Source organism: Callorhinus ursinus, unplaced genomic scaffold (genome assembly GCF_003265705.2).
Source record: "Callorhinus ursinus isolate GAN/ISIS: 27379988/994484 unplaced genomic scaffold, GSC_fseal_2.0 scaffold4, whole genome shotgun sequence".
Classification (NCBI taxonomy): Eukaryota; Metazoa; Chordata; class Mammalia; order Carnivora; family Otariidae; genus Callorhinus; species Callorhinus ursinus.
In genome coordinates, this window is record NW_027397066.1 from 38431276 (window position 1) to 38649869 (window position 218594).

The 218594-nt window shown below is 36.5% G+C and overlaps 2 protein-coding genes across 20 annotated transcripts in view; both read right to left on the reverse strand.

Annotated features, from left to right (window-relative positions):
* Window positions 1-43746: 43746 nt before the first annotated feature.
* On the reverse strand, window positions 43747-190317 carry COX7B2 (cytochrome c oxidase subunit 7B2). 13 transcript variants are annotated; one of them, XM_073891153.1, is made up of 6 exons: window positions 164716-164829; window positions 140725-140780; window positions 92488-92609; window positions 91851-92004; window positions 51874-51978; window positions 44168-44300 (listed from the first exon to the last, which is right to left on the reverse strand). In XM_073891153.1, the coding sequence occupies exons 1-5, from the start codon at window positions 164727-164729 to the stop codon at window positions 51911-51913; spliced, it is 414 nt and encodes a 137-aa protein (XP_073747254.1). In that variant the 5' UTR covers window positions 164730-164829; the 3' UTR covers window positions 44168-44300; window positions 51874-51910. The 13 variants fall into 13 exon arrangements, with proteins under 13 accessions (XP_073747256.1, XP_073747255.1, XP_025743415.1 ...); XM_073891155.1 differs by lacking the exons at window positions 91851-92004; window positions 92488-92609; window positions 164716-164829 and adding exons at window positions 69511-69603; window positions 190202-190317 and having other exon boundaries at window positions 43747-44300; XM_073891154.1 differs by lacking the exons at window positions 91851-92004; window positions 164716-164829 and adding an exon at window positions 190202-190317 and having other exon boundaries at window positions 43747-44300.
* Window positions 190318-199307: 8990 nt separating this feature from the next.
* GABRA4 (gamma-aminobutyric acid type A receptor subunit alpha4) overlaps window positions 199308-218594 on the reverse strand; it is a 67981-nt gene continuing 48694 nt past the window's right edge. The window contains exons 9-11 of one of the 7 annotated variants that reach the window (XR_012377905.1): window positions 209563-209816; window positions 204822-204894; window positions 199308-199958 (exon numbers count right to left, since the gene is read on the reverse strand). Coding sequence is in view for 5 of the 7 variants with exons in the window: in XM_025887571.2 (XP_025743356.1) it covers window positions 209283-209816 (534 nt within the window). In the remaining 2 variants the exon portion in view is untranslated. Of the gene's footprint in view, window positions 199959-202497; window positions 209817-218594 lie in introns of those variants that run through there. The other 6 variants (XR_012377904.1, XM_073891609.1, XM_073891608.1 and 3 more) reach the window with 6 other exon arrangements.

A 218594-nucleotide genomic window follows, 5' to 3' on the forward strand; every position in this document is an offset into this window, starting at 1 on the left:
AGAAGAAGGAAGAAGAAGAAGAAGAAGAAGAAGAAGAAGAAGAAAGATCCTATACCTTGGAATGAAGTACAATTCTCTTTATCTTATATGGTTCCATGATTGAATCACCATTTTAACCTGAGAAGTCTATATGGTCCTTATGCCCTCAAAGTCTTTTCAGTCTTATTTCCTATTATTTGAACTCCAGAAACTACTGGTCATCCTTTACAGTCATCTGGAATCACTGCCGTACATTTTCTGTTTGAAAGCTGGTCAATTATTCTTACTAGAAAGAGGTAACCAAAATATCTCACCTAACATTCTGGCCCTTTCCAACAACTTTCCTAAGAGCTACTTTCCTAAGGTTTAGTAGGCACTTGATCTACCTTCCAGCTTATTACAAGTGACAGTTTTATCAACTCTTTGCCATGGTTAACAAGAATCTCCAGCTTTATAGCTTTCTATATTGCTACCCATAACCAGACTGCTAAGACAATGCCTTGTGTTTCTTATAGTAGCACCCCACTTCTCATACAAATTTCTACAAAAGTTACGATAACCTAGCTACTGTAATAAATAACCACAATTCCAGTGGCTTCACAGAGTATAAAAGTACTTCTCAATTGTATAACAGTTCTATGCATATGCTCCTTATTGCTTTCCTTCGCATGGTCAATCAGAGACTCCGGTAATTTCCATGTTATGGCTGTGCCATCTCCTAGAACTTAGAGCTCTTTGCATCAAGCTGGTGTAAATAGAAGAATTATGAGAACTATGTATGCGAGAACAAAGAAATCAACTTTATAAATTGTTTTAATTTTTGACAGCATTATAAATCACAGTTGTCACGATTATAATTTTTATGGTAGGTTCTCTTCACATTAACTTGAGTTTTTTTTTTAACTATGTTATGTTAATCACTATACATTACATCATTAGTTTTTGATGTAGTGTTCCATGATTCATTGTTTGCATGTAACACCCAGTGCTCCATGCAGTACGTGCCCTCTTTAATACCCATCACCAGACTAACCCACCCCCCCACCCCCTCCCCTCTAGAACCCTCAGTTTGTTTCTCAGAGTCTTCTTTTTCTTTTGAGAAATAACGAGCTAAATGTTAGGCTGCAAGTTTTGTCTCTTGACAGCAAAGTGGGACATCAAAAACTATAGGTCTTCTAGGTCTTAAAGAAAAGATCTGCCCAACTCTGGACTTGATAATGTGCTTCTCTTTTCCCTGTGCCTTACTTCAATATCAGCATCTACTGGCCCTTATTTCAGGAAATGCTATTACATTTACTTTTACTGAAGCTTGGCAACTCACCTATGCTCAGTGCCCAGTTTTCTTACCCCAGATTCTTCTTTCTTCTTGTACTGCATAAAATTATGTGACTCACCATTCCTTTCCCTGGCTTTTTGCCCTCACGTATTTTTTTTTAAACTTTGGCTACCTTTATGTCAGGGATCTGCTGAAAGTGAGTCCATCTCATTATGAAACATAGCAGATGATAGCCCTTCCTCAAACCACTCAATTTTGATCAATATGCTTTTTATAACAATTCCAATCCTCTTGCATTGAGCAACTTATTTCTGAGTCTATCTGATTTAGCAAGATGATCTGTATCATCCCAGCTATTCTAGAACATAAACTTTTATAAGATATGTAAATGTAACGGAAAGAAATTGGTAATCAGAAAGCTGAAGAATATCACTCAGGGAGAAAGAAACCTAAATAACTAAATACCCCATTGTGCCTCTAAACCATAAGTCACATTCCAGATTTCATAGTACTCCAATGTTGATGCTTTGAAAACTAATATCTAAGTGGGGCATCACATAGTCATGAGTGTATTGCTCCCCATTCCAATCTCTGACACTAGCTGTGAGGTCTATGATTGGCCTGTATGTTCTATTAAGCCAGTGTTTTCTTAAACTTTTTTATGCTATCTGTCATCCAGGATCTTGTGAAAATGCAGATTCCTGTATTGTAAGTATGGAGTAGGACCTATGTGTCTGCATTTTTCATAGTGCCCAGATGTTGTTGTCTATGTGCCACACTTTGAGTAGCAAAGCTCCAAATCAGGCCTGTGAAATGAAGGAGGTGGGCTACCAGGGTCTCTGAAACCTCTGAGTATGCTTACATTCTGTTCTCTTTCAAAGTAGATGCTTTGGGGGCTGGATCTGATCCAGGGTGCATTACTGAAAAGATTTATTGTCATGAAACACTACAGCAAAGATTATAAGCACTGAAGGACACTGGAAATTTCAATTAAGTGTTTATATCTTCTTATCTATTATATACTGTGTACAGATGCAAAAGAAGTTATAATTTTTTTTGCCTTCCTCAGAATAATATAGTCTATGCAGTGGAATTATTATGGAATCAAAAAATTTGAAGCATCTAAACCAGCAATCAATCAATTCTGATGTGACATTTTTCTTCATAAGTGTAATGTTCTATTAGTTTTAAATGCACTTGCTTCATTCCATATTTCACTGAGCAATTATTAGATATAGTTTTTCTCATCTCAATAATTCATGGAATGTTTTATAGTTCCATCCATACATAAGTCTTAAGTACAGTAGAGAAGTAAATTGCACATCCTCATCATATAGTGTGCATATTGTTTATAGCCATATGTCTTGCAGCCAAACATTAAGTTAAAAGAATTTTAAGTTGCCTTTTACAGAAGAATTATTTTTTCATTCTCCTTAAAGTAAGCCAGATTTAGTTTTATTGAAATTAAAAGTGAAATTTCTTATACTTTCCTTTTCAGTGGCCCTTAATAACTGGTAAACCTTTTTACTCAATTATCTCAGGAGCCTAATATATTTGACATTTCTGGTAGAATCCTTGTCTCATTTACGCTTTAAACAATACAAAATTCACAAACTTTATAATGCAACTTAAATTTTTACTCAATTGCTTATTTCAAATGTAGCTTTCCTTTCACAATAGTTAAAGACTTGAAAATTGTTTACAATTCCTTCCTTCATAATTTCAAACCCCAAATGATTGCTTTTTATCTACCAAATGTATTTCAAAATTGGCTATGTGTTGATGTGTTGATGTGTTGAGTGAGTCAGAGTACTGTAGCACAATTGACTAGACCTTTGCATAAACATATGATTTTTGTAATTAGAAATTTAAGTCTACTTTCCCCTTGTCATTATCCATCAACTGCAATACATTTTTATCACTCCATATTCTTTGTCCCAGGGGAGGTGGCTACCATCTCAAATTCTGTCTCAGTTATTTTATTGCTAAAATGTTATTGTTTTTCTTTTTCTTTCATGTTAAATTCTAATTATTGCTATTTTTTAAATATGTTTTTAAATGTTTAAAAATATGTCCAAGAACTGTTGTTCTAAGCCTGGCAATTCTGTGTTCCAGCTATGTAATTTAGCCTTCTGGAAATCTATTAGTGATGGCCCTGGTATTCTCTTTTGTGTGTGCTCTAGCTCCTTTAATTGTTGCTATTGAAAACATTAGCCCCTCTAATTATACTGCTTCCTTTGTGGAACAGAGTCATATAACACATCTCAGACTGTCTGTGGTTGTAGTATCAAAGCATAGAGTACCTGACTTATGCCTTCTTCCATCCTTATTTTTTTTTTCATATCACAAAAGAGGCAACATCTTTTTATGTGCATGGTTTCAATAAAATTCTGCCAGGGAAAGGACATAGTTTAAACCCTCTCTTAAGTTTTGGTCTCATGATCTGAGCAGTTTGTATCCTTGGGAGAACTGTTCAGGGATCTGACTGATTCCCAAAACATCTTCTTGGGTAACTCAAAGCAATGTCAATTAGAGCCTCAAAATATACTGTGGTAGTGTATTATTGTAGCAATTAGTTTCCCTTTCAGAGTCTTGGAAAACAATCTCTTTTGTCAAAGTGAAAGAATATTTTAAAAGAAACTAATCACATGATACATAGAAGCAGGACAATAGGTAACTCTCAAGCACACATAATTAGATAAATTGCAAAGTCTACATCCTATTGTTTACACCAGAGGTTTGGAAGTCTCCTATCATCATGTATCTCTGGTAAATGAGAAACAACTGCTCATGGCAAATGGACAGATGCAATTTTCCAGCACTAGTTTGAGAATTTCAGGCGAAAGGAATCATGTGTTATTCACTTCTATATTAGTTACTAGCAGAGTGCCCCGCACACCAAAAATACATTTGCGGAATTCAGGCCAAGGTTACTTATGTCTTTAAATTAAATAATGATACCATAACTTAGATGATATAATTTTTTACACATATTATGTTTAGAATTTTGTGCTACGGTCACTGCACATAATTCCCAGTTGTTTTTAACGTCATAAATTCATTGTGAGAGTAAGATAGCAATGGAAATAGAGAAATATGGACAAGATGTTACAATAAATAGCTTTTGACTTGACAAATGAAGAAAAGCAACACAAGTGCAATCTTAAAAATATGAAATTACTTTAAAAAATTATATTCAACTGATAGCTCAGCGTTCAGCCAAAATTTTAAAGTGTTTTTTTTGAAAACTAAAAAATACTGCTTTTTACATTAATCCTATATAAGAATTCATTACAATAATATGATCTTTCTTTTCAGTCACTCTTCTGTATTTCTACCTCAATATATTTTAGATTTCACATGAGACAACTGCCTTGGTATTTGAGCATTCTTGCAAATTTTAAGACTCGGTGAATTTTCTTAGTGATTTATAAACACTACAGAGGAATGGAAATCTTTGATTTCAGAAGTTTGAATGATGCAGCAATAGCAGTCTCCATGGGAGAGTTAAAGAAGCAATGAACTGCAAAGCATGAAGTCAAATGGTTGGATTTGGAAATCAGAAGGGCTCATATTTGAAATGTTCAATATCTGCTCATATTCCAGTTCAAAGAGAAATAGAGAAAGTCTGAAATAACTAGATGTTTATTAGCCAAATGGCATACAACACAAATATCTGTAGAAGGACTCTCAATGCCGGTTCTTTATGGAATATATCTTACCTGATAATTCCAAACCTGGGGGGAAACTATAGTTAAATAGGTTAAGTAATTTGATCAAAGGTACCTGGCCATTGAAAACAGGGCTGAGACACAATTGTAGAACTGATTAAAAAATGAAGCTCTTTTCACTATTTCATGCTATCTCTCAGGACATAAGCAATTGTCATAATTTTGCTTTTTCGACTCTAAATAAAGAGCCTTGTGCTGAACTCAGGAACCATGAACGGCAGCAAGGGCTCTGCCAGAATTTGTTTGACACTGAACAAGTTACTTAAAGTCTTAGTTTCCTCCTCTGAAAAACGAGAGCCTGAACAATGGACTTTGAAGATCTTTCCACCTCCAGCAATAAGTATTACAATATTTGGGAGGTAAAGTAACAATAAATAATGGGTCAAAGAAAAAAAAGATACTTATAATGCAATTAAAAATAAACTGTTTTCAAAGAAAACCATAGATATTTAATTCAATTCACTAACCCATATCAAAACTCAAAAAATTTATCTTTTAAGCATTTTAATTTTTAAAACAAGCACATTTATAATTCAAGGAATTTATAGTTACTGTAAAAAAAATAGAAAACTCAACAGAAGATCTTCATGACCTCAACTTACTCATTTCTTCAATTGGTGAAAGTATATTGATACGCGCCTTAAAAGTATAATGAGAAACTGAATCCTCTCTCTATTAGGCTTTTCCCAGGATATACATGCACTTTTGTTCTCAAGAACTGAACATGAGGATTGCAGAGGGACCACTGTGTTGGTTGCTAGAATCATTCATGTCAGATATACACATTACAATTATATTTTTATTTTAGTGCATAATTATTATAATTATGATCTGTGTAGTAATTAATTTAGTTTTGTTCAAAAAGAGTCCTTGCACTTGTCCTGGGCTCCTGGAATGTAACTTCTTAAAGTCTTGGAATTTCCCAAGTGATAGAAATGTCTTTATTATTCATGGTGGGCCTCTCAGGCTACACCATATAGTTTATACTAATAAGAGTCTAATGACCCAAAGTAGAGCAGCACTTATATGTCATTTTTATGACTCTGCCTTAAATTAATTGCCTTCAATTGATTGACCATCTGTGATCATGAACGTGTCAAATAAGAAAGTCCTGGAGTCCCTGGATTGTGTCCCACATCGGGCTCCCCGCGTGGCAGGGAGTCTGCTTCTCCCTCTGACCCTCTCATGTGCTCTCTCTCTCATTCTCTCTCTCTCAACTGAAAAAAAAAAAAAAAAAGTGCTTCTAATATTCCAAAGACCCTCACTAAACCAGAACTATTTTGTATACAGAGAAACTAATATTCAGGAGAATTATTTCTTCAAAGACCCAAATGCCAAAATTCACAACATCAGCATTTACTACTATATCTCAACTTTCTGCTTTTCTTTCTCCCACTGTTCCTCCTGCTTCTTCCCTTTGGTTGGAATGGGCTGGAATTCCCAGATGTGGCTTGATACTCATTGGATATCTCCTGTCTTGGTTAAAAATGGCATTATCATCAATTCTTATGCTCCAAATTAGACAACCATCTTCATCACTTCTCTAAAGCCTCACCCAGAATTTGTCCCCAAGTCCTTTTGTTACAGCCTGACTCTACTTTTTATGGTTGACCACTGATGGAGTTTTCAAGTCCCATCTTTTCCCTTCCCCTGACCCAACAGCTGGGAAAGCCAATAAGAAAGTCTTCATCCAACCTCCTTTGGCACCAGGAAGAATTTGAACTCTGCAAACTGGACTCACATAAGAATCTTTACTCTAGCCCTAGCTTCTAACCAAAACAAAAACAAAGGTCCTTCCTTTTGCCCAGGCTTTTGTGCCTGCCCTACTTTCACCAAATAGTCCCATTATATGAGCAATAAAACTTTTCATAACTTCTTGGTACTTGTGTGATATCATCAGTCTGGACATTAATCAATTTTGTTGGAGGGGGAGGTGGACAACAACAACAAAAGAAACCCTTTCCTTTATATCTCATCACAATTCTTCTATTATCATCTTATATCTTCTCTTGGCTCTTTTAAAGCAAAACTCTTCAGTGTTCCAATTCCTCTAGTCTCATTGTCTCTTGAGCACAATTCAGTGATATGTTCAATCTCATCTCTTCTTGTGAAGGTCAGCAAAGATTTTATTATTTAATCCAAAGTTCAATTCTTAGACTTCTTGCTTAAATTACTAGCAATGTTTGATTCATTCAATTACTCTTTCCACTTTGAAATATTTCTTCCTCCTGGCTTGTAAGACACCATGATCTATAAATCTCCCACCTCACCGGTACTTTTTCTCAGTGTCTTTCACTTGTTCTTCTTCATCTGCCTAACCTCTTGGTGTTGGAATGCTCCAGGTTTCAGTCCTTAGACCTCCTCACTATCCCTAGGTGATCTCATCTTTGAACTGAGAACTACAAAATGTCTATTTCAAAGTTTGACCTCTCCCCTAAACTCCAGAATTGTAGAATTCAAATTCCTCCTCATCACCTCTTCTTAGATGCCTTGATAGCCACTTCCAATTTAACCACATCCAAGACTAACCCTGATACGCTTTCCCCCAAAGGTTCGCCATCTGGAGCTTGTTCCCTCTCTTCTAATAGACACTCCCTCTTACCCTAAAGACATTTTTACATCCTTTTTCTCCCTCATATCTTACATTCAATTGTCACAAAGTCCTGTTGTCTCTATCTTCAGAATATTTCCAGAAACCAAAGTCTCACTATCCCCACTGCTGTCACACTGGTCCAGAGCATCAGTATATGAAACTGGATTACTGATACGCTTAACCTTTGTACATACCTATTGCCAGGTATGCACAAAATAACCTTAACTGAAGGTGATTGTTTAAAATAAACAGAGGGGAGGTGGGTGGGGAGATGGGTGAAGTAGGTGAAGGGGATTAACAGTACACTTACCGTGATGAGCACTGAGTGATGGATAGAATTGTTAAATCACTATATTGTACACTTGAAACTAACATAACATTGCATGTTAACTACACTGGAATTAAAATAAAAAATAAAAACAATGTGCTAAAACAATTAATTAATTGGTTAGTTAATTCATTAAAACATGAGGCACAATATATCTTAAGGATCACAAGCCCAGAAGCCCGAAGAATGCCTCCAAGATAACTTAGAAATTTGACCTCAACTTACCTTTCCAATCTTCTCTCTTTCTCTTTATCCACCCAGTGCATGAGGAAGTGTAGGTAGCTAAGTAATGTGTGGCGTTGGATTATAGATAGAGATTGTCATGTATGGGAAAGGCAGTAAAGAAAGTATACAAGCTCTTTAGGGAAAATGACAGAAAAGGAAACTTTGTTCTTCTTGGAATAGAAAATTATCTGTGGCCTTTAATTTGTCTAGCTAATTCACCAACTCTTAAGGGATAGTTAGGTGAAAAAATTCCATTTGGTGAAAAAGCATGTCCCCTTACAAATTATGATTATGGTCAATATTAAGGATCAATTAGGTAAAATCAACTTATTTTTAAAACTATACAAAAAAGTTTTTTTTTAATGAGTCATCACTCTCAACACTAACCACTAAAATATTAAATTTTATTTTATTTTTAAAGATTTATTTATTTATTTGAGAGAGAGAGCACATGTGGGTGGGGAGGGGCAAAGAGAGAGAAAGAATCTCGAGCACACCTCACACTGAGTGCAGAGCCCAACACAAAGCTGGATCCCACAACCCGGAAATCATGACTTGAACCGAAACCAAGAATGGGTTGCTTAGCTGATTGCGCTAAAAAAGTTAAATTTTGATTGTGAAAAGTAGAAATGACAAGGTATATGATCAGTTTTTATTCCTTCTATTGTTAAAAATTGGTTAATAACATAAATCTACAGCTTAGTTTTAAGATAAGAAAATCTCTGTATATCTAAATTTGAAGCTTTCTATAGTAAATAGGAAAACACTTAACAAAAGATTCATAACCAGACAAAACTAGGTAATATTAGTAGGCTTACACACTGGGGAGTTAATTATTCATCCTATAATAGAATTATTAAAGGGGTAACAAAATTACTAGGAAGTATAAAAGTATTCATCATAAAATTCACGGCAGTTCTAATGTACTGAGTACTTGATTTCTCCTAGGAAGTCCTGTCTACTTCCCTCCATATGAAATACTACTTCACTGCAGGAAACATTTTGCTCACTCCATGGATTCTGCACTTTTCTTTCTATTACTTACAATTTCATCAATTTATGTTTAAATTTTAATCCCATTCTCGAGAAGCCATTTATTTCCCCATTAGTATTCCATCTATAATCTAGGTACTCCATCAACACATGAATCACCGGCTCTATTTGTGGTATTATGGTTCAGCCAATCTGGCTTCTTCCAAGAAAGCTTTAAAAAAATCATTTGCCTGTAGCATCCACCCAGCCCAAGATTGTAATGGAAAAATTAATACAAATGTAATTTTGTTGCTTAGCTCATTGACTTATATGTATATTTTTACAATCATCACTCCAAGGAAGGTGGTTCTCAGCTGATGGTTCCTGAACCAGCAGAATCAGTATCACCTAGGAGCTAATTTGAAATAAAAATTCTCAGTCTTTACCCCAAACATACTGAATTGGAAACTATGGGGGGTCAAGTCCAGAAATCTTTGTGTTTACAAACCTTCCAATGAGTAAAGTGCAGCTAATGTTTGAGGAACATTTCTCTAGAAGAAACATTGCTGAGTAAGGCACATTGTACAAGGTATAGAAAATCAAGTGGTTTACAACATAATACATGGTCACACTAAAGGTACTGTTACCATCCCCTCAACAAAACAAAAAAGTCATTTGTTTGAAGTTCACTTAATGTCAATGCATTTTTAGATTGGGTACTACTCTGACATACAACTCAAAGGGGTGCTGGTCACATCATAATCAATGTGACCGGCCCCTCCTGCAGATGTGTATGGCACAGTCCCAGGAATAGAAAACTCGCTCTGTGCCAGTGTTACTTCATGAACTGCCTTCTTTACCTCTCTGTGTATTCATGAGGCACAACATAAAAACAAAAACAAAAACTGTGATGTCATCAACTTTTCTTATTTTGAAATTTTAATGATAAGCCTCTATCATTTTGAATCCATATATTTTAATTTGTATTCAAATCCTCTTTTATGTATGTTCTGTGTGTGTGTGTGTGTGTGTGTGTACATGTGTGCATGTGTGTTTCTTATGCATGGATTTACTGAAAGTTCTTTTTTAAACATTCGGTAAGGTCAGAAAAAAACGCTTCATGCTTCATGTGAGTATTGTTTCTGTTTGGGAGATTTTTTTTTTTTTTTGAGAGAAAGAGAGTGGGGGGAAGAAAAAAGGCAGGGTTGGGAGGGGCAGAAGGAGAGGGAGAGGGAGAGAGAATCTTAAGCTTCCTGCCCAGCGTGGAGCCCAACAAGGGGCTCAATCTCACAGCTCTGAGATCAGGACCTGGGCCAAAATCAAGAGCTGGACACTTAACTGGCTGAGCCAGCCAGGCGCCCCTGTTTGGGGGATAGTTTAAAATAATAATCAACGTGAGGGAGTGGCTATCTGAGCACATTACAACCATGTAGAATTCAAAACCAGCCTTGGAATTTCTACTTACAGTTTGGTAAGGACAGGATTTGGCTGCAGTCTGCAGCACTCCATATGTTTGATTTAGAATATTTTCCATGTTGTCACTATTTTTTCACAGATGCACAGATGAAAGGCAAAGTGGATTAAGCTGCCATAAAATACTAAGCTGTATTTTACAACAACCACACAATGACTACCAATGAATCCCTGCTGAAAATTGTTATGCGCAGGCCCTTCCTTTCTGCTTTTTATTAAGGTAGCATAGAAAGAAAAGGTTGGAAGCAACTCAAAGAAATCACTTCAGTATCTTACCTTGTCTCTAATAAAGCTTATACTTTGATCTATCCAAAAAGAAAGTTAATTTATCTTTCTGCTTTGAAGTGCACACAAAGCAAAACTTGGTAACATTCCAGTTTAAAGGCATTTAATTTGTTTTGACATCTATTGATTACCTATGCCAGGTATGTACAAAAGAACATAAGTCATGGTCCTTGCCTTTAAAAATCTCGTAGTGGTCCCAAAGCATACTTAAGCTAAGAACAACAAGTGTCAAAAGCTTTATACATTAAAGAGGGCTTTGCAACATTTCTGTGAGATAGGTATTATTATTATCCTCATTTTACAGAAGGGGAAATGGATTTTCCCAAAGGAATACAACAAAGTTTGCAGAGTTAAGATTTACATCAAAGTAATCTCATTCCAAAGCCCATTCTCATTCTATGACACCACCTTGCCACTTCAGTGCTGTCTACTTTCTGGTTTTCACAGCAGTGAAAAGGGGCAGTGAAATGGGTCTGGACACTAACATGAGGCAGAAACAGTTCTTGGGTATGTCTGACTCTCTACACATGACTTCTGAAGGCATACAGTCTAAAACATTCACTGAAAATTTAGACAGTTATATAATTCAAACATGATTTAATCTAGTCTACCCCCTGAACCCATGGCAGGCATTGCTAATCAAGCCCGGCTCCATTAACTACATGATAGGACTCCCTCTGATTGTGTGTGTATTGAATCATGACGGTGTACACTTTCAATATCTTACTATTTTGTCAATTATACCTCCATAAGGCTGAAAAAAGAAAAAAAGAGAAATTTAGCCCCAGATTCTTTATTCATAAAACACCGACGGTGGCCATTACCAAATCCTCAGGGTTAACATATAAAATGGAAAACTGCCTGTTATGCTTAGTCTGTTCTTAACCTTATCTCCCAGGTTTAGTTATACTGAGAATACTATAAATCTTTAGTAAAATAGTACTAGATGAATATCAAATTACATGGCATTTAGAGTTTATTCCATCAACTAGCTTCCTTACTTTCTTGTAGAAGAAAATAATAATGGTATCACAAATTCTTCATGGCAATTTCTGATGATAAATCTTGCTCTGATTTAAGTAACCCTCTTCATTCCTTGTCTTAGTATAGATAATTTCAACAGGGGATTAGAGGTAGAATTTAGGCCATATCAGTTTGAGCCACAGGAGTGGTTTTGGAATAGAAGTATTAAGTACATATTAGTCTATTTAGAAGCTTTAATAAAAACAAACAAACAACAACAACAACAAACAACTCTTTGCTTATTTGGAGGTGCATAACCATGCAATAGGTGTAAATTTATTCAAGAATAAGCAACTGCAAGAAATGTCATATTTTAAATACAATTATCCTGGTTCACAGACCTCCACAGGCATTTTGCAGCCGGCACCATTGAAATCTTGCCACCTAATACGGGGAGACAGAGAACAGATCTCTAACATCCCTCAATCCTCACAGTCCAGAATCTCATCTTTTGCCTCTATCAGGCTACGCCTCTATCCTCTCTCTGCCCCCAGTGCTTTTCTGCTGTGCTGTGCAATAGAACAGCCATTAGCTCCATATAGTTATTAAATGCATAATATGTGGCTAGTCTGAATTAGGTGTTCTATAAGTACAAAAAAAAATACTGCATTTCCAAGACTTCCTATGAAAATAAGAATCTTACATATCTTATATTTCTGTTGAACAGTACTGCTTTAAGATAATTTCAGCTAAATTTATTGATGAACCCATCCTTATGAATACTGCCCTACATTGTTACTTATTTTAGAATCAATTTACCATACATTCTCCCATCCCCACAATAATTTAGAAAGATAAAATTTTCGATGTCCCGGAAGAGGCAAAGAGAGGAAAAACACTTCTCTCTCTCTCTTTCTTTTTTCTTGAGAGAAACACGCAATTAGAATTTCCCAGTTAGATTTATTTTAGAAGTATCAGCACCACTACTGTGAGACTGAAATATGGATCCAAGGTAAGGAAAATAGTTTCTCCCTGTGTTACTGTAAATTATGTAACATAGTATTTCTGTTCTGTTACTCTGGGTTTTAGTTTCCATATCTCAAACATAGAACAGATCATTAAGCTCTTTCCCATCCAGACCTCCTGTACTCTATGGAAACCATGACCTTTTCCATGTCTGTAGAGAAAAATATTCTGACTGTGGTAGAGAAAATCAGGTTCCAACAAAAGTTTTAGTCTCATATCCTCATAGGAAGTTCAACTTTCTATCCTGACACAATTGGCCATGTCACACGTAGATATATTGCGTAAGCAGATTATGGCAAAACAGAATTAAGACCACTGATCAAGATTCAAGTATTTTATCATTCAGAAAAACTTTCCTTCAGTTTCAATTTATATTTTATTCTCCTCATAGAACAGGGTTCTGTTTTGTACCTGACTCCCTTAGTATCATTTTAATCAAGTGATTTTTGCATCTCTGGTTCTACCTGTGGATTCAGGGCCCTCTTGGGTTTCACAAAGTGGTATGATGTTTGTGACTTGGGTGGTGAGAAACACAATGTTCTGATCCTGTGCCCAAGTTAAGCAGTATGGAAAATGACTCTCTTCTAAAGATGGATGCTTTTCTTCAAAACTACATCCGATGATAATTTTAACTGCCATTAAATAAAGTCAATACTCATTTTAAAACATGGAAATGGCTTTTCATCAAAATTACAAATGCTTGAAAAAGTCTGATATTAATTAATGTCTACAGTCTTCTAACTGAAAAATATGCCAGAATCTAGTATCTTGTTAGCATTTCATAAGACCTGAGTAAAGGTTTTGGTTTTAATTTCTTTTTAGTGCTTAATTTTCCAGAAAACATTACATTTACAAGCTGATATAGCATACTGCAAATTTTACCAAAATTGACATGACTCAGCGGCAATTCAAAAGATGCTATCTAAAAATCTTCTTCTCAGGAACACTGCAAAAGAGATAGGACCCTCCATCAAACTAAACTATTTTTGTTTTGTTTTGTTTTGGGGGGATTTTTTTGCAAGTGTTTACACTGGCTAGTTCCATTAGCTTGTTTATTTATGTTTTATTTATCAACTCTAATGTACATATTATTCTAATGATGTTTGATTTTTAGGTATTGACATCTTCCTATTAAAATATTAAGATCTGTGGTTATTAATATTTCATAATAATGAGAGGTGATGCAGGAATAATCTTCAATTCCAGTAGGGAATAATAAATTTTTGGAGGCACTGTTCTATCTTGGAGTTATATTAAAGAATAAGAGTGATTATACAAAAGCCTCCCCTAGACATATTTAAGAAACAGGTTTGTGACTAGGTGGTTTAAGAATAATCTTGAAGAAAAATACTCTAAATCTTTTCTCTATAACCTTCATATACCAGGTTTTTAATTTATATTCTGCTGTGTCCAAATAAAAACTAACTAAATTGTATTTTAATCAGTTGGGTTGACTGAATTGTCCAGTTTTAACTGAAATAAATACAACCAAATAGTTTTTAAAAAAAAAAAAAAAGCTTCTAGGTCCATTTCTATATCAGTTAGGGAGGATGTTAGGTTTGAGGTTGGTGTTGAGGAGAATAACTACCATGACTTCCAGTGCTTTGATGAAACCTCAGATGCAAGGCCTTCTGGCCAAGCGTCTGCGATTTCATATTGTTGGAGCGTTTGCTGCATCCCTGGGGGTTGCAGCTTTCTATAAGTTTGCTGTGGCCGAACCAAGAAAGAAGGCATATGCAGATTTCTACAGAAATTATGATTCCATGAAAGATTTTGAGGAGATGAAGAAGGCTGGTATCTTTCAGAGTGCAAAGTGATTTGGGAATGTAAAGAATTTCTTTGGGTTGAGTTCCATTGAAGTCTGTCACTGACCTGTGTTCTGAACTATGAAACACGAATACTGGCTTATGGAATAGTTTGTCTTGATAAATAAACAACTAACAAATAAAAAAAAAGCTTCTACATAATCTGTAGTAACCATATCAACTCCAATATTCAGCCACTCCATCTATTGCTTCTGCCCCTAATCCTCTGCTGACATTATTCACAATAAGACCCCCAAATCACCAATGTCCTCCTGATACTGAATGTGAACTTACTATGCTGTATTTATGGATGCCATTGACATATGACCTCATTAAATGCTTAGGAATTTAAACTCTTTCTTTCATTGTCTTGTATATAAATGCTTTTCTTGGTTTTGCTTGTATCTCTGTGTTGGTGCATTTCAGATATCATGTGCTTCCTGTAGTAATGTTTCAAATAAAGAGAGTTTATAGAAGGGAATATTTTTAGAAGGGTTAGAAGGGGTAAGACAGCAAACAAAAGAAATAGAGCACTCAACAACTCACAAGAGAAGGCAGGCATTCCCACCTCTGGGCCAGAGGTGGAAGGGGGAGAAACTGTTCTTGAAGCCCCTTGCGAACAGGAGTCATGGAAGAGCGGCCAAGGGGTGGATGCTTTTTATTGCAAAGGGATTCACTGTTAAAGAAGCATACCAAGTAGAGAGGGATCAAGGAGAAGGAACTATTCCAATCTTTCTTTGATTTCTCTCTAATAATCTCAGTTCCTCCTGTTGGTCACACTGGACTGGAAGCCAACCAAAGAGCTTGGGGGACATAGCCCCTAAAAGGTCAGCCTCCTAGAGACCAGAGCTGTGCAAAGATGTCAGAGAAGGTATCTGGGTTGGGGGTGAAGGCAGACAGGAAACCAAGGATTTCTGGTTAAAGTTGGCAGAAACACACAAACACACACGCACACACAGACATACACACACTTCTATTTAATTATCCTTGGAAATAAAGTGAACCCAAGTTACAAACAAATTATGAAGAAGAATTGTTAACATTTCGTATTGCCAGACTTTTGTAATCTGATAGGCAAAGAATGGAATTTCATAATAATGCATATTTTGTAGTAAGTTTGGCCAACTGTACTTAATTTTTTCTCTGTAAAATGTATACTGGTTTATGTTCTCATTTTAAAAGAGTTGTTGGTATGCTCTATTACTTATAAAAATATCTTAAAATAAACTCATTTTCAGTTATGTTGGAAAGATTCCATCCTGCCACTAACCATAAGCGCCAATTATTAGAATGCCCTTACATATTCATTTGGAAATGTTCTATCCATATACAGCCATATGTATGTATATATTTTTCATATAAAGGATGTATACCCTTTAACGTACAGGGAAAATTAGCTTACGAACTTTTCAGTATTTGCTTACATTATTTAAATTTTTTTTTTCATTTACAGTATACTTTTTTTTTTTTTTCTAGAGAGAGAGAGAAAGGAAGAGAGTTTTATTTAAACCCAAGTCAGGACAGCGGCCTGGGAGACACAGTCTTCACAAAGAAGGGAGTGCTCCGGGGAAGGAACATTTGGGTCATGTTTATATACTTGTTCTGTATTGTTTTTTTTTATCATGTCAATCACCATACATTACACATCATTAGTTTTTGATGTAGTGTTCCATGATTCATTGTTTGTGTATAACACCCAGTGTTCCATGCAGAACGTGCCCTCCTTAATACCCATCACCAGGCTAACCCGACCCCCCACCTCCTCCCCTCTAGAAGCCTCTGTTTTTCAGAGTCCATCGTCTCTCATGGTTCGTCTCCCCCTCCGATTTCCCCCCCTTCATCCTTCCCCTCCTGCGATCTTCTTCTTTTTTTTTTTTAACATATAATGTATTATTTGTTTCAGAGGTACAGATCTGTGATTCAACAGTCTTACACAATTCACTTTTAGAGGGTTTTTTTTCCCCTTATCAATACATACCTAACTCATTTTTTAAAGGCCAATAACATCACTTTGTATGTATATAAAATTTTGTTGGAAAAAATCTCTTACCATGAATTCTTTCTGGTCTTCACCCTACACATGGTACATATATTCCAGCCTATCTGTAGGAAATTATGGGTTGAAAGATCTGCACAGTTTAAGTCTTGATAGTTATTATCAAGTAGTTATTTCAAAGAAAAAGTGCCAACTGACATTCTATTAACAGTAAGGGAGTACCTGTGTTAATCAAATATTTTAACTTTTGTCAATATAATAGACCAAAAAAATAGAATGTCATTTTAATGTTAATTTGCAGGTCTTTGATTCTGAGTGAAGTTGGGCATATTTCAAATTTTTATAAGACATTTGCATTTTTTTCTTCTATAAACTGTACATAACCTTTGCTAGTTTTTTGTATATTTGTGTATAGGTATGTGCATTTATATAAGACCTACCTTATTGATTTTATTTACATATTTTCTATTTCACAATTTTTGTCCACTTGATCTTCTTTGGTGTGAGCAACATAAGACAGATCAAAGGAACAGAATAGAGAGACCAGAAATAGAAGCAAATGCATATGGGATTTAGCAGAGCTAAATGTGGCATTTCAATTCAATAGCAAGAAGATGGATTTTTTTTTTTCTTAAAAGTGGTTAGAATGACTGCTAGCCACTAGGAACAAATAAAGCTGTTTCCCAATTTCATTCTTTTTACCAAAATACTTTTAGAGAGGTCAAAGTAGAAGATGTGAAAATTAATCTCATGAGAAATAGAAAAAAAGTACATTTATTCATTTTTTAGAGTGGGAAATGACTCTCCATGAGACATACATTCCAGAAACTATAAAGGAAAGTATTACTAAAGTTATATATACCATAATTATTAAATGTTAATAAAGAAAATATAAAAAGTAAAAATGACAAATGATAAATAAATAATAGGACTATGTTTCTTAAAGATCTAAAGCCTTTCTACACATTAAAAGAATAACTCAGGGTGCCTGGATGGCTCTGTCGTTAAGCGTCTGCCTTCAGCTCAGGTCATGATCCCGGGGTCCTGGGATCGAGGCCCACATCGGGCTCCCTGCTCGGCGGGAAGCCCGCTTCTCCCTCTCCCACTCCCTCTGCTTGTGTTCCCTCTCTTGCTGTGTCTCTCTCTGTCAAATAAATAAATAAAATCTTAAAAAAAAAACAATAACTTAACAACCCAATAAAATATGGGTAAATTATACAAAGAAGAAATACTACCAATTTATAAACCTCTCAAGAGCAACAAGATGCAATTTAAAACAAAAATTCGATACATTTTTACCTTCCAGGTTGACAAAAATGAAAATATTTATTAATATTAATCCCACATTCTCATACACTGGTGGAAGGAACATAAATCGGCTCCACCTCTTTGGACAACAATTTGGTGACAATAAAATTTAAAAGGCACATTTTTGGTTTAGAAAGTTTCCTTCTTGGAATTTATTCTTATATGTACATGTGCACAAAGGTATATGCACTGATGTTATATTAACAATGTTGTCTGATGTCTGTTATAGAGCAAGAAAAGTAAAGCAGTGGCCAATAGGTAAGGAATGCTCCTGTCTATATTGATATCTGGGACCTGGGACAGAGACTGGAATGAATACTTCTTTTTATTGCACATATGTTCAGATGTTACCATTTGAATTTGTTATTTAATTGATAGTAATGCAATTAATACTAAGATTTCTACTATCTAATATCCCAGCATTTACTATTATGGTATGGTTTCACCAATCTCAGATGGACAGGTTATCCGGGAGTACTGAGATTTTAACCTACACTATGTCACCCTTCTCATGAGATTTATACACAACAGTGGCAAGAGGGAGAAAGAGGCTTTTGGCAAAAGCTACCTTTGGCCCTAAACCTCAAAGCTTGTAGCCATTTTAAGCTGGGACCTCTGGAGTTGGACCTGTCACCTTCTCTATTTTATTTAAATTCTCCTTCCTCACACACCTCCTCAACCTAAAGCAGGTTTTCAATATTATCACATTCTAATTTCATGACAGGAAGAGGCAGAAGATATGCCAAGAAAGATAAAGTGTAGGCTCCAGGGCTGTTGAGATAGCTAAGTTAGTGAACCGTAAGAGTAGAGGCCACCGAGAGAGAAATTCAGATGGAGCTCACGTCGCATTTAACCCACAGATTAACTTCACTCATGGGCTGTTAGTCTGTTCAGTGTTTGATATGCGATAAATGGATTTCTCCTTTAGGAGGAATAAGGAGAATGTGAGAGTGGAACATTAAAATCTTTCTTTCTCCTATACACTACAAAGCTAGCAAGTCTTAAGTCCATATTGCGAATTTAGTCCTATATTTAGAGGCCTAGACTGTATTTCTAACTTAACTAAATCTCTTAGCTTGGATATCCCATCATTATCTAAAAATTAACTTGTCCCAAACTGAACTATAATTGTCGCCTAAATCTGTTCCTCTTACTGTGATAATCCCTTCCAGTTAAGGTCCCACCAATAATCTAGACTGTTAAGGTGTTTCTCCAAGCATCGCTGAACTGCAGCAAGAGGAACCTCCTCATTGAGCCACACACAGACTTCAGACAACTGTGGATATCATACACACATGCACATGCAGGCCCACAGACAGACACACACTTACTAACACCACAGGGAAGTTATGAGCATCTTTGTCATTCAGGATCTGGCACAAGCTGACCTACTAATACTTTTTCTCTTGACTAGTACCCTCAGGTTCCATGAATGTGTTTCTCCTATCTCTTGCCCTATATTCTTGAAACAGAAGGAAACGACTCCTGAATGTTGGGATGGTGTGGGGATTGTGTGACTACTGACTTGAGAGGGAAACCTTGTTGTGAAGGATGAGGAGGGTTTAGCTGTAGGCATGTTTAGGTAAATAAAAAGAGAAATTAATGAACTTGACAAATGCTTCTTCAGACAGCATGAATACAATGGATTCTAGCAATAATTAAATATCGGTTCTCATTAGTGCCAAGCATCCATAGTCTTTTTTTTAAATTTTATTATGTTATGTTAATCACCACACATTACATCATTAGTTTTTGATGTAGTGTTCCATGATTCACTGTTTGCCTGGTGATGGGTATTAAAGTGGGCACGTATTGAATGCAGCACTGGGTGTTATACGCAAACAATGAATCAAGCATCCATATTCTTATTCTCGTGGTGCTCCAATTTGTAGTCCCAGAGGTATTCAAAGAATGAGTTCTGTATTACTAACTGTTCAATGGACACTGTACAACATTTAGCAATATTAACAATTCATACTGAATTTAAATTTGTGTATATAAAGTTCTAGAGAAAACATGCATACAGTATGATATCAATTATTTACATTGGTAACCAGATGGATTTTAAATGTTAGAATTATATTTTAAAGTATGATATTCACTATAATTTGCATTTTGCATCTTAATTTACATAGATAATTTGGATTGCTTTGGAAGGAAAATCTTTCCTAAAAATATAAAAAGTCGTTTTTAAAGTTTAAATTTACCATTTCATTTAAGATATATTAAAAAATTATATATACTTTGAATACAATTACATTTTAGTTTAATTTTTTAGCCATTGTTTTCACAAAAAAATCACTGAACAGAAGACTCAGACACGTGCAATAATTCAGTTTATCTTTGATATTTTGCCAGCATTGTTACATAAAAATCAGAGATTAATATTATAGTTAATCTGTCAGTATGAAATTATATCTTTCAAGATGGGAAGATAGAACATGATTTACTTAATGAGTTGTTAACTTTATTATAACTTTAATTTTTTGTGTGTAACTTTATACCTTTTAAATATTCATGGTATGTTGGCCTGCACTGACTCACGCAATGAAATGTGAGGGGCCAGACTGTGCTTTCCAATCCTCTCTTGTTCCCTTGCCTCTCACGTCCAACCCTTCACCATATCCGGCTAGTCCAGCTCCTAAGTGCTTCTTGAATCTTTCCCCTTGCTGATTCTTCTTCATCCCAGTTCTCATGGATGTAACATGGATAATAACAATAGCCCTCTAACTGGTCCATTTCCTCTCATCTCACTCTCCTCAAATCTCTGTTTCACAATACCAAGAGTGGCTTTTCCACATATCAAATTATGTTATTGCCTTGCTTTAAATACTTAAATACCTTGAAAGGCATGTTAAGTGAGATAAGTCAAAGAAGACAAATACTGTATGATCTCACTTATATGTGGAATCTAAAAAAGCCGAACTCATAAAAACAGAGAGTAGAATGGTGGTTACCAGGGGCTAGCAGGTAGGGGAGCCAGGGAAATATTGTTTAAGGATACACATTTGCAGCTAGTAGTGGAGATCTAATGCAAGTGATTACAGACAATGATACTGTATGATGAACTTCACAGCTACTAAGAGACTAGATCCTAATTGTTTCCACCACAAAAAAGAAATTATAATTATGGGACCTGATAGAGGTGTCATGCTATGGTGGTGATCAGATTGCAACATACAAATGTATCCAATCAACACACACTACACTTTAAACTTACAATGTAATATGCAATTATACATCAATAAAAGTATCTTTTTAAAAATAAATAAAATGAAGTTGGCAAACATTTATAAAAGAACACTGTGATTATTAGGAATCAGCACAGATAAACATAGGAAAAAAGTATGTAAATCTAAGGCGACTCCCCCTGCCATAGTTGTGGTGGTGGTTGATAGAATTATCAGACTGAAAATACCTCAATCACTGTAAGCACTGGGTCAGACTTTCAACAAAATTACAGAATCTCAAAGATGAAAAAAAATAAATACATAAAAGCATAATCAGCCCCAAAAGTATGTATTAATAAAATCTAAACTTGTTATCATGACAGTCAAGGACACTGCATAACTTCTATAATTTAATCATCTGTCATTTTCTCACATACCTTATTCTTGGTGACACTAATTTTTTTTAATGGGCTTTATTTTTTAGAACAGTTTTAGTTTCACAGTAATACTAAGCACAAAGTACAGACAGTTCCTATATATCCCCTGACCTCACACATGAATAACCTCCCTAGCTATCCACATCCAGCACCAGAGTGGTACATTTGTTACAATCAAAAAAACTACACTGACATCATTATCACCCAAAGTCCTTAGAGTTCACACTTGTTGTTGCACATTCTATGGCTTTTACAAATGTAGAATGACATGTATCCACCACTGTCATATTATACAGAGTAGTTTCACTGCCTAAAAAATCCTCTGTGCTCTGCCTATTCATCATCACTCACTCTTTCCTGATCACCAGAAACCAGTGATCTTTTAACTGTCTCCACTGTTTTGCCTTTCCAGTGCTCGCTTCGGCAGCACATACACTGTTTTGCCTTTCCAGAATGTCATACAGGTGAAGCCTTTTCCTATTGGCTCCTTTCAATTAGTAATATGCATTTAAGATTGTTCCATGCCTTTTCATGGCTCAATAGCTTATTTTTTTTTAGCACTGAATAATATTCCACCTTATGGATGTATCAGTTTATTTACCCTTTCACTTAATGAAGGACATTTTGGTTGCTCTCAGTTTGTGGCAATTATGAAAAGTGCTATTAATATTAGTATCCGTGTGCGGGGCACCTGGATGGCTCAGTCGGTTGAGCATCCGACTCTTGATTTTGGCTCAGGTCATGATCTCGGGGTCATGGGATCAGCCCCACATGGGGCTCCATACTCAGCACAGAGTCAGCTTTGTCCCTCTCCTCCTGATCCTCGGCTTTCTCTCTCTCTCTTAAATCAATACATAAATAAAATCTTAAAAAATATATCCATGTGCAAGTTTGTTTTTTTTTTCTGTAGACATGTTTTCAACTCATTTAGGTAAGTACCAAAGGAGTATGACTGCTGGATCATATTGTAAGATTATGTTTAGTGTGAGGCCGGCCCATCCTGGCCCCCCTGGAGTTTTAAAATCCCAGACTTGCCCATACTGAGCCTCTAGCAGTTTGTCAATTACCATTTAGGTTTCTCTTCCAGTACCTTGTGATTCTGTGTCTATCTGCCTATCTCTCTAACTTTGAGGGCAGTGATTTTGCTCTGTGACCTCAATTCTCTGATGGATTTAAGAAGAGTTGTGGATTTTTAGTTTGTTCTGCTTTTTACTTGTTTTTAGAACAGAGTGGTGATTTCCAAGCTCCTTAGATGCCAGACCAGAAACCCCCAAATGTGTTAATTTTCTGAATGTGTCCTAGTATCTCTCTTACCTCAATGCCGTTACAAAAATTGCTTTACTTAGCTGGGTTTCTGTGCAATGGCTACCACCAGCTATACTAATTGACACTGTATGACAAGTATTTATTTTTTTCATTTCACTTGAAGATGAAAGCTATACACACAGTGTCTACACAAAACATCAGGACACTATTGTTTAACAAGAAAAAGAAAATGTATCCAAATTAGCTTAAGCTAAAAAGGAAACGTATTGGCTCATTTAATAAGAAAATACATGTGGTAGTTCTTAATTCAGGTTTGGCTGGACCCAAAGGTTCAAATGTTACGAAGAAGCCACTGTCTTTCCATTCTTAAACAAACCGTTTCCACATCTTAACAAAGATGGGAGCTTCTGGGTCTGCTGTTTCTTTATGCCAAATATTCCTGCCACAGAAGAATTATGGCCCCTTTTCTAGTAATATCTGTATTAATCTCTTGAAAAGTTCTGGAATTGTTACTGTTCCTAACAGTAAGGGCTATTCTTCCAGATCAGCCTGGATTTATGTTCTTTCTCCTGTAGCCAGGAATCTCACAAACAGGAAAGGAGAGCTCCACCAAAGGAAGGGATACAGATAAGATATAAAGGCCAAAGATAAATTGTGGTTTGTAATCTAGTAGGGTTACCAAAAGTGTTCATAATAATGCATTTTAACAATCAGAATAGACAATTGAAATTATCTGTAACCTCATTATTTTTTTCATATTTATTTTTGCACATAGAGATCAAATTCACTGAAAATTTGTTAACTCTCATACCTAGTATGAGCTGTCCACAATGCTCTCTAACAAATATGTAACCTTTAACACCTAAGAAAATGGAATGTAAGTTAATAACAGCTATGCCTTGCAACAATTTTGTTTCCTTTTTTCCCCAAATTATATTTTATTCTAATATTGTTTTTACAATTAAACATTTTTAGAAGATTTTATTTATTTGAGAGAGAGAGAGCAGGAGCGGGGGAGAGGGGCAAAGGGAGAGGGGGAGGCAGACTCCTCACTGAGCAGGGAGCCCGACTCTGGGCTCTATCCCCAGACCCTGGGATCATGAAGGCAGACGCTGAACCAACTGAGCTACCCAGGTGCCCCACAATTAAACATTTTTGAAAAAAATTCTGGTCAAAAACAGAATAACTTTAAAACATATTGAAGTAGTAGAAACATCCATACCACCTGCTATTTAAAGAAACACTAACTTCTGCAACTGACTTGAATGTGACTTTTGTATCTGACTTGAATTTGAATTAATAACCTTCCCACTATGTGTGATAACTTGATAAGAATTATTTGTCCAACTCTATTCTGAAAAGCTTAGACCATTTTTGACAGCACCAGCTAATAAATACATCACCCTGAAGAAATGTTGTAGGTAAGATTATTTTCAGTAACACTGAAAAACTAAAACAAAGGGAGAATTCCTGTTCTGTCTTATTTACTTACCAAATCAGGGAAAGACTGAAAGAAGGAGGAGATCTCATCACAGCTGTGTCTGCAGCCCTCTGCTTGCTCATAATTCCTTGACTCATCCACTCACCAAATATTTATGGAGTGACAGCCTCTCAGCACGTGCTGTACTAGATACTGCACTTCTTTATATTCTTTGCAATTGTCTTCCAATTATTTCTTCTGTGCTAAGAATATAACTATTACAATTCTTGCTACATGTTTCTTTTCTTTATCCATCTCTTGTGTTTATGATTTATTTTTAAAATTTTGGCAACACGCATAACTATAGGTAGATGATGACAGTCCACAGAAAACTTAAAAGTTGACTGTACATTTAAGACAGGCTAGGCACTACAAAATTTACAAAACTGGTGGCATATATAAGGGAACACATTTTGATTTGTTACAAAATTCTAAAATATAACCATTACGTATCATGATTGCAAAAATCATCAAAGCAGATAATTCATGAAAGAAAAAGCAAAAATAGTCAAAAAACTTAAAAGCATCAACCTTGTTAATGATGAAAGAAAAACCAAGTAAACAAGATGAAATTTCTATCTGTAATGATGGCATTTTAAAAGATGTTAATATTATATTTTGTAAGGTCATTGCTGAGAGGGGACCCTTATATACTGCCAATGGATATACTTCTTTGTAAAGCAATTTAGCACATAAATTGTGAAATTTAATACTTTTACATCCTTTAATTAAAAAATTTTACTTTCAAGATAAAATTTCCGGGAAATAATAAGGGATGTGGGTAAAGATTTATGTAAAGAATTCTCGCTGCAGCATTCCTTATAACAGTGATAAGGGAGAAAACATTTTAAATTAGAGCCATGAGGGAATAGTAAATTATATTATGATAAACTCATGAATAAAATGGAAAATTATGTTTCCTTTAACATTTGAGTGATTATGATTCAAATGGAAAATTTTCACTCTACAATATTGTGATTAAAGTCCAATACAAAGGTATACTGGAACTACAGATGTAGTTTTGAAAAAAAAATACTGAAATGACATTACCATTAATGATGAGACGGCTGTTGATAGTAAATTCCTTCTTTGTGTGTTCCTGAGTATTACAAGTTTTCTTCAATGATTCTGTGTTTGTTTTTAAAATAAACTACAATAAAGTTTGTTTATTTGTTTATATTAAGTTTTTATTTTAATTCCAGTATAGTTAACATAGTGTTCCATTAGTTAACACAGTGCTCAATATAATGATTCCACAATTCTATACAGCATTTCTCAGTGCTCATCATGATAAATGTACTCTTAATCCCCTTCACCTATTTACCCACCTCCCCTCTGATATGCTTTATTTTAAACAGCACCCTCAGTTAAAGTTTTTTTTTTTCAACAAGAACATTTTTTACTTGAAGCATACTTCAGAATACACGGTTCTAAAAGATATATATAAAACATTCCAACCAAGAAACATAAAATACACACTTTCTTCAAGTATACACAGAAGAATCCCCTGATTAAATTACATAAAAAGAAACATAACAAATATTACAAATTTAAGAAGACTGAAATCATACCAAGTATATGATAAAAACACAATGATAAAAACTAAAGATCAATAATAAAACAAAGGTGGAAAATAAAGTTTATTTTAAAAAGTACCTTGTGGCTTCTGGTAGAGGGCAGCTGACTAAAACCAAATACTTTTCTTATATCAAGAATCTCATAAAGGGACACTAAAGAGAAAAAGTAAAAATGACTGAGAAAGGCTTTCAGTAGACAGAACATTTATCATATATGAAGAAACTGAGGAGGACACACATTCTAGAATTTAAGGAGAAAGGCCCAGAAATGGAGGAGTCTGAACTTCCAGGTATAACATCTTTGCATTAATTTTTAAAAAAGCACTGAAACAGTCCCCATTTACTTCTACCTGTATGCAATGTAAACCCCACACAATATGGTGGGGTGAGGAGCAAGAAGTTTTCTTTCTAATGAAACTGAAGTGGCTCTCTGTGGGCAAACGGGGACAGTGGCTATTTGCCTTGAAAGCAAAGTTGTTCAAATTCTACTATTCAGGAAAATTCCAATTTCCTGCTTAATTATTCAAAATGAAGTCCGCCAGTTGACAGGCGCCACCCATCCACCCATTATTGCCGGTCATTCTCAATTTAAAATGATATTCAAGCATTGTTAGAAATTGAAGGAAAATCTGTAGCAACACAAAGATAAACAAACAGAAAAAGTTACTACAGTGGAAATATCAATTATTGGGGAATTAAATTGAACCTTTTTTTAAAAAAAGAACATTAACCCTAAATGCACAGAGGTTTGAAAAGGTTTTGCAATCCCCGAAATGAGAACAAAGTAATGGTAAGAAAGGAATTGCTAAATATTCATCTATCAAAGACTTCCATAGGCAATGCTGAAATGGATTCACCAAGAAAAATCACCTTAATGATGTAGAGATACAAGAAGAACAATTAGAAAAACAATTAGAAGACTGTAAAATGGTTCTAATTAAAGTCTAAAGATAGAAGGAGGTAGTATGGAAGACTATTGGTTTTTGCTTTTAAGTCTTTCTACACTGCTTGAGTTTTCAAAACCATGTACTTATATTACTTTGTTGCAAAGTTTAAGTGTTAAAAATAGCAGGAAAAAATTGTGATTCAAAACGTTCCTACTCAAAATAAGATTTCCAAACAAAAGTCAGGTTTTAAAATTCACACTTGCTCTATCAGTCTAATTCTGAGTAATGAAAGCAGAAATGGAAACTCATCTCTAAAGCCTTAAAACAATGATTTATTTAGTTGTTGTCATTGAAATTCTGTAGTCAAATATGTACTCTATGTGAGTTAAATATTAAGAGGAAACTTCAGGATTTCAGTGGTTTAGATAAACTGTCCGTGAATGAAATTCTCCAAGCATTTGGCTAGATACCTCCTATTCCTAGTCCATAGTTAAAGTCGTGCCAACAAAAATTAAATCCTGCTTTAAATAAATGTTGATGCTTTTCAATTACTTATCCTCTGTCTTTTCTACTCATGACCCATTTGCGTCAAAGCCATGCATTCATATTATAAGGCACTGGTGATTCTCTAGAACAAGCTGGCTTCCCTAGCTTTTAAACTAATAATACTCCTTAGCTCAATGCCAGGCATTCCCTGCTGAGATCAGGTTCTTTAACAGCCAGGATTCTTCAACCAATTTAGACTACAAAACAGCTTTGGACAATTTGGTCCGGCTTTGAACTGCCTAGGGAGCAGGCACTACAACATGCCTTTCCCAACTCCAGTTAGCAAGGAGTTTGGTAGATTCAAGCATAATGAAAGGATATCAGTTGACTAGAGTATTTTGGTCAAAGGGAATAATAAAGTCTCAAAAACAAATCAACTAATGCACAAGTATGTGGATGCTTCTCTGATACTGTGATCCCTAAAAGAGTCCCCAACCAAGTAAAAAAGTTCAGTGGAAAAGGTCAAAGGAAACAATTGATTAAATGACTACATCAAAATTGAAAATTCACCTGTCAAAAATATCCTGAACAAATTTGAAAGGCAAATAAGAAAACACCTGCAGCATATATGACAGAAAAGAACTGGTATTTTACTATACAAAGAAGTCTTACAGTTTAATAAGACAAGCAGGTCAGTCAAAAAAAAAAAAAACAGATGAAGGAAAATAATGGACAATCCATAAACACACATACACACATTCACATGTAATATGATCTCATTTAAAAATATTAGATACTACTAATAATCAGAGAAACTAAAATTAACATGCAAATTACATGGCACTTTTCTCCTCTCAGTTTTCTGGGTTTTTTAATTTTTTTTAAGATTTTTTATTTTTAAGTAATCTCTACACCCAACATAGGGCTTGAACTTACAACCCTGGGACTGAGTCTCATTCTCTACTGACAGAACCAGCCAGGTACCCCTCACCTCTCAGTTTTCAACTTTGCTTCTTAAAAATTAGATTGCTAAGAGGGATTAAAGTATACTGAGCTCCATATCATGCTAAAAAACTGGTGGAAGCTGGCAAAATTTTTCTCAACAGCATTTTGATAAAATATATCAAAAGCTTAAAAATGGTTATACCTAGTTATTTCTCTCATAAGACTCTACTTAAAAATAACTAAAGTGAAGACTCAAATTGTGTATAGTGCTGCTTAAGTACAGTATTATTTCTAATACTAACAATAAAGGAGAGATCTATATGTCTAACAAGAGAAATGACTCAAATAGATTCTGGATAGGTGACTCTCACATCATGCAAGTTTTCCAACAATAAAAAAACCCCCACATTTAGCTAATAAATGTTCTACCTCATAGGGTGGTTAAGAATATCAAATAAATACACACAAAACCCTTAGAACAGTGCCTGGCACACGATAATAATAAACATTAACCATTATAACAATAATTATTAAATATTAATACTAAGAGCTTATTCAGTGGCAAACTTGCAACTGAAATTTTTATCACCTCTATCACTAACTAGATAGAATGGCAGACAGGGAAATAGTTGCAAGAGTAAAGGCTTTGAAATCAAACAAATGGGAATAATACAAAGATCACATGTTTTGGGGAGAGATTTAAAGACATGATATATTTAAAGTGCATTAATGGGGACTAAAACATCGTAGTACTCAAATGAAAGGCACATAGTCATCATTATTAATCATTATTATCAACAAAATATACCACAAATGAATATACTAAGTGTATTTATTTTTACCGTGGAAAACTTCAAAAAAAAAAAAAGGTAAGTACAAAAATAGAAGTAATAAGAAAATGAACTCCCATGCACAGAATTCTCAGTGTTTATAGTTTTCAACAAATGGCCATTCTTGTCTCATTTACGTACTCACCCTCAACACACACACCAGATTACTTTGAAGGAAATTCTAGACAGTACTTATAATTGTCTCAGGGTATAGCTCTAAAATATGAGCATTCCTTTATTTTTCACATAACACAAATATTATTATCACATCTAAAAAAGTTCTTTAAAATCATCACATGTCCAGTCAGTCTTCAAATTTCCTATTGTCTCATACGTTTTTTGTTTCTTTGAATCAAGATCCCAGGAAGGTCCATATGTTACTTTTGTCTCAAGTTTAATTTAATATATAAGTTCTTATCCATTCCCTCTTTTCCTTTCTTTGCCATTTATTTTGGAAGAAACTGGCTATTTGTCCAAGAGTTTCTCAGTCTCGATTTTGCTTACTGCAGCCCCGTGGTGTTGCCCAAAGTATTCCTGTCTCTTTATTTCCTGTTAATTGGTAGTTAAATTTATGTCCAACTTTTTTTGGCAAGAGTTGTTCATAGATGGTGTTTGTATTTTCACCAGTAGGTATATATTGTCTGATTTTCTCTTTTTTTTTTTTGTGAGGTAAGTAGTCACTAATTATCATAGCTTAATTCTATTCTTTCATTTGAATGGCGCTATTCTAATTCTCATTTTTTTTCTTTATTACCTAGAATAATATGAGAAGAAACTTCTCACCATTTGTTTATACTTCGTTAGAATTCATTTGGAAGAGGCAGGATGAGTGCTAGCTTCTTTTCTTTATATATATTCCAATTTTTGGAATAGTAAGATGACTTCCTAATATTCTTTGAAGGGAACAGTTGATTCCATCTTAGAGTGTTTCTAATTCTCACAGAGGGATACTTAACTATCACACATACCAACCAGAACAAGCCTGCTGGTTGCCCCTCATTGGAGATCTGTGTGCCAGGTCTGCAGGGACTCCAAGCTCAAAGATGCCAGCACCAGCCAGAGTGCCCCTTCTTTCGAGGTCTAGGTACCAGTTCTGGTGATTGCTTCATTATGCCAAGGTCTAATAATTGCAACTTTTTCCGTTTGTTTTCTTAGTCATAGATGGTTATTGTTTCCTATAGTTACTACCTATGTGATACTTTAGCATTCCCATTTTCTTCTAGTTATATGATTTCATTTTTTAAATATTCAAGTCTCAGAACAATTTGGGATCAATTCTGTGAATAGTGCCAGAAATGGAATCAGTTTTATCTATTTTTCCTATGGTTTAACTAGTTAGTCCAACACTACTTATTAAATAAGTCCAGGTTTTCCTGGATATTGTTTGTTCTTCTAAATGAATTATATAATCAATATGTCAAGCTCCGGACAAAAGCATTCAGTACATGCTAAAGGCAGTATTGAAGCCAGTGGGGAACAAATTCTTGTTGCTGGAGTGAAGAAGTGTTGCTCTTGTGACACTCAAAGGAAGCTGAGGCAAAACAGAAAGGCTAGTATCCTTTATTTTGCCTTCCAAGCTCCAGTCTTGTGGTAGTGCCCCCCACAGGCAGAGACTTACTGAAGCCAGTGCACAAACAGAAATGTGGTGAGTAGAGGCCCAGACTGCACATTTAGTCAATTATACAAGGGTGGGTTTTGAAATTGAGACACAAGAGTTTAATAACTGGCTGTTTACTGTCTCTTGCTCTTATAAAAGGATTGCCATTGTTAGCATTCTGCACATAACTTTTCACATATTTGCCACTGCATTTTGAGATAGATACCTAGAAATGAGATTGCTGGGTCAAAGAATAAATGTAGAATATTGCCAAATTCTCCTCCAGGGAGATTTACCATTTTGTATTCCCAACAGCAATGTTTGCCAATGCCAGTTTTCCTTCAGTCTCATCAACATATAGTTACACTTTGGGATTTTGGCCAATCTGATTGGTGAGAAACAGTATTTCGGTTTAGTTTTAATTAGCACATTTCTCTTATTATGGAGAGTCGTGAATATTTTCATATATATAAAAGCTATTTGCATTTCTTTTTCTGTAAACTATCTGTTCATATCTCTTTGCCCGTTTGTATTTTACCTCTCTGCCTTCAGAAGGCTTTTATATATTAGAGATAGTAACTCTTTAAACGGACATATTTTTCAAACCCTTTTTCTATTAGTCATTGTGTTTCTTTGTCTTTTGATTTTTTGCAATACAAAGTTATTCCTTAATATATTTAAATTTACCAATATTTTTTCTCATTGCATTTGGATTTTGGCTTATATTTAGAAAATTTTCCTCACTCTCATGTTATAAATTCCCCCATGTTTTCTTCTTGCTTCATAGTTTCATTTGTTGTAGTAAAACTCTAAACCAGTTAGAATTTATCCTGTCTACAATGTCAGAAATGGACACAAATTTATCTATTTTCTTTATGGTTAACCAATTATCCTCCAAAACTACTTATTAAAAGTTCATCTTCTTCCCTACTGTTTAAATGCTGCTTTTATCATGTATTGAATTTCCATATGCAATAAGATTGACTTATGGATTACCTATTCTATTATATTGGTCTGGCTTCCATCTATTTGTACACAGAGCATAGTGATTCAGAAATAGAGACTCTGGAAAATGTTTTAATAAGGAAGAGAGTCAGTCACTACTTCCGGAATTTGCATGTCCTGATTATTTGTTCTGTTAAATGAATTTTATAATTAACTTGCCAAGCTCCAAAGAAAAATAGCTTATTCATATTTTCTTGGAAAAGATTTAATGTTATAAATTGTCTCAGGGAAGACTGAATTCTATATGACATTGAATCTCTCTGTCCAAGAATATGATATGTGTTTTCATTTGTTTATACAGACACACACATCTGTTGCACATAAACATATATAGGTATTCTATATATTTTCTCTTTTGTAAATGGAATTGTCTCATCCATAGCATCTTTTTGAATGTTGATTTTATGATTTTTAATCTGATATCACCCTGAAATTCTTAAGTTTCTGAATCTTTTTTTTTTGTTTTCCACATACATAATTCTATCATCTGTAGATAGAATTCTTACTTTCCACTTTTTTTTTAAGATTTTATTTATTTGAGAAAGTGAGAGAGAGAGAGAGACAGAGCATGAGATGGGGGAGGGTCAGAGGGAGAAGCAGGCTCCTTGCTGAGCAGGGAGCCTGATGTGGGGCTCCATCCCAGGACCCTGAGATCATGACCTGAGCCAAAGGCAGACGCTTAACCAACTGAGCCACCCAGGTGCCCCCTTACTTTCCAATTCCAATTTATTTTTCCATATATATATATATAATATATTTCTAAATTTTTAATTTAATTAATTAATTTTTCTAAATTTTTATTTAATATTTAATATTTCTAAATTTCTGTATTCATGTTTTCTCCCATTTTTAAAAATTAATATGGTTGATAATGGTTGCTTATTGTGATCATTTCAAATAAGTGAATTCACTATTGGATTAATTTATTAGTTCTTAATAATGTTTTGTTATATTCCAATTTTGGAGTTGATTTAATTCTGCTTTGTTTGGTTTATATAGTTCTTTACAAAGTTTCTTTTTCTTTTACTAAGGAGTTAGGTGTTTAATTCACTTTTCATTTTTATTGTTATAGGTATTTAATCTATAAAATTTCCTCCAGTACCTAATTTAGCTGTATATCATCAATTCCGTTATGTTGTGTTCTCATAAGTATTTATTTTCAAGACGATCTGAAATTTTGGTTTCCTCTGACCCAAGAGTTGTGTGATAGCTAATTTTATGTGCCAACTTGACTGGGCCATGAAGTACCCAGATATTAGGTCTGGGTGTGTTTGTAAGCATTATTCTGGGTGTGTTTGTAGAGATGTTTTAGGATGAGATTAACATTTGAATCGGTAGACTGAGTAAACAGGATTGCCCTCCCTAACATGGGTGGGCCTCGTCCAATCAGTTGAAGGCCTGAGAATTAAAAAGCTTACCTTGTGCAAATAAAAGGGAATTCTTCCTTGTGGTTGTTTGATCTGGGTTATTGGTCTTTTCTGGCCCTTGAACTTAGACTGAAACAACTACTTTTCCTGGGTCTTGAGACTGCTGACTTTCAGACTGGAATTTACATGACTGACTCTCCCAATTCTCAGGCCTTCAGATTTGGACTGGAACTACATATCAGCTCTCTTGGGTCTCCAGTATGCTGACTCACTTTTTAGATCTTGAGACTTGTCAGCCTCCATAAGTGGATGAGCCAATCTATTCATTGTAATAATCTCTTTCCCCCCCCCCCCGCTTAGATAGAAAGCAAGCAAGCAAGCAAGAGATAACCCTAATACAAGTTGTTTATAGACTTATTTTTTAAATTCCAGGTGGAAGGGGCTGTTTTATAATTTTGGAATGCTTTGGTTTTAATTGCAATATGATTATGCTACTTATATTATTTTAATCACACACACACACACACACACACACACACACACTTACTCTTTCCATAACCATCCTATCTTGGGCAAAAGGAGGAACTTTTTTTGGCTCGAAAAATGTGTAATTCTCCTTTCCGTTATTAATGTTTCCTATCTGCCCTTGGTGTCTCCTGTGGCTACTGTATTATGGAAGTTGTTGCTCTGCGGTGTAACCTACTGCCCTGGACTGTTTGCCTACACTGAACTGCTAAATCAAAGAGAAATAAACTTCTATTTTCTTGAGACTGCATTTTTGATCTCTTTCTTTATCTTAGCCTTACTGTATCTAACTAACCATAGACAAACTTACCAAGTTTGTAGTTTGAAGAGAGACTGGCTCAGTGACAGCTTTACAAAACGGTCAGTTCCAACTAATGCAAATAAAATGTGGCACACATTTGGGAGTAACTCATAAAAGATGCTTTCTGTTATTTTGCCACTCTCTTCCCTACAACTACTTAAAATTTTAATAATTATATTCCACAAACTAATTAATGATCTCGTATCCTGAGATTTATAACACAAGCCAGTAAACTTATTAATTTTAAATGAATAAAGAGTGTAAAACATTTCTCTTATTATGGTTGGACTGCTGTAACAGAATACCATAGACTGAGTGGATTATAAGGAACAGAAGTGTATTTCTTACAGTTCTGGAGGCCAGTTGTTCAAGATCAGGATGCTAGCAGATTCAGCATCTGGAAAGAGCCAACATTCTGGTTCACAGAGAGCCATTTTCTTACTCTGTCCTCACATGGTAGAAAAGGCAAGTGAGTCCTCTTGGATCCCTTTTATAAGGGCACTAATTTCATTTATAAATTCCATTTATAAGGACTCTACCTTCCAAAGGCCCCACTTCCAGATACCATCACACTGGGAATTAGGTTTCAACATGAACTCTGAAGGGACACAAACATTCAGTTTATAGCAATACTGTATTAGTTAAATGACTATATAAATATGTAACACATAAGTAAAGACTGAGCAAATAATATTGCTTAAAAATGGTATGTAATACATGAGAAAAAGTAGTTGTGAATATAAGATTCCTCTTCTCCTAATTGGAAACTTCCTTTTAAGTGTCATTAATAGCATTATTATTTCATTTTACATAAGCAATCATCCTAAATGTCCTCATTGCTTAGGCAATAACTGAAGAATTGACCACTCTGAAGTTGCAAAACATTTAGCAAATAAAGAAAACTCTTCCTCTTGTTGGGTAGAGTCTTTAACTGGCCAAATTTCAAGCAGTTTGTTCTATGAATATGAAGTAAAATAATTATTTTTAATGTCACATTAGGAAAATAACAAGCATAGCTCAAATTTATCTGTATTTCTGATAAAATACTTCAAAAATACGTTGAAAATTGAATTTTCACATATATGATGTGGGTACCTTATTTAAAAGCAATTAATTTTAAGTAAAATTTTTGAAATGAGTGTGAGGTCAAAGTCTTATCCTATTTCATTGGGGATAACAGCTTAGATTGCTTATTCACTATTATTGGGGAGATAAAATATATATTTCATATATAGAGTTACTAAACTGCAGTTTTCCTGGTACCACAATTTATAGATCATAAAAGTTAAGCAGACTTTGGCAGCATGGTGTATTACCTTAAATTCTTGTAATATCAGGTGATGTAATAATAATGCAATGTCTTGAATACTCTATTACTACAGTAGTAACAATTAAAAACTCAAGCTCACAATTTAGTAGGGAGGGAGGCAGGTATATAGATAAAAGAGAGAAACTGGACTGAATTTAAGGTTTTTCCTAGTACATGTCCCTCATACATATAAACATTTGAATGTGTTTCGTTGAGAGACTGTGTTTGGCGAAATATAATGAGCTTCAAACGGTGACATAACTGCAAGCCTATCTTAGCCGTAGGTAAGCAAAATATTTACAATATAGTTAACACACTTGAAGTAAATATAAATTATCACACAGCTTATTAATCTTTAGTTATTTCCTTAAAACGTTTGAGAGATTCTATAATCAATGCAATTATGTATGCCTAAAATACTTTCAGAACACTTAGGATTTCTTAACCCACAAAATATGCGTGTTCCTATTGCTTTACTTCCTTATTTTTTTAAAAAATCAAATTCTGGCTACGTCCATAGAAATTTGTCATATATCCCTCATTCAGCAAGTGTTACAGCAGAAGAAGTTTAAAGGGCACTTAATTTTAATATTGTTCTTAACAGCAATATAGAGGAGTCATATATATATTTAACTTAATCAAATTCAATTACATAGGCTTGGAGAAAAAGAGAGAGACAGGAACAGAGGAAAAGCAAACACAGAGAAGACTGGGGAGAAACTAAAAGATTGAAACATAGATACAGATGACAGAGACAAAAATATAAGATAAACAAATGCATATAGGACAGAACGTTCCATCTAATGTTCTGCTCAGTAGCTCTACATGCTCCTGAGTAGTTTCTTGGTTTCCCATTGCTCTCACAAAAGGGCATGTCCTCACACTCTGTCTGGGCCTACTGGACAATTATATTAGTCATGTATATGTCTTGGTAAATGTGTATTATTGCATACATATATATAACAAAACTACATTAAATGAATATATGTATATATATAACAGAAAACTACATTAAATGAATACTAAACTTTATAATAAACTACTTTGTAATTAATTTTGAATGTGTAATTTAAGATTTTACAATTTTGTGATTTAATTCTGAAAATAATATTTTTACCTCACAGGCTTATTTTAGAGCTCACTCCTACAACAGGATGGAGCCCTTCCCCCTCCCACCCTGTTCATGTAACGCAAGCTCCAACAACAATCACAGAAATGATTTTTTGGAAATTATCCAAGTTTTGAACTAGGGATAGCCTTGGTATCATCACAGTTAAATAACAGAGCTCTTGATATTAGGAAACATGGCATTCATATTTCATATGTCATATAGAACAGTACTATCTCTTAACCACTTATTAAAGGGCTAAACTCCTCCTCCTCCACAATACTTCCGTCACTCACTTATGCATTTTACCAGATAAAAACTTACAATTGCTTATTAAGCATTTAACGCACTTTAATCTGCAAACAATCTGTAAATCAGATATTATTTCCGTCAAATTTATAATAAGAAAATGGAAACAATGAGCCAGATAGCTAAGGGGCAGAACTAGATTCTGAATGTAGATCTTTCTGAATTCAAAGTCCATACTATTTTAAGAAGTTGCCTTTAATGCAAAAATCTAGAAAGAACAACATTTTTTTCAAGAGTGACAGAACATTGTTTTCAAAACTGTATGTTTATTTCTATAGTTGGCATTATACTTACCATTTAAATGTTCTCATTTATGAAGTGGTTTTAAAACTCTCCTGCATGTATTATCTAATAAAATATCCATATACTTCTCTGTTGTTGTTGTTATATTTGTCAGACACCCATCAGTTATGGTTGTGTGCCTGATTGGAAGATCTTTCATCTCAAGAAAATGTGAAATGTTTCCATGGAGATCAGCTTGAGATAGCCCAGTGACGAACTTCTTAGCTATAATTTCACTTTGGTTTCTATGGTTTCCAGATAGGGGAAGAAAATGAAGTTGCAGATTTTTTTGTAATGTAAAAGGTTATTGGAAAATAAGAGATACTGCTCAAATTAATGTCATCCCCCTACAGGAAAGCAACTGCTGTTACTGCAAAACATGAAAGATTTGAAGATGCATGTTGTACATACGCCCTTTTCTATACTTGGTAACAAATGAGGAACTATTATGATACTTAAACAATTTCCAAAATTAGCAGAAACTTCTCTTAAAAGGGGTGAATTCATTGTTGTAATGCTTTAACAACGGGTACTAACTAATAACTAGCTTGCAATCTCTACTTCACTTTTCTCGCATCACATCTTTAAAGATGGAACACAGTGCATCTGCTAAATCAGTTAAGGAATGGGTGAAAACTGACACAGAGATATCTCTTTATTCATTGTTTATAACTGAAACCAGAATTTAGTATTGTTTTACATACTTGTCATTGTTATTAACTTATCTATAAGGTTGTGTTATGAAACAAGAACTAGTAAATACTGGACCTCATATTCAAATCCTATTTAAAGTAGATGGACATAAGTTAAGACTGATCAAATATGTATTACCTTTTTGGCCCTATCCTCCAGCCTGACTCTTACTTACCGATCTTCTCAATAGTTGGCATGCAGCCAGAGCATTTATTTATCAACATACCATCACCCCTGGGATTAGATCAGGGCTGTCTTTTCTTAGAAAGTCTGTGAAATTCCTAATGGAGCAGTAGACCAAAAGCCAAGATGTGAATTCTATTTTCATTTTAAATGGACTTCCATGTCACTTAGCCAATCCAGGCTAATCACGGGCATACATCTATTCAACAAGATACATGACCAGCTTACAGACTTTATAGGATTACTATAATTTCAAATGAGAAAAACATCCAATCCTTTAACAGCTGTAACAGCACATAGATATGGAAAACTTTAATTATTCATCCTTCACTTATTATTCATGCTTATTTAGAGCCCAGTAGCAAAATATAGCCATGGCAGCTCAGTTTTTCCAAATAAAAGGGAGAATATGTATCAAAATAAACTTATCCAACTCTGCTGACAGCAAGCAAATGTACTCAATAACTGCCAAGTTATATTTTCCTCATAATGAGAATATATAGTAATATAGTCTTTCAAGAAGTGTGTGAGACAATGTACAATTATATTGTGGCTGGTAATTTTTTTTCAAAGATTTTATCTATTCACCTGACAGAGAGAGACACAGCGAGAGAGGGAACACAAGCAGGGGGAGCAGGAGAGGGAGAAGCAGGCCTCCGGCCAAGCAGGGAGCCCAATGCGGGGCTCGATCCCAGGACCCTGGGATCATGACCCAAGCCGAAGTCAGACGCCCAACGAATGAGCCACCCAGGCGCCCTATAAAGGTATCTAAAAGTTAGTTATAAGACACACGGACAACAACAAAATGGCTTGCCTCCAACATTTTACATATGACCAAAATATAATATCCAGTGAGAAAGATTAGAAACAGTAAAAGATTCGATATCTAAATTTTATTATGAGAAACCAGTGGTCACAAATTTCAATTATCACAATACTCTTAAGTATATAGATGTATATATACATTCCTTAAAATAACTATTCTTAAAAACATGCATGTATATGTACATGTGTGTATTCTCCATACTTATATAGATACATGAATGTGTCTATATCTATCCATATAAATATACACACATATGCATTCTCTCTCTCTCTACACACACACACACACACACAGAGGCTTACACATATATAAACACACAGAGGCTTACATATTTACACATATATAGGCTTTCACCCCCATATCAGATCAGAAAATATTCAGGGTGAAGTTAAAGAGGAAAGTAACAGCCATTTTAAAATACTCATCACACATGCCACATGCATTTCCTATTCTCTACTTCCTTGTTGATCTACTCTCTTGATAATATTTTTCACTCCCAAGGTTTTCACAGCAATCTGTGATTTGCTCCCTATCTTCCCTAGTTCCAGCCTGAATCTTTCCAGAATTTCCAACCTGTATACCTGAAAAAAGGTAACAGTGTAACTTGAAAGTAAAAGAACAGGTTCTAAAGGTTGACTCCTGGGGGCGCCTGGGTGGCTCAGTCATCAAGCATCTGCCTTCGGCTGAGGTCATAGTCTCAGTGTCCTGGGATCTAGTCCTACATCGGGCTTCCCGCTTCACGGGAAGTCTGTTTCCTCCCTCTCCCACTCCCCCTGCTTGTGTTCTCTCTCTCGCTGTCTCTCTCTCTTTCAAATAAATAAATAAAATCTTAAAAAAAAAAATAAAGTATGACTCCTGGTTCCACAGTTTACAAGTTGTGTGTCTGGGAAAGTTTCATTCACTTTGAACTTAGTAGGGTATACAGGTGTATATGGCCCTATGGGGAGTTTCCTATTACAAGTGGACTGAGGAAGAAAGAAATCAAATCTGGTTCTGTGAAACCGGTTGGCCATAACTGAAAGTGGAGGGCTTCAGCTATACAGTTTAATTCCAAGTTGACACTGAAGACAATGGGAAATCTTCCTGGTGGACCATACTTTAAGTAGAACACATAGTTGCTCATTTTACTTGGAAGGAAAAATTACCACAGGTACAATTCCATACCAAGTCATGGGGACCAACTAATGGCGTGACAAGCTGATCAGGGAATTAAAAGGAACACTACTGCAAAATTGGTGACAGTAAGTTTGGGAATGGAATTTGTGAACAGACTTCTCTAAATGGGCACAGAGTGGGAAGATATTCAGGTCCCATATAAATACACATAAAAGAGTAGTCAGCAGAATATCATCTTAATAATCAGGTGGACAAGATGACCCATTCATATGGCTATTACTCTTTCTCAGCCGCCCTCTGCCTTCTCAATGCCTTGGACATAAGTGATCACAACAGCAGGGATGATTACGTATGGGCTCACAAAATGGACTTGCACCCATTAAGACTAGTCTGACTCTAGACACTGATGAGTACAACCAATCTACCAATGGACAGGCCACAAATGCACCTATATTTAGCAGCATTCCTTGAACCACTTCAATCATGGAAAGGGCAGTGGTTTGCTATCACTTGAACAGACACTTAACAATGTAGATTTACCATCTGTCCCTGCAACTTTTCTATGAATACCATCATCCATGAACTTGCTAAATGCCTTATTTAGTACCTTGGTACACAACAAAGCACTGATCCTGACTAAGACACTTACTTTATAACAAATGAAATACATTAATGGATTCATGCTTACGGAATTCACTAATCTTACTATTTTCCTATCACTGATAGAATGGTGCAATAACATTTTAAAAGTGTTAGTTATGGCAACAGCTGGATAACACTACCTTGCCAGGCTGAGGTAATGTCTTCCATGCTCTAAATGACCAACAAATACATAGTGCTATTTTCCCAGGCTGGGAATTTCAGGCCTGGGAATCAACAAGTAGAGATGAGAATGGGTCCTATCACAATTACCTCTAGTGATCCACTAGAGAAATATTCTTTCTATAACTTTGGGTTTTGCTGGTCTAGAGGTCTTAGGCTTCTACAAGGGATCACATAAATGCCTCCATTAAACTAGAAGTTGACAGTGTCACCCTGCCATGGTTTGTAAAGGGATTTCGTGTACTATTTTAGGGACAGGGCTAGTGTATTAGTTTTATGAGGGAAAGTTGCATTATGTTAGGTAAAAGCATATTTTTGTTATTGCCTTTATTTGAAATACAAATAAAGTTAGGAAAGATGTACACTTAGGTCAAATTGGCAAGTCGTGGATTACTGTGGCTTTCTAAGTGTCAATTTAGGTAGACTTCAACTACATTTTCCAGAATTCCTTCCCTCTGTGGTTTTAGATTAGGGTTAACTATAAGACAGATATGTATTATATAGGGATGGTAGACATAAAATAGCAACCTTTTTGTACTTGCAAGGCTGGCATAAAACACTGGGCACTGTGCAGCTTGCGTATGCCGTTGCTGATCTTCTGGCTTGCTTTATTGATAAGGAACAACACCTGGACCTATAGCTATTTAAACTTCTACCAGTTCTTTAGCTTTCTGAAGTATTGGGTCAGATGAATGTTCAGTTCCACAATGAAGGGCACCAATTTCTCCCATTAGTCATCCATGTCATCTTAATTATAGACAGTGACAAACAGGCACAGGGTTTAGTTTATAGACATGATTCCAGTGCATCCTTCCCAATTCCAGTTGGTTTTTGCTCTCCCCTACTCCACATCCAGCTTTCCTGCTCTACTGAAAACTCTCAGTACCAGATGGCAAGGCAACAGCCTTGTAAAAACCCCTTCACTGGCTCTCACCACCGCATCAGTTCTAATTCCCATAATTAATCTGAGATTCTGTATTACTTATATGGTTCTGCCTCTCTGATTAAACTCTGACTGATAATGATTAGTATGGAGAATTTATTTAAAAACTTTTACAAAATGAGCAAGACAATAGAAAAATGGAAAAAGAAACGGAAGTTGTGTGCATGTGCATGTGCACGCGCGCACACACACACACACAGGCTAATACAGGATGTTGGACCTCATCAGTAATTAGGTTCAGGAAATACAGATTAAAACATGAGGTACTATTTCACACTCATCAAAGCAGCAAATATTAAAATGTATGAAAACTCTTAAGAGTGAGTTTGGATGTGGAAAAAAAGGAAATTGTATATATTACTGGTGAGATTGTAAACTATTTCACCACTCTGGGAAATAATCCAGCAATACTGATAAAGCTGAAAACGAGCATTCCCTAAGAACTACCAATTCTACACCTAGGAAGGACCCTAGAGGAACTCCCACATACATAGTAAAACTGGGAAGGAACACATAATGTCCTTTGTCTACAGAATAACAGTATTAACGTATATTTGACATTGAGATACATTTATCTTGAGTTTAGTCATCCAGGAGGAGGTCGTCTCCAGTGTCAACTATGTTAGGTATTCCTCAATGATCCCTACCTTGAGGTAATCATACCCTTGTATAATCCCCTTCCCTTTTTTATAGCCTTGATTTAGTGTCTCACTTCTAGTGAACAAAATATGGTAGAGGTGATGGAATGTCACTTGCAAGATTAGGTTACAAAAGACCTTGGCTTCTGTATCTTTTACTGTTACACTGTGAGTTGCCCCAAGAGAAAACTACACAAAAGGAACTGGTATCTTCAGCCAATATTCAGTGAGGTCCTAAGGCCAGTCAACAGTCATATGTGCTTGGATATAGATCCTATTCTAGTTATACCTTGAAATGATTATCGCCCTGACACTCAGATTACAGAAGGGAGAGACCCTGAGCCAGAGATATCCAGCTGAGATTCCTGACCCACAGAAACCATGAGATAATAAATGTTTATTGTTTTAAGCCACTGAGTTTTAGGGCAATTTATAAAATAGCAATAGATAACCAATATACTCTCCAATAATCATTGCAAACCCACAGTCGTAAACAAATTCATTATTTGTAAACTAATATTCATTAATTCAACCAATAATTACTGAAGGTCTAATCCATCAAGTCCTGTTACAGGGATAAAGTCACAAAAACCCAGTTTCCAAACTATGCTTTTATGGAGCTTTGCACACAGACAATAAACAAAATATATCTTATGTCAGATGATGATAATTGCTATGGGGAAAAATAAAGCAAGGAAGCAGGACAGACAAAGCCCGAACTAAGGAGGGGCTGCAATTTTAAAAAGGGTAGTCAGAGGCCTCCTCTGAAAATATGACATATGAACAAAACCCTGAAAAGTATGATGAAATGAGTCATACAAGATCTGGAGGAAGTATATTCCAAGCAGAGAAAAGAGCAAACGGAAATGTCCTGATACAGGAGTAAAACTGACCATCTAGGGGGCCTGTCTACTTTTCTAAGGACTTTGGCTTTAACTCTGGAGTGAAATGTGGAGTCACTGTGTTTTGAAAAGAGGAGTGATATCACTAATGTTTTAAAATAATCATTCGGGGGGTGCCTGGGTGGCTCAGTCAGTTAAACATCTGACTTTGGCTCAGGTCATGATTCCAGGATCCTGGGACTGAGCCCCACATCAGGCTCTCTGATCAACAAGGAGCCTGCTTCTCCTTCTCCCTCTGCCATTCTCCCACCTTGTGCTCTCTGGCTCTATCTCTCTGTCAAATAAATAAATAAATAAATAAAATAAAGTAAAATGATCATCCTGGCTTCTGTGTTAAAAAAAGTTGTGTGTGGTGGGGTAGAGGATGAAGGTTTGGGGGGCACATCATGTGTTGAAGAAGGAGACTGGTGAGAAAGTTTTTATAATAACCCCAGCGAGAGTATGATGATTCAGATCATGGCGGGAAAGATTAAGGATGTGAAAAATAGTCAGATTATGAATGTTTCTTTTTTATCATGAATATGTTTTAAGGAAAGATTCAACAGAATTTGCCAAACAATTAAATTAATTTGTAAAGTACATATGTGTGTATACCCACTACGGGATACCTAGTGTAAATCATTAAGCCAGAAAATACATGCATTATTAACTCCACTTTCAAATATTTATTATTCATAATCTTCTATAACCTGTACCCATTGCTACTGCCTTGCTTCTAGGCACTATAATGAGTATTTTCAACAACTTTTTTTTTAAAGATTTTATTTATTTATTAGAGAGAGAGAGAGAGAAACAGCATGGGAGGGGAGAGGGTAGGAGGGAGAAGCAGGCTCCCCGCTGAGCCGGGAGCCCGATTTGGGACTCGATCCCAGGACTCTGGGATCATGACTTGAGACAAAGGCAGTTGCTTAACCAAACAACTTTTTAAAGGTTTCAAATGTATTTTATTTCTTCAACTATGCTATATTTTAATGAGCAGCAGAGTGCTTAAATGACAAGCTGATTTTGAAACAATTTTGTATTACAGTAACTTTGATGGTTACTCATCATTCCACTCTTTTGGAGTGACTCTGCCGACAGGAGATAGGTTCCATTCTATTCCGATGTGTGTGGCTATAAACACCCATGCAAAAACACAGAAAGCGGTCCCACTGGCTAGTACAGTGTTACCGTATTTGTCATGGAAATCTTCTGAATGATTTTCGTGGCTCTGTCTTGACCTAATTTGTTGAATGCTTCGAATCTTGAACCTATTTAGTGCATTTCTGGTCAAGAGAAACATGATGAAGGTGTAACAGGACTACCGTTGATTGCAGCTATTTCCTTGCAAAGAGACCTGGAAAAACAAAAGATAAGCAATGACATCTGATCTACATTCAGTTCTTCCCTCTGAATATTTCACTCACACCACTACTTAGAGTATGACCAGTCCGATAGCTTTAATACCATGATGCCTAGGTTTGAGTCTCAGCTCTCCTACTGATTAGCTGTATGTACTCAGGCAGTTACTTAACCTCTCTTTGCCTTAGTCTCTTCAAGGGCAAATTGAGACAATAACGCCCAGCTCCAAAGGGTGCTATGTGTGGAACAGCACTCCAGCGGGTCTTAAGGGTTCCCTTGCTTCAAGTTAGCACACTCCTTACTTGCTAACCTAAGGTCCTTGATCTGTAACAGAACTAATTTACTTTCTTTGCAATATGTAGACCACTGGCCTTGAGGAGTGAAGGACTAGAACTTTCCCAGGCCACAGAAGCCAGCAAGTCTGTTTGAAACCACCTCGGCTTTCTGATTAGTCTGGTAGTTCTTTAGCAAAACGTTTTTCTTTTTTAGTTACACAGATGACTTTACTGACCTCCCTTTGTGCATCTGTAGACCTTGCCTTCCCCTCCAGAGACAACAGAGCACTCCAGCACATCACGAAACAAGAACCAGACCATCCTGCACAACTCCCTCTCACATAACTTTTGTAGTTGGCATTACTGAGTCTGCATGAATAATACACATTGGGGAGGGTATGTGCTATGGTGAGCGCTGTGAATTGTGTAAGACTGATGAATCACAGACCTGTACCTCTGAAACAAATAATACATTTTATGTTAAAAAAAAATAAAAAAAAGATAGTAGGAAGGGAAAAATGAAGGGAGGGAATTGGAGGGGGAGACGAACCATGAGAGACTATGGACTCTGAGAAACAAACTGGGGGTTCTAGAGGGGAGGGGGGTGGGGGGATGGGTTAGTCCGGTGATGGATATTAAGGAGGGCACGTACTGCATGGAGCCCTGGGTGTTATACGGAAACAATGAATCATGGAACACTACATCAAAAACTAATGATGTAATGTATGGTGATTAACATAACATCATAAAATAAAATAAAATAAATAAAAAGAAAGAAATGTTGAAGGTCGCTGCATTCCCTTTGTTGACCAACCATCCTAAACCTCTTTAAAAACCATTGGGTCAAGGAGAAACCTCAGAGTTTGCTTTTGGACAAGAGTCCACCTTCTCCTCAGGTTCCCAGCTTCCTGAATAAAGTTCAAATTTCTTTCCAATCAAAACTTGTCCCTTGAGAGATGATCTTTCAGGTGATGGACAGCTGTACTTGGGTTCCATAACATGATGCTTACATGTGATAATCCCTAACAACAACAGTAAGCACACAGTAAGTGTTCTTTTCTATTCTTCATCAACAGCCAATGGCTTGCTCCCTAGACTCCAAACCAATCAGCATGACGGACAAAATGACAATTCACAACATGTCCCACAAGTCCAATGATCTGTGACTACATAAACTCAGGTTCCAGTCAGAATTATAAGGCCGTCACAGAGTATGTCATACTTCCTCCCTGCTGCTCCTTTCCCCCCCTTTTCACCCCTTTCTTCACCTCCTCCCCCCTTCTCCTTCTTTACCTATAATTCCCGCCTTGTACCTTTCTACAGGTAAAAGTCTATTTGCCTTTTAAATCCCAGTCTAAAGGTCACCACTTCTGTGAAATCTCCAAATCTCACTACGTTGAATAAAGCCCCTCTTCTCTGGGCTACTACACTTTCTTATAACCCTTGTTTCGTAGCATTTAACATGATGTATTGGCTTTATCGTTTTTTAAAATAGACTTTATTTTATTTTAGAACAGTTTTAGGTTCACTGCAAAAGTGAGTGGAAAATACAGAGTCCCCATATACATGCTAAGCCCACACAGGCATAGCTTCCTTCTCCCCGCTAATAAATTTGTTACGTTTGTTACAATTAATGAACCTACATAACAGTCCTTTATCAGATGTCTTTTGCAAATATTTTCTCCCAGCCTGTGGCTTGTCTTCTCATTTTCTTGAGAGAATATATTCTCCTCCAATAGACTACAAGGTCCTTATGGGCAAGGGCTGTAATCTTGTATACACAGTAGCTGACACAAAAGCACAGAAAGAACTGTTTTTATTTGTTTATTTATTTATTTAAAGATTTTTTTTATTTATTTTTTGACAGAGAGAGACACAGCGAGAAAGGTAACACAAGCAGGGGGAGTGGGAGAGGGAGAAGCAGGCTCCCCGCGGAGCAGGGAGCCGGATGTGGGGCTCGATCCCAGGACTCTGGGATCATGACCTGAGCCGAAGGCAGATGCTTAATGACTGAGCCACCCAGGCACCCCAAGAACTGTTTTTTTAAAACTGTCTGAAATATAAATGAATACTGGTAGCCTTAAGTTAAAATGAAAACTGAGGACAAGTTAAAAAATCATGAAATCAAATGTACATGTCATAACAGCCCTAATTATTTTATTTTTTAAACAGATAGTTAATATTGAACAAGAGATCTAGAAGCAGAAACACATGGAGTTCTGTCAATTTCTTTTCTTTGTGCAAGCTGTCAAACAGTGCTCAGTCTCTAGCAATGACATATGTTAACTCTGGTCCAAATGCAGGCAACATGGATACAAAAATGCCTGAGGTCAGTACTTGTAAACTTGTAACTGTTCACTGAAATTTGCCAACTCAAATGACTTTATTCCCAACTTAGAAAACAAGACCCTAAGGTTCTCTTTTATTTCCTACCAGATGGTAAAGTGGTACTCTTCATGATTGTGATGAAGGGGACAAAAACAGAACCAAATGCCTTTCTTCTGAGGTTCCAAATACTCAGTTTTTTTTTCCTGTTAGTCATGAATCTCTCCACCAAAATGCACTAAGGTTTTAATTTGAATTGAATTCAGAAAGAAAGCTGAAGGTGAAAAGGGTCAGGGTATGACAGGTGCAGCCTTAATTCAATACCAAAACACTTGTGACACATAGAATGGCACAAAACCAGAGAATAATTGTGGTAACAGGGATTTCTTGTGGGTCATCGATGCATGAGTGCTACTTTATGACAAAATGATTTCATTATTCCTATCCTCAAGATGTTAAGTTGAAACTCAGATACTTTGTCTCTAGTGACACTGATCACGTCGCTTTGTAGCTTGGTTCATCCTTTGGTTATCCTGTTTCTGTGAAGCTTTTTTCTTCCACCTAGCCTGAATTTTCTTGTACTAGTAAATATGCATTAAGAATTTTCTTTTAGGAACTCCCATAGTTTGTAGTTGGCATTTCATCCCATAATAAACAAAACACAGTCTTTCACTCCTTTTTTGTTTTTCCTTGTCAGCATTAGCTACATCTGTCTCAATTGCTTCCATATCTATCTTATATCTATTTCTGTTTATAAAATGCAAGTAAGAGCTGGGAATCCATGGCTTAGAGAAATTTTCCATACTCTTCAATTTCATATAACTTACCTTTATAATAAATTTCACATTCTTGAGAAACCTAAGCCTATTACTAGAAGAACTGAATCAATAACATCTAATATCCATATGAAAGCATAAAAAATTCAATAATAGAATGCAGGTAAAGAAAATATTTCTCAAAGTAGATACTTTCTGATGAAAACAGGCCACAAAGAGATGGAATAAGACAGATTTCTCTAGGTAATAAGAACAAAGTAGAGGTTCTCTCGTGCCTGTGGCAATAAAAGAAAAGAAATATGTTCTGAATAAATATAAATAGTTAAAGAGAGTGAAGTATCCTATGAGGATGAAAAGGAAAAATTGATTGTGTCATCTACTTTATACAGCAATGTTGAAACTCAGTTTAGGAAAATAACTAATACTAGACTTCAAGCTAAGTGCAATAAGGAGGTATATATATATATTTGAAGCTTCACGGATAACAAAAATAATCTCACATCACTAAAGGCCATAAAAAGAAATAACACAATAATATATTAATATAGTAAGAAAACTAATATTTAATGAATATATGCCTGTTTGCCAGACATTGTCCCAGAATTTTGCACATTTGCAAAAACAGTGTACAATGGTGATTATTTATCTCCATTCTGTATCTAAGAATAAATGACAGGCCGAGATGTGAATTCAGCTCCCCTGATTATAAATCTAGTTCATTTTTCAACTATCATTTTTCTATCATTTTTCAAAGCATATTCAATTCTGAGTATTAGAAATAAAAAAATCCAAACACCCAATATGGGTTACCAGAGGTGGTTTTACTGTAATATCTGCTGAGTGACTACTGGCATGTGAGGGTCTGGGCTGGGTGGCAGGAGTTCCATGCCTACTCTCGAGAAGCTTATGGTAGAGTGAGGGAATGAACACAGGGTGTCCCTGGTCCACAGGAGGAGTTACATTTCAACCTGGAGTTCTAGAAATGGTTATAGAGGAAATGACACCTAGGCTAGATCTTGAAAGAATGATTAAGATATAAAAAAACAAAGCTGGGAGTGCAGAGTGTAGACGAAGCAGCAAAAGTGAAAGCACAGAGGGCTGAAAAACTATGCAGGCAGGGCAACTGGTGAGATCCGTAACACTAGGTGCTAAGGGAAGAAGTGGATGAGGAAAGAAGAGTGGCACAGTGAAGACTTCACAGGCCCCGCTCTGGGATTTAGACTTAATTCTACAGATCACTGTTTCTCACTAATGTGAAAAGAGCACTCAAAACTCACAGCCTTTTTTCTGTGAGTTAACAATGAGAATTCTTAGTTCTGTGTTTTTACTTTCACAATTTAAGGAAATATAAGATAACAATATGAGACCTGGATGATGTAGCTTATCAATTACTGGTGCCTGTGTTTATCTTTGTCCTGCATTTTTTGCTTGTACCAGTGTATATTTATTTATCCTGGACTAATGGGAAAAGAATGGAGGCAGCTTTCATATTTAAGTAATATGGTCATGCCAGGGACAAAACGAAGAATCAGATGAAAGCAAGTTATGACACAGATCACTATGTGGAACAGACATGTGAAAATAAAAGAACTATGGCCATGGCAAGCACTGTTGCAGACTCTGGACAATATTAATGGTCATATTGAATTAATATTATAATTTTGAATTTTCTTTGTTGTATAGTTTGGTTCATTTTTAATTTGAAAATGTTTTGGTTTCATAGTTGTATTCTTTTTTTTTTTAAGATTTATTTGACAGAGAGAGAGAGAGTGAGAGAGGGAACACAAGCAGGGGGAGTGGGAGAGGGAGAAGCAGGCTTCCCGCTGAGCAGGGAGCCCAATGTGGGGCTTGATCCCAGGACCCTGGGACCATGACCTGAGCCGAAGGCAGACGCTTAACGACTGAGCCACCCAGGTGCCCCTTATAGTTGTATCTTAAATTTGGTTTTATGTTTACACATGTGTAAGTGAGTTTAAAATAAAGTAATTCAAGATGGACAAATGATATGAAGGAATTTGTTGCCCCTTTAAAAAGATTCCATATGTAATCCAAGTTTGAGAAACATTCTTATAGAGGAGAGACCACTGATGGAATGGGAAAAAATCTGGGGGAAAAAGCGCTTTACCAAGATAATTGTTAGGTGGAAAATGGGTAGGAAGATGGTAAAAGTTGCAGAAAAGGTAGGAGGTTATTTCAATATTAAATGTTTATTTCAATGGTTCAAGAAAATGATGATGAGGATCTGACTTAAATTCTGATAAAACAGATGGAAAGGAACTAGAATTGAGAAATATTAGGAAAAGAAAATCACTCTGATGTGGAAAATAAGTAAACTGAGTAAGTCCATTCACGGAGCCTCTGGTTTACTATTTTGGACCAAAATTCTATTTTTGTTAAAAATCAGCAGACACCGACACTATAGCTTATAGCTGATCCCAGGGAATTAGAGTGTGGGTGATCTAGGTATGGAATGCAGAAAGGTCAAAGCAGACATAATTGGGGTGCTCTAGGAATAGAAAGATCTAGATACCTGAAGAGAAGAAGGGAGGGATCCTAAAAAGATCTACTGTATGGTCCTAAGGAAAAAAAAATCAACTTCATCCAGTTTAAGTATAGCATAACACAGATCAATTAGCTTAGGTTTTATATAAGGTTTTCTATTTAACTTTAGGGAGATAATTAGAAACCGTGTCTTATTCTCAAATGTGCCTAGTATTACTAGCAAGTATCACACAGAGAGATGGTGCTCAAGAAGGGATTAAGTGAATACCAAGTTTTCCCAACCTGGACTCTATTGACATTTTGGTCCAAGTAATTCTTTCTTGTGGGGGGATATTCTGTTCATTGCAGTGTGTTTAGCAGCATCCCTGCCCCTGTGTACCACACACAAGTAGGAAGTATCTTCCTCCCCTCAGTTGTGACACCAAAAATGTTATCTCCAGACACTGTCAAATGTCACTTGGTGATTAAAGTCATCACGGGTTAAGAACCACTGTTATATACAAAGTGTCTCCTGTCACTTCTCCTATAATCCTCTAAATGGCATTATTCTATTCAATACAGAGGCTTAAATTCTAAGAAAATACATTCCCCCATTCCCTGCCATGGACTGCATAAAGACTACCTATCAACATTTTTTCCTGAACTAATCTCAACTTAAAAAATGTTGTGCAGTACACAACTTAGATGCATCAATCTATCTGGGCATCTGCTTGCTTGTCTATAAAATAAAAAAAGTGGGGTGAATTTGGCTTTTCCCAAACCTGCCTGATGCTAAGTCATCTGGAATCTTTGTTACAAAATGTAGATCACTAGACTCCATGTCCAACTTACTGAAACAGAGCATCCAGGGGAGTAGCCTGAGAATCTGTACCTTTTTAAAAAGTTCTCAGAGCTTGTTTGGAGGTTCTAGCAGGGGAAGAGTCTTGTCATCAGACAAGTTTATGGAACAGTGAATCAGATAATCTCTAAGGTCCTATCCAGCCCTAACACTCTAGACCTTTCCAAAGAGAAAAACATTTTAGGAAGACCATTTATTATTTTAGGCCACTGGAAGAGTACAGTAGTAATTGAATTCACCACCACGGTAATTTAAAAAAGCAGCACCTGAGTGACCTGAGTTATAGGAACCCCCTGGGAATAAGTTAGTCAACAGAAAACATTTGGCAGCATTTAAAAACATTAAAAGTATTAGTAACACTGGTGTTTTGCTGTATAATGAATGATACACTTTCGAAGCTGAGGCTCCTTGACTACATTGGTCAACTGTAACACCTTTATTTCCACTTGCTTTTATTTCTACTCTTCTTTTTACAGCTTCAGAATATTGACACACACTAAGAAACAATAGAAAAAGGCAATCTTCTTGAAATGAAAATGCACATAACCTACAGAGTCTTCTGTTCATTTATGTATTTCTCAGAAGACTATGCTGCTCAGGGAAGGATTAAGTGTACACAGTGCAAAGTGTCTCCCATCATGATTACTTAAGCCTTCAGCCTTTTTGTAACAGGAAATATGGGAACCCTGCAAGCATCAATGCTGCTGGTGGAAATGCTGAACAATGGTTCTGTTTCATATGTAATGATAACATCTCCTGAGTCACTGAATTGATGGATGGTACAGCCATTTGCTTAAGGCCGTGGTTTATGTCACTTTATTAAGTCTAAAAAGTTACATAAATGGATGTTACCTGAACAAATTAAAAGGCAGATCACAGTAGTGAGTTGTTAGGTGAGGAGGGAGAGTAACAGAATGGACAACTTGTGAGTTGATGTCCTCAAATGACAAATGTTGCCTGAAAAGTGAAGGGATATAAGGTATTACTCTCCCTCACAGTCAGTGGCATGACTGTGCAAAATAATTCTTATGTTCCATTAAACTTTCATAAGCCCATCAAATTTCCTCACGGTGGATGTCCATGTTAATTTTACATTTCGATCCATTTCAAACATTGGAAACAGGCGACCTTGTTATTTTAGGCAGTGCATTAAGTGTTAAAGGACCACTGTGGTTACTCTCAAAAGATTTTATATTAACTGCATTCCATAGCTCATAGATTGTTGTATAGTCACGTCCTGCCTGAAGAGACTATTTCAGTGGACCAACAGGTCAAAATATCTGGATAAATGCACAGCATTTTTCCAAACTAATCTTGGAAAAGAAGAAGATCATGGTTACAATGAATTCTAGAAACTTTGAAAATTTTATCCAGGAAATGATATGGAGTCACCGAAAGACATCAGGGGTATGAATTACATGGTCAGATTTGTAGCTTAGACATTACTCTGGTACAAGTATGGGGAAAAGTTTGCAGGAGAATACTGCAAATGCTCCAATGGATAATGGTAAGACTTGAACTTGGACAGTTCACCCAATTAAGGTCTCAAAATACGCCAGTCTCTTTATTTCTGTAGTCGTCATATTTCTGTATCCAATCCTCAGCTTTGCAGAGCCACAACAAAATTCTTTGGTACAGGCACCTAAGGATGACAACCTCTGAGGATCTACCTCATGCCACTGGAGATCTTAGAACTTGATGTATAAACCAGAATGTGGGAATTAATTTTTTAAACCAGAATGTGGGAATTAATTTTTTAACTTCAAAAGAAAAATATTCCATTCCAGTGAATGGAATACCTCACTTACCTCTTAGCTTTACTACCTTGATGCAGATTTCAATCATAAAGTGACCTTACTATCAATATTCACTAAAAGATGTGCCTATTTTACTAGTTCTGTTTGATGTTAGTAGGTGTTACTTTTAAAACGCTCTTTAAAGTCATCTAAATTTGGGCAATATACAGATAACAAAGTCAAATTCTTCTTTATTGAAGCATTTTCCAAACCTCTCTTGTGCTACCATACACAGCTATTCTCTTACAGGGATGGTGCTTTCCAAACTGAGCTAAACATGCCATGCTTTTTTTCTCCTGGAGTGTATCTTTGTTATTAGTGTTTTCCAGAACACACTTCAGGGAACGCCAAAAGAATGTCTCTGTGTTCTCAATGCTGTTACATCATTGTACTCATTTCCAATAGTTTAATAGCTCCAGGAGGCATTTCACAAACAAAACCACTTCCTTGTGGGGACTTTTAACATAGGACTGAAGAAGCACAGAGTGCATGATAAGCCCAGGCTATCCTAACAGCACTCATAGTAGCAATTAACTCTAGCCTTCATTATGCGATTCTAACTTCTGCAGTTTTAATATTTGTGTAGATGTTTCCCTCCTCTCCACATCTACCTTTATTCATTAAATGATCTATGAATAGAAAGATCGCATGATGCTGCACTGGCCATTAGAGTTGCCTCAATAATCCCTCATTGCATAACCTGAAATTTTCATTTAAATCTTGAAATGAAAATGTACAAGCCATCCCTGCAGTTAATCTAATTATGTCACTGATAATGTAAAAGTAAAAATTAAAATTTTTAACTTTTAGATGTCAAAAACATTTTAAATCTGAAAGACACATTTAACTGAAACTTTCAGATGTCAAAGACATTTTAAATCTGAAAGACACATTAACAACCTGAAATTAGGACAGTAAGGGTCTACTCCAGAAATTAATTTGGATCCAATCCCAAATTCAGATTGGAATATTTAGCGCTGTGAAATAATCCTTTCTTCCTTGTTTCTAAAATCTCCAGATTTTTTATTTACAACTTGAACTATCTCTGCTCAAAATATATCTGTAAATAAAACCTTTATGAGTAAGACTTTTGTTCTTGCCATCATCTGGGCAACTTAAGGAGCATTTGCAGAGAAATTCCATTTGATGAGAAGAGCACTTCACAGCCCTAAAGTAATAACTATGATCACTTTCCAAGTTGTTTTTCTGGGCCAGTTCTCTCTTTCAGTATACTCTTTTTTTCCTTTACTTTCATAAAGTTTTGAGAACTTTTTTAAAACTTTTAACAAGATGTTGGCATTTTACCTTTTTTCGTTCTCCCATTTAGGATCCATTATTTGGAAGTGAGAAGGACTTTGGCCAGAGGGCTGACTCTGGTAAACTGATATTTTTTTTTCCTTGTAAATGCCTCAGAAGAAACAGTGAGACAGGATGCACTTTGCCAAACCTTGGGGCAGGGATTCTGCTTTAGTGAACTGATATTTCATTTTAGTTTTTAAGTTCCTGAGGGGAAGGACACTAAAGAAGAGCTTCCCCATCTAAACACACGCAACAGAAATTCAGAACACAGATTCTTGCTTTGAAATCCTAAAACATCTAATTAGAATTCTAGTTTCAAAGAGGTTACTTTCAGTTTCTTTCGTTAATCCAATGGAGTCTAAAATATCACAGATTAAAAATGGCATTCTAAACCAAATTAGCATAATTAACCTTGTGAATATTTGTTAATTGGAAAAGTAAGATCTCTATGCAAATAGGCCATAATTTTGATTACGTATACAATTTATGCAGCTTACACCCACTGCTGATGATGGAACTGTGGGTTTCTTTATATAACGTATTTTATCACATTTATCAAATCCAAATCATAAGATCTAAATGACACAGACATCACTTTAGATTGTCCTTTAATATCTGCAGTAATTGTTTGGTCACCGGACATTCATGAGTTGATATTATAAACATATGTTAAGGAAGAACATGGATAGAAATAGGAGGGTGGGGAGGGGATAGTAAATAGATAACTCTAGCTATTCCTTTCCCAGATTCATATTCTATTTGAAGGAGAGGTAGAAATCAAACTCATGTATGTATTTTTCTAATGCAGTTGGAAAAGACACACAGATCTAAGTATAGAAATAGGTGAGGGACCTGAATCCTCTGCTCTTCTTAGAATCAGGACACTGACTGAGAATGAAAGATAGATGGCTTCCTGAGAGCAATAGGATGCTGTTAAAAGAAGATGGAATGCATACTGAATGAGAAAAAAAAAAAAGTCCACTACACTGGAAGAAAAGTTTGATCCAATCAGAGGTCCACCAGGGGTAGGGGTGAAAACAGAAATTCATTCATTAAATGACAGGGACCAGTGGATTACATACTCTCTAGTTTCTTCTATCTCTAACATCTTATTTTTATATTAAATGCTTCAAATAAATGTACTGCACAGGCCCAAAGAAGTCAGGGTTAGGAGGAACTACAACTGTGTGAGAATGGGCACATATATACTCTTCTTTCTATTTATTTCTAGAACTGCAAGTTGCCCTTTTGAGTTTTTTGCATAATAAAAAGATCCTCTAGAAACCCTAAATACTGAGGTTATTTTATTGCTTAAACATGATTCAACTGAGCTTCTCTTATGTGACTACAGCCTGCTAAACACTGGAGTTACAAAAATGGACAAGAATGGCCCATTCTTTCAGGAATGCTCAGTTATATGAAGAGAGATGATCGTAAGGTTTCAATATGAAAAGTGTTACAACAGATATGATCAGGATACTATGCCATCAAAAATAAGAGGTACCTTTCCCATCCAAAGTGCTCCTGAAGAGCCACTTGAATTAATGGTAGATGAGCTAAATTCTTAAATAGGCTCAACCAGATGAAAAGAATGGGGGTGGAAAGATTTATTAAGGGCTTTTCTCCAACTACCAGTGCTAAAATTTAGTTTTCAAATATTTCTCCTCTAAAGGTGGCCTTCAAGTCCAAACATATATAAATCAAGAGAGTCTCCTTTAATGTCAAATTTAAAACAACAGCACATGTAACCATGGCACATAAGCATCACATTGAAATAAATCTGGCTTTTTGCCAATTTGATAATACATTTTCATCTTGATTGAACATCATATTGTAATCAACATAAAAATTTGCTTTTAATGTTACTACAAAATAATAGGAGATAAGCCTGAAAGACATCTTTAAAAATAAATGTCGGCAATTCATAAGACTGAACAGACACAAAATAATCAGAGTTAAGATAGTCAGAATCTAATTGTGTTCAGAATTAATAATATCCAAGGGAGAGCCATTTCCTGCATTTTCTTCTGAGTTCATGATATTGCAGGATCACCTATGAATTTATAATTTACACTAAAGAGACACAGAGAATAGCTAAGAAAATTTGGAATTGATATTGGGAAATAAACAGTACCCATGCTTCATAAAGGACTGAATTGAAGCTAGATTATGAAGGTATGTCCTTAAGTTTGCTTACAACCAATGTCACATGTTATCTAAGAGCCTAAAAATGATAATTGTCAAAGTCCAAAAATACTGATAAAACATATACCCAGCAGCTAGATAATTCTGGGAATCCCTACATACAACATTCATTTATTTGACTGCAAAGAATAGCCCCATAACAACAATGACAATACTTTAAGCCAAAATAGCAGTTTATACTGTATGACCTGTATACAATGTGAGAATGTATGGAGGTATACTGCCCTATGGAAAAAGGGATCCAGGGAGGCTGGGAAGATGACTGAGTAAGAGAACCCTAAGCTCACCTTATCCCATAGATACAACTAGATAAACTCACTTCAGTGTATATAACCCAGAAAACCACCTGAAGACTGGCAGAACAAACTCCACAACTAAAGGTAGAGAAGAGGTTACAACTAAAAGGGTAGGAAGGGGTAGAGATGCTGTGGGGAGCAAAATGGACCTTGGCAGTTGACAGGAGGGAGGGAGCCACTGGTGTGAGAAGGGCAAGAAACAGACTATCATCTCAGGGAACTGGCAAGGGAAAGATGAATCCCCATAATATCTGGCTTTGAAAGCAAGAAAGACTGAATATCGTGAGTTCTTGCAACCCTTGGGACATAAAGCCTGGAATTTTAAAAATCAGGGGGCTCTGCTCTGGGAGAGCCCCGTGGGCAACAGGAAGCTGAGTTCCCACCCTTAAAGAGACAGCATGACAAAAAGCCCTGGGAGACACAATGTAGAAGCAGCAGTTTGAAAAACACCTAGGGCATATGGGAGAAAGAGCAATATACTCATCCCAGAGCCTGTCCTAGAAAGGCAGGGATCACAGGAAGACCCCTTCAGGAACAAAGGAGCTAGCAGGACCCATTTCCCTCCCAACCCTCAGCATAAATACTGGGCCACCTGCTGCAGCAAGGACAAGCACTATCTAATTTGCTTACACCAAGCCCCTTTCCCCTGAGCTTTGGTGGATCTGCCCTTTCCAGTCATGCTTGCCTTAGTCCTGGAGCTGTGGTCCCCACCCCCAGAAGACCAGTGCAAACTTTGCCAACGTTGCATCTCTCATGCACAGTGCTTGGTAGGGCCTTGGTGCCAGCAACAGCAGCAGCAGCAGCAGCAGCAGCAACAGCGCAGGGCCTTGTGGAAGCCTAAGGCACACCTTGTTAAAACTGCACACCAAAAGTGGCTAGGACACAACAGCAGGGCACACACAATACATATAGGAAATAGCCCCTGAAATGCTAGGTCCGGGGTAACAGGGGACATGCTGCACTGCAGGGCACCACAGGACCTCTTCTTCATAAGGACGTTACTTTCAAGAGCAGGAGACTTGGCTGACTTCCTAACACACAGAAAAAGACACAGTTAGACAAAATGAAGAGACAGAGGAATGTGTCCCAAATGAAAGAATAGGACAAAACCACAGCAAGAAACCCAAGCAAACAGATATAAGCAATATGCCTGCTAGAGAATTTAAAGTAAAGATCATAAAGATACTAACTGGACTTGAGAAAAGAGTGCAGGACATCAGTGAGACGCTTAACAAAGAGATAAAAAATAATCCATCAGAGATGAAGAACACAATAAATGAAATTAAAAGTACACTAAATGGAATAAATAGCAGACTAGAAGAAGCAGAGGAATGAATTAAGGATCTAGGAGTAATGGAAAATAATCAAGCTGAGTTGTGAGAGAAAAAAAAATTAGGTAAAATGAGAACAGACTTCGGGAATTCCGTGACTACATCAAACATAATAACATTCGCATTATAGGGGTCCTAGAACAAGGGCAGAGAGAAAAAGGAGCAGACATTTTATTTGAAGAAATAATAGATAAAATCTTCCCTAGACCTGGGGAAGGAAACAGATATCTGGGCACAGAGATCCTCCAACAAAATCAACCCAATGAGGTCCATACCAAGACACATAGCAATTAAAATGGCAAAAAGGAGTGATAAAGAGAGAATTTTAAAAGCAGCAAGAGAAAAGAAAACAGTTACATACAAGGGAAATCCCATAAAGCTCTCAGTGGATTTTTCAGCAGAGACTTGGCAAGCCAGAAGGGAATGTCATGATATATCCAAAGTGCTTAAAGGAAAAAATCTGCAGCCAAGAATACTCTATCCAGCAAGGTTATTAATCAGAATAGAAGGACAGATAAAGAGTTTCTCAGGCAAACATAAGCTAAAAGCGTTCATGACCACAAAACCAGCCCAACAAGAAATGTTAAAGGGGACTTTTTGAGTGGAAAGGAAAAACCATGAGTATGAAAAGTAGGAAATGCAAAAACAGTAAAAATAAGTATATCTGTAAAAATCAAAGGATTCACAAAATAAAAGGATGTAAATTGGGACACCATATGTGTAAAACACGGGGAGGAGAGGAATAAAGAATGGATTCAAACTTAAAGTGACAATAACTTAATATAAACTGCTATATGCAGATGTTATATACAAAGCTAACGGTAACCACAAATCAAAAACCAGTAATAGATATGCAAAAAATAAAGGCAAAACAATCCAAATATAATACTAAAGTCAGCCTGCAAACCATGAAAGAGAGCAAGAGAAGAAAGGATCAGGGAAGAACTATAAAAACAATGACAGAACAAGTAACAAAATGACAATAAATACATATCTATCAAAATTACTGTGAATATAAATGAACTAAATACTCTTATCAAAGGACAGAGGGTAACAGAATAGATAGAAAAACCTATCTGTATGCTGCCTATAAGAGACTCAGTTCACCTGAACACACATGCAGATTGAAAATGAGGGGATGGAGAAACATTTACCATGCAAATGGATGTCAGTGGAAAGTCAGGGTAGCAATACTTATATCGGACAAAAAAGACTTTAAAACAAAGACTGTAACAAGAGACAAAAGAAGACACTGTATAATCATAAAGGGGACAATCCACAAAGAAGATGTGACAGTTGTAAATATTTATGTATCCAACATGGTAGCATCCCAATACATAAAACAGTTAATAACATAAAAGAAATAATTGACAGTAATACAATAATAGTAGGGGACTTTAACACCCCACTTACATCAATAGACAAGGGAACAATGGCTTTGAATGATACACCGGACCAGATGGATTTAACTGACATACTCAGAAAATTCCATCTAAAACAGCAAAATATATGTTCTTTTCAAGTGCACTTGAAACATTTTCCAGAACAGATCATGTATTAGGCTGCAAAACAAGTCTCAACAAATTTAAAAAGACTGAAGTCATACCATGTGTATTTTTCTAACTACAACACTATGAAGCTAGAAATCAACCGTAAGAAAAAACCTGGAAAAAGCACCAAACAATGAATGGGTCAATCAAAAAGTCAAAAAGAAATCAAAAGTTGCATGGAAAGAAATGAAAATGAAAATGAAAACACAATGGTCCAAAATCTCTGGGATGAAGCAAAAGCAGTTCTAAGAGGGAAAAAAGCAAGAAAAATCTCAAATAAACAACCTAACCTTATACTGAAAGGTGCTAGATAAAGAACAAACAAAACCCTAAACAGCAGAAGGAAGGAAATAATAAAGATTACAGCAGAAATAAGTAAATAGAAACTAAAATAACAATAGAACAGATGAATGAAACCAAGAGCTGGTTTTTTTGAATAAATTGACAAAATTGATAAATCTCTAGCCAATTCATCAAAAAAAAAAGGGGGGGGACAAAATATAAAATCAGAAACAAAGGAGGAGAAATAACAACCAACACCACAGAAAAGCAAAAAATTATAAGAGAATATTATGGAAAACTATATGCCAAAAATTGGAAAACCTAGAAGAAATGGATAAATTCCCAAGAAACACATAACCTACCAAAACTGAAGCTGAAGAATAGAAAATTTGAACAGACTGATTACCAGCAATGAAACTGAATCAGTAATCAAAAACTCCCAACAAAAAAAGTCCAAGACCCGACAGCTTCACAGGGGAATTTACCAAATATTAAAGAAGAGTTAATACCTATTCTTCTCACACTTTACCAAAAAAGAGAAGAAGGAACACTTCAAAATTCATTCTGAGTCCAGAATTACCCTGATACCAAAACCAGATAAAGACGCCACAAAAAGAGAACTATAGGCCAATACGTCTGATGAACACAGATGCAAACTCCTTAACAAAATATTAGCAAATGGAATCCAACAATAAATTTAAAAAATCATTCACGATTAAGTGGGATTTATTCCCAGAATGCAAGGGTGGTTCAATATTCACAAATCAATCAACATGATACATCACATCAATAAAAGAAAGGATAAAAACAATATCATTTCTATAGATACAAAAAAGCATTTGACAAAGTACAATATCCATTCATGATAATAACTTTCAACAAAGTAGGTCTACAGGGAACATACCTCAAAATAATAAAGTCCCTAAATAAAAAACCCACAGCTAACATTGCAGTCAAAGGGGAAAACCTGAAAGCTTTCCCCCTAAGGTCAGGAACAAGACAAGGATGTCCATTTTCACCACTCTTATCCAACATAGTACTAGAAGACCTAGCCACAGCAACCAAAAGAAACCAAAAAGAAATAAAGACATCCAAATTGGTAAGGAGCAAGTAAAATTTTCACTATTTGCAGATGACATGATATTATCTATATATAAAATACCTGAAAGACTCTACCCAAAAATTGCTAGAACTGATACACAAATTCAGTAAGGTGTCAGGATACAACATCAGTATACAGAAATCTGTTGCATTTCTATATACTAATAATGAAGCAGCAGAAAAAGAAATTAAGAAAATAATCCCATTTACAATTGCACCAAAAATAATAAAATACCTAGGAATAAACTAAAGAAGAGAAAGATCTGTACTCTGAAAGTTATAAAACACTGATGAAAGAAATTAGAGACAACAAAGAAACGGGAAGACACCCCATGTTCATAGATTGGAAGAACAAATATTGTTAAAATGTCTATATTGGGGCACCTGGGTGGCTCAGTTGGTTAAGCGTCTGCCTTTGGCTCAGGTCACGATCCCAGGGTCCTGGGATGGAGCCCCGTGTCAGCACAAGGAGTCTGCTTCTCCCTCTCCTTCTGCCACTCCCCCTGCTTGTGCTCTGTCTCTCTCACATGAATAAAATCTTTAAATATATATATATAAATAAATAAATAAAATGTCTATATTACCCAAAGTAATCTACACATTTAATGCAACCCCTATCAAACTACCAACAGCATTTTTTACAGAACCGGAAGAAACAATCCTAAAATTTGAATGGAACTACAAAAGACCCTGAATAGCCAAAGAAATCTTGAAAAAGAAAAACAAAACTAGAGGTGTATCACAATTCCAGACTTCAGGATATATTACAAAGCTTTAGTAATCAAAAGAGTATGGTACTAGCACAAAAAATAGACACACAGATCAATATAACAGAACAGAAAGTGCAAAATAAATCCCCATTTATATAGTCAATTAATCTTCAACAAAGGAGGAAAGAATATACAGTGGGAAAAAGACAGTCTCTTCAACAAATGGTGTTGGGAAAACTGAACAGCAACATGCAAAAGAATGAAAATGGACCACTTTCTTAAACCATACCCAAATTAAACTCAAAATAGATTACAGACCTAAATGCAAGATCTGAAGCCATAAAAATCCTAAAAGAGAGCACAGGCAGTAATTTCTCTAACATTAGCTGTAGCAACTTCTTTCTAGATACGTCTCCTGAGGCAAGAGAAATGAAAGCAAAAATAAACTGTTGGGACTACATAAAAAGAAAAAGCTTCTGCACAGCAAAGGAAACAACCAACAAAACTAAAAGGTGACCTACTGAATGGGAGAAGATCTTTGCAAATGATATATACAATAAAAGGGTTAGTATCCAAAATATATAAAGAACTTATAAAACTCAACACTAAAAAAAAAATAATCCAAATAATCCAATTAAAAATGGGCAAAGACATGAACAGTGATTTCTCCAAAGAAGACATACAGATGGCCAACAGACACATGAAAAGATGTTCAACACCACTCATCAGTGAAATGCAAATCAAAACCACAATGAGATAACACCTCACACCTGTCAGAATGACTAAAATAAAAAACTAAACAAGTGTTAGTGAAGATATGGGAAAAAAATGAACCCTTGTGCACTGTTGGTGGAAATACACACACACACACACACACACACACACACACACACAGTGGAATATTATTAAGCCATAGAAAAGAATGAAATCTTGTCATTTGCAATGACATAGATGGATCTAGAGAGCATAATGCTAAGCAAAATAAGCCAGTCAGAGAATGACAAATACCATAAGACTTCACTCATATGTAGAATTAAGGAACTGCAGTTTGCAATGGCATGCATAGAGCTAGAGAGTATTATGCTAAGCAAAATATGTCAGTCAAAGAAAGACAAACACCATATGATTTCACTCATATGTGGAATTTAATAAACATAACAGATGAATATAGAGGGGAAAAAAGAAAGAGACAAAAGCATAAAACAAACTTAACTATATAGAACACACTGAGGGCTGCTGGAGGGGAGGCAGGTGGAGGGAATGGGTTAAATGAGTGATGGGTATTAAGGATGGCACATGTTGTGATGAGCACTGGGTGCTATATGTAAGTGATGAATCACTAAATCCTACACCTGAAACTTATATTACACTGGACGTTAACTAACTGGAATTTAAATAAAAACTTGGAAGGAAAAAAAAAAAGAAAACAAATGAACAAAGGGAAATAAAAAAGAGAGAGAGACAAACCAACAGACTCTTAATAGGGAACAAACGGATGGTTACCAGAGGGAAAGGAGGGGGTTAGGATGGGTGAAATAGGTCATGGGGTTGAAGAGCACACTTATTTTGATGAGCACTGATTGATATATGGAATTGTTGAATCACTAGAGTGTAAACTTGAAACTAATATAACACTGTAGGTTAACTATACTGGAATTAAAATTTATAAATAAATAAATAAAAGTAAAAAAATAAATACATAACTAATTATAAAAAAGAAAAGGAGGTCCAGTTTCAAACAACTAGTAAATGAACCCTAACCATTTCCTCAGCTACCATTCATTCTTCTTACATTCCATCCAGTTTCCATCCCATCATTTTACATAAATAGATAATACAAAGGTCATTAATGGCCTCTCTGTCCCTGAAGTGGACAAGTTAAATCACCTGTCTTGACTTTTCAGCTAAAATAGCACCAATGATACATCCTCCTCTGGAAACCTTCTCTTCCATTTACCTTCTATGATATTCCCTTAGCTTTCTATCTCTATGGCTATTTCTTCTTTACAAATTCATCTTCCTCTAATAGGTTCTTAATGTAGAAGCTCTTAATGCCTCAGCCATTGGTTTCCTTATATTTTCACTTTATATGCTCTCTAGCTATTCCTCGCTATACAAATAAACTTAATTATCATGGGCAATTAGATAATTCCCAAATTGTATCTCCAAATACAAATTATTTTCTTCATTCAAGGGCACTACATGAAAATGCCTCTCTCTTAAGATAATTCAAATTCTAAGATATTCAAAAGATAATTCAAAGATAATTTGATGTCTGCAAAATCAATAGGCTAATCGTGTACAACCATGCTCTTCCATTCCTAACCCAGCAAATACCATCTCCACCCATCTAGTTGAGCAAGTGAAACTTAGAAATCATTCTTGCTTAGATATCTTCAATTCCCTGGAAATATTTAATACACCATGGGATTCTTTTTTCATCCTTACAATATCTCAAACCTGCTAACCTCTCTGCAAACAATCTCCATGATGGCCCAACTTTTCTTCATATGCTTTCCTTAAATGGTGTTCCCATAATAACCTCTGCTATCTTCTGTCCCTCGACTATTCTCCCAACTGCTCACAAGTGATTTTTTTTTGTATTTGCCCCAACAGGTTTATTAAGGTATAATTTACATATAACATTGTGTAAATTTAAGGGGTACAATGTGATGACTTCATGTATAATTTGTGAAATGACTACCACAATGAAGTTTGTTAACACATCCATTACCTTACATAGCTATAATTTTGTGTGGTGGTGTATGGAGTGTGTATGGTGGTGTAAGAACAGTGTTGTTGGGTATAATTACTATGGTATATATTAGAACCCCAGAACTTAACTTATAACTGGAAGTTTGTACCCTTTGACCAACACCTTCCCATTTCCCCTAGTGCCAGGCAACCACTTATTTACTGTCTCTATGAGTTCAGTTTTTTATATATTCCACATATAAATGAGATCATACAGTGTTTGTCTTTCTCCATCTGACTTATTTCATTTAACATAACACATTCCAGGTTCATTTATGTTGTCACAAATGACAGGATTTAGTTCTTTGTTATGCCTGAGTAATTTTCATTACAAATATATACCACATTTTCTTTATCCATTTATTTGTCAGCAAGTAATAGGTTTTTTCCAAGTCTCATGAATAATGCTGCAGTGAACATGGGAGCACAGATATCTCAAGATACTGAGACTTCGTTTCCTTTGGATATATACACAGAAGCAGGCTTATTGGATCATATGATAGTTCTATTTTTAACTGTCTGGGAACCTCTATACTTCTTTCCATAACAGCTATACTAGTTTATATTCCCACAAACAGTACACGAGGGTCTTTTTGATAATAGTCAACTTACCAGGTGTGAGGTGATAGCTCACTGTGGTTTTCATTTGCATTTCACAGTTGATAGTGATACTGAGTAACTCTTCATGTACCTATTGGTGATTTGGATGTATTCTTTGGAAAAACGTTGTTTATTCAGGCCCTGTGCCCATTTTTTAATCAGGTTATTTAATTTTTTTCCTATTGAGTTGTATAAGTTCCTTATATATTTTGGATATTAACCCCTTATCAGATATATGGTTTTCAAATACTTTGTCCCCATTCTGTAGGTTGACTTTTCATTTTGTTTATTGTTTCTTTTGCGGTGCTTTTTAGTTTGATGTAGTCTGACTTGTTTATTTTTACTTTTGTTGCCTTTTAGTGTCAAATCCATAAATCACTGCCAAGACCGATGGCTAAGAGCTTTTTACCTATGTTTCCTTCTATGAGTTTTATAGTTTGGGGTCTTACATTTAAGCCTTTAATCCATTTCAAGTTAATTTTTGTGAGTGGTGTAAGGTAGGAGTCCAGTGTTATTCATTAGTTTGTGGATATCCAGTTTTCCCAATATAATTTATTGAAGAGACTGTTCTTTCCCTATTGTGTGCTGTTGGTGCCCTTCTCAAAGATTAGTTGACTGTCTTATGTGTAGGTAGACAGTTCTCTACTGGGTTCCTGGGTTCTCTACTTGGTTCCACTAGTGTATATATCTGTTTTCATCCAGTTCCCTACTGTTTTTATTACTGTATCTTTGTACTACAATTTTATATCAAGAAGTATAAAGCCTCCACCTTTTTTCTTTTCCCTCAAGATTACTTGGCTAATTGTGGTCTTTTGTGGTTTAATATGAATTTTAGGATTGCTTTTATCTATTTATGTAAAAATTTGGTAAGGATTGCACTGAATCTGTAGATTACCTTGATGGCATGGACAATTTAACAATATTAATTCTTCCAAGCCATAAACAAAGGACATATTTCCATTTATGTGTGTCTTCTTCAGTTTCTTTCATCGATGTCTTATAGTTTTTGTTGTACAGGTCTTTCACCTCCTTGGTTAAATTTATTTCTAAAAATTTTGTTTTTGATACTATTGTAAATGAGATTGTTTTCTTAATTTCTCCTTCCAGAAGTTGATTAATGTTAGTGGGTAGAAATGCAACTGATTTTTGTATATTGGTTTGGTATACTGCAAATTTACTGCATTAGTTCTAACAGTTTTTTGGTGGAGTCTTTAAGATTTTCTGTCTATATGATCCTATCATTTGCAAATGGAGATAATTTTATTTCTTCCTTTCTCACTTGGCTGCCTTTCATTTCTTTTTCTTGCCTGATTACTCTAGCTATGACTTACAGTACTATGTTGAATAGGAATGGTGAGAATGGGCACTCCTGTATAATTCATAATCTTAGAGGAAAAACCTTCAACCTCTCTGTTAAGTATGTTAGCTGTAGGCTTGTCATATATGGCCTTTATTATGTTGAGGCATATTCCCTCTACATCCAATTTTTTGATTTTTTTCTTTGATCGTGAAAAGATGTTGAATTTTGTCAAATGCTTTTTTTAAATCTTTTGAGATGACAATATGATTTTTATCCTTCATTCTATTAATGTGATTTATTGCACTACTGATTTATTTATGTTGAATCATTCTTCACAACTGATGTTCTATATGTAGAAACATGACTGTATCATATCTACACTGAAAAACCTTTGTTATACTCTTTGATGATTTACTTTAAAAAAATTTCAATACAAACAGTATGATATGTGTGTGAATAAATTAACCTTAGTTTTCAGTCAAGGGGTTGTTAGTTAGAATTTAAAGTACACTAACCAGACATCCACACTTCAGGAATGGTTACATATACACCAGAAACCAACTATAAAAGTTTAAATCAGAGGGTTTGTTAATTAACCTAAGGGATGTTAGAAATAATTTTTTATCCATGACTAGTATTCAAGATTACATGGTTAACTAGAAAGGTTTTATCAAGCCTAATGCTGTTGCATAAATAAAGACTGAGAATCTGGTAAGCACAGCAGCCTGGTACACTGGGAATAGCCCTTTGGATCTAGAGTTCTATTGGTCCTAAGTTCCTCCACTGTACACAGAATTCTGTTATCTAATTCTGACTGGCTGCTCCTGCCATTAGAAAGAATTGTTTTAAAGTATGCTAAAATGCCTTAGAACAGTGTCTGAACCTATATTCTTGTACTTTCTTTCTACTTAATTCCATATATTTAACAAAATACATCTAAGAATTTCTTTCATCATAATACCATCTAATATCAAGGACCATTATGCACACAACCTACTCCTACTACTAGAGTATACAAATACTTACCAAAATGACCTGACCAATGGTTGAAAAGCCAAATTGTTTTAGGTCAGGACACAGTATTACACAATAGTTTCTTTTTTTTAAAGGAATAAAAATAAATCACCTGTATTTATATATTTAATAAGCTGCCTTTAGTGGTCACATAATCACTAGACATTGAAATATACTGCTTTTAAGATAAAGACTAACATCCTTGACATGATTGCCCAGGTTGTTTGGGCTGCCATAAAAAAAAAAAAAAAATGGCATTGCTTGCATGGTTCTAAAACAACAGAATTTTATTGGGCGTCTGGGTGGCTCAGATGGTTCAGCGTCTGCCTTCGGCTCAGGTCATGATCCTGGAGTCCTGGGATCGAGTCCCACATCGGGCTCCCTGCTCTTTGGGAGCCTGCTTCTCCCTCTACCCCTCTCTCTCTCTCTCTACCTCCCTCCCTCTCTCTGTCTCTCATGAATAAATAAATAAAATCTTAAAAAAAAAACAACAGAATTTTATTTTCTCACAGTTCTGAGGCTGGAACATTGAGAATCAAGATCTGGCAGAGTGGGGCGCCTGGGTGGCTCACTTGTTAAGCATCTGCCTTTGGCTCAGGTCATGATCCCAGGGTCCAGGGATCGAGCCCCACATCGGGCTCCTTGCTCAGCGGGGAGTCTGCTTCTCCCTCTCCCTCTGCCTGCCACTCTACCTACCTGTGCTCTCTGTCAAATAAATAAATAAAATTTAAAAAAAAAAATATCTGGCAGGGTTCATTTTCTGGTGAGAACTCTCTTTCTGGCTTGGAAATGGCTGCCTCTTTGTTGTCTTCACATGGAGGAGTTTGAGCAAGCTCAGTGTCTTCTTTCTGTTCTTACATGGCACCAGCCCTAGAACATGAGGTCCCCACCCAAGTGACTGATTTAACCTGTATCATCTCCTCACTTGCCCTATTTTCAAAAATGGTCACATTGGGGACTAGGGCTTCCACATATGAATTCTGGGGACACAGAAACATTCAGTCCATGACAACGATCTATTATAAGGTTTTTATGATCCTTGTTCACTTAATCAGCAACATCTCACACAAATCTATTCACTTTCTGCATTCTGGTTACATGTGGTTTCCCAGTAGTTTCTGGAAACACTCATTCCTTCTCTCCACTGAGTTATTTCTCATAGTAGGAAATTCTAACTCACTCCTCTGTTATCAGCTCAAAATATTCTCAGAGATCTTTATATTCCCTCATTTATTGTTTCAACTACTTAAAAGCAACAAATTAGGTCTATAACATGCATCATTTGGAATTTTACTGAAGCATACATATGAATTTGTTTACTGGTGGTGATACAGTGCATTGCATGCCATTTAATGAATATTTGTATGTCTACTTTAGAATCCACTTACATCAATATTTTATTCTCTTTTAACTTCCTTCAGAAAACATGGAAGTTAGTTATTATCCTCATTTTAGAGCAGACAAAAATGAGAAGATTTTATGTTATGCTATTATTTGTAAGTTTGAGTATTTATTGAAATAGCAGTAAAAAAATGCATTATTTGCCCTTATGGAGCTTACAAACTCAGTGGGGGAGCAAATCACTGAACAATCACAATCTTTTATAATTACACTAAATGATAAATTCTGTAAAAATGCTAAGTATTATAAAAATGGGAATAGAAGAGTAATGTTAATTTCTGTTGGCAGGAAAGATTTCTCTGAGGAAAAGACATTTAGGGTGAGACAATACAATGATCAGAAAGTAATATTCCAGTATAAGAGGGAAAAAGAAATTCTAAGAAGGTGCAATACACATGGAGGCCTGGAAGTAAAAACTGAAAAGATCAGTATGTCTGAAGCATTGTGAACTAGAGAGAAGCTAGCAGGTAAGTTAGAAAAGGTTGACAAGGAGCCAGTAATGCAGAATCTTACAGGACTCAAAGGGATTTTGGATTTTATTTGTAAGTATAATACTTCATTGTAATTGCATTACATAACCATTTCTATAGTATTATTTATAGAAATGGAGGTAATATTTATTCAAGCAAAGTTCAGTAGAAATCTGTTCATAGCAATTTAAGATAAACTAGTATAGATATACTGTTTCCCAATGTTCTAAATTGAGAGTAATAAGAGTATAGAAAATCTAGACAAGTGGGTGGTTGCACGGCCCTCAGAAAGTCAGTCTCCCTCTCTGTCTCAATTAGCCATTATCATGGTCATATGTTGGGCAGGAGTTACATAACAGTCAATTCATGTCTCTACATACTGTCAAGTGCCTAAATGTGCAGATAGTCTGTGTGGCTTCTTAACTGATGAAAGTTTCATATATTTCCAGTCTCCAGAAGCACAGGTAACAAAGCTGAAATTACATGGAGAAAAGAATAAGGAGACATTCTACCTCAGGAAAAAAAAAAAGTAAATTAGTACATTATAAGAATAGCTATGTATGGGTCCAAATCTCCTTCCTAGTGTGTTTCTGATTAAGATTTCTATTTGTAGTAATGTGGCAGGACAGATGGAAGTATGTATATTCTCAAAGCAGAGGTTCAGTGATAGTGGAACCCAGACAATGCAGCAGTTTTAACCAGCATTTATTCTGAGATCTTTTCTTCAAAAAAGTGAACTTGAACTTCAGTTTTCATGATTTCACTGTGTGTAGAAACTAATAACCAAAACCCAAACTTGTCCAAGGCAGGAAACCTATCTTCTTGTAACTAAGATTCCAAAGGGTTATATCTTTAGGGAAAAGGTAGACCAGAAATAACCCACTCTGTAGAAAACTGCAAGAAAACTAATTATCTTAAAACTTGAAACTGCCTGGAGAACATTGGTTAAAAATGGTGATTACGATTTTTGAACCACCAACCGGCCCTCCTGCAGGTTTTACAGCCCAATTTCACACTGTCTTGGTAGTCTGAAAGGCCTCAAGTTGAGAATATAATTTAGAGATCCTAGACTTATAGTAAACGTAAATCCTCTCCAGAAGCACACACTTCTATCCCAGATCTCAGAAGATTCCACAATTAAAAATCTAAGGAAAATAATCAGTTCATAGAGAAAGTACCAATTACAAAGGAAACAAGGCACCAAGGGCAAGATCCAGAAGAAATAATAAAATAAATAGACTTACAAGTATTTCAGATAATAGAATTATCAGAGACACACTCTAAAATAAACATATTTATTACATTTAAAGAATTCTGTAAAGCCTCAGAATATATTCTGTGAACAAGAAATTATAAAGAATGACTAAGAAGATTTGAAAAGGAACCAAGGATAATTTCTAAAAATATAATTAAAATTAAAAATCCAATGAATGGGTTTAATGGCAGTCACAACTGAAGAGAGAATTACTGAAAAAGAAAGTAAATCTGAGGAAATTATTCAGAAGTCAGCTGAAAGAAACAAAGGAAAAAATATGAGAAAAGGTTTTTGATGTGTCCAAATGCTTAGAAGAGAACTCAGAATCACACTGGTGAGTATATGCAGAAGCAAATTACAGTAAAATATGCCTTCCAACTGGGCTAGGGAATTCCTCCTTCTTTTGACCCTTAAAACCACTCTGACCTTTAATTTCTCAGTCACTTAAGATGCCTTGAAAATCAAACACAAGAAAAGTTCTTGCAAGGCAGGTAAGTTACATATCAAACTAAGTGTTCTCTTAGCAGGGCCTCAGCTCTTTCTTAATCAGAGCCTTTTTAAGTGAGTAGAAAAGGCTTTAAAAACGATGCTACGCCAGCAGAAGCCAGAGCCCTCTGAAAAATAGCCCTTACTTCTATATGTACTTGTCAGCAGAACCAGTAGCAGGGGGCCACCTAAATGATAGCATCTGGAGTGCAAAATCATTTCCTGCTGTTTTCATGCAGCCAAGGTATCCATTAAAGAGCTGGCCCAGCTTCCAGAGGCACATTAGAAATGGCCTCACTAAATACACAGTCTCCTCTTCCTTCCACATATAGATTATATTGCTTTAATTGGTCAGGCATTCCTACTGTGTTCTCCTGGTCCCAGGACAAGGGAGATTGTCGAACTGTTCCTGTATGTGTTACGATAACACTGTTTCTTGCTGAGGAAGTAAGAATAGAATTAAGGCTGAGAATATATTTTTCAGAGGCTATTAGTTCCTTTTAGTTTTATGTCTGAATCTGAATGTTTGGACTTGATATCCCAAGCTGTTTGAAACTCAAAGGTTCATTGCTTTGCCCCAGGGAAATATGGATCTCTGCTGGCCAATATGATGAATTGCTTTTTGTTATGCCCTTCTCAGACCTTTGGAAGTATTCAGGATTAAAAATCAAGAGAGCCCAGGAGAAATCAGAAATTCTACCTATAGGTCAGAAGTTGTTGAGAAGAGTGAATTACAAGAGGCCTAAAAATCCCATCATCCATTAAAGCACCATACTGATCTCTTTAATCACGACTGTCACCTATCTGCCTATTGTCTATATTTTTTAAAACCACATTGATGAGACTGCAAATCTACAGGAACACTATGATCCTGGGTGCAGGATCCAGGAAATTCTAGTCTCAGCTCTGCAACTTGATTAACTATGTGACCTTAGCCAGGCAGCAAATTTTCTATGTTTCACTCTCCTCATATGTAAATAAGGATAATAATAACTATTGTGGTCTAAGAAGAAATGATGTATAAGAAGTTTAATGAGAGGAGAAATAGGTGACAACAGAATATGGTGCCCAGCAGAGAACAAAAGGGTTCTTAGCTCTATAATTGCCTATATCGAACTTTATTAAAAATGCTTGCCTGACTTTTTTTCCCACTTAGTCGTAAACTTGTTAAGAATAGGAACTTGGGACACCTGGGTGGCTCAGATGGTTGGGCATCTGCCTTCCACTCAGGTCATGATCCCAGGGTCCTGGGATGAAGCCCCTGCATCAGGCTCCCTGCTCGATGGGAAGCCTGCTTCTCCTTCCCCCCTACTCCTCCTCCTGCTTGTGCTTTCTCACTCTCTTTGTCAAATAAATAAATAAAATCTTAAAAAAAAAAGAATAGGAACTCTTGATTCATATTTGAATTCCTAGCTCCTATGGAATATCTTACCTATAAAAGTTACTGATAAACATTTGCTGAATGAATGAATTCTAATAGAGCTAAGTCAAGATAGGAATCTAGACATAGGACCATACTGGAGAAGATAGGGAAATGAGGGAGGAGGAAGAGTGTTATGCATCACAGCTTGTACATGTCTTTTCAGTTAAATGGAAATATATACACACACGTGTGCACACACACACACACAGTAGCTATATATACACATAAAATATCTATATACATTATATAAAATATTTATATAAAAATATATACATATATAAAATACCTTGTATCAATTTTCCTTTTTTAAAAGAGTATAACTTCATGAACTTAGAAGGAAAGACATTTCCCATTTCCCTATTTGTGTGTGTGTTGGTGGGGGGGGGCACTGTGCATGTGTGCTCTTTATGTTAGATGGTTTTACAGCAGACCCAAGGGTAGAATCCTACCAATAGTGACCCAAGCGGTTTAGCTGGTCCTAAAATTTTCTTCAATATATTTTCCAGAGGACTACAACATTTAAACCTTCATGTACAAAATAAGAACCCTTATCCTGCTCCTGATCATTTCTATCAGAGTTCATCAACATGATAATTCAAATGAATTTAGTCCCTATTTAGACTTTATGTACTTAGACAATTATCTCCCCATCCCTGCCAAATCGTAATTTATGAACTTAAGAGGCAAAAGATCCAGCACAAGGCAGGTAGAGAGTCTTTGTTCTTTATGATTTCTTAAATAAAAAATCAAAACCACCAGAGAATTCAAATATCATTTGTATCTGAAGCTACATCCATATGTGTTATATAAACATATATGCATTTACACATAAACACAAAACAAAAAGATGACTAATGACTTCAGCAACAAACTGATTCTCTACCTAGGTTTTACTTAAGCATATTTGAATGTTTTTAGGTACCCTGAATATAACTTTACAACATGAGGAAGGTAATTCAAACTCTTGTAGGACAGTAAGGAAGACAGAAAATAGTTTAGAAATAATAATATATCCAATGACAACACGTTCAGGTCAGCTTCACTCAGGGAGTAGGCAACCACTTACACGATTCAACTGAAGTTATCTGAAAGATTACCTTTCCAAAACTGTTTTCCTTTTCAAACTGCTACTATGCCAGAATTCTTTAGCATTTTTGTTTACTATTTAGGATCTTTAAGTGTATATATTAAGGAAGTATTAATTTCCTCTTTGCTTAGATGTTATCAACTTAACATTTATTTACAGATTTAAAAATAAAATACTGCCACATTAAATGTACATTAAATATATTAAATGTATTCATTGATTATTAGATAAATTTCAGTAATTTTGACAGAGAAAAATTCAAAACAATAAAATGCATTTTTCACTTAAAAGAAAAAGGAACAAAACAGTCAGCTATGTTAGGTGTTTAAGTGGAATGATCACAATCTAGTACCTGATCTTTATCCTCACAAAAATTCCTTTTTCCATCCAGCAATTTATGTGGATTGTTTAGGTTGCAGATGTTCAAATCATACTGTCCAATCTCACAGTCTTAGACACCAGGATGATTTACTGCTAATGTCTACTTACTGCAGTATTCAGGGTACCTATCTCCTATAAACAGAGACTCTAGGAAACCAAATTACCTAAGGAGTTTGTGTGGTGAGCTTTAAATAAGATTTAAAAAACTTTCTTAAAATTGTTGAATGTAAAGCACAAGGCATGCATAAATGTCCACAGAAGTTAGAAAAATAATAGAAAAGTGGCAAATGGGCTGAAGGTTTCTTAAGAATCAGGTAGATATTTTTTACACTTCAACAAAAATATATGTATTCTTTGTTTTCTTAAAACAGGAAATACAATGTCCATTTGTAAGCTGATTTAATTTTCCATTCTGAGTCAAGGGCACAGAGAAATATTCCTCTACTACTATAAAGAAAACCCATAGTGTAAGCATGACAAAAAAATGAGAATGAACACTAAGCTTTAGTGTTGGGAGAAACAGGCTATGTTGGAAACCATGGTTAACTAATGAAATAATGTTCTTTAATTGTACTTGACTTTTGTGCCTTGCTGGAACTTGAGCTATATTTCCAGATCTAATTTTTAAAGAAGAGCTGAATATCTAAGTTATGAATGTGAAATATCCTGATTTTTAAGAGTAGATTTAGTTTCTAAATAAGATGCAGGGCAAACTAAACACATCTGAAGCCATATTCAGTCTATGGCCTGCTTCTTTAAGACCTTTATCTAGAGGAATGTTAACTACGGTCTGAATATTTGTGCTTCCCCTTTACCCCCTATTTTGAAATCCTAACCCCCAAAGGGAATGGTATTTGACATACTGGATCCTTTGGGAGGTGCTTAAATCTTGAAGGTGGAGCCCTCACGAATGGGATTAGTGCCTTACAAAAGAGTCTCCAAAGTGATCTCTAGCCCTGTTCACCATGTGAGGACACAGTAAGTCATAGTGAGAAGTCCACAGGCTGCAACCCAGAAGAGGGCCTGCACCTGACCATGCTGGCACTCTGATCTCAGACTTCTGGCCTCCAGAACTGTTGTTTATAAGCTACTCAGTGCATGCTATTTGTTGTAATAGTCCGAACTAAGCGATGTTTCAGTTAGACAATGACTAAATTTATTTTTATGATCCAGAGAAAGCTATAGTAACTGGAAACATGTGTTCTCATAATTCCCTCCTTCTCTTTGGGCTCTTTGTTCTCTTTGGGCTGACATGGATTTCTGCTCTCATGCTCTGGTTTTTAAGGAATCCATGGATGGCTCATTAACAGTTTCTTTCTAGAAAGATACAGAATTGGTTAGGTTATACTTTCTGTGGTTACTTTTCAGTCAAGAGGTTCACCCTTTTAATGTTTTCAAACAGCTATTACTCCCTTCTTAGAAGGTGCTTCCAATTTTTGCGAGTGATTCTCTTTGAAAACACCACCTTCCTTACTTGCCTGGGCTAGCAACACATTTATAACTCATTATCTTAGGACTTGGTTCTTCTACTCATGGCTATTTTAAATGACTCTGTGTTGGATTTTAAATCTGCCTGACCTTGCCTCAAATTCAGAGAAATTATACTAACTCCCTGTTTGATTATACTCAGTAGTGCTCCGGTGCTCTCGTTTTATTAATTTTTCATGCATATCACACCACCTTCCCACTCTGAATCTTTTGTAGATAGTCTTACTATGGTACAAAGTGAAGTACTTGATGAAAGCGAAGGTGATGTCTGCCTTATTCTTCTTCCATTGGTAGACTTGTCTGTTTCCCCTAACTCCAAGTGTAAAGTATCATTTGTTGGTATTGATGGCTATATGTAGTTTACTTATTATTTTTTTCCCTTCTATGCTATATACCCTGCTCTTCTTTCATATCTCTATCCATTTTGAAAGCTCAAAACTTTTTACCTATACCTCTCTTCCTCACAAATTTTATTGTTGGTGGGTAAAGATGGTAGCTGATAATAAGTCCGCTTAAGGGTGGTAAAGGGACATTTTTCCTAGGGCTAATTCTGCTTCTCCAAAAGAGAAACAATTTAAATGTATCAGAAATTTGATTAAATGTAAAAATTATATTTTTACTATTTAATTCACACAGCAAGTCATTCACTCAGAAACATAAAGCACCATGTAAGAAGACAGCTTATGTTTTCTTTATAAATAAATAAAGATCCACCTTTTAATTTTTTTAAATAGATAATCAGTGTTCCCATATTGCTGAAATAAAATTAGGTTTCTCTAAGTTTTAGTATTCCGATTTATTACTTCAACCACATTATACCTCAAGTGTAGACATTATATGTGATACTGCTTGATACTTAAACTGCAAGCATATCAGACTGCTAGTCAGATTCTTTTGTATTACTTAAGATAATGACTAAGAAAAGATAAGTTCTATTCTTTATAGGAAAGTATAAATATGATTTCCAGTATGTTATGAAAAGCATGTCTTTATAAGACTGTATTTTGCAAACCAGATTATCAGAGATTTCTAGAGACAAATTTTATTGTTATAGCCATATATTGTTGAAAGAATCATCTCTATTCAGTTTGGTGTTCTAATGCATTGCAAAAAGTCACTGTACTTTAGGATGATTTTAAAATCTTTCATCATGGAAAGCATAATACCTAGTTTTTAGAATTCCACATTTCCCTGAAGTATATTGCACATTTCTGTACACTACTTTTACTAGCATAATCTTTTACTGTTCAATGATAAATATGTTGTTTAAATGCTTTTGTCTAATTGGATCATGCTGCAATGAAAAACTGTCTGCATTATGTATAGATGTATAATAGGAAACTCCCAAATAATGTCTTTTTTCTCTACATACAAAGTAAAATCTGTTACAGCAGCAGATACATGAAGAGCCAAAACCTTCAATTATTTATGATATCTTCAAGAACAGTGAATGGGGTTCAATGGGGCAAAAGTAAGACGAATTAGAAAAGAACTTTAGAGGTAGATTTTGGCTCAACACAAAGATGATGATTATAAATATTAAAGCTATCTTAAAAGGAAACAGGCTTTCTTGTAAGGTAAAGAGATCCCTGTTAACTGAGGTGTTTAAGGAGGCCTGATGGTAGTGGCAAATTCAAATACAAAGCAGAACAACGGCAAACATTATTTTCAAATCCCTGTCAAAAGGTGAAAATGCCAATAATTGGCAATTTTAAAAGATAGTAGAATATTGATTTAAATGAAAGAACACATATCTAAATATGTATTTGTTGTGTATTAGAATTTTCCTGTGTCCTGGAGATAAAACAGTAACTAAGACATATGTCTGACTTCATGAAATAATCTTTTCCTGAAATTCAAACATTTTGGTAACCTAGAAGATGCAGTTTCATTAGAGTTTGAGAAAGTATTATGTCTTAGTTGGCTTAAGCTGCTTTAACAAAATACCATAATCTAGGTAGTTTAAACAATAGACATTTATTTCTCACAGTTTTGGAGGCTAGGGAGTCCAAGATCAAGGTGCTTGCCAATTTGGTTCCTGCTGAGAGCCCTTTTCCTGGCTAGCAAACTGCTGCCTTTTCGCTATGCCCTCACATGTTGAGAGAGCAAGATCTGGTCTCTTCTTCTTGTAAAGACACACTCATCCTTTATGGGAGTCCCACCCTTTTAATCTCATATAAATGTAATTACCTTCCAAAGGTTCCACCTCCTATCATCACCTTAGGGTTCAAAGCTTCAACATGTGAGTTTGGGGAGGACACAAACATTCAGTTTATAACAACATATATGAGAGTATCTAAAAAAACCCTCAACATATTCATTTAACAGGTATTTACTGAACCTACTATATGCTTGGACTACTGTGGATACAGAAAGGACCAAAACAGACAAAGATTTCCATAGTCTTATAGCATACATTCTAATGGAGGGGAGAAAACAACCAACAAAGTAAGTCCTATAATGTAGAAAATAGTAAATGCTAAAGAGAAAAACAAAGGGGATGGGCATGGGGATGACAATGAGTGTATGTAATTTAGAACTGGGTATTGAAGAAAAGGCCCCACTAAAAAGATGGTTATTTGGGCAGAGACTTAAAGGAAGTGAGACAGTAAACCATTGGCTAACTGAAAGAAAAGACAGAGGAAAAAGCAAATAAAAAAATCCCCAGAGCACAGTGATCTTCATGTATTCCATAAACAATAAAGAGGCCAGTGAGGCTGGTGAAGTAAACAAGAAAGTAGGTCGAAATTAAAAGAGGAAATAAAAGACAAGATCAGGTAGGGATTTATAAGCTATTTTAAAGATTTTGGCTTACCTCTGAATGAGACAGGCAGCTAATAAAGAGTAATGAGCAAAAGAAAGACAATTTCAATTGTAATTTCAAAATACGATTGCTTTGTGAAAAGAGGCTATGGAGGAATAAGGGTGAAGGAAGGAGGTTTTTATAAATCCAGGTAATAATAATTGTGGCTTAGAGTAGGACAGTAGCAATGGAAATGGTGAGAAGTGGAAGAATTACGGATATACTCTCAAAGTAGAGCTAACAGATTTCCTGATTGGAATGTGGGGATGATGATAAAAAGAATCAAGGATGATTCCATGTTTTGTTGGCCGCAGCAAGTGAAAGGGTGGCATCCATGGGGGAGGGGCTGGGAGTACGTTAGGAAAAGGGCAAGAATTTTGTTTTGGATATGTTAGGTTTGGGAAGTCTACTAGTCATCTAAATAAAAATGCTGAGTAAAGATTTGGACATGTAGGTTGGGAGTATAAAAAAAGGCTGGGCTAGAGGTAGAAATTAGGGAGTCATTAGCATATTGATGGTGTTTTGGTTAGCTCTGCAGCAGCAACAACTCTATTCCCCAAATCTTACTGGGCTGCAACAACAAATATTTATTTCTCACTCACATTACTTCTTGGTTGCTATATGGGCTTCATGCTGCACTTCTGATTTGTTTTCTTATTTCAGCATCCTGCCTGAAGGACGAATCTCTTTCTGAGAAATACCAGTCTTGTTTTATATGACAAAATGAGAGCAAGAGTATTAACACATAAAGCTTCTGTTAAGACCTGGCATACCGTCATTTCCACTCATATTTCATTGGCCTAACCCAGTCAATCGCATGATCAAGCCAAAGAAAGGAGTAGTGATGTAACTCCACCTACAAGGGGGCACAGTTCAATGTTAGTCACATTGCAAGAGGGAAAACGTGAAATCTTGTTACAGACACAGAACGAATGAGTGCAATGCTATAATCTATCGCAGATACATAACTGTATTTAAAACCCCAGACTAAATGATATCAAGTAAGTGAGTACAGAAAAAGAAGAGAAATTATCAAGGACTGAGTCCTGGATCATTCTGTCATTAAAGGTTGACCACATGAGGAAAAACTGATAAAGGAGACTGAGAAAAAACTACCAGTGAAATAGAAAAGCAGGGGAGTGTAGTCAACTGGAAGCTGACTACAGAAGGAATTTCAAGGAAAAGACAATCATTTGTGTCAAATGTCAATGATAAGTTAATGTGAACTGACAAATGACCATTGAATTTAGTAATATGGGAAGACTTTGGACTTAGACAAGGAAATTTCACTGGAGTAAAAGAGAAATAGCTTGAATTCAATGGTTTTAAGAAAAACGGAAGATATACAACTGGATGCAGTCAGTATACATAACTTATGAGGAATTCTGCTTTTAACAAAGAGCAGATAAACAAGTCAGTAACTAAAGAGAAAAGTGAGGTAAAGAGAAAGTGTGGTGTGTGTGTTTATGTGTGTGTGTGTGTGTGTGTGTGTGTGTGAAATAATGGAGAATAATGATACCTATGTCCTCTGATTGAAAATTATCTCACAGAGAGAGAGAAAAAATATAAGAGGAAGGGGAAAATTGTTAAAACAAGGTCATTAACTAGACAAGAAAAAAGGGATCCTGGGTATAAATGGAGGGGCTGCTCTCAGGGTGGTACTTATCTGTATTAAAAGAATGAAGGCAGATATGTAGGTACAGATGCTGGCAGGTAGATAAGCCCCATTTTTTTCAAGAAATGCACAGAGCTGTAAATTAAGAAGCAGTAGACAAGGAAAAGCAGAATATCATAGTGGAGAAAGGCATTGCATGGTTTTAGTTCCTGGTTTAGTCCTTCCCAGCCATATGACTTAAGGCAAATCACAAACCTGTGTTTTCTCAATTTCTTCAGTGGTAGATGGAGATACTGGTGTCAACATAATAAAGTTGAGAGGGATTAAATGACATAATGTATCTATCTTTCCTCAATAAAATATAAATTAGATGAAGACATGAATTTCCACCTTTTTTTTTTTTACATTATATCCTTAGTGCTTAAGTGTCTAAGACTTAGTAGGTACATAACTAATAACGAATAAAAACATCTGAGAAGTATTTACATGGTACTTGGCATATGGAAAGTGTTCAATAAATGTGACTTATTATTATTACTACCAGTTACTAATTTTAATACCTTCATTGACTGATCATAGTGAAATGATCCCTTTCTTAATAAAGACAAAGGACATTTCTTTATTGTGGTTGAGGTGGGTGTGAGGTAGAGGGAGGATATAAGGTGTGATCTGAAAATCAAATTCTTATTTGATTCTTATTTCAAAGTAACAGTTACTTTGAAAACTTCCAGATTCTTCCTCAGAAATATCCATGAATAAGGCTAAAAACTTTCCTATCACTATCATTACTACTTATATTTTTCCTAAAAGGAGTTACAGCACCTCCTATTCTCATTAACTTTCCTTTTTCAGTACCGGGGCACCTGGGTGGCTCAGCTGGTTAAGCATGCAATTCTTAATTTCAGCTCAGGTCATGATCTCAGGGTCATGAGATGGAGCCCCAGGTCGGGCTCCACGCAGAGCACAGACTCTGCTTGTCCCTCTTCCTCTGCTCCTCCCCTCAATCATTCTCTCTCCCCACCCTCTCTCAAATAAACAAAATCTTCAATACACAGTAACCATGACAATAGCTGCATTCAGCAAAGCAGGTTATCTTCTGAGTTCTCTAAGCGATCAGTATTTTCTCTTAGTAATAGTGCAGATATAGGTAAATGCATGCAGATTTTGAGTTTCATTTTTTTTAATGACTACCCAACCAAAATGTTCATTGACTAGAAACAAGAAAACTAAACATCATTTATCAAATTCAATTATGAGTGGCCTACTTAAGTAGTTTCCTGCTGTTCCTCAAGTTTAAAAATGTACATTTGATGCTAATGCATGAGATGAAGCATATAGAATCAATAGACATTTTAAAAATATACCTCATATCTTGCACACTTAATCACATCAACTGATGATCCACTGAATAATTTGATGGATCAATTAGCTCCATCAGCATTAAAATATGTATTTTTAGCATCTGTTAATTCAGCTAACAGAATGATCAATGAAAGTACATTTTCACTGTAGTAATTCAATAGTCCTTTCTGCCTAATTTATTCAAATGTAAGGCTCCCATTCAAGTAACAATATTTTATGTAGTATTCATGTGTTCTCATTCAATGAAACACTGAGTTTTCATAATTGTATACATTCAAAAAACACCATTATCAAACACATATTAGATGATACTCTTGCATTGTAGATACTGGAAATGTTTACATTCGTTGATAAAATTCTTTTGACAAAGAGCACAGATTTACCAAGTAAAGCTTAGAAGTCATTTACCTAACCATCTACAAATATTGACTGAATGACCAAAGCTATTGGCTATAACTGACTTAAAATTTATATGCCAGAGACTATAATTAGAAATGTATTTAAATTGTCATATCTAATTCCTATACTACCTAAACAGGCAATATTATTCCCAAAACACAAATAAGAATTTAATAAGCTTCATTAGATTCAATGACTTATCCATGGTTACATGGCTAGAATATGGTAAATCCAGTAATCAAACTTGACTGCACCTAAGCCAAAGCCCTTGCTTTAAGTCTGTGATTATTATATCCTGCACTATCACATCCCCAAGTTATGAGATACAGAAATGAATGACGCAGTCCCTTTCCCATAGTCTGGTTGGGGGACGTAAGAATATAAAACCAAAAATTTCATAACTAATATAATAAATTACTTTAAGAAAAATGCATAGAATGATGCAGGAATAAGATCACTGTCTGGCAGAATTTTGTTCCCTAAGAACTTAAAGCATCAGATTTCTGATTACATACACTTGAAACAGAAATACAACCTTCACTGCTATGGCTTTTTTGTCTTCAGATTGGCATTCCTATGCTTCTATGTGTCATACAAACAAACACTTTTGCTCCCATTTTTAATCCATTTCAACAACTACAAGATCTTTGTTTATACATTATACCATAAGTAACATTTGGCCTTGGTCAATACTCATCATCTCCATAAAATTAATTAAATTAAAATAGTGCTTACAACACTATGTCATTTTCATGATGTGAAGTCAATGTCTTATATTTTTCACTATCATTATCCCTGCAGAAGAGATTTTATACCTAGTGATGGATTTCACTATGACAGACACAAGATGACTATTATCAATTTGAAATTTTAAAAAAATCACCCTAAAAGGAGCCAGATATGTTTATCAACAGCTTAGATCACACAGTCAACCATAGCTAGGAGAACAGATTTACTATCAGATAGTGGGCAGGAGGGATGATAAAGAGGCAACATAGGAAACATACTGAGAAAGCATAAGTAGTAGCTACTATAGTCCAGTCCTTGGATGCTAATATTTAATATACTTTCTTCTTCTTCTTCTTCTTCTTTTTTTTTTTTTTTTGAGAGAGAGAGCAAGCTCCATGCCCAGCACAGAGCTAGACACAGAACTCGATCTCACAACCCTGAGATCATGACCTGAGCCAAAATCGAGTCGGAGGCTTAACCAACTGAGCCACCTGGGCACCCCTAATATACTTTCTTTTGATAATGGACTCCTCCCCCTACCCTGATCATAAGAGTGGGCACATGACCCAAACTAAGCAAACCAGATTCTATCCTCCAGAAATTTTAATCGCAGAGAAAAAAACAAACACACTCAGAAACTAAAATTAGAGCTGTTTCTGATGACAGTACATTAGATTGAGTCAGCATCACCTACTGGAGATAAAACCAGAGCTGCCCTGGTTTCTGCCCATCTCAAGGTTTTTTTTGTCTGTTTGTTTTTGTTGTTGTTGTTGTTTTTATTATGTTCAGTTAGCCACCATATGGTACATCATTAGTTTTTGATATAGTGTTCAATGATTCATTAGTTGTGTGTAACACCCAGTGCTCATCACAACACGGGCCCTCCATAATACCCATCACCCAGCAAGCCTTCTTTTCAAACCTTTTCTACATATTCTATGTTTGACTTAGGTTTTTTTTCACTACTAAAATAATTATAAATTATAACCTATTACCACAAATGGGGTATATGTAAACCCTAGGGAAAACACAGACATTGGTCCATTGTGTTACCTGTTCTACTGTAAACTGATTCAGAAGATGAGAGATGATTTATGTGGAATATTGTGGTAATATTTAGGATATGCATTAAACCCATGAGTAATAGACCCAACAGAAACAATACAGGTAGGAAAACAAATCAAATTCAAAACAAGTGTTTTGGAGACTGGAGATTGTTACTTTTGTAAAATGGAAAAAGCCTAATGTAGTTGACCTGTAACCAGGTAGCTAGCTGATCTCTTAGAAATATCATTTCATATCAGGGACCTGATGCATACCAATGATTGAGAAAAATCACAGCGGCAGTCACAAGGTCAGTCTTAGTGAGAAAAAATTCCTATTGTTGAACACACCATCTTTTCCATACTCACCTTACTCTGTCACTTTGTAAATGAACACACTATGAATAAACCCTGAGTTAGTTAAACTAAGGAAGGAGAATGACTGTACCTACAAAGTAGGTCATCCTATTTACCTGTTTACTTAGAGCTTTCTTTGAAGCAAGGTCTTGCTAGTGAAAACCCACACATACTGGGCCCATTTCATAAGCTCAATTTACATTTTGTTTGCAGATGATATGAACCAAACTCAAATTAGCTTAAGCAAAAGAAAAGAAAAAGAAAAAGAAATGTACTAGTTTTCTTAACTGGAAAGGTTAGGGGTACCTACATCAGGTATCAAGTAATCAAATATTATCAATTCTCTGATTTTGTCAGCTTTACTTCTCTCTGTAGTTTCCTCATTATTTTCCACTAAAAGTAACTGTCCTCTCTTTGGCAGAGGATATCAGTGAGACAATATCATGAACTTATCTTCTATTTCCCAGTGTCTGTATATGATATTTCATCAAAAGCTTCTCACTCACTCATCTTAGGTTATGTACTCATCCCAATTACAGCCAGACTTCAGTAATGTTACAACCCTTCTGCACAGCCCAGTTACCTTTGTGAATAGCAGTGCCATCAGAACCTCATGGAGTAGGAAAGAGGCGAAGTAAAAGAAGAGGGTACTATTATTAGCAAAACTGGTATGAGGTAGACAAAAATCAACTGTGCATTATGAAAAAAATTCTATTTTTATTCTACTTTATTTCTAAAGTACAACACAAGTTCAGCCTTAAATAGTAAAGACTGAAAAGCCTTAGAGAAATAAAAGAAGCTATGTAAATCAAGTGAATGATCTACTTCTATATTACTGAAAACCAAGTGAATAGAATTCTCAACCTTAAGATGGTTCTGTCATAACAGGCTATAATTCTCATGACTCAATGGATGCTTTACCAATAAATGTTGACTACTTAGCTTTATCTTTACTGCTATCTAGAGGAGCTGCTCATAAACAGTATTATAAAATATTGAAGGTCATCAGTTATTAGGTCCTTGATCTCGAAAGGACTGATGATCCTGATTATCTTTAAATTCATACAAGTTATTTTCTTATTTATTTACTAGCTAAAAGTGTTTATTAAGGAGAACAATTATAGTACCATAATATGTTCCAGGCACAGGAAAAGAATTTGGCATCAAATTGCAAGGAAAAAGAAATGTAAAAGGATCTTGATAAACTTTAAAAATCTATTTCATTCCTTTGAGTTTTTAAAAATCTATTTCAATGGCATTAAAAATCAAAAGATAAAACACAAACTTTTATCACTCTCTGTCTCATTGCTTGTGCAGTTGTTGTCTTGTCTGATTACCAAATCAGTAGAACTTCATTTACATGTGTACTAAATGAGTGAATGATACCGTTAAGGAATGTTATTCCAGAATGGTATGAAATGTGCTGCCAAAGGTTTAGACCTAACATACTACTGCTTTCCTGAGAAATTTCTAATCTTGTTGGGAAATGAATACAAAAGAATTCCAGAAAATCTGATCTAGCAATTTGTGTGGAAGTTCCTCAGGAGTTACCTTTTTAAAATTCAGATTTCTTCTTCTCATTCCCAGCTTAGTCTTTTTGATCTCACTCCATCACTACATTCTACCCAAATTAACATCAATGACAAGCATACTAAGATAATTAATCAAAGAGAATAGGGAAGAAAAGCCTTTGAAGGGGGTAGATTTTCTTCACCTAACCACAAGGATAGGGTGGAAGATAGACTGCCCGTGAGAGAGGAGCCTGTTACCATACAGCAATCCTGTTGAGTAGGAACCAGGGCTCTGACCTCTGTCAATCTGATTAATATTTCCTTCATCTAAGAACAACAAAAGAAAATAGAAAAAAACCTTCTATCTATTTTTAAGGATTGGTGAGAACAAAAATAATACATGTAAAGTGCGTACCTAAGTGACTGACACAGTAAACATTTAGTAGATGAAAGCAATTAGATCTTTCTGAAATTCAAAATAGTTCTTTTTAGCTTTATTTTCATAGTTAAAAGGAAATACACATTCTTTGGAAATAATGAAAAAATGCGACTGAACAAAAAGAGTAAAGCTGAAAACTATTGCATTCCCACCAGCTAGATTACTTAGTCATAACCACTGGTAAATTTTGGGGATGTGTTGTTCATGTTCTTTGTAACCTGTATTTTTTTAAAGATTTTATTTATTTGAGAGAGAGAGAGAGACAGAGAGAGAGAGAGAGACAGAGGAGCAGAGGGAGAGGGACAAGCGGACTCTGCGCTGAGCATAGAGCCTGACATGGAGCTCGACCTCAGGACCCTGAGATCATGACCTGTGCGGAAATCAAATGTCCGGCACTAAACCAGCTGAGCCACCCAGGCACCCCTGTAACCTATATTCTGTACATAAGTATCTATTATGCAAATCTTCTCATATCAATATCAACATCATTTTAACATCCATGTATGTACACACTTAGTACATCCTTGCAGAGATACAACATCCTTTATTTCACCACCCTTCCACTGCTGAGCACAAATGCTGATTCCATTTATTTTCTCAAAAAAGTGATACTGTGATAAGCATAAATGTAGTTAAATATTAGTGTGCTTGTTTATTTTTAAGGAATAAATCCTCTAAGTATAACTGGTAGCTATAATCACAATCATTTTTCTTACCAATAATAGTCACTTGTTCAATAGTCACTGTCTTCCATTTTAGACTGGCAAGTAAATTTTTGAGAGTTTTAGATGTATTTTCTCTTTTCCTTTTCCTATTTTACTGAAATAATCTAGTCTAGTAATTCTTTCCCTGAGTATTTACCATCTGGTAGAAAGTGGAAGCAGCTGAAGAAGCCTGTCATTTATAAAAAGCCTAAAAATCACTGAGGAAACTATGTCAGATATCCTGGAGTGGAAAGCAGTAAGGCAAGGATGCCTGGATGAAGAAAGAGACGTCTGTAAGTCCCCTTGGTAATACAGGTATTGGTTGGTCTCTAAGGAAGTAGCCAGACCTAGGAGAGTATGGTAGCAGAACACCACATCTAAGAAACTTGAATCCTAGCAAAGAACCCCAACTCCACATGCAGGATAGCAAAGAAAATTCCTGGACTTCAAGCATCTAGTGTGGGCTTGGAAAAGACGATGATACTAACAACTATGACAGAGAAAACAGTCAGGCGCCATCTTCCATCTTCTAATCATTGAAAATTCTCTTTGTGTGATTTTAGGAGAGAATAGGAGACTAATAAAACACTGATAAGGAATTTCCTAGCAGAATGCCTGGCACACTGCAGGCACTCCTCCCTTACTGAATTGAATTAGAAAGTAAAAATACAATGGGAATACTGTAAGTATTGAGGGGACATATTAATTATAGCTTGGATGGTACTGAAGAGCCTTTATTGAAGACATCACTGAGAATCCTGGGAGGCAGTGTCTGGCAGAGTCTTGATATATGAAGACCTCAGCACCTGCTCAACAGGACTTCATTAAGCTGCAAGGAGGCTGGAGAGGAATTCTGAAAGTACTCTCACACCCTGCCTTGGCTTTAATACTCTGTGTTCTCCCTATTTTTTTTCCTAGGGCTTCAGCCAATTCTAGCTTTAGTAGTTTCTACTTACCCAGTTCCTGACCACCCATGTAATCTCATCACTTGAAGTGTGTCTTTTTCCTCACTCCATTTCTCTTGGATGGCTTTTAGTTCTGATGTATATGGCCTGTGATCCCCAACTCTTTTTTTTAAATCTTTCATTTTTTTTTAATTGTGGTAATAACGTTTAACATAATTTAACAAATCTTTAAGTGTACCATACAAAATATATTTATTTTTTTAAATTTATTTGACAGAGAGAGAGACAGAAAGCACAAGCAGGAGGGAGGGGCAGAGAGAGAGGGAGAAGCAGACTCTCCACTGAACAGGGAGCTCAACATGGGGCTCAATCCCAGGACCCTGTGATCATGACCTGAGCCAAAGGCAGACGCTTAACCGACTGAGCCACCCAGGTGCCCCAAAGTACCATACAATATTATTAAATATGATACCAACTCTTCACCCTACGGCTATCTTGCTTGAAGCTTAGGACTTCAGGGACTAAGGCTTTCAACAAATTGAGCCAGGTACTTGGATGCAGACTGAGAAAATGGCATAAACCAAAGCCCAGGAAAGAAAGGTAAAGGGAAAAGTCATAGAATAACATAGTAGAACAAACTATCAGATAGGAGAGAAGCCCACAGATTCATAGTTTTACATGTTTGATATCACTGGTCACTTACATTCAGTCCAAATATATTTATTTACTTTAAAAAACTTCTTTAATTAAAAAAAATTTTTAAGTTTTGATTTAAATTCCAGTTAGTTAACATACAGTGTAATGTTAGTTTCAGGTGTACAGTATCGTGATTCAACACTTCCAAACAACACCAGGTGTTCACAAGTTCACCAGGTGTTCATCACAAGTTCACTCCTTAATCCCCATCATGGATTTAACCATCTCGCCCCCCACGTCCCCTCTGATAACCATCAGTTTGTTCTCTACAGTTGAGTCTATTTCTTGGTCTGCCTCCCTCTCTCTATTTTTTTCCCCTTTGCTCCCTTGTTTTGTTTCTTAAATTCCACATATGCACCCTGATGTCTATAGCAGCATTATCTACAACAGCCAAATTATGGAAACAGCCCAAGTGTCCACTGACTGATGAATGGATAAAGAAGATGTGATGTGGGGTGTGTGTGTATGTATGCATGTATATATGTGTATACACACACATATATATAAAATGGAATATTATTCAGCCATAAAAAGGAATGAAATTTTGCCATTTGCAAAAATGTGAATGGAGCCAGAAAGTTTATGCTAAGCAAAATAAATTCAGTCAGAGAAAGCCTAATTATATTTAAATCCACAAAAATGGAGCCAAGTAATGATGGATATTACATAATGCTTAAAAACTAAACTGAAGGGGCGCCTGGGTGGCTCAGTCAGTTGAGTGTTTGACTCTTGATTTCAGCTCAGGTCGTGATCTCAGGGTTGTGACATCAAGCCCTGCATCAGACTCATGCTGTGCATGGAACCTGCTTAAGATTTTCTCTCTCCCTCTCCCTCTACCCACCCCTGCTCTTTCTCTCTCTCTCTCTCTCTCTCTCTCTAAAAAAAAAAAACAAAAAAAACCCCCACTAAATTGAAAAGCCAATTTTATTTCTATGATAGACAAAACATTATACGTAACAGGATAATATAAGGCAAAAGCTGCCTTTTGAGAGTTCTGATGACATTTATGTGTCTTCATGAAAAGATTTATCTTGTTAAACCCATGCTATTTTTTAATGTCTGGAGCTCATTTGTCAGTTTAAAATCTATATTAAATGAAATGGTTATTTTTAAGGAGTCAGAAATTTGAAAGAAGTTAGAAATTTAAAAAGAATTTCTAGCCAGCATGCTTCAACCTTAAATAATTTTAAAATTCTTAGAATCACCAGAATTTATAAAACACCTTTATATATATAAATATGTTAATGTTAATTTATTTATACATATATATTAATAAATAAAACTTATTTTAAAAGTCACAAAAAGATAAATATACTTAAAGCAAAACTAATAGTAAATTCATATTGTTCCAGGTTCATAAAATGCTACAGAAAAAAAATCAGAAATTTATGGAAAATAATTTTATCAATCTTAGTGCAAAGGAAAAAACGGTTGACGTAACTCAGTCCATAAACGATGCATGAAACAAAATTATTTATCCTCAGGATTGTAGAGACTTAGGTGTAAAGGCTACCATTTCTAACAAGCACCATGCTTCCTCAGCTAGTTCTTCAAGATACCTACTTGTTCTATTCTCTGCTTTTGGGTCCTAAGTCACCTCAGGTGTGCTCTTAGTATTTGGTTTCTTAAACTTCACAAAGTTTTTTTACCAGGAAGCAAAATTAAGTTGAGGTTTTGTTAGAGAAACTTTACAGGACTCCATTTCACGGCCTGTGAATCCAATCAACACTCAAAAATTAGGAGGTTGATTAGCTAGGGTATGGATTATCGAGGCCATTTACTTCTCTTCTTTTGATTGTCTCTCCTTTGACTATTCAATTGTCTTACCCCTGCATTTCTACCAGGTAAGATTCGAATATAGGAAAATCCAAAATAAGCAGTAAACAAGACTAGTGAATCATAGAACATAACAGATCAATTGTGTTTCTCTCTAACTTGTTAATGTTAGTGCTGGTTAAATACAACCATTACAAAAAAAAAAAATCTCAAAACAGAAAATAGATTTAAAAAATTGTATTAGCTAGGAATACTGAAATTATTTGTTGATTGAAAAGATCCTTTTGAGTTATGTGTCAATTTCATTGATCTACCCCTGTTTACCATTACTATGGAAATCTTAAAGTGAGCAATATCCTGTGAACATATTACTATTTGTGGCATTAATAGTATCATGACCTTGGAACACTGGAGAAAACAACATAAAATGCATTGGGATTATACATTTCATCCAACCCAAGAGAAAAAAAATAATAAATTGCCACTCAAATGAACTACTAACACTTCATTCCTCAGTTTTTCCTCCAAACATTAGGGAAGCAAGGGAAGACTTACAGTTTTTCAGTGTTTCACTTTTTCCTCTGTAAACCCGGAATTGGTTTCTGTAAACTGGTCAGAGGTACACTCTTTGGAGAATTACTTTTATAGATCCAATTAAAGTGTATCCTACTAGCATTCTGAAAGTTCAGATTTAGCAAATGTTTCCAATGCAGGTGACAGTTCTTGAAATTTTAAATATAACATGAGAAAAGTGAGACTCTCTCTGGAATTGCCACTTAGCAACTAAAGGAAATAAAGGTTATTGTACATTTTTCATCAAAAACCTATTTTTATAGCTTTAAAACAAGTAGCAAAAATATATTGGTTTAGACAATGATACATCTTAAAATCAAGTATACTTTTATGTTGTATAATGTCTGTAATTTTTATAAATTTTATTATCTGTCATCTGACATCTTCATACAATGTCTGTTTACAATCAGGAAACATAGGGAGATTTGAGGCAGGAATATAATAAGCAATTTATCTGTGCTAGGTATGTTCTTTGTGATTCTATTAACTTACTCTGCAAATGTTTATTAGGCGCTGGCCTAAGGCTAGGCTTTGTAGATGATTCACAGTTTGTACCCTAAATGTATGGGTTTTATTTCATTTGGGGGGGGCAAAAAAATAGCCCCCTCCAAATGAAAAGCCAGACTCCTGAGGTTTTTATTCATACATCTGCAGTGTTCTGAATGACACTTTTTGATCAATAAGTTTGTTCACTTTGTTTTTAAAATGCAAATTTATGTACATAGGTTAATTCATTACTTTATTATTGCTGTTTGTCTTATTGTTGCTCCTTTTCATTGTCACTACCACTATCCCAGTTCAAGACTGTGCCATCTCAAAGACAATCAGATTGACCCCAAACTATATTCCCTGCCTTTGGTATCCCACCTTTCAGTACATTCAAACTATTTTCAGCCCATACCTGTTTTAGTTCCCTATATCCTTCTGGAACTTCCAAGCTCAGTCTCTTACTATTCCAGAGACAAATGTGTCCAAAGAAAGCAATGTATTAACAGTCTCGCCTAGGGTCTGCTGAGGTAAACCACTGGCTGAGCTCTGGGCACATGCCTCCTCATCATTTGGAACTATCTTAACCCTCTATTCTGTTGATAGAACATTTGGTTCTTGTTGCTTGTGAATCAAACCCTAGTCTATTCTCACTTTTCCGACTTTTTCCAAAACTTCCTTAGTGAGAGTGGAGTTCCATGTGAACATCAGTCCATTTCATGAGGGTACTTCATTTTAGCCTCAGCTACATAATGCCTGCAGCCAACACTATGTACTAATTACCCAAGTTTTGAACAGAAAGAGTTACAGAAAATATGTAACTCTAATTCTAACATTAAGAAAATAATATTTTGCACAAAACAGATTTGTAGGTAATTTCTGACTGACCTTCAGATTCCCATTTGTCTCTTTTACTTCACATTGGATAAAACTGTCTAGTGAATAAACTTGGCAGCTTTCTCCAGACTGTTTTGCAGTTAGTTAGTTAGTTAGGACCAAATACTCTCCTTCTTCCAAACTAAACTCCCAAAGGGACTGGCAGCCCCCAAGATGTCAAAGTGCTGGGCAGCTGGTTTTCTAATACTCAACTAAATGGCTAGCGCCTAAGCCCAAACTGCCCATTTCTTGCTATGCAAGAATGTTCTCATTTTTGATCGATTTAAAGAAAACAAAGGTACTGGAGTCTCTCTCGGAATCCAAACCTTTGGAGCACAAAGTTGCACTCTCATCCAAACATTCCTTTCCACAGGATGCTGAAAGAGTAGGGGATCTCTCTATCTGCCGATCCTCCTGACTGTGAGTTCCAGCTTGCCTCCAGTGATGATTACTGGTATCCACCCAATTCTTTACTGCAGACTACAAGAAAAGATGGTATTATAATTAACAGCTATTTTCAATTCTGCCTTTAGTGTTTACGAGTGAAATGAGATAACAGTTCAAATGGGTACTGAGCCAAAGAGCATTTTAAACCCCCAAGTATTTTAGTTATTACAAAGACACTAAGATCTTATCACAAAGATGCCTTATTAACTTCGAGAAGTAGGTTTCAACCTCTGTAGTAAGAATCTCTATTGTATCCTTGATACAATAATCTTCATCACCCCTACTGACAGTAAGTTGAGAATGAGTAAATATGAGAAGGCTGAACGACAACCCAGGTCCCGAATCAAGTACCTACTACTCTTGGGTGACTCTGAGTTTCCCACTTGTTTTCTTAACACAGAAGTACTGGGGCTTTTGCCAGGAAGACCAAGGGACTTATACAAAATTTCCTTCAGGAAGCTCTGAATGTATCCCTGGTATGCATAGGTCTTTAGAGCTTAGAGCAGATATACTTACTCTCAGGAAGTAAACTCCAGACACGATGTTAAAAGAGTAGAAACCAGCCCTTTCCTGAAGACACTTCTTTCCTACTTTTAAGAGCACCTCTTGATAGACAACAACCAGCATAGAAGGTACCTCTGTAACGAGAATTCAGTCTGTGGTGGTTTCCATTCAATTGATTATAAAAAACCAGGAAGTTGTGTCAGTCTAAAGGGCCAGTGTTTAGGTGAGGAGCAAAATCACAGAAGCTCAAATCATTGTGGGGTTATATTAAGTGGTTTGCGTTACATGTTACATGGGCAGGTCCACTAGTTTAAAGAAGACTAGGTAAGGAAATATGGTGTATGCACAAGACCTTGCTTATTTAACAAATTTCTACAGTTTCTTTCAAGAAATGTCAAATAAACATTGGTTTTATGGAAGTGCTAACGTTGAGAAAATCATGCATAATAGAGAATTTCACAAGTTTTGGGGCACACAGATCTAACTGTAAGTCAAGGAATCACCCCCTAGTAACATTACTGTCATTTCATATAAATTATTCAAGCAACAAAGAATGAATTACAGTACTGCAATCTATTTGAGAGATTCCTACATTGAGTTAGTTCTCCAAAGGTTAGCCACAAGTTTCTAAACACAGGAGAGGCTGAAAACTAGGCTGTCACATTTGCAAAGTGTCTCATGCTTGGGTTATTTTGTAGAGAAGTTGTGGAAGGAAAGGAAATTGGAGGGATATGGGACTTATTTAAATTATCCCCACAACTATCTGTAGTCAAGTTACCGGAACTTCAGGGATTGATGAGCTGAAAAACTTAAGTCCTCTAAAACTGTGAAGCGATTTTACCTGAGGGGAATTCTGGTAAGATTTAAAAATAGGCTTCCAGAGCTAAATGGTGCCTGGAGAAGTCTATCTTCCACTCCCACATGCATAGGAAGAATTACCTTTAGATGGTTTTGAGTCACCTATAATAAGAGAGATGCCATAAACTTCCTTAGCAACCAGTAACTATGGCAATAACTTTGTTTCATTACTTTCTTAGACAAGCCAAATTGTCCACTTTGCTTTTAAAATTAAGGAATTGCCCCGATGTCATACAGGGATTCCTTTCAGTCTTGTAAGTCTATGTATTCTAGCATTTAATAATCTTGGCAAAATCTGGGGCGCCTAGGTGGTTCAGTTGGTTAAGCGACTGCCTTCGGCTCAGGTCATGATCCTGGAGTCCCGGGATGGAGTCCCGCATTGGGCTCTCTGCTCAGCAGGGAGTCTGCTTATCCCTCTAACCCCCCCCCCATCTCATGCTCTCTCTCTCTCTCTCTCATTCTCTCTCAAATAAATAAATAAAATCCTTAAAAAACAATAATCTTGGCAAAATCCCTGAAGTCAGGTCTCCAAGTAGATTTGGGCTGTGCTGGTAATTTCTTCATTGTCTATTCCTTAAATCCCCAGGGAGGGGAAGGGGAAATTGAGCAAGAGATTCACTGGAAAGAAATGTTATGTTGCCAGGTAAAATATTTGGGATATACTAAATTATTCATTGTTTACCTAAAATTCAAATTTAATTAGGTGTCCTGTTTTTTTATTTGTTAAAATTTGGCAACTCTACTTTATAATAAACTGACCCTAATCTCAATTAGAACTGCAGAATCTTAGCATTGGTAGGGAATTTATTTTTTATTATTATTACTTTTTGCATTGGTAGGGAATTCAGAATTAATCTAACTCAAGCTTTTATTATTAAAGTTATAAAATTAACAATGACACTAAAACACAACCTTTACTTAAGCATTCTAGAAATGGAAGTTTCAACCTTCTGAGCTACACCACCAGATTTTCAGTTATTGCAAACGTTTAGCATGTCCCATCTTTCATTGTGCCTATTATCTGCTTTAGGGTAACTTTTTCTACTGGTTCTAAACAGGCTATGTGGAATTAAGATATTCTGTGTTTCAAACACTTTCTATTTATTAGAAAAGATGGAATTTATTTTTTTGTTTACATTTAAATAAGACCACAGTATGTCTAACTTCTTGCTTTCAAGTGTTAACATCATCATATTTGTACCTTGCTAGAATCCTATCCAACCTTTTTTATTATAGATAAAATTCCCTACTTCTTTTGTTTAGCACTTTTATTAATTATAGCTCATTCTGGGCTCTGTTGGCTATTCCTTCATGATACTCTGTGGTTAACTGACCCTCATTTAGTGCTCGCTGTCCAGTTACCATGATCCAGTTATCATGCTTTTGACTTCTCCATCAAATATTTTATTACAGTAAATATTTTCAAGATTCCTATCTGTCTTGAGCCAATGTTCCTTTGAGTCTCCTACCATGTAATTATATCTTTATATTTTTCTCCCACTGCCCCCCCTCAAATGTTTAATACTTATTATAAATATTGTACATGTATTTATTCTCCTAACTTAGGACACTTCCTATGTTCCCAGTGCTTTCATATCACAACTGTTCTTGCTCATTGGCAAAAATTCAACCTGATTTAGTGGACTGCATTTTCTACTTTCCAAGAAATAAAGTTGTACACAAAGAAAGTATTTATTACAGTTTACCATCCCCTCATTTATTTTTATTTATTTATTTTATTATGTTCAGTTAGCCAGCATATAGTACATCATTAGTTTTTGATGTAGTGTTCAATGATTGATTAGTTGCGTATAACACCCAGTGCTCATCACAACACACGCCATCCCCTCATTTTAAAAAAATACCAGAATGAGACTTTCTAAAGCTATCTTCCCTACTGAATCTTGCCTGTGTGCTACTTTTGAGGTCTCTGTGAGGAAAGTATCATCAATACAGTCTTTCTAAAAAGACTAAAAATCTATGTTAAGGCATGTACTATGGGTTTGACTAGGTGGCTCAGTCAGTTGAGCATCCAACTCTTGATCCCAGCTCAGGTCTTGATCTCAGGGTCATAAGTTCAAGCCCCATGATGGGCTCCACACTGGGCATGGAGACTACTTAAAAAAAAAAAAAAAAAAAAGAATATACTATGGAAACTATGTGCATGAGGACTACGTTATATGTTACAAAGGTCTTTCATATCCATTATCTTATTTCATCTGCATTACAATCCTGCAAGGTAAATACATAAAGAATTCCTTCTTTTTCACAGATGAGAATTAAGACTGGTAAAAAACAAGATTAAATGGCTAACAAATGAGAGATCTAGAAGTTGAATGCTGATTTTTTAAAATTTCAAATCTAATATTTTGATATCATTTGTTTCCCTCTTCTTTTTGCCCTGTTTGGTTCTCTCTTTACAATGTCCTCCTGTCCTCCCCATATTTTCAGCCACTTTATGGATTTTCATAGGTCAGTATGATCTTTTATATATATATATATATATATATATATATACTGGTACTCCTTTCTGCTTCTATTAGATGTTGCTTTAAAAGCAAGAAAAAAAATAATGGTTTTCCTTGTCTTCATGTAACCTCTAAATATTTGAAGGGATGGTACAATATAAGCCCTTTACTAAAATATCTTGAATATCCTTACAATTTCATCACCTGGGGTCCAGGTGGCACCCAGAGATCTTGGAGGATGGAGGTTTATTTAACACCAGTGGGCTCAGAGAAGAGTGGTCTCCAAAGGTCTGAGCCTGAGCACAAACAAAGGGAGCAATTTATACACTTCTCCTTCCGCGTACTTGGCACTTTTGGCTCCTGCGCAAAGCAGGGCAGGGAGAAGGACCCAGATTGGTGCTCATCATAAGCAGAGCAGGGAGAAGAACCCAGAAGAGCCTCAAGCAAGGACTCTGACTCTCTTGCTGGCTCAGTCAGCCATCTTAGGACACAGAATTTCCTTTCATTCCCCCCTTTGATGCCCCTTTAACCACCTGGTTTAGAAGGCATCATCTTCATCTTCTAAGGGGCTATAGTAAGGAGTAACTGGAGCCTAATTTTAGCAGTTTTGAGTAGTAATAAACCTAGTAAGGTCATTAAGAATACAAGGACCAAATGCCACTATGAGGAGAAGCAATAGGAGGTGGCCGATGAGGGGTGCGAACCAAGGGAACCATTGTGAGAGGGTATCCCACCAAGTTGTCCGCTGGGGTGTTTCCCACTGGCAATGTACTCGTTCCTGTAATTGGGTCAGAGTTTCTTGGACCACCCCTGACTCATTAGCATAAAAACAACATTCCTCCTGTAGGAAGAGGCAGAGCGCCCCTTGCATAGCCATGAGCAAGTCAAGCCCGCGTCTGTTTTGGAGGACCACCGAGGCCAGTAAATCGAGTTGGCGCTGTAGGGCCGGGGCCAACTGAGTGAGGGCGGAAAAATCTGCCAGAGTTGTTGAGTTAACCCCTGGTACTAAACCTGAGACATCCCGATGCCAGTGGCACTGAGGGCAACACCTGATGCAGCCAGCAGGCTCATGATAAGAGGGATGGCTGCAGGGGGAGCGTCAAGGGCAGCTAGGAGATCTCCATATGAGTGGGGCATCACTCCCAGGGAGGACTGAAAGATCAGGTAAGAGACTGACAAGCGTGCAGGATCGATTGCGCAGCGTGATACAGATGTATACACCTTGATCACAAGCTAAAAAAGTGTTGTTAGGTGCACAGACCCCAATGTGCCCCATGATGGGAGAGGAAGAGTTGCCATACAGTGGTACCGGAGCCAGACAGGGATAATTTGAGGTCCCCAGTGCCGAGGTGGGAGGTGACAAGGTACATTGGCTGAGGATGACACCTAGGTATTGGATGGGATGGGGCTTCATACAGATCCAGCAGTCAGATGCTAGGGGTGGATTCGAGTGGTTAAGCGCTTGGTGGGAGGAGTTAATTATACCTAACAGTTGTGCTATAGATGCTTGCTGCATGTGGATGGGGGACCCAGGGATGCACTGGGGCAGTTATTTTCTGTCTGACTCTGGGGATTGACTGTTAAGATTTGTAGTGAACATGGACTTAATTATAAATTTGGCCATGGGGTCGGCTCCCATAGGGTGATACTGGCCCAACAGGAGAACGATTCCTGTAGCCCATGATGTGGCATTGGGTTCTAAGACTGAGAGGGTGAGTGGTATACAGTGATCATTAGGGCAAGAGGATAGGGCGGCCCTGCATGACAAGGAAATCCGGATGTCACTGCACTCTTTGAGGCACCACCTGGTGGACCATCATTCCGTTTCCAGCCAAGTCGACACCCATGACTCACATCCCCAGGCTTGCGAGCAGAACTGAGGGCAGGTGTTTGGCTGCTGAGGTGTAGGGCCCCCAAAGATGTAGATATCTACCAGCCCACTAGTAACCTGAGTGAGGGCCATGGTAGGAACACCATCTATGAGGTTCCCAGGAGGTATCAAGAAGTTGGCATCCGTCACAATGGAGGTCAACCTTTGGCGTGTGTCCATCCCCGGTGGAAGAAGTCAGCAGGGGCGTCAGTGTGGGATTGAGGGGGATAAGCTGGAAAGTCCATTTGCCAGTAATGGTGATACGAGAGTCTGTCCCCCCTGCCAGGCCGGGCAAGCTAGAGGCAATGTGGAGGAACAGCACACTAGGCAGCAGAAAACCAAGACTGACTGGGGCCAGGAAAACCACGGTGAAATGCACTCAGGAGTAGATAGCAGAGGGCCAATAAAAGTGGGATCTATGACCTTAGGTAGAGGGAGCCATCGTGGCTAACCCATCAGCAGATGAAACCCATGGATAAGTGAGTGCAGTAATACACCTTAGGGACACCCAATAAGCAATGACAATAGTAAGTCTCTGGGGAAAAGTCCAGTCAGGTGGGGCAACAGTACAGAGTCTGACTCCCAAGATGAGGGAAATCACGCCGATGAGAGCCAGGGACCACGGTGAGCAGGTGATCATCAGTCGGTGGAGCCTCGTTGAAGGTGAAGCCTGAGTGGGTTCATGAAGTCTGGCTGGATTCTCCACTGGCGCAGCTCCTTGTCCGAATGATGAGCTTTCTTCACTCTAGAGTGGCGGATCTACGGGATGACACCTGAGACCCTGAGGGCAGTAGGAGTGGTTCGAACAACAGTGTGGGGCCCTGTCCACTGCGGTTTGAGGGGGTCTTTCTTTCAATCTTTGACCGAAACTGAGTCCCCTGTCTGGAAGGAGTGTACTTGAGACCCTAAGGTGAATGGGGTGTACTTTTTGATGGTGTACTTTTGTTATTTATTTAGGGTGGCTGCCAGAGCCTGAAGCTGCTCCTTTATCTCTTTATCTCCAACCTGATGCAAGTTTCCTGGAAGGCTTCCCAAGCACAGGGGAGGCTGTCCATATATTAATTCAAATGGGGAGAAATCGATGTCCCGGGTGTGCCGTGAGCACGCAGGAGAGCTAGGGGTAGCAGATCCAGCCATGCCGGGTTAGTCTCCTGACAAAACTTTGTGAAGGTTCCCTTGAGGGTGCAATTCATTTGCTCTACTTTCCTTGAACTTTGGGGCCAGTAAGCAGTGTGGAGTCTCCAGGTGATGTTGAGAGATTTGGTCAAGACCTGTACAACGTCTGCCACAAATGCGGGTCCATTGTCACTATGGATTGTTAATGGCAGGCCGAACCAGGGCACGATCTCCTGCAAGAGGACTTTAGCTACCTCCCGGCTTTGCTCTGTCCTGGTCGGGAAGGCTTCGACCCACCCAGAGTATGTGCATACTATTACTAGGAGATATCTGAACCCCCTGCTTGGCTGCACATCTGTGAAGTCTACCTCTAGATCTTCGAAGGGGGTTGCTCCCATCCTCTGGACACCTGGCGGGGGCTGTGGTGCAGACAGAGCATTATTTGTAGCACATGTTATGCACCGTTCACTCGTTGCTCAGCATAGTGCTGGCAGCTGACTGATGTAGTAGTGCTTTTTGAGAAGGGTCTCTAATGCAGTTTTCCCTAGATGAGTGAGTTGGTGGTGTTCCCTGACTAGATGCCCTCCAGTTGCTGTTGGAACAAAGATACGCCCATCTGGCATCATCCACCATCCCTTTTCATCAGTCAGGGTGGCTCCCTCAGCCATGGCCCATTCCTTTTCCTTTTTAGTGTAACCGGGTGGAGGAACATAAGGAACACAACTGCATGAGGGACTTTTTCCGGGGTTGTTAGGGCCATGGTGAGGGAAGGGGCTCTGTCCATGTCCTCGCTGGCTGTGGTCTTGGCTGCCTCATCTGCCAGACGATTTCCCCGTGCTATGGGGCCATCTCCTTTCTGGTGTCCCTTACAGTGCAGGATTGGCTACTTCCTCTGGAAGCCAGACGGCTTCAAGGAGTCTTGGTATCTCCTCTTTGTTCTTGATAGCTTTTCCTGCTGCGGTTAGGAGGCCCCTTTCCTTGTAGATGGTTCCATGTATATGTATAGAAGCAAAGGCGTACCAAGTCAGTATAGATGTTGACTCGCTTGCCTTCACCAAGGGTGAGGGCTCGGACTAAGGCATATAATTCAGCCCATTGAGTTGACCATCCAGCTGGTAATGCCTTAGCTTCTAAGACTTCAGTGCTTGTTGTTACTGCATAACCTGCTTTCTGGGCACCCTCCTGTAGGTAACTGTTGCCGTTGCTGAACAGTGTGAGCTCTGGATTCTTTATAGCTTAATCCTGCAGATCTGGACGGCTCACGTAGACTTCATCAGTCACCTCAGAGCAGTCATGGTCTGGTTCCCCCTCTTCCATGGGGAAAAAGGTTGCTGGATTTAATGTCCTTACTGTTTCGAGGGTGACCCATGGGTTTTTGCAGAAGTCCATGGTATTGTGCTAGCCGAGAGTTGGAAAGAAAGCGGTGTCCCTGTGCATTCATGAGGAATACACCTGCATGAGGGACCTTGATGTTAAGTTCTTTATCCAGGGTATGTCTGTCCGCCTCCTTGAGGAGTAGGACTGTGGCTGCCAGCGCCCTGAGGCACAGTAGCCATCCCATTGCCACAGGGTCCAGCTTCTTTGACAGGTGAGCAACTGGCTGTTGCCAGGATCCAACAGTCTGGGTGAGTACCCCGAGCGCTATTTTTTCTTTTCAGGCACAAAGAGATTGAAAGGTTTCTCTACATCTGGTAGGCCCAAGGCTGGAGCCTGCCCCAAGGAGGTCTTTATCTCTGTGAAAGTGGCTTCTGCTTCCTCAGTCCAGGCAGGGGGTTCTCGATCTTGTCCTCCTAAGAGGTCATAAAGGTGTCTTGCTATTGCCAAGAAGCCAGGGATTGAGATGCAGCAGAACACTGCAGCCCCCAGGAATTCTCATAGGCCCCATTTGTCTGGGGCTGTGCCAGAGAGATGAGGACCCTTTTCCTCTCCAGCCCTAGTTCTCTTTTCCCTTGGGTGAGGAGGAACCCAAGGTACTGGACCTGTTGTTAGAAGATTTGTGCCTTCTTCCATGACGTTCAGTATCCTGAGTCTGACAGGAGCTGTAGGAGGGCCTTTGTGCCTTTTGTGCAGTCTTCTTGTGTGTCACTGGCGAGGAGGAGGTCATCCACATACTGGAGGAGGGTGCATTGTGTGGCATCTCTTGGGAAGCTCATGAGGTCCACAGCCAGCGCTTCCCCAAAGAGGGTTGGTGAGTTTTTAAACCCTTGTGGGAGGTGCATCCAAATCAGTTGCATCTGGTGCCCAGTATCAGGTTCAGACCATTCAAAGGCAAATAGTGACTGGCTCTGGGGAGCTTAGTGGAGGCAGAAGGCATCCTTCAAATCTAGGCAAGTGAACCATCTGGCCGACCCTGGGATTTGGCTGAGGAGGGTGTATGGATTCGGGACCACTGGGTGCAGAGAGATGATCACCTTGTTGATGGCCCACAGGTCTTGAACTGGTCAGTATCCCCTTCCTGGCTTCTTGACTGGCACGACTGGGGTATTCCAGGCTGATTGGCACTCAACTAGAATACCTGCTTCTTTGAGTTTGGTTAGATGTTCTTGGATGCCAATCTTAGCTTCCTGTGGAAGGGGGTATTGCCTTTGCCTCTGAGGTTGGGCTCCTGTGATCAGTTCAACAATGATAGGGGCCCGATTCTGAGCTAGTCCAAGTGGGTTGTTTTCAACCCATACTGAAGGGAAGGTGAGTTTAAACTCTGGTGGGCTGCTCGGTTGGGCCTGGGCACAGAATAGCCTCCATTCTTCTTCCCTTGGCATGGTAATTGCTAATATCAGAGACCCTGCCTCCTCTTGCCTTGGGTTTAGTCAGAGACTAGTGTGTCCAGTGGGCTCAAAGGTTATCTGAGCCCTAAGCTTGGAGAGTATGTCTCAGCCCAGGAGAGGGATGGGGCAATCAGGTAGATAAAGGAATTCATGTTGGACCTTGCAGCCCTCGAGTTCAGCCTGGCAAAAGGGCTGTTGTATCGCCCATGTCCTGGTGGCCCCAAGGATGGTCACAGTCCTTTTGCTGAAAAGTGCCACTGGGGAGGTGACAACAGAGTGCTCAGCCCCAGTATCAACCATAAAAGTCACTGGTTGGCCTCCCATCTTCATTTTGACCATGGGCTCATGGGGGCCAAGGAGGAAAGAGCCCAGTCCCCCTCAGTCTGAGTCCATTCCCGTAAGGCCTATGAAGTCCTCCTCTCGGGGTTCTTCCTTGTAGCGGCTGGGCTTTTGAGTCTTTCCCCAGTTGGGACATTCGTTTTTCCAATGCCTTTTCGCTTTACAGTAGGTACACTGATCCCTTGCCAAGGGGGTTCTGGGCTTTCCCCTTCGGTGGTTGGGGTTTGTGTTGTTCTTTTTTGGACAACATCTTTGTGTTGTCCTTTTCTTTCAGGGCGGTGGCAAGGAGGCTTTCTTTTTCATCTTTTTGTTCACTTCCCGTTCAGTTGCAACCTCCCCGTTCATGTAGACCTTATTGGCCATCTCTGTTAGTTGGGTGATGTTCATTCTGGCAGAACCTTCTAGTTTCTGTTTTTTTCTGATGTCTGGGGAGGCTTGAGCCATGAAGGAGGTGTTTACCATCTGCTGGCTTTCCTGTGCCTCGGGGTCAAATGGAGCATATATACTATAGGCTTCACATAGTCTTTCATAGTAGTCCCGGGGGACTCCTCTGGTTGTTGCGTGACCGAGGATACCTTAGTCATGTTTATAGCTCCTGCTCGGATTCCCTGGAGGGGCTCCTGGTATGGGCGGATGTGGGCCTGTCCCTCGGTTTTGTTAAATCCCATGTGGGGGCGCTCTTCAGGTGCAGCCATATTAGCCCAGACAGCAGGGTCGATGACTCCTGCTGGTGCGTGCTCTTCCAGGTACTGTTGTGCACCTTTCATTATTCTCCTCCTTTCCTCTGTGTTAAACAGGGTGCGGAGTAACTGTTGGCACTCTTCCCAGGTTGGCCGATGGGTTTGGAAGAGGGATTCTATGAGGTCTACCATGGCCTGTGGTTTTTCAGAGTAGGATGGGGTGTTATGTTTTCAGTTGAGGAGGTTGGTGGTGGAGAAGGGCTGATAATACATCATGGAATGGCCAAGTTGGACCATCCCATCTTCATTGTGCCTCTTGGGTTCCGCGTCTCTCATACCGGCATTTGGAGGGTGCTTGCGCCTGGCCTGGGGCGCAGCCTGGCTGCTGATCCTGGGGAAAGTGGATCTTTTGGGCCTGTGGGGTGCCAGTGGATCCTCTGGGCCTGGGGGCATCGGTGGATCCTCTGGGCCTGAAGGCGTCGGTGAAACCGATGGCGGCAGAGTGTCTGGAGTTGAAGGGCCAGGTGTAGGCGGTCTTGGGGGTACATACGGTGGGGGCAGGGTCAGTTTGTCCTCAGGATCTCTGGCTAGGATTTGTGAAGACTAAGGCTTTTGCTGATTTTCTTTAGGTCGCTTGGATGACGTGATTAAGACTCTGGCCTGTCCCTGACTATTGCAAGCGAATTGTACCCCAGGGCAGGGGGGCGGATCTGAGCAATTCCTAGCCAGGAGTCAATGTATGGAAAATGGTCAGGGTGTCCTGGTTCTCCTGTTACGACTCGCCACACTTGACGAATCGTTGGGACATCCAATGTCCCTTCTGAAGGCCACCCAACATCAAAGGTGGGCCATTCCAATTCACACGGGGTTCTCAACTTGCCAGGGTTCATCCTGACTCCATAGTCTTCCAAACACCCCTTCTTGAAACTTTTGATCATGGTCTCTAGAACCGTAGGTTTACTCTGCCCTGACCCCATGGTGATGTCCCCATGTGTGGTGGTGCAAAGACAGAAAAAGGGGGGGGTGCCTCCTGAGATGAGGAGACCAATCAGATGCCTGTCTGGGCCGTGTCCCGAAGGAGCTTAGGTGAGACTTAGCCGTAGTGGTCTCAGCGTTGTGACTTATGATCGGAAACTATTCTGATGCCGCCATAGACTGTATGCCATTCACCACGGAATCGCAGATGGGTCCACTCAGACTCCGTAGGCTTCTGGGGACTTTAAGGGTGCCCGCCCATGGACTCACAGAATCAGTCTGCTTGAGGAAGCCAGGTCAGACTGCACATTCACTCACACATTTACACTCCAGAAGTTATTACATTCCCTCCCTGGGAATCCCTACCTGTGAGACCTCTAAGAGGTCTCTGGGAGGTGATCAGGCTCCCCTTCCACTTCAATGGGGGTGGGCCTATCTGCGTCTAGGGCCCCAGGCCTTACCAGAATCTGACATTGGGACCAGGTCCTCACCTGCCAAGTCTCTTCGAGTCTGGTGGCAACAGCGGAGCAGGGCCGGCCTGAGGTGACTGGGACGGGAGACTGCCAAAAATTAGGCAGGGCACTCCCTCTCCGTTACGATCCCTCATTCCGTCACTGCCCCGCCGTTGCCCCAAACTGGTGGCAACAATGGGCCAGTGTGGTTGGGTTTTCCGGTCAGGGAACCAAATGTTACGGAACCTGGACTGGATCACCCAATGGAAGAACCAAGCAGCACTCAGAGATCTTGGAGGATAGGAGGTTTATTTAACGCTGGCGGGCTCAGAGGAGAGTGGTCTCCAAAGGTCTGAGCCCGAGCACAAACAAAGGGGGCAATTTATACACTTCTACTTCCGCATACTTGGCACTTTTGGCACGTGTGAGAAGCGGGGCAGGGTGAAGTACCCGGACTGGTGGGCGCGAGAAGCAGAGCAGGGAGAAGAACCCGGAAGAGCCCCAAGCAAGGACTGGGACTCTCTTGCTGTCTCAGTCACCCATCTTAGGACACAGATTTTCCTTATCAAAATAACAATAATCATGACTTAGGAAAGGTAAAAACACAATGCTAATGACTGGCTTTCCATATGATGAAAAGAAAAAAATAAAAGGAATTTTCTTCTATTTCTTCATGTAACTATTTTAAGTTAGTTTTTTGTTTTTGTTTTTTTTAATAAATGTGGATCTAAACTGTGTGGCATCCCTACTTTCAATATTGAATTAGGATAGCATTTTGCCCAATTATTATAATAAACATTTTTAAGCCTGATGGTTACAACAAATACACTCCAAAATATCATAGAAGTTAAATGCATTAGAAATTTATTTCTGTTCACTTAAAAGCAGGTGAATGGTGAGACTGACTTCTTCAAGTAAAATGAAGTCTCAATTCCAGGTCAATGAAAGGGGCAATGGGCATGGAGGCACTTACATGGAAGTTTTATTTCATTTTCAGGCCTGTAAGTGGCACATGTCACTTCTGTTCTTATTCCACTTGTTGGCATCCAATCATATAGCCAATTCTTATTTGCAAGAAAGCTTAGCAAATGCCTACCAGTATGACCCGAAAATCAGAACATGGACTTTGGTCAGCAATCAGCAATCTCCATAACAACATAATTACCTGGATCTGAATTTTGAGGTCAATTTAATGACACTTTAGGCACGTGACAGACTTTTAAAAAAATACTTATTTGTCTAATTTTTGGTCTGTCACTGGATTTCAAACTCGTAGCATTGCAAATTTCAGAACCAGATTTTCATTGTTTTCCCCAGTTCACTGGAGAAGCTGCCTTGTGCAAGGTAATATATCAATCTGCTTTCCTTTAGGTGGATTAACCTGGGAAAAGGGATCTGCAATGTCTCTTTAAGTGTGTCCGTCCTGGATGTAATCATCTTTCTACAAAAATTTCTATATGCATAGTTGACCTGAGTGCAAACTGCTCAACATTTATAAAACAATATGCTTCCTTTAAGAAAAATGAACTAAGCCTATAAGTTAAGCTATTTTTTAATAAAAATAGCTTAAAAAAGCTTCCTTCTTTAAAGATGTGTATATAAATTAAAAGTTATAACTCATACTAGTGAATGATGATATGTTATGATAAGGCTCTTGGCAATGAATGGTTTCATAGATTATATTGCAAGATTCATTACTTTTTATGTCTGTATAATACTGATGAGTTGACTGCCACTGGACACCTTTGTTGAACAGATATTAGCATTATTTATGCTTGCTTATAGTAGTCATAATATTTTAGATGTTAGGAAATTTGTATGTGTTGGTAAAAAAAACATTCCCAACAATCCTATTATTCTTTTATTTTGTTGGTATGTTCTAAGAAATTAGATTTGGTTTAAGAAAATATTATTCAGGAGCATACAAATTATTCAGACAGTAAATAAAAATTATCTCCAGTTGGGGTTGAAGTTAGACTCTTCTTTTAAATGATGGAGTTATTATCAATTAACATTATAAAGTAATATGAACAAAATCGGTAAGTCTATTAAATTCACAATGCATTGGCTTTACTTAGATTGAACTCATGATATAGTCATATTCATCATTATGGCCTGCAATGTGATAAATGATCCCACTTATTAATAATTCTAATATAGTCTTTCCCTTTTTATACTGTACATTTTGTGCACCTTAATCTGCCTTCACCATGCCTCTCTTCAGTGCTAACCAAGAAAATTCCAGAGCTTAGCCTTGGAAATAAAAGGCCATCCCAATTGCTAGTATAAGAAACCTCAGCATATTAAGAAGAATATGTCTGCATTTACCTGCAATTGCAGAAATGTAGATTCAATTCTGCTGAAGTGATGAATTAAGAACTTAACAAATCTTACTTTCTTATTCAGGTTGGGGGAAACATATAATCCTTTTATTTTCCATTATTAAAACTGTCTTTGGAAGTGTTATTTCAACAAAGCATTCTTATTATATCAGGGCTTCTGAGAACGTTGCAATGCCCCGTGAAAGTAAGCTTTAACCTCTAAAATGTCTGTAATACAGATTAGTTGTCCTAAATAGGTAACACTTTATTTTCTGTAGTTACACTGACATTTTTGTTTTGGAAAGGTACCAAATAAACACTTGTAAGATTTGTCAAACCACAAGAAGATCATAACACTTTCCTCTTCTCTCTGATGCGTGGGAGTAAAGTGGACTTGTGACTGTCAGATTTTTGATATAAATAAAAAATCTGAGTCTATTTCATTGAAAATAAAAACCTGATGACATCAGAAGAAATTAATACGTAGGTTTTCCTTGTATCTTCCACCAATGTCAGCCACCCTCATTCCATCTGACAATATATATAATATATACTGAATACAAGACTGGGATTATTTCTGACAATTACAATAGCACGTAAAATTGTTGTATTCATGAATACATGTGAAAAAAACAAATTATAGCTTGCTATTCAATGCTCTTAATGATATAGTCAAAAACTTACCTCATATTCTATCTTTAAACCTCATGCATATTGGATTTCTTTGCCATTGTTAATACACACTTCATCTTCTCTGGGTTCCAGCTCTCTCCCCCGGCTCCCAATTTTTTGCTTAGGCTATTCCCTTGCCTAGATGCCCTTTCTTTTTTTCTATTTCTTTTTCTATGTCTTCTATACCTTAATGGACATCTAAATTGTGACCATTTTTCAAAAAAATTCCACCCTTCCTTAAGCCCAATTTGAAGTGATGTTCTTCTCTGAATTCTCACAGCACATTATTAGAAACTTTTAAAATAACTTACTCTGAATTATAATTAATAGTTATTATATCTGTTATTACATTGTAATCACTTTGAAACCATGATTGGTATCTGAATCTTTTTAAATCCTCTGCAATTTCTAGCAGGCTATCTTGTACACAGTAGGAACTCAATCAAATGTTGTAAGTATGATTTAATTTCAGAAATATTTAATTTAAAAATATTGTTTGTATTAGAATATTTTTTTTAACTTAGTCATTTGAGACAGAGAGATACACAAAAAGAAAGAGAGTAGGAACGGTGGGGAGAGGGAGAGGCAGAGGAAGAAGCAGACTCCCTGCTGAGCAAGGAGCCCGAGGTGGGGCTGATCCCAGGACCTGGAGATCATGACCTGAGCCAAAGGCAGATGCTTAACCATCTGAGCCACAAAGGTGCCCCTAGAATGTTTTTCTACTAGAAGAAAATAATCTACTTCATAATGGTAAAGAATTCCTAAGTTTCACAGTATTCACTTGAGCAGAATATTACATATCTCACTGAGTCATTTATACTGTACGCCTGGCTGTGGACTAGAAGTAGACCTATGTCAGAGACATCCAGTTAATAAGCAGTTGCTGCACTCACAATGTACTGATTGAGATCCTACTTTGAATGCTCTATAGCTTGTTTGTGAACCTCAGAAATATTTTTTAAATGGGAGTTAAGATTCAGGATTTTGCCTCATTTTGCCTTTTAGATTGAGAGTATGGAGGGAAAGAGTGATTTAATCTTAGCCCAGTATTTTCAGGCAGCAGTTCATGAGTGGGAAGTCAAAAGAAGAGACAGACAAGAGGAAAGGGAATAGAGGGCAAGCAACTGAATTTTAAGCCTCATTTTTACAGACTTGGTGGTTAACTGACAACACATTATTCTTCTTTGCTGTTCTAAGAAGTCCTTTTTTTTTTTGTCTGTTCTAAAAAGTACTTTATTATTTTTTTAATTGGAATATAGTTGACACACAATGTTACGTTAGTTTCAGGTGTACAATATAGTGATTCAACAGTTCCCAACCTTATGCTATCTATGCTTGTAAGTGTAGCTACCATATGTCACCATACAATGGTATTACAATAGCACTGACTGTATCCTATTTTGTTTGCCCTGTGTATGGACGGACGATAAAAAGAATTAGAAAGGAACTAACACATGCGCTGTCTACCAATCTGCTAAATGATTTGCATGGATTATTTTACTCAATTCTAACAACAATGTTGTTGTGATACAGGCAGAATCATCATCCCTCTTTCTACTGATGAAGAAGTTGTGGATCTGGGAATTTAAGTATGGCTATAGGGTCAGAAGCCAAGCCGGTTCACATTTTAGCCCATCGGTCCCCCAAGTCTATGACCTCTCCACTATAACATGCTGAATAAACTCTAGTATGATCTGAATACTGACATTTTCACTGTACCTTTTTTTCGCCCTTACTCTCTCTGACATTCTTTAATTGGATAACTTTAATTTGCTATCTAACTACTGGCTCTAAACATTCTGAATAATTACATAATGAAAGCATAATCCTAGGTCACAGAGTAAATAGCACTTTCTGAAATACTTTCCCCTCTTGAGGAAACATGATGAAGTTAAAGCAAAAATAGCACGAAGAGGCTTGGAGTCTGGTTGCAAAGTCAGGCTCAATGAAATTTAAAGAAACCAGGAGATAGGGGAAAAGCCTCAAACTGGGGCAGCTGAAAAAAGGCCAGATTTTCTTATCATCTCAGTAGATCAGAGTGTTAGTATTGAGAAGAGTTGGAAGGTCGCCCTATCGAGACCCTCTTCAAACACATTTTCTCCCTCAGCTTCAGAACCTGCTTTGTATATGAGATATCTGAATAACTCTTTGAACCTACGCATTTCTCAGCAGAACTTAGAAAATGAACTGATTAGAAATTTAAATTTCAGAAACACCCAAAATTGCAAAAGAGAGATTTCTTACCAAAATACCACACAGTGGCTTCTAGTGAGTCTTACTGTGCCCTTGTTACAAAGATAACTACACTGGCGTCTAAGCCAGAATGAACTGTTGAAAACATCCAGAATGGCTAGGCAAGAGAGAATGAGTAGAGAAAAATCTTATGTCAATTCTCAATTATTCAATGCCCCTCAGCAACCATTACTGAATTAACTATCTTACAATCTTTTACACATCTGGCAGGAGGTAGGAAAGGTAAGGTTTTTTATTAGAGGTCCACTAGTTTAGAATATTGCAGTGAACCCTGTAAAAAATACATGAACACAGAAGACAGACTCCTAGACTTTAAGCATCTTTAAATGTAATGAAAAACTATGTAAGTACACAGAATGTGCTTATGACTAAAATCAGAGCCCTTTGACATGGCATACATCTGTATTGTTATGTATATGGAATGTGCCACAGATGGCATATTTATCTGTGCCATAAACACGGAGCCTCTGTTCTGTGCTACTTCAGGCATGCCAGTGTTTCAGAAAGTACCCACTTTGTTTTAATTACTCCTTTCTTTCTTCCCCAGTACTGTAAATCTCAGGAACGAAGGGATCACTATTTCTACTTATTAATGTATGTATGGTGCTGTATGTGTTACAGATGCTTGAAAACTATTTTTTAATGAATGACTGAATACATAAATACAATACTTTCAGTCATACTGACATGTTCACAGTCACCTTAAATTTTACCCTTTTTAAAACAAAGCCTTAAAAAAAAATGTTAGCATCTCTAGGCTGACAAGAGATAAGAGTTTCTTGTGTAGCGGGGATTATTAAGTGACTAATTTTCACAGAAAATTAGTAAAATGTAAAATGAAGGTAAATTTTATATGGAGAACTTCCCAATCCCCCTTTATTCACCAGAAGTCCTTTCTTGTGTTACTTCAGGGTCACACTACATTCATTCTTTCTACATATGTGTAGTAAGTACCCGTGCTAAAAGCTGGAAGTAGAATTGCTAACTAACACCTCACTCCAGGAAGCCTACAATCCTGAGGCAGAGAAATCAATAAAAAGCAATGAATAAAAATTACAAACTATGGTTAAATACTAAAGTAAAGCAGAGTGGTGCCAGGAAATCCTGATCCAGTCCCAAAGAGGGCTTAGGACAGTCAAGGCCAAATTCCAGATCTTTCAATTAACTGTCTTCATTTCCACAGGCAGTTGTACCATTTCTTCAAGGTATTACAATTACTAGGTATTCAGACTGAAATAACCCTCTATCTAATCCAATGACTTGCTTTTTACTAACACATAATAGCAGTTAGGCAGAATGTCTTGGAAAGCAGTCCAACCTACGGCAGAAGTTAAAAATTTAGAATTGTTACAGTTGAAGCCTCGGCTTTATGCATACTAAAGTTAGATCTACTGCCTTATGCTGACTTTGCTCACTTAAAACACACCTCTGAGCTTCATACTTGGTTGGTTCTAGTTGAAGGTTTTCTAATCTGAATTCAACTCAAATATGGATTCTCAATTAACTATTTTCTAACAAAGTGCCATACAAATTCAGTAGGAAGTCATGAGGTAAAAGCAGTAAGACACACTTCAAAAGATGCACCAGAAAGAATGCAGTCATTCTTATCAAAGGAAAGAATATTAGACAGCAGAGATAATTCCTTCTGACAGAAATTACTTTTCCAGAAGAAAACATGAACTCTATTTGGCAGTAACATTCTTTGAAGTTTTGAGTGAATCCCAAATTGACCTTAAATATTTGACTCTATGTGGTACAGCCTATGCATGAATTAAGACACAACACAAAAAGCAAAGAAGGGTGATCACATGCAGCAGTGTTTTCAGTGATACAAGAACTAGATTTGGAATACACAGACCTAATGGTACCATTTACTTTTTTATATTAAGCAGATCATTTAATCCCTCTAAGCATCAAGTTCCCTAATCTTGGATATGTGCACAACAATTCTTATACCACACTTGCAAGAAGGAGAGTCAAATTGAATACTGAATATAAACTGTATAAACTCTGAAGTGTTATTTAAGTGTGTAAGTTGAAAATAATCATGCCACAAATATTTATTATCAATGTCAAGTACTTGGGATTATAATGGAATACTGGAGGAGTCTCTGTTGATTAAGTATATTATAAAATAAGCTTAGGAAAGAGAAATAATTTGTATGTCTCTCTTACATTGTCAAAATAGCTGCTAAGTCTTTAATACACTTGAAGACCTCAATTTATTCAGCTGCTTTTAATAAAAAATATGGGAACTTCTGTTCTGAAGGAGATGCCACTAACATGAACTGAATCCCTTCCACAAAACCAACATGGCATATGTTTCAAAAGTGAGATGGTATGACTGAAAGTGCTCAGAATACAACATAAAAACTGTAAGATACCTATGGGGAGACAAAAAATAACATAAAGGGGGTAGACATGAGGAAAAGACTATGTATGGTACATAGGGTAGGAAGAAATATTTATTTGTGTATTTTTTTTCTCCCTCACATGACCTAGATGAATTTTTGCTCACTGATTGTCACAGATTGAAAAGCAATAGCACCATGCCAATGTGGCACAGAAACAGTAAAATTAATTAGATAAACAAAAACAAAAAGCAAAATGAAATTTAATTAAAAGAAATACCTTCCTTTACCAAAACATAAAAGTCCTAAATGTTTACATAATTGTATCTGGTTTTAAAAAACACAAATTAATATCTACCTCATATAAATTCCTATAGAGAAAGAAATGATGCTATCACCTTATTTCATAGGCCTAGCTAAACCCAGACTCTAAAACTTACAGGAGAATATTCATGAATATAAATATAAATGGTAAGATAACCGAATACACTTAATATATTAAAAATAATATCTTAGAGATCAAAAGAGACCCACTCTTTTACATAACAAAAACAAAATGAAAATTAGAAAAACAGCAAATTAATAATTTTCTTTAACCTCATTCAGAGAATGAGGTTTCATACAAACAAGTAATCCAAAAACTGGAAGGAAACAGGTGCCTGCAAAGAGAAACAAGAACAGCACTTGCTTACCTGGTACAGATACTACAATATGCCATATATGCTAGTAAGATTTTCAGCTAGAAGTATTTAACTAATTTCTAAAGGCTGAGTATGGGCCAGTGTAAGAAGTATGCAGCTCCCGAGGGCCTACAGACAAAGGGATGTTCCATGCTTTTACTGGCTTTTGCTCCAGGAAACCCACTCAATGCAAACTGGGAAGTCAGGGAAAATCCTGAAAAAACTACTCCATGCTGCTAGCTAAGGGAAAACAGAAGCCACTTAAAAATTCTATCCAGACATATCAAGGGCCTTTATCTTCAGAGGGAAGATTAAAACAACAATAAAAACCTTAGCCTGAGTGAGCCAGTGGAAACCCACTACAGCTGGAGGAGAGAACTGCAGCCAACACCAAAACTCCATCACCTGCATTTTGTCCCCTGAGGGGGGTAAAAAAGGCCTACGCTACCAGGGGAAGGACAATAAAACTAAAACATCAGGCACTGGTAGAAAGACAGTGAAGCCAGAGGATGGCAACAGGATTTAAAAAAAAAAAAAAAATCTCTCTCTCTGAGGTCTGGAGTGAGATGACATTATGTTCTATCTCCAGGATTACATCTGAAGAAGGGGCAGGAAGAACTGTGGAGACCACACCCCAGATAATTAGGTTCACAGCACAGTCTAAAACAGGCTTAATCAAATATGACAAGATCACCAGTTCCCCTAATCCTCACTACCGTGCTACTAAGTATGGAGTAAAATAACACTGGAATACAGCACAACTCCTGACTAGATTGAAACAAACTACAGCTTAGCAGAAGGAATGGTGTGTTAATTTCTGGGCATACAAGCATACAAAAAAAAAAAAAAAGAAAAAGTACTTCAGTATCTAGCAGCCTGTACCACATATTAGGCTTTCAACAACAGCAACAACAAAATAACAAGTCATATGAAAAGGCAAAGGGAAAAAAAAAGCTTAAATAGACAAAACAAGATTGAGATCAGATATGACATAGGTGTTTGGATGATCAAAATGGGAATTTGAAATAATTATAATTAATATGTTAAAGGTTATCAGGAAAAACATAAAAAACATGCAAGACTGTTAGGTAATTTGAGTAGAGAAATGGAAATTATAAGAAAGGATCAAATGGAAATACAAGGAATCAGACAGGAAAAAAGAAGAGAAAAGAGGAAAAAAAGAGAAAGAAAGGCAGCCTTGCCTGGTTTATCAGTAGAATTGACACAGTCAAAGAAAGAATTTATGAGGTTGAACACAGGACAGTAGAAATTATCTTAACTTAAAGGCAAAGAAAAAAGTGAAAATACAAAAACAAACAAACAAACAAAAAAAACAGAAAACCCACCACAACAGAACACAGCTATGACATAGGAGCTGTGAAACAATATCACATAGATTAATATATGCGGAATTGGAATCTCTGAAGAATAAAGTGAGAATAAGGTTAAAATGTATGTGTGTGTATACACACACACACACACACACACATTTGAAGAAATAATGGCTGAGAAATTTCCAAAATTAGTGAAAGACTGCAAATGCTCCCAAAACCTTGAAAGACACCAGCTTAAAAAGAAAAAAAAGTACTTTTCCAAACTGCTGAAACCAAAAGATAAAGAAAAAATCGTAAATATAGAGAAATAAAATACATTACAGAAAAACATGGATAAAAATTACAGCAGACAGGGGTGCCTGAGTGGCTCAGCCGGTCAGCATCTGAATCTTGATTTTAGCTCAGGTCATTATCTCAGGGTTGTGAGATCAAGGCCCGCATCGGGCTCCATGCGGGGGGTGGAGCCTGCTTAAGATTCTCTCTCTCCCTCTCCCTCTGCTATCCACCCCCCCAAAAAAAGAAAATTATAGCAGACTTCCTATCAGAAACCAGATAAGCAAGAAAACAAAAGAGCAATATCCTTGAAATGTTAAAAAAAACAAAACAGACAAAAACCTGTCAACTAAGAATTCTATCCCCAATAAAAATAAATTTCAAGAATGAAAGTGGGGAGGAAAGAAGGGCTTTGTGAAACTAACAAAAGCTTATATTGATTGCCAGCAGATTACTATAAGAAGTAATAAGGGAAGTTCGTAAAGTAGAAGAAATATGATATAGGTCAGAAACTTGGTGCTACACAAAGACATGAATAGCACTGTAAATGGAATAAATAATGGTAAATTTATCATGGTTTTATGATAAAAGATAAAAGATAACTGTTTAGGAGCTCCTGGGTGACTCAGTCGGTTAAGCGTCTGCCTCTTGATTTTGTCTCAGGTCATAATCTCAGGGTCATGGGATCGAGCCCCACATTGGGCTCTACACTCAGTGAATGGAGTCTGCTTGTCCCTCTCTCTCTGCTCCTCCCCCCGGCTCATTCTCTTGCAAATAACTAACTAACTAAATAAAATATAACTGTTGAAATCAACAATAACAATATAGTATGTGTTTTAATATATATGTACAAGTAAAATCCATGACAAAAATGGCACAAAGGATGGAAGAGAGGAACTGAGAATATACAGTTATAAGGTCCTCACTCTACATGTGAAGTGGCATACCATATTTGAAGGTAGACATAAACTATTTTTAAATGTATACTATAAATACAATAAAGAGAGAGAGAGAGGAAGGAAGGAAGGAAGGAAGAAAGGAAGGAAGGGAGGGAGGGAGGGAGGGAGGGAGGAAGGAAGGAGTAGGGAGGGAAAAGAAACAAAAGAAAAGGGAGCAATGGAGAAAGAGAAAAAGAAAGGAAGAAAGAAAAAGGGAAAGGGAGGGAAGGAGAAGAGGGAAAGAAGGATACTGGAAAGGAGAGAGAAGGAAGAAATAATAAGAGGCAAAATGAAACAAAGAACAAATATAATGAATAGAAAACAGCTAGCATGATGGTAGATTTTAATCCAACCATATGGAAAATCATTTGAAATATGAATGGTCAAACAACCATTCAAATGACCAAAATTCTCAGATTGGATAAAAGAGCAAGACCCAACTATATGCTGTCTACAGGAAAGCCACTTTTTAAAATATGAAGTCTTAGATAGGCTAAAACTAAAAGGATGGAGAAATGTATACCATGAAAACAAAAAAAACAAAAGAAAGATGTAGCCTTATTAAGACATAATTTTAAGAACAAGAGAGATAATGTGATATAAAGAGGGACACTCTATGAATACAAAGTAGATAATTCTCTGAGAAGATAAAACAATTCTAAATGTGCATGAATCTAACAAAAGAACTTCAAAATATGAGTCAAAGACTGATAGATCTGAAAGGAGAAAATGAGAAATCCACAATTACAGCTGGAAACTTCAACACTCATTTCATAGTAACTGAAAGAAAAATTAAGCAGAGAAGCTTTCTGTATATAAATAACTTGAATAGCACTATGAACTACTTGTCCTAATTGACATTCATAAAATGATCCACCTAACAAGAGCAAAATACACATTTTTCTCAAGTGCATATAAAATACTGAAAAATTATACCATATCCTGAGCCATATATTAAACTTTAATAAATTTAAAAAGAATATAAATAAAACAATGTATATATCAGACCATAAAGGAACTGAACTTAAAACTAATAACAGAAAGATATATGGAAAATCCTCAAATATTTGGAAATTAAACAACACATCTCTAACTGAAAAACCAAAAGGGAATTCTCAAGGGAAATTTCTAAAATGATGAACCAAAACATAATAAATATAGAATATAAGAAAATATGTGGGATTCAGCTAAAGCAGTGATCAGAGGGAAATTTATAGCTTAAAGTCTTACATTTAAAAAGATGTAAAATTAGACCTAAGCTCAACCTTAAGACACTAAAGAGCACATTAAATACAAACCCAGCACAATAAAGTATAAAGATTTGCACAGGAATCAATGAAATTAAAGCAGGAAAAATAAAAATTAAAGAACCAAATTACAGGTTCTTTGGAAAATCAGTGAAACAGACAAACCCACAGCAAGACTCACAAAGAAAAAAAAAAAGAGAGAAGGTGCAATTTACTAAAATCAGGAATGAAAGAGGGGCATCATTATTGACACCACAGACATCCAAAAGACAATAAGGAAATACTACAAAACAGATAACCTGAATAATCTTATACCTACTAAAAGAATTAAATTTATAGGGAAAATATCTTCCAAAAAGAAAACTCCAGGCCCAGAAATTTCCACTGGCAAATTCTACCAAATATTTAAGGAATAAATTATACACAATCTCTTCCAGAAAAAAAGAAGAGGGAACACTTTCCAATTCAATCTATGAGAACAGCCTTATTCTAACACCAAAACTAGACAAAGATATTTCAAGAAAAGAAAATCAGGGTCACCTGGGTGGCTCAGTCGTTAAGCGTCTGCCTTCGGCTCGGGTCATGATCCCAGGGTTCTGGGAGAGAGCCCCACATTGGGCTCCCTGCTCCGCGGGAAGCCTGCTTCTCCCTCTCCCACTCCCCCTGCTTGTGTTCCCTCTCTCACTATGTCTCTGTCAAATAAATTAATAAAATCTTTAAAAAAAAAAGAAAGAAAAGAAAATCATAAAACAATATTCCCCATAAACATGGATGCAAAAATGATCAACAAATTTTCTTAATCAAATCCAGCAATATATAAAATAGATAGTATATCACAACTAAATGAAGTTCATTCTATGAATTCAAGGCTGATTTAACAATAAATATCCATCACTGTAGTTCACCACAGTAGTAAGCTAAGTAAGTAGAAACATATGATTATCTCAGTAGATACTAAAAAGCATTCAACCAAATTCAATATCCATTCTTGATAAAAACAAATAAAATTTTCACCAAACTCAGAATAGAAGGGAATTTCCTTAACTTAAAGCTCTAGCAATGCAAAAGGACAAGAATAGTAAAAGGCATACAGATTAGAAAGGGAGAAATAAAACTACCTCAATTCATAAAATAACATGGATATCTATGGGAAAACCCCAGAGAATCTAAAAAGAAATGTCTTAAGTGATTTCAAGATTGCAGGGTAAAGGTCAATATACAAAAGTGAACTGAGTATCTATATAGCATTAACGAACAATTGAAATTTTAAAAGAAAATCCCATTTGCAATAGCACCAAAAATATTTACATACAAATTAACCAAATATAGGTAAGACCTGGTATTAGCCTGGTTCTCCAGAGAACTAATAGGATGAGAGTGTGTGTGTGTCTGCGTGTGTATGTGTGTGTAAAGTGGAGCCTTGAACAACACAGGGGTTAGGGTTCTGACCCCCTCCCATGCAGCTGAAAATCTGTCTATAACTTCTGACTCCCTCAAAATTTAACTACTAATAGCCTACTGTTGACCAGAAAAATTTAACTACTAATCACTTACTGTTGACCAGAAACTTCACTGATAAGCAATTACCAGATATTTCATATGTTATATGTATTATATATTATATCCTTACAATAAAGAGAAAATAAAATTTTATTAAGAAAATCATAAAGAGAAAAAATATATTTACAGTACTGTTCTGCATTTATTGAAAGAAAAATCCATGTATAAATGGACCCAAACAGTTCAAACCCATGTTGCTCAAGGGTTGTTCTTTATATACAAACACACATAGAGAGAGAGAGAGAGAGAGAGAGATTGACTTTAAGTAACTGGCTCACTTGTTTGTAGAGCCTGGCAAGTCCAAAATGTGCAGAGTAAGCTGGCAGGCTGCAGAACCAGACAAGAGCTGGATATTGCAGCTCAACTCTGGAGGCAGTCTCAGAACATATTTCCCTCCTCCTTGGGGAACCTCAGTCTTTTTTCTCTTAAGGACTTCAACTGATTAAATGAAGCCCACCCACACTATGGAGGATAATCTGCTTTAGTCAAAGTCTAATGATTTAAATGTTTATATTATCATCAGGGCACCTGGGTGGCTCAGTTGGTTAAGCAGCTGCCTTTGGTTCAGGTCATGATCTCAGGGTCCTGGAATGGAGCCCGAGTCAGGCTTCCTCCTCAGTGGGGAGTCTGCTTCTCCTCCCTCTCCCCCTTCCACCCACCACCGTGCTTGTGCTCCCCCTCTCTCAATCTCTCAAATAAGTAAATAAAATATTTAAAAAATTTTTTAAATACAGATTAGTGGAGAATAGAAAGCCTAGAAGTAAACCCAGATGAATACAGTCAATGGATTTTTGATAAAGGTGCAAAAGCAAAGTAATAAAAACAGCATGGTCTTTTCAACAACTATTGCTGGAACAGTTGAACATCCTTATTCAAAAAATGAACCTCAACATACAGGTCATACCTTATTCAAAAATTAACTCAAAACAAATCATATAAATGCAAAATATTAAAATAAAATTTCTAGAAGAAAACATGTAAAAAATCTGAAAGACTTCAGGTTTGATAGTATTTTTATATGACACTAAAAGCAATATACAGAAAAGAAAAAAATGGCAATTAGGACTCCACTAAAATCTTAAATCTGTTTTTGTAAAGGACATTTTAATAAGATGAAAAAACAAGTTACAGATTGGAAGAAAATATTTGTGAATCACGCAGCTAATTAACACATATATGCAAATATATTAAAACCTCTTAAAATTCAATAAAAATAAGGAAAAAACCTCCACAATAATCAAGAATTACTAAAAAAAAAAAAAAGCAGAAGATCTGAACAGATACTTTGCCAAAATAAATATACAGGTAGTAAATCAGCACAGAAAAAAGTCTCAACATCCTGAGGCATTAGGAAAATATAAATTTAGACCACAATAAGGTATTACTATATAATTTTTAGGATGGCCAAAATTAAAACAAATGAACAAATCTTGACAAATCAAAATCTTGTGAGGATATAAAACAATAATAACTCTTCAGAAACAGTTTGGCAAGTTCTTGATAAGTTAAACATATACTTAATATATGACCCAGCAAGTGTCAGACTAAATAAACAAAATATCACTAAGGATATAAGACTTGAACAACTGTGTTAATCAACTTGACCTAACTGGCATTTATGGAACACTCCACCCAATCACTTAATCAGATAAATCATACATTGGACAATGTGAACTAGTCACAGTAAAATTAAAGGGTTCACCATCACAAACATTATATTCTAGGACTAAAAACAATTAAATTAAAAATTACAGCAAAAAGATATCTGAAAGTCAGTGACACACTACTGGGTTAAAACAAAATCAGAAGTTAAAGAGTGACATATAAAATGTTTTCAGAAGCAGCTGAAGCAGTTTAGGAAAAAAAATGTAATTTAAAAGGTATAAAACCAATAACAGAAGTTTGTATTTTAAGAATTTAAAAATAGTGGTGGCTGGATGGCTCAGTCGGTTAAGCATCTGCCTTTGACTCAGGTCACGATCTCAGGGTCCTCGGATCAAGCCCTGCATCTGGCTCTGTGCTCAGCAAGAAGTCTGCTACTCTGTTCCCTTCCCTCTTGCTCTCTTTCTCTCAAATAAAATCTTAAAAAAAAAAAAAAAAGAATTTAAAAATAATTGCTAATTAAGCCCAAAGTAATTGGATGCATAGAAATAATAAAGGGCAGGGTAGGAATAAAATAGGAAAACAGAAGATAATTAATGAGATTAAAAAAAATTGATTAACTGAAAAAATCAGTAACATTACACTGCAAAACTTCCAGCTAGACTGACCAGTGAAGGAGAGGACAAAAACTACTAATAACAAACAAAAGCGAGGCAGCACTATAAAGTGTACAAATACTAAAAGAATAAGGGAATATTCATAACTTTATACGAATTAATTCAACTATTTAGATAAAATGGAAATATACCCTAAGAAACACGAATTACCAAAACTGATTCAAGAACAAATAGTAAAACTAAGAAAGCCCTATATATACTAGAGAAGTTGCATTTGTAACTTAAAACCGCCCCACAGAGACTGCGCAAGGCCAAACTGCTTTACTGATAATTTCACCAAACACATATGAAAGAAATATTACTAATCCTGAGAATCTTTTTCTTACAAAGAGTGGAGGAATACATCACAGCTCATTCTGAGCCCAGTATCACCTTGAAACCAAAACTAGACTATGACTTCATTAAAGAAAAAAACCACACAAAAATAAACATTAAAATGATAATAAAATGTTAACCAAATCCAAAAATACAGAAAAAGGAAAATAAATCATATAAACAGATACTACCTCAGAATGAGGAATTGGTTTTACATTTGGAAACCAATCATTGTAATGCACAATAAGAGAACAAAAAAGAAAAATAAGATTCATGTCAATATATGAATAAACTAAAAGAATGCATGTCCCTGAGAATCTGAGCATAAATTCTGCACATAAAATCCTTGATTAATTGCTAAATTGCAGGATCAGATAAGATGTCTGAAGGCTAGACAAAAGAGGAAGAAAGAAGTAGGAGAAGAGAAGGAGGAGGAGGTGGTAACAGCAGCTGGAAACTGGAAAAAAAAAAATCTTCGCAGGAATATGAACTGCTGAATGCTGTAGGAATATGAACTGCTGAATGCTCAGGACACCCTGAGTCCAGACAAGTTAACTTATGAGGAGAGCAAAATCATCATCATCATCATCATCATCATCATCAATAACAAAAGAAAAAAGGATTTTAAGTTTTAAGCATATTACTTATTATGTCCACTTTTCCACTAAAAATTACTAAGCAAACAACAAAATAAAAAGGAAAGCAGGCAACTGTGACCCCTTGTCATAAAATAATAAAATCTGACTCTGAATAGGTACTAATTCTGGATATACCATGCAAAGAATTCAAAGAAGCTATGATAAGGGTGTTCGAAGAATTAGAGTTATTCAAAACTTAAAGGAAAATAAAGTTCAGTGAGTGAACAGATAGGGAATCTCATCAGAGAAACAAACTATAAAAAAGAAGGAAACAGAAATTCTGAATTGGGGGTGGGGAATGAGTTAAATGAATGACGGGCATTAAGGAGGGCACTTGGGATGAGCATTGGGTGTTGATGTAAGTGATCAACGGCTAAATTCTACACCTGAAACTAGTATTACACTGTGCATTTACTAACTGGAATTTAAAGAAAAACGCAAAAAAGAAAAAAAAAGAAATTCTGGATCTTAAATGTACAACTGAAATGTAAAATTTCTATATGGGATCAACATCAGTTTTAAGACAAAAGAAAAAGAAATATGTAAATTTGAAAACAGATCAATGAATAAAATTTGAAGAACAGAGAAAAATATATTGAAGAAAAATGAATAAAAGCTCAGAGACTTGTGGAGTAACATCAAATGATTCAATATTCATGTCACAGGAGTCCCAGAAGTAGTAGTGAAAGAAAGAAACATTTCAAGAAATAAGGGCTGTGGGCGCCTGGGTGGCTCAGTCGTTAAGCGTCTGCCTTCGGCTCAGGTCATGATCCCAGGGTCCTGGGATCGAGCCCCGCATTGGGCTCCCTGCTCCGCGGGAAGCCTGCTTCTCCCTCTCCCACTACCCCTGCTTGTGTTCCTGCTCTCGCTGTGTCGCTCACTGTCAAATAAATAAATAAATTCTTTAAAAAAAAAAAAAAAGAAAAGAAAGAAATAAGGGCTGTAATCTTCCCTAATTTAGTATAAAGGAAAAAAGGAAAGGAAAACAGCAAAATTAACTTATAGATCCAAGAAGTTAAACAAATCTCAAGTAGGATAAACACAAAGAAAATCACACTAACATTTCATAGTCAACCTGTGAAAGCTACAGATAAAGAGAAAACCCTGAAAGCATGGGTGAGGGGAAATGACATTACAGAGATGTTAACAATGATTCAATAATGGATTTTGTATCATAAACAGTGGAGGACAGAAGACAACAACAGATGTACAAAGTACAGGAGGGAAAAAAAACTCAGCTAAGAATCAATCCATATCCAGTAACAGCACCTTTCAAAAATAATACTGACTTTTTAAAAGCTTTTAAATTCCAGTTACTTAACATAAAATGTAATATTACTTTCAGGTGTACAATATAATGATTCAACACCTCCACACAACACCCAGTGCTCATCACAGCAAGTGCACTCCTGAATCCCCATCACCCATTTATGGACTCCCCCACCCACCTCTCTCCTGGTAACCATCATTTTGTTCTCTACAGTTAAGAGTCTATTTCTTGGTTTGCCTCCCTCTCTTTCTCTGCTTGTTTTTGGTTCTTAAATTCTGCATGGTATTTGTCTTTCTCTGACTTATTTCGCTTAGTATAATACCCTCTAAGCTCCATCCATGTCATTTTAAATGGCAAGATTTCATTTTTTATGGCAATATTCCATTTTATATAGATATATATAGATCTATATCTAACCACACTTCTTTATCCATTCAACAGCTGATGGATACCTGGGCTGTTTCTGTAATTTGGCTATTGTAGATAATGCTGCTCTAAGCATTGGGGTGCATATATTCCTTTGAATTAGTATTTTTGCATTCTTTAGATAAATACCTAGTGGTGTGATTGCTGGATCAGATGGTAGTTCTATTTTTAATGTTTTGAGGAACCTCCATACTGTTTTCCATAGTGGCTGCACCAGTTTGCATTCCCATCAACAGTGTTAAGAAAGTTCTCCTTTCTCCATATCCTCGCCAACATCTGTTGTTCTGTGTTGTTAATTTTAGCCATTCAGACAGGTATGATGTGGTATCTCATTGTGGTTTTGATTTGTACCTCCCTGGTGAGCATCTTTTCAAGTGTCTGTTGGCCACCTGTATGTCTTCATTGGAAAAATGACTATTCATGTCGTCTGCCATTTTTAATTAGATTATTCATTTTAGGGGTGTTGAGTTTTATAAGTTCTTTATATATTTTGGACACTAACCTCTGATAAGAAATGTCATTTACAAATATCTTCTTTCATTCTGTAGGTTGCCTTTCAGTTTCATTGTTTCCTTTACTGTGTAGAAGGTTTTAATTTGATGAAGTCCCAATAGTTTATTTTTGCTTTTGTTTCCCCTACCTCAAGAGATATATCTAGAAAGTAGTTGGTGTGGCTAATGTCAAAGAGGTTACTGCCTTGTGTTCTCCCCCTAGGACTTTTATGGTTTCAGGTCTCACATTTAGGTCTTTCATCCATTTTGAATTTATTTTTGTGTTTGGTATAAGAAAGTGGTCCATTTTCCTTCTTTTGTTGTTGCTGTCCAGTTTTTCCAACAACTTTTGTTGAAGAGATGGTCTTTTTCCCATTGGATACTCTTTCCTGCTTTGTCAAAGTTTAATTGACCATATAGTTGTGGGTTCATTTCTGGGTTTTCCAACTGTTCCATTGACCTACATGTCTATTTTTGTGCCAGTATCATAGTTTTGATCACTAGAGCTTTGTAATGTAAGTTGAATATAAGTCTGGAATTGTGATGCCTTCAGCTTTGCTTTTCTTTTTCAAGGTTACTTTTTGGCCATTTGGGGTCTTTTGTGATTCCATACAACTTTTAGAATTATTAGTTCTAGTTCTGTGAAAAATACTGTTGGCATTTGGATAGGGATTGCATTAAATGTGCAGATTGCTTTGGGCAGCATAGACATTTTAACAATATTTGTTCTTCCAATCCATAAGCATGGAATATCTTTCCATTTCTTTGTTATTGCCTTCTATTTCTTTAATCAGTGTTCTATAGTTTTCAGTACACAGACTTTTTACCTCTTTGGTTAGGTTTATTCCTAGGTATCTTATGGGTTTTTGGTGCAATTGTAAATGGGATTGATTCCTTGATTTCTCTTTCTGATGCTTCATTACTGGTGTATAGAAATGCAACAGATTTCTGTACACTGATTTTGTATCCCAGGACTTTATTGAATTCCTGCATCAGTTCTAGTAGTTTTCTTGGTGGAGTCTTTTGGATTTTCTATACAGGGTATCATGTCATCTGCAAATAGTGAAAGTTTTACTTCTTCCTTGCTGATGTAGATATCTTTTATTTCTTTTTGTTGTCTGATTGCTGAGGCTAGGATTTCCAGTACTACATTAAATAACAGGAGTGATAGTGGACATCCCTGTTTTGTTCCTGACCAGAGAGGAAAAGCTCTCATCATTTTTTCTCCATTGAGGATGATATTAGCTGCAGGCTTTTCATATATGGCCTTTATTATGTTATGTTCCCTCTGAAGCTTCTTTGTTGAGGGTCTTTATCATGAATGGTTATTGTAATTTTTCCAAATGATGTTGAAATACAAATATCTTTTTCGAAAATGAGTTATTAGTAGCAGATATGCACTAAAGAAAATGCTAAAGAAGTCTAGAGGATGGAAAAGAAATGATACCAAATAATAAGTCAGTTAAATAATAAGACATTTACACTGTACATATATATCTCTGTATATGTATATATACACACACATATATATACATATTTTCTTTTTTTTTCAAAACATTATGTTGAATAAAAGAAGCCAAACACAAAATGTATATACTGCATGACCCTATTGAGATGACATTCTAAAAGAAACACTACTAATCTTTGTGACAGAAAATAGATCACTAGTTGTCTGAGGTTGGGGACCAAAGGCAGAAAAGGAGGCGATGGAAATTTTCTATATCTTGATTGTGGGGATTAGCACACAGATGTATACATGTCAAAACTCACCAAACTGTACACTTAACATGGATGTATTTTACTGTATATAAATTACACTTTACTAAATTTAAGACATAAGCAAAAAACTAATGGACTTAGCAAAATATAAAGGATTTCTATTTAATGAAGAATACTATAAGCAAAGTTAAAAGATTTAAGACTAGGAAGGATGTTTGCAATGTCTAAAAGTAATAAAGTATTAGTAGAGTGTGTATACAAGGAACTCCTGAAAATCAACAAGGAAAAGACAGGAAACCCCAAAAAAAGAATGGACAAAGGTTACATGTATGAAAAAGTTCATCCTCAGTACTAAAGTAACACAAACCTCAAATTACCAGTTTTCAAAATGAGAAAAATCAGAAAGTTGGATAGTACCAAACATTAGAAAGTATAAGCTGCCAGGTTTTGCTGCTAGACCTATAAACTGATTCAGCCATTCCACAAAGCAATCAGGGAGTACTTAGTGAAATTATATGTGCATGCGACCTACAAAACCTTCTTCTGGTAATACTAAGTGTCAATCATAGGAGATGAGATGAGTAAAATGTGGCATATGCATGAGATAGAACTCAAGGTAACAGTGAGAAGAATAAAATTAGATGCAGAGTAGAATTAATAAATCATAAGAAAAAAGTGTTGAGTAGAAAAACTTAAAACAGAAGATGATTCAAATGATTTACATAAACTAAAGACACATGAACACATACATATAAAGAATAACACCATATAATTTTCAAAACATGTTTAACTCAAAGTCTAATATGAGTATGAGTGAAAAGGAATGCCAGTGGAGATGAGGAATCAAGAAAGGTAATTAGAAAAAAATGAGAGGCCTTACACAGATTGACATCAGAGAACTATAAATCTCTACTCATAAAGAAAAAAATGTATTTATGCATATTCATGGTTCTCAATACTGTTGTAATGTTGTGTTGTTCCTCTTACGTCTAAGCTATTACTCCTTTTTCAAAAGATAGCCTAAACTACAAGACAAGCAGTATTACAAGCATGTGTTTTAGATTACTGTCTTTCTGCATATCATAATGGATATAGCATTCCTTGGGGAACTTCAAAGGATCATTTTATTACTTTTATCCCCTCTAAAGGGAATACATTTATTTATTTTTTTATTATTATGTTATGTTAATCACCATACATCATTAGTTTTTGATGTAGTATTCCATGATTCCTTGTTTGCATATAACACCCAGTGCTCATGCAGTACGTGCCCTCTTTAATACCCATCACCAGGCTAACTCATCCCCCCACCTCCCTCCCCTTCTAGAACCCTCAGTTTATTTCTCAGAGTCCACAGCTATTTTTCATGGTGTGTGTCATATTGCCAAGACTAATCTTGTTTTAAATTGAAAAATGTATCAAGAACCACTATTCAGTTTAGTTAACATTATTAAAGTAATAATGTCATTTCATAACAATCATTTGGTGATTGTGGAGTAAGTGTATCTTACATTATTTAAGAATAATCTATTTACAAATATCCAAGAGATCTATTTTCTACCTCAGCTGCACTCATTTTTATTCTTTTGCAAAAATTGCTGAAACCTTTATTTCCATATGCAAAATTTCAGGTATAATTCAATTAGTTATAGTTTTATGAAAGAATGTCATCATAAAGTTCTTTCTCTAGTGAAGGAAATAAGACAAACAGAATAACTGTAAGAAAAGTGTGTGTCATAAATGACACTCCATCCTTTAGAAGATGAAGAAATTAGAAAATAAGGGGATCAGGGAAGCTTTGTGGATGAAATAACATTTGAGTTGGCCCTTGACATTAGGAAGAATTGAGCTATTCTGAGATGGAGAAGCAAGATGTTCCAAATAAATAGAACAAAGGGAGGTGGGAAAATAAAGAGTATGTAAAGGAACTATAAGTATTTCAGTTCACACAATATATTGTACCATACAGTGAGGACATATGAAATAAGACAGCAAAATTAAATTAAAAGGCAGATCACACATAAAGAATTTGAATTTCACTATATACAATTTGGGTAAAAGCTAATGGCATATCAGAAACAGGTCAGGAGTATTAATCAGTTGCTAAGGAAGAGCTTGGGAGAAGTGACATGACATAACATGACATGAAGAGACTGGTTAGAAAATTGTAGTAACTGTCAAGAGATAATGAGAGCCTGAAATAGGGAAGATGCTATGAAAATGGAGAGAAGGGGAACAATGTACGTATGGAAGATTTTCTAGAAAATGGGAAGCAATTGGATGAGATAAGAAATAAGCTCAAATGACTAGAGTGTACTAGGAAGTCATTACTAGTCATTACTAGGAAGAAGGAAAAGGAGGAAGCTCAGGTATAAAATAGGTCGGCCACTGGTTCCTGTTAATATTTGGTCTTTAACCTGGTAAGACCTCCTAAAACTCTTATAACATCCTGAGTGATAGGAATGTCTGACACAGAGCTCCTAAGTGCCTTGGAATTTTCTGGGTGACAGAAACATATTTTGTTCTAATGAGGTGACTTTGGTGGACTCCTGGATGAGGGATGATCACTAGAAAGATCAAGTCATGATTAGAAGCTTGGAACTTTCAACCCCAACCCCCATTCTCCAGAGAGAGGATACAGGCTGGATATTAAGTTAATAATTGATCATGCCCACATGATGTAGAAATCCCAAAAGTATAGGGTTTGGAGAGCTTCCAGGTTGGTGAACACATCTACGTGCTGGGAAGATGGCAAATCCCAACTCCACAGGGACAAGAGCTCCTGCATTTAGAACCCTTTCAGAGCTCACCCTATGCATCTCTTCATCTGGCTCTTCATTTATATTCTTTAAGATATCCTTTATAAAAAACTGGCTGTGGTAAGTAAACTGTTTTCCTGGGTTCTGTCAGCCACTCTAGCAAATTATCAAATACAAAGAGGATGTCTGGGACCCTCTGATTTTGTACTAAGTTGGACAGAAGTTGTGGGTATCCTGGGGACCTGGTACTTGCATCTGGCTTCTGAAGTGGAGGGAGGAAGGCATCCTGTGGGACTAAGCCCTTAACCTGTAGGGTCTGGGCTAACTTTAGTGTCAAAACTGAACTGAATTGCAGGACACCATGGTGATATTGGAGAAGTGGTTAGTGTGGGGAAAAAACTTTACTCGTTTGGTGGCCAGAAAAGTAGAAGACAGGAAATACGAGTTTTTCTTTTCCAGACATCATGTTTAGCAGAATAGAAGAAAATGTATTCTGGACATAATGAGTTTGAAGTGTCCAAGATACCTTTAAAAGGAAATGTGCAAAGGGCAATTGCATTAGTCAAGGTAATGCCAGCTGCTGTACCAAAAAAACCCTCAACATTTAAGTGGCTTAACATAATAAATGCTTATTTCTTGCTCATGTAAAGCCTGGTTAGCGTAGTAGAGGGGAGGGAGTGTCTGCTCCACAAAAATGTAGGAACCTTGACTGAAAAGTTTCTACCATCTTTAACATACGGCCTCTACCGCTTATCTGAGCAATGGTAGACATATTCTTAAAGGAGAAAGCATAATAAAAGATGACATTACAAAAGAGTTAAATACAGGAAAAGCAGAATCAAAATGCAAGCTCCTAGAATTCATATTTTTTGAACTTTATTTATGAAATAAAGATTCAGAAGAAGACATTCAGAAATTCAATGTCACTAAACCTAGTGAAAGGTTTTCAAGAAAGAATAGACAATAAAATGTATCAAATCATGCAGAGTCAGGCAAGGAAGATGAACACAGGGAAAAACCTGATGGGAATGAATGACTGAGACTAATATCTCACTTCATAATCATGTGGACTTAATAGTTCTGAGCAGAAACCGTATGAAAAGGGAGGAAAGGATAAAAGAATAAGTGAATGGTGAAAAACTTCAATCCATGTAGATAATTAAAAAAAAAATGTTTAGTGTAGTCATTAGTTTCAGGTGTACAATGCAGTGATTCAACTTCTCTATACATTATGCTCTGCTCACAAGTGCAGCTACCATCTGTCACCATACAACACTATTACAGTATCACTGACTATATTCCCCATGTTATGCCTTTTATTCCTGTGACTTATTCATTCTACAGATGGAAGCCTGTATCTCCCACTCCCCTTCACCCATTTTGCCCATCCTCCATCTTTTCCCCTCTGGCAACCATCATCAGTTTGTTCTCTATAGGTCTTATTTTGCTTTTTGTTTGTTTATTCATTTATTTTGGTTTTTTTAGACTCCACATATGAGTGAAATCATATGGTCTGATGATCTTTCTCAGTCTGACTTATTTCACTCAGCATAAGACCCTCGAGGCCTATCCATGTTGCTGCAAATGGCACAATCTCAACCTTTTTTATGGTTGTGTAATATTCCAGTGTGTACACATACTTATAGATAACAACATAAAAAAATTTTAAAAAAAGGAGTGTACACAAGAATGCTGAATGATGAAGATATGGTGGATTACAGGGAATGTTGTTCTGTTAGCAAATTGGAATTCCATGAACATATTTTAAGTTTGAAGATTAAAATCCAGTTTGAAATAAGAGTATAAACATATAGCTATAAACTGTAGGACTGCTAAACAAGGGCACAGAAAAGGTGAAGAAGGCAAGAGTTGGGAAAAGCTGCAGTAAAATACCTCAGAAATTTAGGAAATCATATGAACAACAAAATCCTTACAAAAAATGTGAATTTTTTATGAAAAACCATTAAAAGTATTGAAAGACAAAAAATGAAATAAAAATATGGAAAGATATACATATTCTTGGGTGGAAACAATCTCATAAACATGACAATTCCTCCTAATTCATACTATTATGTAATATGTATGAACCCAATTTTAAAATGCCAACGGGTTTCACTTTGCTTCATTCTGTTTTGGAGAACTAAATATGCTGATTCTAGAGTTCAGATGGTAAAATAAACAAGCACAAAAAACTGAGAAATTCATAAAAAAGACAAGAAAAGAAATGGGGGAACAATATTCTCAAATGTTAAAACATATTTCAGCTGTAATATTAGTGTAATGCAAAGCATTATATATAATGTCAATAGCATGAAAAACTGAAAAGTTCTAGAACACCCTTGGAAATTCTGTATATAATAAAGGTGACATTGCAAACTCATGTAAAAAAAAAAGATGGATTTTCAATAAAACATGTTAGGGCAACTAGGTTGCCAATTTGATTGCTTGGATCCATCTTTCTTTCACAAGTACTTTAATTATTCTCTCAGCCATTTTCTTCTTCACCTTGATTATGACTTGCCTCATCAATCAGGATAAATTCCCAATAAATCAAAGATTTCAATATATAAAATGAATGTACATCAAATTACTAAAAGAAACTACATAAATATTGTTAAATAATCTTACCTAGAAGTCATTCTGTTCACCAAAACCAAACCCCACCAAAAACAAAAACAAAAAAACTTCATTAAAAAATCATGAATGACAAAATCCTAGAACAATTAATATCAAAAGACAAGTAAACTGAGAAAAATAACAGCAACTAGTATCACCAGCAATATGCCAGTGTCCAAGTCCTCTGAAAAAATGACCCTCTAAAGAAAAATGGGCAAGTATGTAAACTAGTAACTAATAAAAATGGAAATATGAGCTCTTAAACATGAAAAATTTCTCAATTATAAAAAGAGAAATAAAAGCCATAAGTATACTGAAAACATCTTTCTGTTCCTTAATTGGTAAAGACTCAAAATTTAATAACTCACTGTGTTAATGAGGATGATATAGATACGGGTGTTCTCACATACTGCTGGTGGCAATGTGCATGACAGTGTAACTTAAATAGAGGAAAATTTGGAAGCATCTATCAAAATTACAAATGTACATATTTTTTTACCTTCAGGTACACTTGCACACAGACACAACTGTATGCACAAGGTCATTCACGGCAACACTGTTTATACTTGCAAAGTTAGCAAACCAAATGTTCCTCTAGTTTGTGAATATCCTATGATGAAAATGGGTTGCTTTCAAAATAAGAAAAAACCCAATAAATATTTTGAGATACACAAACACATCACACACACATTTACTCACACTAAGGAAAGCAGACCACTGGAGAATGGAAGTGCAAGAATAGTCTGATAGCTGCATTTGCGGACAGTAAGCATGCCCCAATCCTCTTAGTGATATAGAAGAAGTGAAAGAAATGGCTTTCATTGAAGAAACTGACTGTGTGGGATATAGCTTCTTAAAAAAAAAATCAGCTACTAACCCAGTCCATTTGTATCTAGGGTAAAAACTTTTTCAAGTCTTTGAAAATGTATGAGGTCTGAAAAATATAAATATATTGAAACTAAAGCATGAAAACTACATTTAAGTAAAATGAATTAATAAATGCCTATATAATTTTTCATGTCAATTAGACAATAATTTAACTCAATTTCGTATTTAGGTACAACAATATTTAATTGATACATAAGTTCATTTCAACATGTTGACTTCAGTGCAGGCCTGGGTTTCCAAAAGAAAAAGGACCTAAAGATCTTTAAAATGCTCTGAGACTTAATTCAATGAAAAGGTCTTAAGATATATAAGTTTAAGATAGATATTTAACTTCAAGATATATACTTTAAAAATAATAATAAGGTAGAAACAATCTAAGTGTCCATCAACAGTGAATGGATAAACAAAATTCAATATATACATACAATGGAGTATTATTCAGTCACAAGAAGATGGAAAAATCTCAAAAACTATGCTAAGTGAAATATGCCAGACACAAAAAAACAAGTATTACAAGATTTTACTTACATGAAATATTTAGAATAGGCAAATTAATAGAGACACAAAGAGATCAGAGATTTCCAGGGTCTTGGTAGAAGGGAGAATGGGCAGTTATTACTTAATGAGTAAAGAGTTTCTCTTTGGAGTGATGAAAAGGGTTTGGAAAATAGTGATGACTGTACAACATTGTGAATGTAACATAATGTAATTAATGCCACGAGATTGTACACTTATAGATGGGATATAATAAAAAAATAAAAAATGTTTTAGAAGGAGTGTATGGAAAGTGGTTTATAACTACTGAATGCCATTTTAAAAGATAATTAATTTGTATTTACCTAGCTGATGAACTCACTTCTCTACCTGATTCTAAAATGTCCTAAAATGCTTCCGACAGTTTGTATCTGAAGCATGTCAATTCTGAGAGAGTCCAATTAAGTTTTTATTTTATTTCCTCCAGTTTTATAACAGGCTTAACTAACAACAACGATAGAAAATACGTTCCACTTGATAATAAGACAGAATTTTTTTTGTTTTTGCTGTGAATACTAACACACACGTACTCATAAGCACATGCGAATTCACAAATGTATTAATTTTACTAGGCTGTTAGAGAAATGAAGTTATATAAAACATACAGCAATGAGATTGTGTATGTAAACTATTTAACTCAATGCCCAGCACAGAATAAGTACTTAGTACTGCGTAGTGGTATATGGAGAACATATACTATAAATAGAACTCTGTTTAGCTCTACATTAATCTCAAAAAGTAGTGGGCAGAATCAGGATAAAACTTTATAAATACTTTATTTTAGACTATGTCAATCTCCTAAATCCTCTTTTACATTCTTTGTCCAGATTAACAGCTACTATGAAATAAGTGTCAATCTCTTCATTATAAATTCAACTACTGAAAAATACCTTTAAAAACTAAGATCTGAAACAGTCTTTTTTTTCAATAAAATCATAACTGGAAAAGTTCAGATATCTAGAATCTTCTGTATTCCATTAATAACATAGCAAATCACACCCACAAAAAGCTAACATTATGAAGTTCCTATAAACAAATGCCTATACCTCCTTCCTCTTTATCCCTCTATAATACTATAGAATGAGAAATCTGCTTCAGAGTAGAAGTTTCCAAATGCAAAGAAAGATTTGGTTATCACTGTATTAGGAGAGAAAAGATAAGGATAACATGAGTTAAAGAAAATTTTCAACAACGGAGTCACAAAAAATAAAGAACATTCAGCTCGACTTTTATCAAAGATCCAATTAAATTAGAATACTGTTCCCTAGGCATTCTGTCTAAAATTTTTCTATATTGCAATTTAATTATAGAAAATATCTGTACAATATTTTCCAAACATTCTATTTCCTAAGAGATTACCTTTTCAGTAATGCCTATTTGGCCATTTGGTTACCATTCTTTATTGATAACTTGAAGGCAACTATGACTTTAGTAGTTGACCCTAACTAGTTAGAAAAAGATTTGAAATTTTATAAATTATTCCTGGCTTCCAATTTATTAATCTTCTCAGGCTGCTATAACAAAAGAGCATACATTGGGTGGCTTAAACAACAGAAATTTATGTCTCACAGTTTTAGACACTGGAAGTCCAAGATCAAACTGCTGACAAATTTGGCTCTTGCTGAGAGCTCTCTTTCTGGCTTGCAGGATGTCCTAACGCTTGTGTCAGATAGAGCTCTGGTCTCTTCCTGTCCTTATACTAACTATAATTCTTATACTTCTGGTGCTATGAAGTATATAGCAACAGAAAGCTGTATACATAATAGCCCATTAGGAAGGCTCCACTCTCCTGGCCTCATCTAAACTTTACCTCCCAAAAGCTCCACCTTCTAATACCATCATATCAGAAGCTGGGGTTGCAACAACGGAACTTTGGGGAACACAAACATTCAGTCCATAGCACATACTTTGCAATTGTATTTAATTTGAGGTCAACACAGAACCTTAAACGTATTTTTGAAATATCATCTCATTATAAGACGTGTCACTCTGCATAACTTTCTTGAATATTTTAGTGTCCTCATATACCGGTGTGCGTTAGACTCACATGGGGGAGCCTGCGCGACATAAAAATGAGATCAACCCAAACGTGTGAGTATAGATATAAGTTAATGGAAACAATTAACCTGGGTTTTCTACAGATGGAAACTATTGGCAGAACAAAACTTCCTATACAAATAATCTAAGGAGGATATTGGTAAGTTAAAAAGAAAAACTCTTTAATCCAACTCCTTTGCAAATTCATAACTAATTCTTGATTATTAGTCCCCTGATCTCTTTTGGAAATCTAATGCAATCTTCAAGCCATATTCATCAAATATTAATGGCTCACTGTAATCATACATCTGTTTATAAAAATCAGGAATATATAATTTTAGGAATAGGATTCATCATCAGGATGAGATGAGGCTCTTAGAAAAGTAGTGACAATTAAATATCCACGAAGGGATTTTTGTAATATTCTGCTTTATGTGCACATATACTGTCTCACGCTGCCTGTTGCCACAATTCAGAAACTTGCTAGCAAAGAGTAAGGCAAGAGTTAAAGAAAGACAATAATAATAATGAACTATAGAACAGATTTATATGAAGAAAGATAGTAAATGCCAGAACTATTCATTCCAAAAGACTAAGGTTGAAAAACTGAAATAACTGTAAACAAAGGACACACAGAAAAGGTAAACATGGGAATTTACTGAATCCTAGATATCTAAAACATAAATCTAGAAAAGTGTATTCTTTGAAAGTATATTACTATGCTTCACAGATGAAGCACGCAGCCTGCCAACTACAAGCAAAATAGTTTCAAGAAAAATTTAGGTGAATTTACTTATTCTGGATAAGCATCAAATTATGAAAGAAAGTTGAAAGGTATTTAGGTCACATCCCTATTTTATGGCATTTAAAATCATGCCAAATGTCTCACAGGTAACACTTTCAAAGTTAAAAAAAAAAAGAATAAACTACTTATACGTCTTACACTGGAAATAATTTAGATCATTTTTAATGTTTTAAGTGATCTAATATATTTTGGATATAAGATACATAAAATGCACATATATATTATACATACATATTTCAGAAAACCCCTGTCAGTCAAATTTCATTAGCTGAGGTAATTAGCATTCCCCATTAGATGAAGAGCACAGACGCAGTATGGTCACAGAAGCAAAGATACTTGGTATCTACCTTAGCTGTTCTTTGTTTTTTCCGAAGACCGGACTTGTGCCATTGCAAAGTATTTAATTCTCTATTGGACCCTGGTGGTCATGCTTCCAAGTATAATGTGGTCCATTAATACGGAGTGGAGTAAAAGTATGAACCATTACATGACTGCACAAACATGTCTTGATGCCTTATTGGTGCTTATAGCTTCTCTTGAGTGTGTGGTTGACTGGAGATGGTCAGTCCTTATTATTCAAACCTGGGTCACTGGCAGTTTTCCTCTTACTCATCTTCTGGGAAAACCCCGTGTGGCACAGTTAGAAGAAATGGTAATGCACTCAAATTTCTTTCTGTAACTTATCTTAAGACATAAGAGTTCTGAATGGCATTTGGCCTAATCCCAGCCATTTTATTCCACATTGATTTTGCCTTTCCTGGGGCTTTTTTTCATTTCAAAATCTGTACCAAAAAAAATCACCTCGAGCTCAAACCCTGAAATGCCAATATTCCTGGACCTTCTTTTTGAATCAGGTTCTTGAACATTTTGTAATTTTTCAAAACATCAACTAATTATAATTTTTATGCTTTATTTTAAGACCATTTTCTCATTTTTGCTCCTTTGAGTCTCTGTGATTTTATAAATAGTGCCCTTATTATGGTCTGCTTCTGGCTTTCCTCACAGACTTTGCCCAGAGTCCCGGAGTAGAGCAGCCTATTTTTGTGCTCTCTCGAGGAGGCTTGTTCCCCAGCCCTCCCTTATTGTGAGTTTGTTCCAGGCTATCGGCTGCCTGATGTTTTGATGTCTCTCTCCATTAACTAACTCTTGCCTTTGAACCACTGAGCTTCAGTTTCTTGTTTACTGCCTTCCTTGTTATAGCTCTTGGCTTGCTGCTTCAGCCTGTGTGTCAATAGAATCCTTGGCATCTTCCTGTGTCATTTCTTGCCTCTCCTTCTCCACAGATTGCTTTTCACCAATTTGATTTTCCAAAGATAGCCTATGAGCAGTTCACAGTGCGGATTCTGTCTCTAGTCTCTTAGACTGGGCACATTTTAAATATTAGTATGAGGAGACAAAGCTGACACACAAAAGTAAGTGACTACCTTTACTGTCTCACTGAGAAAGCCTAAGGATTAAGTCCTGCCCAGGGTGCCTGAAATCCCAGTGATAGATTCATTTCTCCAATTTCAAAAATTTTAATATTTTCAGGACAGCTTGTGTAAACTGCAAATACTCTCTTCTGCTTACCCTTAGGATTTTCTATATATACTACTGTGGTACTTACTATATGTTCTCATATTGCATGATATATTACAATTAATTTTGTTTCTGTGCCCCCATAAAACTGTAAGCCATTTGCATAGGAATGGTATTCCAGTCCTTATATCTTAGTGTCTAGGGTGGCAAATGATGACACTGATCTAAATACATAGTTGTTGAGCTGATAAAAATAAAATATAGGTGGACAGGTAACTATTAACTTCTAATGTATTTACTTTTTTTTTTCTTTTGGTATCCTCTACGCCCAATATGGGGCTCCAACTCACAACTGGGAGATCAAGAGTCACATGCTCTTCTGACTGGGCCACCCAGGCACCCATAGAGTTCTATTCTATGCATTTACTTTAATTGTAATACTAGTAAGTGTCAGAGAACTGAGTCAGTTGCTGCAACAGAAAATCCAAATAACAATGGCTGAAACAACGTGACTAATTTTTCTCCTGTAATGAGAATTCCGTGGGAAGAATATTACTGGTATCCATTTGGAAGTTCAAGGACATATCATGTCTAAAATCTCAGTAATACGCCTGGCCTTTCAAGGTTACAAAGTAGCTGTTCCAGTTCCTGTCATCATGTGTACCTTCCACAAATAAGGAAGAAAGAAAGGGACAGAAGGAAGATAAAGTCACATCCGTATCAAGAAAGCAAAACCTTCCCAGAAATTTCATCTCAGATTTCTGACTATATTTCACTAGACAGAATTATACGAGACTGTTTCTCATAACAAGAAGGATGAGAACATGAAGGGCTTGTGTTTTCTTCTTCTTCTTTGCTAATTTTTTGCCTGCAACGATAGTGGGACTCCGTAAGTAAGAAGGAAAGGAGAATAAATATGAAGTCACAGGCAATCTCTGTCAGAGAGGTACTGATGAGTATGACTGCTAGGAGAGAGTCAATATAAATGAAAATACAAACATAAGAGAGTCAATGTAAACAAAAGCATATGAAAATCAACTGATGGCTGCTTCACCATCCTGCCCACTAATGGCTGACAGGAGTCAGGCATTTTGATTTATACGTTTTGGAGGTATAAGCTTCATGGGAATCCTAATATAGTATCTCTATTTTTCATTCAGCCTCTTCATGGGCTTCATAAATAAAGTTTTCCTGAGCACTTTCTATATATCTAGCACTGTGATACATTGAGTAAAATAACATAATTGCCTTCAAGCTGCCCACTTTGAACTACAACAGAAGTGAGCACAGGGTCATGCAGGGTCCACTGAAGAGGCACCTAACTCAAATGGGGTGTGTGCTTGTGGAGTGGGAATTTAGTCAGAGGACTGCCACAAAAGGAGAAAGTGGAGCTCTCTAAATGGGGTGCAGAAGGATGTTAATGGCATAGAGTATTAGTGCACAAAGGCACACGAAGGCAAACAAAATAAAAAATATTCCAGGATTTGTAAATTTTTTAAGGATGCAAAGCACAGAATTCAAAGGGAAAGGCAATGCTGGTGAGAGAAATTAGAAGAGAGGTAAGCAAGAACCAAAGGGTCTTTTTAGACAATGAGACACTAAATGAATTGAAACTGATACCAGTTTCATGCTTTAGGAAAATCTTCCTGGTCCCACAGTTTACTGGAAACAGACAACACGGGAAAGAGGGAATTCAGTTAAAGAACTATTCCAATTGTTCAAATGAAAAATATGAAGGCCCAGAGGAACTGGGGAAAAAAAAGAGAGAGAGAGAGAGAGAGAGAGAGAGAGAGACTGACTCCATGGACATTAAGCAAGTTGAAGTTAAAAAATACATTTACCAAAAATGCTGTTTGTGTGCATGTGTGCATGGGGGGGGTGGTGGGCAGGCAGGAAAAACAAGTATAGAGTGGGGAAGAAATGAGGGCAGAAAAATAAGACAACTTCTATTTCTTCACTCATTCACCGATTCAATAATGATGATTGAGCCAATTTTCCTAAAGATAGTATATGTTTGGGGTAAGACATAATAGACACACCTGTTCGTAGTCATGTCTAGACATCCGACCCAAGCACAAAATGAGGCAACCTCACCAAGAAAACAGTCATTCTGTCATAGAGAAACCTAACAATGTACTCTTAAATCATGGGTGAACAGCCTACTTCCTAGAGCAAATCTCAAGGACCTAGGGAATAATATAAAACACGAGATATTATTAAGCAAAAAACAGGCCTGATCAACACAATGTTTCCAGAGTGAGTTACTTAAGAACCTTCAAAATGACTTATTAACGAAATGAGAAACTTATTACACTGGCACCTCTGTAGTAATTAAAAAATAAACTCTGATACCTAAAACATCAGATAAAAATTCTTAAACCATAAGGAAAATGATGCAGGCTTCGCAAGGCCAATCCATACTTAAATAGAATAGCAAGGCACCCAGGAATAGATTATGGTCCCAGGTCCAGAGAAAACCAAGCTATGTGGTGAGTTGGAAGCATGCAACAGTTTCTAAAACCAGCATTCTATTATTCTGCCTTTATATTATGCATAAAGGTGCCTTAAGGTTCACTAACCCAATAGTTCTTGTCACTGTTGTTACCAGCTCAACCATACTAATAACAAGGCATCTCTTAATGCACTGCCTGGTTTGGAAAAAAATGTATAGAACAAATAGTGCCCAAAGTAATTCTGGCTTCCAGATGAGAGCAGCATCCATATTAAAGAATCCATCTCTTCTCTTTCAAAAGATTTGTTTCCTCTATGTTTGTGCATTGGAGACTATTTGATCTTAAAGACAATGAAATCAACAAATTAGCAGAAATGAGTATGATTAAAACAAATACACAGTATAGTGTGAGTATAGTATACTTATAGTATAGTATATAGTATATAGTATACATATATGTATATAGTATACAGTATACATGTATATAGTATACATATAGTATAGTATAGTATAAGTCAAAAGATCTCAATTAAAATCTTGGCTTTTGCACTTACCAGGTTTCTTAGCCTCCCTAAGCCTCGTTAATAATACAGAAATAGTTACACTTAATTCACAGAATTATTGTGAGAAATAAATGCTTATGAGGCACCCAGCCCCAAATCTGGCACAAATTAGTTTTAAATAGATACTAACATAAAAGATGGATTAACAACATCTTTCAAGGGTAGTGATTTGTATTTCCCTTTTACAGGAGAAGAGACTGAGGCTCTGAGAGGGCCAGTGACTTGTTCAAGGTCACGATACTAGTAAATATGAGAACCAGGATTCAAATGCAGATCTACTGCGGTAGACAGCAGACTGCTCCGATTTTTTTAATTCTACTTTTTAGAAGATATCCTTTCAAAAAGCCAGGACTTGATGTAAATACTGTGCTGATCTTATGCCTTCAGAATTAAATGAAAGAGGGAGCATACAGAAGAAAATAAAAGCAAAAGCAGTCTACTCCAAACAGTTCAGTACTTAGAACTTAGAACACAGAACCTATAAGAAATGATTAAAACAATCAAGATAATTTATAGCCTGGAGAAGAGACAGTAGGAGGAAATATAATTGCAACCATCCAATTTACAGAAATGTAATTTAGAATATTATGCACACTTTCAGTTTGCAAGGATGGTTTAATTATTCCCCAAAACCTAAAAATTAAATGTAACAAAAAATGACAGTTTTTTGTTGTCGGTTTTGAATAAGAATTTGTGGGGATGGGGGTGATTGCAGGGGATAGATGAGGGAGAGCTCTATTTATAATTCATGGATGAATTACTATATTTACATTTGCAAGTTCCGTAGGTATAGGGGAGCTGCTTGTAAGGGAATATTAAAACCCGAATCACTTTTCACATGATGTAGATTTCAAAAACAAAATGTAATGTCTGGATTTTCATGTTTAATTATTAAAATACCCATGCATTTACCAAAAGGAAACTGTTCATAGCAATTTTCCACTTAACAAAATTATTACCAGCAAAGAATTTGTCTATGCTGTAAAAATTTCTCAGTATATAATTTCACACTTACTAAATGATATATTATTTGCCACTATCTTGATCTGAAGAATTTTACAGATTAGGTATTTCCAAATTCTACTTTTAAGCTGACCACTGGCTCCAGATATAACCTTTTATTAGGGCAAGAAAAAAACTGAATGCGTATTTCTAGATAGTTACACACCATACTGATCAAATCAACCTAGTATTAAAAAAGACCCCTCACCAACTAATAGCAAAGATTTTAAAAAAACAATGTCTAAATTTTTCATAAATATATAATTACACAATCACACCAGGGGGCGCTCTTAACACTGAAATGATGGATGACATATTTTAAAACACATGGTGGTCTCAGTTGGCCAAAATGAGATTTTTTTCTAGGCATGTAGTACTTGCAACAAGTGCTTATCTCTTGAAAATGTTTGCTGCCAACACACACATTTTCTTTTACATCCAAAATGTTTGCGTTGTTAAGACTATCAAGTTAGTCTATCAAGTAAAACATTTTCTGCTGATAGGAAACATCTTATTTTGGAAACATTTGTCTATTTAGACTGGCATCTGTCTCTTATTCTTTCTGTGGTTATGCTGATTCTCAAAAGTCAACAGAGTGCTTAAGAGTACATAAAACTTTAAAAATGGTTTCACTGCCCATTTTGTTTTTTGTAAGATTTCTACCAGACCTTCAGCTCCTCCCCACCGCCCCCCACCACACCATAAAAAGGGGGTTATCTAAAACTGACACACACAATGAAATTCTAATCTGAGCAGTATGGGCCTTTTCTATATTTTCTCATTACCTGGTAAGAACTCTGAAGCCCAGATGTTCTCCTCAGAAAATTCAAGATGCAGATTCCTAAAAATATAATTAGAAAATCAGTATGAGGCTTCAAGGAAATAGAAAAAGGCAAAAGGTAAGTTTGGGCTATAAGTCACCATTTACTACACCATCAATAGTAAATATTTTTATACAAATGACATCTGATTGAGGAAACTTTAAGAAATAAAGTCAAAAGAAAAGAATCATAAAGTTTGTGAAAGAAGACATAGCTACCTGTCTTCCTATAGTGGCAGAGAAGGAGTTTGTAAACTTTTCTCAACCCATATAGTTGAGATCACCCCTTTTCTAGGCAGCTGCCTCCATGAGTCGTCATCTACCTGTGTGTAAACTGACACAGGAAAAGTTCTAACCAAAATTAACTGGGTACGAATAGAGAGCAGGCTGCTACCTGGGATGTGAGTTCAAGGCAACAATGGACCTACCTGCTGTTTACACCCTCACACCCTAAATGAAATTCATGAGGATACTAATGTCTCAAATCCTGTTGACAGAAACAAATTTTTCATTCTAGAACAAGAGTAGGGTTTAAAGTAAAATATACCTGGAACAAAAGATGCATTTATTTATTACTTTAGATCAAAGTATACGTGAATGATGGGAAGTCCTACCTATGCAGAAGTAGATTTTAATACAATTTTTGACAATGTGGAAAGGAAGGAAGAAAAAAAGAACACAGGAGGAAAAGAGGTGAGGCTACGGAGGAGAAAACCCTGCAGGAAGAGAATGTTTGCAGTTAGGTGACTACTGTTACCTGCGTTACTCCCTCTTGATCTTTGGAGTGAAACAATTACTGAGAGGTTCACCCAGCCAAATGAAGCCCTGTTTGGTAAGAACACCTGACCTGAAGCAATTTGGCATATGGTAAAGCCACCTGAGTTTCCCTCAATAGCAAAGTTAGAGAGAGTGGTGTTTGGGGTTCCATGTGGTCCATCCTGTTAGAAGCAGGCCCTGAGCCAGTTACTAGAAAACAGAGATAGAGTTTACTCCCCACTAGTACTGGAATGGTTGCCAGAAACCCAAGTGACCTATAATTTAGATAAGGTCCTAATGCCACCTTAAGACAAGGATACTAACCAAAAAATGGCAAATTTGTAACACAGTTTTGATAAACTGGATGTTAGGTATAAGAAAACAGAAACAGTCAAGGATGACACAAAGGTTTTTTAGCTGAGCAACTGAAAGGACAGAGCTGTCATTTAATGGGCCTGGGAAACTGGGAAAAGCAGGTTATTGGAGGAAATAATTATTTTGACTTTGGATATGTGAATTTTGATAGGTCTATCAGACATATCCAGGAGGAGCAATACAAAGCAGTTAGCCAAAGCAGCACAGAGTTTAGAGACGGAGGTCAAGCTCTTAACTACAAAACTGTGGGTTGTCCACTCACTGACTATATCCAAAGCCATGATACACTAGAGGAAGTCAGGAGAGAGGAGAGAGGACGGCCTGGAAGTTGGTAGACTCAGGTGGCTCCATCATCTGTGCCTCCTGGTGGTGCCTGCCCTTGTATGATTTTCATTCCCTAGAGCATGGGCAGTGTATGATTTTCATTCCCTAGAGCGTGGGCAGGACCTATAACTTGTTTCTAATTCAACATATGTGACCGGGTGTATATGAATTACACTGTGATTACACTGTTACAGTATATAAGATTATAGAGCCCAATCTTGTTGTGGAGTTACCCCCTAGCTAGCTTACTTTTGTGAAGCAAGCAGCAATGCTGGGGAACACACTTGGCAGAGAACTGAGGTTGGCCTCTAAAAACCGAGGGAAGCCTCTAGCTGGCACCTTGTAAGGTCTCCAGCCTGCAGCCAACAAGAAAATGAAGCCCTCACTCTTAGAGCCTCAAGGAAATAAATTCTGCCAACGATCTGAGTAAACCTTGAAATAAATCCTTCTCTAGTCAAGCATTCAGATGCTATCTCAAGCACCAGCTGACACCTTGACTGTAGTCTTACAGAAGACCTGCAAGAGCAAGTCTGAGAGACTTCTCACCCAAAGAAACTGTGAGATAATAAATGTGTGTTGTTTTCAACCACTAATTTTGTAGTAATTTGTTATGCACCAAGAGAAAAGGAATGCAAGCCCTGAGTTACTATAACATTTAGAGGCCAGGGAAATATGAAAGAGCCAGGAAAAACAGGCCAGTGAGGCAGGAGGAAAACCAACAGAAAAGCATTTCTCCAAGAGGCTTATCACCAACTTCCTCAGAGAAATCTGAGAGACAGAGCAAAGGGGCAGGTGAAGTCTGCTGACCGGCTGGAGGCTCACAGGTAATTACCATTGAAAGGGGACACAAGAAGCCAGGAGCTACCTCCATTCCAGCCTCTTTCTGAGGAGAAAAGGGTAAGAGGAACTGCTTAATAAATGAAATGCAGTTTTATTAGGCTCCCCAGAAGACCCAATTAATGGCAGAGTTGTGTTACTTCACTGTAAGGCTTTGAAAGTCGGTATTTCAAAACTGGCTAACACTTAATACTAATCAAAATCAGCTCATTTTAATTACTAAGTAGCTCACATAACCTATTTTTAAACTTTACATTGTTATTTGACATGCTTAGATTGGCTTGTAATTTATTTTTTTTAATCAATACAACCAAATCTAATGAGCATGTATTATGCGCAAGGCCCTGAATTAACTAGCTATAACTCAAAGAAGCTGCCCTGACGCTTTCTGTACATGTATAATTTGTATGCAAGCTCATACTATTTATAAAGTACTGTCACAATCAAAGGCTATGTTATGCCCTAATGTGATTAGTATTCAGCTTTTATCTAGATTTATCTATAGTGAGCATCCCATTTTCCTATAATGCTTTGAAAGCAATTTCTTCTCTATTTATTAATTCAAGAAGATGTATTGAGCACTTAGGTACACAGAGGGGCAAACTGGATAAAAAAAAGTGTTCAAAATTCCTATTATATAAGAATACTATCCAAAATGTGTCCCTTTTATGTCCTCAATATACTTTACTTATGTATATGTGTATTTATCTACATTTACTCTGCCTACTATATATACACATACATCGTTTGTACATATGCGTGTGTGTGTGTATATATATATATATATATACACACAGTATGTTTGTATATATACCCTATACATTTATAATATATTTGTCTATATACACTCTGCCTTGCCTAACCCAGCAATACAACTCTGCCTCTTGCACCATCAGCTTTTCCCCAGGTTTTGCTCTGTCATCAAGGCTAAAAGATTAAATCACTATGTTCCTGTCTATTCAACTTAGCAGTCTTCATTGTTCTCAGCAATGTCCTTGGCACTGTGGGGCAAGGGGAAGTATAAGACTAGATCATGGCATGAAGGAGTTTTCAAACTATTTTATTAGCAACAGCTTTCATATTCTTTTTTCTGCCTATCCTCACTTGAAATGTAAGCTTTTCCTTAGGAAAGACTCATACTAGCTTTTTACTAATATACCTTTTAGCGTACAGTATGTGCTCAATAAGCATTATTTGGCTGATTCACTACTTTCCAAAATGATTAAGGCGACTTGCATGAAATAGAAATATACACTTAAACAAGCAAATGTAAATATACTGTTAGATAAACACAAACTAGAGCCAAATAAAAAGGGCCTACATAATGTTTAAGCCATGGTTTTCACTAGGTAATTTGTTTAATAAATTGGAGACAATAATTATTTTTTAAAATATTCATATATGACTATATTTAGAAATTAAATCTAGCTCTGTGCTTTCCCATAGCTATCACAAAGACAGAAATACAGATTTGTGTAATCTTATTTCCAACAAAATGAAGTATTTCATTTTATCAAAACAAAAACAAAAACAAACATTTTTGTCCTGGGTGGTAAATTCTAAGAATTTATTTCAAGTATCATTAAAGCAAAAACCAGAGCACATATCTTCCTTAATGATCCTAAGATGGATAAATTTGAAATTACTAAAATTAAGGTACTAGATTGATAAGACATACAGCTCCTTCCGGAATTTGTACTGTGATTCTACTATCATTCTTTGTGTCATTGATGCATATATCCATCAATAATTTTTTAAGACAATTTGGTGAGCACTTTCAAGACCAGAAAGAAAAGGCTGCTAAATGAACATAAATTTCCTGTACTTTCCAAAATGCACAATGTATTCACACAGTACTGACATTTCACATGAAAAACCTACTCAATATTAATACCTATTTTCCACTTCCCAAAGGGTAAGGCTTTACTTCATTTTAATGTGCAATAGTACATGAAGTTATGTAAGTGAGCAGAACTGTAGTCTGTAAAACACTGAGAAAACGTAAATCAATTACTAACATTGTAAAGAAGTATAGTTATTTACCAGTGTTATATGAGTGAGAACAAACCGTTACTCTACATAGGCCAAATACATAGCCTGCCAATAGTACAGCAAGCTGCTGAAGCCATTATCCCTGATGAATGCCATCTATTAGGCAGCCAGATTTTAAACCATGTGCCCATGCCCCCACAGGACCAGAACTCACTGGACCTGGGATAGGGATCTAATCCAAGGGCAGTGAATCCATTAGGTTGGCTTGTGACAATAGATGAGGGCAGGTCCAGTCACAGAAAAATTACTGGGGCCAATCTATTTCTTTCTCTTTGAATTTGAACTAAAAAATGCCAAGAAAATTAAACAGTGACAGAATTGAAGGTGACAGAGGAAAAAGAAAAAGGTATAGAAGTTATTTAGGAATACAGGTGCAGAGGGCAATAGAGTTGCCATGAAAGGTGTTTTGGCCCATGACAAGATCTAAGATGGTAGGTGGCCTCCAAAGAGCACTGACTGCAGTTCAATACAAATCAAACTGCATTCAAGTAAGAAATCCTTTATCCTTTTTTTTTCAGCTTTACTAAGATATAATTGACATACAACACCGTGTAAGTTAAAGGTATACAAGGTGGTGCGTTCATATACATATGTACTGTAAAATAATTACCACAAAAAAGCCACTTAACACAACTATCACTTCACATAGTTAACATTTTATGTGTGTGTGGTGAGAACATATAAGATCTACTCTCTGAGCAATTTTCAAGCATATGATATAGTATTATTAACTATAGTCACCATGCTGTATTTTAGATCTCGAGAACTTACTCATCTTCTAACTGGAAGTGTGTACCCCTGGACCACCATCACCCACCGACCTCCCCATATCCCACCAATCTACTCTATGTTATTCTATAAGTTCATTTATTTTTTATTTATTTTTATTTTTTTTAAAGATTTTATTTATTTATTCAAGAGAGAGAGGATGAGAGATAGCACGAGAGGGAAGAGGGTCAGAGGGAGAGGCAGACTCCCCGCTGAGCAGGGAGCCCGATGTGGGACTCGATCCCGGGACTCCAGGATCATGACCTGAGCCGAAGGCAGTCGCTTAACCAACTGAGCCACCCAGGCGCCCAAGTTCATTTTTTTTTTAGAATACATATATAAGTGAGATCATACAGTATTTGTCGTACTCTGACTTATCCAATTTAACATAATGCCCTCAAGATCCATCCATGTTGTTGAAATGGCAGGATTTCCTTCTTTATGGGTAAATAATATTTTACGTAGTATACCATTTGTATGTATAATATACTTACCATATTTTCATTATCCATTTATCCATCAACAGACACTTAAGGTTGTTTCCACAGCTTGGTTTTTGTAAATAATGGTGCAACAAACATGGGAGTAAAGATCTCTCTCCCTATGGAATGAAGATTCCTTTAGGGTATAAAACTAAAAGTGGGCTTGCTGAATCACATGGTTGGTTCTATTTTTAATTTTTTGAGGAACTTCCATACTATTTTCCATAGTGGCTGCACCAATTTACAATCCCACTAACAGTGCACAAGGGTTCCTTCCCTTTTCTCCACATCCTCTCCAACACTTATTACTGTCAACAGAGGCTTGGAGGAACCTAATCCTTTATTTCTCCTAGGAGCAATGGTTTGGTATTCTCTAGCTCAGTGTTTACGGTGACTTCACAGATCATAACTACTGTGAATAACAAGAATAGAATGTATTCCTTTTTTTAACTTTCTTTTTTTTTTTTTGAGTATAGTTGCCACACAATGTTACATTGGTTTCAGGTATACAACATAGTGATTCAACAACCCTATACCTTATACTATGCTCATCACAAGTGTAGCTACCATCTGTCACCATACAATGCTATTGTAATACTGCTGACTGTATTCTCTGTGCTGTGCCTTTTATCCTGTGACTTATTTATTCCCTAATTGGAAGCCTGTATCTCCCACTCCCCTTTACCCATTTTGACTATCCCCCCCCACTCCCAATCTGAATATATATTAAAACAATGAATTTTTGTAATGTATATAATTGTTAAATCTATTATCATACACCTGAAACTAATATATTGTATGTCAACTAAACTTCAAAAAGAAAGGAAGGAAGGAAGGGAGGGAGGGAGGGAGGGAGGGAGGAAGGAAGGAAGGAAGGAAAGGAGAAGAAGGCACTAGGTTTTTGAGTTCCAGAAGTTTTTGTTAATAGTTTAGATGGTTCCAGGGAAGACACAATGGATGTTTCCTCAACCCTGGCCTGATATGCTTCACTCCTTTTCCATGGCTCTTTCACTGCCTCAAGTATCTTGCAGAATCATGTAGTCAAGTGATTTCTATACCTTTTGGGGTTTTTGAGATGGCTTTTTGTTCCAAACTTTCTATTATTTTTTTCTTTCAAAAATGTTTCATTATTAAAATGATATATATTGGTTAAAATTAAAAAAAAAACACAGTGAGTTTATTTTGATACCTCTGATTCCATCCAACATCACAGGATTCATTTTAGCCTTCCCCCCCTTTCCTTATTTATACTTCTTTCTGCAACAGTGAGAAAAACCCAGATCTCATTAAATAAAATTAATTTGTTCAATTCTAGTATATACATAAAAATTCTGTATATAATATGCATATAAAATACACACTTTGCTATATCAATCCTGTTAGAAACACCTTTACTAATTAGATCACAGCATTTATGTACATTATTTTTGTCTTTAGCCATACAGTATCCAGTTAAGATTCTCTTTTCCACAGTAATTTTGGTTATTTTCTTCCCTTACTCTCTTCAATGTGGTTATATTATTCATTTGTAATATAGTTAGGTTTAGTTTTTAGCTTATATTCTATTTTGGCTTCTCCTTACCTCCTCATTTGTTTTAATTTTATACTTTTTTATATTGAGGATATGTAAAATATCACCATAATTCCAAGGGTCAGAGTTATACAAAAAGATATACCCACAAAAGTGTCATTAATGATATACTTTAATTCAACTGTCTCCAATTTACAAAATATGAATTACAATTCTAGAACCTGTTATTTGCTACATGCAGTTCTATGTAACTATAGGTTTTCGTATAGGTGGAATGAGATAATTTAAAAACAAAAGAATCAAATGTCTTACTTACAGATAATTCAAGTGAACTCTGCTTCTTTAAAATTATTTTAACCAAAAAAAAAAAAAATTAAACCACATAAATCAAAACAAGATATACTGAGTAGAGTGTAGAGTAATTATTTTTAAATTAGATTTAGTAATTAACATTTTAGTGATTCTTAATCATTTGGAACAAATACAATACAATCCATATTAACACATGCATCAACATATATTAATATACAGCATTTTAGGGCTTTCACATTTACTTTAGTTAACTGGCTACCTAATACAGAGTTTTAAAAAAGTGTTACTGATTTTAGTAAAACCTCTGAAATAGAATTATTCAAAGTATTTCTTTTTACAGACTACATAAAAGGAACTCAGTACAATCCAACAAAAGTTGTAATAGTACTCAAAAATTAAGATAGCTGGCAGATTTGAGAATATGAATAGGTAAATTCTATAGTTGTTCTATCCAAGACAAGTATCCACAAGTATCCAAGTAGCCAACTAACCATACGTGGCTATTGAAACTGAAATTGAAATTAGTTAATAAAATAACTGTACTTGACAGGACAGACACTGCCATCATTCCAGAAAGTTCTATTGGATACCACTGTTCTATTCTGTTCACTAAGGCTAGAGGCTATTTTCCCTGTGCCAGCACACAGTGCCTTAACACACAGTAGCCACGTAAAACATACTTGTGAAAAGAATGACTAAATACAAGATAATATCAGGAACAAAATATGGCAACATGTAACAAGAGGTGTTTATTACAGAATTGTTATAAGACATTGGAAATAACGTGTATATCCAATAAAATGCAATCATCAAAATAATAATATAGTCTTAAAATGGAGTATTGTAAAACCATTAAAAGGAATGTTTAGAAAAAAACTAATGACTTGGAAACCAGATGGTCATGTTCTATAGCTAAGTGAAATAAGCCACAGTAATATTTTAATGGGAAATAAATATGAAGCTATAAACACTATAGTTAGAATGAAACCTAGTTACCAGATTATATTTTATTTCTCATTTTGTTAATTTATATTTTCTAGTTTTTGTAATAATGTTTTATCATAAGAAAATCAAAATTTTTATTGTTTGTTTTTCAAAGCTTTATACATTTAACTTATAAAGCCTATATCCAGGATTTATTCCCAAAGAAACTAATGGGATATTACCTATCAAAAATAATTATATAATTTTTATTTCATCATAAAAATAACTTAAAGATTTCTATATAAGAATGTTCAATGTTTATTCCTAATGAAAAATGAAGAGAGTAACAAAAATATATGACAATCACCACTGAAGAAAACATAATGAAGGCATTAAAACATGCTTTTGGGGGCGCCTGGGTGGCTCAGACGGTCAAGCGTCTGCCTTCAGCTCATGTCATGATCCCAGGATCCCAGGGTCCTGAGATGGAGCCTTGCATCTGGCTCCCAGCTCAGTGGGGAGCCTGCTTCTCTCTCTCCCTCTGCCTGCCATTCCCCCTGCTTGTGCTGTCAAATAAATACCATCTTAAAAAAAAAAAAAAAAGACAAAAACATGCTTTTGAACAATATAAAAACACATGGCAAAATAGACATATACAATATGTTACTCTGATTTATGGGCTGAGAAAAAGTAACCGAAAAATCATATAGATAATATGATCCTAAGCTTGTTAAACTTAAATAATGTAGAGAACAGACAGGTGTTTAGGCAATTAAATACATGGACCCAGAGAACAGATAATTAACTGTTTAAAATGGATTTTTCTGGGTGTTGGGGTAACAATTTTTTTCTTCATACTATTTTTAGAGTTTTAAAATATTACTAAATCTGGTTTGTTTTATAATCAGAAAATAATATATATATATATGTATATAGGTATATGCATGCATATATACGCACACACACACACACATTCTGAATTATCTACTCCTCCAAGTTCCTAAAAGTCAGTGAGGGATAAAAGTCAGGCAGAGGGTATGACAACAAAACCAGGATTGGGGAAGATTTCCTTCCAAAGCCCTTGACTAACACTGCCTGTCTCAACTGTACATCACACACTCACCTCTGCTCAGCACTAGAGGACTGGCGCATTGACTTTTACTGCTCAGGATTACCTTATATGGACTTAACTATCTGGCATGCTGTTCCTATGTCTTATTCCAACTGCAAAGTCTAGTCTCCACTCCTTTAGTCTCCTCCTATAGTGTTTCATCTAGCACTGGATAGAACTTTTGAGGGGAAAAAAAAAAAGGACATTAAAAAGTTGAACAGGATATTCTCTCTTGAATAGAAGGTACACAGTTTTTTATCCCAGCAGGCACTCTTTCCATAGAAAGGGTAAAATTAGTAGCTGAGGACCAAAACTATTTTTAGAGGAAGAGAGATTTTTTAAAAATTTTTTATTTAAATTCTATTTAGTTAACATATGGTGTATTATTAGTTTCAGGGATAGAATTTAAGGATTCATCAGTTGCACGTAACACCCAGTGCTCATTATATCAAGTGCCCTCCTTAATGTCCATCACCCTGTTACCCCATCCCCCCATCCGCCTCCCCTCCAGCAATGATATTTGTTTCCAACAGTTGAGGGTTCCAGAGGGGAGGGGGGTGGGGGGATGGGTTAGCCTGGCGATAGGTATTAAAGAGGGCATGTACTGAATGGAGCACTGGGTGTTATAGGCAAACAATGAATCATGGAACACTACATCAAAAACTAATGATGTAATGTCTGATGATTAACATAATAAAATAAAATATTAAAAAAGAGTTTCTTATGGTTTGCCTTTCTTTCTGTTTTCATCTTATTTTTCCTTCCCTTCGCCTATGTTCATCTGTTTCTTAAATTCCACATGAGTGAAATCATATGGTATTTGTCTTTCTCTGACTTATTTTATTTAGCATAATACCCTCTAGTTCCATCTGCGTCATTACAAATGGCAAGATTTCTCTTTTTGATGGCTGAGTAATATTCTAGTGTGTGTGTGTGTGTGTGTGTGTGTGTGTGTGTGTATGTATGTGTGTGTGTATACACACCACCTCTTCTTTATCCATTCATCTGTCAGACATCTGGGTTCTTTCCATATTTTGATGATTTTGGACATTGCTCCTATAAACATTGGGGTGCAAGTGCCCCTTAGAATCACCATTTTTGTATCCTTTGGATAAACACCTAGTCATGCAATCGCTGGGTCACAGGGTGGTTCTATTTTTAACTTTTTGAGGAACCTCCATAATGTTTTCCACAGTGACTGCATCAGTTTGCATTCCCACCAACAGTGCAAGAGGGATCTTTTTCCTAGCCAACACCTGTTGTTTCTTGTGTTGTTGCTTTTAGCTATTCTGACAGGTGTGCCATGATATCTCATTGTGGTTATGATTTGCATTTCCTTGACGTTATATAAGGGATGATGAACATCTTTTCATGTGTCTCTTGGCCATCTGTGTGTCTTCTTTGGAGAAGTGTTCATGTTTTCTACCCATTTCTTGACTGGATTTTTTGTTTTTGGGGTGCTGAGTTTGATAAGTTCTTTACAGATTTTGGATACTAGCCTTTTATCTGTTATGTCATTTGTGAATATCATCTCCCATTCCATAGGTTGCCGTTTAGTTTTGTTGATTGTTTCCTTTGCTGCGCAAAAGCTTTTTATCTTGATGAAGTCCCAATAGTTCATTTTTCCTTTTGTTTCCCTTGCCTTTGGAGACATGTCTAGCAAGAAGTTGCTGTGGCCGGGGTGCCTGGGTGGCTCAGTTGGTTAAGCGACTGCCTTCGGTTCAAGTCATGATCCTGGAGTCCTGGGATCGAGTCCCACATCAGGCTCCCAGCTCAGCAGGGAACCTGCTTCTCCCTTTGGCCCTCTCCCCTCTCATGCTGTTTCTCTCTCTCTCAAATAAATAAAATCTTTTTAAAAAAATAAAAAAAAGAAGTTGGTGTGGTCATGGTTAAAGAGGCTGCTGCCTGTGTTCTAGGATTTTGATAGATTTGTCTCACATTTAGGTCTTTCTTCCATTTTGAATTTATTTTTGTGTATGGTGTAAGAAAGTGGTCCAGTTTCATTCTTCTGCATGTGGCTGTCCAATTTTCCCAATACCATTTGTTGAAGAGACAGTCTTTTTTCCATTGGATATTCTTTCCTGCTTTGTCGAAGATAAGTTGACCATAGAGTTGACGGTCCACTTCTGAGTTCTCTATTCTGTTCCATTGATCCATGTGTCTAATATTTATGCCAATACCATATTGTCTTGATGATTACAGCTTTGTAATATAGCTTGAACTCTGGAATTGTGATGCCTCCAGCTTTAGTTTTCCTTTTCAACATTATTTTGGCTTTCGGGGTCTTTTCTGGTTCCATACAAATTTTAGGATTGTTTGTTAGATTGCTTGGGTAGCACAGACATTTTAATAGTATTTGTCTTTCCAATTCATGAGTATGTAATGTTTTTCCATTTTTGTGTCATCTTCAATTTCTTTCATAAATGTTTTATGGCTTTCAGAGTACAGATCTTCTACTGCTTTGGTTAGGTTTATTCCTAGATATCTTATGGTTTTTTGATGCAATTATAAATGGGATAGAGTCCTTGATTTCTCTTTCTGTTGCTTCACTGTTAGTGTATAGAAATGCAATAGACTTCTGTGCATTGGCTTTATATCCTGTGACTTTGCTGAATTCTTGTCTCAGTTCTAGCAATTTTTTGGTAGAGTCTTTTGGGTTTTCTACATTGAGTATCATGTTGTCTGCAAAGAGTGAAAGTCTGACTTCTTTGCCAATTCGGATGCCTTTTATTTCTTTTTGCTGTCTGATTGCTGAGGCTAGGACTTCCAATACTATGCTGAACAATGGTGGTGAGAGTGGACTTCCTTGTCCTGTTCCTCAACTTAGGGGAAAAGCTCTGTTTTTCCATGGAGGATGATATTCACTGTGGGTCTTTTGTATATGGCTTTTATGATGTTGAGGTATGTTCCCTCTATTCCTACTTGGTGGAGGGTTTCTATCAAGAAAGGATGCTGTATTTTCTCAAATGTTTATTCTGCATTTACTGAGAGGATCATATGGTTCTTATCCATGTTTTTATTAATGTGGTGTATCACACTGATTGATTGGCAGATGACGAGCCACCCATGCAGCCTAGGAATAAATCCCACTGGTCATGATGAATTATCCTTCTAATGTACAGTTGGATCCTATTAGCTAGTATCTTGGTGAGAATTTTCACATCCATGTTCATCAAGGATATTGGTCTATAGTTCTTTTTAGTGGGGTCTTTGGTTTTGGGTTCAAGGTAATGCTGGCCTCATAGAATGAGTTTGGAAGTTTGCTTTCCATTTATATTTTTTGGAAAAGAGATTTTTTTTTTAGTAATTGAGAAAAGTTTTGGCACAAAGCTATTGCAACAATTTCTGTACCCATCCAATGTTGTTATAGCTAAAATTTTATTTTTTAAAGAGGAAAGCATCAGCAAGGTGTATCCGCAGTGGAAGAAAATCACAACTATAATAACTTCAAAATTTCACAGATAGGTGAAATGGTGACTAAGAATAGAAATAGCTGGAACAATGGCGATATGGTTTGACAGAATTATGTAACAAAGGTACAAACCTTTAACTGTAAAAATTGAAGTTCAAGAAGTTCAAGTAATCACAGGTAGAAAGATCGAAAATGCTGTCAATATTATACCCATTCTTACACACAGACATGACAAGTGAAAAACAGAATACAGAAGGATAAGCACATGATTAACAAGGAAGGTGGCCAGTGGTTTAAAGGCACAGAAGCTGAAGTCTGATGGCAAGAGTCAAAATCTCACTCAGCTATCACTAGCTGTCTAAGCTTCCCCAAGTTACTTAATCTTTCTCATATCTCAGATTTCCCTACTGTGAAAAGAAGATAATAACAATCCTTACCCCATACAGCCCCGAGGAGAATAAAATTCTACCACATAGTAAGTTTAAATACTAGCTGATTCAGATTATGAGGTACAGAACAACTACTTCAGTGGAATCCATTTGATTTGGCCTACAAACACCATAAAAATCTAATTTCTATTTAAAATTTAGATACCAGTTTGAATTGGAGTCATGAATGCTGGGCCCTAGTTGAGGTTCTTCTACCTCGAGGTGAACTGAGGGCTCACACTTTTCTTTTCTAAGCCCCAGTGGTGTCAGGAGGTGTACTGGGTAAGCTTTACATTCTCTTGCTGCTTTGAAATTCCTATGATCTACATAGCTGGGAGAAAAAAAAAGTGTTTTAATACTGCTGCTTACAAAATATTTTCACAGTAGGAACTGAAATAGTGGAGCATTTCAACATATTTATGTAACAGCTAAATTAAACAAAGAGCGAGTAAAATTTCCCAGTGGGAGAGCTACAGCAGTAAAAACTGATCAAAACAAAGATTTTTCTGAATGTATGCAGTAACAAAGTTTCAGTGCACAAAAGAAAAGCCCTGAAAAACCAATGCCGGTACTGGGAAAAGCAGAGGAATAAAAAAGAATGCAGTAAGGTTTTTTTTTTTTTTTGCTCTTTTCTCTTCCTTCATAGTCTTGTAGAGAGGTAGAATATTAATAACATAAAATAAATTCCACTACCACAGTTACACCTTTCAACCTCATAATCTAATTTAACTAGTATGTATTAACTCATAATTAATTTAGTTAGCTTAGTAACTATTAAAAGCAGATGAGGATTTTGAAGATTTTTTAAAAATCTTATGTCTCACCTCTAAGAGCCCATATCATATATGATATATATATATATATATATACACACACACCATAGAATAAGCCTATATATGTGTTATATGTAATTAGGTAAAGTACATGGTATTTTTAGGGGCGCTTGGGTGGCTCAGTCGTTAGGCGTCTGCCTTTGGCTCAGGTCATGATCCTGGGGTCCTGGGATCGAGCCCCGCGTCGGGCTCCCTGCTCAGCAGGGGGCCTGCTTCTCCCTCTCCCTCTCCCCCTGCTTGTGTTCCCTCTCTCGCTGTGTCTCTCTGTGTCAAATAAATAAATAAAATCTTTAAAAAAAAATAATGTACATGGTATTTTTATATACCATAGAATAAGATACACACACACACATGGAGTTAAAGATGAAAGGCATATACAAAAGTGAATGGCTTAACTCAGGGATCATAAATTCAAATGATCATCAGGTCCAAGAAGGCCACATAAATAACTGCAATGGGCAGAGTAGATACTGAGCCAAACTGAAGCACGCTTTCTCACAAAAACTGCTCACTAAGTGCCTGTGGACTGCTGCCAATCAGGAATGGAGGGCCAGGGCTTCCAGATCGTCTCATTTTTTAAACAGAAACAAGAATCTAGAGGTATATATAAAATCTCTCTCTCTTTTTTAGTGTTGAAACTAATTTTAAAACATCGTGTAAATCAAGCAGACATATCTTTGGGGCATATGCAGTGAGCCGCTAGTTTACAATCTTTGGTTTATTAAGTGCTATAGAAAAACATTTGTTGATACTTCATAATGCTTCATATGGTTAACACACTCAAACATTTTCTTCTTATAAAAACCTAGGTGATTATACCAATTTTTATAATTTTATGGGGAAACTGAGGATCAGGGAAACTAAAGAAGGCCTACACAGTCACATATCCAATAAGCAGAATATTTGGTTTCAAAACTAGGTTTGTCCAACTCCAAAGTCCATACCCTTTCTATTATACAACTCTTTTTATCAAAACGGGATGTATGAAAAAGAGAACTTTACGTTAGACCTCGGAAGGCAGGTAAGACTTGGGGAACCAAGGGAGAAATATGAAATGGTTTTATAGGTAGAGGCAGCAACTTGTGAATACTGAGAGGAAGAAGTGAGCATGGTATTTTAAAGAATAGCTTGGAAACTGGCCTGGTGACAATAGATATTTCATATTGGCAAGCTCAGGGAAAGTGGATCATATATAAAACTTAAATAAAATTTAACTTAACATTTACCACAAAACAGAACAACAAATGCTAATAAGCTGAAAAAACTGTCTTTTTCTATTCATGTTTTAATGGGGATAGTACATTTCCTTAAGCTTATTAACTTTTAACGCACTATCAATGTCAAGCAATGATCAACAACATCCTTTATTATCTTTACTATTTTCCTAAGAGAAACAGATTTTGATGACAGGTGAAAAGCACACTGACACGTGTAAAATTATCTGATGTACTGTCCTCATAATTCAGACATCCAAAAGCAACCTCCAAACACAGTTACCTCATATACGAAGAAAAAGTTACTCTCCTTTCTAGATGAACTATTCATAAATTATATCCCTAATGTTCACCTGAAGATACTCAGTTTCCCTCAAAATGTCTTAACTCGGACATCAGAGAGAACATGATCTATTCCCCAAAGGAGCTATATAAAAACTGCCTTGATCACTGGAAAGAAATTAATTACATTCTTAAACAAATAACTTGTTTAGTTTCAAGCCCACAAAAAGAAGACTCTGATACCTTTAAAAATCCAAATTGAACTATCCTAATTAAAACAGCCTTCTCTTTATAGGAAAATCAGAAATAATATAAACTTGAGTAAGGAGATTATCTCACACTTAGCCTTGGAAAATGGACCAGTGTTGCTAGAAATTCTGATATTTCTCTTCTCCAAAAGAAACTGGAAGGCTGTTTTTTAATGTAAAGTATCTTAATTTTTAAAATTTTGGCTGTTTAAAAAGGGTTTTTTTTGTTGTTGTTTTTTTCAATTTAAAAACTGCAGACCTCTCACCACCCCCCAACACTGGCTTGTAACCTCTGGATAAAGACTATAATAGTGATACAATAGTGAGCCAAACACAAACAAAGACCTGCCCACAAAGTCTAGCAAAAGATGCAGAGATGTCATTTTCAGACAACTGAAATATTAAAACGGTATAAGATGATTTGAGAACAAGAGAGTAGTAGGCTCACCCTCTCAGTCTCAAAGAAGAGGGAAGGCCTTCCAAGGCCATCGATCTGTATGCTGAGATCTAAAGGAAATGCAGAAATTAGCCAAGGTTGGGGACTGAGTGGGGTAGAATTATGGCAATGTTTAAACAGAAGAAGCGGTTTATATAAAGGTAGGGAGAAAAGAGACTGCCAATTAAATGTGGAAACATAAATGTCACTTATTGACTTTCTTTACTGCACACCCCCCCAAAATTTCCCAACAAAGAAAGCATTGTAGCATCATTTATATTTTAAGATATTTTAATATAGTAACTCAAGCAGCAAGTGAGTTTCAGGCCATTCTTCATTCATGAAAAGACTAGCTCTACATTAAATGCATTTTAAACATCAGAGAGGAGGAGGAGGAGGAAATACATAGAGATTATTCTAGAGCTTTAATATACCGAATTTCAAAGTTAAACCTGGCCTAATTATTTGGTTTGGTGTAAGCTGGCGCACCCCAGGGGAATACCTAAGAATTTCCTGAGGACAGGAGACTTTTTTAAGCAATACAGCTCTTTTTCCTTCAATTCCTCAAGATTCTGATGGGTGCCATATGTGAGTGGGTGTGTGTGTGTGTACACATGTGTATGTTTGTCTGGGTTCCAGGTGTTTTAAAGATTGACAATCACATCCCTTGCCTTCCACAACTGATGGAGAAGTCTTATTCTTGAAACATATAACGAAAGAAAAAAAGCTGGAAATCAAGGTAACTAGTCATAGCAGTAACTAACATACAGGACAGGGCTGACCACTTTCATAAACCACCACTGAGGATTTCTAACCACAACCTTGAGAGATAAATACTACTTACCACTCAAAAAAACATGTGTGTGATTTTCCTCTATTTATTCATCCCAGTAGTTGGCAGAGCTAGAACCTCAAATTTAGATCTGTTGACTTGAGTGGAAAAACTATTCTTTCAGGAATACTGTGTGGTCCCTAACATACTGGATGAGTATGATGAATTACGCATGGTTAGATGAATGAGCCCTCACCATGGGCTCCACAATAGGATTGAGATTGTTGAAATCTCTGTCTCTCACCAGAAATGGGGTCTTTTCCTGCTGGTGAGGTTGTCTCTACCTTAATACCCAGAACCCAGCCCTACCAAGCTTCCTCCTTTCTCTTACTGCCTTAGCCACTAGTACAGCCTCTTCCATTTATCCTCAACCTGATTCAACTGCTCCTTCTACTTCCTCTTTTTTTTTTTTTTTTTTTTTTAAGGCTTAGAGAGGGCAGTTTATTGTCTCAGAGGGCAGAGCTGAAGGACAGGGTTGCAGAGGTATTTCCCCTATGCCTCAAGGACACATGTTCTATCCTTCCCCTGGGTTATGGCTCTGGGGGCAACCCACAGAGGGAAGAGGAGGCTCACACTGCCCCAGGGGTTCTCAGGGAAGGACACAAAGTGACCACAGGCTCCTCAGACATGTCAGTGGCTGTAAACAGAGGGCTGAGGGGGCTGCTTTTGAGTGAGGGTACATCCTTGGTAGAGGGAGCATGTGCCCAGCCCCTTTTTAGACCCAAGAGCCAACTCAGAGAGGACAGGGAAACCAGTCGTGATTAGGACAATGTGCTACCCACCAGGGCAGGCATATGAACCATGGGCTTTGTCACAGTGCATACACACACACACACACACACACACACACACACACACACATACACACACACACACTTGTGGGGAGCCTTGGAAGCACAGATTTGGGAATCTAGGGGAAGATGGCAGAGTAGGAGGAGCCTGACCTCACCCTGGCCCATGTTTTCAACTAGATATCATCCACATCCAAGTGAATTAAGCCAGAGAGCGATCTGAAGAGTGGCAGAACAAGCTCCACAACTACATGTAGAGAAGAAGGGGAGCAAGGTCAGAAAGGCAGGAGGAGGCCCACAAGAGGGAGAAAGCTACTACACACGTGGAGAAGGCAGAGAAATGGGCTCTCACACCAGAGGGCTCACATGGGGAAGACGAAACCCCATAACATTTGGCTTTAAAAACTAAGTGGCTGAATTCCCTGAATCTATAAAACCAGTGGGACCTGGAACCTGGAGTTTTAAAAGTCAGCTGACATGGGGCAACTGGGTAGCTCAGTCAGTTAATCATCTGACCCTAGATTTCGGCTCAGGTCATGACCTTAGGGTCCTGAGATCGAGCCTCCATCAGACTGCACGCTCAGCAGAGAGTCTGCTTGAGGAATCTCTTCCTCTCCCTCTGTTCCTCCCCCGCCCTTAAATTAAATAAATAAATCTTTAAAAAAAAATGTCAGCTGACACAGCAGTGGGTGAACCAAGAGGGCAAGTGATAGTTGGGTCACTACCCTTAAAGTGACTCTACAGAGAGATAACATAAAAATGGCAGTTTATACAGTTTACACAATGCTGGAGGCAAGTGGGAGACAGACCTGTTCATACTGATTTCTGAGTGTGTTGGGAGACTTCTCCAAAAACCAGGGAGCTGGCAGGTGCCATTTTCCTCCCCCACCTCCCAGCATAAACAGAAGCTGGGACACACAGATACTTGTTACCTAATACACCAGCAGTGTGCCACATCCACAAGTTCTTCTACAGGTACGACCCCACTCCAAGCCAGCTAGCCTCAGTGCTGGGCTCAGGGCAAATTTTGTTAAAGCCACCCACGTGACTCACCCAGCCGCCAGGTGCACAGCTGCCACCAGGCACATCCGCCATACCGTGCCCAGCTGGGTGTCCTCAGCCACTGTCGCACACCACCCCCAGCCAGGCACCATCAGCTGCTGTCACACGCAGTGCCCAGTGTGGGGCCCAACTGCCACACTGGGCCCAGCCACACCCCTCGACACCATCATGCAGAGCCCAGTCACCACAGTGCTTCAGGCGACTGGCACAGGATTAGGAACCCAGTGCAATTTTTTCTAACACCACCACCCTAGTCCCAAGTTCCCCAGGGGGCATGTCCCCTCAAAACTGGCTTGCCTGGGTCTCACTAACACCTCAGAGCAAGCACAGACCACAGGAGGCAGAGAATCAGTGCAGACAAATGCACTGAAAGGAAAAGTGACTCAGACACAACAGCAAAGCATGAACAAAACATAAAATACTCTCCCGAAGTGCACTGCATGGCACTCAATACCTAATCTTTATAAAGTCACTAGTTTTAAGAGCAAAAGACACAGCTGACTTCCTTAACACATGGAAACAGACACAGAAAGGCAGACAAAATGAGGAGACAGATAAATTTATCCCAAGTGAAATAACAGGACAAGGCCACTGACAGAGATCTAAACAAAACAGATGTAAATAACATGCCTGATAGAGAATTTAGAGCCATCATGACCATTAAGTATACTCACCAGACTTGAGAAAAGAGTGTAAGACGTGAGTGAGACCTGTAACACAGAGATAAAGAGTAACATAGCAGAGATAAAGGGCACAATAAATGATAGGAGAAAAATACTTAATAGGATGAACAACAGGATGGAAAAAGCAGAGGAATGAATTAGTGACCTAGAACACAGAGTAAAGTAATCAAGCTGAACAAAAGAGGAAAAAAAATTATGGAAAACGAGAATAAACGTAGGGAACTCAGTGGCTCCATCAAACATAATAACACTTTCATTACAGAAATCCCAGAAGAAGAGAGAGGAAAAGGGGCATAAAATTTATTTGAAAAAGTAATAGCTGAAAAAATTCCCTAATCTGGGGAAGTTATCCAGATCCAGGAGGAACAAAGAACTCCCCCCCACACACATACCAAATCATCAAAAGCAGACCCACACCAAGACATACTGTAACTCAATTTGTAAAATACATTGATAAAGAACAAATTTTAAAAGCATCGAGAAACATATAAACTACCAAAACTGAAACAGGAAGAAATAGAAACAGATAATAACCAGCAAAGAAACTGAGTCAGAAAAAAACAAAAAAACCTCCCAAAAAACAAAAGTCCAGGGCCAGACAGCTTTATAGGTGAAATCTACCAATCACTTAAAGAAGAGTTAATACCTATCCTTCTCAAACTATTCCAAAGAATAGAAAAGGAAGGAAAACTTCCAAGTTAATTTTATCAGGCCAGCATTACCCTGATACCAAAACCAGATAAAAACACCACAAAAAACGAGAACTACAGACCAATATCCCTGATGAACATAGATGTAAAAATCCTCAACAAAATACTAAGAAAGTGAATTCAACAGTACATTAAAAAATTATTCACCCCAATCAAGTGGGATTTATTCCTGGGTTGCAAGGGTGGTTAATTATTTGCAAATCAATGTGATAAATCACATCAATAAAGGATAAGAACAAACATATGATCATTTCAATAGTCACAGAAAGAGCATATGACAAAGTACAATATCCGTTCATGATAAAAACCCTCAACAAGGGCGCCTGGGTGGCTCAGATGGTTAAGCGTCTGCCTTCGGCTCAGGTCATGATCCCAGGGTCCTGGGATCGAGTCCCGCATCAGGCTCCCTGCTCCTTGGGAGCCTGCTTCTCCCTCTGCCTCTCTCTCTCTCTCTGTCTGTCTCTCATGAATAAATAAATAAAATCTTTAAAAAAAAAAAAAACCCTCAACAAAGTAGGTTCAGAGGGAACATAGTTTAACATAATAAAGGCCATTCATACAAAACCTACAGCTACTATCATCCTAAATGGGGAAAAACGGAGAGCTATTCCCCTACGGTCAGGAACAAGACAAGGACATCCACTTTCACCAGTTTTATTCAACATAGTAATGAAGTCCCAGCCACAGCAATCAGACAACAGAAAGAAATAAAAGGTATCTACATCAGCAAGGAAGAAGTAAAATTTTCACTTTTGCAGAGAACATAATACTATATATAGAAAAAGTGAAAAACTCCACCAAAAAACGGCCAGAATTGATAATGAATTCAGTAAAGTCCCAGGATACAAAATCAATGCACAGGTTTTTATACACCAATAATGAAGCAGCAGAAAGAGAAATTTACAAAACAATCCCATTTACAATTGCACCAAAACCAGTAAGATACCTAGGAATAAACCTAACCAAAGAGGTGAAAAACCTGTACTCTGAAAAACTATAAAACACTGATGAAAGACACTGAGGACAATAACAAAGAAGTGGAAAGACATTCCACGCTCATGGATTAGAAGAACAAGTATTGTTAAAATGTCTATGCTACCCAAAGCAATCTGCACATTTAAGGCAATCCCTATCAAAATGCCAACAGCATTTTTCACAGAACTAAAACATACAATCCTAAAATTTGTATGGAACCACAAAAGATCCCAAATAGCCAAACCAATCTGGAAAAGAAAAGCAAAGCTGGAGGTATCACTATTCCAGACTTCAAATTAGATTATAAAGCTGTACTAATCAAAACAGTACAGTACTAGCACAAAAACAGACACACAGATCAATGAAACAGAATAAAAAACCCAGGAATAAACCCACAATTACATCATCAATTAATCTGCAACAAAGCAGAAAAGAATATCCAATGGGAAAAAGTCTCTAACAAAAGGCATTGGGAAAACTGGACAACATGCAAAAGAAGGAAAACAGACCCCTTTCTTAGACCATATACAAAAAATAAATTCAAAATGGATGAAAGACCTAAATGTGAGACCTGAAACCATGAAAATCCTAGAAGAGAACACAGGTAGTAATTTTTTTGAGATCAGCTGTATCAACTTCTTACTAGATATGTCTCCTGAGGCAAGGGAAACAAAAGCAAAAATAAACTACTGGGACTACATCAAAATAAAAAGCTTCTGCACAGCAAACAAAACAGTCAACAAAACTAAAAGACAAGCTACGGAATCGGGAGAAGATAGTTGCAAATGACATATCTGATAAAGGGTTACTATCCAAAATATATAAAGAACTTATACAACTCAACACCCAAAAAACTTAATCCAGTTAAAAATGGGCAGAAGACACGAACAGACACTTCTCCAAAGAAGACATACAGATGGCCAACAGACACGTGAAAAGATGCTCATCATCACTTATATAACATCAAGGAAATGCAAATCATAACTACAATGAGATATCATGGCAAACCTGTAAGAATAGCTAAAAGCAACAACACAAGAAACAACAGGTGTTGGCTAGGAAAAAGATCCCCCTTGCACTGTTGGTGGGAATGCAAACTGGTGCAGTCACTGTGGAAAACAGTATGGAGGCTCCTCAAAAAGTTAAATATAGAACTACTGTATGATCCAGCAATGGCACTACTGGTTATTTACCCAAAGAATACAAGAACACTAATTCAAAGGAATGCATGCACTCCTATATTTATAGCAGCATTATTTACAATAGCCAAGATATGGAAGCAGCCCAAGTGCCCATCAACTGATGAATGGATAAAGAAGTGGTGTATATATATATATATATATATATATATATATATATATATACAATGGACTATTATTCAGCCATAAAAAGAGTGAAATCTTGCCATTTACAATGACATGGATGGAGCTACAGGGTATTATGCTAAGTGAAATAAGTCAATCAGAGAAAGACAAATACCAAATTATTTCTTTCACTCATATGTAGAACTTAAACAAACGAACAAAGAAAAAAAATAAGAGAGAAGTAAAGCAAGAAAGACCGTTAATTATAAAGAACAAACTGCTGGTTACCCGTGGGGAGCAGTGTGGAGGGATGGGTGAAATAGGGGATGGGGATTAAGGAGGGCGCTTGTCATGATGAGCGCAGGGTGCTGTATGGCAGTTTTGAATCACTATAGTCAGAATGTCAGAGTCTGCGTTCATGTCTTCACCTCTTTCTAGCTGTGAGACTTAGCACAATTTACTGAACTTACTCTGTGTAAGAGAAAAATAAAGAGACGGAGAAAAAATATATAAAGAGAAAAATATATTTGCTTTCAGATTACAATTCACTTTGTGTCTCGAATCAAACTGAAGCAAGGCTTCTCTTAAGTTTGTGAACTTCAGCTTATCGATCTATGTTTTTTTAAAGCATGGACATTTGGCTTAGACTTCTGTGAAATCTAAATCCAATGCATAATTTATAACATATGATCAAACTCCAGTATTTAATTTTATGTTTTATTCAAATAAGAGCAACATATCTAGGAGGCGGAAAAGGTCAGAATTCCCTTAAATTCATGATATTTTGAAGATTCACAACATACTAAAGTCAAAGCTGAAGTGTTCTTAGTTGCAGTGAAGATACAAGAAGATCCCAAAGGAATGAAGTGATGAGTACAATTTCACCACTGAACTCTTCACTGGGGATATGCTTTTTCAACTGCAACATCTAATGTGCAAAACTAAAAAACAAACTGACAAGCTGAAAGCGGTCTAGTCTTCACTTCAGATTTCATTTCTGAAACTACCAAAGAACATAGGGCCCGTCACATTGATTCTTTGACGAATATTTTTTGTTCCAAGGGCAGAACATATTCTCAGGTATTATCAATCATATTTCAAAATCAAGTTTATGCTTTGATATGTAGGTTTTATATAGTCCCTGATGCATTTTAAAAGTATACAATTTTTTTGTGTCTGTGTATACCTAAATATGATGCTTTTAAAATACCCAAAGAATTCTAACTTGGCCAAGTATCTGCAAATCTAGCAGATTACTAAATATACTTACTTACTTAAAATACTTCATGGGCACCTGGGTGGCTCAGTCAGTCGAGCATCTGCCTTAGGCTCAGGTCATGATCCCAGGGTCCTGCTACTGAGTCCTGCATGGGGCTCTTCCCTCTGCGGGGAGCCTGCTTCTCCCTCTGCCTGCCGCTCCCCCGGTTTGTGCTCTTTCTCTCTCCGACAAATACATAAATAAAATATTTTTAAAAATAAATAAAAATAAAAACACTTTAAATCTTCCTTTTGTTTCTAGGACTATGGCTGAGAATTAAAACTAAGTTATTTAGTACATGTCCCTGCCTATGGGTTAACTGCTACAGTGCATAGATACCTTCTGCACCTGTGTTTCTAATCATTCATTACTAACTCTTTTTAATTTTTTTTTTTTGCTTTTTTAATGGGCATCTTTTAGATTTTCAGGAGATTCACAGAACAAAATAATTACCTGACAGGGAAATCAATGAAAGGCATTTTAAATCCAATGGCAAGTGCAAAATATTCAATTTCAATGTTTCTTTCAGAAAATGCACTGCCCCCTCATTTTGCCTGCTATCTTCTGGAGTCACTTTTAACCTTTTACTTTTTTTTATTTCCCTGTGTCCTCAGTTGTCCTTGGCAAGAGCTCAGGGTTGTTCCATATTTTCACTCTTCAGTACAATACCTCAATTCTAGGCCGTGAACACTTCCAGCTCATTTTTAAACTGCCTAAAAGAGTTTTTCCTACCTCTAGACCACACCACAAACATCCTCTAGACTGAACTTTCTAAAACACCACTTTCATCATGTCACAGTGTTGTTCAAGATCTTTCTGTGGTTCTAGTAACTATGGGAAAAAGCCCACACTTCTTATGCTAACCGGTTCCCAGGACCGGGAAATAGTATTACATTTTAGTTATCAGTGTAACCTCCTATGACTTCCCAACGTACTGTTGCTCCCATCAGGATGAATTCCTTTTCATTCTCCATGTGTCACTGCTTAGTCTGTCTCAGTGATTTTCCTGATGTTCATCTCTTCTTTTTTTTTAAGATTATTTATTTGACAGAGAGGGAAGGGGAGAGAGGGAACACAAGCAGGGGGAGAGGGGGAGGGAGAAGCAGGCTCCCCGCGGAGCAGGGAGCCCGACGCAGGGCTCGACCCCAGGACCGAAGGCAGACGCCCTACCAACTGGGCCACCCCGGCGGCCAGCTCATCTTTCCTTTTCCCTCCCACTCGTCAGCTGTCCAAATCCTGTCTGTCCTCCAGGACAAACTGAAGCGTCATAAATCCTATGAAAAATTTCAGCTTCTCCAGCCCCAAGTCATACTATTCTCTGAATTTACATTATACTTATCTTCCAACTATGTAACTCAGTGACGTGTACATGCTGCACTGCATTGTTTCTGTTTTGAACTATTGCTAGTCCAGGCAGATCATAAGCTGCCTGAAGTCAGAGAATTCTCTATTCTCTTTCCTTCCTATTATCCACTGTGCTTTTTTCATTGCTGAAAACACACTAGATACACAAGAACACAAAGGAGACTCAAAAGGATAATTAAAAAAAAGTTTACAAAATGCAATTCCACTACTTGTACTATTACCTAATGATTGTCTTAAGAAATGTGAATGGGGCAAAGCTATGTGCTATGTAAAAGATTAAAGATCAAATTTTCATAGCTAAAATAATATACTCGATAGTGAGAACTAAATAATCTTGTGGTGATTCGCTTTATAAAGATAAGAGGACCGCCTGATTCTCAAAGTTCCAAACACAGGTTTCTGTCCTGCTCTTATAAGAAAAAAAGCTTTTTGACTTTCTAAAATAGAAATTACGAAAACATGCAGGGGAGAGCAAAGCAGACCTATCTGCCAGTTGTGAGAGGGGATCCACAAGAACCCAGAACAAAGTATAGTCCAAATTCGAGGACAGAGGAGGGAGGTAGTCACAGAGAAAGTCTTCCTGTGACAGAGTGTCGCAGTCGGAACTGGGTGAAGAAGGCATCCTCACGGAAGAGCAACCTGGAGTGAGCTGTGAGTTGGGAAAGCATCTAAGCAAGAGAGAGGAGGAGAAACCTAACACAGGCCCTCAAAACAAGCAGAGGAAGAAGTGATCCCTGTGGAAATGTGGCTTGACATCAGATGTCAGCACCTAAGCAAAATGAGGAGAGCATCCATGCGGGGATGTGCTCTGATATGAAGTGTCAGAGCTCCAGCAGCTGAGAAGGATCTTCAGGAATGTAGGCTGGTCCATGAGGGAGAATCAAGATCCCAAATGGAGTAAAGAGGACATTTATAAGTGAGGAAAACCTAGCACTGGGTATCACAGTCCAAACAGGGTGAAGAGGTATTAGGATAGTGCAGAGGATCCTGAGTGAACATCCACATGTGGAGAGTCAGAGTTGGAAAAGGATAAGAAGGGCATCTGTCTGGGAGAGGAGTTGAAAGGGAAGACATGTAAGATATTTCCTGAGAGAAATTTGGAAGACAGGTTTCTCAAAATCAAGAGATGAAAACTATACACACGAAAAGGAGAAAACTAGAATGAATCCTGTGGTTTGAAATTGCTATTGGTTGTACTAATGAGAACTTATGGTTTTCACTACACAGAGAGAAATAATTATTGACATGATTGAGTGTGTGTGTATTATACATATTTATATTCCCTAGATCTATCCACCGTAAGGCCTGGAGGCAGTGACACTCCAAAAGCAATTGGTATATACCTAACTCCTGGGTTTTAGCTTCTACCATTCTCCATCAAAAAAAAATTAGGCTCCTTGAAGAAATGGCTGATTCTAGGCCTGAGAAAAATAAAGTTTAAGATAAGCTACAAGTATCTGATATGGGGATATTAATATACAAAGTATGTAAGGAACCCATACAGCTTAATAGCAAAATAATAATAACAATAGTAAAAACAACAACCCAGTCAGTCATTTTTCAAAAGACATACAAATGGCCAATGGACATATGAAAAGGTGCTCAGCATCACTAATCATTAGGGAAATGCAAATCAAAACCACAATGAGATATTACATCTAACATGTCAGAATGGCTATTATCAAAAAGTCAAAAGATAAGTGTTGTTGATTATGTGGAGAAAAAAGAAAAAGAATACTCCAGTGGGAATGTCATCTGGTACAGCCATATAGAAAATAGTATGGAGATTCTTCAAAAAAATTAACAATAGAACACCATACCCTCTAGCAATTCCACTTCTGGGTATATACTAAAAGGAATTGAAATCAGTATCTCAAAGAGTTATCTACCCTCCTGTATTCATTACAACATTATTTACAATAGCCAAGACATGAAAATAACTGAAGTGTCCATCAACAAACAAAAAGAATTTTACATATATATCAAATTTTATCTATCCATATATCTGTCTTTTTAGATATAAACATATTATTCGAAGTATTATTTGTATATCAAATATAAAGATACACACATACAATGGAATATTATCTAGCCATAAAAAGAAGCAAATCACATCATTTGTGACAACATAGATGAACCTGGAGGACATTATGTTAAGTGAAATAAGCCAGACACAGAAAGAGAAATACTGCATGATCTCACTTATATGTGGAATCTAAAAAAGTTGAATCCACTGAAACAGAGTGGAAGACTGATTACTAGGGCCTGTGGGGGAAATGGGGAGACGCTGGTCAAAAGGGACTTCCAGTTTTAGGGTTTGTTTGTTTTTTTAAGATTTTATTTATTTGAGAGAGAGCAAGAGAGTGAGCGAGAGAGAGCGAGAGAGCACAGGCTGGGAGAGTGGCAGAGGGAGAGGGAGAAGCAGGCTGCCTGCTCTGCAGGGAGCCCAACGCGGGGCTCAGTCCCAGGATGCTGGGATCATGACCTGAGCAGAAGGCAGATGCTTAACCAACTGAGCCACTCAGGCACCCCTAGACTTTCAGTTTTAAGATGAATAAATTCTGGTGATCTAATGTACAGAATGGTGACTATAGTTAATAATAACATACTGTATACTTGAAATTTGCTGAGTAGATCTTAAATCTTACTACAGGAAAAAAGTGAATTGTGAAGTGATAAATATGCTAATTAGCTTGACTAATCATTACTTCATAATGTCTACACATATCAAATCATCACACTGTACAACCTTAAATACATGCAAATTTATTTGTCATTCATACTTCAATAAAGCTGGAAAAAATATTTTAAAGATAAGGCAGAAGGCAAAGAAGTGCTCAAATAAGGGGAATGGTACATATCCTAAGGACAGATAAGCCAGCTTAAGTAGGCTACTGCTTGCCAAAATGAGAACAATTTGAGCACAAAAATAAAATAGAAAGCCTTTAGTTTTTACAAATAGAATTAACAAATTAAACATATTTATAAGGAACAGGGTATTTATACAGTTCCAAAGTACTTTCCCACAAAATATTTGTAAATTACAACAGAGAGAAGATTACAGTGAAGGAAACTAGCAGACTCCACCTTAATCAAGTAATCACAGTGAATATCATCAGTAATGGGGCAAACTGAAATGGTACACCACTTAATAGGATGTAATGAGAAGAAGAATGCATTTCTTCTGTGGCTTCCAACAAAGATATCTAATCTGAATGTAATCATGGAGAAATATGAGACAAATTCATACTGAAGGAACATTCTACAAAATAACTAGCTTGAAATCTTCAAAAGTAGCAAGGTCATGAAAGTCAAAAGAAAAAGCTGTAGAAATATGCAACTGAAGAAGTGAAAAGAGACAAAACTCAACCAAATGCATTATGTGATTTTGAGCTGGATCCTTTTGCTATAAAGGATGCATGTGGGATAACTGGCAAAACTTGATTAGAATATGAGATTTCTCTGGATGCATCAAAGCTGATTTCTTCTTAGTTTTGATGGCAGTATCCTAATTATGTGGGGGAATTTCCCTGTTTGTAGGGTTTCCACACTAAAATATTTGAGAATTACAGGGAGTCAAATCAGTAACTTACTCACAAATGGTTCAGGAGTAAAAAATATTCTTTGTCCTGTGCTCCCAATTTCTCTGTAACTTTGGGATTCCGTAAGAAAATTATTAAGATAACTTTGAAAATTATTAAAATGTATTAAAATGTGAAGGTAAACCCACATGTACATAAAATAAACTCGATCAGGTAAGGTTGATGCAAGTACCAAAAGGGAGTGTATAGTGTTATCTATGCTAAAAACATACCTGCCATCGTTTGTACTATGAAGAGTTGCTACACCTAATTAGTGCTGAATACAACTGACGACAATAGTGAAACTTCACTTGTTCCAAATCTATTTCTTAAAAATCATCTCAAATAGGCAGTGAGACTAGCTGGGTATTGACTGGCTGAAGTTCAAATACAGAGGACTGATTATGTCCTTGCTAACCAGAAGAGTCATAAAAAGTGTTTAAATAAATAAAAATACTACCATAAAAATATGCATTCTTGATCTAACAATAAACATTAGAAAAGATGGAAGAGTTAAAAAATTGGGGCCAGCAACCAGACATCTTTTAACAGATTCCGCTCTACTGTATAGAAAGTTTCTCTCCTTTCCTTCTACTATCACGGGTATTATTGATCAAAAAATGTTCTGAAGAAGTGGCTAATACAACTGATCAAAAGCTATGCAAAAAAATTTCACTGACAGTTCTAGAATTTTAGATGCATTTATCTCAAAATAGCAAAAATATCTCTTTGACAACCAAAGCTCTCTTCTTTCTAAACTCTGTATAAATATCACCCATGTGAGAATTGAGATCTTATTCCAAATCAAAGAGGAAGAAAGGATTCCAGCTTGCTTTGCTTCTATTCTCTACTACTCCTGCCACATCTCAAAGAAAAAGGAGACCACGAATGACAAAGATTGATTTTTTTCCCCTCAACTACACCTGTATGTGGTCTATATGACACTATAAACTATGCCAATAGATATATAAATCTGATAAATTACTCTGAACCATAAACCATTTTAATAGGTCCAACTGAAGCTGGGCTATAATTAAAATTTTAGTTTAGTGAACTTTTACATTAATATCTCAAGAGGAGTTCTGACAAAGACAGAGAGCCTGGGGCTGCTACTTCCTCTGCTTTTGTAACAACAGGATATCTTATAAGTTGAGGTTTTTCCAATGTAGCATGCAGATTTGCAAAGCCCCAGAGGATATTAGGTCGAGCCTAAAAGAAAGCAATCCTTTGAATGCCATTTGATATAGTGGCCTGCAGGGTAGGGTAAAAATCAAATAGAACCAACAGACTCTGGTCCTTTCCTTGAACAGTACTGTACCCACAATTTTTAACTCTTTTTCTGTCTGCAACCATCATAATTACTACCTACCTGTACTATTCATCATTACCTCTGATGAATTTTTGAATGGGGAAAAAGCATTTAATTAATATCCTTTGCTTCGGCTCTTGGCTAACTTAATTTGAAGGTTCAATTTCATAAAAATAAGGTCAGGTTCTTCTTATTTTTGATAGGCAGTGGGAATAAAATCTCTAAACTTTACTTTTTGGTTTTGGGGTTTTTTTGGTTTTGTCTGTTTACTGGGGTATACTAAGGATATAATATTATGTAAGTTTCAGGTATATGACATTATAATTTGAAATCCATGTACACTATAAAGTGATTACCCCTGTAAGTGTAGTTACTTTCTGTCACCATACGATTGACCACCATCACCCATTTTGCCCACCCCTCTTGTAACCCCCTGCTTTCCGTATCCACGAGTTTGTTTTTGTTCTATTTTGTTTTTTAGATTCCATATATGAGTGAAATTATACAGTATCTTTCTCCTTTTGGTTTATTTCATTAAGCATAGTACCTTCAAGGTCCATCGATGTAGTTGCAAAATGTCAAGAGTTCATTCTTTTTTAAGGCTAAGCAGTATTCCATTGTATATACACCACATCTTCTATACCCATTCATTCATCAACAGACATTTAGGTTGTTTCCATTTCTTGGCTATTGTAAATGATGCTGCAGTGAATACACAGGTGCATATATCTTCTCAATCAGCATTTTTGTATTCTGCAGTTAATACCCAGAAGTGGAATAGTTGGATCATACAGTAGTTGTTATTAATTTTCTGAGGAATCTCCATACTGTTTTCCATCCTGGCTGCACCAATTTACATTCCCACCAATAGCATATGAGGGTTCCCTTTTCCCCATATCCTCTCCAACACTTAGTATTTGTCTTTTTGATAGCAGCCATTCTAGCTAACGAGGTGATCTCATTATGGTTTTGATTTCCATTTCTCAAATAATTAGTGATGCTGAACATTTTTTCATGTGCCTCTTCTACCTTAAACTTCTGATTAAAAAAAAAAAATCAAGGTTCATTCTATTTGCATACTTGAAGCTGAATCCTAGGTAAGGTTAGTACCAATATGGGGCATAATTAATTCAAAATCACATCTGGATTAAATTTTTCAACTCTAGAAGAAAATGTTTAATCACATGAAGGACATTATCAATTCCCTTCAATTGCTTTAAAAAATCCAATTGTTTAAATCAACAAAACCAAAAGGCAGCCTATGGAATGGGAGAAGATATTTGCAAATGACGCACTGGATAAAGGGTTAGTATCCAAAATCTATAAAGAGCTTATCAAACTCAACACCCAAAAAAACAAATAATCCAGTTAAGAAATGGGCAGCAGACATGAATAGACTCTTTTCCAAAGAAGACTTTCAGATGGCTAACAGACACATAAGATTTTCAACATCACTAATCATCAGGAAAATACAAATCAAAACCATGATGAGATACCACCTCAACCTGTCAGAATCGCTAAAATTAACAACACAAGAAACAACAGGTGTTGGAGAGGATGCAGGGAAAGGGGAACCCTCATGTACTGTTGGTGGGAATGCAAACTGGTGCAGCCACTCTGGAGAACAGTATGGAGGTTCCTCAACAAGTTAAAAAATAGAACTACACTATGATCCAGAAATTGCACTACTGCACTACTAGGCATCTATCCAAAAGGATACAAAAATACAGATTTGAAGGGGTACACTCTGTTTATACCAGCATTATCAACAATAGCCAAACTATGGAGAGAGCCCAAATGTCCATCAACTGATGAATGGATAAAGATGTGGTGTGTGTGTGTGTGTGTGTGTGTGTATATATATGTATATGTGTGTGTGTGTGTATATATATGTGGAATATTACTCAGCCATCAAAAAGAATGAAATCTTGCCATTTGCAATGACATGGATGGAGTTAGAGTGTATTATGCTAAATGAAATAAGTCAGAGAAAAGACAAATATATGATTTCACTCATATGTGGAATGAAGAAAGAAAACAGATGAACATACGGGAAGTTGGAGAGGGAGGGAAATAAACTGTAAGAGACTTAGAGAACAAACTGAAGGTTGATGGAGGAAGGTGGGTGAGGGGATGGGATAGATGGGTGAATGGTATTAACAGGGCACTTTTGTGAAAAGGACTGGGTGCCGTATGTAAGTGATAAATCACTGAATTCTACTCCAGAAACCAATACTGTACTGTATGTTAACTGAGTAAAATTTAAATTTAAATTAAAAAAAAAATTTTTTTTTAAATCCAATTATTTTCCTCATGCTTTCTTAAACTATTTTGTAAATTTGGTATTTTAATACATGGCTTGACCATTTGACTTAATTTAGAAAATAATCTCTCCAATTTGGTCCTTTTCAGAATCCCCCATCTTTGCACATTATATTTGGCATGAAAATTTTCTCATTTAATTATACTGCCTGAACATCAATTTAAAATTCTTATCAGGGTCTGTCTTAATCCATTTGACAGAATACCATAAACTACAGAATACCATAAACTGAGTGGCTTATAAACAATATTTATTTCTCACAGTTCTGGAAGCTGGAAGTCCAAGTTCAAAACACCAGCATAGTCAGGTGGAAGGAAGCTCTCTTCTGGGTTGCAGACTTCTGTTGTATCCTCATGTGACCGAAGGGGCTAAGGAGCTCCATGGCATCTCTTTTACAAAAGCAATTAATCTAATTCATGAAGGCTCCACCCTGATGACCTAAGAATCCTCCAAAGGCCCCATCTCCTAAAACCTTCACACTGGGCATTAGGATTTTAACATACAAATTTGGAAGGGATGCTAACATTCAGACCATATAGCAGGGTCTCAAAATTTAAATCAGCTTTCAGAATGAGGTTTCAAGCACTATCTTTTTTCCCTTCCTGTATCATCCTGGAATGGGATGGATCATAACTAGTATGGAGAGTTCTAATTCCTGTCCTTGCTCTGTAAGTTTCTAAAGTATAAAATGGCGATTTCAGTGTTACACAGTAGAAACCAGAAGAGCTGGGTTTGAGTCTTCAGTTTTCATAACATACTACTGGATTAAATTATATAATATTTTGTCCTCAATTGTTTCTAAGTATTGCTATTCCCATTTTAGAAACTGAGAAACCTGAAGCTCAAAGAGGTTTAATAAGTTGCCCAAGGAGGTCAGACAGCTAATAAAAGTTATGATTCAAAACTATATCTACCTGGGGCTCCTGGGTGGTGGCTCAGGTCATGATCCCAGAGACTTGGGATCGAGTCCTACATCGCGCTCCCTGCTCGGCAGGAAGCCTGCTTCTCCCTCTCCCACTCCCCCTGCTTGTGTTCCCTCTCCCTCTCTGTCTCTCTCTGTCAAATAAATAAATAAAATCTTTAAAAAAAAAAAAAAACCTTATATCTACCTGTCCTAAATATCTGTGTGTGGGTTTTTAAAAAAAATTTTGTTCTATAACGACATCCTTAATTATTCTGTTTAATAGAAGGTTCTAATCCAAGTTATCTCAATTTTTGAGGTAATGAATACATTCTGTTCAGCTATGTCTTCATTTTTGATATCAGATAGTACAATATAAAATACAAACTTTTCCTTCAACAAATGTATAATCTAGAATAAAATCACCAGAAACTCGGCTTGATAACACAGAAAAAAGATTGCCCTTTTTTCCCCTCCATTTGTCTCCATATTTAAATCTTCCACTGGAAGTAGAACCTGTAATATATCAGAAGACGATGAATTGTTGGAGAAATTTGATTTCAAGTCATGTGCCATCATCACTGGCCTAGTCACAGAAAAACAGCACACAAAGGTCATCTAAATGAGGCTTTTCCTAAATTGGATTCCAGATGGAGAGTTATTTTTCATATTGGAATAAATGTATTGAATCAACCACTGAAATTTTCGCCATGCAGACAACGTCTCAGTTTCTATAAGCCCATAGTAAAATAAGATTTCAAAGATTAAGGATGAAAGGTAGCGATTTAGGGACAAAGGCGACTGATAACATAGAATGAGAATCTGCACTTGTCCCAGTGACCATAGAGAAATTGCCAAAGACACTACTAGACTTCAGGTGAGCCCAGGGAATTAAATAGTATAAGTAGCAAGGACCGGCTAACAAATGACCCATGTGCCAGATTCCTTGTTATATAATGCATTATAAAAATCATTTACTACGGAATGATATGAAGAAAACAACCATGGAGACTATGAAAAGATCTGTTCTCACAACAAATATAATTATCCATCCTTGGTGTCCTTATATAAATTATAATTATTCACATATTTGTATATTACAATGAATGTAAGTTCAGAAATGCAGTTTGTTCTGTAAAACTCCAAATGGTAAATTTAGTTACTGAAAAGGAACCCTAATTTATAAATAAAAATGTCAAGATATAAACCAAAACAAAAATGAAATTAAAGAAAAAAGTAACTCAGGACAGCTGGGTGGCTCAGTCAGGCGTCTGACTCTTGATTTCGGCTCAGGTCATGATCTCAGGGTCATGAGATGGAGCCCTGCACTGGGCCCCCCACTTAAATCCTCTGCTTGAGATTCTCTCTCTCCCTCTCCCTCTGCCCCCCCAGCACGTGTGTGTTCTCCCTCTCTCTCTCTAAAAAAATTAAATCTTAAAAAAAAAAAAAGTAACTAAAGATGAAGTTATTTCTCAAACAGGAATAGGCAGTATCCCAGAACCTATTTTCAACCTCAGATAATAAACTGGTGAAACCAAAAGTTCAATATGAGAAAAAGCCTCTTCACAGATTTAAGGAACATTTGATTAAAGAATAAAGAAAACTCCTATGTGGGAACATGAAGGAGTCCACCTACTGGACAGAACTGTTAATTGATACAGAAAATAAAATCACAAACAGGTGTTTTATACTTTAAGCAGAAATCTCAACAAAATGAAAACAATTTTTTTTTTAACAATTAGCTTTATGATTCTAACAGGAGGCAGGAACACTTAAGTGTGCCCCACATCTAGAAGGACTTAATACAAATCCAACTGGAAGAAAGGAAGAGAGGAAAAGAGAGGAGGAGGCAAGGAATGAATCCCATCTCTTCCTAATCTTCCTGTTTCATTTCGTTCATTTTTTTTTTCCTGAGAAGCATTTTGGGAGACAGATCTTCATGTGATTTTCTAGAACACTATGTTGCCTAGCCTAAGGGTATTAACAAAACAAACAAACAGACAAAGCCAACCGAACAAAAAGCAAACAGACTAAGATGCAAAACTTCATTCTAGTCCTGGCCAGTTTGACATGTGTGAAAACCAGGAAAGGTCGCCTTATATCCTTCATCTGCACACACTGCCTACTATCTAGGGCTCAAAGGTTTCCTCTTAAATTATGTATATAAACTTTATAAAGCAAATATCCCATAAGATATAAGGCAACGAAGCCTTATCTGGCAATTCATACCAAGTAGGCAAGCAGTCTCACTACTTGACTCTTCCCCAGTTGCCTCACCCCTGCAGAATTAGGAGACTTCAACCCTGCAGGCAGCTTGGAAAATGAAAACAAAGGCAGGTCTTGGCCTAGGCCAGGGATTCCTCTGCCACCTCCTGGATAATCCTACCAGGAACTATTTATCAGGCCAGAGCCAGGAGGCTGCCAACCCCTGCTGAAGGCACTGACGCCCACGATGGAAGGCCTGCTTGCTGTGCTAACACTACTCGTGATGACTCAAACATCTGGAAAACAACACTGCACAGTGACTATCAGAACTTCCCTGATAAGCAATAACTCACATGCTGAGTATTGTGCATTAGAAGCAAAGTGATGTCCCTTAGAAGGTGCCACAAGAATTTAGTGCTTTCCTTTGAGGCAAAGACTCTGGTTCTCAGAGGGGTGCTGTCAGGTAATAGACACTGCATCCCACCAAACTTCAATGAATTCCTTTAGAGTTATAGGAAACAAGCCACATTTAAATTCTGGTCTACTTCCAGCTTGTTAACACCAATGTTAAGAATTTAAGTATTATTTTTAAATAACAGGTTTGTTTCAAATCACAAAAGTAATACATAACAAGTCAGGTAACAGTGATGGACAGGTTATTATCTTTCTCAAGAGGACACATTACTACATTTCTTCTTGAATTATACTGCCAAGATATACCTTCCCTATTCATCTCGTTTATACTTCCTTCAATTCCCAATTCTATCTCTTCTCCTAATCCCTCACCCTCAGTACCACCAATACCACAAAGCAAGCACCAATAGGTTTTTTTTTTTACAGTAAGTGGGCAGCTACTTATCTGTACTTTCTAGTGTTCCCATAATGATCATGTATTACCTAACTAAACAAACCTGGGGGGAAAGTCCATTTGGTAGAACTAGTTAAACCATCCTTATAAAAATTCCCATTTCCATCACCAACTATGCTTATTTTTTAAAAAAGATTTTATTTATTTATTTGACAGAGAGAGACACAGCGAGAGAGGGAACACATCATGACCTGAGCCAAAGGCAGACGTTTTAACAACTGAGCCACCCAGGCGCCCCACCAACTATGCTTATTATCTACCTTCTCTTTGGCTGGGACTTAACATCATCCTTGTTAGGTCTAGCCTTGGATCTAAAAGTGTGGTCCTATTAGAGACTGCCACCTGTTCCCTAGATTTAGGTTCTGTCACAAATGGTCTCAGCTTGGAATCCTTCCCCATATTCACCAGGCCTAACATCACAGTACTCTATCACTTTTCTTCAAGTCAGGGATACTTTCAGACACTTTAACTCTCTTGTTTTACTGACTGAATTCTGTTTCCCAATGTTGCTTTGGTGCATCCAAGCAGGCTAGGTACTGTGTGTGTGTGTGTGTGTGTGTGTGTGAGAGAGAGAGAGAGAGAGAGAGAGAAACAGAGACACAGAGAGACTAGACCAAAGGACAAATGTACATTCAAGCACAAGGTAATGGTAACATAGAAAGAGTGAAGTCTAATTTTATGTGAAAAGCATGCCTTCTGAGGAGTAGTTAATGAGGACAAAAGTCAAATCCCCTTGTCTTTTTTTATTAAGGTATTTAGGACAGGAGCAAAGGGCTCTGAACACAAATACTGCTCAATAAATATCGATGGCTTACCCCAACTATGTAAGCACATACGCATGCCCACACACTAAAATAAAACTGATATCATAATGTTAATAATGGATGTTTCTGAGGAGTGGAATTTTAAAAAACTACTTTTCTGCTTTTTTCTGCAGTATTTTGTTGTTTTTCCAATATTTCCTCATTAATCTAGTATATGTTACTAGAAAAAATGATTTATACAAAGGAATAAATGCCAGCAGCGTGAGTGCTAGGAACTTCACCTAAGCATGAAAACCTCTAGTCTGCACAGTCAGCTGAGCTCAGCTCTAGAAATAATGATCTAGCTGAAGGCAGTAGGACAGCCGACTTAAGCCCCCACTACACAGAATCTGGAACGAGTCCTGAAGCTTTATGTTACTGTGGTATGTTTGAGTAGAAAAGCAGCCTAAGTCTAGGCCTTCCTTAATATGTGGCATATTTCCATAAGCACAGGGACTTGGCTTTTATTCCAGTACAGATTAGCTGCTAAAAGCTGGGTCTGGCAATGAGCTTGAAACTAAAATGAACTTGACGATGGATATACTCCCTTTACCTATCCCAAATGAAGGAAGCTGCTCTAAAGCAAATGGAGCCCCTAGGACATTAATGATGCCTTATTCATTCATTCACTAAACCTTTACTCAGTGACTACCTTATGCCAGGACATTTTAGACTCTGGGAATATAAAAGAGGAACAATCGGACCATGTCATGTCTCACAGAGATCTTATATTCTACTTGGAGATAGAGGCAATAAACCAAGAGATAAAGAAAAATAAAGGAGAAGGGTGCTACTTTGAGTGAGATAGGCAGTGAAGTTTTCTCTGACAAACTGACAAACAGAAACTAAAAGAAGTTCAACAGTAAATCATATGAACATTTGGATAAAGATCACTACGGACAGAGGGAACAGTAGTTCAAACACCGAGGTGGAGTTCTTCCAGTGTTGAATAGCGAAACAGCGGGAGAATAGTGACTAGGGATAGAAACTAGTTAGTCTGGAATCAGATAATATAAAGTCTTTAGGCCATAGTAAGCATTTTCGATTTTATTGAGTGTGATGGGAAATCATTAGAGGGTTTTATTCAGAGGGTAATTGCATTTTTACACTTTAAATGGATCCTTCTGACCACATGTGAAGTATAGCTTAATGGAAGCAAGAACAGACATAAGGAGTGGGAAGATAAAGTAAGAGTCCAGGCTAGAAATGATGATGGCTTGAATGAAAGCTGATGACAACAGAAATGGATAGAGGTAGTCAGATTCAGAATAAATTTCAAAGTGTAGAACCAACAGTTTTGCTGATGTGGGATGTGAAATGAGGACTGGCGGGGTGACATCAAAATTTTTGGCCTGTTACCATTTACCTGAAGAGGAACACTGTGGGAGAAACAGATGTGGTATAGAAAAATCAAGAATTCAAGTCTGGATATGTCAGCTTTAGGTACACAGTCAGATATGGGTCTGAAGTTCAGGGGAAAGATTGTCACAGAACGTGGGGAAACTTTAATATCAGGATGGTAATTTAAAGACCACCTAGAAAGTGAATGTATCTGAAGAAAAGGAAGTGTCCAGGGTCAGAGTCCTGCGGTACTTCAACATTTAGGGTCAGAATGAGGTAGGGGACCAGTAAGAGAGGACTGAAAGGACAATGAACACAGAGAGATCAAAAAAAAGATGCCCCCAAAGCCAACTGAACAAAGTGTCTAAGAGAACACACTGTGAGTAACACAACTATGTAAAGTTTCCTTGTCTTCTCTCTGATTGCAGAGCCCTGCAGGAAAGACATTAGCTTACATCAAATTTAAGTCTTCCCCATCCCTTTGAAATGTATGTAGTAGACTAGTGAATATAATGCCATCCCATTATGGGTTAGTTGGTTTAGCCCTCTTGCTTCTTTCCCTTCTTCTCCAGCCTTTGTCACTAGCGAATGACCCTGGATTAAGTACAAACTAAAGAAACCACAGATTTTTCAAAGTCACACATCCTGAAAGCTGAGTTTGATTGTGAGCATTGTAAAACAAAATTAAATTGCAGGCATGTTATTCTGATTCAGTGAAAACGAGTCTCACATGTAAGTAAGGTCTCTTTTGTTCCAGCTCTGTTCAAGGGACCTCTTATATGTATTTGTTTATTTCCTTACTCTTTCACCCTGTTCAGTTAAATTTATTTTTAGCTATTGTTGGACATCATTCAGGAGAGGCAAATACTAAGGACTATAATCGAGTATAACCCAAAGGTTCCAAAGAACAGCCTACTTAACACATCAATGTCAAAGAAAAAACACCTTTCCTCCCAGGAGAATCAGATTCCCTCCTGTTAACTCCAGTAGCTTGTGAGTCTTCCTGACTTTGGTATTAATTGTAGGGATTATTGGTATTACTGTTATAGATTATAGTATAGACCAAAAAGAAGAGCAATATCACAAGTGTTCTTTATCAGACTTCACTGATATTGTTGTGAATGTCAGTGGGACAAATCTATCAGGAATGTCACATGAGTTAATACAGGTAGACAGTACAAGTGTACATCTTTTAAATCAGTATCATGTATCTTTATTTCATAATGGAATTTATGATGCATCTTAAAATAGGTATTTACTGGCCTGCCATGATATAGAAACTGAAGCACACAAGGGCATGCCTTCCTTGTGTATGAGTTACGTTGGGGACTTACCATCAGTTTGTACAGAAGGTAGAGCTCAGTGCACTTAAAGAGGTGATTTACTCAATGGTGCCTGACTCCTTCACCCCAAACCTTGGCCTTCTTCCTCACATCCAATTTCATTAGAAAAAAATGACTCATAAGGAGACAAAAATCAAAGCTGTCCCACATCTTCAGAAAATAAGGACCAAAATAGGTCACTGTATCCCCAGACCACTAGCTATTTGCTAAGATTTTATTGTTGTTGTTGTGGAAATAAGTTTTTCATGAATAAATAAGGTTGGCGAATGATTAAATTTTTTTTTCCTAAATTTTGTTATATTTCTCATTTTTAATGTATAATTATAAATATTTACTTTCTTACCTAAATTGATATACATAGCTTTCAGTTTTTTATAAAGGGCCCCCCAAATTGTGTATGCTCCTGTCTGTACCAAACCTTCAGTTCCCTGAGGTAAAATGTATTCATTAAAATCACATAGCTGGAAAATGATTATAAGTGGACTTTGAAGCTAGGGCTGTTTGGGCTCAGAGAGTTATTTCTATAGCACCATTACCACCTTCATCATTTAAACCTCAGTGCAAATGAATTTCACCTTCTCTTGAAAATAAATAATTTTGAAGAGGAGAGAAAATCAATGAGGATTTTAGAGATAAGGATATTATCAGGCGCATAAAAGAGGCTAGAGGTACCTAAAGATAACCTACTCCCACTTCACAATTTTGCCTAGACGTGTGCTATTAGTCTCGTGTTATAGGGCTGGCTAAAAAAAGAATTACTCATCAAGTCTACAACAGTATAAACTTTTATTTTGTCCTTACCCTTGCATTTCTAAAAATCTGACTATGGTTTCACAATTGGCATGCCCATGAGATTGTCTGATTGAGAAAAAGAAAAATCTGCCGTATACCCTTTATTTATGGAAATCTCTATCTCAGAGGTACCAACCTACTTTTATTTTTGGATGCCTTGTATTATTGTGGTGGTTGTGCTACTGGTAAATGTACCCAGTAGCAATTTCATGACTTGTACACCCAATTAATAAAATAAATAACTGAAGCTAGCATTAAGCATGCTAATAAGGCTACGGGATTATTTCCTAAAGCAATTACACCAGTAATGTAAAACGGTTACAACAGGCAGACAGACAAGCCAATTATACTTGAGATTTGATTTTTTTTTTTTTTTTTTTGGAAGATTCACAGTAGCTCTGCTATTAAAGCTGGTAGAAAAGCCTTCCTCTGGGGACTATTTTCCTAATTCATTTCATACCATGCTAGCACTGACAAAGAAAAAAATGGACTAAAAGCACAAGGTTCTATAATAGGAGTAAACTTCAACACACCTAATACGCAGTTAGGGCAATTGAACATTGCATTTTTTGCCAATAGCAAGCAACAGGCACCTTTTTGCTTTTACTAATGCAGCTCAGCTGATATGAACAGACAGAATTGAAAGAACTGAAAGTGCTTTATCATTCGCAGCCAAATTTCAATTTTCTCTTTCAAGTACAGTTGAATGCATTTTCTTTGCAACCCAAAGACAGAAGATCTTGATTACTATTGCAAGAATAATCTCAGCCTTTGTGTGAAGAATACAGGGAAAATAAATAGTCCCTCTGGATGATGTGTCAGCTTGTGAACTTACAAAACAAGATATATTCTTAGAGGTAGGAAAATTAAATTAAGGTGAAATGGTACACCCATTAAAATGACAACTGAAGGCTTATTTTTGTAGGCCATAGCTGGCTTCCCAATTGTCCTTTGTCCTTAGCTTCACCCCAGGGGCACAAACAGAACCAGGAACAAACAGGGTCAAGACAGGGGCAAGTGTCTGGAAATACAGGTCCCTTAGACTATAGGCCCTGCCATGAACTGCTACTCTTTTGTAAAATTAAGGTTCCAACTCCCTTATCCCCTTCCTTCCCCTACCACCACTCTTATTTTAAGTCTTTAGGCAGAAACGAAATTGGTATCTCTCCATATTTCTTCTCATTTTCATCCTCATTAACACTATCAATCCAACACCATCTCAGTTGATGTCTGTAACAGAAGAAGCTTCACCCAAGTTTTAGGAAAAGCTCTATTTCTTGGTGTTAACCTTTGTTTGATCCCCACTCAACAGACAAACATCACCCGGGCTTCTGCTAAGAAACAGAGTAACTGCCTGCAGAAGCAGAAGACATAATTTAGGAACCAGCGCATTTTTGTCCCTTCAAGTATTCCGTTTCCTCAACACTGCTCTCCCATCACTGCACACACTCCTACCCTCCCCGCTCTACTGCTCAAATTTAATAGTTTATTCACAATTTAGCCGACAAACCACTCTGCAATAATGGGTGGCAGTGGTTTAATGTGCAAATTTACATGGCTGTAAGAGTTCAAGCTTCCCAATTTCACACCCCACCCCATCCTGGAAAATACTTTAAACCAAGAGATTAATGAGGATTTCTCAGACCTCATTTTCTTCCACCTCCCATCAAAATTTGATATAGTTAACATGTTGTTTAAGCCCCGACAGTTGGGTTTTTTGTAATTCAAGTGCCCAACTTAAGTTCTGATCAATGAGGCACAGGCTTCAACGAGACATCGCCTTCAAAGACTGTGATCTTGAACAAACACACTGTCAGCCACAAAAGTAAAGAGCCAGGCCCCTCTCTAGGCTTCTTTGTTTGAGAGATCTTGGTTGATTTTAGTAACTGTCCATTTGGGCTGCTTGTTTTTTCTCTTCCTGCACTTTAAATTCCCACTCCTATCTTGTAAATTCACCAATAAACAGCTGGAGAAACCCTAGAACCCCCACCCTCAATCCCAATAAAAGCAGAACCCCAGGCCCACACTACCTTCCTCCTTCCCTTCCTCCTTCTTTCCCTCCTTCCCCTCCCCCAACTTGACCTTGCCATGTGGCCCCAAGTGTGCCATGTAATTTACAAGAGTTATAAATAATAAACCTTTTTGCAAAGTTTCCTGATGGTTACTGCAGAAAGCGTCTTGCACCCGTAATAAGAACCATTAGGGCCGGGCCAGCCACAACACCGGTTATGACCCGCCGAGGCCAGCATGCACCACTGCCTTAATTGGACACTGCTATTTCTTCAGCTTCCCTAGCTATACTGCCTATGTTCTCTGACCCTCACCTCTCTGTTTTTCCTCCTAAATCTCTTTGAACTATTTCTCTAAAATCTCTCTGGACTTGTAACTCAGAAGGTTTACTCATTCTGGTAACAACTATCACCTTCAGACTGATGAATTCTAAACTTTTATCTCTTAACTAGAGTTCCAGTAAATATATGTTCCATGTCTATACAGGGATTTTTACTTCTGGATATAGTCACCGGCCAATACCCAAATATGCATAAAAATTAATTTGCTGCTTTCCTTTCCAAATTTATAATCTTTTTTTCCAAATCCTTAAGTTACCTCTAAATTACCTCTTCCTTCCATTCATAAATTAAGTCTAGAAAAACTGTTGATTCTTCTTTTGAATTCTCTGTTCCAAAGGCCAAAATTAAATTAGATGTTCTCATCATTTATTGCTTAGGTTATTCCAGTATTTCCCTAATTGGTCTTCCCAACACAAATCTCTTTCCATTCAATTTACCAATGACCAATTTTCCTAAAATACTGTTTCTCATTCTTTTGCTTTCCTGTTTAAAAACTGTGATGATTCTACATTGTCCGTAGCATATTATCTTAAACTCTTTGTTCTAACCTGATAGGTTCATTGCTGATGGCATATCTCCTTCTGTTCCCTAATTACAGAAGTAACTAATGAATCAGTGTACTTTAAAATTATCTTATAAAATCATGAAGAAGCGTTGTTCCATCCCTTCTTGTTGATCACTGTATGTCACTAGAAGAAAAAAGTTCATGTTAGTTTCCACCCCTGATATACTATTTTCTCTCTATACTTCACATAAAAAGGTCCAACTCATGTACCATATCCTCCACCAGATATTATCAATACTTCAACCTACACTGATCCTTCTTTTCAACTACTGCAGATTGACAACATTCTATATTGTACTTCATCTGAAGTAGCTTTGTCTTTGTCTTTCCAGTGAGGTATTATAGTTATTTGAACTTATCTGAAAAACTGTCATAGTTTTAAACACACAAATTTAAAAGAGTTTGAATCCTTATAACTAGAATCTAAAAGATGAGTTATGAAAGGCAGCAAATAAGAGATTATCTCCCAACTATTGGGTTTAGCTACTAGTAGAGAATAAAGTCCCTATGCCTTAGTAGGCATAAAAATCCATTTTTATAAAGCTCTGGAGAAAATGGAAACCTAAGGGAATTTCAAGAGGCATGTGTGTATATGTGATATATGTACATAAATGTATGTGGGGGGGGTACTCTTTTACCAAGGAAGGTAAATAATTTGTGAGCTAAACAGCCTTCTATGAGGAAAATGCAGACTCCTCTCTGTAGATTTCAAGGCTCATGACAAACAACATCCAACCTAAATTTCAGCCACAAATTCATTTCACAAGTGAAATAAATAAGTATAACAGTAATTTCCATTTTATTCTTTCTGCAACATGGACACAGGCATTTTTTAATATCTTAAAATAATAAGCATAATTATTATTACAATGAGGATCATTTGTGGAGTATTTGCTATGCCCCAGGCATAGTATCAATATCTTTATTCAGCAGAAACGATAAAAATGATGTCATCTATGTGTAGGAAAATAAAACATTCTTGGATTTTTCATTGTTCCTATCAAAAGTCCAAGCCTCCTGCAACATGAAAATGTATTTAAAGTTAGAGAACCTTTTCATTTCTCCTAGAAAATATTTTCATATATTACAGGATTAAATCTGTAGCCATTTCTTCCCCAAATTAGAGTGCTAACTGCTCTGATCCAAAAGGATAAGAAAACTTATCTTCCCCAAAGACAAAAGGTTACATTCTGGGACAGGTACCTAGGTACTGGGTAAAAAGTGCTGGGCAGACTATTTCTAGGTATTTACAGTTCATGAAGGGATGAGACCCAGGACCTGGAGACATCTCTAGGTGTGAGACACACAGAGCTATCTGAATTCTGGGGAGATCTTACTTACAGACCAAAGTGTTATAGTTAGGAATCAGGTCCATAATGTTTCCAGTTTCAGAAAGGGAGAAAGATAGCTGCCTCCTTACCGCATAATAAGCAGGGAAAAATTGTTTTTTCATGTTCTTCACCTACGGAGAGTTTGGCTAATTGAGAACAACTGATCTAGCCCTTATCATGTCACCACAAAGGTAAAGCTGGAGGCAGGGGTGGTGGTGTTTTTATTGTTAAAGAAAATCTGTCAGTGATACAAAGGGCCTCCTGTATGAATTCACAATAAAATAAAAATGAAGATCTCTAACAGAAATAAAACACTAAAAGCTCCCTAGAAAATGGGCAAAGAACATGAAAGCCAATCCACACAAAAAGAAATTCAAATGGCCCTTCAACAAATGAAAAGATAGCCAATTCATTCATATCTTATCATGAAATAATAAACAAAAATTAACACTGAAAAAACATTTTTCACCTATCAGACTAGCAAAAACCTAAACATTTCTGTTGATGAGGCTACAATGAAGCAGAATGACAAATGGTAAGAGTCTCATGGAATTTGGCAATATATAAACAATACTACATACATACTCATATTTGATTTGGCAGTTCAACTTCTAAGAATTTATACTACAGGGACACCTGCCAAGAATGACAAGTATATATGTTTATTACCACCACTATTTGTAATTGCAGAAAAATGGAAGTCACCCAAGTGTCCACTAACAGGAGACTGTTTAAGTAAACTGTGACACATTCACATAACACTATTAATACTATGCAGCTGTCAAAAAGAATGAGAAGCTCTCTATATACTGATATGAAAATATGTCCAGAATATGCAGTTAAGTGAAAAAAAAACAAGGTGCACTGTATAAAGTTTGTTTTCTTTTGTAGATAAAGGGAAAAAATTAAGAAAATTATTCATATTTGAATTCATTTGCATTTTAAAAAATTACACAAGAGGCATATACAGTATAGGACCTACTAAATCATTTACCTAGCTAGCCTAACTTGAGCCAGACTGCCTGGGTCTGGTCTCTGCCATTTACAAATCAATTAACCTCTTTGGGCCTATCTATAAAATGGGAATTATAGGAATTCTTACATAATAGGGCTGACACCAAAAATAAATGGGTTAACACTTGCAAAATACATAGGACAGTACTGGGCACTTAATAAGTATTATAGAGGTGTTTGTTAAACAACTAAGTAAAATGTGGAGTAGATAGAAGATTTGTCAATGTATAGTTTTTTTATATCACTTTAGTTTTTAAACGGTTTTTGAGTTTTGGATATATGGTTCAAAAACAGTAAATGAATATATAAACTTAAGAAAACTGGCCCTGCCCCATGAAGTGTAAATATAAGCCATTCTCAGAGCTTAGATTATTCCCCAAACACTCTGTTCTTAGAAACCAGAATTGAATGGCATCTAAAGGAATAAGGGACCTGGAAATATTTTTAGTTTCAGCTTCACTGGGATGCTTGTCAGTTTGTGTGAGTAGCAGACTCCAGAAAACTTCTATTAAAACATTAATTCTGACACTACAGATTCATCATATCTAGGAACAAAATGCACTTAGCATACTGCTGTTTCTCACAGAATGACACTTGAGACATTCCTGCCTTCCAGAAAAGTTTAAAAGCTTGCAACCAGAATCACCAAATTTTATTTGCAGTCCAATATTTTCCTCCGCAACGTATTTTAAAAACCTCTTCATCTCCATTCCTTCCTTTAACCCCCAGTTTCTGGCACTCTGGTACTGCTGGAAGTGGACTCTATCTTACGAAACAGGGGCTACTATCTTCAGGAAGCAGATATTTTCAATCCTATACCACAAGTGGCTCTTTCCACCATCTCTTGTTATGGAATTGCAAAGCTAGTGAAGCCTGCCTCTTAAGAGAGGGTTTCTCGCTTATCCCATTTGTTTCGGCTGGCAAATCACTCTCAACCGATTCCTGAACTGAAGCTGCAATTGATGTTTCTGAAGCCTGAGTCCCTAGAGGCCCAATAAGAACCAATACCTTTTCATGTGCTCCTCTAGGCACTGTCTTTCATCATTGAATTGTTCAGACCTTGAATAGCATTTTTTTCTGCTACATATTTTTCTGCAGCAATGAAATCTGCCTCTAGTTTTTATTTTCTTCTATTCTCTTCTATACTTTTCAGAAAGTTTTCATTTTTTAACTATTTACTCTGTTTAGAAAGTTAAGTTTCTAACTGCTTAACCCGCTATTAATTTGGTCTCTTCTCCAAAACATGTAGGATTATTGCTGATTGCTAGAAATGAGTACTTGCCTTCCTGTCTATCTCTTTTAGACATTAGGTTTTTTTCCTAAAATAATCCTCTATTTCTTAAATTCCAGAATCATCTCCATCAACAGTAACGAAATCACTCAATTCTGAGTTTACTAAAGCATCTACTCTTTAAAAAAAAAAAGTTCTTTTTCTCCTCCATTCCCCTGGGATGCATAATTCCACACAGGAACTTTTCTCCCATCAGACTAGTATTAAGCCCATCCAAGCTTGGACCTAAGTTATCCTCTTGCCTGGCTCTTTTCAATATGCCCCATCTTGCCGAATCTTGAGTCCTAATTCTTGGGCATGCTCCCTCTAAGCACAAACTATACTTCTATAAAAACCTACAATTACTGTATTACCTTAAAAATCACCTGATGAGGGGCTCCTGGGTGGCTCAGTCTGTTAAGCACCCAACTCCTGACTTCAGCTCAGGTAATGACCTCAGGGTCACGGAATCAAGCCGCCTCGCAGGCTCCATGCTCAGCCGAGAGTCTGCTTGAGGATTCTACCCCTCTCCCTCGGCCCCTATCCCCTCACACCCTGACTGGCTTGCAAGCACTCTCTCTCTAAAATAAATAAATCTTTTTAAAAAATCACCTAATGATACTTTGTGTATTCTACAGGTCTTCTTAGTCTTTCCCAATCTCTAAGATGCTGTTCTAATGCCTTTTATAACCCCCCTTATCTGTGACCTCTCAATAGTTTCCTGTTTCCTGACTCTTTCTGAAGGAATTATTCCATTTGATATCCTGCCTCTTTCTCTTTTTGATTACTTTTACACCTAGGCCCTTATTTCAGTCTAATAACTGAACACCTTTCCCTTTTCCAGTACTCTGCTGAAGAGAATTTAGATCCCTTTATATCTCCATTTCCCTTTCACAGATGTCTACTTGAACTTCAAATTATTTTCTGTCACCTTTGTCACATTCGTCCCGTTTCTCTAGTTTCTAAAAAAAAAAGTTTTATTTTCCTCCAGCAAATTGTTTTGTTTCCATTCTTCCATAACTCTCTATTAACCTGAAGCACAAGTTTTAAACTACCCTAACACCTTAAACTCCAAAGCAAGATGAATTATTAGAGCCAAAGCATTCCAAGAACAAGCCCTTTTTTGTCTGCTTTCTAAGCCACTGTTTTTGCAATATTTTATTAAGTTGTTTTTCATCCCCAATTTAAGGAGAAGGTATACGCTCTTTACAGAAAGGGCCCCAATTCTTTAATTTGATAGCCATCAACCTCCTACTATGAGTTTGAATCTCAGCAATCAAAAGTCATTGACAATATGGAATTATCAAATTCAGAGCCACCCGCAATCAAAAGGTAAGAGCAACTTTTAAACCTACAGACAAGTCATATGACCCCTAGATTTGTCCTTCCAACATTCCTTCCCTTGACTCTGAAAGGGGGTCAAAACAACCTAAGAGTGGATCATAATCTGAGAAGACTTTCTACGCCACCAGCCGAGGCCTGGCGCTAAATACTTCCAGCAGGCACGGCTGGATATAGTAGGAACACCGACACCTAAAAAAGGCTGGTACATGAAAACACTTGCTTTATAACCTAAACTTTGTCTCAGACAAGGCTACGTAGAAAAAAATTACGTATTCAGAGTTTAAGGTCAAGCAGTAGGAACTGTCTTACTAGGATGCTTTAGTGAGGATGTCTCATCACTCCCAAATTTTGCTTCCTGAGTCCCTCAAAGGTTGCCTGCCTTTGCTTACTGCCGAAAGCATGGTGTTTACTTTTATAAAGCCAGCCACTCTCCCGTGGAAAAACTGCCATAAACTGTTAACAATCCACTACCACCGAAAATACGTGGTTAGTGCCTCGTCCAATATCATCAAAGTTTAACACCTCCCACTTTAGCCATGCCAGAAGCATGCCCGAAGCTTTCTCCACACCCTACAACACAGAATTCCTTTTTCATTTTCTCTTTACTCCCACTCTATATCCTGGATGTTGGGGTGCGAGGAGATTCCGATTCGTAATGTCTCTTTTACCCTGAGAGAACTAAGAGCAAAGCGGCAGGGAAACCAAAATATTCCTTTATAACTGCTAAATAATATACTGAAGACCAAGCCTTATATGTTGCAGCTTTACCGACTCTGAACCGCAGCCTTAGACTTACCAACGACGCCACAGACGGCACCGACGCCACAGCACGCACGCAAGATGGCGCAGAGGTAAATCACCTAACAACAGTACAGCCCGGAGGGGCGGAGCTAAGAGGGTACTTCCTCTGAGCCCCTCCTCCCTAAGAGAAAAGGAAAGGGCGGGTCACAAAGCTAATGCCCGCTTTCCAAATTGACCAATCAGATCACTGATTGCCACCACCACCACAGGAAGAGACAGAATCATTAGGCGTGTTGTTCTTATATATGTCCCTCCATAGTGGAGGAAACTGCTTTGGGAATTAAGTGTTCCCGCTCCTCAATGTAATCCAATTTTTCATGTAGAGACCTTTAACTTCCGTGTCACACTAATCTTTTGGCAAGCTCACTGGCTCTTTCAGTTACATCTTCATTCCCAGTTGGTCACAAGGGAACTTGGGAGTTGCCTGTAACCGCAAATCGAGCTACAAGTCTTTTGTAGTGTATCTCACCCCTAAACATGCCAACCATGTGTGGACAATATATTATATGGTAACCGTATAAGATATTGTCCAAACCAGGCCACTTGAAAATAAAAGAATATAAATTAATTACGATTATAAACTTTATATTGGTGGACTTATAAAAAGTATAATTCAAAATTCATTTCATAAAGTGAGATTACTTCTAAAAATTAAAATAACTGCATTCAAGCAAAAACTTTAAAAATGTCTTTATGTTGATAATATGAACACTAAAAATAACGGAATGGTAATTCGTGGCACATATTAATGTATTTTAGAGTTTCAGCCTTATTTGTCTATAATACTGGGTCACTAATACTTTCCTGAAAGCTACATTTTTAATATGGATTTATTGTTTTTAATTTTTTAGTTGTTTTCTCAAATATGTATTTTATGTTTGATATATGGGAAATTTTGACACCTTCAATTTGCTCTTCACTGTAGATTCTATTTTATATTAAAGAAAATAAGCTAAGAAATTACACTAAACAGAAAATATCCCGTTTTTTCATATTGAAGTATAAATTTTTCAGCCCAAATATTTTCACAAGTACTATCTTTTTTTGCCTCTATTCAGAGCACCAGTCTTCAGCAAATATTTGACATGACCTTCATCAAATAAGTTTTCTGTTATTTATGATTCTTTTGAAGGTTTTGTCAAATTTAGATGATGCAAATTAGAAAGCCTTTTAAATTTAATTTTATTTCTCTAAAACTGTAAATTTATTCAATTATAATGGGAGATACATCAAAAAATTCTCATATGGGTTAAAATATTCCAAGCTATAATTGCAGAATTCCAAGGTTAAGTCTTATATTATACATCATTTAAAATCCAGTTGAATTTGTTAAGGTTATTCCTTGATTTTGTAGGGGTAAATTTAAATGTCTTTCTGTGTTGTGGGCTTTTGTTTTCAGTAACTATAATCTGCAAAAGCCTCAAAATCTGAATTTTATCAGCATAAATTTTTTGAATTGTTTGATTAAAAATTTCTAAATGATTTTTAACATAGTGCAACAAAATTTTATAAATTTTGTTTATAAAAAGTTCAGTACCTTTGTAGACCATTTAAATTTATTTACAAAGTGTATTTTTTAAAAAACAAATACTTGCACAGTTTTATTTAGGAGCAACAAAGAAAACACGTGCTGTTATGTTTGAGAATCTTTTTTTGTTGTTGTTGGTACTCAATTCTAGTTTCAGCACAAAAAAAATTATAGTTTAATCATCAAACATATATATAAGAATTTTATGAATTTTCATTATTACAGTTTATATTTCAGTTGCAGTTTGGATTTATGAATTATGTGTACAACACAGACAAGTTCAAGGTTATAGCTATTCCATAGTTTTCTTAATTTAATAAGAATTTATTTTTTACTATGATTAGACTCTATCCAATTTACATTCCTGTTAAACTGTGAATAGTTTTAAATATAATCCTTTAAGTACTAGTAAATGATATTTACAGTACTAACAGATATTTTACTTTCAAAAAATGAATTTTCAAGCTTCAGTTTGGTTCCATGAACGGAACAGAAAAATGTAAAAACCTTGTAAGTTATTTAATTGATTTACTATATGAAGTATTAGCTAAAAATGATAAAAGCTGGCCTTATGTAAAAGCCATCATGACAGAACATACATGCACTGAAAAACTTGGGATTAAAAAGAAGAAAAACTAATTATATGAATTGTAATTTATTCTAAAAGAAAACTTCTGTTTCACAGTGTTATATGTACATGTACTTTCTGCAGCCATGGGTTAATTTCTTATCCCTCCATACAGTCCTCTTAAAATAACTACTAACCTTTGCAACAGATGCTGATGATTCTTCTGTGGGTCTATGTCTTCTGGTTTTCATAGCAATATCACTAACGTTCTCATGGTGATGATAAGCATTGACACTTTTACATATTATTTATCAACTTTCTTGAAAACAGAAATTTAGTATGTAAAATCTCATTAACATTTTCCTTTGGCATCTTAGGCCTAGAGGCCCCCTGCATCTGAAAGCCCTGTACATGGACCAGACCACAACTGGATGATACCCCAAGTCAACAGCAGGGAGAACAGCAACAGATATGTTGCCTGTGGCCCTCCTAAGACCAAGAGCTATCTTTCCTAGCTATCCTGAGTTGCTAGCGACCCAGATCATCTTGCCTTATTAGTAATTGTCTTGTATAATACTTGTAATAGAAAAACGTTGGTTATGTTGGATGTGGAAATATCAGGACCAGAGATAATCTACTGTTGGTTGTCTTTCAGGTTTAACCGACTGTTAACAGCAGAATTTTGTTTACTACACACTGTTCATGCATTTTTAAATGACATCATGGCAGAAAACAGAAGCATAAGGTCAAGATCTAACAAACTCACCCTGATATATTTTAGTCTAATCATAAAAACTAATTTCTCAACAAAAATTAAATATCTGAGCTACTGTATTGGACAAGCTGCCAAGAAATAGGATATACATTATTTTGTCTGGCATGCTTCTGTGAGCCTGACACCTTCAGACCTCTCTAGATGAGTGGAAGCAAGTTCCCTCTGAGACAATCTTCTGTAACACAACTGCATATATTTTGTTTACTTCCCTCCCTTTATAGCTACATCTAACTACACATATTTTATTTTGTTCATTCACAGAGCTTAATCTCAGAAGTGAGAAAGGGCACAGTGTGCTCAACTCTCTTCTCATAATTCTGTCTCCTCTATCTCTGAATAGTGACCACTCCACCCCACTTCTTAGTTTAGATCCCACTCGGAAATCCAACCTGGGGAGAAGGGGAGATTGGAACCCTCTAAAGAAGATTTTGTCAGTTGCCGGATTGGTTCTTTTCTTCATAATGGATTATGATGAAAAATTAAACTTGAGAAGAGGAAAAGCAGTAAAGGTAAAAAAGATGAGAGGTACACGGTATAGGGTTCAGGGAGGCATTTATGGAGACTTTTGGAAGCAGGGATATGGAAGTAACAGTGGAATATGGGGAAATGGACAGGACATAGAAGGAAGAAGTGTTAAGAAGTGTTTGTATTGTATGAATATACTTTATAGTATCTAAATTAATTTATGTATTTGGAAGTTGATTTTTTATTGCTTTTAGATGCTGACCACCATACTTTGTAACCCTATGATTTCAATAGGGTAAAAATAGAACAACCAGTGGAATTTAGGATAAAACTATATGCCCTGATCAAGAAATGTTTCAAGCTAAAATAATTATCTAGCTATATTAGCACTTATACAACATGTTTGATTTATGATACCAGCCTACACAGCCCTTCACCTTGACCATCTGCATGATTTTTTGAGAGGCTCTACTTTATGCTTCTTGGCAAATTTTTGGTTTTGTTTCCTTTTTAAACTAATGGTTTTCAGGTTATTTGACAGAACTGACATCTCCATTTATTTCTAAGAACTTCTTGTTTATATCGACTGTCTAAATTTGTGAAATTGAACCAAAATTAAAATTTCCCTTGTTTCAATTTCCACTTATTTGACTCAGTTGCCAGCTCACTATCAGGCCTGGAGTAAATTAGCTAAATGAAAGGACAATAAATGGGGTGGTGTGATATTGGCAGAAAGATAACGGTATCTTCGTTGCCACAATCCCAAAACTCAAAGTCCCATTACTTAATTGTGTTGCTATTTTTATTTTTATTTTTTAAAGATTTTATTTATTCGACAGAGAGAGAGACAGCGAGAGAGGGAGCACAAGCAGAGGGAGGGGGAGAGGGAGAAGCAGGCTTCCTGCTGAACAGGGAGCCCGACCGAGCCCAGGACCCTGGGATCATGACCTGAGCCAAAGGCAGACCCTTAAAGACTGAGCCACCCAGGCGCCCCTTGTGTTGCTATTTTTAGCTAAGGTTTAGGAAGAAGCTGGTCTACCCTGGTCGTTTTTTTCCCTGGAACCTGAATGACCTCTAATTTTTACACTCTGCTGACAGAAACATATGTGACCCAGTTCTCTCAAAGTCCTGTTTCATGTGTTATAAATGTAGAGATATGTATTCTCTATAGATTTTATTGAAGAATAAATGATTCTTCTCCTACATCCTCTCCTCTGGATTGGTGTTTGACTATTAGGTAGTGACAGTGCATACAGCCGCACACCAAGTAACAGGTGAAAGGGAATAGTTTGAACTTTTTTTCACAAACTGAAACTCTGTATTGATTAGAAAGCAAATTATGCAAAGAACTTTTTTTGTGTGTGCGTCTCAGTGTGGATACTCTAGGGCCGATATAGCTAAATTGCATAGAGGTTTTCAACTACTAAGAAGGCATGAAATGTTGACACTAAATAGGCCGCAAGTAATGTTAATACAGGTGCAGATTAGAGGTGGCTACAATTCTTTGACATTCCTCCTATTGAGAGGTAAAATCTGTGTTACCTCTACTTGAATCTGAGAGGACTCTGCAACTACTCTGACAAATATGGCACTTGTGCCAAATTTGTGACAATTTGTAGGATGGGCACTTAAAGACTTACTATTTCCACTTCCTATATCTTGAAATGCTTGCTCTGGGGCGAGCCAGCTGCCCTGTAAGAAATCTGATCTAAGAGACTTCATGCCATGAGAAATCCCAGGATAGCCGTGTAAAGAAAGAAATCCTCAAGGAGCCACCATGATTGCGGCCCTCTCAGTCCAGGCATCAGGCCTATGAGTGAAAACACATTCTTATGACTCCATCCTCACCTGCTATTTGAGGGCAACTACCTAAGAGACTCCAAGGGAGAGCCACTCAGATGAGCCAACAGAATAATGAAACAAACAAATAAGTTGTTTTAAGCCGCCAAAATTTGAGGAAGTTTGTTAAGCATATCAGACATATTTCCTCCCTCAAAAGAGAAAAATAAAGAAATATTAACTCTTAAATAAGATTCAACTTGTATATAATCTCCTATCCATGCAATATTACCAGCGTACATCATGTGGTTTTAAGAGTAACATGGAAACATTAAAGGTCAAATAAAATACTAGATTACATGTAATCTGTTCCTGAAGTGCTTATCGCCAGGAAGAGTTAGGAATTCCCAAAGAGAAGGCATGTTAATACAAGAGCTACAAAATTGAAAGTATTAATTTTGCTTTTGTACGCTTTATATCTTCAAAGAATTTCTGCCCTTTCTCTATTTTTACTTTCACAGCTTCTTTTCTATCTTTAAATTATTCTTCCATAATAATATAAATATCAATTTGGATTCAAAGGAAGTCATTTCTTGCCAATCAGGCATCAGGTAGGAGAAATGGTTTTAGTTTTGTATTTATATCCACAAAACCAACAACCGTCTATAGGGGTGGCTAGAACTGGCAACAGCAATTTATGTACACAGTAGAATTATACTAAGTATCATGTTTCTGGGCAAACAATTTGGAAATAAGAACAACAACAAGCTTAAATACATATCACATTGTATTAATTGAAAAAGACCCATCATTCTGTCCTCTCCATTATCTAAACTTATTTTCTGTATCCCAAGGTTAACTTTGAGTTGTAAAAATTTGAAAATTGATCTAGAAATAGTGGAATGGCATCCCTGCTTTGTAAAGTATTTCATTTCATTGTACTCCTTGCCAACTTTAAAAATCATTGTGGAACTTTGTTCAAAATAATTTTTACCATTGTTTCATTTTTTCTCACCCTTTTATTTCCTTGATACCATATTTTTCTTCCTACTCTCACTATAGGAGGGAGTTTGGTACATGGTAGCATGCCATTAGCAATGCACTACTGTACTATTACTAAAGTAAGATTTTCATAGAACAACAACGTAATGTCAATTCTGAAACTAGTGGAAACAATTCTATCCCACAATTACTTATCTGAACATTTGTTTCACAAAACAATTTGTATGATCTGAATAAGTCATGTTTTGTAATTCAAAGTATGATTATTGTCAAAGAATGACAAATTTATTTGAGCACTTAAATGACAGAATTTCTCAAGGGTATAAAGAGGAGTTTTCAACCATGCCATAGTGTGAGGCTGAACCTTTTTATTTTCTATATATATATATATATATGTTTATATATATGTTTATATATATATATATTCTCTTATCAAGGGTATGTAAAGAAAAGACAGTCAAGAACCATAAAGTTATATTTATTATTTTTAAAAAAATACAATCTTAAAACAACTTTGCAATATATACGTCTGAATCCCCCCTCCAATTTCTATCAAGTCAATGTCAGAATTATGATTATAGAGCCACAATAATACCTTCAGTTGGAAGCATTAAAAGTGGTTGTTTTAGCCATAGTACACAATCTTAAATTGGAATTGTACAAAGTTATTTGTTTTGCCTCCTTCTTTTAAATAATTAAATATTATTTTACCAAATGCATAAATAAACTGCAGGCTGTTGTTGGCATAGTGTCCTCTTTGGCACTCAGCTAAATTCAAATTGCCTAATAAACTACACCTACACGTGATCTCAGGGTCATGAGATCAAGCCCCACATCAAGCTCTGTGCTGGGCATGGAACCTGCTTATGATTCTCTCTCTCCCTCTCCTTTTGCCCCTCCCCTTCTCCCATCTCTCCCTCTCTGGAAAAAAAAGATAAATAAATAAATAAATAAATAATAAAAGAAAATAAACCTACAAATTGACAAGCACTATGTTAGGAACCTCAGTTTGTCATCAGACAATGGGCTTATTTATTTTAATCTTCTTAAATTTATAAGATAAGACTGAACTTTTTTTAAGATTTATTTATCTATTTATTTATTTGTCAGAGAGAGAGAGCACAAGCAGGGGGAGCAGCAGGGAGAGGGAGAAGCAGGCTCCCCCCTGAGCAAGGAGCCCAACATGGGACTCGATCCCAGAACCCTGGGATCATGGCCTGAGTCGAAGGCAGTTGCTTACCTGACTGAGACGTCCAGGCACCCCAAAATTGTGAACTTTTGATCAAGGAGGATAGTCTATTCATTTTTTGCCCAAATATATTCAATACATATTTTATTTATTTTACAAATAAAGAAACAGATCTATTACCATAATTTCATATGAAAGATATTACAAAAGAGTGGTAGGAGAAATGGGAAATTGCCACGGATTAATTCTGCTAAGGAAAATCAGAGATGGCTTCAGTTAGCGGAAATATTAGTGCTATGATTTATAGGAAGCTGTCGACAAGAGCAGGAAAAAGGCAAGTGAGGCAAAGGATTTAGCTTGAAAAAGCACAAAGAGAATTTCAGAGAATGTTCAGAGAATTTCATGTAGTCCTGGGTGGCTAGATCATAAAACAGATGGAAGGAGAGGATGAAGGGACATTAGAGTTGGGTTGTGTTAGGCCCTGAATGTCATTGTAAGGAATTCCTTTTTTAATCCCAAAAGTGATGGAGAGCCAATAGAGACGCTAAGGCAAGTGTGAAATGCACAGAAATATTCTGACATCAGTGTGTAGAATGGGCGGGGCTGAAGAGATGAGACCAAGGAGCTGGAAAGAAGGCCACCACTTGAGCAGAAATGCAAGGAGTAATTGTGTAATGGAAAATGAGTTACATACCACTCAACCTTTATGAGGAATGCCAACATTTTAGATCTGCTCTTTGAGGGATGTGTTTGAATAATTCACTTAGCACAATCTCTACAGGGCATTTTCAACTCTATGTATGGTTTATTCTTACAGTGGTCAGAGGTATTATTCAATTCACAATGCAACCTTTTCCAAAATAAAGAGTAATAGCTTTTTACTTCATATTTGCTTTTCTGCTAAAGGAAACATTAGACCTAGTCTTACTTATGAGTGAAAAAAAATTTTGTTCTCATTTATGGAAGAGTATTATATATTATATGATATATTGGTCTGAAAATTGTGCACTTGAAAATATACAAAAATAAAAAATATATACAAAAATAGAATGATGCCTTTATCTTTTCCATTTTGCAGGCAGGAGAGAAAGGGATTTATGTTCTCTCCATAGCACTGGTAGGGATACCATAAACTATGAGGGAAGGTGGGGCACCTGGGTGGCTCAGTCATTAAGCATCTTCCTTCAGCTCAGGTCATGATCCCAGGGTCCTGGGATCGAGCCCCGCATCGGGCTCCCTGCTCGGCTGGAAGCCTGCTTCTCCCTCTCCCACTCCCCCTGCTTGTGTTCCCTCTCTGGCTGTGTCTCTCTGTCAAATAAATAAATAAATAAAATCTTTAAAAAAAAACTATGAGGGAAGGAGTTTTGATACCATACTACATTATGTTTACACTAAGGACTAGTAGGCAAAATGCAGGCAACTGAAACTGAGGAAGAATAGAAATGTATCAGAATGTTGGAGTAATGTGCCAATTGAGATGTCTCCCTCTGTTAAGAGTACACATGTATCAGTCTGTTTAGCTTTCAAATGATAAATGCACATGGGGCATCTTGACAATAGTATTATTCCACAGCAGACATATGGTCCTTACTTAATAAATGATGCCACTGATTAGCATTTATCTTAACACTAAATGATACCGATTTATGAATCCATTTGCCTAGAATACCAAGCTGATGAATGTTACCCTGAAGAGTTTTCAAATGAGAATATTATCCAAACCAAAGTTAAATAGATGGTATTATTTTACATTTTCCAGAATAAAAAGAGAGGGATACCATTTAAGTACTCACACAATGGATGTTTATTTGACTTTAAGAAAACATAGTCGACTATAATGGTAAGAATTTCACACAATTTTTCTTGTGAGAGAAATTAATTTTCAGAACGCACAGGGGATGATAATATAGGTTAGGTAACATTTTAAACAAGTTCATGATTATTGAACCACCTCAGTGGTTTTCTTTTCTTTTCTTTTTTTTTTTTTTTTGACATCTCAGTGTTTTTCATAACCCAGTGGCCAGCAGTGATCTCTGGCTTCCAATTAGTCAGAAAGAAAGTTAACTTTTGACTATTTTACTTCTAACATAACATAATAAAAAAAAAGTTGGTGAAAAAACATAGGGGGAAAAAAAACTATTCTACTTCAAAAATGAGCCACGCAGAAATTATTCACCAATTAATCATTAAAACAAATGAAATTAGCATAATATAAACAATTGAAGTAATCCAATTTGAAAAGTCATAATACCTCTACATGTTCCATTGCCTTATTTTTCCTACTTCTCTATTGATACTTGTGTTTGAGAACAGTTTTTTTCATTTTGACTTCCTCTTTCTTCTACATTATTCTACGTTCTGTATTATCAATATTGAAAATAAAAGGCAGGCACTTTGTATCTAGTCTTCAGTTCAGCTGGAAACAGGATCTGGTGATCAGTGAGACCTATAGAAATTAAAAAAAAAAAGCATATCAGAAATCATTACACAACAAAGGTGCTACCTACTTTAAATACTAAAATTTTAATAGAAATGTTCTCATGGGAGTAAGGAATTGCCTTTAGTTTGGGCTGCTATAGAATACCACATTCTAGGTGGTTTAAACAACAGAAATGTATTTATCACAGTTCTGGAGGCTGAAAGTCCAAGATTGGGGTGCCAGAGTGGTTAAGTTCTTCCAGGTTGCAGACTGTCAACTTATCAGTGTGTCTTCACTTGGTAAAGAGCAGAGAGAGGAAGCAAGCTCTAGTGACTCTTATAAGGGCATTAGTCTTATTCCTGAGGGCTCCACTCTCATGACCTCATCTAATGCTAATTACCTCCCAAAGGCCCTATTTCCTCATACCACGATATGGGGGTAGGGTTTCAACATACACTTGTTGGGGAGACACAAACATTCAGTCCATACATGAACAAATACAATCAAATATGGAAGGGACTTAATTAATATGTCATAAAAATGAACAACAAAAAAAGAATATTGCATGTACTATGTATTTTTTTTTAAAGATTTTATTTATTTATTTGATAGAGACACAGCGAGAGAGGGAACACAAGCAGGGGGAGTGGGAGAGGGAGAAGCAGGCTTCCCGCGGAGCAGGGAGCCCGATGCGGGGCTCGATCCCAGGACCCCGGGACCATGACCTGAGCCGAAGGCAGACTTAGCTTAACGACTAAGCCACCCAGGTGCCCCCGTGTATTTTATTAGTATGTACTCATACAGGAATGTGTGTGTCTATCTGGGTGTGTGTTGTGGAAAATCCGTGGTCAATTTTTTTCTTTCGGGTACATTCACTTTTTTAAAAGGTACAAACCAAAAGCCTGAATTTTTCTTCAGAAAACAGTTGTTTCAGAATAAGGAGGGTTACATTCAAAATATTTCATGATACATTATAAAATATAAAAACAAAAGCAAAACTTTAATTAAAGGCATCAGAGTGTTCAAAGCACTTCATCTCAACAAAATAAATACAGCTACTATGTTGGGCTAGATACTGAAAAGCATAAGCTCACATATTTTTATAAGTTAACCTCATTCAGCTTCTCAGACATTTACTTTGGTCTCACAAGTTAGAATTAAGTCGTAGATTGCTCTACTTTATTTATTTTGATGCATCAGAATAGAAAAAGACATATAAATACATTTGATACCCCTTTGATCAATCAGAATCACGTATGTAAGGTTTTCATTGCACCACCTCAAATATAATGGGTCCTATCACTTTCCTTCATCCATATCACCCACAAAGAATTTCCTAACCATGTAAACTTGGCAAAACTACAATCTGGATGATGGTATTGGTCGTGCAGGGAACTAGAGGTAAGTGAAACCTAAGAATACTAATGAATGAGGCAAGGCTTCAAAAGTGAAATATCAGGGACGCTTGGGTGGCTCAGTTGGCTAAGCCTCTGACTCTTGGTTTCGGCTTGGGTCATGATCTCAGGGCCGTGAGACTGAACCCTGTGTCTGGCTTCATGCTCAGTGGGGAGTGTGCTTGAAATTCTCTCTCTCCCTCTCCCTTTGCCCCCGGTCAAATAAATAAATAAATAAATAAAATATTTTTAAAAAATAAGTGAAATATCATGTCCAAAACAATACTGTGACCAATTTAAAGGAAGTATATTTATAAACAGAAAAAAAGTTCTTAAACCAAAAAATCCCAGATATTTAAGTTTATTGTTTTAAATTTAAATAGAAAAAAATGCATTAGATACAATGTTTGTATTTTAAAGATCGCAGAGTTTAGCTCCAACACATTTATCTTAAAATATAAGTATCTGTGATAAAATTTTGTAGAAATTTAAATCCTTTTTATTTTAAATACGCATCCCTTAGTGAAGAACTGAAACCTGAATTACTCCAGACTGTTATGTTCAGATATAAATTTTTTTTTAAGAAGCAAAGGAAGTTTATTACCACGAATAATAAGTTTAGCTTTGAAAAGCAAGAGAAGTTTGCTTAAAGGGCATTAGAAAATCATTTTCTGATGAATTATTTTAAAATACTAAACCAATGTTTCCATCTTTTTAAAACAAATTGCAAAAACGTGGGGGTTAAGGAGTATACTTATCATGATGGAAAAATAAATAAAATGATGAAAAAACAAATTTGCAAAAATAAAATCATAATGACTATGTGTTCTTTACTGTAACATATTGTAGCAATAATCTTAAATAAAATAAAATCATCAGTTTCAGGGGGTCAAATGTGATTTCTATAAGCTCAGGAAGTGTGTACTTTGTAAGAAAACTGTCTTCCCATGAAATCAAAACATTTGTATCTCATCCAAATTTTATACTGTTTAAAATAACATGCTTTATTATTTGCTATTCTGATTGAGCAAGAATAATAAAGCTCAAAGCATAACAAATTTAGTTTTCACGATATGATGAAATATGCATTAATATTTTTCTTTACTCCCATAATGAGGAATATTTTTAATTGTGTAATTAAACAATTTAAAATTATTCAAAGAGCAGGCAGATAAGTTTTTATTCCTCAGTTTGTGCAACACTACAATTGAAAAACCAAACAGAATACTTTATTCCTTCTTCAATTCTCAGCATTTCCAGCATAAAATTGTTAAGGAGTTTTCATCACTAAAGGAGAAACCAGTGGAAAATTTAACCTCCTCTTTACTACGGCCATTCAATGTCTTATAGCATAAAGTATGGCTTCAGCTGAAAACTGGATTTTGATTCATTTTCTGATAAAACTCCCTTAAAATTATAAAACCCTATTTCATCAACCAACAATAATTTTACATAGCTAGAAAAATGAAAGTTCTGGTTTATTGTATATTTGAAGTAGGAAATGGTATACATAATCAGTAAAATGAAAACAAACATGCTCCACTGTATCAGCAAACATCTGCAAGGACGGAATACAGCATACCGGTTCATAAATACAAGAGTGAAAAAGAGTATGTCAGTCAAAGGTTAATTGCAATAATATTTATTTCCTACTATTATAATTTCTTTTTCTCCCCTTAAGGGGAAATGTATTCTATCAACTGTGTTATCACAGATTTAATCCAGGTTTCTTACCTGATTCCAGTAACACCTGATATACAAAAAGGAAAAACCACAGAGCTTTGGTTGTCAGCAAAAGATACTCTGGGCAACCCCCGGCGTAACAGAAATACAAATGATCGATGGTGATTCAGTGGAAGATGGTGAAATAAAACCATTTACAATTCACCGTTCTCCTACGAAACCCTTCCAAAAATAACATAAATAATGAAAAATTGAAAAAAAAAAAACAAAATGAAACCACATCTGTAATTATAAGTAATCGACAACAAACGGTGATAAATAGCTTTCAAACAGGGACACATTTTTGCACTAATGGAAGACACGACATTCACTGGCACATATCTTAAGAGAGGATCTAGATTTCACTCCGGAGACATTCTTCAAAGACTGTTCAAAGCCACCATGAGATGGAAAGAGGACAGGCAAGAGATAAACAAAATCTGTCTTTATAGAATTCCAGGTACATATCCCCACATGGTGGAATAAGGATAAGGAAGAAGTTGCTGATAGACTGTATTTGATAGTTGTGAAACAGCGTGCTGGGTAAAACAGATGACTAGCGTGAACGCGGGAGACAGGAGGAAGGGGAGAAAATCACTAGAGTGCTAACAACACCGAGAAAGGAAAACTGGGAGATTTTTACACCGTGAGCCACGTGGAACACCAAATGTCAAAAATAGAGAAAAGTATGGTCCCTGGGCAGAAGTTAAAACAGATTTGGGGAGATGGGCTTGAAATCTGAAATTTAAATAGCTGCTGTGGGCTGCTCTGATTCATTCCCTGCCACTTCCCACATTGAGTTCAGTAAATAGCTGGCTTCATTCAGTGATTAATAGAAAGAAATCAGCCTGAAACACAGGCAGAGGAAGCAGAAACACAATAAAAACGCAGGGGAAGTTCATACCAGAGAAAATTTTTTTTTCGGGAAACAGAGGAAAAGTTTATATAAAGAGTTATTTGTAGTCTCAAATTACAGACATGATCTCATTAATAGAAGAGTGAGAGGCTCAAAGAAAAGATAATGTTTTAATAGATTCTAAAAATAGTAGAAAGAAATGAAACAAATGACATGGCACAGACCAAGAAAGCAATGGAAAAGAGTAAAACCATTATGAAATCAAAAATTACATTAGAGGTTACAAACTAGAATAAACACAACTGAAAACTCACTTGGGTTATGGTTAACAAGAGTTGACAAATTTATAAATACAAAAGTGATTATAAGAAATATTATATATAGTACAGAGGCAAAAGAGAATGAACATAATTAGCACTTAGAAAGAAAAATTATTTAGACAAACTATAGGGAAAAAGCTTTCCTGAAATAAAGACTGAAATGTGGAACAAAAACACACAGAGTCCCCAGAATCTCTTGCTTTATTCAACACTGTCTAAATTTCAATAATCTCTCCAGTTTTACCCTAGTATTTTTAATCTTAAATTTAGACAAAGGTAGAGTCAATGTTTTTCTTTTATTATTTAACAATATTCATTTATGAAATATTTGGCTCCTAAATTTATAAAACTGCCTTTTAATCAATCACTCACTCTACTCTTCTATACAACCATATCTATACAGAAGTATCTGGCCTGACATTCATGAAATATTAACACTTTCTTGGGGGTGGGATTTTGAGATTGTTTTTAAATTTCTGTAATGCCTATCTTCATTTTTAACAATTATGTATCATTGTAACAAATGACAATGAAGTCACTGGGATTTAAAAGAAGAAATGAAATGCCAAGATTAACAGAGAGAAAAGAAAAATGAGACCTCTCGATTCTTGTATGATCTCCAGATCTGTGGCCCTCTGTTCCATAGCTCATACAGCAATCAAGTGAGTTCTCTAAAACAGAAGCATAGCATATTCATTTTCATCTTACTATCTTGCAAGGTCTTCAATAAATTGCCACTAGTCCAGGATCAAGTCTAATTTCTTTAGTAATTTACACAAAACTCTCTAATCCAGCTCCAGCAGGTCTTTCCAGCATCACCATCTTTCACTTCCCTGAATTCACCTTCCCTCCTACTGCTTGGAATAATTTGTAGTAAGAGTTCTTCATGCTTCAGGAGGTGGTAAAAATGTGCTCTTGTTTGTTTGTTTGTTTGCGGAAGTCAGCAGAGGGGCTGAAACTCCAAATTATTCCACACAATTCAGTTCAAAATCATCTCTGTGAAGCCTTCCCTGCCATCGCTCTTTTTCCTCCTCATAAACAAAGTTATAAAATTACGTGTATCATTTTCCACCCTCTGAATCAGTGCCAAGCTGAACAATATTAAAGCCTGATGCAAAAGAAAAAAATATGTTAATACTAATCTTATATTTATTTAAAATTTAGGTATTTTGTTAATCATAAATTTTTGTGTGAATTTTGATTTTTAAAAATATTCTTTCAAAATATTATTTATCTTGATTATTAAGGTTTTTGATGCCCCTCTATATTTTTTGTGCTTTAGGTGAGGGTTCACTCATATCACCCTAGTCTTAGTCTACTCTGTAGTGCTGAAGCACTTATTACGCTCTATAGTTACCTTGTCTACACATCTATTATCACTACCAGACTGGGACCACATAAAAGGAAAGGAACCAGTTTCAGTTCTCTGTGTATATCTGAAAATGAGCATAGTACCTAATATGGAGCAGGAACCCAGTTAGTAAGGATGAATAAATACCCAGACAAGAGAAATAACCAAATTCTTTAAAGAATAAAATCTTCCACCCGGGGAAAAAAAGCCTAATCTAAATGGAGATGGGTGTTTGTTTGTTTGTTTGTTTTAGCTTTGTTTTCTTAAGGTTAGGGAACCTTAGCTTGAATCAAGTCATGAGCTTAAAGTAATTAGGCAGTGAAACTAAAATCAGGTTTTTTTCCCCATGAACATCTATCTGTGGTACAAAGTTTTGAGTGTATCTATTCCAAGAAATGCCTGTATTTAGCCTACTATGAGAATCAGAAAATATTAAAATTAAAATAAAGTTTAGGTAATATTTAATCTTCCCACCCTCTTATAAATAAGGAATCAAGCCTAGCAAGGTTAAGTGACTCCTTTAAAATCACAAGAGAGTCAGAACTTGAAATGAGGTCATTCATTTCTCCACCTGGTGTTTTTCACTGGAGGTTATTGACCGATCTAGAAGAGGGGACCGTTGGAAAACAGTGAGTGAGGAGTGGGGATTTTTTCTAGGTCAGGCAGAATTGACCAGCTCATGGGTAAAATAAACCACAAATTTTTTACTTATGGCTTGAAACATGGTCACTGTTAAGGTGAAGTGATGGAAAAATGACCTTTCAAAGTTAATTCTGGCCCCTTGCTTTTGTCTTTGTCACCCGCCTCTCTGTGATTCATTTTCATCGGTAAGAGAGTGGCTCTACTTTACACCGACTCTAATTCAAGATTTGTGGGGTGCGATATAAAACATACACTATTCAAATACTCTGTATATGAGCAAATGCAAGTCATTTTTAACTGCAGATTAATCATATAAATACACTATTATACTCGGTCATGCCTGGAGTAAATTGGAAGTAATTACGTATAAGGTCCCACTTGGAGTTGAAAGCTAGGATATAGATACTGGTACTGAAAAAGACAGTTCTGAATTTCATCTTTAAAAGATAAGACATACATAGTTACCATTCTCAGCCAGAATTCTTCTTCACAAATTGCCAAGACTTTGAGCTCTCCTAATGACTCTTGTAAGATTTGCTAATAGTAAAAAGTGACTGGTTCTTCACAAAAGTGTTTTATTTAACATAGCTCTAAGTTATTGGGAAGATAGCAATGATGACCAAAATAAAAAATGTAGTCATGACTTGATGTGATGAAATTCAGTTAGGGAAAATAAACTATGCATGATTATTATTAGTATCATTTTGTGCAAATGAAATAATTCCTTTTTTACTAATGATTAGACTTTCTGGTCAATTTATTCTTCATACTAACAATTAAGAATTCCTTAGTTAATTTTGCCCTTTCTCTTCATTTGGCCACCTGATTTATTTTAAAATCTTCCTCATATGCAAAGAAGAATACTATGGGTTCACCTGGATCCCTAGGCTGCAAATCTAATATCACTAATTTTTACCCCTTTAAAATCTGTAGAATTTATAGAAGAATTTCTTTTTTAAAAAGGAAAGAAGCCAGTAAGATATTTCTTAAGAATAGGCCAATGGATAAGCAAGGAGTATATTCCTCAGTAAAGAAATAAGGTCATTTCATTGGAATAACAAGCAATCATAGCTTCCAACAATAATTTCAAGCATTGTCCTCAAGGCTAGAAATCTACTCACATTCATAAAATAACTTATGATAAGCTTTTTTTTGTACAAGTACTCTTTATTAAACATATACATATATACAAATTTTATTTGGCCTCATATTACTAGCATCAATTTATAAGTGAGGACTTGGATTGGATGATTTTAAAAGCATCTTTCAGCCTTAAAATTGTTAGTGATTCTAGGACATACCTAGAGTGATAGCCAAAAAGGAATTCTCAGATATGACTCACAATTAATATTTGGCATTTGCACATTTTATAGTTCTCATATACAACCATTCCAAGGCAATGCAATAACTGAAAAACTAATGGCAATTATTTAATGTCATTTCTTTTCTAAAAAATAAGAGATTCTGCTTAGAAGGTGGTCATTTTTATCAAAATGTTCCCCCAAACATCCGGAACACATTCATTCACACAACCCAGATCAGGAAGAAAGAAATATAGAAGAAAAATCTGGAAGCAACACAACAAAAAACTAGACCTAGATTTAGTGTCATAAGACAGCTGCAAGAAATTCAATTAAGTTGTTAAGCCTAAGTAATGAAAAAGAAAAGTTAGTACATGAAAACCCTGATAAATTCTTTACCAGAGTCAGTAGAATCTTACCCCTTGGCTATGATCTTTCTTCTTTACTCCATTCCTTTGCTGCTCTTTTGATTTTAAAATACTCACCTTCGTTATGAAACCATACAAAAACTGCCCTCCCCCAAAACACTAAACTTCCCAGAAATACAAAACTACTGACACAAAAACTTTCCAGAAGATTAGCATTTCATCAGCCATATAGACCTATGTTGGGAAAAACATCTAAAAGGCCTTGTATTGAGTTCCTAATTCTGATGAGTTAATGGTTCTGATCAAATTCTATCCTACTATTCTGATCAAATTTGAGACAGATAATTGATATGACCTTATAGTGCCCAGATTTCTTCTCTTAGGTACACAGTGTTTCTTATTTAGAGAACAATCTGTACACATTTTCATTATATTTTGAAGTCAATTGCTGAAGCTGTGCTGTGTTACCTGCTATAATATAGGAGAAACAAATATTTTCAATATGCTCTCAGACTCTAAATAAATTTCTTCCATTAAAGAATGCAATGTCCTCTGCTAGTTTATGGTTCGTTAGCATGCACTGATTGTTCTACTATTCAAGTAATAGCGTAGATAAAGGTGAAAGAGCTTTCCTAGAGAGAGTGTCTAGCTTAGTGCCTGGAACACAGTAGGCTCTGAATAACTATGTGTTAAAGAATACATAACTGAATGAACTACTGTCGAAAAGAATTCATACAATGAGTTAAACTTTGGCTCAAAGCACAGATTTTCAAGTCAAGTGTTAAGTCCTGTTTGGCCAACGTAAGACAGGGAACACATCTTCCCTGGTCTCTGTTTTTGTTTTTGATGCAGCAGAGGTTTCACTCATTGGTCAGTATTTGTTTTGTTCCATTTCCTTTTAAAAATGTTTCATTTAACAAGAAAAGTCCTTTTCTTGCAGATACTAGAAGGATCTCCAAAGGTCACCTCATATGATATCCGATAAACAATTCTGATTAAGGGCAGTGCCACTGGGAATTTAGGGTGGTTGGTTGGTATTCATAGTGTATATGAAAAAATGTCGTAGTCTGTTTTCAAATTTGAGTGTGTAAGTATGTACTACGTATCTCTAGCAGCCCTATTTCTCTTGTCCCAACTTTCCAGGATGGTCTGCAATTCATCTAATTTGAATGCTGAACTGACTCTATTCAAAGCATTTTTCTGCAGTGAAAGATGGCTCACTCTCTCTTCACTGAGGAATGAATTAACTCTCCCAATAACTGGCTTGAATTTTTTCAATGTAAAAATTACATAGACTTTTTATTTTAATAAAGAACAATGGTTTATCTTTAAAAACATTTAAAAAGGCATTCTGCATTAAGTTCATCATCTTTTAGGAAACTACTCTAGCAACAAAATTACATTAGACTTTCTGATTTCTCCATAGTGTCCTTAGATAAATAAACAACCCAATAGACCATGTTAAATGCCCCAAATGTTACTGGAAAGAGAATGCGGGCATATTTGTCTATTTTGCTTGTGCCAGATCCAGGCGGTGGTGGAGCAGAGGGAGGAGTGGTGGCTGCCAACTTCCCAGGAGCCCCTATGGTATTAACGGTGGTCTTAATTCGCTCCAGTCTCGATCCGAACACACGGTGAGTAGAAGCAGATCCAACGGAAGCCTGTTGGGACACATACCCAGTTCTACGAGGAGTAGAAGGAGGAGCAGATAGAGGTGCCCTTGCAGCAGATATCGTTTCCGCTGCATTTGCATGGCTGAATGGGTTCGGACTGGAAGCTAAGTAAGACTTCGATGTGGCTTCAGAAGATCCTTGAAGAACTGTGGAAGATTTGCTCGAATGGTTTCCCACCTCAGTTCTGTTGCCAACATCAGATTCAGAGTGAACCGAGGCATTTGATCTTTTCCTCATGTTCAGACTGGCATTTGTGTTCTGAAAGGGTATATTAAAAATTACACTGATTATGTCATTTTATGTAGATGTATATGAAATTTAAAGGGATCAAATAATTAAAATTCATTGCTTCTATAAAATAAGCTGTTATTAATATGCTCTAGCCACCCAGCTTGATGTAAAAGCTTAAAAATACCTAACTAAAAAAGAACATGAATCTATTTGAAACTCTGAATCAAAAATCTTCTATTTCAAAATATTGTCCACTTTTATAAGTAATCAGAATTTAAATCTATAGAAAGATTTGGCTTTTAGAACTATAAACTAGACTTATGCTTGATTTAATTTTAGGAGTCCATGATGATAGCAGTACAACTTCTTTGTTTAGTTTTATTGTAAATCATATTCTGTGATAGGTTGTATATCCTTCAGTGAGTTTTACATATGTTTTTTTTTTATAAACAGGAGGAACTGTACTTACTCTTGTGAACAGAATAACAATAATAACCATCTATATGTGCACGACATTCCTTAAAAAAAGCAAACTCCAAAAGCTTAAATTTCCAAAACCCTGAAATTTATTTTCATAATCTTACATAGGCAATAATACACATTATTATAAAATCTGGCAATCCTAATGCATTTTATTTTTTCATCACAATAATAAAAATGCAAAGGAGCATTAATTTTAAATAAATGTTATAGTAGACATAAAAACAGCATCACCATACCATTGCATAAATATCTGAATTCAAACTACTTACCAAGAAAGGGTGTTTAAATCAAAATGGAACTCACTATTTTCCATCAAATTACTTTATGTGTAGAACAAGACTATACTTGAATACAGATGCATGATAAAGATTAAAATTAATTCTCCTTATATTCTGGCAGGCATGATAAATAACTGGATAGCTAACTATAGATTGTCCATGCTAATGAAGGAAAGCAATGCTCAAATGATTCCCCAAATAGTCATGTCTGTCTTTAGAATATACCACGATTTTTTTGTAAAAACATTTCTTCCTTAATTATGTTTATCCTAAGCTGCCTTAGGATAGTTGCCTTCTATACCCTCTCCCCTTACCATTTTATGAAATACATGGTAAGTGAGGAGATGAAGAAGGAGAGGAAGGAGACCAGCGCACAAGTGGGTGATTAGAAGGAGCCAGCCTACAGGAATATCACAGATAATATCATATACAATTGACTGACAGCTCATTTTACAGAGACATGTTTATTCTACAAATATAATCCTTTTTCAAAACCACACCCATCAAGTAGGTTGAAAGTGTTTAATCCGTATCTAATGTATTTGTGGATTATGACTTCAAATTTGCTAAGTAGAGAAAGAATAAAAGCCTCACAAAATATAGAGCCAAAGTAAGATATGAGAGGTTTAGAAAGTATTCTTTATGTCCGTCTGGAGTATTCTCCTAGGCAGGTTCAGTTGAACTCATGAGAAATTGTAGTCTGACATGTGGCACCTAATTTTGGTGGAGACAGTTGAAACTAAAATTGACATCAACATAAAAGCTAAAGATACCATTATTTACCCTGAAATTTTCCTCTACAAAGCACATTGTAAATGTCAATTAATCCTCAGATTTTGAGTCCTTTTTTACAGAATGGAATAATAGTTAATCGGTTAACATTAATTTTGAAATGTCATACACACAGTGAAGAATATAAACAAGAAGGTATATCCACATTTAAAGAGCTTACGCGATCATTGACAAGATGCATACCCACACACATGATTCAAAGTAAAATATAGTGAATGTCAAACAAGTAAAATGCTCAACATACTAAGAAGAGAAGGGAAGAGAGGAATAGCAGACCAATTAAACAAGCAGGAAAGAAACATGTTTTCAAATATAATCTGATATTTGCATACTGCTTTCTTCCACAAAACGTTAGGCTGCCCGTAATCTTTAGAAACTCGTATTTTCCCCAAAACTAAATTCTAAGAATCAGAGACTTCCACTTCTGGCCAAAATTGAGTTAAAGGGACTAAATTTACTCTCCTGTATGAAATGACAGGGAAAAAAAAAAAAACTGGACAAAACATGTGAAGCAATTGTTTTGGTTTTTTTTCAAAGATTTTATTTATTTATTTGAGAGAGAGAGAGCACACAAGCAGGAGGAGGGGCAGAGGGAGAAAAAAGCAGACTCCCTGCTGAGCAGGGAGCCTGATGCAGGGCTTGATCCCAGGACCCTGTGATCATGACCCCACCCGAAGGCAAACGCTTAACCGACTGAGCCACCCAGGCACCCAAAGCAATTGTCTTTTGAAGACACTGAGCATTAGACAACATAGAACCATAATCTTTGAGAGAGAAGAAACAAACTTGAAAGCAAATCCATGCTGTAGAACAGGAAAGGAGAATCCAGGAGAAATACGACAGATTCCCTGAATTGAGGACCTGAGCTGAGAATCTGGGGAAGTCAAGGTGGCTAGCATTTATAGGAAAAAGTAACAGGCAAGTGTATGCTAAAAAAGGTGAGAGAGAGAGAGAGAGAGAGAGAGAGAGAGAGAGAGAGAGTATACTCCAAAAATCTGAGTCTCCATTGACTATTGCGCTAAGCCCAGATCAGTTTATGAGTATGAAGCACTACCCAAGGCTGCAAAAACAACCCCCTAAAAGGATTAGAAGAAACAGTACTTGGAACACACAAAACTAGGGATAATGCATGTTCCCACCAGCCAGACTGTAAAATCTCACCATTCGTGTAGCGTTTGGTAGAGTACGAAGAAGGACCTTGCTTCAGTAATATGGAATAATTAGCCCTAAACACAGCTCTAGTCCTGCTGAATGAATTTTAAAAGTAAGAACTGAAAGGATGAAATTAACTCTAAGTGACTTAGGTGGGCCCCAGAAAAAAGTACAAGAACATTTACAGGATCTGTCTTCTTTCCCTCTAGGTCTGCAACTTTCTGCAACTTCCTGAAATCCCAACTGTGAATCATGTTCTATATCGTTGATTAAATACAGAAATTGCAACAAATTTTCCTCCTTCTCCATATTCATATTCATGCCCCCTTGTGACATGAATGTCCCACTCCTCTCCCATCAAGAGATGGAGTTTTTTTCCCTACAGGCTTCCTTATAACTTTCTCTGGCCAACAGTATGTGGTGGACATGATGGGTGTGTCATTTTTGTCTTAGCCTTAAGAGTTCTTGCTTGCTTCCACTCTCTCTCAAAACACTGCCATCAACACCACTAGAACAAGCTAGGACTAAACTGCTAAAAAGATCCTTTGGAGCAGAGCCAGTCATCCCAGTGAGGCTATCCTAGGTCACCCAACAGTTAGCTGATCACTAGACACATGAATCTGTCCCAGCTAAGAGAGGATGAACTGCCCAGCCAAGCCTAATCAAGATCAACAGAACTTCTCAGTTAACCCATAGACTTGAAAGCAAAATTAAATGTTTATTGTATGCCACTGAAATTTTGTACTTGTTTGTTATGTAGTATTGTTGCGGCTCTAGATAACATATATAGTCCAATTAAATCAAGGGTCCTAACAGAAGATATTGCCAAACTTATTGTGAGGCGGGGAGTTCTCAAACATTCTGGGGTAAGTAGAAGGCTGACCTGCCCAGAATTCATCGAAGACCATTAGGAGGCCCTGTTGACTAACTCCATATATTAGCTAAAGGACCAAGATATTTTGCCCTTTATAATCCCATTCTTAAAGAATAACAGTATTTTAAAACTGGGAGAAATTCTAAAATTCCAGCTCCCCATTTTAGGTGTAGAGGAAAGTAAGAACAATAGAGGTTATGATTGGCTTGAAGTCATACAGCGAGTTACTTACAGAGTGTTTTGCCATGTTATATAGCCTCTTGATAAACAAATGCAGAGGAGCCATTAAAGAACTTAATAAACAACACCTATCTATTTGAGGCAGTTAAGTATTTGTAATAGTTAAGTACGTTGTTAGAAACTGATTAAAGACTTGGAAATCAGAAAAGAGTACAGCATGTCCTTTCAATGTCACAGTGGGGCATTGTTTAACAAGTCCACCTGAGGATTATTAAGCTTGTAGGGAAACTCACTTGAGTGTGATTTTGCTATTTAATATTGGATTTGAGTGCAAACACTGTGAAGTTACGTGTTAACTTGTGGTTTCCTGTCCAGTAGAAGAGACCACCAAAGGTTGTTATGGTTTGGTTGCCCTGTAGGATATTAATCACTTCTATATCATACCTAGTATTTATTGTAGTACTCCATTTTTTTAAATGGCTACTTATAATCATTAAGAAGATTTTGAACCTGTTTTACCATTTATGTGGTTCCCTCATTAATTAATGAGTTGGATAAAACTTCGGCAGATGTCCATTCCATATTTGTATGATTTCTCTTTTTGATGGTTTGAAAATTATATTCTGACTGGATATACTATATATTCTCACAACATCTACTATTAGACAAGTTATAAATATCGAAGAAATTAAGCATAGACTTGAAGAACACACCTGGAGAAAGAAAGTGATCCCAAGCCAAAGAGATAGGATCCATCTAAGGTGATTGGAAAAAAAGAACCAAAGAAGCAAGAGACTTCATGAAAATGGAGGGAGTGGTATGAAGTGTGCCACTAGGATTACCACTCCACAAAAGATCAAATCTTTTTATTCTCGGTTTAAAACTATTAGTAAGCTTCTAGAGTACAAATACTATCTTATTAATCACTCTAGGAGAATGCACACATCAGGCACCTACTTCGTTTTTTAATACATTTCATTGAAACAGATATATTAAGGAATCAAGGTTCTTTTTCAAATTAAAAAAAATGAAGAGAAAATGTCAAAAATCTGGCCTCCAGATAACCATTCCTTTGTTGATGGGGCAGATTTCTAGAATGTTGCAGACAGTGCCTAAGGTGTATGTTACCTTGATGCAATCCCAAGTCTGACTAAAATTGCCTAACGAGTCTCAGTACTCTATATATCAGAACCCACATAAAGGAAAGCAGAATTAGACTGATTTGCGGCTTAAATCTTTGCTTCCTGTCAAGCAGCCAAATGATAAGATATTTTGTACTGATGTCCCAAGGACTACTATGTAAAAAGTAGTTGTCAATTTCCATGGTGCCAAACCACAAAAGGATTGAAAAACCTGCTGGCCCACGTGGCACGGGATTCACCAGGAATACTCTTCACACAGACCTCGAATTTTGGAAATTTGGAGTTTTGTGTCAGAGTGATGCAATGTTCAGACTTGAGTGGCATCATCAGTATTCAGCAGACACGCGGTGGTTACAAACAAGAAAAGCACCTAAGCTTCATTTGAATTTTAAAAAATGACTGAGTTTGAAATCATTTTGTCATTAGTCACAATAGCCCAAAGCAAGGAAACTGGTGGGATAGAGACGCGAGGTGGCAGACTCAAACATTCCCAACAAATGAAAGCAGCAATGGGCAAACAGGAGCACATCCGAGCAATTCGTCAATCATGACTGATCTGACACAATTTCCAAAGAAGTATTATCAACTGCAAGAAGAAAATTCATCTCCACTTATTACTCCAGCAGCAGTGAGATAAAGTGACCAAGATGAGCTTTGCAGAATACACATTACATTCACCTTGCTTGCTTGAGAAGCTAATGAAGTTTAATAAAATGTAATTTAACCCTTCCAAATTAAAAACAAACAAGGCTAATAATGAACAGGTTTATCTTCTAGAATATCAATGAGTCAAATGTTTAAAAAAAACCCCAATAACATGAAAACATTTGTTCCAGGCCATTCTGACAGGACTTCAGCCACACATCTTATTTAATAAGGAAACAAACAAGTATGGTAGAGCAGCTGAAACTAAACTCCAAGGTAATGATTTACTGAGGACTATCAGTAGTGTTTTTAGAAAATGCTACCGCATAGAAATGAAAAACATCCCCTCCAAATAAATATGCTAAGTATTTCATAGTTACCGGAGGACTCGATCATACATTGAACAACAAAATGCATAAATGAAAATGCTGAGTTCTCTGTTTATTGTATTTCATTTTCTCCCAATGTTAGCATTTAATTCAATGTTTGTATTTCCATAAGCTATGAAAATACTACTTTCAAAATCAGGCACTGGGATAAAAAAAATTATGTCTTCAATGTGAAATTGACAGAGAACAAGCCCCTACAGAATTTATTCATTTTGTCTTCACAGGTTTAGAAGCTGAAAGTTTAAAATATCAGGATTTCATATAGACATGCAGTGTGGTGGTGAATTTTGCTTCATAGCGATTGCTAGTGCTTCTTTTTATTTGCCAATTAAATATATGGCCCTAGCAGAGGAAATCTCTTTGTCCCAGCTTTCACTAGTCAGAGCAGAAGCTCTCAGTTTGATCAAGTGAACTTGACTGAATGCTACTGCAATTGCTGTGAGAACCGCATTCACCAATGCTTCCAACATAACCCTGGAGACGGTAGAGGGCAAAGGGCCCTCCACTCATTTTATCCAAATGCAAACACTAACCTGGATGAATCTTTTCTTGCTTATTAATGAAAAGCAGCATTATAGTCATTCTAGGTGTTTATAAGAATAATCTGGGGGGCAACGGGGGGAATCAGTTGGTTAAGCATTCGACTCTTGGTTTTGGCTCAGGACATGATCTCAGGGTCATGAGATTGAGCCCCATGATGGGCTCCATGCTTAGCAGGGAGTCTGCTTGAGATTCTCTTCCTCTCCCTCTTCCTCTGCCCCTCCCCTGCTCCTAGGTGCACGTGCGCTCTCTCTCTCTCTTCCTCTCTCTGAAATAAATCAATAAATCTTAAAAAAAAAAAATAACCTAGGAGCTAGTTAAAAATTCAGTCTCTGGCTTATTTGCAGGAAGCCTTATTTATCAGTTATGTTATTACTAATCATCAGAGATCAGAAATTGGGAAACACTGGCTAAATAATTAGGATTATGTACCCCCCAAATCAGACAGACCTGGATACAAGTATTGAATTTGCCTTTTACTAGCTGTGAGATATCTGGCAAGCTATTTAACCTCTTGAAACTTCAAAAATCCTTGCCAAAACAGAAGTAACAAGGGTACCTTCCTCATAATGAATAAATAAAATAATGCATGTAAGGTACTTATAATGTCTAGCACATAGTAGCCATCAAACAAACATTATACAGAAATAATCCAGCAGAAGGCAGGTAATGAGATTCTGTCCCCAAAAGAAAAAGGTATATCATTCTTAATAAATCCCACTATGGTAAATAAACTTTTAGAAGATATTTTCTGGGTTTCTATAAAAATATGGCCACCATTTCTAATAATCAGAAAGGTAGAGAAACACTGAAGCAAGGGACAGTCTGTGGTGTAAGAGGAAGTCAGCCAGGAATAGGATGTTGCTGGATAAAATGAGAAATAAATATGAGGAAATATAAAATTAAAACTAAATCTCGAGTAAATGGGAGAATTAACACTATAGTAAATCCTATAACTTGTGACATAGGACAAATATAAAAAGCTCTTCTAGGAAGAAAACAGCAACAGCCGCAACAATGGTTAATTTTTGCTGAGTGGTTCTTCTACAACTGGCACTCAGCTAACATGCTTTTAACTAATTAGCTGCCACAACCATATGTCATACTCCATATAGGAAAAACTATAGCCACGAGTATTTCAATGTGCAAAAATGTTGTGGGTTATATAACAAAGGAATCTCATGTATTAGATCACTGGTCTCTTTCTGGAACTTTCCAACTGTTAGTAAAGTCCAAAGACTAGTCATCAGGGAAACAGCAAAGACTGGAGGAATTGATGTAATCCAACCTCGAGGAGGATATTCACACCACACTATGCCATGAAAAGACATACGCAGAACATTGGCTCAAAATGAGAACTTTGGCAACCTAGTTTGGCTGGCCCACTTTCTAAATATAATGGAATATTAAAAAGAATTGTATCTGTGGATATATTGTTCCGGCACTATAGTATCACTCTCTTTTATTTCTTATTTCAATTACAGAAGTCAAAAGGACTTTCTTCCACATTTAAGTTGGATGTAGGAAATGGGGCAGTGAAAGCACTAGACTTGGGATAGTAGAAGGCAACAAATGTCAAAGAAGGTAAAATAATCAAAACATTAAGAGGTTTTAATCATTACTATAGACTGAACTGTGTCCCGCTCTAAATTCATATGTTGAAGTCCTAACCCCCCACCCTGGGACTGGATTGGAGATAGGATCTTTAAGGAAGTGATTAAGGTTAAATTAGGTCATAATGATGGAGCCCTGATCAAATAAAACTGGTATCCTTATAAAAAAAGAGACACCACAGAGCTCTTTCTCCATGTCAAAAGAGGATACAACAAGAAGGCAGCCATCTGCAAGCCAGAAAGACAGCTCTCACCAGAAACCAACCCTGCTGGAATCTTGATCTTGGATTTTCTAGCCTTTAGAACCACGAGAAAACACATTTCAGTTGTTTAAGCCATCCAGTCCATGTTATTTTTGTTATGGCAGCCTGAGCCGACTAAAGCAATTCTCTAACTTCCATGAAATTAAATTGAAGGCACATATATTTTATGATTTTTAAAATAATGAATATTAACCTCATAAGAAAAAAATAAACAAAACCTAAACAAACTTGCAGCTCTCCCTCTTTTCAGATTTTTTTCTTTGTTTCTAGCCTGTGCTCTTCTCTCTTCTCCACTGAGTGAGTATACCTTTTTTTAAAAATTTTATTATGTTATGTTAATCACCATACATTACAGAGGGTATTATGCTGAGCAAAATAAGTCAATCAGAGAAAGACATGTATCATACGACCTCACTGATATGAGGAATTCTTAATCTCAGGAAACAAACTGAGG

Coding starts and splice junctions, on each gene's coding strand:
- COX7B2 (XM_073891153.1), bottom strand. Junction 92,610..140,724: donor GGCTTCAGAGTTCTTACCAG/GTAATGAGAAAA, acceptor TTCTCGTTACAG/AGGTACCTTCTATGCTGGTT. Junction 92,005..92,487: donor CTGGAGTTTACTTCCTGAGA/GTAAGTATATCT, acceptor CTTTTCTTGTAG/TCTGCAGTAAAGAATTGGGT.